Source organism: Lontra canadensis, unplaced genomic scaffold, assembly GCF_010015895.1.
Source record: "Lontra canadensis isolate GAN:19392208 unplaced genomic scaffold, GSC_riverotter_1.0 scaffold104, whole genome shotgun sequence".
NCBI lineage: Eukaryota > Metazoa > Chordata > Mammalia > Carnivora > Mustelidae > Lontra > Lontra canadensis.
In genome coordinates this window covers 6,985,042-7,196,347 of record NW_022631098.1, presented here as the reverse complement: position 1 = coordinate 7,196,347, position 211,306 = coordinate 6,985,042, and the positions used below count along the sequence as shown (strand labels likewise).

The following is a 211,306-nucleotide window of genomic DNA, read 5'->3' as shown; positions in this document are numbered from 1 at the left end:
TCCCTGCTGAGCAGGGAGCCCAATATGGGGCTTGATCCCAGGACCCTGAGACCATGACCTGAGCTGAAGGCAGAGGTTTAACCCACTGAGCCACCCAGGTGCCCCCCTAGCCCCAGAAATCTTAAACCTGGCAATGGCTTTAGCCGTGTCTGTCTGCCTCTTTGCCTCACCAGGGCACGAGGAGGGTCTGAGGTGGGATGGCAGACACAGAAAGTCTACTTGAAGAAGGCAGAGACCCAGAATTCCCAGGCTCCTGATGATAGCAGACATGGGCTAGGCTACCAGCAGGAGATTCAAGATTCTTGAGCCTTCGAGGGTACCAACCAATGAGGCCTCCTCTAAAACGTGGCCAGGCATGGTCCTGGTGCTCCTGGAGGGTGAAATACCCAGGCGAGGACTAGGCTGAGTGCTTTACACGGATCATCAAATTAAATCCTCACAACAGCCCTTATAGGACAGACCCCATCATCACCCTCATGTTATATGGGAGGAAACCGAAGCTTACAGAAGTTAAGCAACAGGCCCAGGATCATAAAACTAGGATTGGAAACTAGATGGTCTGCCACCAGGTCCCAAGTTCTGGGGGGCGCTACGCACAGACCACCCCGAACCTCGCACTCTGACTTTAGGCCCTGAAGGAGCACCTTCCCCAAAGCCTGTAAGGCAAACCTGAGCCACCCTCTCAGGGATGAAACTTGCCCAGTGGGTAAAGCCCTCCAGAGAGCCTCCTCTCCATTCCTGTCTTCGGGCAGGTCGGTCCTCCCCAAGCAGCCACGCACTCAGACACCCTTCCTGGCCTCTCTGGCCTGACCCACGCAGACCCACGATGGCCCCATCTTCCCCATGTTCGTGACACAGTCAGGCGGCTGCTCTGATGTCCCTACACATGAATGAAAAGACTGAAATTTCCTACTGGTCCCCCCCAAGACCCCTCACCGAGACCGCTTCCTTCCCACGCAGGGCACGCTCAAGACCGTCTCGACCTCCTTGCCTTCAGCTCAGAGCCAAGGCAGCTGCCCTGTCCTCTAATTAACGCCACCCGATCCCCTCTGCTGCCCCCCAGGCCCGTTCAGGTCCCAAACGGGGATGTACAGTGGCTTGAACAACATTATGATTTGTAAACCCCACTCCTAATTAGTTTGACTTTGAATAAAGAGGGTAATTATTTTTAAATTTATTAATGCTGCCTGGCCGGAGAAGCTTCCAGATCAAATGACACGGAGAAGCTATTTCTGTTCCATGACGTGGCAATTTATATTACTGACCGGTCATTAAAACCCCTGGCACAAAACCACTTGTGTTTCCTGAGCCAAGATAGTGTCCATGTGTCAAATTTCAAACCCAGAGTATAAATTAAGCCATTAATGGTATTTATCGGTTTATCTGGACTTAAAGAACGACTTGCTAATTTCAGACATGCCCAATATAGAACCTCCGTGGTACGCTGGGGGAGTGTGTAAGTGTGTGCGTGCGTGCGTGCGAGCACGCGTGCGCGTGTTTCCGCACTCTTTATTTTACTGAACAGTTAAAAAAATCTGATGTGTCAATGAAGCACAGGCATCTCGGGGAGCTGCGTAGCTGTTAATTCCTCGCTGCTCTGCAGCCCGACAGTCTGGAAGCAGCAGTGTTTTGCAATATGTATTTGTCATAATATAAAAGGTGTAAAGTGATCTCTGTTTATCTCCTCAAAGTCTTCGCTGTACCAAAACAGAAAGCTGAAATATGACAACAAAGCCCGAGCCCAGCCCAACCACAGGCAGGGCCTCCCAGAGCACCAGCCGGAGCCCACCAAGATCCTGGGGGAGGGGGTGTCGGAGACGTCACCCCCTCAGAAATCCCCACCACAGAAATCCGGGTTAAATGGCGCCAGAAGGGTGACACGTCAAGATGCCGTTCGTTGGGCTAAAATGGAATGAGAGCTACTTTCTACAAAATTGACTTCTTGGTTTCAAAAACCAAGACGTCACGATCACCCACCCGACGTAATGCTGCAGGTTCAGTCTGTTAGTCCTCAACACGGCAGCTCTGGGCATGGAATTCCCAGACTCAGTTCGTTTCAGGCAAGGTGTATCCTGTCCCAGAAGGGGGATGCAGGTGTTCGGGTGCTGGGGATTCTTAGTTAAATGGTTCACAGCGATCCAAAAGAGCCCTGCCCAGGCAGGGCCCTGAGCAAACGGATCTCTGAACAAGGTCTCCCCAGTCATTCAGCCACACACCTGTGGACCACAGTAAGTCACCCCGGAGGCGGGGTGGGGGGGGCTGTGGGAAGAGGGCTAAAGATGGAGTTGGGTCAAGCGCCAGCTCTCCACTTCCTAATGTTCCTAATGGGCGGCTTCTAGGCCTCTGTTTTCTCATCTATTAAATGGGTATAATGGAGAAATAGCTTTTATCCAAAAAGGTATCAGAAATACAGAGCAGCATGACCATGAATTTCCCTGTCCCCAGGGTCTCGGCTCCTTTTCCTCTTTGGTGTGCTCTCTGCCCTCCTATTGGCTTTCAAGTGTATCTGGCAGCCCACCCGTGCAGTTAGAGCCCCCACTCAGGCTTCTGACTCAAACTCCAGACTCTCTTTCCAACCACTAGTCAAATAGCCTTCTCTGGAAGGTGTCAGCCACTTCCAAAGTCTCACTGACTTAATAAATCCTAGAAGAGCACTGGTCCTAAAACGCCTCTCAATTTTCAAAACTGAACCAACCCAGATTCTAAAAACAGGTGGAAATGTCATTAATACCACTGAATTGTATGCTTAAAAAAAATAGTGTAATATACCAAATATCATCAAGTTGTGTACTTTTTACAGGTGAACTGTACGGTATGTGAATTCTGTCTCAACGAACTTGTGTAAGATAAAAACAGAGAAGCTTGTCTGCATTGATCCGTGTTGTATCCGCCCCCCCTCAGTGGGGGATGCCAGGCACACAGAAGGTGCTCACTCAGTGCACGGGGTCCGTTCGCAAACAGCCTCCCGTCCTGCTCACCCCTCAGGGACTCCCGGACCTTCAGACTTAATCTGCACGGACAGCTAAAGCTGCTCACTGCTTGGTCACCACAGGCCCCAGATCAGAATTCTCAGAGGGTGATTCTCTGACATGAATGGTCCAGCCAGAACTGGGCCCTGGGAACACCTAGGTCTTACCCTGGCTTTCTAAATAACTGGCTCCAGAACCCTGGGCAAAATCACTTGGTCAAGTCACCTTCTCTATAACCAAGTCAGGGAGATGCTCACCTAGAAGGCTCTCCTCCAACTATCACAGGCCAAGGCCTGTGACACCACGTTTTCCACTTGGGAAAGGCAGATCGTGGGAGGTCACAGGACACAGAAATACCACCGACATAATGGTGGTACCAAGAGCAGCAACGGACAGGTCTTCCTTCTTCCATGCTAGCCCCCTATGGTAGTTTGGCAGCCTGTCTCCAAAGATGACCGCCATATAACACTCCAGATTTGTCTGTCATGACCCCTTGAGAAGGGGAGTCTACCCCTTGAGTCTGGGGCTGACCTGGGCCGGCTCTGGCCAATAAAACATGGCGGAAGTGATGCTATAGGTTTTCAGCCTACCTCAGAAGAGGTAGCTTATGCTTCCAAATGCCTGGGGCCTTGAGCTGTCTCATGGTAGAGCCACTCTACCATGCAGGAGGCTGTGTGGCAAGCATGGAGAGTGAGGAGGCTATCCACCATGTCCAGACCCACATACGGCTTGATTGGAATCTCATGAGAGGCCCCAAGTGAAAACCAGCCAGCAGAGCCCAGTCAACCCACAGGGCTGTCAGAGATAATAACCCTCTGTTCTTTAATCTGCTGGTGGAGTGGTTCGTTACACAGCAATTACTAACCGACACACTCCCCGTAGTCAGTTCCCAACATGGGAGCCAGAGTGAGCTTTCAACACATGAATCAAGTCATGTCATTCTCCCATTCAAAACCCTCCAGTGGACTCTTACTTCCTTCTCTCTGTACATGTTTGTCCACATATCTGTGGGGTGTATGTGTATTTACTGAGATATCATTCACATACCAACATGTGACTCATGCACCGTGCAGTTCAATAGTTTATAATGTGAGTTGTGCAACCATCCATTCTCGAACATTTCCTCACCTCCTCCCAAGCCCCTCCCCATTTCCCCCAAATTCCCCTGGCCTCTGGCAACTACAAATTTACTTTTTGTCTCTAGATTTGCCCATTCTGGATGTTTTCATCCAGAATGGAAATCATACAACATGAGAGCTTTTGTGATCAGCTCCTTTCACTGAGCAAGATGTTTTTAAGGTTCATCTATGTTGTAGACTAGATCACTCCACCCCATTTTATAGACAAATAATATTCCATCCTGCACATAAGTGACATTTTGTTTATCCATCCATCAGGGGGCGGACACTGGGTCATCTCCACCTTCTGGCTGTTATGAATAACGCTGCTATAAAAATTCACATGCAAGTTTCTGTGGGAACGTATGTTTTCATTTCTCTTGGGAGACACCTTGGAGTAGAGTTGCCATGCGTATGGGATCGCCATGTTTAGTCTTTTGCGGAACTACCAGACTGCTGTCCAAAGCAGTTATACCACTTTCCATTCCCACCAGCCCCGTGTAGGGTTCCGAGTTCTCTACGTCCTCACCAACACTTCTTACTGCCTGAATTTTGTCTTATAGCCACACCCTGATGAGTACAAAACATGACTTCATTATCATTTTGATTTGTATTTCCCTTGGCCCAGTGGTGTCGAGCATCTTTTCATGCACTCATTGACTATTTGTCTATTTGTGGAGAAAAGCTATGCAGATCTTTTGCCCATTTTTAATTTTTGAGTTCTAAGAGTTCTTTATGTTTTCTAACTCTAGGTCTCTTATCAGGGATATGATTTGCAAATATTTTATCCCCTTCCAATGGACTTTCAGCACATGGAGAATAAAATCTAAATTCCATGCTCAGGCTGAGAGACCTCTCTGATTTTTGGCCTCATCTGCCACCACTCTCTGCCCCTCACTCTCCGCCCTCCTCTCCACTCTCCCTCTACAAGGCTCCTCATGCTGTTCCCTGAGATGGTCAAGTTTAACCTGGCCTCAGGGCTTCTGCAAGAGCTTGTTCCATCTGAGAGGCTCACTCCCTTACATCAGGACCCTGCTCAGATGTCACCTTCTCAGAAAGGCCTGGCCATTTAATCTGGAATACCACTTTTCTCCCTATCACTCTTTTCCCCTTATCCTGCTTCATTTTCCTACTAGCACATATCGTTACCTGACACTGTATTACACAATTACATGCATATACTGTCTCCCCAGTAGAATCGCAGGTCCACGGGGGGCAGGAATGCTGTCTGTCTCATATGTCCCCATACCTTAAATGCAACAAGCATGCCAGGCACATTGGGGGAAGTCAATAAATATTTTAAATACACCTACTGCTAGATATGAAATGCTTACTATGAGCCAAACACTCTGCAGAGCACTTCCAATAAAGTATCTCATATCAGGGGCGCCTGAATGGCTCAGTGGGTTAAAGCCTCTGCCTTTGGCTCAGGTCATGATCCCAGGGTCCTGGGATCGAGCCCTGCATCGGGCTCTCTGCTCAGCGGGGAGCCTGCTTCCCCCTCTCTCTCTGCCTGCCTCTCTGCCTACTTGTGCTCTCTGTCAAATAAATAAATAAAAAATCTTAAAAAAAAAAAAAAAACAGTATCTTATTTTATCCCTGTGACAACACGACGCTATGGAGGTAGGTATGATTACAACTCTGCTCTTCTAACAGACGAGGGGACCCCGAGTAAGACCGTTTCAAGGATGGATCCCTGGTCTCATAGGCAGGAAGGGCAGAGCCAAGGTGAGACCCAGGACATTCAAGCTGCAACACTCCCGGCCCCACTCTTTTTTTTTTTTTTTTTTAATTTTATTTATTTACTTATGTATTTGAAAGAGAGAGAATGTGCATGAGAGGAGAGGGTCAGAGGGAGAAGCAGACTCCCCGCTGAGCAGGGAGCCTGATGTGGGACTCGATCCAGGGACTCCAGGATCATGACCTGAGCCGAAGACAGTTGCTTAACCAACTGAGCCACCTGGGCACCCCTCCTGGCCCCACTCGAACTAGGCGAAGTCACTGTCCCTCCTTGCGGGGCCCTCATCGATGACACAAGAGGAGCTTCCCACCTTACAGAGTTACCAAAAGGCGGCCCCAGGGCCGGGGTACAGCTCTGAGCTACAGTAACGATGACTGACGGTGGTGACGGCACTGACACCAAATACGGTGACCTTGTCAGCTGAACGGTTCACGTGCGTCCTTATGCAGACACTGCTTTCCTTTACCGTGACTTGACTCACAGCGGGAAGACCAGCCCGCTGTGGCCCCTGAAGGTTTCAGAGGTATTCAAATAGAGTACAAGAGGTTTCTTGACCATTCACCAAGGGAAGGGGATGCTAGATAACATCTCGGACCTTCTAAGACCTCAACAAGAGCCTGCTAGAAGGCTCTGAGAAGATGGGGCCCTCGTGGCCTGTGAGACCTCAGCCAGGACAGCTGTTGCTATGGGGCAAGGTCATAGGTAGATGTTCCTGCTGTCCAACCCCACACACGAGAGTAGCTGAACAGGGCACAAGCTCCCCAGGACATGACGAGATGTCACGTTTGCTCAGAGAGTGTGCCGGCACGCTGGAGGACCTGGAGAACGGGGATCCGTCTACTCACCGGTATGGGTCTGCCTGTGTGTCTCCAGCGCATCCTCCTTCGAAAACTGGGCTCCACACTGGTCACAGACAAAGGCTTTGGCACCCGCTGAAAAGATAGGGGAGGCAGTCACCATGAGAGTGATATTCTGCTTGTGCAAGGGGTCCTGGGCTCAAACTGTGTAGGTGGAAGCTGGGGGAGGGGGCTGGATACGTGAGAAGATCCCGAGTCAGGTATGGTCGCTGGCCCTGGCAGCCAGCCTAGCCCTTCCTCCAGGATGTGACCTCCCACCCAAATGAGCTCCAGATGCCCCCATCCAGGGTCACCCAGAGAGAAGAGGGAACCAAATCAGAATAACCAACACAAGCAGAGTGGAGGTCCTGATGAGACACCCCAAGAAGCAGAAGGATTCTGGGGGGCTAGCTCTATGGAGAGGAGTAAAGGATTAGACAGGTGGGGGCAATGGGTCCCACTGCGTAGACTGTACCTTATGGGAAAGTAGGGATGGCAGACATACCTCTACTTGGACAGCCCCCAGCTCAGTATACCCAGAACCAGACTGTCTGCCCCAACTACCCCGAGCCCCCGATCACTTAAAATCCCCGAATGACTCCCTGTGTCTTCAGAACGAAATCCAAACTCCTCATCGAGACTCACAAAGCCCTTCTGGACGAGCTGAGATCTGTGCTTTGTCTCCTGCCCCTTACTCTCGCTGCCCCGACTCCAGGCCCACTCAGCTGCCCAGGTTCCCCGAAGGGCCCAGGTTCTTCCCCACCGAGAGGCCTCTGCTTGTCCTTCCGCTCCTCCCGTGTCTGCCACTCTTGCCCCTCACGCCCTCCCCACAGGCTGGCACCATCCACACACCACCTTCCATGACTGCCTGGCATCTGGAGGATGCAGCCCGTCCCTGTGCTCCCAGACGTTCCAGATCAAAGGCTCGCCACTGCGCTCTCCTAAATGCCTGTGCACCTTCCCTGTCTCCTGCCACCCCAGAAGTTCTCCGAGGGTGGGAGTGTGCCGTCCCACGCTTGGCATCGGCCCGGCACCCCGTAGGAACTTGTTACTGTACCTACCTGTGGAATCGACACAATCGATTCAGTGTGATTCAAACTGGTAAACTTTTTCTGAACCATTAAAAAGCAACAAGGCCATAGCGTCAAGACAAATAGGACTTTTTACCATTTGCTAACAGTCTTTAAGGCTCTGATCAGCGATTTCATTCAGAGGCACCTGTCTCAAGACTCAGCCGTTTTCATTCGAAATGTCTTCTAGATACATCTCTTGCCATGCCTGTCGACTCTCACTGCCCCACCCAGGCCCTTGCTAGGTGGCCCCCAGTAGGCTGGTAGACCCAGGATGGCCACCACACCCCTCAGCTGTCCTGATTCACCCAACGCATGCAGGTGCCTTGAAGGCCACTTGCTTCCTTCCTGCTTCTTGCTCAAGAAGTTACACGGCTCACAGTCTGCACTGATTGTGAATTCCTCTCCGTGGCCGCGAGGCCTGACCAGTGAGCCACCCAGCTCCACAGGGAGCCGTCTCCACCAGCCCTGGAAGGCATGGCTGGACCCGCCCCGAGTCTCTGCACGTGAGCACAGCCTGGTCCCAGTCCTCGGACTGCTCCCGCCCCATTGCATCCTCAAGACCACAGGGTGCACGCGTCAAGCACACCAGCTTTGTTCTGCCCTTTCCAGGACACCCTGCACATTGTTCCTTCCAACCCTGTGTTTTATGTTTGTATGAGAATCTCCTAAGTGGCAGAACTTTTTTTTAAAGATTTCATTCATTTATTTGACAGAGCGAGAGAGCGCATAAGCCGGGGGGAGAGGGGGGACGGGGCAGAGGGAGAGGGAGAAGCAGGCTCCCCACTAAGCAGGGGGTCCAAGGCGGAATTCAATCCCAGGACCCTGAGCACCCAGGCAGCCCGAGGCAGAACTTCCTACACATATTCATAGCAGAAACCTAGTGCTGCTTTCCAACCATCTCAGATCTCCTGAGGCTCTACCAGATACCAGGCACGATGTGAAGTATTTAAGATGTACTGTTGCCTTTGTTCCCATCAACCTTTGGAAGTACATATTGCTCTTATCCCCCTTTAGCAGATGAGAAACACCAACCTCAGAGAGGTTCAGTAGCTTGCCCAGTGTCGCACAGTAGGTGACAGAAGTGGATTCAAACCCAGGCAGCCTGACTTCAGAGGCTTTGCTCTTAATTTCTGGGTATTTTGGCTTCCTTAGGGCTCCATCTGCAAAGATGCTTCATGGATAAGAAGGTGAGGTATGGGCTTCCTTCCCCCGACTCAAGAAAATAAAATTCCAGTATGCCCCTTTACATCAAAGTTCTATGCAAAATTCTAGCTGGAGAAATGGTTCCAGTATTATTTAAAAAAAAAAAAAGTTTTAAGAACTATTCCTTAGAGTAACAATCCATACTATAAGGAAGAGAATTCAGAATACAATTGGTAGCAGTATAGGCTTGTATTAAACCGCAATAAACAGTTCTTGTTGGGGAAGGGTAAAAGATCCCAGAGCACATACAGAACGTCAGATTCTAGAACACCGACCTTGTCTAGATTCCAAGTGATGAGCAAAATATACCCTTTCTAGGTGCTCAATAAATAGTACTTGACTGGCTGAATAAGTGAATGAAAAAGTGCCCTAGGAAAGATACGGAGTCACCTTTCCTTAAGAGCTTTAAATATAAACATTGCCGGTTGTACTGGGTAGCTGGGGTTGAATTCTGCCTGGAGACGGGGAGGTCACGGTCACCCTCAGGTGTCCCTTCAAGCTGCAGGGTGTGTCCTTGGACCAAGGACCCGTATGTGCCTTACATGGCTTCCAGAAAGGGCTTTTGAAGGAACCTGATGGCAAGACAGTCCTAATGTGCATTCATGCAGGTGGCGGCCAGGACCCCTTTCCATTCACGTACGCTGGAAAGGCAGCAAGTTCCTCAAAGAGCAGCGTGGACCAGGCGGGCGGACGAAGCCACAGCCTTCCTGCCTGAGAAACCTTCCCCAGTCCCGAATCACCAGCCAGCAGTGATTTCCGGCAGACCTGTACGGGATCTGGCTTTGGCTGCATTTCTTTCTTTGGTTCTCATAGTTCTCACAGCTCCCTAAAGAAGAAAGCAGCCGGGGAGGCCCGAGGAGGGCAGCGGGGGCCGGAGAGCCCCGTGGGCTCCGCCTCGCGCAGGAGCCCTGCAACCAGGTGGAGGCCTCCGTGTTGCCGCCTGAAAGGGATGTGGTGTGGAGGCTTCTTAGAAAACAGCCATCTACACGGCGACGGCAGCCTCTGTTTCAAGGACTGAGAAGCAGAGAGAAAGGAAGGAGGGCAGGTAGGAGACGAAAGGCCGGATGTGTGCCATCGGACAAGCTCAGATGAAGATAAAAACAGATCAGCACATGTGATCTCGTCAAGGTTGCCGGCGTGGCCGGAGCCTGACCACTGCTGGCTGCCCTCCGCATCCTCCCCTCCCCTCTCCCCGCCTGCCTTGCTGAAGTCACCACACTGAGCCAAGGCTGTGAAGTCCCCGGGCCTCCGTGCAGAGCCGGGTCCACCCGGACGGGTCAGAGCTCCTATCATGCGCAGAGACCCCGGACGTTGGCTCCCATCGCAGGCCCTGTTCGTGAAGCCCTGGCACTCCCCCGCCCCCGCCCCCCAAATCCCCAGGGTGAGCCCAACAGCAAAGACAGGCTGTTCCCGGGCCCAGGAGCCCAGCAAAGACAGGCAGAAAGCCCCTCTTCCCAAGGAGGCATGTGCCTTTAAATTGTCTCTGTAATGGCTGGCTCAGAGGCAGAAATATCTGGCAGCCCTGAAATTAAAAGTGATAAATTTCCTCACCAAGCTTTGATCAATAATAGAGGCCTCATCTGTTAATCAATAAGACAGTCTCTGCCTGTTTACTGTGCACATGTTGTTCGCTGCTGCCTCCCCTATGATGTCAGGTCTGCATTCAAAGCAATTCAAGTGTGTATAAACCACATGGCTCTTCCCAAAATGCATTACAGTGACATCATGCAGGCCCTAATACATTTATAAAGCATCGGTGCGAGGCAGTGATGGAGGGAGGAAGCCGTTCGTGTCTGTCGAGCGCAATGGGTGCACGAGGATTGATCAGCGTTGACCCCCCACAACATTTCTTGGGGCTGATCTTGGGAGTGGGGAGAAGACCAGTGGGGGCACAGCTCAGGGATGGCCATGCCTTGCCGTATCCTTCCTACATGCAGGGACGTTTTCTGGGTGTCCACTAAGAGCGTGCCCAAAGGCGGGTAACAATAGATGAACAAGAGGGACAAAATCCCTGCCCTCAGAGAGCTCACATTCTAGAAGGGAAGGAACATCTTTAAAAACCCAGTAAATATAAAGTAGGCGGGGCTCTGTGATAAAAAGAAAAATAGATTAAGTGAAGAATGACAGAGAGGGTGAGGGGCTGCTCTTTTTTATGGGGTCGGCACAGAAATGCTCTCTGATGAGACGGTATCTGAGTAGGGACGCTGAAGGGAGAAGCCCACCCCGTCTAAGGAAGCCCATTCCAGACAGAGGAGGAGGAGGAGGCCGGCGGGCTGGAATGAAGCCAGTGAGGAGAGATGGGGTCCAGGAGGGGATGGACGGCAGGGACCGAAATCAACCGCCAAGGGGGAGAGCAGCCGAAAGATGGGGTGGGCTGGACCCTTGCCATCCTCCCTCAAGACTGCAGATCTGAGCAAAGAGCACCCTCTAGAGTGGGGAACACCGGGTCCTGGGCCAGCCCGGCCACTCCCGGCTGCGGACACCACCATGACCCTCCTTCCCGAGCTGGGAAATGGGATGTGCTGGGGTGAAGACGGAAGGGGAAGATGGATCTCGATGAACACGAGCTCCTCGTCAATCACCACGCGTTCGGCAGATACACGAGCTCTCCGATGCTACTGATACCTCAGGAGCAGGACAGCACGCGTCAGAGCTCAGGATTTGGGTCCGATGGGTCAGAGTTCGAATGCCAGCCAGGTTAGTCACGAGCTGTGACCCTGCCCCGAGCACGCTGCCTGATCTCAGTGGGTCTGTCGCCCCCTCTGTAAAATGGGAATAAAAGTAAGTCCCTCGGAGGATGTGACATGGTGGGTAAAGGGCTCGGTCCTCTATCTGGGGGAGGGGGTGGGCAGATACCCACAGGCCACAAGGAGTAGCTACCATCACCACCAGTCAGGCTCAGGGTCACGATTCCATGAAAGAACGTCTCCATGCAAAGTATGATTGATTTTACTCAAGTTCAATGTATAGTTATTTGGAGGTCATTAATCTTGTGTAAAGTGAGGCTCACGTTTATAAAGACATATTTCACTATAATCTCTCTCTCTCTCACACCTACACACACCCCTCATGCCTCTCGTTTAAAGGTGAGTGATTGTCTTGTTGAGGGGAGCAGGAAAATCTGTCAAAGGACCAGCATTGGCAGCCGCTCCCCAATCCCGGTCCGAAATCCTCCCCAGATGAGCCTGAGGAGCTGCAGGCCAGGGTCCTGCTCGGCCTGGCTCTTCTGGGTCTTCCCAGGCAGGCAGACTGGAAGCTCTGTGCGAGCAGGCGGGCTGGCCTCTGGCCTGTCCCCGCTCTTTCCCAGGAGCCGGCTCCTTCCCTGGCCTGCAGCTGTGATCATGCTCGCTCCAGAAACAAAGAAGCCCTCCGGCAGGTTCCAGGCCCACAACTGGCCTGGGAAGAGGGCAGTGGCCATTCAGGGCACTGCCAGGCTGTCCCCTAGGGGGTGGCAGAGTCCTTATTCTACAGACTCTGCGTTCTCTACTGGGCCTTCCGAAAACTCAAGGACGTGGTCTCAGCTGGCACTGAGGCAGTTTGGGGCAGAGAAAGGGTGCAAATGGGGCTGTCTGCTTCCTCTGGAGCATGGTCTCCCTCTGTTCCCCACCCAGCTGCCCAGCGCTCGCACCCCTGCAAGAGAAAAAGCAGCCCCTCCCTCAGTACACTCAGAAGCCTCCCCCTCAAGAGGCCTCCAACAGCCAGAGAGGACCCCGGATGGGCTGGCAGAAATCTGCTGAGCGACCCCTGCTGCCAGCCCAGACCTGGAGTTTATCTGAGGTTCAGTGGTAAAGAGACGGACAGACAGACACCCTCGCCCTGCCAATCCCGGGCGATCCTGCAGAAAAGGCTCAGGGTGCCCCCTAAGCTACCCAGGGGGAGCAGGAGTGCCTGACTCTCTGAATCTCCCAGACTCCTACGCTCTCATATTCCTACCTGCCTTCTGGATGCCTCCAGAAGGAAGAGGGCTCCACGCAGGTTAAGGTGAGCTAGAAAGAAAGGAGGCAGCCACCACAGCCCTCAAGGAGGCTGGGGAAGGTCTAAGGCTTCCATGTGTGTGTGTCGGGGGCGGGGGGCTTTTGCTCTGTGCTAAGGATCACCCCAACTCACAGTAATCAGAGGAGTCCCAGGCCTGGAAACCCCTTTCAAAACCATAAAGTTTTCCCTAACCACCCAGCCTTCCAACAACAGAACTGAAATCCAGCAGAAACTCATCAGGCTCCCCGCAGCTGTCCCCCCGCCAGCCCCCCACACTCCCTTTGGCGTCTCCCCTCTGCAAAGGGTGCAACCTTCCTCCCTACTTGCCCCCACAACCAGAAACAGGATGAGGGGTGGTCACCAGCATCCAGGAAGGGGAGTAGCAGTAGCCAAACACAGTCAGAAGTAGGCTGGTGTCTCTCTGAAGTAAATAAGGCAGAAGCCAATGAAAGGAAAAAAAAAAAAAAAGAAAAAGCCAACTCCCTCCTTCTCCCACCCCCATGCTAATAAGAAGGCGGGGGTAGGGGGGCTCTGAAAAAAAACCCACTTCACATTTGCCAGCATCTCATGTGGAGTAGTGTGTGCTTTTTCTTTTAATTCCTTGAGATTTTAAAATAAACATCTTGAATGTTCTGATGAGATACGCATGCCTGCTTACATAAGGAAGTACAGAGTGTACCAAAACAGCAGACCCAAAAAAGCATAAGCTGTCAGAACAATGAGTACAGACACGGGGCATTTACAGCGGGCCGCGGTGTACACTTTTATTTACAGTACCTCTTATCAGACAGAGAACACCGGCTGCCGATCCCAAAGGCCAGCACTGCGTGTTCTTTCACTCAATGAGATGTGTACTCCCGGAGGATCTGGAAGGCGGGCTCGTTGCCCGCTCGCTCTCCCTCTCTCTATCCAGCTCACTCTTTCTCCTGGATCAACACAGCAACAGCTGATCCAGAACCAGAATCTCGGGGAGAGACACTCCTTCGGGGACGGGGGTGGGGGGAGCCACGAGCAGATGCGGGCTGGACAGGAGACCGGCTCAGGGTACTGTTGGAGGAGAGTTTGAGCCTAGCCGACAAGGGAGTGGGGGCAGGGCACCCACGACAGGACGGGGGAGGGGGGCAGGGGGGCAGTGAATGAACTAAGGGTGCAGGCCCCAATCCAAGGGAGGACGGAGGAAGCCACCGGGGTCGTCTCTAAACCGTGCCAACAGAGACGGGGACTAATAGGGGACTGCGAGTGGCAGGTTTTCGGACCTCTAGATGTCAGTTCCCCATCAATGACCTGCTAAGTGGCTGGTGTCACGTGGCTCAGTGTCCCCTCCGTCAAAGACCAGACTGTGGAATGGGTCAGAAGGAAAAGCTGAGGCATCTCCAGTCTGAGATAGCACTTCTTACCCCACCCGATAAACCTCACGCTGTCGGGAGGTCCCACGGTGAACTGGTGTGCTTGGCTGTCACTGGGATCCCGGGTCTTCCTTATCCCTTATGCCTGTAACTCAGCTCTCAGAGAGCCTTTGGAGCTCTCTTGGTCACCAGCTACAGCACCAGCGGGAACCCAGCTGCCTTAGAAACGCAGCCCCTGGCCACCAGTATAAACTCATGTGCTCGGTATACAGCTGTGCACCAGACAGGTCAACAACCCTTGTTCCAGGGTCAAACAGACTAGGTTCAAGTCCTGGTTCTGTCATTCCTAGCTGGGCAAGTGAATTCTCCTGTCCGGGCCTATCTTATAATTGGGCACAAAGCAGCTGCCTCCAAGGGTTGAGTGAGGATTCGTTTAAACAGCATAGGTAACCGTCCAACAGCACACGCGAGGTACTCAATCAACGCAGCCTGACGTCAGCAGCATCACTGTCCCCGCTACCCTCCCCCACTGGTAAGGCCTGGGCCCGGGGAGGCAGCAAAGGCATGCAGCCCACATATCAGATCATTTGCAATATTCTTACCACCCAGCCAAAACACAGGGAACAAAAGAAGGGAGAAAAGATGCCCACTCTGGACAAGTCTTCAGCAGAAGTTCTCTGGGGAATGGAAGATAAAAGAAGCAGAGGACACGAACGATTGGGTGCCTCCATGAAACCCCTCTACAAACCAACAATGTGCACAGAGCCCCGGGGTGGGGTGGGGGGATTTCCGTCAATGAAGTGTCTGACTCTTGACTTCAGCTCAGATCATGATCTCGGGGTCGTGAGACTGAGCCCCATGTGGGGCTCCACCCCGGGCGTGGAGCCTACTTAAGATTTGCGCTCTTCCTCTTCCCTCTGCCCCTCCCACCTAAAATAAAAAACAAAACAGACCAACAACGTACAAGTAAAGACGGGGCCCCAGTCGCTCTTCACTGGGAGAAGGTCAAAGAAATGGCAGCTCTCCAGTCAGCCCTCAACACTCACGGCCAAGTTTTGACAGCACTATCAACCTCCTTCTAAAATGAGTGCAAGCCTATTTAAGGTGAGTTATTTTAAATAAAATACAAGTAGGATAATTAATCTGTCACAACAAAAACAACAGCACGCAAATCTTCCCGGGGTCGAAGCAAGAGTATTGATTTGGGGGTTCGCCTTAGGGCTGCCTTTAACCCCTTTCCTCCCCAGGCAACTTCCATGACTGGCCAATCAAGGTATGGGGGGTAATCAAGGCAGTGACACAACCCCTTCTCTTGTTATGAGAACGTCAGACCCCACTCTTGATGGACTAGACTTCTAGACACACTGGGCCAACTCAGACATCCCCCCGTGAGGTGAAGTCCCCAGCAGCTGGTGGCCAGACCCAGCAACAGAATTCTCCTCACTGGTGACTGGGTCCTGGGGCCAATTTTGTAGACTCCCTTTCCTCCTTGAAATGGGGTGATTAACTCTCCCATGTCCACCTTCCAGGAAACACTAGCCCACAGCAGGTGCATGAATATGAATAGTTACTATGATTCTGGGCTAGCTTCACGTCATCAAGCTGTTGGGCTCTAGGAGGTCAGCCTCTGGTCCGAGCCTTCTGGAACTCCAGTCCCTAAGATTCCAGCCCCAAGGTTCCTGGAGGGAGGCCCACCTGCGACAAGCACCCGAGAGAGAGGAGACGGGGCATTCCCGGACAAGGTGCTCAGCTGCTGGGGAGGACAGCAGGGCACTGAGAGGGGAGGCCGGTGGAGAGCAGGCTCGAGGAGAGCTCGCCTGAAACACCATCGAGAGGAAAGGACTCAGAGTCCCAAGTGTCCCCGCCTGCGCTCTGTAGCCTTGGGTCAGCCACTTCATCTCTCCATCTGTAAGTGACAAGTTTTAAATTGGGACATGTCTCAGGGTCAAGAGAAGATGGACGGGTGTTGCGGGCAAAGCAGCTGGGGGCACATGGCAGAGACCGCTCTCCATGGCTATAAAAGGGAGCTCCTGTGCTTACAACCCTTGGCAATGCGAAGGTGCTGGCTAACCCGAGCCGGGGCTGGCTTCTCTGGTTCAGCCAGGGGATTCCTTCTCAAGGAAATACCTTGCTCCATCAGGCAGGCAGCGTGGAACGGACAGTCCAGACACTGGGAGAATCATTAGCCAGACAGAGCGGGACCAAGCCAATGAGGCCAAGGGGAAGGCTGAGCCCGGGGTTCCAGGAGACATCTAGGCTCTCAGGGACTTGCAGCTTTTTGTTTAAGAAAGGTAACTCTGCAGTCTTGGCATCTGAAGGAGACTAGGTAGAAAGGTCATTGGAGATTTCTGCCATGATTTTATGGGATCTCCCCTCAACCTTTGGATACCAACAACTGGTTTCTCCCGTGGACCCTACTAGGGCCTTCTCAGGTGAGAGGTTCAGATTGGAAAGAAGGGTTTCTATGGGTATCTAGCAGATTCAAAACTCTGTCCATTACCCAAATCCCTGGCTTCCTCCCTCAACCTCAATGACCCTGCTCCTTTCTGCTGAAGCACCCTTAGAGTCCTCTGTCACAGGCCTTCCCCCCGAAATCTGGCCTGGTGGCCCCTCCCCAGCACCCCTCCCCAGGGTGTGAGATTCATGAGCACTGTCTGGACAATGGAGAGAAGCAAAACCAGGCCGCTCCATGGGCAAAGACCAAGATCCAACCCCTGCTTGCCAGAATTTCGAGCTGAGGTCAGCTACCACTCAGTCCCCCAACATTCCCTGACATTCCCTCCAATTAAATTCTCACTTATTTTCAGAGGGAAGGCAGGGCATGGCAGCCTTCCCCAGCCCTGACTGCATCCTGGTCCTGCCTCTCACCTCCAGGAGCTGCAGTGTCCTCACGGCCCCAGGAGCCCCTGACAGCGCCTCCTACCCTACAAGTGTACAAATCCGGGGGTTCCGCTCACTAAGCAGCGGGGCCACAAGGTGTGGGACGGTCTCAGTGAGGCAGTGACCATGAAGGCGCCTAGCAACAGAATTGCCTTCAGGCAACAGCCCCCTAACCCTTCCCGTCCCGGGGTCCCAGGGGTCCTGCAAGGACCGCCTTCCATGTGGAGCAGCAGGGTTCTACTGTCATCCCAACAGTGGGAACAAGAATACATATGGCAAAATGTACTGAATGTTATGAAGTAAGCACCGTCCTAACAGCTTAACGTGCCACGTACCAGCCGATTCTCCCATCAGTTCTAACGTTATCCGCATCCTGAAGATGCAAACGTGGAAGTTTGTAAAACTTGGTTCACTTAGCCAAGGTCTCATAGCTAGTGCACATCAAAGAAACAGGAACGAAATCGGGGTGGCAGCACGGAGAGCCCACCAAATAGAGGTCTTCGATGCTATCGAAGATTAAAGAATAAAACGTTCCTACTCAGGGAGGCAGAAAAAGGCCCCAAAGGCAGCGTGCTCAAGTCCTCGGTCATCCTCCACACTCTGGCACTGGCGGGTCACGCTCCCAGGCCGTCCTCCTCCGGGTAAATGCTCTTCTCTGGGCACTTTCTCTGTCAAGAACAACTTCCTGGTGCCCAGGTGTGACAGCAGTGCCCATCAGAGTCTGGACTGGGAACCAGAGGCTCCAGGCTCTACATCCAACTCTGCTGGGCACAGTGGTATATTCTAGAATCCTGATTTCCTCGGCCACCATTTCTGCATCCGAAAAATATCCCCTCAGAACCACCTGGTGATAGTAGGAGAGGAATGAGGTTGAGGACAAGAGAACGTACAGGGCTTTACAGAAGAAAAGGTACGGCCAATCCTCGGGGCTGACTTACAATAAAACCCCAGTTAGGAACAGCCCTCCATGGGGCGCCTGGGTGGCTCAGTCGGTGAAACGTCTGCCTTCAGCTCAGGTCATGACCACAAGGTCCTGGGATCAAGCCCTGCATTGGGCTCTCTGCTCAATGGGGAATCTGCTTCTCCCTTCTTTTCTCCCTCTGCCTCTCTCCCTGCTCGTGCTCCCTCTCTCTCTCTCTCTCTCTCTAATACATAAATAAAATCGTTAAAAAAAAAAAAGTAGTATCTCTCTACAACCTCCATGGCTGACTCCCCTCCTTCACATTCTCCTTTTGATTTCTAAGCAAGCAAGATATTCTATCATAAAAAACAGTCAGTTGTTGGGGCATGGGGGTGGTTCAAGCAGTTAAGGGTCTGACTCTTGATTTCAGCTCAGGTCCTGATCTCAGGGTTGGGAGATCGAGCCCTGAGTTCGGCTTCACACTCAGTGGGGCGTCTGCTGATGGTTCTCTCTCTTCCTCTGCCCCTCCCCCACTTGCATGTGCTCTCTCTCTCTCTCTCTTTCAAAATAAATAAAATTTTAAAAAAAATCAATTGTCTCCAAAGTAGAAAAATGGACTCCTACACTGACAGACGACAGCAAACGCATTCTTTCAGAGGCTGAAACAGACAAGGTTTCCCTGGTTGACCTGCGCTTAACCAAAAAGTCTCTTTATTCCCCCTTTCTGGGCAGCCTTGCTAATCGAGGCTTTATAGAACAGATGCTCACTCTTGGCTCCAAGGGTCTCTTCCCTTACCCTTCCCTCCCCATGTCGCATGTGCCCCTTATAACCTGCCCTTCATTCACTGCCCAAATTGGACCCCTTTCCCCAAGAAGAGCACACAAATCCAATTCGTTTGGGGCTAAATATGTAAATCTTGGGCTGAGGTGGCCATCCTGGACTGCAGAGTTGCCAGCTGCTGTAAATTCATACACACACACACACACACACACACACACGCAAACGCCAAGGCAGAAACCACCAATCCACAGCTTCTACTGTTCCTCTCTTCCTGATGACAGCTGGGAAAGAGGCCCGTCACCTGGCTCGCCCGTCACAACACCCACCGCCCCATCTCAGACCGAGCCCGGGGGCCTGCCACCTGCCCTCCCCCTTCCACAGGCCCCTCTCGGTGGCACGTCGCGGCTGCCAGTCTCTCCAGGCCTGCTGTGGCTTTCAGAAAACAGAGCATTTCTATTTTTAGCCCATCTCAGCCTAATAATACCCCCCAACACCCATTCAGCTTAATCACTTTATTGAGGACAAGAAGCAGGCTCTCCAGCCCGGGTGCTTCTGATGTTAGGAAGTAGTAAAATGTTCAAACTGGTTAAAAATGACACTCACTGGCTTGCCTTTGGTGTTTCTGAGACCTTAATTGAGGCCCAGGCTATGGATCTAAGGAACCTTGCAGGTTTCAGAGTCTTTCCTTCTTACCCCCTGCACCATAATTGAGGTGTTACATTACAGCTCCAGCACTGACATTTTCAGACTCAAAATTCAGAAGCCTTGAGACTCCACACTTCTTGAAACAGAAACATGGCCGGTCACCCTCTAATGCCCCTTCTTAGCATGAATCACCCCCCACCACCACCCAAAACAACAAAACGCAACTCGCCTCTTGTGGCTGACCTCGTGCAGAGCTGGGGGAGAGGACTCTCCCCCGCGTTAGGCGTTATTAAAGCGAATCTGACAACTAAAATGACATCGAATTGCTGCTTGAAAACAGGAAGGTTTGTTTGGTGTAATTAGAGGACCTGAGAATTTGGTGTGCGCAGAAAATAGACTGTTGGTGGCTCTTTCACACACACCTTTGAGGCCGTGACTTCCAAAGCTTTGGGGTGACATTCACGAGCGTGCGATCTGTGCCTTGCGAACCAGGGGCTGGGGGGACGAGAGCAGCCTGGAAAAGGAATGAAAACACCCTGGTCTCAGAGGCGAAGACCAGCAGCGTCAGGGGCCGGCCAGCCTGGGTTTACAGCCCAACACTGCCTCCTTTTCGCAGGGCGATCTTGGGCGAGTGAAGTCAGTTTCCTCCGCATCCAGTGGAATCCTAACAGCCCCAGCCTCCGTGGGGGCTTATGGGGATCGAGCGAGGTCGTGAAGCACCTGACACGATAATCTGGCACCTGTCGGCCCTCAGTCCACATTAGCTGTCCCGGTTACTATCGCTCTGTCGCGGGCACCTTCTAGGTTTAGTCCTTGTCTCTGCAGCCTTCGCACGCGCACACACAGAGTCTGATGCTAGAATGGCTGATCACCAGCTGGTTGTATGCCATCTCAGGATGTCTGTAGACATGGGGTAAAGAGCACCATGGACTCAAAGTGGCTGATGGGATCTGTCACAAGCAGGAGCTTTGAGGGGCTGGATGACCTCTCAGGTCCCCTCCAGCCGGCTTCCAGGCCTGCGAGCTTACTGGGAGAGCCTCCTCTGCCTTCCCAGGCAGCCCCTCCCTCCACCCATTCTCCCTTCCTCCCCTTCGCGGGCAAGGTGCTCAGATCCCCTTTATAAACTTCTTGCTCTTCGGAAGGCAGAGGCGGGATGCCTCATTAACTTCCCTAGCTAATTTTACAATTTAACCAAATACCACATTCCTGCCTTGATGCAGCCAGTCTCTGCCTGCGACCAGCTTTTATGGCTGTGCGATGGAGGAAGGAGGTGATCCAGGCCGGAGACGAGGCCGAGGCTCGAAAACTAAAGTGGGAAATGAAGAACAGGAGGGTCGTGCGTGTGTGCATGCGTGTGTGTGTGTGTGTGTGTGTGTGTGTGTGTGTGGCTAGTCTGCATATGCTCCAGAGCAGAATTCTAGGCTGTTCGGGGTTGAGAAGTGAGGGAAGAAAGCCACATGAGGCCCTTAGTGTCAGAAAGACGGAGTCCTCTGGTGACAGTGACGCGGCCTACCTCCCCACCTCCACCCCCAGGGGCCAGGGGCAGGATCTGGGAGCGTGTTTGCATGCCATCCTCTGAGGGGCATGACTGAGGGCTGACGAGCAGCAGGCCAGAGGTTCGGCAGGCCCACCCAGACGACACATTCAGCTTGGCCAGGCCTCAGTATCCCCACCAAAGGGCACTGAGAGGCCCCCTCCCGGCCCACTGAGCCCAGGACTTGTGGATGGCAGGTTCAGACTCCTGAGGGAAGTTCTCGCTGAAGGGCAGGTGTGCTGGGAGGGCAGCACATGTAAGAAAGTCCTACCATAAAGAATCGTCTGCAGAGGGTGGGGGGTGCCTGGGTGGCACTGCCGGTTAAGCATCCAACTCTTGATTTCAAGCTCAGGTCATGACCAGGCACGGAGGCTGCTTAGGATTCTCTCTCTCCCTTTGCCCCTCCCTACCCTCCTCAACCCCATGCATGCATGCTCTCACTAAAAAATAAAAATCCTCTGGGATACGAAAGACCCTGTCCACACACTCAGGAGCTGCACCAGTCCCACTTACTCAGGCCTACACCCCACCCACCCGCAGCACACAAACCCTGAGAGACAGGGAGGGAGGGAGAGAGGGAGAGAAGGTACAACTGGGGCCTTCTTGCTTGTGGTCAGGTCTTGCTCTCAACACGTAGGTCACTGATAAAGACACTGGCCATGACTCTCCCGGCTCCCTGGCCAGCTCTCCCCAGACTGCCAGAACCCACATCTGTCCCTCGTCCTCTCTGAGCATCTGACTCCCAAAAGTTCTGGTCTCCGGGCCTCTGTCTGTCGTGTTAATGAAGGCAGTGGAGGAAGACTCCAGCAACTCGAAAGTTTCAGGGTGTTTTCTCCTTACCTGGAGTACCTTGTTACTGAAAATGACTGTGGCCTTGTATAAAATTACTCCGACAAAATGCTCATTGCAGCTGCCGATGAGCTCCGGGTGCTCAATTAGCTCGTAATAGTGCGCGAGAGAGCTGCTGGGGCTTAATCCGACTGCCCCAGAAGACTTCTTATCCCAACTACCTAATGGAAAGTTTAGAACTTACTTTTTTTTTCTTTTCCCTTTCCCTGGCAAGTGAAAGAATTCCAAGCAAAATGGGACAACTGGGGCGCTTGGGTGGCTCAGTGGGTTAAGCCTCTGCCTTCAGCTCAGGTCGTGATCTCAGGGTGCTGGAATGGAGCCCCGCATCGGGCTCTCTGCTCAGCGGGGAGCCTGCTTCCCTCTCTCTCTCTCTGCCTTTCTGCCTACTTGTGATCTCTCTGTCAAATAAATTAAAAAATAAAATCTTTAAAAAAAAAATGGGACAGTTGGGGGAAGGAGGAGGGAACATGTTAACGGTGGGGGGGGGGCATGTCAGAACAGAGCATCCACCTCTCTCTCTCCCACTGGCTTCCCACCTATGGGGACAGCTCCTGTCCCTTTCAAGAAAAGCACATGGTAGGCCAGGATGCTGGGCCTCCGTGTTCCTTCACATCCCTCCAGAGCAGCCAAGTCCCTGGCCTCATCCCTACCAAAACACAGCCCTTGAGGCCATGTGTCCTCAACCTGGGCTTCCAGGAGCCCTGAGCACCCCCAGCCGATGTGGGGGGTCCTCTACTCTTGTATGAGAAATACAGAATACTCTGGATCTGTGTCCAATCTGACCCTCGCTTGTGCATTTGTGTGTGTTCTGTGCAGGCCTCAGCACGGCAGGCCCACCCAACATGCTAGCTTCTCATTTTTTTTTTAAAGATTTTATTTATTCATTTGACAGACAGAGATCACAAGTAGGCAGAGAGGCAGGTGAGAGAGAGGGGGAAGCAGGCTCCCCGAGAAGTGGAGAGCCCGATGCGGGGCTCGATCCCAGGACTCTGGGATCGTGACCCGAGCCGAAGGCAGAGGCTTTAAACCCAGGTGCCCCTAGCTTCTCATTTTTAATGCATTTTAAGGATGCTACAGTCGTAGCATCCTTCGAACTCTGCGGATTCTCAAATACAAGATGTAGACCTCCTCAGCCATCCCCCTCAACTGCTGTGGAGAGAGGAGGAGGAAGAGGGGGGGGGAGAGGAGGAAGAGGGGAAGGGAGAGGAGGAAGAAGAAGAAGAGGAGAAGGGAGAGGTGTCTGCTTGGTTGGTTCTAATTCACAGAAGCTCCGGCTTCATCTTGTCCACAAAAGCAGGCCCCTCACCTACCACAAAGCGCCATCTGGACATTCCAGCAGGAAATCAAAATCCCCTCTCTCCCGAAGCCATTCCTCATCGCCCTGGTCCTGGGGAGTCCCTTCCTCCCCTCCACTGGGGCACTTACTTTCCCCCTTGTGGGGACAGTGAGCACACCCAGCCCTGCTGACGGCTCGCATCATTTTCTCACCCAGACCCGTAGCCCCTTGCAGGAAGGGACCCTGGCGGCAGCCCCTCTGTTCTGTGGTGGTTTGCCAGTCACTGGCCCTCAGTGGGTAATCGCTAAGAGATGAATCCATTCATGACTTCCCCCCAAAAGAAAGCCACATGTAGTGACCCAGAACACTTAGAGGGGTTTTCTCTAACTGCCCAGCCTTCAGCATCTGGTTCCCATTTGGTTGATGTTTCCGTCCCCAGAGAAGGCTCCAGCATCCACAGTGTGGCCTGGGGAAGATAAGGTTGTTGAAGAGCAGAGAGAACAAGCTTCATGTCAAGTGGTTCGGTCTTCCTGGACAGAATCCAAAAGGTCAGAGAGGCCACCACCTCCCTGACTCCAGGACCATGAGCGTCTGAGAAGCTAGTGACAACCCAAGGCGTCAGAGCCCCCACCTTTCTGGGATGCAGCAGCAGCCGGCTGACCCTTTCACTGCTGACTTAGCATCCCAGAAGGCCTCCCCCAGAACCACAGCACCCAGCTGGGTAGCCGTGCAGGAGGAACCCAAGGCAGCTCTCAGGTCCTGTTCCCTCTTCTCTGCGTGGGATGGTGCTGGGAACGTGACATGACCAAGTTCTCACCTGGTTGGGAGGGCCATACACTCACTCCCGGGGGCCTCTAGCGATGCTCCCAGAACAACCCAATCTCAGCCCCGTAAGGCAATGGGAAAGAATAATGGTCACAGTGGCAGTTCAGCTCACCATGTGACTCCGGCAGAGCAGAGAGAGGCTCATAAACCACCCACCTGCTCTGACGGCCGAGGTACAAGGCCCTGAGCAGAAGCCCCAGCCACAGGATCCCCCTAAGTGCAGGGCCTCACTGAGACTCCCAGGCTCTAAGACACTGCTTATCCCACAAATAGAAAAGCAAGCACTGGAACAGGTACAGCAGTGTGGTGTGCTAGAAAAGCAAGGGGAGGGGGGCAGACAGCTCTGGCTCCAAATCCAGCTCTGCCACTTCCTAGCCGTCTGACCTTAACGCAAGTAACTTCAACTCTTGAAGCCTTCCTGTCCGTCCCTGCAAAATGGAATCAGACTCTCGATACTCCAGAGTCAGTGTAGGATATCTGAGCTCGGACACACAGAGCGCCAAGCACTGCGCCTGAAACACAGCAGGCCTTCGGGAAAGTGCCTTTCTCTCCTTCCCTTGTCCCTACCATCCATCCTGAGCCATTCACTTATTCAACAAATCTTTCCTGAGAGCCTGCGAGGTGTCTGACCAAGGGGAGGCAATAGAGCCTGCAGCCAGTAAGGCTTGCCTCCATTCTGGTCTGGTCTTCCAGACTGCTGCGTCCCAGGCCTGGAAGGAAGAGGGAGGGAGTTTCGGAGAAAATTTCCTCCCAGACGGCCATCCACGCCCTCACCCACTCCCCCCACCCCCGTTAGTTTATTCCAAAAATGAGTTACAACGACCGTGCAGCTTGCTCTGCTAGGTAGGAAGGGGGATGTGGAAATAAATCACAGGTTCTGAAGAAGCTCAGAGTCTAGCAGGCAAAAAAGGACAAGCAAATAAATAGCTATGACACAAAGAAGGTGACAGGTGCCATAAGAGGGGGTAGATAAATGGCTCCGAGCAATCAGATGAGGGGTGGCCTCTTGTCCTACCCAGACAGACACATCCTATGGCTGCGCTGGCTGACTTTGAAAAGACAAGAGAAAAAGGAGCACTCGCCGGCTGGCACCATTCCTAGCACGGGAAGCAGGCAGGAGCTATTTAAAAGGACTAGAGGCAGGTTAGAGCCTCTTCTGGCAATTTCCAAAACTTGAGCTTCCTTGAGCTGGCTGGGTAGCTGGACCGAACTAGCCCTGTCCAAATCCTACAGATCTTAAAATAATAATAATAATAATAATAACTTAGCTGTTGCCAGGATGATAAAAGAACCTCGCCATTCAAAGGAAGTGTCCGCATGGGGTAGAAGGTGAGGCTGGAGGGGGAGAGGAGGAGGGGACAGGGCCAAAAAGGGGAACGCCCCCCAAATATGGATCAGGACGACCGGCGAAGAAATTTATGCATTGTAGCTGCTTTACTACCTAATTAATTCAGTAATTTCAAAAAACAATTTTATTTATGTTCCATTTACCACATCAAAAGTAAAAAAAAAAAAAAATCCTACTGATGCTAAAATAATACCTCAAGGCATCTATTTTTAATCAGTTAAAAAAAGGGGGGGGGGGTTAAAAAAAAAAACCAGCCCTGGTTTCTATACAATCTCTCCCGGGCAGACCACCAGCCCTCAGAGAGGGAGAAAGAGAGAGAGAGAGAACACAGCCAAGCCCTCTCTGAGAGCCTTCCTGGCTGCTCAAAACCGAGCTTGTCAAAAAAAACAAATCCATAATGGCCCGAGGCTCCTCTCCAATCTATTTTCTGCTCAGCTGGTTTTAAATGAAGTTATTATGAGTCATTAAAACACCCGCAAGCCAGTGGAAGTCAGCCAATTACAATTTTAAATTTAGCCCGTTCTCTGCCCCATTCTCTTGTTTTCTTCCTCTGCCCACAGAATGCTGCTGCTGGTACTTCTTCCCTCCCTTCCTTTACCCAAAGTGGAAGAGACAGTTATGAAAATGCAGAGTAGTGCACGGCAGGCAGAATCATTCACATGAAACTCAAATTATTAAATTACAAAAATGCAAAACGGCAGCCCCCTCCAAAGTCGACCCATGTCCCTCACTGGCCCCCTGGATTCCTCAGGAACTCCAGACCCGGATCTAGAGGGCACAGGGCTCTTTTCTGAAAAATGAAAATGTTCTTCAGTGGGGTCCTGTTGAGAAACATGCCCGTCTGTCACAAGGCGTCGACGTGCTGGGCACGAGAGGGACACACGCCACCAACATTCAAGAATTCATAACAAACAATGAAGTTCAAATTCGGAGGTAACGCAGGCTTTGCAATCAAGCATGAATGTCGGTAGAAGTCACTAGATATGATGAGCTCATTTAGTTTTTAAATCTGCAAGGTAATGGTCTGTGCGGGGCCATTACAGCAGAGGAACAATTTTGAGTATTTCATGTAAACGCTTCTTCTCAATCTCTCTTTTCTCCCAAACACATGCACGCGCACGCACACATGCTCACACACTCACATACATAAATCCCCCTCATTTCTGGGAACCTGACTGCAGTTTCTCTGTACCCTCCAAGGAGTCAATGGTGTCCTTCCCAAAGAACTGTCCCATCCTACTTTCTCCATGGACCCTAAGGAACTGAAGAGTCTGGAAGCTCCAAGAAAGAGACTCCCAGACCTTTATGTCTACTTCCATCAGCCCAGGGTTCCTCCCGAGACACAACAGGCACGCGTGTACGCGTGCACACACACACACACACACACACACACGTGCGCGTGCCCCCATGTGCTCCAAAAGAGAACCAGTGCTCTGCCCCAGGCTGACACCCTTCGACTGCCCAGGGAGGCAGGAGAACCAAAGTCACAGACCCAAGCAGGTGGGGCCTCTAGGAAAAGGGTGGCTGTCCTGTCATTTCACGGCCAGTCCCTAAAGGCCGGTGTGCAGGCCAGGATGCTACCGTGTGCCTTGATCTCCCCAGTGGCGCTGTGTGCGTGGGACTTTCTGTCTGGCCCCACCTGCCAGCCTCATTGAGAAGAGAACGTGAAATCCGCAGAACGTGAAGTCCAGGCCCCCTGGGACCAGAGGCCGTTTACCCAAGGCAGGAGGATCTGTCCTGACCCCTGTGGGAATGCAAATGTGAGGCCTGTGACCATGGCTGCCACTTTGCGGGGGGTGTCCCCAGGATGGAGCCGATGTCACCCTCCTTGGCCTTGGCTTTGACTCTCCCTACTCTGCTGCTCCCACTATGGGGCCTTCCACCAGCAGCTCCTCGTGGCCGCTCGAAGCAGCCCGTCCTCCCTGAAGGAGCGCCCGCTTCAGCAGCACGTTTGTACCCCAGGCCCTCCCTGGCACCGCCAGACTGGTCCCTGGGGCGGGTCCTCACACCTCCAATCCCTCATCTTCTCCTGACAGACGGTTCCCCAACTTGTGTAAGCCCCAGGCCCCACTAAACCGAGAGCTGGCCCAGAAACACCAGCGCGCCAGCAATACTCACCGAATTCTCACCGAGAGCCCTCTGAGGGCGACGCACGACGCCAGGTCACTGGTGTGTGAGGGTGCCCAGGGGGCGCTGACCCCAGGGGCCTGGGACAGACCACCGTAAGCATGGCACCAGCAGCAATGTCCAATGTGGACCTTGCAAAACCAAACCCCGCTCTCTCAGTGGCCCCTGCCCAGCTCGACTCAAGAAAACATCCAGGGACCCGGGGGAGCAGAAGCGAAGCCAGGAAGCCCCATGCTGCTCCCTGAGAGGCCAGGGCAGAGCACACAAGGTTCCAGGTTCTGGGAGGACTCGCTTAGGAGTCCTCCCCGGGCCCTGCCTGGTGGGACATTTTGTTCCCCAGCCCAACCCCACCCAACTGCCAAGCTACGATGCTTTGAGGAGTGAGAGAGGGAGAGATAGACCAGCGACGATGCATGGAGACAAAGACAGATGAAGACCTGAGAAGGAACACAGGAAACACAGAGGAGCATCAGGACAGGGCTGGGGCCAAGACAGACGTCAGGAGAGGGACAAAGAAACGGCGTGAGAGGAGACTGGGGGACAAGTAAGAAGAGAAGAGAGGCACGCCGAAACGCAGCCTCCTGCCACCACAGACAGCCCAGAAGAGGGCGCTGAAAGGACCGCCGGGGAGCAGTGCCGCTGGAATGGCCGGACCCCACCAAGTAGCCCCCCGGCCCAGAGACTGGAGGGCCAGGGGTGAGGGCCACAGCGGAGAGCACGGACTGAATGCCCACGAAGCCCGGCGGGGGGCACATCTGGGAAGCAAAAGGTGTGGACCTTGGGGTGGACCCCACACTAACATCCTCCCCCACCTACAACCCCAGCATCTAATCACCCTCAGACCAAAGCAAGGGCCAGTGAAACAGCTCAGAGCTTAGGAAGGACGGAAGGAGCAGGGGAGAGAACAAGAGAGAGGAGGAGAACAAACAGGAGACAGACAAGGAGCCCCCGTCCACCTGTCTAGGGCCATTCCCTTCCCCCAGGGGACTATCACCGCCCAGACTGGCTGCCAACATCACAGGGTGGTGGGAGAGGGCGTGTGGCCGAGAAACCACCCTATTCTGGGGGCCATAAACATCAGAGACAGAGAAACACACACACACACACACACACACACACACACACACACACACACACACAGAGGTTATTACATAATTTCCACTTTCTTTCCTCCACCCTTAAAGTAATGTTCTATCTGACAGGCTCCTCTCTGAGGGGGGAAAAATGACAAATCCAATCCAAAATTCAACAGCCTGTGTTCTGTTCGGAGAGCACACAGTGTACTGTACAGCCCATAAAACTCCAAACAGCCTCCAGACACTGCTGCAATCGTCCTCCATCAAAACACTTTGTCTTGCATACAAAAATAAGATACAGCGCTGAACGGAATACAAAATCAGCCCATTACAGTACAGGGAGGCTGCTACTTAGCAACCAGGGGGCTCTAAAGCCTCGTGCTCTACAGGAAGCAAAATCTGTCGAGCCTGTTGGGCAAATGATAAACATTAGCGGTATTAAAAAACACAAAAGCCATGTAAATGGATAGACATAATGTGGAAGCGAATTTATAGAATAAATTGGGATGGGGGACTTGGGTGCAGGGGGAAAGGCTGGGATTCAGAGGGGTAGAGGCAACGAGCTTCCCCAACCCCTGCTAAGGCACCATATGGAGAGAGAGACATGTGGATTTGGTGGGGAGGGATATGCGAACCCCTTTTCACACAGGGGCTGTAGGTGCGGGGCGGGAGGCAGGGGAGAGGGGGGAGACGTGGTAGAACACTGTTTAATACAATGACCTGCAATGAACTTTGCCAGCTTCCTCTGTGGGGCTGGCCCGACTGGCTGTCTTCAGGGCTGGGAAGCCGGGCCACGCGCACCCAGCAGCACCGAGGCGGGCAAATGTGGGGCTTTATTACCTGCCTTGAGGGGGGAGGCACCACACCCAGGGCTATCACAGGACCTGTTACTTGATGTAAACACGACCCTCGGCCAAAAATAAATAAATAAATAAAAAGTTTAAAACAACCACCACCACCCAGACAACGAAACCAAAAGCACCCCATCTGGGTTGGAAAAATCAGTATATTTCATCAGGTAAAGGGGAAAAATACTCTGGCTGTGAATCAGCAGCAGGGTTTCGGATCCCAGCCAAAACAGGAGCTAAAAAGCAAAACCATATTCTTCTGGTCTCCATTTAGGCTCCTGAGGCAGAAAGCGAGAAGGGGCGGGGGTGGGGGGGGTGGTGAGGAAGGGGGCAGAGGGGGGAAGAAATGTATTTTTCATCAGCCAGTGTATAATTTATAAACAGCATTAAACAGTTTTTGTTTTCTTTTTCCTCTCTCCCGTGGATGGGCTTGGACAGCAGTCAAGCCTGCATTAATTTCTGCTTTGGGTACAGTGTGTTCTTGGAGGCACATCTGCAGGCGATCATAAACTCTCTGGAATGCTGGCAGAACACCCAGACCTGCCGGCAGGCCAGTGACGACACCACTCTGGGAAAACGTTCGGGAAGCGGGCCAAATCCAGGGCAGGGAGGGGGAGAGACAGAGCGAGAGCACAGTGTTCAAGAGCGAGCGGGGGAAAGTGGCTGCTTTTCCCCTCTTCCCCTCTGTCTGCACCCCAACGTCCACGCAGACCGTGGGCCCTCGAGCCGCTCCCAGCGGACCCTCCCTGTGCTCTGAACCCACCCCCCCCCCACAGTGCCTGCCTCCGCAAGGCATGTTGAGGGAGATAAGGGGCCTCGGGAAGTTTCTTCTGGGTCATCTGGTTTAGCCCGATGGCGTGGCGCAAACTTGAAGAAGAGACCGGGATATTCGCTGAGAGCAGGCAGAGAGGAGATGAACCTGCCTGGATCCCCCCCATCTTAGGCTCAGAGGTGCCAGAAGCAAGCGGCGGATCCTGAGAAGCCACCTTTAAACCCAAGATGCCTCTCCCGTCAGCTTGAGGACCACGCCTCACCGCCACAGGGAACTGACCAGCTACCATGCTTCCCTGTCTTTGGGAAGAAAGACCCTGAACCCCAAAGCTAAGTGTTCCAAAAAAGAAGAAAAAGGAACAAGTACAATCCGTAGATCTTTGATGTCTCATAATTTTTTTCCCTTCCACTGGATCAGGACAGGAGAAAGCTCAAGAGAACCAATCTGGTTTCTGGCCCCAACCCCGCCAGGCCTTTTCCTGCCAGATGGATGACCCAAGCCCCCGATGATAGGCCCTGGCCACCTTGTGCTATTGCTGGAATCAGAAAATCCATCAGCCAAACACCATATTCCTTCCCAGTGGCTCTGATAGGGGGAAGAGACTGGTGTCAGGGGAGCTTTCTCAAAAGCCATGGCTCACAAACACCCAGAGAAAGGCAGGAGGGTTGAGTACCGGGGACTGACTGCTGGCAGGACTGGACTCCCAAAGGAAGGCCACCCTTAACCGGGGCTAGAGGCGTGGGCCTATCTGCCCTCCAACCATGCCCCAAGATCGTCAGGCACACTGCTTCTCCAAGAGGGTCTGAGAAATCCTATGCTCCAGGTTAGTGTACATCAAAAAACCCATAGTCCTTTCTTTCCAGGAAAAAAAACAAAAACAAAAACAAAACAACCAAGTGTCACTCTGTCATTCAATCCTTCAGTGGTTCTCCAGTGTTGCAGGTAAACGCAGAATATTTTGGTATTCAAGGCCTCCACAATCCTGCCTCATCCTGCTGTTTCCAAAGCCTGCCCTCTAGAAGGGACACCCTCCCCCTGTGAATCCCTCCTAGAATTCTCTTCTGGTGCTTTGTGCACACAAATGTCTTTGACCATGACCTTACAATCAAGTATCTCTCCCACTGGATGGTCATAAGTTCCTTGAGGGCAGGGATGCTGTAAGCTCTCTCCAGTGCTAAGTACACAGAACCTGAGGTCCACTCAGCACTTGGTAAATGTTCACTGGCTGCAAAAATGAGTAAGACTCCCAGAAAAGGGGCAGGCCACAGAAACACAGGAACCTCTAAATAGCATGCGGTCAAGTCAAAAACAGGGGTAAGCCGTTCTGGGTTTGCTTGCTTCTAATCCAGCAGCAATGGCGCCAAACTGTGGGAGATCCTACCTAATGGGAAACCTTACACCAGCAAATCCCAGAACCAACCCGAGTCACCACCTGGGTCTGTGGTCTCTGCACAGACATCCCAGGGCAAGGAATCACCACTCAAGGGAGAACTGGGAGTGGCAAGGACACAGCAGGTCGTAGATGCTCTGGGACCAATCCCCACAAGGCACGGGGCTGCACAGGGTGGGGAGTGAGAGGTCAGGGTGATCCCGGGATGTGGAGTGGCTTGGATTCCTGCCCCGCTTGCTGCCACAGTCCTGCACCTTATGTCCTTGTTCTAGAAGGAGCAGCTCTGCAAAAGCATCCCAGGTGGTCACTCTCCTGACCTGACCTTCCTTTCCCAAACCCACCTCCGAGAAGGCAGGGTGTCGCCGGATCAATCTCATTAGTTAATGAGTTAGGTTATTGTTTGTTAATTTAAACGTATTGTTATTATCAGGTATATCTCATAAACACTTGATTAGTTAACGCATTCAAATCGAAATAAAAACTTCAATTAAACTGAACATTCACTACTACCATTTAGGGTCTTAAAAAAGAAAAAAAAAGAGAGAGAGAGGGAGAGAGAGAGGAAGAGAAAGAAAGAATTGTCTCCAAGAAGGGCCTCCTACAGGGCAAACTTCTAATTAAACAAATTGTCAATTTCAACACAATGAAAACTGATTTAGGAGTGTAAATTTAGTATTCTAGTCACTGAAAATAAAATCTCACATCGTCGGCCTCGTACAGGCTGATTTCCTCGGATAGGGAAACGCAGAGGACAGGAAGACAACGTGAGAAAGGGGCCAAGCCCAGAAGGAAGAACAAGCAAGCGCATTTCATCCTTTCCTAAATAACATCTCCGCAAAGTCAGTGTGGCCTGTTCTCAAGCAGCGAGAAGCTCTCGTCTTGCCTCCTCCTTCACCCCACCCCTACCAGATTAGAAAAAAAAAAAAAAAAATTAATCGTGTATGATGACAAACTTGGCTCAGCACTCACTGTACACACTGTACCCACAAGGTTGGCTCCCCGCCAGGCCTGGCCCCAAGCCAGAACTACAATAACAAACACAGGCCATGCTAGCCAAGAGGGGGTTGGGGGCAGCCGGCTCGCGAGCAAGGAAGTGTGAGAGGAGCACTGTTCAGCTCGGCCTAGCAGAAGAAAACAGCAGGAATGTACCTGCCCAGGGCAGCAACAACATTTAGGGGAAGCCAGGAGCACCGTGACCCGCACCCAGATCCCAGGCTCACGCCTCCAGGGCCTGCCCCTTTAAAAAAAAAAAAAATGTCTCCACGGTTCTGGGGCTAAACGGCCTGCTGTTTTAGGCTCTATAGGGCCGCTCCAACCCTTGGCGAGAGAGTCTGCAAAGTGGGTCGTCAGCACTGCACACCCTCAGGAGCCCCTCTTGCTGGAGGCTCCTAGGAGAGAGCCTTCAAAACCCAGCAGCAAGAAAATCTCCTGTCATCTAGCCGAGGTCACCTCAAAAACATCCCAGGGTTCTGTTATCGTGCAACTGGCAGAGGAGTCAGAATGTGTAGAACCCTGCTTCTGCCACTGGCCCCCCGAGAGAAGGCCTGGCGCGCCCGGCCCAGCCCTCCAACACCGACCCCCGATCCCCTCCCCCGGGGAGGCCGTCCCAGCTTCTCAGGGGGTGCGAACAGCTCAGGAAGCCGTCTAACCTCTCTAAGCCCTTGTTGCTATTTTCTTTTCAAGACATCCCAGCACAGGGTGAGAGGTATGCGGGACAGCCGAAAGCAGCCACAGAGAATAGAAGTATCAGAGTCTCAGAAGGCTGCGAGCCATCTGCAAAGGCGAATTCAAGCATGATTATGACCCTCACACACCCCCCCCCCGTCACCAAATCTCTTAATCAAGGGTGTTGGCAAGTGCAGTGCAGAGAGCCAAGTCACCCAGCACAATCAGATGTCAGTGCCGAGTAAGAGAGGTACGGAGAGGAGAGCCTGGGGAGACAGGACCCAGCTCTCAAAGCTGCTGGGGGCATTGGGCTGGGACCGTTGGACCACGCAGTGGTATCTCAGCCGGGACGGGAGTGCAGGTCCTCAGGTGGCCACTGGCTGGTGGTGCAAAGCCACTCATCTTGCCTGAACTGGGGGCTCTGGGCCCCCTGCACGTGGGTAAGCAGTGCCTCCCCTCTGTCCCTTCCACTGGCATCACCAGCATGGCCGGGACTGCGCACTCACACTCAACCAATACTGGTGGTGGGGGGAGAGGGGCTCCTGGCTGCCCCCCAGGGAACCTCTGGGAGACAGTCCACACCATTCGTACTGCAGGAGGGACCCAGCAGGAGACTAGAGCTCCCCGACATGCTCCCCCAACTGCTCTCATTCATCTGACCAGTTACCTAGCAACTCCAGCAATGGGCCAGGCAATGTGCCGCTCATAACGGGGACAGACCCTGTCCCCACTTGCTTACAGTCTATCAGAGGAGCTAGGGAGAGGGAAATTCTATATCCGGAGAGCTGATCGGGCATCAGGCCCAGGGCTAAGGGTCCAATGTGAGCCTCACAACGTCTCTGAGAGAGTTAAGAGCTCCCATCTTACAGATGAGGATACAAAAAAGCTTTCATTTCTCGCCCAAGAGCACATGGTGAAGGAGGTAGGTTTCCCAATTTCTATCCCTGACTCCAAGCAGGGGAGATAAGGCAAGTCCATAAATAACCAGAACACAAGGAGGAAAGACTGTGCTCACAGAGCTTCAGATAAAGACATACGGACACCCAGAAGAAGGCATGACGGCTCCGGGCTGAGGGTGGAGGAGGGCATTGCGTAAGGGACCTCAGACAATCTGACAAGACTAGGAAGGGTTATTCCAAGCAGAGGGAATGGGGCGAACAAAGCCACAGAGCTGGGAAAGCAAAAGCTGTGTCCGTCTACACAGAGCGCAAAGCAACAAGTAGCCGAGTCTGGCTAGAGCATTGGATTCAAGGAACGAGGAAGGAGAAAGGGTGCTCCCAGGGCCAAGTTCCGCAGTGGGCAAGGGAGCTTTAACCGCAGGCTGAAAAGTGCATTGCCCGCATGGAAGTGTCCAGCACCACACACAGACCACACAGGGGCCTGCAGCAGGGAGCACATAAACCAAGACCCGCTCTCTGCGCTTGGGGGCCGGCCAAGCTGGCTGGCAGGCGGCTCTGAAACCCCACACCGAACCCCAAACGACCTACAAAACTGAAGGGAAACAAAGAGATACAAGGTGCGTTCTATAAAAATGGAACAAAGGGAGTCCCTGAGTACCAGGCAGATGCTGGACACAGGAGGTCTGGACTCAGGACTGCAGACCAACGTGGGGGAGGTGGGCAGGAAGAGGTGCAGGGGAACAAGGTGTGGGAGTGGGTGACCTTTCAGGGAGGAGGAGTGGAACACAAAGATGTGGGGACAGACTGCACGTGCTGAGACCAGCCGCCACCTCACGGGGCACAGTGCCCGGATCTGGAGGGAGAAGGATGGAAAGCAAGTAGGGGTTAGGGGACTTTAGGAGACACCACGAATGCCAGGGAGAGAGCAGCCCACGCCGTGCAGAGCCACACAGGCTTTGCAGCAAGACCGTGGTGGCATGAAGCACACAAAACACCAAACAGCATTTGCACAACTGTCTGGGCAACGCAAGGACAAACCGCCAGCCAGGTAGAAGCTTCTGGAGTAAAGGGATGGGAACAGGCCTCAGGGTCAGACTTTTGGGAACCGGGGAAAAGGAAGGTGAAGCAGAGGCAGTCAGCATTTACTGACCACCACCTGTATGCCAGGGCATATATGCAGATGCCTGTGACACACATTCTGTCACTGGATTCTTTAGAAAATGGATACAAGCTAGCTAGGCGAGACCTGTACCTCACCAAGGCAGAAAACAGACTTTGGGGGACAGATCCACCCAAGGTCACATGGCATATACTACAGACGAGGTCTGAACACTGGCCTAGCTCCAAAGCCCATGCACGTTCCACAGATGCTGGAAGGTGAGGCGCGGGAGGCCACGTGGGACCAGGACAGCAGAGGTCCACATGTGACCATAAGGAGATGACCCTCACCTCTCCCCCAGAATGTGACTCCAAGGGAGAAAGGCAAGGGAGTCAGAAGGAAGACAGTGCTGGCCCGTAGGGAAGTCTGGAGGCCTCTACAGCTGACCCCAGGCGACCCCCGGCCTCAGAGCAGCACCATGAGACCTGGTGTACAGCCTTCCCTCCACCAAGATCACGCGGGCAGCTGGATGTCAGGTGTGTCCACTTCCCCTGCCTCACGGGGCAGAGCGACTTTGCCCAAATACAGGTGAATCTCCCCGCAGCCACACAGCCGACCCCCCCAGAAATGGATAAAACTCGCCAAAGACAGCATGCCGTAACTAGGTCTGTGTTCCAACTTTTCTCTGTCTATTCAGTCAAAGGCTCCCATATAACGTGACCCCAAGAGTCAGACTCAGGAGCCCGTGAGAACTCGGCACCACCACTGTCGTGCTGACCAAACCATCATCTGCTTTGGAAGGTCCACCGCACCTCGGATGCCCACAAAGCCCTGGGAAACCCACGAGGACACGAGGAGGGGTCGGTGCAGATGGTCACGCCATCAGGATGGGCCCTCTGCTCCGTGAACCTGGGGGGACCATCCACGGGGTGCAGTGACAATGGTCCTGGCTGGCAGCAGGGACATCCGTGCTCTGAGTGGGGGCGAAGGCGGGCCAGACGCAGTTGCCTGCGCCCGAATGGGCCGGTCAGGGCAGCATCGCCTACCTGAATGAGCCAGTAAGTGCATTCTCAGGCGCAAACTATCCAGGAACCGCTTTCCGCAGAGCTCACACCCGTACGTCTTCACGCCACTGTGCAGCTTCCTGTAGGGAAAGGAGAAGAGAGGTTGGGGCTGCTCCGGCCGGCTGGGAGGCAAGCCCACCCGCACCTGGGGGCTCGGCAGCCGCCCCTCCGGCAGGTGAGCAGGAGGGAGGGGAAGCCGGGCACGGCTGCTGCTGACGGGCACTGATGGGGACGTCCCTACACGTGCAGCCAGCCTCGCGCTCCCCTCTTCCTTGGAGGCTGCCAAGAGTCTACTCCTGGGCCTGTCTGAGAGCTAAAGAACAGGGATCTCCCTGCTACGCTGTCCACGGGCACTGAGACCAAGGGAGGAAAGCCAGCTCCGGTTCCAGGCTGAGAAGGAGGCAGCACGGGAGGGTCACCGGTGACCTGGCACTGACCACCCGTGGAGGCCAGCAGGCCTCGGCTTCCCCCGGTCCCATCAGGCCTCGTGGTGCTGCAGCCGCTCACATGTCCAGCTCCCCAGCAACACTGCCAGAACCAGGAGGCCCGCGCCCGTCCCCCTTCTGTCTCATATCCCCGGCTCCCGTGGCAGGGACTGGCACATAGTAAGTTTTGAACCACTATAGAAAGGATTTGCCGGCGTTCTGGACACCTCCAGATGTTCTGAGAGCTGCGGGGAGTCTCCAACATGCACGCCCCTCCCCGGAGGCCCAGCCTCAGTCTTCCCTGTCCTTTTGGCTAGAGGCTGAACCCCGGCACAAAGAGAGAGCGCAAGAAAAGCGGGAACATCATTCTACAAATGTCACGTGGGGCTTTCCGAGTACTGTCACACACCTTATGTCAGTTTACGACACTGCAATTCTGTGAATTGGGTTTGACCCATCGGATCACGCCAGGAAGAAAGCAGTCCTGCTCACTAGTGGCCACAAGCCCAGCCCATGGCGGTACCCTTATCCCAACCCCGACCCGGCCCTTTCCCACCCAGCGGTGGAGCCGGGTCAGGTCAGGGAAGCGGGCAGGCTAGTGGAGAGCTGGGCGCTGGGAAGAAGGCCTGTGTGTGGCAGGACGCCGAGGCTCGGAGCTGCTGGCTGCTGTGTGGGCCATCTGGCCCGGAACGCTGACTTTCCTCCCACCCACTCTCCTGTTCTCAGGCCCTTACTTGCCACTGCCGGATCCAGGATCCACCTCCACCCCCATCTCTGTGCCTTGCCCTGAGGAACGGGGCAGGCCACGGCAGCCAGAGGCAGGAGCTGATGGTGGCAGGACAGGGAGGAGAGCCCATGAGGCTCTCTTAGAGCAACAACCTCTGGCAATCAGACGGTGATAGGTCGAGACCACAGTAGAAGGCTGCAGGGCAGCTGGTAGGGACAATGACAAAACCCGGGGTGTGGAGAGGAGGTACTCTCTATGCAGGCCAACAGCGCCCAGATCTGAGCCTCGGAGCCCAGGTCACCATGAAGACACTGAGTCCCCCATGGCCACCACCTTACAAATCCCGGAATGGGAACCCAGTGGTAAGTCAGAACCACGTGAGCCCCCAGGTGAGCCTCTCAAGTGCCACAGTCCGTGGGCCACCGTGGCCTGAGGGCCGCATGCCGTGTCCACACGCCCCGTCCCTTTCACGGAACTCTTTCTCAATCACGCTGTTTTGTTTGCTCGCTTTCCCTTTACCTCCTTGCCAAAGGCAACAAGTAATTTCTCAATCACACACACACACACACACACACACACACACAAAGAGACACACACGCCTGCATCCCCGACACTGCAGTGCACCCCACCCCCATATTATCTCACTCCTGGCCACAGCTGATCCAACCCAGTTGAGAAATACTAACAGTACAGGACATTTTAACTGAACACCCTTAACTCCAAATAGATTTCACAATGCTGGATTCGGGGACATGTCCTAAGACCATTCTGGGTAATCCATGCTTTGAGACATGCACCCAGGTAACTGCGTTTGTCCTTGTGCATGTCCACATAAGCAGACAGCCTTCCTGTCACTTACCCAGGCATGGCAGATGTCTGCTCTGTGGAACAGCAAAGGCTCACCTCCCAAATGTTTCGGCAGGGGAACCTTTTGTACACGATCATGGTCGGGCATGGTGGATGGCCGTGGATGGGTTTCTACCTCATTCAAGTTCATCTTTTCTTCCCTAGTGATTTCTCAGCTTCCAGGCGAGCCCCTGTCTCAGGGGGCAGCTGACAGGAGGACTAATTAATACCCATTCAGATCTGTTTCCCCAAAGGACGCTGGAGGGACCAGCCTTCCAGTATCAGCAGCCCCCACCAGGATAAGTATCCCCAACCACACCCTTGGACTCTCCATCTCTTCTCCCTGATGGTCCCAGATCAAATCTCTTGATCCAGACCCCGATGAACACTTTCTGGATAGTCCCACTGCCTTCTCTCTGGATGTGAATGGAGTTGCCTGGCAAATGGTAACAGTGGCTTTCCTGGCCCACTGGATCGGTGTGGTGTGAAAGGTGATACACCTTGCCCCTTACTACGGGGGTAAATAGGGTACAGGGAAGAATGCCAGTCGAGCAGCCAGAAGACCCAGATCCTCAGCCTTACTTGTCATTAACTTGTCTTATGACCTTGGACAAATTATGCTGTAATAACCTTCCTGTGTTTTTTCACATATAAAGTGATGTGGATGATTTCTAAGGTTCTGGTCCCTTATGGAACTTAAATTTCATCCCTTTCCCTAGATTCCAAGGAATTCCCCTATGGGGCATGATGATTTTATGAGCCATGTTCCACTGTGTGATGTTCTGTGATGCCAAGGCAGTCAGGCTAGGAGAGCCCAAGCAAAAATAAATACCCAATCGCAGAAACCTCCTCGTTCTAAGGCCTTCAAAGCCAGATGACCTGAGAGCTTCCTCCTTTATTCACTTGTGGTCTTTCAGTCAAAGACACTTTTGGAACCCATCAGTAGCCTTTCTTTGGAACCACTCAGCTGCCACACGTTTTCCAGGCTTCAGAGACACAGATGTCCTATCTTGTCTGATTGTTGGGGTAAGGACACTGCCTTGTGCTTGACCCACTAACTCATTGCCCCACACAGGTTGCAGAGGGGAGCACGGCATCCCCGTGATCCATACACAGTACGAGGACAAAGGTCCTACCCCACTGGCAGAGAGAGGAGGGCAAGGCACACAAAGTTCAGGAGAGGAAAAGGGAGCACTTCACAAGTCTAGGAGTCGAGTAGAGCCCAGCACTGCTTTGCACCTGTCCTCTGTTACCATTCAGAACACCAAGGGATGGATATGGAAAGGTGGACGCTTCCAACTCACAGGAAAAGAAGATGGCGGAGAAGAATCTGAGTGTGTTCAAGAGACTTGGCTGCCAGAAGACTCTCTATGGCTCAGTCGGCAGAAGGACCAGGGAGGGCACCGAATCCCAGATGGCTTCCAAGCAGAAGTGCACATTTGTACGAACTCACGGTCTCTCTGTTCTATAGGCCACAGCCCTTCCCTGCTGCTCCCACGACGTTACGCCACGGATTTTTATTAAAATTCAAATTCTGTCCACCTCCGTCTTCCTGGCCCCACATGCATAATTTCCCAGTCTGGTCTTGTCATTTTGAGAGGTCTAACTGCTCATGGCCATCTGAGGTCACCAGCCCCCCCAGCAGCACAAGGAAGGAGGGCAGCTGGGGACATCTTTGCACCTTTCTGCATACGCCCTTGGTTTTCACACTCCCTTCTCTGAGAAGCAGCAACATTGTTCAACAGCGTCTTGAAAGTAACCCAGTTCCATCATGGCCCAAGAACCCCCATTCTAGACTTCCTGGAGGAGCCATCTGGTCGTCGCCATGCACTCCTGGGGAAGGGGCTCAGGTTCTTGGCCACCGCACACCCACCCCCCTCCACCCCCAGGAAGTGCTGCTATCCCAGCACAGGCTCCCCCATTGGCCCACCGACTAAACCCACAATGAATGTCACAGATTTTTAATTAAGTCCAAAAAGACATAGAAAAAATTAACCTTTAGCAGGTTTCTAGCTATTTTCTCAAGGGAACTGAATCATTATGAGAAATTAGAACAAAGCAAATCTGAACCTTTTACAAGGAACCTGAGAGAAAGACTCATTCCTTCTCACTGGTTCTCAACCACACAACCCTCGCTAGTCAAACCGAGCTAGCAAGATACTCTAAGCCGTCTCCGGGTGCTGGAAGTCTGACAGTTCATAGATTCTGTCTGCTCTGGACTAGAAACTGTATCATGGCAGAAGTCATGCTCATTTCTCCTTTTCCTCATAGGACCTCGATTTAGAAGGGATTGCTCGGGGCTGCTTAAGAAATTCCTCCAGCTAACATAGGGTCCCTCCTCTCATCTTTAATGGTATTTCAAGCCCAAGAGCTTCATGGTCTTGGGCTTGAAACCCAGGGCTGGACTCTTGCCCTGTGGGTCCTGAAATCCTCATGAGGAAGGCCAATGCCTCTTTCACAGCCACACAGCAACTGAGGTTCAACCCAACACCTCATTCTCAAGATGGACCGTCATCTCCCAGCCCAACTCGCACACAACATCAGAAGGAGTGGAGGCCAGGAGAGACCCAAGACATACTCCGTCCTCTTCACCCTCAATCTCCAGACATGGCCAGCCACAACAGGACTCCTTAAGAGCGCCTCCTGTAGCTACTCTCTTCAGGAAAAGCTCAGCCCCTCTCCATCCCGAAGAGGGCCAAGGGGAGAACGCTGGTAGAGTCGGTTCCAGGCCCCAGATCGCCAATGTTCCATTTCTTCCCAAGTTCTTTTTCCCAGAAACAAGAGGAATCAAAGCAGACCAATGGGCAAGGAAGGCTGAGAGGGAATTCAGTTCCCAAAACCCCAGGGCTACACTCTCTCTCTCTCTCTCTCTCTCTCCCTCCCTTTCCTTCTGGGGATCTGCAAGTGCCTGACCCACAAGTTTTGCTGAGCAGATCAGCACTGAGAACTAGGGTCTGTCGATGGGACAAGTGGGCAGAAGGGAACTACCCATCTTTGAAAAATAAAGAGGGGAGTCCATCCTATAAGGGTTTTTATAAGGTTAAGTTTTCCTTATCCTCAACTTAACTGACCCCATGCCCAGAACCGACACTCGGCTCTGGCCAATGAGGCCCTCACAGTCCCTGCAACTTGCCCTCTCTTTGGTCTGAGCCGTCCCACGTGCAGAAGCTACCCTAACCCTGGGAGCTTCTGCTTTCTCATCCCAAGACCATCAACTTGACCTACCCAGGGCTTCTAAAGGTTACTCAGAACAGGCAAGGATGAAATAGGACATTTTGAGGGTCAGATGTGAACCAAGGTCTGAATGACCCTCTTCTCTCAAAAGTTTGCTACCACCATGGAATCGATATTCTCCAAGATCCCCTTCTAACCATGGGAACCCAGCCAACATCTCACCTCCTCCTGCTCCTTCCTCTCTTGAGCAGGACCTGGCATGCTGCCATGTGTCCCCTGTGTGGTCATGGTGGAGACACGTCCCTTCACAGAGCTCTGCTAACCTGTTCAGTCTCGAAAACAACAAATGATTCCTAAGCCCCGTGGTCAGAGAACCTCACTCTGGCCTTGCTCACCTCTCCAAGAAGAGACAGAACCAAGAAAGGAAAGGGCTTACATATTTCAGCAGTGGACTTACTCTTTTCTCCAAGACTCTTTAAGTTCAAAACGCACCTTCCATGTCCATTTACCATTTATGCAAATGGCAAGAGGAAGGCCAAATTAGCCACTGCATTCTGGGCTCCAATTTTAAGAAGGGATGAATAAAAAGTTATCAGGCTCTCAGGGATTTATGCTCAAAAGCAACTTCCGGGGAGGTTTCAAGGTGTTCCCATACTCAGTCTAATCTTCTGTACTTTCTACACGTGCCTTTCTACAAGGAAGGGATACTCTGAACAAAGCCTGTTCTACGAGAGACCTCCACCCTGAACCAGGACATCTGGGATACTCAGGGAATGTTCCCTACGCACTAAGGGTGACATTTTCTTGTCCTGAGGAATGTCTCTTAAATGCCACCAGCAGGGACAGATTCCAGTCCGAGTGGGTCCTTAGTCACACCTGACATCATTCTCCTTATGTACTATCTTGGAGTATCAAGGCCATGATTTAAGACCAAGCCATTTGTAAGTTCTTCCAAGCTAGAAGCTCCTTGAGGACCGGCAAGAGGTCTCTATTTCTGGCTCCAAACCCTCAGCACAGTGCAGACAACCAGAGTAATCACATGAGAAGCTATCGCTCAGGAAGCAGTCGCCAACCACCCCAAGACAGAGGACTACCTGACCACTGAAATCCAGGCCTGGGACCGCCCGGCGTTGGTGAAGAGAAGCCAGGAACCCTCGGGTCGGAAAAGAAAGAACAGTTCTAATCTTGACTAGGGAGTGGGTCACTTTCATTTTCTCAAGGCATAAGGGAAATTATCCTTTTACCCACTCTTTTTTTTCCTTTTAATGTTGAGATTAGACAGTCATTGGACAAGCTGTGAATGCTTAGCTGGTATTACCACAAATTATCCTTGTAGCAATAGAGTTCATTGCTCCCTGACTAGTCAATATTAATAAACATTACCGAATGCTTTTACAACACAATTTATTTTTTAATATAGCTCTTTATGTATGCCATAAAGTAAATATACCAATAAAAGGCAAGGATTTCAAACAACAGATTAAAAAACAAAACCAAGAACTAACAGAGTGCTAGTTAACGCCTTCCATGCTGCACAATGCAGGAGACAGGATGCCCAGCACGTGCCCCTCTCCTGAGAAGCCAGGCCCGCGGAGCTCTGGAGGACTGTGGCTGTTTAGTTGCTTTGGAGCCTTTCCAAGGGAGGGGGAGAGAACAACAGGGAAGGCATGTTTCCTCAAGAATGAAGACTCAAGGGGCGCTTGGGTGGCTCAGTGGGTTGAAGCCTCTGCCTTTGGCTCAGGTCATGGTCTCGGGGTCCTGGGATCAAGGCCTGCATCGGGCTCTCTGCTCAGCAGGGAGCCTGCTTCCCCCCGCTCTCTCTCTGTCTCCCTCTCTGCCTACTTGTGATCTCTGTCAAATTAAAAAATAAATAAATAAATAAATAAATAATTTTAAAAAATAAAAAAGAATGGAGAATCAAGGTGTAACACATGGGCTGAGATCCCATTCTGGGGGCAGGACACCCAGGGTTCTCTCCAGCTCTGCTGGTAACCATCCAGTGACCTTGGTCAAACCACTCACCCTCTGGTGACTGCACTTTCCTTCCTCCTTGAACAGATGATTTCTCAGGTCCTCTCCAATCAGGTTTACGACCCTGCAAGGCTGTGGGGCTGACAGGGGCCTATATATGCTCACCAGATTGTAAGCTCCTTCCTGAAGGATCCATCCCGGTTTCAACCCCTCAGCCTCCATGACCGAGCAGAGCCCAGAACCCAGGAGGGGCTCAGTTGCATTTTTGTTGAATGAATGAACAAACACGGGAGGAAATTCAAAAAGAAAAACGTGGAGGTTACAAAACACACACACACACAAAACACTTCCACCCCTCACACATACACACACAAACATCTATCAGTCCAAGAACAGTGGTCCCTATTGTCCAAAAGAGAAGGCCTCCGTGGGGCTGTTAGAAGAAGACTGTGCACCCTGCGTTGGCCTGGGAGCAAGGCCAACCTGGAGCTGACCCAGTGGAAGGAGCTGTCCCCAGCCTTGAAAATACAGAGACAATGGCACTCCCCACGGCTATAAACACAAGTACAGTGCCCCCTGATAAGGCTGCCCGGGTGAGTGTTAAAATACCGTGTCAGAAATGACAAAGGGGCACGCTAATCTCCCCACAGCAACTGCTCTGAGAAGGGTCTTCATGGCTGCTGAGCACCAGGAGACCCCGGCTTCAGGCTGTTATGTAACAGGCCCTTTGTTTTAAAATACTAGCTCTCTTAAGTCATTTATTTGAAATATCTCTATCAACAAATTTCACCAAGAACAAAAGTTTTTCATTTGTGTGCCAGGCTATAGGATGATCTTATCACACACAATCTCATACAGTCTCTTTCAACAAGGTCTTAGCGCGCTTATCTGCAAAGTTCCTGGTAGCCAAATATGATTGAAATGTTCTATTTATGCTCACTGGATTAAGGAGATGTTGCAAAACTGCACAAAAAACCTGGCAGGTGTAAGCAAGGTATTACAGCCTGGGCAGTTAAGATCTGAGGGAAAAGAATCAATACCCACTTTTGTAGGTTTCTTTCTTCCCTTTTCTTTTTTTTTTTTTTTTAAAGAAACCAGAAAAGTTGTGCTTTTTGAAAAGGGAAGAGGAAAAATAGTAAAATGCCTTAAGATTTATAGCTTCTTAACACTTTTTCCAAACCCAAAATGGGGCACCATGATGCGTGCTTCCTGACGTCAGCCCAAGGAAAACAAAAATAAATCCAAAATATTCTCTCCAGATCCTAAAAGGCCCTATAAGGGAACTGAACTACGGTTATGGATGAGCACGGTTTTTGCTTTTTCTCTCTCACACCCATAAGAGGATTTCATTTCAACGAGCACAAATAGCCAGTTTCTGGGAAAACTGTTTTCAAAAAGCTCCAGATTCCTCCTTTATCTTCCCATGTTGCCTGGGCATGAGGAGGCAGTCTTGTCGCCTGGTAATCTGGGCTCGTTTTTACATGAGCTTCTTGCTTCAGCCATGAAGCTGAAATGCCACCTTCCCATCCCACTGCCTAGCCACGGATCCTCAGAGGCTCTAGGAAATACCTGAGGTTATCAAAGGCCTAAGAAAGTTCTTTGCAAATTAAAGCCCTCCGAAAACCTCCTTAATGGGTATTGCCTCATTCTTTCTGCTTTAGTACACTGAAAATTAAATCACTTCTCTATGAGGATTCCGAGCCATGAGAGCCATCATCCCCGACCTCAGTTATGAGCCCAAGATGAGAGACTGGGCAGAGGAACCCGTACGGACACCAAATCCCATGGTGCAAGTCACTGTCAGTGTCATGAAGGAAAAGGTAAAAACACAAAGATAGCCACCTCTTTGCCAATTCTTCTTTCTTCTAGAAAAATGTAAAAAAGAAATCTAGTCAATTGAGGTTTTAGAATAATAATGTATTTACAGATCGCATCTGACTTTGAAAGGGTTTGCTGAGGATTACCTCAGCCACCCTGTGGCTGGGGAAGAGAGTGCTGCCCACCCCCCACCCCGTTCTGTGAATGAGGAAACTGAGGCCAAGAGAGGCACCCTCCCATGGAAGCGGGTGGAAGTCTCCAGAGCACTCATCTTGGGATCCATAGCCACACGTACCCACCTGCAGAGACACTATCCATCTGGCCCATAACGTCCTCCCAGAGCCGCCCAGGAACAAGCAAGAGAAGGCCACCCGCAGGACAGAGACACTAAGACCATACCCAGAGTCCACAGACAGGCTGAGTCTCGAAGCAGCTTTACAACCTCCTACAGAGAAGACCTCAGGGGAGGCACACCGCCCTCATGCCTGCTAGGCGCTCTTTCCACTCTCCTGTGAAGCAGGGACTGTGTGTGCCGGGTTCTAGAAAAGTAAGAATGCACTGGACCGGCCATCCATCTCAGCAGCTAACAACACATCAGTAGTACTCGGCATTACCGCACCTGACTGGTTTCCCTTATAGCGCTTAACCCAATTTACAGGCATGCCCTGGGTTTTCTACCAGTGTTCTTCAGCTGTCGTAGCCCGCAGGCCCCCTGCAGCCTCGGGGTCTGGCACTGGGCCTGGGACAGAACAGGCATTCGCCACATTCATTTTCAAGCAACACCTTCGTTGAGATGTCCACATACCACAAAAGTCACCCTTAAATATACCATTCGGTGGTTTCTAGTATATTCAGAGAGCTGTACGACCGCCCGCATGACCTATCTCCAGAAAACTGTCATCACCTCACAGAGAAACCCTGCACCTACTAGCAGTCATTCCCCACTCCCCTTACCCCCTAGTCTCTGGTGACCCCTAATCTATTATCTGCCTCTCCTGAACATTTCCTATAAATGGAATCCTACAGTCTGTGTGGCCTTTAATGATTAGCTTCTTTCATTCTGCCTAATGTTTTCAGGATTCATCCACATGGAAGCAGGAGTCCCTACTTCCTTTTTATTGCAACATAATATTCCATTGTGTGGATATACCGCCTTTTATGTATCCACTCATCAATCAACAGACATGCCTCCTGCCAGGTGGCTACTGCGAACATTTGCTTACGGGTTTTATCTTGTAACAAGGCAGCAGCTTTGTAAGAGCTCTTGGAATAAGAGCCACTGTCATAGCTTTGTGTAGTTCTTGTCATAAGGGCAGAGGACATAAATCTCACTCTCTGGGGGCACAGGCTTAAGGATTGGAACTTCTGGGTCATCTGGCACCTCCACGTTTAACCTTTTAACAGCCCAGCTGTCTTCTAGGGCAGCTGCACTATCTTACACTCCCATCAGCAATGTATGAGGGTTCCGACTTCTCAGTACATTTTTGGACTCAATGAATAAATATGAATGAAGATTCCTTCTGCTGTAGAAGCCAGCAGAGAGAAGGGGAAACTTTTCCAAGGCTCCTCTGGTAAACTAGCATCTCCGTCTACAGACATGACATGCCACACTGTGTTGAACAGGAATCCCAAAGAAGGCTTTTTATATTTAGTTCGTTCCAGAGAGAGAACCGAATGAAAAATTAAGACAAGAAAAGGAAAAACCCAGACAGCTCCACGCGGGTGCTGCTTTCTGCCTTCCAATGTAATTTCAACCCCTACCCTCCACCCCATGCTCAGGCTCAAAAATTTCGTACTGCGTGCTCCTTCAACAGATTTAGGTGGGAAAAGACGAGCAGGATCCCAGCTCAGTGGCCGTGGATGCTAGATGGTCAGTACGGAGGGGAGCTTTTGTTGACAGCCCTGCCGTGTGTGACGGGAAGCTTGAAAATATAGTTAATAATACTTAAAACCAAAACACACACACACACACACACACACACACACACACACACACTCAAGAGAGAGGCCCACAGCACTGGAAACCACTGGAAGCCTGGAAGCCAGCAGCAAGGGCCAGCTTTTCCCTTTCCCAGCTTGTTTGAGGGGGGCAGAGAGGGAGTCACAGAGCAGGCTTCGGAGAGAAGTTGTGTGAAGGGCTCCCCAAACTTCTCTGTGCCTCCTTCTCTTTCTTTGTAGAAGAAGACAGCCATCGTCCCTCTGCACAGACTCCTCGCCAAGAACAAACAAACAAAGGCTGGGACGAAGCAAGGCCCCTTGCAAGCTGCAGGTAATTAAAATGGCCTGTAAATGCCCCAGCAGAAAGCACTTCAAAGAGACAGTAATTCCAGCAACGGCCAGTCAAGACTGTGTGGTGTAAAAATTATGAGTTTTCCCAACAGGGAGCTTTGTGTGAAAAGGACAGGGGTTGGTGGCAAAGGGAGGGTGAGCCACACAGAGGCGGCTTACAACTGGCGTCCGCACCCAGTGTACAAGGGACTGTGTGTGTGTGTGTGTGGCACGCACGCGGGCGAGAGAAAGGGGGACGGCGTGCATGTGCATGTGTGAGAGGGCGCATTTATCAACGCGGAGACGCTCCGAGCGTGTGGGCACGGAGATAAAAGGCAAAATAAAATAAAAGCCACAGATACGCATCCTCTCCCCTGCTGGGCCTTGTTTTCATGGGGAGAAGTACCAGGCAGGCAGCCCGAGTGCTCCTCCGGCTCCTGACTTGCAAGCCTGCCTGGCGGAGCCGGGCGTGCTGGAAATGCAGAGCACCGAGCACTCGGGGCCCGGTGACGGCCCAGGCACAGCCGGCTCTCTGGACGCCCGTGCACCTCCCATCTCGCGGAGACACGTGCTCGCCCACAGCATCGAGAGGCTGGGTCAGCGAAAAACAGAGTGGAGGCGAGAGATTCCCAGATTCCGCTCTGACCACGCTCGCCAGATCGTCCCTGCTGCCCCCCGTGTTCAGAGGATGCCCTGACCCGTCCACGGCGTGGGGCAGATGTGCACGGGAACAGAAAGGGCAGCTTCTGGGCACAGGGGCTCAGGGCTCGCTCCTCTAACACACAACGTGGAAAATCCCGCCTGACACACATGTCAGGAATCACCTGACCTCAAAACTGTACATGTCTTTCCACAGGCCTCCATGACGAGTCCATTTTCTTTCCCCGTGTTCTATGCAGAGACCTGATCGCCACGAAGAGCCATGTCACCAGGCAGGAGAGCCGGCATCATCCCAGGGGAAATCCCGCGGCCCTCTGCCCCCAAAGATGGTCCACGGCGCCCCCAACCTTTGGATGTGTGCCTACTGCTGCACCTGCTTGCCCGCCTGTGCCTTCCGCTAGCTGAGAAATGACCTGGAGAAGAGCTTTGCCTTATTTCTCTGCACCGTCAAGCCCGGCAAAGGCTCAGCATCTGTGGGTACTCGAGAGATGTTTTGGGTGAGTGGATGAGCACGTGCATCTCGGGGGTACAAAGGGTCACAAGGAAGTCTGGACCTGTACGTAGGACCCCAGGAGCACAGCCTGGCATCCAACTGCTCCCCGAGAGTTCATGTGGCCGTGGGGGCCTGCAGAGGGACGGTGGGTGCCAGCCCAGGCTCACCAAGCTAGCAAAGAAGCAATGCCGGCCGGTGGGCTTTATTTCCCCATAAACCAAATCCTGCTCTCCCTCCCTCACAGCACCACTCACTAACTCCTCCCTGACATGGCTGGCTTGAAGCCCACACATAAAAATGTCCTTTACTATTTTTATTTAATGAGCTTTCATTTTCCTCCCCCTCTTTGTAAATGAGAAAGGAAAGCCCACCTCTAATGGGGATGGGGGAGAGGAAGCCAAGTGGAATCTTTTTAAAATGGGCCATAACTTCACGAAAAGCTTTCTCCTTGCCAACACCCCCGGCCACCCACCCCTCCCCCCACGCCCTCCTGTCCCTCTGTCCCCCTCTGCCCCCCTTCCTGCTCGCCGTTCAAAACAAGACGCATGGATTTTGGACATTTGATTACTTTTAAGTATATATTTTTCCCTCAAATAGACTGAATACAATGGTTAGGAAATGTGACAGAAAACTATTCTGAGTCATTTATTGCCTTAATACCCACCTTTGTCCAACAGGCAGTTTTGACAACAGCGATAAATTCCAAATTTATGTCAACAGAGCATATGTTGAACACCTCATTTCTGAGCTAAAGCGGCATGCTGCCGTATAAATCACCGTTCTGTTTGAAATGAAAGTAGATTACAGGCCTGTGTTATTGAGCAGTTAGAGCTATAGTCATATAAATCAGAACTTTTAACTCTAGGCAATCCGTTGTGCAATTAACTAAAGGGTACTTTGTCATTCCAAGGCTTGTACACAGACTTGGCAGGGCTCAGAGCTACTGGGGAAGGGGGCGGGAGGGAAAAAAAAGTTTTGGGGCAACAGGAAGGTTCTCGAATGCTGTGTCCACCACACCCTACAATGCCTCATCCCCTGGCCGCCTCCCCCGCCAGCACCTGCCAACGCCGTCCCCTGGGGCCAAGGCACCCTCACGGTCGACATCTGCCACAAGGACAACACCACACTGAGGACTGTCACTGAGTCACCTCTGAGTACCCGAGCGCCTGGATATAATCCATGTGTCCTAGGTGCTGAAGATGACGCTAGACACACGAGAAGTGACAAGAGTAATGCCCACTGCAGTTTTAACATGCAAATGACTAATGCAGAATTAGAAGAGTCACAGACATCTCAGAGGCACTCTTCTGTGCATTTTTTAGGCATCATCTTATCTAATCCTCAGAATGACTCCTAGGAGGCCTTTAGTTTTATTCTGTTTTTCTGAGAAAGAAACTGAGGCACGAAGAAGAAAACAACCTACAGGAGTCATAAAGCTCGGAGCCGGATACAAACCAAGATCGTAAAAAAGTTCAACAGCTCAGATTCCAACGCCGGCCCTGACTGCAAATCCCACATCTACCGCAGAGGAGCTCTGAGACGCTAGCATTCTGTAAGCCCTGGTGTTCTCATCTGTCAAGCTGGAGAATAAGCTCGTTCCCTCAGAGGGGAGGAAAATGAGATTGTGAACGTGAAAGACGGAAGCCCAGTCCCCAGAATGCAGCGTCTGAGACAAATGTTACCTAATGGAAGGCTGAGGAAGAAAAAGGTAAACCCTCGTTGCCTGACCAGGTCACCACCTGGCTGACCAAAGAATCCTGAAAGGAGGGAGAGGTGACGTGCCAAGACATCCAGCAGCAGCTGGGGTGCGGGCACGCAGAAGAGGAGCCAACGAGTATGGCTTAAGGACACGGTGAGACTGGGTTGGTCCCCTCGGGGGCTTTGTGGGCTCCAAAGGCTCTATCTACCCATGTTAGGAAATACCAAAAATGGAAAGGCCTCGAATGAGAGCGATTCCCACGCAACTGGAGGCACCACAGCCGCCAAGACTCACCAATACAAACAAGTCATACTGGCAAGCCTTTGGTCACCTGCAGCCATCAGGCAAGAAGCAGGTGGGGATGAGCCTGCAGGGGACACACCGTGGTGGCAGTAGGTGGAATCCTGAGACAGAGGAGGCAGACTTTGATTTCAACACTGTGCTCATGAAGCTTCTACCCAAAAATACCCTCCTCAGAACCATGGAGCTGGCTGGGAACGATAGGCTTGGGGTGGGCAAAGACCACAAAAGAAGAGGGACAGAGAAGAGTGTATAGATTCCACATTAAGAGAGGAGATGTCCAGAGATAGTAGATAGGTCAGCCTTGCAAAACGGATCTCCAACACAACCTCCCTGCCATGCCTCTAGAAGATACTTCTGTGGCCCAAGAAGGCACAAAGAGAGAGAGCTTGGAACAACCCGCCTTTCTCCATGTACTGACTTGTACAGGTGCCTCGCTGTGTGGAGCTCAAGTTACCACGGAAGGGAACTCAGAAGAGCGACTGCTTCTGTTTGCTACCTGGTAGCAAGGTCCGTCCGATTAAGTAGGCCACCATCTACTTCTCAGAATGCAGATGGCAAAAAAAAAAAAAAAAAAAAAAAGCACCATGGAGGAGCTACCCTGCGTTACCTCTTTCCCTGTGGCACCCTGAGCCGGTCGCCAACTCAGCACGGTCAGAAGGGGCAAGAACATTCCGGTCTCCTTCGTCTCCCACAAGCCGAGACAGGTTGAGCGTCAGTTAGGTATTTGCTTGGCTTGGTGGGTGGTACAAGACCATGACCTGCTCCCCCGAAACTGAGTTAAAGAGAGAAGACAACAGGCAACGTAACATATACCGGTTCGTAACTCGTACACACCAATGTCAGACAACGATCGCCACACGCAGAGTCTATGGAATCCAAAACCCAGGGACTCAAGGTGGGCTCAAGGCCAGGCTCAGCAGACACCGGGGCTCAAGCAGGCAGAGAAGAGGAGAAGGCATCCCAGGGGGGCCCGGAACAGGCATAGAACTGCTTCGTTCCTGCGCAAGGGGGTCCAACCCAGGGACCGTGCACGGGAGCAGGGCTGGGGACTGCAGAGTCCAGTGAAAGGAGTGTAGACCGGAGCATGAGTGGGACAGAAGGTGGAGTTTCGGAAAAGCAGGCAAGGAGGGGGCCGTCACTGGTCCTTGACAGTGGAAGAAGGGGGACATGGTCCAAGAGAGCAGAGGTCAGACAGGCTTCAGAACCCTCCAGGCCTACCCTTCCTGACAGGACATATGGCGCGAAAGAACATCTGGCCTTGGAGACTGGCCAGACACTTGCTCCTCCCCGACCTCCCCGCCCCCAGCCTCCCATTCACAGACAAGTGGATTCCACGCGGGAAATCAGGGTGACGGAGCCTTCCTGCCACACACTCCGTGTCTGGTCACTTGCCAGGGGGCTCTGCCTGGCTCTATAGTGGGCTGCCAGCGAAGAGAGAAAAGGCTGGATGGAAACCGGCACCCTCTCGAAGATCCCTGTACTACACACACGTGGACGGGCGGCCAGCATCCCCACAACACTCCCCTTCTCTCACCATCTGGCTGGGCACCTGCTGGTCTCTGAGGGAAAAGGAGAAAACAAGGCGGTGGGGAAGAAAGGGAAACCTTCTAGAGATATTTGTTTAATATCTGAAAAGTTGGGGAGCCAATGAAGTATGTAAGCTTCATTTGGAAAATCTTTCCGGTTCCCGGGAAATGAGGCTTCCAATTCCCAAATAATGCTGAAAAGCTCATACCGAATAAGCCAGCAGAGCTGATGAACAGGGGACCCTGGCGTGGGGGGCGGTGGGGGGGAGGAAGTCGGGGGGTGCCGGGGGTCCCAAGCAGCCCCCTTTCCCCCTTTGCATCAGAGGCTTGGTTTGACCAAGGAGCCATGGCAGGTCCACAGATCAAAGGGGACAGCCTGAAGAAGCATGGGCTCCACATCCCAGGGACCCCTCCAGTCCCACATGTCCACCTGTGCCCCAGGCCGTGCATCTTAGAAGTCCACGCACAATCCCCCTGGAGGAGGAAGAGTTTGGCTCCACCAGCCCTTTCTGTGCTGGAACACTGGCCTGAGTGACACGGTGGGGACAGGAATAAGTAGCTCCCTTAAGAGAAAGCGGGCAGGGAGCAGCAGCGGCATGCATTCAAGCAAGTATTTATTGCCTACTAAATGCAAGGCACGGCGTTAGCCACTGTGGAAAGGGTCAAAGAAATGTAATACCTAGGCGGTACCCTCAAGGACCTTAAAACTTAGTAGGAAGCCCCAGACACATGCATGTCCAAGATTAAAAACCAGTAGCACAAGACAGAACGGGTGAGTTGTGGCTAAGCGGCAGAGGAAGATGCTAGAAGTTCTGAACGTGGGCTCCAAGCAGCAGAGGAGGAAACAGCCCCTTCCCCAGCCCAGGTGCACTGCTGTCTGGGAACACCACACTCTTTTCCAAACCCCACGCACCCCTCCTGCAGCAATTCCGCCCTCTCCTGCTCCACTGCCAAGTTCTAAGTCCGCCAAGCCGGAGACATGAATCCCGGGCCCTCTCCAATCCCAAAGCTGGTTTTTCTCTAAAATGGGAAGCCCCTGGGTTAACCCCCTCACAGCCCTAGGAGTTGTTCTCCTGCGCTCCCAGGCCACCAGCTTTTCTTTCTGGCTAGGGGAGCAGAACCCCAAAGAGTGGGCCTGTCAACAGCTCCGGGGGGCCCTATCATCCTGGTCCCTGATAGGCCACTCCTAGCAGCTCATCCACTTTCTTGAAGAGTGGCCCGGGACAGTGGGGCTCAGGAAACTGCTCCCTGTCCGCCTCTCACCAAGGCAGAGCATGGGGCTCACCACGCTCGTCACCAAACAGGGCCATGTGCTCCGAGCAGCCAGGCAGGACCTTCCCCCAGCTCTGCACCGTTCACTGGGGGAGGAGCTAGAGGCCACCGCGGTCTCAGAAAGCCCCGGGCTGCCCACGGAGGAGTTCTCCATGGCCACCATGACATAGTTTTCTCCATGATCTCCATCCTGAGCTTCTCTGCCCAAAGACAAGGACATGGCCAGCTGTAATGAGACAAACTGTAACAGTGAACAGGGCGCTTCAACGTCCTTCCAGAAAACACAGTCTCTACCGGGCTGGAAGGACTTGGAAGGATACAAATACCTATTGGCCATTGGAACACCCATACTGAGTCACTTCAGGATCCCCGAGTGAGTGGCAAAGCTCAGTCACCAGTGAGGCTGAGAGACGGAAAGTTCCACAGGCAGCCTCCTCCCCGTTCTCGCTCACTCCCGCTTCCTTTCCTTCCTGAGCCACTCATATCTTGGAGAGGACAAGAGAGCGGGGGAGAAGGGGTGCAGTGAGTGGGACGCAAGGGCTTCTTTAACCGGCTGCTGGCCGTGACCTTAATCATGACAATGAGATTTCGTTTCTCTTTTGGTAGAGAGATGAGAGCAGCAGACTTCAAATGGTAGATAATGGTTGGTCTCCCGAACAATGTACCCAAAGGTCACCTGTGCACGTAAGAAATAAGAGAAGACACGGATGCAGTGTCTGCTTCCATAATAGTCTAACCTTCTCAGAAGCAGAGGGTCGGGAAGGTCTCTGGGCCTCCTACGCACCCAGGAATAAATGTACTCAAGCGTCACCGACAGATCGCCTAGAATGTTTGTAAAGACTTCCGGAAAAGAAGTGCCATGCAGGACATGGGACAATCATGGAGATCTGGGGAGGAGACTCAAGACAACAAAGAAGGCCTACAGGACATGTGATCTGGCAAAAAGAGCTGCCATCAACCCGGCGACGGACCGGCCCGACCTTCAAGGAAAAAGAGGATGCCCTTCCACTCAATCTACCCTTGAATCTTAAAAATAAAATGAAAACGCCCAAGACAAAGTCATCCTCAGGAGACATTTTTCTCAGGTTCCATGATGGGGAGTAAAACGTCCCAAACCAAACCTACTGGCAGGCAATATCCCGCCCCACGATTAGTTTCATTCCTCTCTTGGGGACGATGCTGGAAAACTGATCTCTGGAATGACCACTACGACTCACCCACAGCCCCCAGAATGACATTACTAGAAGCCAAGAATCTTAGAACAGTCCAAAGCCAGCAGGGGGGAAAAGCTCTCAGAAGGTCACAAATGTATCAGATATTCCACAGACCTTGTGAGTGCCCGAGGCCTGTCTCCCCACCTGTAAAATGAGGGTCTTCCTTCCGACTCCGAGAGCCTATGGATGGATGCGCGATCCATGAGCTCATGAGCCCATCTGCTTTATGGGGACAAGACCCCGTGTCTACAGCTCCTCTTGGGTGGCCCTACACAGAGCACACTCGCCCTCCAAACAGCAGTAAGTAACCTTCGCAAAATGCCAAGATAGAGGCTCATGCTATTTTTAGCCCTTCCTGGTAGAATCTAGGAGAATCTACTTATTTTTAAAACTTCACCAGGTGGTTCGCACTTGGGAAACAAGTGCAAAGAAGGAGCAAGGGACGGCGGGGAATGACGTCAGATCCCCGGACAACACTCTCAATCAGGGTCCAAGCCTACCGCCGACCCCCAAGGCAGAGGATTTTTTTTTTTTAAGGTTTTTTTTTTTGTTTCATTTGACAGAGACACAATGAGAGAGGGAACACAAGCAGGGGGAGTGCCACACAACCCACTCCCTTCCTTGAGCCAGAATCCCACCATGACATTCCAAACCCACCAAAGAGATTCATAGCCCTGCAGGGGAGAGCGGAGCCAACCCGCAAGAAGGAACTAGGGTGAAGGAAGGCCAGGGGTGCGTTCCATTGAGCTGCACCAGCAGCTGGGTGGGCTAAGGGCTAGTCCCGCTTGGCTTCCCAGGGAGGGATAAAAAAGGTCACTTCCTATTGCAGGAGCTTTGGGGAACAGTAAAGAGAAGGGCACCGGCTCCCCTCTCCCCTGAGCACCCGCTGCCCCGCTTTCTTCCATCCTGCTGCACAAGTCTCCCGGGGCTGCTGGAACAAATCACCGCGCACGTAACAGCTTGCACGTATGACTTGTGTCGCATCTAAGTAACAACACGGATGTAGGATCTCCCGGTACAGCGGAGGCAAGAAGTTTAAAATCGTTCTCCCTGGGATAAAGTCAAGGTGCTGGCAGGCCTGGATGCCCTCTGAGGGGTCTAGGGGTGGTGCCAGAGGCTACTCTCGTTCCTGGGCCTGTGGCCTCGTCGCCCATCTTCAAAGCCACTGACCTCGGGCTGAATTTCTCCCAAGCAGTCATCTCCGGTTCTTGGCTTCTGTCCTCACATACTCTCTACCAGTGACCCTTCCGCCTCCCTCTTCTGCATGAAAAGGCCTTTGTGAGTGTCATAGGGACTACGTTGGACCCACGTGGCTGAACCAAGGATGATGTCTCTACTTTAAAGCCAGCTCACTTCCCCTCTGCCAGGAAGCTACCACTCCTCACGGCTTCCAGGGATTAGGACGTGGACATCCCAGGGAGGGGCTGGAGAGGCCACTATTCTGTCTACCACACGCACTGACCACTAACCGTACATCTTTTGGGGCAGGTTTTTCTATTCTCATCTTCTGCCTTATGGCCTCGAGGCGGCCCACACTTTCCATCGTGGCAGCCCACAAGGCTTTGCTAAGGAGACAGCATCTCCTGTCACTTCTGGGATACCCCAGTCGCAGTGCTCTGTGAATTTCTGTGGCTCTAGAATGTAGAGCCCACACTCGCCGGATCCACTAGTGTATCTGTGTTTGCACATGTCTGTCCACGTGTGTAAGGTATGTGGTCTCGAGCCCTAAGAGAAGGAACAGAAGCACAAATGTCCTTGGGTCTTCCATGGGTCCCTCACAGCTCTAGACGCTGAAGGAGACACTTGATACCAGTGGCTCATCTGATCCTAGGGCCAATAATCCCATCTACAGATTATCTGGGTCCCCGGAACGAGAGAACTGCTAAAACTCGGCTTTGGGATTCAACTGAAGAGTATTGAAAGCTCACGGCAGCATCTGTTATGCCACTGGCGCTTAATAAAAAATGGTCCCTCTTTCGTCCCTCTCTGGTTACATTTCTTCTATCCATCTTCGTTGTGTATATCACAGATGGGGAGGGTGAGTTAAAATATGAGTGACGCTTTTAGAACATGCTTCTAGAACAGGATTTCTCAATCCTTTAGGCCTTGCCTCTCTCCTGCCCATCAACCTGGTGGTCAGAGGAGCCCTAAAAGTCAACCGTGAAATGCTCCACATAGTCGATCCCAGGTGTAAAATGCTGTGCTCGATTTCTCCAGAGAGCCACTGGCTGACCCCATTCCCAGTGACTGAAAATAACAGATACCCCTTTCCTCACGTTCACAACCGGAGACGAGTGAGCTTGTGAGCCTACAAGACCCACAGTCCTCTACTCCCCACCCTGCCTTGTGCCAACGCAAGGTCTGATGACTGAGAAGTGGGAGAGAAGCTGGAAAGGACAGAGGAAGTCTCAGTACAAAGCCACAGCGAGGAGACTCGGCTCTAGTTGGTGGGTGGCGCAACCAGAGGGGGGATCCAACCAAAGCTGCCCAAGGCTGGCAAATCACTCTCTCCCTATATCTCTTTTGGCATCAAGATAAGCAGCAGGGGCAGAAAACGGCAGAAGGCAAACACAGTGAACCTGTTGCACTTCCAGAGTCCCACTAAATGAAGTATGGAACCCGTATTCAGATCACACAACGCATTTTTCACAGACCCACCCTTGCCAAGAAAACTGTCCCGAACCAGAGCCAAGGCACAGCCCAGCTCGGCTCCTGTGCGTCTCAGAAGCCCCATTTCTCACCCACCACCCTGTCCCCACGGGGGCTCTCTGGGCCGTGGTACAGAGACCCATGCCACCGAGCGACCATCCGCAGGAGTCTGAAGTATCTCGCTGGCCTGTGAGGGTCTCCGGAGACCCACGTGGGCTCATTGCCTGAGGTCGTTGTTCCAGGACACCGTGATCTTGCCAGAAACCTGGCCTGTGGCACTGCTGCAGTCCTAACAGATTTCTGAGGACCTCCGGGCCAAACTAGCTGAATCCCATACAGGATGGCCTTGTGCCACCAGAAGAACCAGCTCCCCAGAAGCTGACCTGCCAGGACACCCATCTCCCCTCCTTGAGATCCTGGACCTAGCAAGCCAGGGCCAGGACCATGGAGGCCCCACCTTCCACAGTAAGAGGCCCTGACAGGGAAACCTCATCAAGATGGCTACTCAGGGTCAGGTCTTCAAAGGGAAAGGGCCCTCGGGCTCCAGGGACCCTCAAACTCACCTACTGCTTTTCTTAATTCCAAGGATACGGGGTACTCAGCAAAGAACACAGGTGGGGACCTTCAAGTAGAGAACCCAGAGGGAATCCTGCCAGCACGCCTCTCCGACCAGGACTGACCAGCACCGCAAGGTGCCAGAAGGTGTGGGGCGGACCCAGGAAGCGGCCAGCGCCTCTGGTCTAAGGCATTAATTAGGACTGGAAACGGTACCCCACACATTTTGTAAATGGACCCATTCACAAGGGAACATGGACACCACAGCCAGGCAGGGCACCGATGAATCCAGGAAGAAGGGAGGAGAGCGACGGACAGGTAATGGTTTTGGTTTTGGAGAGATCTGGAAGGTTACCAACCCTGTGAGTAGCTGCACTATAAAAAGAGTCAGACACGAAGTATTTCCTTTCCCATAAAATATTCATTGCTGCATGGAAGAGCCAAGAAGCCGAAACCTCAAGCATTTCTAACTTTGTGCCGCGGTAATAACAGAGTTTTATAGGAACCTTCTGACGGTATTTATACCAGGCTATAAATACACCTCCATCTAAGCGAAAGGAGGGGAGACACTAATCTAGCCCCCCTCAGAGTCTGTACTGTAACGAGAAAGACCCCAGGTACACCCACGATTCCACTTAGCATTTCAGCTACAAAACAGCAGATGGAGTGATGGTGACACCAGTTCTTTAAGGGAGTACAGGCGGAGAAGCTTTGGCTCCTCTCACAAACAATGCCGGGATGGGCTCAAAACCTGCTCTACAAATGGTACTGCTCTTGCTTAACCAGGGAACGAGGTCCAGGATGCCCGACCCGTCCTCCGCTTTCTGCAACTTACCAAACGCTCTGCCATCGCTTGCTCCTGAATCCGAGCCTGCACAGGGGCGCGGGTGGGTGCTGCTGTGACTACAAGGGCCAGGGAGGCGAAGCAACACGTTCAAGGTCACACGGCTAGCAGGCAGCAGAACCAGGTTGAGAACCTGGGCTGTCTGAGCCCAGTGCCTGTCCTCTTCCTGAGGATACACGGAGCCAGGCAAAACCCTGAAATTCAACTTCAGAGGTGAGCCCCGCTTTGGCTGCAAGGCTCCAGCCTCTGTGGCTGATGTGGGACATCAGTCGGTCCCGCCAGGACACTTTTTCCTCTTCCGTTTATATGAAGTAATGAGCCCCTGCCAGAGGTTACCGTGGAGGGGTGAATTGCACGTTAAACCAAGCATCGAATGTTCTCTAACTACTCCCATGCACGCACCAGACACCTAGATACAGAGACCTCATTGACCGCAGACTTGTTTACAGTATCCCAGACAGAAAGGGGTATGTCAATAAAATGATGCCCGATCGTTTCCCAGAATATTTGACACTGAAACTTCCATCAAGATTAAGTTTACAGCACAAGCTCTTCCTTTACTCTCACAAAAGGAGGTCCTTCTGCCATCCTAATGCCCCCCCCCCCAAAAAAAACCCCACTGGATTCTGGCTGAAAAGACTTTCTTAGTATGGGAATTCAGGGATTTCCAAAAATGTCTTCAAAGAAAGTTGAGCCCAAGATGCAGAGTATACAAAATTTCCCCATTTGCCCTTGGGTAGACCTATCACCCCAAAACCGGATGGATCCCACCAAAGGTTCACTTATGGCCATTCACAACCAATGAACATGCCTACATATCTGGAAGCACTGTATATGAGTGCCAGACTGTCTCTGACCTACAGTAAGTAGGATAAGCCTCGTATCACCAGAAAGTTCTGTTCCAAGTCTCTGGGAATTTAGTCTGGGTTACAAAGGTAAAGAGAAAAGGGTAAATTACGGCCCCTCTGGGATTATTTATTCTGCTTAGTTCCATTTAAAGCTAGTGTGGCCCTAATGGTTTTTAATGGTCCTAAATGATTCAAAGAATCTGGGCATTCACTGGCGAGACATCTGGGGACAGGCCTGCCTATCTGCAAACTGGCAGGCGTCCCTATTTGTTCTGTGGAACAATAAATGTCAATGAATTAGAAGCTTCAATTATTCAGAACCTTCCCAGCACCTGATTTTTGTGAAAGAGCCCATCAGTGAAAAAAAAAATTTTGTGTGCAAGACTTTAGTAAAAATTTTTTTGTCCAAAATTTTTTTAAAACATGCTCTAAATTGGGGTTTCTCGATTTCAGCACTACAAAAGTGCAGTGTGGCAGGGTGGGGGAAGGGCACCGTCCTGATCATTCCAGGAAGTTCGGAAGCATCCGTGGCCCCTGCCCACGACCTCCCAGTGAGACGCCAGCTCTGCGCAGGGGGTTGGGGGTGATGTTGTCCTACAAAGCTCAGGGAGCTTGAGCAAACTGCCCAAGGTCTCCCATACATTGCCAAATGTGCCGTGGGGGACAAAACCGCCCCCCCAACAACCACCTTCTTAGGGTAAACATTGATTCGAGCACCTTCTACAAGACACGCACCATCATCCGTGATAACCAAAATCCCAGCCCTCATGTACTGCAAGATCTCGAAATGTCAAAGGATTTGGTTAGTTCTCCATGTGGTGCTCCCAAGAGCAGGGACACGTACCATTCTGTTTTGCAAAGCATTTCAGCAGGACTTAACAACCAAAAGGATTTTCCAGTGAAGCCTTAGTTAGCCAGAAAACGTAATGAATTACCGTCTCTCCGTCCCCGATATTCCAGTTCACTGTGTTTTATTCAGGAGCACACACGTGCGGCCACGGTATCACCTGAAGCTATGCTTATTTAGCCTCATAAAAAGATTCAACTATCAGCTCACTTCTTGGGTCGAACAGAGGGCTGAGAGCATCTATTTCATTTAGGAGCGGTTGGGAGAGGGAATTGGGAAAGCAATTGCAGAGAAGAGAAAATGAAGTTTTGATCACCATGCTGGATACTGTCCTTTCGGTTGTCCAGAGCTCGCTAAGAAAAGCCGCTGCAAGCCCGGGAGGCCTAGCTGCGTTTGCACGGCCCGCACCGATCTTCACACGTGTGTACCTGCAAGCGCACGAGGAGATGCACGCCCATCCACTGATACAGACACCTACGCGTTACACCTGGTCCAACACATCCCTGGGGCTCCAGGGGGTCACAGCACGAGGCCTGGATTCTCAAGGACCACATCTCCACTAAGCTGACAAGCGGAAGTACAAAGTGACTAGGGGGCCGGTATGTAGATCACATGCAAATCTGTCTCCCCCATCCAGGCCCCTCCACCGGGCTGGGCCTCTACCATGGCTTGAGAGTGTCTCTGTTCAAAGCACAAAGTAGCTGGGGGCATCCAGATGCACGCTCTCCCCAAAGACCCACTCAGTCACTGGGATGGCACAGCCCTGTCTGGGGTCAGGTTACCCCCTGGTGACCGGGGCTCTTTCCTCCCCACACCGACCAAGCCAAGAGGCCTCTCTCCCAAGCTAAGGAGCAGAAACTTGTCCTAAGTGATAGAGAAACAAAGACTTCTCTGCACTAGGCATCCTGCCTCCCTCGGACCATCACGGAGAGACTCCTGATTTCCACACACACACACCTTGCTCGTCCCGGGAAATCAATATGAAAATCAATTCATCCACTGATATATTTTATCAAGATACATGCGGCAATCCCACATTTCATTTACAGGGCAGCACTCGGGGAAGCCAAGGTCATTGGATAGAAAGCAGGCTGCAGGAGGGCGGGCGGGGGAGAAGCCCATATTCTGTGCTGGCTGCAAATAGAAAAGTGAATGAAATCGGAGCGGGGAGAGCGAGAAGGGAGCCCAGGGATGTGACAATTACTGTATGGTGGAGGCGCGGCATCCATGCTGCGTGCCAGCTTGTTTAAATGCGAAAGAGTTGGTAGATTTAGAATTCCAAGTATTTTTCTCCTGACCATGGCAAACGAAAACCCGTTTCACCAGCAAGCTGGTCGGTAGAAGAGAAAATATTTCTGAGCCAGAAATGAAGAGGGAGGAAGAAGATGGGGGTGGGGGTGGCCTGGGGTGGGGCCGAGAAGGGAAGAGAGGCCAGAATCTGGCTCCGGGGACCAAGACAAAGAATGAAAAGGAACAGGCAGGGGGACCAAAGGGTGAGTGCTGAGAGCCAGCGCAGAGCAGGAAGCAAATGGGAATTTCAACAGGCCTCAGGGAGGAAAATTATGATATCTGCATGGCTGCAAAGGGGCATATTTTTAGTAAATTTGAAAGTGATTTGCCACACACGGCACCGTCCCACTCGGAGGGCCCTCCGCCGGCTCCAATAGCTGGGCCCTGATCAAATGTACTCCGTAATTGCAGAGTCATTGCTACCCTCTTACCTCTAAACAGAGCAGATTAAAATAGCATGAACAGCTATAATAACAGGTTTGGGATTCAGCTTTTTACAGCCAGAAAAAATGCTTATGGAAATAAGGATTTTGCTGACTCTTTTCAAAGTGAAGAAAAGGACAGAGAAGGAGGCTCCCGAGCTCAAGGGTGACCTGTATGTCCGTGGTGCACACAGGCCCCCAGCAGCAGCTCGAGGCCTCCCGTCCGGACCCGAGGCCTAAGCCAAGGCTCGTAGCTACCTGGCTGTACGCTGGGGCCTGGCTCGCCACCTTGCCTCCCCTGCCCCTTTCCCTTCCTGCTCCAGGACTCGGGACATCTAAAGCCTGCTCAACCCCAGTTTGGCTGTCAGTCTTCCGTGGCTGCTCCAGGGCCCCAGTGATGGGAACCTGGGTGGGACAGACGGCGCATCAGGACACGGGTGAGAGGCACGTGCCCATTCCTGGGAAAGGCAAACTGACTTCACTCACCTAGGCCCCTTCAGAACCAGCCCAGGGTGGCACCAGCCAGAACCCCCGACCAGACGCTGCTTATCTCGCAGGGCCCGAGCGTCGCTTTCTACAATGGCAAGAGTCTCTCAGAACACACTGAAGACGGCCACCGCTGCCAGCCCTCACTTAGGGTGAGCCAGGCACTAGCAAGGACTAAATAAAAGGCATCAAATCCTCAAGACACATCCCAGGGGCTACTTACTCTTTTTATCCCCAACTCTGCAGGTGAGAAAACTAAGGGTCAGATGTTTATTCAGTAATTTGCCCAAGACTGTCCAGCTACCAAGTGCTGGAGTCGGTATCAAACCCAGAGTCGTCGGATTCCCGAGGCTGAGATCTTCGATTCACCCCCTGTGCACATGTGGACGGCATCCCTCTTCTCCAGAACCATGGCCCAGCTACCGTTCACGTGGCCTCCAGGGGGCTGCCCCCAACAAAGTGAGAGCAGCCTAAGTTGCTGACCACCCTTCCTCGGCCGGGAGGGATCCCCACCAGAGGGGTCTGAGCATCGGTGCGGGTGCCCGGGTTCCCTAAGTCATGGACACCTCAGGACCCCCACAGGCCTTCCTAAGGAAGCCACGTGGTTCTAGTAGCTTCTCACTCTTCACTATGGCCGTGGACGCTGCACAGAAACTGCTGGCCAGGAGTATGAGGTCCCGAAGTGGGAAAGACATTTTCTAGTGTCTTAGCAAAATGAAGCAACAAGACCTAAGACTGGGGCAGGCCGAACTCTGAGCCCGGCCTCTTCCCATCAGACCTCAACTGAGAGGCCTCAGGTTGCCGCGACGCGGTCAGAAGGCTGGGCACGGAGGGAGGCCTTCCCTACCCTCGCCCCAGCCTCCAGCCCTCTGAGAGGAGACGTATGGAGACTGTACAGCTCTGTCTTAAGACACGTGCTGAGCCGAATTCTCCAGAGCACAAGATTAATCACACGGCCCCTCCCAAAGCCAAGGGAGCACATGCGACATCTGATGAGAGAGTCAGAGCTGTGTGGGGCCACGGGCCAGCCACGTGGGCGGCAGCTTCAGGCTTTGCCAGCAAGGGAACAGGCCCCTCCCTGAGCCTTTCTGCCTCCCCAGCAGCGCCACAAGAACCCCATTCTGAGATTCTCCCTCACTAGCCTTCCTCCTCTAACTGCTGGCACAGGTCCTTCTACAGAGCCCATGCAACCCCGCACTCGGGCACCTCCCCTGACCCACGTCTGGAAGGCAGAGCGTTCTCAGCAGCAGGAGAAGCCATTACACAAGGGTTGTGTGTGTGCGCACGCGCACACACACTTATGCGGGGGATGAGGGGGGGACCATTACAGTGCTTCTCTAATTTTAGTGCACATCAAAATGACCTGGGAGCTTATTTACTACAAGCTTCTGTTCCTACCCCAGGCTTCCGAATGCAGCCATCCCTGTAGGCCATGGGATTGCAGCGTGTCTCCTGTGGGACTCCAATGCAAGTGGGCAGCTGGCCACGTTGAGAACCCCTTGCTCTCTGGGCTGCTATGGAAGAGAACCACTAGGGTAGGGATTCTCAGAAGAGGACATGCCAGGAAGATATTTCACATGAGAAGGGGCTTTTAAAATATGCAACTGTCTCCCCTCCGACTTCCATCCTTAAATACAAACTGTCCCCCAGGAGACACTGTGGTCACCAGGCTCTGGGAGCCCAGGGTGCAGCCTGGATTCCTCAGGAAGGAGAGGTACAGAGAGGGGAGCAGGTAAGAGAAGGTGGCACCAGAGGCCAGGGCCCAAAGTAGGGTCCAAGAGCCAGTATTCCCTGCCTCTGCTCAACTGGAAAAAGAAAGGACAGGTCCTGGCCTTCAGGGGGATCTGCAGGGGGAAAGGAGGTTATTAGAAGGGAACAATCAGGGAACACCACAACTAGTTGCAAAGTAAGTGTGATTTTGTGGAGCAGAGTCTGTATGGACTGGCCGGTGGAGAGGTCAGCATGGCCCTTCCCAAGGCCCTATGACCTGGGTCTCAGGCTTCTGTCAGGAAGACACACAGAGTCTTGCTCCAGTCCATGCTGGTCTGGGGAATCAGCTTCCAGAACCTTCCACAAGAGGCTGTATGTCTGAGTCCTGCCCCAGCTCTCCTGTCACTGCAGCCCAGGTCCCTAACCCCACCTTGATGAGGAGAACACCACAATACACAGCTCCGCCAATCAGATGTGAGGAGCCTCACTAAGGCGTGTGTCCCAGGCCACAGCACCCAGCCCCTCCTTGACCAGATTTCCTGGGACCACCCCCACAGGACTCAGCTGAGTTGGCTGGTCCACACGGACGTCACACCGAGGGCCACCACCACGCCAGTCACCTGTCATGCCCCTGAAAGAAAAAACAAGGCCAGAAGGAGCAGTGGCCAGGAAAACCCCACCTGGAGAATGGAACAGGGAGAAGGGTTCATGAGGTGCCTGCTCTGACTCCCGTCTAGATGGTTCCATACAAGCAGCAGATTCACCTCGTTTTAAGAGCTGGCATTAGATAAAAGCATTATCCGTGCCTGGGCAGAAGGGATGGATTCCAGTGACAGAGCACAGAAGTGAAAGCTTCAGAGCCAGAAAGATCCTTCAAATGGCAGAACCTCTGAGCATGGCTCGTTGGGGCCCTTCCATGCAGGAGCACGGCCCCCCAGCAGGGACGGGAGGTTGCGGGTAACATGGAGGGCACACCGGCCACACACTCCAACCACCCTCTCTTTTACAAAGGTGGATACGGCCGCCCCAAGGGTAGGAGTGCACCAACTCAGATCTGGCCAAAAGGCAGTGGGAACCTTGTGTCTCCGAGAGAAGGGCCCCTTTGGGGGACTTGTGCTCTCTGTGGCCTCTTCTTGGAAAAACAGGTACATTTGTGAACTGAATTTCCTTGATGGGGGTGGGGTTTGACCCTAAAAGACCTCATCTTGCTGTGCAAAGCGAAAAGGGTCCAAAGGAAGGCGCCGTTCCCACAATAAGCATGCCCGGGACCCCCACCAGCTGGCCTAGCTGTCCCCAAGGGAAAACCCAAGTGGGGGAGGGGGAAGCACGGGTCTGGGAGGACTTCCACCTCCTCCTTCTCAGTCATTATCTCCTCCTAGGGAAGGAACTGGATGAGCCTTCTGCTGTCTTGCCTGGAAAAAAAAAAAAAAAAGCCTGGGAGGAAAACAAAAATGAAAATAAGAGTGACATCATGGGGGAACCGTGTGGGAACATTGGCGGTGCCTTCTCATAGTTATGTGACCTTGGGCACATTGCTCAACAGCTCTGGGCTGTGGATGCTCACGTCTGAAGTGGAAATGGATCCTACCACAGAAGGCGGCCAGGTGGTTACAGGAGATTGGGAAAGAAAGCCAGCAGGCAGAATGTTTAAAACTGATGGACCCCAATTTGTTAAAGGTGATAGGAAAGTTGTTTTTTTTTTAAGATTGTATTTATTGGCAGGGGAGAGAGAGAGCAAGGGAAGGAAGAGAGCAGGAGGGAGAGGGACAAGCAGACTCCGCACTGAGCTTGGACCCCAAGGAAGGGCTCGATCCCAGGACCCTGAGATCACAGCTTGAGCAGAACCAGGAGTCCGACACTCCACCAACTGAGCCACCTGGGTGCCCCGATAGAAGAGTTCTCTAGATTTCTCTTGAAATTTTTCTGTAAGTTTCAAATACTTTCATAAAAATAAAACCCATATTAATTTCCTTAGAGGGGGCTGAAGTGAGGGGGATGAGTAATATTGACTCTTTACTGTGTATTGCTTTTGTATTATGTTGCTTTTATTTTTTAAAATGAGTGTACGTGTTGCCGTTGTGCTGTGTTTTGATGCTTAACTGCAACAAGGGCCGAAAGGAAAATGGGTAGATAGGGCCCCGCGCCTGGCAGAGGAAAGAGCGATGCTGCGTGTCCTCCTGCCCGCACCTGCACGTCTGCACCCTTAGGGCTGGGCGAGCGTGCGGGGGCCATGCCCTGCTCACATGCAAGCTCCCGGGGGACAACCCTCTTCCTCCAGGGCCCTGAACCACACTCGGCACTCAGCGGTCATCCTATACCTGGGCCTGACCGACCAGGAGGAGTGAAAGGCTGGAACATGTATGCGGGCCGAGTCATCAAGGACAGAGATTTTCATCAGCCTGGCTTGGCTTAACTGTCTCCTTCTGGAGCAGGAAGCTCAGGTTTCCGGGATGTGACCAAGAGACACCGATCCGCCCATGGCCGTGATGCGGAGGCCTCTCAGGGCTGTGGGCCCAAGGGGTTAATGTTTGGGTATTTTTTCCTGTCCCGCAGTCCCCTTTCCAAACGCCCGGGCCCTAATCCCAGAGCTTAGCAAGGGTGGAATTCCAGAACACCTCAGTTCCGGACCTTGTTTGGTAGGAGGCTGCCGGCAGCCGAGACAAAGGGAGAGATGCGGAGGGGCAGGAGAGGGTGGGAGAGGGGATTTGGGGCAAGCCCGAGAAGTCTGCTGCCCGCGCTGCCTTTTCTGTCACCCCAGCCAGGAAGACACGGCCACCAGGGCCCGTCTTCCCATCACGGCCTCTGCTGTAAACGCTGGTGACACTGATGTATTAAAAAATAAAGAAGGCTGTTTGCCTCCATGAGTTACCCTGACCCCGCGGCGATGTGACTCGCATAACAGCCACGGTGGCCGGTCCAACGAGCAAACACGACATGGACGTCCTAGGAGTCACGGAATCAAGTTGGACTTTACCTCCCGTCACCCCCCCGAGCCTCTCCCCCAAGCCCAGTGACCTTAAGAGCATCTGCTGAAACCCTGTGGAGATTATTCATATGTTTTGATTCCTAATTCAGAAATAATAAGTGGTTCATGGGTTCCAAGTTTAAAAATACATTCGTCATCTGGTCTCTGTAGTCGAACATATCCCACTGGCTCGGGAATTCACCCCATGGAAGACTCCTCACACTGGTCCGGTGCCCATCTGGCCATTGAGCCATAGGTGATGGCACGGCCTGGCCTTACACCACCTCTTTTCCGTTTACTAAAAACCCTATTTTAAGGCCATTGTCCATAAGAGCCTTAATTCCCCTGGACGGAAGAGCTAGGAGACTGGCAAGCTCTATGTCCAGCTCGCCCCCGACGATTCCTCAGGACTGAGCACCCATGCGCATGAGAAATGGGAATTCCTGCTTAATGTCAAATCCACGTATGTTCATTACAGTGTGTTAATGGCCAACAGGACCCAAGGCCATCCTCACACATTCCTTCATTCCTTTTCCAGAAAGTTCTCTCTGGTTTTATACACACACATACACACACACACACACACACACACACACACACACACACACAAATATATATATATATATATATCTTTATCCACGTACGAAGCCAGTCATCCCAAATGCAGGACATCGACAACAAGGTTGATTCTAATCTGGCATCAGCACTGTCTTGGCATCGTGTTCAGCCTTCCTATCTACAGGCACTCCTTCTGAGGGCCCCCATAAGCCCCCTTCCAATGCACAGGCCCAAGGGTAGAACCTGGCAGCCATGTCGTACTACATACCTGTTATCGTGTGTGACTGTAGTATGTACCCCCAAAATCCCTATGTTGAAGCCCTGACCACCAATGAGATTATATCTAGAGACAGGACCTATAAGGAGATAATTAAGGTTAAAGGTCACAAGGGTGGGGCCCTATCTGGAAAAGATTAGTGTCCTTATAAGAAGAGCCACCAGAGAGGTTGCTCAATCTCATTCTCCATCTTCCCCCCACTCTCTGCCACATGAGCGCACAGTGAGAAGGCAGACATTTGCAAGCCAAGAAGAGAGCCCTCACCAGATTCCAACCACGCTGGACCTTGATCTTGGCCTTTCCAACCCCCAGAGCTGTGAGAAAATAAACCGTATTGTTGAAGCCACCCAGCCTGTGGTTTCTGCTCTAGTGGCCCAAGCAAACTAAAAAAACAGCCCTCACCACGAAGCCTTGAGTGAGCGGTTAGCCGAGGCCAGATGCCCATCCGAACCACATCCGACAGATTCCCTCTCTTGTGGAACTGGGGATATGGTCAGGGAAAATCCGAGTAGGTCTTGCCACACGTAAACCAGGGAGTCCCAGGGTCTTTATTTTTAGACCTGCTCTGGTAGGCAGAGAGAGAAATATGATCCTGGGTGCATGGCTTGCAGTGAGAATGAGAGAAAGAAAGAGAATCCTCTCGAGCTTCTGACGACTGGTTCTCCGTTCCATTCACCTGCCTTCAAAGGTAGGGTTGTATCTCTACCCTGGGGTCCACAAGCCACTCCCAGATCACAACAATAAATCCTCTTGTTTGGCTTAAGCTAAGCACAAATTGAGGGGTTTTTGGTTTTTTTGTTTGGGTTTTGTTTTTGTTTTTTTACCTACAACCAAGAGAGCCCTAAGTAATATATATGAACGTGGGCTTTGAGCCCCTTAAAAGCCAACAGTGTCCTTCTCCATGTTTACTTAACTGCCCCACTCCAACGGTAAATGTTTGCATTCTACAGAAACCAGAGTGACAACTGTCCATTGAATTGAACCAACAGATACACGCCACAAAACACTCCTTAAAGAACCAGAGACAGAACAGAGCCCAACTCAAGCCCCAGACAAAAATCACTCTAAGTAGCAATTCCCTCTTTGCTAGACCATAGATTTTCAGAGATTGTAAGGATACCATGTTTTTCCTCTCTTATGTGCCTCACATACAGGGTACACATTCAGCAAGTGAAGAATAAAAGGCCGTTTCCATTTCTGATCCCACCCTCTGCCAACCATACCAGGCACACATCTGCTAGAATAAATGGTTGCTATAGAAATCACCATTTTTGGAACAGGCAAACCCAGTGTCTATGAAGAACGCAGCCATCTCAGTCCTCAGTGAAATCTGTGGGCCTGGAACTCAGAAAGTGTCTTAGAGGAAAGCCAGTACCTTGTAACCAGACCTAAGACAGGGTCATGATGCCGCACATCTCAGAGAATCTGTCTAGACAGTCCAAAGGGAAGAGTTTCCAACAGGACCTGAGGTTATGCTAGAGGACCCTCCCCTGGGAGTGGAGTCACAGTTTGGAGATGTCTATGAAATGCTGTAAAACTGGCAATGGAATTTAGTGGGTGAAGGTTTGGTATCTGGGATCAGCCAGCCCTGGCTTCACACTGGGGCTCTACCATTTAGAAGCTCTGTAACCCTGAGCAAGGCTCTTACTTCTCTGTCTCTTTTCTCATCAGTAAAATGAGAATAATAATAATCCCTAGTTCATGGGATTACTGAAATTATTAAATGAGATAATGTACTTAAGTATTCAGCGAATGGCAGCAACGTACACCATGGTGCTAGCCAGAATCAAGAACCAGACTCGGGGAAGGCAAAGACAAAGAATGGAGCCATGGATTTCATGTTTTGATTCATTGAGGAAATAACCTTCTCGCCTCATGGGTGGGTGAGGTGGTCTGGGGTGAACTCGCAACCACTGCGGGCACCTCTTCCAAATTCGCCTTTAGTGACGTCACCTTGGCGGTCTGAAATTGACCATATTTACATCATGCAAATCAGTAAATGCTACAAATCAGGAGACTCGGTTGTTAAACATTTCCTAGCACATCAGTGGAAGAGCTTCCTAACCAGGAAAGTAGGATCTGAAAAACATTTTGTACCTGAAAGTCAGTACAGCCTAAGGTTTCTCTGAACACGGATAAACAGCATTTCAGAGGATCTGAATTGGCCTCTGGTTTCTCTTCCAGCCATTAAACTGGGGAAACTGGCTCCCTGACGAGGCCCTGTCAAAGGAGGTGCCATCTTGGAGAGAAGAGGGAAAGAAGGGTCCTGAAGATTTGGAGATTTGAAGAGCATAAGATCTGGAGGTGAAGGTAAAGGAGGAAACAAAGAGCCTAGGTTCCTTACAGCTGGCCCTTCCCTTTCTCATTTTTCTTGTTCACCTCCTTCCACTTCACCCCAACTCCAGGCCAACCAACATCACCAAAGGCCCTGGCTTGGTTCCTCACACAACCCTGCCACCAAACAAATATGGTGCCCAAACCAATGCAGAGAAGGCAGTGGGGAAACTGAAACCCATGGTTGCCAGGGAGGAGTAAGGAGCTGGTAGCAAAAGGGAGACGAGCTGAGGAAAACGCGACATATCAGGAGAGGAACTTTCTTCCATATCAGACCAACTTACAGGTACGAAGAGAATTCGGTTTTAAAGCGTGAGATACAGAACAGACTGGGGAAAAGATGACAGCAGAAGGAAGGACGATGGAGGAAACTAGAGGGAGCCCAACCCAAGTCCGGTGGGAGGGGAGGGCCTGTGCCCCACATCCTGTCACCTGCCCCATCCCCATCTCCCAGAAGTGCTGGCTCTGCCTCCACAGGTTGGAGAGAACGTCGGAAACAGGCCAGAGGGGTCCTCATGGGCTGGGAAGGTAGAGGAAGACTCTGGATGGCCACTTCCGCTCCCACACACACCCTCTCGCAGGGGCCCCCAGGAGCAGCCTAACCCTTCCCTCTGCCTCCAGACCAGACCTGCCACTGTGGCCACAGGACTCTGCCCTCCTTGTAACCATGGGAGAAGACTGTAACTTTCCTTCTGAGAGATTCCTCCTCTGAAGCGAGGTGCCTCTCACTCCACAGCATCCATAGCACACAGCCTGCCTCCACAAGAGCCCTCCTCACCAGCAGCCCACCACGATGGCGGGAAACACTGCCACGTCAGAGGCTAGACCCCAGCCCCGCCACTGCCCAGCTGTGTGACCCTGGGCAAGGTGCTACGCCACCCTGAGCTTCAGTTTATTATCTCTACTCAGATTTTACGATACTTACCGCAAACCTGATGTGAGGATTAAATTAGCTCTGGCTTTTAAAGTGCCTCACACAGGACTGACACAACACAAGTGTTCACAACAAGAGGGCTGCTGTTCCGGTTGTTGTTAAAACCCACAGGCCCCATCACCGCAGAGACCCAAACAGAAGCTTTCTACCTATCCAGATGAGACCAGAGTCCTCCACCACACTGTCCAACCGTAAACGTCTGTGGTCCCACACCTCAAACTCAAGCGCCTCTTGGGGTTATCTTGTTCGAGCTTCACGGAGAGAGGGGCCTGTGTGCCACTGAGCAGAGCCGTGGACAGAGAATTAGTGGGTCCTCAGCAGGGATTCCTTGTAGGAAATCCTGCAGGTGAGTCCAGGGTTCCCAGAGGGGAAGGTGGAGGGTAGAGAGTGAACACACACAGAGTCTCGCTCTCCCTCACACTCTCCCTCACGCACTTGCTCATACATACCACCCCCTGAATTCTTCATCACAAAGGTCAACATGCATGTCACCTGAATTCCAAGTCACCATCTGAACCATATCCGCATCCCCATCCCTCTGCGGCTCCAATACAGGGTTCTTTATTTTGAGATAAGTAAAACACGAAAGCTACAATACTCTGTCTCATCCAGACACACACCCCACCTCTAACTAGAAAGAGTGTCTCCCTGACCCCTCACTCGAGATGGAGTCTCTTCTACCTGTTCTCCTAGGGCTGAGAGAAGGAAAGGGCCACAAAGAAGGAGGCCAAGATTCTGCTCACCTCATCTCCTGGGCCCTCGGCTTCCTCATGTGCAATAACAGTGTGTTCTCCAAATTCTAACATACCATGGCATACAGTCAAGAATCGGTCAAGACTACAAAAATAAAAATAAAAATCCCCCCCCGAACTCTAGTCTGTTTCCCCCAGATCCTGTAGATTTTAGAAAGAAATCAATATGCATTAGATTCAACACACTAATTTCAGACACACACCTGGGGTCCTGTGATAAAGTCAGTTGTGTCTATGCAACCGAGGATAAAAATTTCAGAGAGCCATGATTTCATCAGTCACCAACTACAAAGGATTAATTAGGAGCGAGCGAAGAGCTCATGGCTCGGGAACCCAGACCCAAGGAAAATATCTATCTCTGCTCTCCAGATGTCAGCACACACAAGAATAAAGGTCTTTGATGAAAACATTTCTCATTATTCAGGGGACGCCAAAAATACCGCTTTCTGCCACGGAATTAAGACACTTCTGATTCTTAGACACCCGAAAACATCATCAAAAGTCAATGAACACAACTGAGTTAGAATAGAGACTTCTCATCAAAACATCTTCCCTGCAAGACCCATTGCAAACACACAGACTACCTCTTCTAGTTTTTCCACGATCTCCTCCAACAGCATGTTCAAAATATAAACAATTACGTTTCCCCTGAACTTCTTTAATATTCCCAGTATTGGCCATTTACCAAAGTAAAAGCTCAGGACTGTCTCAGCTCTTTCCTGGTAACCCTCCCACCCCATCAGTGAGACCCATCCACTGCATCCCTACAAGTCTGCCCCTCCCACTCCACCTCCTTCCCATGGCATTCCCCCCCCTCCCCCGCAGCCATGATTCAGCCTACCTGGCCTCTTCAGGCTCCAGAAGTGTTGTCCTGACTCCAAGCTAAGTCCCACCTCTCTGCCCTCAGTGCCACACTCAGAGTGATCTAAGTTCTTTTTTTTTTATTTAAATCCCCTCTATACCCAATGTGGGACTCGAACTCACAACCCCGAGATCAACAGTCACACGTTCCTCCGACTGAAGCCTCCAGACACTCCTCAGAATGCACTTTCTAAAACACACTTCCTGTTATTTCGCTCCCCTGATAAAAATCTTTCAGCATCTTACAAAATGAAACGCACATCTCTGCTGAGCAAGCAAGACCTTCAAAATAGGCTCAACATTGCCCCCGACCAACACCATTACCTGCTTCTTTACACATCTCGAGCTCCAGGGAAATCAAATGGCTGACGGTCCTCTGCTCCTTCCTCCCAGGCGCCTTCGTACAGGCCATCTTCTTTGACCTGGATGGTCTCACCAGTGATCTTCCCCTTTCGTCTTTCAAAATCCTCCTCAGATGTCACCTTCCCGGCAATCTTGTCGGCGGCCCCTCCCAAAGCCTCCTTTCCCTCTACCCCTGGTGCTTCATTTTATGACCGCTTTTATTATACTAGAATGTGTTGTGCATTTTGTCCCCCACGAGCTTACAGGATTCTTGGGGACAAGAACCACACCTTTGGATTCCCGTACATCCATTGTCTGGCATATAGTAAGGAGTCAGATGTGCTCATGCCCTTCCTGAAGCTTCTGATGCATTTTCTAATAGTTGGAGGCAACAGGCTTTATTCTACCTTTTATGACAGCCATTTGAGTACTAGGTTCGAACCCCAAGTTAAGAGCTAAGAAATGGATTATGGGTCACCATTATGTCTCCAAAAGAGCCAAACCCACCTAGTCGGTATTCAGTAAAATTCGGTAAATATTTGATGAAGAAAGTGAGTTCAAGCCTCCTCTTCCTTGGAGACCCGGCTTTGAAACAGACGCACACACGTGCGCGCGCACACACACACACACACACACACAATACCCAATCACCCACTTAGGAGGCCCTGAGAGGTTTCCAAATGCCCAAATATCCATCTTCTGAGCAGAGGGTTACCGAAGGTCAGATTCCAACCTGAGAATGAGGAGAAATTCCATCAAGCTGAAAAAGAACACTGGACCACTTCAGGTCAGTGGCTCCCAGATGTTAATGTCACCATCACCACCCCCCCACCCAACACGCACGCGCGCACACACACGCACTTCACCTAGAATGCCCATTAAACAGACTTAAACACATTACTTCTTTCTTCCAGCACTTTCTGCCACCAATTTTAGCAAAACTTAGGGCCAGGAGTTAGAAGTAAACATTTTCTTGGCAAAAAAAAAAAAAAAAGCGTGAAAACCCATCTCCAGTGTCTGTTTCCAAGGGCTCCAATCCCCCGATGAGTGGACAGGGTGGGGAGCAGAGGTGGCCTACAGCCCAACGCTCTGAACAAAAATGTGGAAGTCAACACACGAACACACGTGCGCACCCGGTGTGGCAATCCCTTCCACCCAGCAGGCGGACACCCCGCCTCTCTGTCCTTCTCCCCTCCCTCTCCCCGGGAAAGATAAATTAGTGGGCTGTCAGCAGAGGACAGCCAAAGCAGTTGTGTTTCTGTAAAGGGGCAGTGGAAGTGTCTTTGATTAATGAAACCTTAATACGCGGCTGTTAGACAGCCTCTCTTCAGCCACTGAAGGAAGACAGATCCCTTCAGACACGGGAGAAAGTCCTGCCTCACACCCACCGCCCCCAGGGCAAGCTGCCCTCGGCAAGCCCTGGGCCGGTGGGCCTGAGGACTCCTGCTCACACCTTGAATGAGTTCCTGCTCTGGGAAGTGCTCGGGAAGGAATGTGTGGGACCCATGTCTCTCCCCCTAGAAGAATGCAGACTCTCTCGCCTTCTCACTAAAACCAACACCTGCCTGATGTGCTAAGAGTCCTCTTGAAGTCCCAACAATAGACATCAAAGCTGATGTTTGGAAGTTGAGATAACAAGGGAGTAAAAAAAAAAGGGGGGGGGGACAACACCAACAAAGGTCGGTCTCACCTTTGACCTCTGGAGAGGAGACAGACCCCCAAACACTTTAAACAGTGCTAGAGGACAGACACACTCCCTGCTCTGGTCACATCCACACACAAAAGCAATGGTTCCTTTCTCTAGAAGGTCTTTCCCAGACTACAAAGCTTCAGCTCCTCAGGGGAGGGTAGAAAAATGAAAGGGACCTACAGGTTTGTACCCTTTCCCAACCTTCTCCTACCTCCACCCCCCCATGCCCTGCCCACCAACAAAAGAAGGAAAAGAATGGAGGAAGGGAGGAAGCAGGGAGGAAAGAGAAGGGAAGGAGGGAAGCCATGCTCCTGACATCTTTACTTCTGTCTCTGTACTGATCTGCACGACTTCTATGAAAATCAGCTCAGGACTGGAACATTCTAGGGAAAACACCTTAATCTCCCCTCCAGCTTCCATCCCATGTGTTGAAATGTAACGTAGGTTCTATTCCAGGAAAGAACTCCAGTAAGAACTGAAACAAACTTTTTTTTTTTTTTCTTTTGCAGACACTTCACGATGCTTTCTCTGGAGCACTAAGGCTCGGGTTCAGCAGCAAGCACATAGATCAAGCAGGTGAGAGAACAGTGAGAAATTCTTCAAATATTTCAGACATTCAGATGTCTAGAGCAGGACATTAAAAACCACCCATACACACTGAAGCCTCCTGTGTGTCCCTCCCCAGGCTGATTTCCTTCCCATCCCTCATTCTGAAGAAACTTCTCCCACCGATTTCCTACTTCAAGTCTCTATCCATTATTCTGCCTTTCGACAAACAGTCACTGGTCCCCTACTTTGTGGCAGACACCGTGCCAAGTGTGAAGGACACATTCTCCAGACATCATCTCCAATTAGACTGCCATGTTATTCTAGATGCTTAAGAGGAGAACCGTAGTATTTCTACTTATTTCCTGAAAATATGTCATGGAAATAGAAATAGCACTGTGTACTGAACCACCACCTGGAGGTTCTAAGAGACCGTGGAATGACTTTTTCAGTAACAACTTCCTCCCCAGGATCTCTTCTGTCTACTAATACATCAGCTTCAGAAAAAAAGGTAGGAGAGACACTTGGGTGGCCCAGTCCTTAAGCATCTACCTTCGCCTCGGGTCACGATCCCAGGGTCCTGGGATCGAGCCTGCATCGGGCTCCCTGCTCAGATTCAGTGGGGAATCTTCTTCTCCCTCTCCCACTCCCCTGCTTGTGCTGTCTCTCTCTCTCTCTCTCTTTCTGTCAAATAAAAAAATTAATTAAGAAAGAAAAAAACAAAACAAACAGAGAAAAGGTAGGAATTTGGCTGCCTCCTGTACTTAAAAACTGACTAATCTAGCCAATATCGATTTAACAACTTTTTGTTGAATGACTAACTGAACAAATAAATCCATAAACACAAGAATAAAGGCCAGGTTTTGGTGGAAAGACCAACTAACTAGATGACTGGAGGCTATGGCTACTCCCAAAACCTCAACAGATTTGGCTTGGAAAACAGACAATCCCAGCCAGCTGCATTTAGGAAGAGGAAACAGAGGACGAGGGATCAAAATAGAGGGAGGGATAACACCGAAGGGTCATTTACAGAATGCATGTATTTTTTTAACCTCCTTCCCTGAACAAATCCCAAACTAGGGAACACTTCACAAGGGCAAAGATCACGACTATTTGTCCCATATCATCTCACTCAAAGCAAAACATTTTGTCAGGTACTCAATAAACCGCTGTTGAATAAGCTGCCATGAACTCACCTCTGTCTGGGAAAAGGACAGGATGAGATGCACTTTCGATCAGGAATATCTGGAGATCAATGCTAGGAACTCTGGAATTCCTTCTTCCTTGGTTTTCTCCCTTTTCATCTTCCCCAAACCCCAACCAACAATCAAGTCAATACCTCAACCAGATTTATGCACAACACACACCACGCTGGACCTCAAGGCCCCGAATGTCGAACACCCCTTTTGAAGGATGGACCAGTCTCAGAAGGGTGTACGGGGTGGGGGGGAAAGGGACAGAGGAGAGTTGATCTGTGTGGTAAATTACCTGTTGGTAAATCACACATTCACTGTTCCGACAGTGCAGAATTCAAAGAAGAGAGAAACAAAACGACAAGAGCTCAGTTCTCAAGCAAAATGCTAAGAAGTAAGATAAGCAATATGCAAAAGTATTTGTGCCCTAAGTCAGAAAGGGCACTCTGAGAGGTAGCAATGAAGGATATGGAAACAGAGATAGTTTTAGAGGTTTCATTGCAAGTAAGTCTTGAAGACTGGGTAGGGCGAGTAGGAAGGGTGGACTGAGAGGCTACCTTCTGCAGACAGACAACTTTTTTTTTTTTTAAGATTTTATTGATTTATTTGACAGAGAGAGATCCCAAGTAGGCAGAGAGAGGAGGAAGCAAGCTCCCTGCCCAGCAGAGAGCCCGATGCAGACCTTGATCGCAGGACCCTGAGATCATGACCTGAGCTGAAGGCAGAGGCTTAACCCACTGAGCCACCCAGGCGCCCCCGGACAGACAACTCTTAAGACGAGTGTCTTCAGAATAGGGAAATCCTTGTGCTACAAGGATGTGCTAAAAGCATGAGAACAATGGTCGCCTTAGAGAGAAGGGGTCCTTGGAGGACTTCCTGACAGGGAAAAAATCAACCTTTTAACATAACTCATTCTCTCCTCGCTTCTTGCCCATCTCCTTCCATCACGCTCAGCTCTCTCTCTCTCTCTCTCAATACCTGGATACCCCCCCCCAATACAAATTCTAAATGGGACCACTAAAGGCTTTATATTATCCATTCTATAGATATCATTGTGACCTCTTTAAATGAAATACATTATTAAGACATTATATGATAAAAAGGAACCATAGTTGGAACTAGAGCACAAACGATCAACTCGGGAAAATATCTGCTATGCATTCAACAGATAAGGTATTTTTTATCCGCATTTTTTTCTTGAAACTTTTTAATTTAATGCATTTAATGCAAGTATAATTAACAATGTTATATTAGTTTCAGGTGTATAATATTATGATTCAACAATTTTATACATTTCTCAGTGCTCATCACTGTATTTTTTTTTAAGATTTTATTTATTTATTTGAGAGAGGACATGCAAGCACAAGCAGGAGGAGAGGAAGAGAATCTCAAACAGATTCCACATGAAGCCCCACTCGGGGCTCGATCTCACAACCCTGAGATCAGGGCCTGAGCCAAAACCAAGAGTTGGACCTTTGACTGAGCCACCCCAGGCAAAAACCACTCTCTGTACTCATAAGCCCCTTCATGCATTTCACCCATCTCCCCACCCACCTGCCCTCTGGCAACCACCAGCCTGTTCTCTAGAGTTAAGAGTCCGGTTTTTTGTTTTTGTTTTAGTTTTGTCTTTTTCTTTGTTCATTTCTCAAATTCCACATATGAGTGAAAGAAATCATAGGATACTGATCTTTCTCTGTCTGAACTATTTCAGCTCTATGCCCTCTAGGTCCATCCACGTTGTTGCAAATGGCAAGATTTCATTCTCTTCTGCAGCCAAATAATATTGTGTTGCATATATGTCCATATCCCACATCTTCTTTATCCATTCATCTACGGATGGACACTAGGGCTGCTTTCCATATCTTGACTATGGTAAATAATGCTACGATAAACACAGGCATGTATTTATCTCTTTCCAATTAGTGTTTCCGTTTGCTTTGGGTAAAGACCTCATAGTGGAATTACTGGGTCATAGTGTAGCTCTATTTTTAGTTTTCTGAGGCACCTCCACACTGTTTTCCACAATGGCTGCACGAGTTTGCATTCCCCCTAATAGTGCACAAGGGCTCCCTTTTCTCTGTATCTTCAACAACACTTGCTCTGTCTTCAATAGGTAAAAGATTAATATTTCCGACTCAGATAAAAAGAGAATCATGGGCACCTTGTTGATGCAATTGGTTAAGTGTCCGACTACTAGTTTCAGCTCAGGTCCTGATCTTACGGTTGTGAGATCGAGCCTCATGTGAGGCTCCACGCTCAGCACGGAGTCTGCTCGAGTTTCTCTCTTGCTCTCCCTTTGTCTGCTGCCTGCCCCCTACCAGCTCTCTCTCTCTCTCTCAAATAACTATGTAAATCTTTTTTAAAAAGAATCAATGTATGTGTAAGGAAGAGACAAAAACCCAGTAGAAAAGCATGCAAAATGTTTTAAATATTTGATGTAGCCAAGTTTATCCATCTTTTCCTCCATATACTTTGGGTTTTGTATATAACTTTTCAAAAATATATATGACATTATTCAAAATGTATATTTCTACACACATGCACCCAAGAAAACACATCTGACAAGTGCTCACAAGAAATAAGTTCGTTCTTTCCTGAAGTGGGTCTAGAAGTCTCAAAAAAGAACAGAGTCAGGGTAAAAAGGGAAGAGGAAAAATGTGTATCTACAGTAGCCAACGAAAACTCCAGAGATAAATAAATTCAGCACCCTGGCATCTGTGGACCCTGAAAACCTAGACTTCGGATTAGATTAACTAGGAAAGCGACCCATCACAAACCAAGAGCACAGGGAGAAGGGGACAGAAGGAGAACTTGGGTTGAAACTCTGTCAAAACCAAAGTGTCAGAATAGCTTGTGTAGAGTAATTCCCAAAGGAATTCTCAGCCCTTCATGGGACGTGGTGGTCTCTGTATCTCATTCATAATGTTTGCTTTGGCCGAGGTTCCAAACCACAAAAACATCTGTACAGAAGGAAGCAACTGATGTCAATGAAATCATTCTGGAAACTTCTCACATATTCAGAGTAATTTCATGAAAGGACAATGCACTTAATGTTGCTCACTGGAAGGACAGTCTTGTGGTTAGCAGCACTGGCCGGTTATGATCCCCTCCCTGTTGGTGTGGAAGTATGGGGTGGGGGGGGGTTGCTCAGAGAAGGAGCAGAGGAGAGATAAACCATTTCAGGAGCACAGCCAATTACACAGGTTGGTTTTCATTTTGAAACTAGTGCTTAAATACCAATGGTATTGCCTTCAGCTCTCTGGAAACTACAGTGTAATTAGGTTCACTCAACTTAACTTAAAACATGTCCAGTCATTAAAATTTTTCTTCATCCAGCCAAGTTATTACACACACACACACACACACACACACACACTCTCTCTCTCTCTCTCTCAGATCTCTAAGCCAAAAGTACATCAAGTCCCCAAGAAACAACACAAACATGTCACTGCTTTTCAGAAACCATGCTCGTGTTTCGTGACCTTCCTTAAAGATAATGTTCTCACGATTAATTAATTTATGAATAGTTCCCCCCCCCACATGCACAACAGGTTCCATGCAAATTCTTGAGCTTTTAAATTATACTGTTAATGAAAGCAAATAAAGGCAGTTAAAAGGCAATTTGCTCAATTGGTGTTAATATTTAAGCACAGCGTGTGTAAAAACAAGATCACAGAATTCAGTTTTTACCAAGAAAACTTTAACCCAACTTCATTTCCAAAAGATCAGACGCATTGCCGAGAACCTTTTTTTCCTCTACCCTTCAGCATCAGGTAATGAGGCCTTTTATTAAGTAAATATTTCACATTAACCTCATCAGTTTCTATCACTTAGAAATTCCAATCTATAAAATCAAATCAGCTTAATCATGTTTAGATTAGATCCTGCATCCTGAAGGCAAACTAAATTGTTTACATCTTCCCTCTCCTTGGCACACTCGAGCACCAAGATTCCAAGGTGTGAGAATAATAGGAAGGTTTCCGCCTCCTCCCTGTTCCTGTGCTCTCCCCTGACGCCGGACCCTTATTCCTAGAACCTGCAGCAGCAAGAACGGCACGTCAGTCTTTGCATCTCGGGCAGCTCTTTTTACAAGAGCTCACACGAAATCCCTCAAAGTTTACTCGCCTGACAAGGGCAGCTGCAGTGGCTTTGCCTGGAGTGTGCCCAGACTCCCCTACAAAAGCGCCAAACTATCCAGAGGTCAGATCAGTAATACGGGACTACCCTCTGGGAACCCCAAGTTATTGCTTTGGGGGGGTTCTGCACACAGGTTACAGCAGAAGACCACCGCTCGCTTTACGCCCAACTGTCTAGCCTTTGTCTGGGTGAAGTACCCCAAGTCTCCCAAAAAGTCTGAGCCCCTCGAAGGAGAGGAAAATGGGCAGAGGGGGCACAGGGAAGAGGGTCAGCCTCTCCGGGACTTGAAGGTCCCCACCCAGAGGTCTAGGCACCCTGCAGACACACACGTGTCATTCTCCCACATTCTTCATATGCCTTCTCTGGCAGTCTTGTACCCTCCGAACATAGCGTTTCAAAGCAGGACGGTTTTCCATTATGATGCTGAAGGTCTTTAAAGTACTTGAATTACTAAGGCTTCCTCCACAAGTCCTCACAGGCCCCCCCAACCAGCTCCTTCTCCCCCAGTCCTGGCTCTTCTAACATGCCTCAGTTTCCCTCGCTGCTCTGCCCAGCCACTCAACCATGAAGCCCAACCATGAAGCCCATGCTTTCCCTCCACCAACCAGGCTGCCTGCGAGAACCAAGCCCCCTGAGAGACCCAGCCGGGTGCGCACCTGGCCAGCTCCACACAGCGAGCTCCTGCCCTGCATCGCTCGGGGAGCCCACCGGCAGAACAGCCTTTTGTCTAAATTCCATGGCTCCATCTCTCCCCTCCCCTTCCTTTCCTCTCCTCCCTCCCCCCACCCTCAAGCCTGCTTATCCCCAAACCATTTCTATTCGATTAAGGGGACTGGCTGCGGCTAGGATGTTTACATTAGGCTCACTTCCAGGCCATAACCCGTCCTGAGGGAACACATTCCTGATCGGGGCAATGGAAAAAACTATGCAAAACATCTGGGCCTCTCTGTGCTCCCAACTCTGGCCTTGGGGAACTCCATCAACCTCTAGGCGGCTGCAAGAGTGAGCAGCACGGGGGCTCGAGGGGCGGGACGCCAGGGAAAGCTGTGGAGATTTTCAGGCAAGGCCAAAGATGTTATACCTCAAAGCTTAAAGAACCAACCATCCTCAGCACAGACCAGATCTTGCTTCAAGGGAACCAGGACTTCCCAGAAGGCCAGTTCAGCACTGAGACCAAGTACCTTAGCCGACTGCCACATGAAAATGGAAAGCTACCAAAAGACCAAAGTGGGTTCCACTAGAAGAAACAGACAGACATCCCCATACTGGGGACACACCCCATACTCTCTCTTTCGGCCTCCTGACTCCTCCCGTGGCCTCCCCTCCCACAGGGCCCGGTCCCTCATCCATGAAGCCTTGGGTCAGGGCAACAAATGCACCCCAGCCCCAGCCCCAAAATGAGACTGATTCTACCAAAAAAGCAGAACAATCATCTGGTGAAGCCAATTCTGGCCAGGGGCCCTTGTCTACCCATCAGCACCGAAGCCGGTCTATCCCAACAGCCACAGGGAAAATCCACGAAGGCATGAAGAGCACAGGCTACACAACTAGACAGATGTGGGTTTGATTTCCAGCCATCCGACTTAAAAGCATGGGCTAACTATCCAACCCCTTTGAACTTCTGTGTGCAAATGAGGTTTCTCGTCTGTGACACCAGGATGCCAAAGGCCCACAGTGGGGACAGAACGAGGGGACGTGTACCAACCCCGAGCTCAGAGGCTGCCATCCCAGAAGGGAGCCATAAGTGAGCCAGCCCACGAGAGGGGGCGTCAACCACTCCCACCTCCTCAGCCCCTACTGGCGATTTCCCAATGGCTCAGGTGTCTCGGGGAGGGCTGAGTGGGAAGGAGAGGGAGGGAGAAGGAAGGAGACCAGCTCAAAATTTCACCACGATGTTCAAGACAGTGAGTTGTTCCAGAACAGGGAAGCAGACAGCTGTGACTGAGGAGAGACCCACGAACAAGCACGTGGACACCAATCCCCCTCGAAAACTCAGATGCTGTGACTGCTTCTGTAAGCACAGAAACTGCCTGGCGGATTCACATTGGGCTTTTTCCTAAAAAGGAAAAGGACCAGAAAAAAAGATTCCTAAGATGCTGGAGACGATCGGTGTTCTAGTTCGGGGGGCCCCGAGGTCCGGGAGCCATGTTCTGACGGCTGCAAATATTGCAAATATTTTGTTCACTCAGCCACTCCGTATTCTCTCTGTTGTCAGGGCCAAGGATCTCTGCGATCAAAGGCACCAAAAGACCATCTGGGCTGCCGTCTTCCACAGAGAAGTTTAACTAGGTCGATGAATGAACCTGGGAATTAATGAATGACGAGGCCGTATGGTCACCGGCAGCAAACCCTCCCCGCGCCTCCTACAATGAATGCTTCCTGAGTAGGAGCCCACAGTAATAATAAGGATGGTGGGAGGGGGAGAGGGATCCCATTACAAGGCAGACGTCAAAACAAAACAAAACCTAGTCCCCCATCTCCCACCACGTTCCCGAGTCACAACAGGTTCCTTTGAAAACCTCTGCCCCCAAAGAGGACTCAAACAAAATCAAAACCAAAAACCCTGTCGTACCACACACGGCCTCCGGCCCTCCCAGTCTAGCACAGTTCCTCCTGGAGAAACATCCATCTCTAAGGGCATTTTTACCCACGAATCACGGACTCAAGAGCATATATTTCTCCTGAGATGCTTGTGCACACACCCATGTCACAGGCTGGGGAAAAGTCGGGGTTCCACACGCAGCCGCAAGGAAAAGGGACGGTCTTTTAATCGCTTCTCATCGTTACACAATTGTTCTCCAGGGGTGGGAATTTTTAGCAGTCACGTTGGTAGACTCAAAAGTCATGTTCTTTGGAGACGAGACACCATGGGAGAGAGGATCCCTTTGAAGTGACCTGCACCGCACAGAGAAGCCCTTGGCAGAGCTGCCGGATGTGTTCACGCCAAACAACGGAGTGTTTCACGGCCCAGGAGGCCAGAGCAGGAGGAAACAGGGTTCATCGGAGAGAGCTAAAGGAGATCTAAACACAGAATGTTTCGCAGTGCACGCTGCAAGGTCCCTAAGGCTCTTCAGTGGACATCATTGGAACCAAAATACGAGGAACACACAAGCCAACTTCGAGGCAAGTAAGGGAGTCCCATGATTCCCAAGGTCCATTCCAGGATCCAGGTCATAATCCAACACAGAAAATCCAAGAAGGCATGACAAGAACAGGGAAGAGGATCTCACTCAGGCACTAACCCTCACTGGCGGGGAAGCTACGGGCAGACACTGACCCGTCCGGGGCTCCATCCCATTAGTTACAAAATCAAAGCGATGGTCAGGCCCTCTTCCACCTGCTGGCTGGGATCACCGTAGCTGTCTTTCCGGGTGGCACGAGGACTCTTACCCTTCCCCAAGCCCAAGTGGTGCAGAAGATAAAGCCTGACGACAGGACTGTGCCTTCGAAAACCCATCCAGTGGGGACTGGGAGAGGAGGGCTGCTGTGGAGGGTCAGCTTCTGGGGTCTGAGAAACCTCCCACAGAAAAGCAGACAAACCCAAGACGTGGGCAATTCACAACATTGTGGGCCACGGTAAGGGGATAAGAACAGAAGAGAAAGAGCTGGAGATCTTTTCAGCCGAAAAAGAGATGATGGTGAAATCGCCGTTCCCGGAACCAACGTGAGCAGGCTTCTCCTACTGAAATGTCCGAAGGAAACCAGAGTTAAGCCCTAGGATTTTCTCTTCTTTTCCATTTTCCTATGTAATGCGCCATAGATTTTTTAAAGGCGACAAGAGTTGGGTCTTTCCATGACCCCAAAAGAAAATAAATAAAGCCACCTCCTCTTCACAGAAGTGACATTTCAGAAGGGAGGGGTCGCCCTATCACTGTTGAGAGTGGAAAGAGGAGGCAGACACGCCATCAAGACCTGCGTTTTCCTCCTCACAATGCTCGGCTGCTAAAGGTTAATACAGATTGGAGGGATGGTGGGCGGAGGCAGAGAGGAGTGGGGGAATAGGAAAACATTATGCAATATTAGAATGCTACTTTTATTTTAAAAGCCATCATGTGTAAAGCATTAGTGTTTTTGAAATTGCATTCTTGAGTTAATTAAATGGACAATCTTTTATACATAAAAGTGAAAGAAAGCAATTAAAAGCTAAATGAAGAAAAACTGCCTTCCCCTGGTGATCAGGGCTACCCCAGTCCCTTCATGCTAACACGGAGCAAAGACAAGGAGCTCCCCAGCCCCACGGTCCAAATGTCTCTTTTATGGCACCCGCGGTGACAGTTGGAGAAGTATCTGTCTTCCTCCTAAGTTTACCTAGGAGACCCTCCGGCTGGGAGAAGGGAAGAACCTCGTTTAAGCACAGTTTATAATCAAACAAGGAACTCAGACAGTGGCCAGCTCTGTGCCTTGCCTGAAACCGAAAGAGATAACCACACCTCTTTTTTTGTCACTACCACCAAAACCCAGCCACACCCAGGGTCCCACCCAAGAGAATGAAATTCTGACTTTGGGGCCATCCAGCCAGGCTCAGCTCCCAGGCTTGTTGCAAGAATCAGGGAAGCGTTGGGGCGCCTGGGTGGCTTGGTGGGTGAGGCCTCTGCTTTTGGCTCAGGTCATGATCTCAGGGTCCTGGTAATGAGTCCCACACCGGGCTCTCTGCTCCACGGGGAGCCTGCTTCCTGCTCTCTCTGCCTGTGATCTGCCTACTTGTGATCTCTTTCTCTGTCAAATAAATAAATAAAAAGAAAAAATCAGGGAAGCGCATTCAGATTACAAGAGAAACGAAGGCTAGACTTCGGGAGGAGCTCCTCAAGGGCCCGCTGTGTCCACGCAGCAGGTGCCAAAACACCAATGGGTCCAAGTTCTTACAAACGCATCTTCCGCAGGGGGGTGGACGGCTGTGGGAAACGTTGCTGGATCACCTGGCCAACCCAGTCAGGAAGCAAAGCGAGTGTGGATAACGGTGTGATAACCAACCCTGATCTCAGACAGAAATTACAAACTCCCCTTCCCATGCCCAGAGGGACTCGATCCTCTTACTCAAAGTGGTTGAGGTTACTCTGGGGCCCCTACAAGAATGCCCCATTGATAAGAGGTGCGACCTTCCTTTTCTGTGCCAGCCAGAAGAAAAGCATGAATTCGTCCATGTGCGTTCTCCAGGTGACTGTCCAGGGAACACACGAAGCAGAAGCTAGAAAGATGGTCTCTGTTTGGAAGATGGGTGGGCCAAGCCCCATGGTGAGTTGCTCCCAGGGACCAGGCCTGCCGGTGCCCAGGCCGCAAGAGCTCCTTCCTCCTGGGTTCCAGGAAGTGCATCCCCTCGCTGAGTCTGACAGTCCTAACCAGAGAGTTTCTGGAGAATGCTCAGCAAACTGTAACAAAGCCACAGCGATGCTCTCTCCTGGCCTGGCTCAACCTCTGCCCCGGAAACACCGAGCCTCCGAGGAATGGGGCCGACAGGAGCTGCTCTGGGCTACTTTCCTTTCCCTTCCCGCTGTGGAAAAGGGGGTAGAAGGGAAGAAAAGGCAAAGTTGTGATGGGAGGGCCTGGAGGGGTGCTGGGTGTCCTCCTCCAGATAGCAGGCAACATCTGTGGGCTGGCATGAGCTTGCTGGTCACTGACAAAGCTGTGGGAAACGACTGCCTAGCCTGCCTGCTTCCATCCTTTCTGCCTTGAAAGTAGGAACTCTAATGGGGCTGAAGATAGAACGTGGTTCGCTCTGAGCTGTCTCTGCATGTTCAACCGGGGATCAAACAAATCGAACCCTCGACATGATCCGAATGCATCACTGTGGGACAGGGCCCCCCGCGCTGCTGCAGAGGTCCCTGATCTGGCTTCAGCTCCCTTCCGGAACCATCCCTCGGCAAGCGTTCCAACCTGGCACCTTGACCAAAATGCTGGGGAAGGAAGGAAAAGGAGGAAGAGGAGAAAACTGGTGTGGACATCCCACAAATTCAATTATTCAGCTCACACACAAGAAAGATTCATTTGTTAAATTTCTCTTTGATTCCTTGGGCTCCAAACCCACACGCTGGTGTCGGGAAGGGGTGTTAAATAAGCCACTGAAATGAAGCTCCTTTGTGCACCCCACCACAGGCCCCTGCACCTCCCTTTGAGATAGGAAGTCGGGTATCACGGGCTCCAGCAAACCCGCCTCTCGCTGTTCTGCGGCTGAGCTCACCTTGGGCCCCCGCTCATGAAAGGAATCCAGGACGGGTTAAACGTTACTTCTGATCTCCACCCTGCATCTCCTAAAACCATCTGATAAGCACTACAGAAAACATCCTGTGTACAGAGGTTTAGATGCTGACACAGGGTGGGGGAGCTCCAACGACATGGGGGCCACAAGGAGTTAATCCCCCAAGAGATAGGGGGCCGCTCTCTGGAAGGTTCAGAGAAAGCAAAGGGAAGAAAGATTCCACCGGCTCTTACATGTGGTTACTGAGACACCAACGCAAGTAGCGACTTCGATGTCCCAAAGTTTATTAAAAAAAAAAAAAAAAAAACAAACCTCTTTAGTCCTAGCAGTCCGAATACACTAAAAAATAGAAAAAAAAATAGTATATTTCAGCAGACTGCTCAGGCAACCCACAGGCCTGGTGCAGTCCCCGCCCTCTGCGCCCATCACCCAGTGAATGGCGCTCGGGTCTGAGGCTGGGGGGTGAGGGGTCTGCCCCCTGCATCCCAGCCATTACTGCATTTCCCCCCCTACACAACCTGGTCTTCTCCCTCCTTCTTTCCACACGGGGCCGGGCCTAACGGCAGGACAATGCTCTCGGTGACCTCAAGGCTCTCTCGGCCCGCACGTGGTAACCTCCACAATCACGGTGTTACGGCTCAAAGCAGGAGTAATTATCAGCGCAGCCAAGCACCATTCTCCATCAGTAAGACAGTGCCTCCCGTTTCAGCATCACTGATACTGTAATGTTCGCCTTCAAATGCAGTCCTTTAATGCTCCCAGCAGCTGAGAGGACCAAGACAGAATGATCTGAATGGCAGCCACGTTTGGGTGGCTGGGTTAACGCAGGCACATGCCAGGTAAGGACATCGGCAGACACTTCTGTCCCCACCTGATGCCCAGGGGGCACTGGGGGCTGTGATCAACGTCAGGAAGCAAAGCCTTCGAGCCCGAGAAGGAAACTGCTAGAAAAGCTCCAGGACGGGTCTTGTTTTCTGGAATGCCCTTAGGCCCTCCTGCCCATAAAATTCTCCAGGCACCTAATAAATAATTAAGTGACTGTCCCCCCCACCCCCGGCTAAACCACACCTCAGGGGTACAGGACCCACCCCAGGGCTAGTGGCAAACACCATCCCTCTTCCTACACATGCCAGAATCATCCTAGAAACACCGGCCCAAGCCTTTTCCAACTGGTTCCTTTCCAGAAAGGCTGGGGCGGGGAAGGAGGGGAAGACTTACTTACCTAGAAGAAAGAAAAATTTGAACAACTGATTCCACCTTTTCCCTCTAACCACTCCTCTGCAGCTGTGATGGATGAGGAGCGTGATGACGAATGACAAACCTTTCTCCTAAAAGCCCCAGAGTGAAAAATTCACCAAGGATCCCAAGGACGGTCCACGCATAAAAAAGGCAAGAGCATGTTAGGAATAGTAGCTCAGCAGAGCCTCAAACCCCAGGGAGACTCAAACCCGAACTTGGCTGCCAACAACTCGCCAGTGCCTTATCGCCACAATGAGAAAGCGTTCCCAAAGCATTCTTTAAGGATTTTTTTTTTCCTGGAAAGGGAAATTACAACCAAGAGCAAGTCTGCAGGGGGCAAGCAGCTGAGGCCCAGGCCGCAGAGGTCCATGAAGGAGGACATCCCGGCGATCACTGATGTGCACCAACCCCAACATCCCAACATGCCAGACGAGCCGCACAACAGAGCTGGGCACAGACCACCCAACCAAAAACAGAGAAACAAACCAACGGTCCCTCATGTTGAGGGCCAAAAGGCAAGGGAAATAGATGTTGTTGAGGGCTTCTATTCCCTACAGGAGCCCCTGATTTCATAAGGGAGAGAAACCAAAAACCCCCTGGTCAGAAACCTTACCTTCCCCCTCCCCAGCTGAGGTGCCACAACTCCTTTATCACCACCACGAGGGACAGAAACGTGAGCCTCAGATGTATGAATGTATCTCCATTGTGTGCGGTGACACGAAAAATACAGAAGAAATAAAACCAGGTCCTCTGCTCTCAAGAAGAAAAAGGAGGATGAGGGGACTGGCATTCACTGGCACTGTAGGAACGGCAAGGAGATCTGTTTATGTTTTTTCCTTTGATTCGCACAAGAACCCTACACCCCCATTTTGGAGGAACCTCAGAAAGTGTAAGCGATGTAAGGACACAACTTAAGAAGTGCCCAGGCTCTCAATCTAGGTCTGTCTTAACACCAGAACTCAGGAGCGTTTTTTTTTTCTTTTTCTTTTTTTTTTTTTTTTTTTTTTTTTGAGAGTGTGTGGGTGCCTGCACGTGCAAGCTGGGAGAGGGGTGGGCTGAGAAGGAGAGACAGAATCACAAGCAGGCTCCCCGCTGAGCCTGGAGCCCGACGGGAGACTCGATCCCTCGACCTTGAGATCACGACCTGAGCCAACACCAAGAGTCAAGACACCGAACCGACCAAACCACCCAGGCGCCCCAAGAACTCAGGACTTTTTCTACCATAACATATCATGTTGCTCTCAAGTTCCCACTCAATCCCTCAAATAAATCCGGTATGTAGACAAGCCGTCTAGGAAAACATGCCCGAATGGCCCCAAGGACGACGAATGCTGAGCTAGAGGCTGTAGAAAGGAATGGGTCATAAGTGAATGGATATTCCAAATCCCTTTATAGGACGTGGTAACTGTCCAAAAAACAAAACAAAACAAAAAACAGACCGTAACGTTCCGGTCCTGTGGGTGCCTCTGGACCCAAGATGCCGGCCAGCTCACAGGACAACCTCCCTCATTAACAACTCTAGGGTCTCCCACCATCCCAGGGGGCTTTCTGGAGTCCCGAGCCAGCATTAGGTTTTGTGAAAGCAGGAAATGCCAGATCTCTCAAAGCTAGGAATCTGACAGCCGCTGTCTGGCCTAAGTTTATAATTATCCCAGTCTTATAAAAGGTTAATCATTTTGTAAAGCTAGATGTGCCATATCTCACAAAATTGTGTCAGAAAGGTCATCGTCACTGCAGTTCTCAGCCCTGCCTGATGATTAAAAATCTCCCAGAAAACCAAAATAACAGGCAGGGTCCTAGGTCAGTTTCACCCTTTCGCATCTGAGGCAGAGTAAACTCCAGCGGGGGGAGACCAGCTTGCCAACGCCCCTGAATTCGGACCCAGATCCATGACCGTACTCCCCTGACAAGCAGAATGAAATGCTTGCTCTAGCCCATCTCAGCCTAAATACTTTTGTCATCCAGCTGGGCCATGACTACAAAGGCTGATGGACGTACTAGCCTCCTCCAAACAAGTCAACGGTTACGTCTACCACAGGCTTGACCCCTGAATGCCGTGGCTTTGAACCGTGCGGGTCCACTCATACTCAGATTTTTTTTATAATGCAGGTGTTTTCTCTTCCTTAAGATCTCCTTAATAATAATTTCTCTTCTCTAGTTGATTTTACCGCAGGAACACAGTATGTAATACACATGACATACAAAATGTGTGTTAATTAACTGTTGATGTTATCGGTAAGGCTTCCGGTCAACAGAAGGCTATTAGTGGTTACTCTGGGGGACAGGGGAGTCAAAAGTTCTCTGGATTTTTGACTGCATGACGAGTACGGGGTAAGGGATGTGGTGTTCCTCTCCTCTCCATTGTTCAGAGGTCAACTGCCTTACCGAGGAATAAGGCACGGGAGGTGGAGGGGAAACAAGTTTTGCCTTGAATCCAGCCACGTGCACACAACTTTGGCGTCCCTCGGTTGGGACTGTTACGCTCAGCTCCTCAAGCCCTCCTTCCAGCTACTTCCATCCAATGTTAGGTCTCCTTGGGCTGAACATGACCAGGGAGAGAGAGGTAGATAAGCCACCTACCCATCACATGGAAAAGAGAAAGGAAAGCAACATTTTGCCGCTTCCAATTAAGGAAAACCTGACAGTCTGGGTTTAAAAACACAGCGACGCAAGTCAGGTCTCAGAATATATTAGTGTCATGAAGAGATCATCTCCCCAATACAGGGCAACAGGGCAGCAGCACCTGACAAGGGGGCTCGTGCTGCTTCCTAAACCTGCAACTCGCTTTTTGGCAAAACAAAGCACAACTGTTAATGCGTGAGACCATCTGACGTCACAAACACCAACCGGGATGGAGATCGTGGAGTAATTCTTAGAAAGGTGCAGGGGCGCTGGGAGGGCGTGTGCCACCGGCGCCCCCCAAGGACACCAAACCAATAACCCAATATATGCGTCACACCCTGACATCCAAACACGTTTGAAAATTGTTTCGTACCACTGCATCCCAAGGGCATGGAAAGACGTCCTATCACAGATGCTCTTTTCCAAAATGGAAGCCAAGGAAAGAGCATCCAAGGTAGCCTCCAGGTTGTGTCCAAAGCGGACTGCCCCACACACCCTCACCCTCCAACACACACACACCACACACACGCTTTCACTGAGTGGACACTGCATGGCTCTAAGAACCACTAACTCACCAGCAGGCGGGGTCTCAGGACAACAGTATCATCCCTTAGTTAAAATAAAACCCCCCCTGGAGACTTTAGGTTAAAATGTTTATTTACCAACAGCTAGAGCTACGTTTCTTGTTGCCTTTGTTGCAGTTCTTGGAAAAGCCATCTATCATGGACGATCCGGAGGACGAAACTGCTATAAGCCAGGTAGCCAAAAAAGAGAGGAACTTAAACACCGCCGACGCTTCCTTATTATAAGCTACACTCATCCTTTTAACTGACCACATCATAGGCGTTATAAAATAGATTTATGATACGTCTGTTGGGGGCATCTCTGTCCCCCGCCCTCTTTCCAGCAGGGGTTGGGGGGCTGGGGGTGGGGATCTGAGGCCATGAGACCACTGTGTAGAAGTGCAATTCCATACTTAGGAAAGTAAAATCAATATCTGTTGTAGCACTTCTCTCTCTCCCCAGTAAGATCATAGTTGTTTTAGGAGGATACAAGCTTCTGAAATGCAGCCTTAACAAACAGAACATTGCTCAACTGTTCCAGAGGTAGGTGTCATAAACAAGCAGCCACATGGCAAACATATTGATTTCCCAGTCCTTATCTCTCAGCAACCAGTGCTCAGTTACCAGGCTACTTTAATATGTAATTTACTGCAGGCAAAGGGGAGCAGGACCCAGGATGTCTGGAATATTTACTGTAGAATTCAGCCGCCGCGTGGAGGCTTCCCACGAGCAGCTGCGACACGCGAGCAAATGGGAAGAATTCTGGGTTGGGAACCCAAGAACGGTCATTAGCATTTCCAAACTGTTGAACCCAGAGGCCCGACCCCACCCCTCTCGCCCGCCCGAGCCCAGAGCCCATTCTCCTGGCACTAATGATCTTCAGCAGATCCGTTTTCGCCATGGAAATCTGGCTCGCCACCACTTCTCCTTAAAGGCAGATGTCTCGCGGCTGCGGAGACACCACAGGAAAGTCACCTCCATCTAGGACATGGGTTCACCGGGACTCCTCGCTGGTTTCTCAACCTACCCAACCCAAGACGGAAATAAAGAGGACGGGGAGGGGGTTTAAGATTTCAAAAAAGCTCCCGTGCAGGTTTCTGCAGGACCCGTGACAATGTCGACAGTTTGCCTTTTTTTTTTTTTAATTTTTTTTTGGATGTATATTTAAATCAGACTTTTTATACACCCCAAGCTGCAAAACACCAAAAAAGATCCAACACTAATTAAAAGCAATCAATGTATGGTTACATTAAGTGGGAAGGCAGCTCTGTGTCTGGCGTTAAAGGTTGTAGGTTTAAAATAAATCTAGAAATGCCAAAGTTAAGCTTTTTCAGATCAGCGCCAATGCGCCCACACGCCTGGTACTATATATATATGACGAGCCCCGTACCTTCAGATGCTGGGCATTAAACCCTCAAAAGCACAGAACGGGGCTGTTGGCGGCGACGCCACCGCGGGGCTAGAGGAAACTTCCATTTCCAGAACTTCCATGTTCATCCTGAGATTCTAACTTACTTGGGCACAAGAGTTTCACTTTGAATTTCCTTAAGAGGTTTTGTTTTGTTTTGTTTTGTTTTGTTTTTTGGGTTTTTTTTTTTTTAAATTTTCCTTTAAATGGAAACCAAAGAGGAAGGGCAGAAGGGCTGGAAAAGTTTCTCTTTCCGAAGCTCACACCATCTCGGGATGCACGTGGGGCCGGGTGCGGGAGGCCAGGCCAGCCACATGCGGGTGACACAAAGCCTCTGGAAGACTGAAACCCCTCTTCTACGATTTTCAGAAACTCTGCAAGCCAGGAATGAATTCCCTTCCTCCCTATAAACTCCTGGTGCTGGAAAGCCACAGACTCTTTTTTTTTTTTTTTTTTTTTAAATTTAGGTAGGTTAAAAAAAAAATCAGAGAGGAAGATTTTCCTCAGATTTGCCTGTGGGAAGTGGTCAACTAGAGAAAAGTCTCAGAGCCAGAAAGGAGGAGACTTTCTTAGAATCACACAAGCAATGAGAACACAAGGCCTCAGTAAGTAATCATACCACCCAACGGGCAAGATCCACTGGAAAGAACTCTGTCCGGCTCCCGGCAACCGTGCGGGTGAAGGAGGGTTGCTGGGCCGACAGCCGATTCTCAAGCCTGCACAGGTAACCTGTGGCCGTTTTTACTGAGCAAAGGATTTTTAGTAGTATAATGGCCCAGGTATTTTCTAAGAAATTTTGACTCAGATGCCAGGTATGGCTATTTTAACCCTGACAAAGTATGTAGTTAACCCCTTTGAAGGGGCCTTAAGCTCATTCGCCACGTTGGGTGACCATCCGCGGAACTGCTCCATCCTCCCAAATGAAACTCGTGTCCATTAGACACCGACTCCTCAGCCACCCGCCCACTTCAGCTCCTGGTTCCCTCCGTTCTACTGTGTCTCTACCAATGGGCTTCTCGAAGCAGCACCTTACAACACTTACCCTTGTGTGTGTGCCTTATTTCACTTAGCGTAATGCCCTCAAGGTTCATCTGTGTCTAGCACGAGTCTAAACTTCACCCCTTAGTTTTCAGGCTGAATAATATTCCATTGTGGGTCTACACCACATTTTTACTGACCCATTCATCTACTGATGGGCACCTGGGTTGTTTTGCCCCATTTCTGTGACTCTGAATGATGCTACTTCTATGAATATGGACGTACAAGTTATCTGGGTTGAGTCCCTTCTTTTCATTCTCTTGGGTACATACTCAGAAGTGGAACTGCTCACAAAACACGTCTTTTTAAAGTTTATTTATTATTCTTTTTTTATGAAATCTCTGTATCCAATGTGGGGCTCGAACTCATGACCCTGAGATCAAGAGTTGTGTGCTCTTCCACCTGAGCCAGCCAGGGCCCCACAACATTAAGATTGATTGACTGATTGATTGGAGAGAGAGAGAGAAAGAGAGTGCAAGAGAAAGCATGAGTGCAGGGGAAAGGCAGAGGGAGACACTATCCAAGCAGACTCCCACTGAGCACGGAGTTCAACATGAGGCCCAAACCCACGACCCCGAGATCATGACCAGAGCTGAAAACTTGAGAGTCAGACCCTAACCGACTGAGCCACCCAGGTGCCCCAAACGAATCCATTGTCTGTGCTTTGACATCTGACACCTTCATCGGGACCAAAGCAGAAAAAAGAGACGACGAGCCTAGAACAGGAGTCAACACCTTTGTTGAACCAGAGAGCCACATGGAGAGTGTGGACATGGACACAACACCGCCCACAAAGGACTCCCTGCCCCCCACCCCTGCCTATAGCTGGGGCTGCAGCCAAAACCCCTTACTTCCTCACCTGATGCTGAGGAAAGTCTGGACCAGAAGTGTGCCTTTGAAAAGAAAGGGCTTGTCAGGTTCAGGGAATGCGGGTCAACAGCTTCATGAGTGAACTCCACATGCCATGACCACCTGGCACCTTTACAAGCCAGCAGTGTTAAAAAACAACAGGCATATTTTTTTACTTGACCTTAGTTAAACCTGCCAGGAGCTCTCCATCCCAGGCAGCCCAGGCACACCAGCACGCTGACATTCTGGGGATGTGGGAACACGCAGGACCCACAGAGATCTGTTCTCCCACCTCCCCAAAAGCTTAATAACATCAAACGCTGAGATAAAAATTGCATGTGTATCTTTCAGATGGGTGTATATAGAGGTTTAAGTCCTACCACAAATCAGAAATAATAGATAATCCGAACCCTCCAAATTTTAATGAAAACTCAAGACCACATCAGCCTTTCCACCATCCAAAGCCTGGCAACATATTTCAGAAGCTCCACTGGAGATAAAAACAGAGACAAGGAAAAGGCAATTTTAGGTTCCTCCGAGGGAAGGCTGCAGCTTTAATATTAAAATGTCCCTGGAATGCTCAGACCATGAGAAATTTACTTTTCATAGAATAAACTTTTCTTTTAAACTTCTTTTTTTTTTCTTTAATACAGTGTCTTCAGTAGATCTTTTGGAATTTACAAGATAAATACTGGTAATCTGATTCTTATCTTCCCTGCATCCAATTCTAAGCCAATTTGGTGTAAAGGACACTAATTATAGCCTACAGGGACAGAAAAGGTAACCTATCAGAGAGAACACACTTGAAACATTTAAAAGGCTATGGGACCCTGAAAAGTTAAATAGATCTCAAATCTACTGCAGTTAGAATAATAATTAGTTAAATGGAAATTATTCTCAGACCCTGGTCTACTTAGGCGGACACCTCAGAGTCCTGTCAACACAGTGCCCACGTGTGCTCAGGCTAACGAGACCTCAAGTGTACTCCCTCCCGCCAGCCTACTCCTAGCGGTTGCTTCTCAACAATCCAGCCTTGGGGAGCAGAGCTGCCAGGAAAAGGGGTGAAAGAATCAGACCCCCTTGCAGAGGGCCGAATGCTGCCTTGTTCACTGGTCTCTTTCTCCCCGCTCCCTACCTAACTGGAAGAAACTGGCCGCGTGAGAGGATGTGCTTTCCCAAACTCATCCTTGTAACCTCGGTGACGCCAAGCACCCAACTTCTCTGCCCCTCCTCCCCTTTCGTGCCACTGCCCTTGGCCTTGATCCCAAGAGACAGTCATGCTAGAAGGATGCCATAAACCCTACCTGACACTTCCGACAACTTTAGTGATGCTGGGGCGTGTGCACAGGTGCCCCCACCCACTTCTAGGGAGTTGAGCTGTGGGGGCAGTGCCCAGGGTGTTCCGGGATAATGGGGCACACAGGCTGGTCAAGGGACCAGGAGGCCCTGGTCTTTGGCAACTCTGGCTGTCACCCACAGATGCTCAGTGAGGTGATGGTTCAAAGCACTTCACCCAAACAGCTTGCATGTTAGGATCACTCCCACCAATGAAGCCTCCTTGGGCCACAGGCCAAGTGCGCCTGACTGAGGGGCAAGTAGGTTTGAAATCCAGCCCCACCTGTTTGTCAAGTCGTGGGTCCTGGTAGGAGCTGCAACCTCCCACAAGAAGGGGCACCTTTTCTAATCCAGACAAAAGCACCACGTGGACTCCTAGCAGCCACACTTGAGCCCACACGGAAACTTCCTGAGCAGCAATGGCGGTCTCAGGAGGCCACCACCTCCTTCCTATTGTCTGCATCCCCACGATTTCCACTGACCCATGAGGCTGGGTGCCCAGCAGCCACAGCACTCGAATTCGTGGGGCTTGCCATGCCGTCACTAACAAGGAGAATAAACCTTTCCAAGTGGCTTGTTTCAATATCCCAATGTGGGAATGAACCATCTCAGATCATTAGTGGACCAATAGGTTTGGTTTTCTTATAGTGACAAATCCAAAAATGAAACACTATTAAGGTAACCATCTTGAAGACTTTAATCGGAGAAGGGCTCAAAGTCTAAACCAATGATGTCATCACTATTCCAAACAAACAAAGTCAGAAAGAAAAAGTGCCTCTTGACAACATAAGAACAGTCCAGAACCAATACTTGCATATGATGTATTGTCCCACAGTGCTAGGGTGATGCCTTTTCGATAAACCATCGAGAAAACAGACATGAGCTAAGTGGTAGAAATAAGGTCCCCCAGGACCAGGAAGCAGAGAAATCAGTGCTGGTTAAACAGGAAAACTTCCTTGACCGTGTCTTTCCAATCTTTTTATAAAAGCAGTGGCTGCTTCCAGCTGCCGGGACAGGACACAGAAATGGCCTGAGTACATGGTAAAGAGATTTTCTGAGGTTCTTTCTAATTCTACATTTCAAGTGCATGCATGGTCTGCCATCAATACTCCACTACCAACACTTCACCAAAACACTCCATCACTAGTGTTCCACCATCAATGCCCCAACATCAGTGCTCCACCACTAACACTCCATCACTGCTCTGCCATCAGTATTTCACCATCAACACTCCAACAACACCCCAACAACATACCAACAACACTCCACCACCAACACTCCATCATCAACTCTTCGGCATCAGTGCCCCAACATCAACACTCTTCCACTAATACCCTGCCATCAGCCCTCCGCCATCGACGCCCCATTGCCATTCCTCCATCACTAACACTCTGTCATTCTTACGTAGGGCTTTCATTCATTTCTTTCCAGGTGTCCTTTTCCTTCTACTTCTCCTGCTACTTATCAACGACCTCTCCAGAACAGGCACAAAGAGGAGAGAGGGGTGGCCCCTTGGGAAGAGCGGTGATAAGTACAAGGAAGAGAGGGGAGACGGAGAACAAGAGTCAGAAAAGAAGGCACCCCTCTGTAGCCGAGGACAGCAACCTCACCCACGAGCTCCTCACTTCCCCATGGCACAGACCACACCCAGGTCTTCCCGATGGCCGAGGGCTCTCGACAGGCTTCAACATAACCATTCTGTGCCTCTGCTAATCTGTTGCCCTAATTTTTTGGTTCTGAAAATAAAATCTCAACGATACAATTAAAAGGCAGAGGCAAAACCACTTGGACCCCTAACTGCATTCAGCCACTGGAAGTCAGGGCAGGTCTACAAAGAACGCACTGCCAGGCTGGTGAGAAGTTACCCAGGTGGGGTGGGCACTGGTGGCTTCTGATCTTTTAAAGGGTAAATTTTGAGTGTGTTGTGATACAGATATTCTATAACCTCAAAACACGTTCCCTTGACTGTTCTTCTGGAAAACTTGTCTTCCCTTTATCACGTCCTATGGGTCCAGAGAGTGGCAGGTGTGAAGAACCCCAGGAGCCAGGAGAGGGGGGGAACGAAGACTGGGAGCACTACTAAGCGGGGTCCCCAGTCTGGTTCTCCAGACCCATAAAGGGACCATGGCCCGGTCCGTTTTCAGGGAAAGAACTGTGTGCAAGCCCATGTGTTACCTGACCGGATCCTTGCAACCACCTGATCCATGAGGTGGGGGCTATCGTGCCCCCCATTTGAGAGACAGCCCAGCTAAGGCTCAGAGAGAGAATGTGGGGAGGACAGGAGGAATCCGGGAAAGATAGCTCTAAGGATCAAAGGAGGCTGGTCGCTGTCCATGAACCTACTCTCCATAGAGAGGGGAGAGAGGGGGTCCGCTCCACCCCCAGCCGCAGCTCACGTGAGGACCGCTGCACCATCAGGAGACGCACTGGGGAGAAAGGAATCATTTGCTCCAACAAAAGAAGAGGGTCAAGACAGACGGGCCCCCGCCAACCCCAGGCACAGACTCCATTTCAAGGAGCAGCTGAGCGCCGTGGAAACACCCACACGTTCACAAGCCCGGCAGCGGCCCCCACTCCCTCGCCCCCTCTTCCACCCTAAGCCAAACTGTCAATGACAAAAAGCCCCTTCAGTGCTTCGGGCGCCCCCACCTTTTGTAGCAAGCCCTGGAAGGCCTGAATGCACAAACACAGTCCCCTTTCACGGCAGCCTCTCGGGGCTCCTGTTTCACTGGGGCCGTGAAAGAGAGTACTGTAAATAGAAGAGGCCTGGCTGACCTGCCCCTCCGGCCCTCAGACCTCCCCCTACCGCACTGCAGCCGAGCTGCTGGCCGACAGAGCCCCAGAGGCTCCGCTCAGCCCCAGCGCCCCACGATCGCTGGGCACCGCGGGGCAGGAAGGCGAAAGGAGGGCGGCCCCGGCTGGCCGCACGGGCCCGGCCGGTCCCGGTGACTTGTAGCCACTCAAGCACTTGCTGAAAGGGCTGCAGGAAAATCATCTCCAGCAGCCCGGCCTGACGGGGTTAGGCGAGGGGGAGGGGAGGCCATTCGGTTTTGTTCTCTTTGTCCGGCCAACTGGACAAAAGCAAGGGAGAAGGGGAGCGGGTGGGAGAGGCCGGCGTCCACCCCTGACTGCAGCCGTCGGACGCCGCCCTGGAGGGCGGAGGAGCGCGCGGGAGCTGGTCACACCAGGTGTGGCCACATGCTCTGGAAACATAAGGGGGGCAGGGGGAGAAGGAGGCACACAGACGTGGAGAAGCAGCAACCAAGCTCACAGATCAGAGAAAACGGGCCAAGCCCCCAGGTCGGCTTGGCGCCGGCTGCACGTGTACCAGCTATCATGAGACTATGTGAAATGTTCTCTACGCCAGGCTCATTGCCTGAGCCTCAGCAGCCAGGTAGGAGTCCTCAAGGAGCTGTGCCCACCCTTCGCTGTCATGTTCACCGCCCTGGGCAGGGCAGCGGTGGGGGAGGCCGAAATCCGGAACTTGGAGGAGAAACCAAATAAACAAGAAGCCATGTCCAGTTTGCTAAAATTCCCCACAAATATATAAGCTGCAGAAAAAGGCAGAAGCCCTCTGAGAATTTGGGGGGGTGGTAGTACCCCCGGAGCAAGGGCAGGTGGCCATGGGGTGAACACGCTGGGCCGGACCCACAGCTCTGTCCAGGGCCGGCCCGCACAGCATCCCAGAGAATGAAGTCCTTTTTTTTCTTTCTTTCTTTTTTTTTTTTAAAAAGGGGGGGGGGCTTTAAAATGAGTTTCTCAGGATTGAGGGACAGAAAGCCTGAGCCTCTAAGCCATGGACTGGAAAATTCTTTCTTATCCAGACCTCAAACAAGCTCCAGACGAGGCCTCGGCCACACACACATTATCTTCTCACCACCAAAAAGTGGAGGCTTTTCTGTGATGTAGGGGTGACCTGGAGCTCTCTGGCTAGGCTGGGCATCCCTACTACTTCCCAAAGCCCCAAGAACCTAACACACCAAGGCCTCAGAGAAATCCACAAGTTCAGGAGACCACCCTGTCTTCCCACCACCCCCCTGCATCAGGCATCTGGGAATAAAGCAAGGACAGTCTTCCCGACCCTCTCGGGCCTCCGACACCTGAGTGATGAGAACGGCCTTACCCCATGGAAAACGCAGCTCACTAGTGAGGTGGTGTCTCTCCCACAGCCACCCACCCATGTCCCACCAGGGAACAGAGGACATGACCATGAGGAACCACACTGAATGACTTGGAAGAGCCACTCTGCCACTCTGAGCCTCAGTTCCTCGTCCACAAAATGGGCCTGAGAATAGTAACACCACCTTTCTCGCCTAAAAGTATGAGCTAAACTAGATCACCTCGTAAGGTCCCTTCCAGATCTAAGATCTGGATTATAAGAACAATCTCAGCAGCAAACCAGAACAGCCAAGTGACCCAGAATCAGCCACTTCCTGCCCTGAGCCTGGCTGGCCACCCCACAGAGGACCCAGGTGGAGCTAGAGACCAACACCTGTTCTCCAGCTTCCTATGGAACCCCTGGACCTCCAAACACCTTGGAATTTACCTGCAAAGTCCAAAGGAGGGAAAAGAAGAGGAGCAGCACTGCCCGTCTCATCTCCAGCCCAGCGCACCCCTATACTAAGTTCACAAATCTGCAGAGAACTCAGCACGCTGACAATCACACATGCCAAAGGAGGAGTCCCCAAGGGGGTGGGGGGGACTTCAGGACTGTCAGCCAGATCGTCACCCCCTCCACCTCCCACCAGCTAACTCAGAAGCCTCTGTTTCCCACCCTGTCCCAGCCCAAGTAGGAGCAGGGACTCCTCCCTAGGAGCTTTGAGAGGGCAGATCCATTCCCCGGGTCTTGGGGATCAGACCAGTCCTCTACAGCTCCCCCCGCTGAACACATTACGAATCCCAGGTTGGGCACTGGGGATCACGAAAAGAAAAAGACACCGTCCCTGCCCTCAAAGGGCTCTCGATCTTGCGGAAGGGGTGGCGTGCAAAGAAACAGAGTGGTGTGCTGAGGACACTAACCCGCGAGCAGGTGCCAGTGAGAAGTCCTTGTCTGGGCCCCCACTCTCAGGATTCACTCTCCGCACCCTCCCTGAAGCCACAAGAGAGCCCCTTGCAGAATCAGCAAATGCTCACCTCTTGAGCCGCGCCCCCCACCCAGCTGCGGGCTCCCTGACAGCTTTTCCTGAGATGGCTTCTCACCGGGATGTGGCCCAGCCAGGTGGGTCCAAGAAACCAGCACTGGAGGGCAAGGGGAGGAAAAGAAGCTCTCGTGGTGAGGACTCCTGGTCCCTGGCCCCAGCCAGCCTGCTCGTTGTCACCTGGCGGGTAAACACAGGCGTGGTCCCTTCATCCCCGTGCCCGCACAATCAGGCATTGTGTGCAGCCTCTGGTCACCTCCTGGCCCACAGTGCTCACACTCTCCCAGCCCTGCATGCCTGCCTGGCATATTCCTGCTGTCATAAAGATGCCAATTAGGACAAATTTTCCACTGATCAAACAAACAAAAAGACTGAAAAAGAAAACAGAGAAAAGCTCCCTAACAAAGATGGTTCTGCTTGATAAAACGTGAGCCTGGGCCTGCGTCCTGTTCCCCCTTCCTACCAGTTGGGCTCCAGCAGTTAAGATGCAGAAAGCTCAGCCCATGCTCTCGTCACCGCAGCGCCACTGGCCACCCCGCCACCTCCAGTTCACGAGGCCGGCAAGCCATGCGCACGTACACTGATGACGGCCGGCCCATCGTGCCGGACTCCGGGGAGGAAGGTGTGGAAGGTGGGAGCCGTGAACCCGAACAGGACCCTGATCTCACCCACTCACATCTCAGGCAGGGGCCTTAGGGAAGAAATAAACAGAAGCAGCGCTTATGAAAGATGAAGTTTTGTCCACACCTCTTCAGGCATGGGAGTTCAAAGGAGGAAGGACCCCTTCTTTCCAGTTGGATGAAAAGAGGAGGAATGTGGGAAGAAAGCGTGGGGACGGAGCACCTGCCACGATGCGTGGAGAAGGAAACAGCAAGAGAAGGAAAGAACGGAGCAACAGGCACTGAGCTGCCACGTGTGGATGACAGACGAGAAGGCTGTAACTCAGACATAGGACAGTCCCTCGTTGAGGGGAGCACATCCCAAGGCATAAGCTGAGAAGGGTGGAGGAGCCAAGACATGGCCGCAATCCAGGACCTGTGACAGCTCCCAACACCGAGGCTGGGAATCCTCTAGCTCATTCTCTAGAAGTACTAGGGAGCCACTGCAGGTCTTTGAGCGGGACAGCATCATGATCAGAGTCCTGCTTCCAAGGCCACAGTCTGGGGCTCTACAAGAAGACTGCTTGGAACACAGACAACCATCTGGTGAAGTGAGAGTGAGGGGATGGGGCTGGAGAGGCAAAGGGAAGGTGGGAGCCACAGAGGACACCCCCGTCTGGAAAAGGGAGCAGAGTCTCTAGCAGGATGTAAGGACACAGAAGAAGATTCGGAAGACACCATGTTGGACTCAGCTCGATGAGCACCAAGTTCTGCTTTCTGGCAGGACTGGTGGACACAGCAGGCAGCGAGAAACTAACATGTGTGACCCAAGACAGACAGAAACCAAAGGTGGAAAGGAAGCTGTCCAGAGAGAGGTAATCACAGAAACCACGAGACTGCCGAGGCAGAGACCAGAGGAGGGACAGTAAGGATATCTGCTTAGGAAACACCCACATTGCGGGATCAGAGGGTCACATCTAGCATCAACTGACCCGCTGTCAGGGCCTCAATGAAGAAGAGAAACAACCAGCATCTCGCAGGTGAGGGAACAGACCACGGGAGCCAAAGCATTTGCCGCTCAGGAACAGGCTCCATCGGCATTCAAACACGGGCCCCACAGGGTCCACGGGCCAGGTCATGCTGCCTCTGGGGAAAGAGTTTCAGGAAATACAGGGCGGGGGTGGGGGGAATCAATGCTTGAGTCCCAAATGGTACAATGCTTTCGAGAACTATGAGATCATAAGCGACCTTTGAAAGAACAGTGTCAACCTAGTTACCCTGATGAAAGGGATTGCACTGGGCCGAGAAGCTTCTTGGGGCCCAGGAGGCTAAAGTCCGGAGCTTCGGAGAGCCGGCCTGTAAGCACCCAAGTACTCCTTTTCCCAGTACCCACCTCCCGGGTGGCAGGGAGGAGGAAATGGGTCAATGCAAGTGGAATGCTCAGCACACAGCCAATGCCCGGCTAGCGTGGTGAGGACTCCTGGTCCCTGGCCCCAGCCAGCCGGCTCGTTGTCACCTGGCGGGTAACAAGGATGTGTCCAGCACAGCACCGGAGAATGGTACAGGGAGAGGGGACAGCTGTACCACCATCGCCGTCCTCCCAGACAGCGCTGCTGGTTTAGGTCGGGAGACGAGACACACACAGGTCAGGGACGAGGCTGCGGAGATAGGAACCGTGTGCACGGTCATTGCTGCAAGAGCCCACGCTTCCCGGAGAAGCCAGACTTGAGGAGGTCTCCAAGGCTGGCTGGAGCAGGGAGACAAGGCAAAAGGGAGGACATCCCAGGGTGGGCTGGGCTGGGGGGAGCAGCAAATGCCCACAACAAAAACACCTGCTCTTCTGGCAGCATCCCGGCTCCTCTGAGGCCCAGTGCTGAGTTTGCGCCTCCCGGTCATGTCTGCAAAGGGTAGAGCATGACTGTGAGAAAGGACAGGTGTGTGCTAAGGCTGATGGGTCTCCATGCAACGTTGCTGACCAGTGGTCTGTGCGGGGCAGTTCTCGCCCCTCAAAAGTACAGCATGGACTGCGAGCGCAATACATGGGAAAGAACTTCAGAAAAAGAGCGAGCATCCAATCCAGGCTTCCTGCAAAGCTCTTTACCGCCCCACTGTCCCACCATGGTCGTGAGGTTGAGAGGTCGGAGGACAACAGAGAGCCGGGCATTCTAACTGCCTCCTCCCACCATTTGTCTCCTACTGAAATCTCAGTTTGCCAACTACAGCTTTACAAATACCCAGAACTGCTAGTGTGACATTCAAAGCACTCCGTGACCTGGCCCTGACCTACTTTTCCTGCGGAAACCCAGTCCTCGCCATGGTCATCCCCCCACTCCAGCACACTCCCCCGACCCTACTCAGACACAGCCACACCACTGCTCACCTCCTAGCTAGCAATGACAGTTCCCTGTCTCCGCTAGTCCAAAACCTAGTCATCCTCCAGGGACTGGCCAAATGTCACCTCCTCCAGGAAGCCCTCCTGAAGCTTCAGTCCGAATAGTCCAATCCTTTTCCTGTGCTCGCTCCTGCACCTCGCTCATGTGGTAACTGAGCACACAGACCAATGCACACACACACCCGTATGTACGGATCACTTCTGTGTCACTGTCAGCTCAAGATTACTAACTCTCTGTTACCCAAAGCACTTCGCAAACGCCTAGCGCACAGTAGGTGCTTACTCGCCCCGATATGGCGAGGCTTAAGTCCTCGCCATATGGGGCGTTCCTCAATCTACGGATGGCAAACTAGCAGTGGGTCCTCATTAACGTTTTTAAATGAAACAGACACAGAACAGAAGAAAAAGTAAGAGAGTCCATCATGTCAAGATAAACCAAAGTTCCCTGAACCTTTGGTTTGAGGTACGTGCCCTGGGTCAGAATAAAAAATGTACTGTTCCCTATGGGCCACAGCCCCCATTCTAGCATCAACCAGCAAATAAGAAAGCAAGTTTTCAGAGGTTTTGTCCGAAATGTTACTTGTGACAAATACGTGGGTGGGGGAGGGGGAGGTCACTAGCCAACACCTGCAAAGCGTCAGAACAGAAACATCAGAGTAGGTGTTTGGGATTTGGACAAGCGTCCGCACTCAGATCCTTCCAATAGGTCCCCTAGACTCTGCTTACCTAGGAGGAAGGCACTCAGCTCCTGGCAGGCAGATCTGCAATTAGCTTTATGACCAAAGGGGGAAATGAAAGATTTAACCCTTCGTTAGCAAGACACGCTTCTGAGCAGCCATTGATATAAACACTGCATTTTGAGCCCAGAAAGCAACATTGCCAGGAGATCCAGGGCCATGAAGCCTGCTCCCAGGATCGCTAACAGGCCTCCTGGGAGAAGGGCATCAGATCTGGAAGGGCTGCACAGGGCTCTGGGGTGATGCTCTCCTGCCACCTTGCTGACCCCGGCATCACTCACTTCTCAACACACGCCTGCCCCCAACGCCTGCCACCTGGGAACCATGAAGTCCAGCCACAGACATCTACACTGGTTCCCAAGCCTCCCCGCCTCAGGAGCTCTCACCCTTCTAAATAATGAATCTGCCAGCCATATTTAATGCAAAGAAAGAGATGCTATACTTTTCTCTGTTGCTTTAAGTCTGTTACTTTGAGGGAAGGGCAGCCTCGAGCTGAAGGGTCAGATAAGCTGAAATCAATACAAGCCGCCACCTCTGAATCTTTTACGTCACCACCCTGTCCCCAACCGCCAACCATCCCTAAGCCAGACCCCTGCGGGGGGCATGGAGCAACCCGCGGGCCTGCAAATGACCATCCATTCAAGCTAATATTCCGAGTGACATCATCTCCCATCCAATTCCTGATTCCCTTCACCCCCCATCCCCAAGCCCTCCCCACCCTCCCCCCCAAAAATCACTGCAATCTCTGGGAGCAGACAGCCAAGAACAGGGGAAATAACTTCAAGAGCACACAAGGGAAACACAGAAAGGAGACACTCAGAAGACTTATCAATAAAGGTGTAACATTTTGAACAATGGAGGTGAAATTCTGGTTCTTCCCCAGATTGGTCAAACCCACTTACTTATGTCACTGGGTATAACTGCCCTGATGTAATCAAACAGTGATATGGTATTTACCAATCTGGAAGTATTTGAAAGAGGAGTGTGAGAATGGTGGGAGGGACTGAAATCGTGGTAGAGGGAAAACCACCGCCTAATTAGGGAAGACCTATAGTGAATTTACAAGTAACTGAAGACAACGGGGCAGAGTGTCTGTGACTCTAGAGAGCCCAACTAACTGCTGGTCTCTGGAATGGAATCAGCTACTCAGCAAATAGTGACATCCCCTCTCCTAGGGCATCCAAGGAGAGGCAAGGTGGCATGGAGCCCATGGGAGCCTCAGAATGGGGGCTGGCCTCCAAGTCCCCTCCAGCCCATCCCCCACCGGGACAGGGCAACCCTGGAAGACAGGGCACTGGTTCCGTCGCCCCTGATGGGCAGGGAGCATGCGCTGAGGCTTACCTATTCATCTTGAAAGGACAGTGAGCGTCGGGGGAAGATGGAAGGAAGAAGGAAAACAATGTACATATTCCCACCACTGCTTTCTGCACCCAGCCATGGACCAGGATATGAAGAAACCTGATGTGGGGTCGAGGTTCCAAGACAGGAACTTCCAGACCCGACCCAGAGTCCCCAGGACCAAGCTCTTGACGCTCTGGCCTCTGGGGTCCAGCGGGTGTCAAGCGAGGAAGGCATCTCTACCGCTTGGCACATTTTAGCTTACATTTAGGAACTGTTTGTTTTATGCTGTTTTGGGTCATGGGGTTGGTGCCAAGCGAGACTGTCCCCCTTCCAGCTTCTCTTTTTTAAGAAAGACAAAGAGAAAAACAAAACCACCAAGCACCAGTAGCCCAAGCCCGTGTCTGTGCTGTGGGCGGCCTACATGAGCTTCCTTTATCCAACCACAAAAAGGCATCCGTGGAGCCAGCGAGGGGCCCTGGGACGGCCCTTCCAGGCAAGGGCCCGCCGCTCCGTTGAGGTTAGCAGTTAACCAGGGGCCGGGAGCCACGCGGGCAAACAGACCGTGCCCCTCGTTACACAACGCCGGCCCTTATCTCCCCCATGCCACTGTCAGTTTGCAGACATTGCGTAGTGCGACAACCACAGCCGAGACTGGCCCGAGGGAGATAGCCGTCTCCCTGCTTGCTATCAGAGATGCAAGAGGGGTCCGGGACGGTTAGCCGGGGTCCTCACTTTCGGGTTGCTATTAAAAGACAGTCGGAGAGAGGCGGAGAACAGTCCGGCTGGCCAGCCTCACGGTGCCACTTCCTTTGACTGTGACAACCGAAGGGCCGCCTCCGTTCACCTCCCTCCCCCAGGCTCCCCGACAAACAGGGAGAGGTGGCAGGGTCTGTTTCAGGTCATTTCATCTAATCTGGGGGGGCATACCAGGTGCGAGATGCAGGATACACGGAACACTCTCCGAACTCCTTTCCAGGTGCGCTGTGGAAGGCAGGCAAGGGGCCAGGGCAGCGGAATCCAGGTTCAGTGGCCGACACCATGTCACGCTCTTCCTCAAACGCCTTCCCAGGCTCCTAATTGCCCCCAGAATAAAGTCCCAAAACTAACCGCTACCTCCATTGAGCAACCGCCCCTGTCCAGGCACCGTGCAGGATGTGTACAATGATTATCTGAAATCCTCAGGCTACCTCACACACTGTCCCCCACAACAGCCCCGCTGGAGGGAGAGAAGACCCCCGTTTGCTGTGCCGTAGGCGCACGGCCAAGACCACGCGGTGTGCGTGCGGCATCCTGACAATCTACACCTGGGCCTGCCCGTGCGCTCTCCACTCCTCCGCGCTCCGCTGCCTCCTCCCCTCCCGGGCCTGGCATTCACAGCACCTCCATCTGACCCCAGCCTGCTGTTCCAGGACGATCGCCCTCCTTCCAGCCAAAGGAAGTTACTTGATCAGGCATCCGAGCACTTATCACAACACCAATTCCATAGCCTTTCACAAGATTGCTGGCTAAGGAGCTCCCCCTCCCCCACTAGGAAAGCTCACAGGGCAGCGGTCGCTCCACAAGGAATTCCCAGGGCCAGGCCAGCACCAGCGCCCAGTAAGAGAAGCCTTCCAGTGACAGGCATTTTGGCTCTGCATTTCCTCACGCTTTTTCTAGATATCGATATAATCTTTCCACTTCCTACTTTCTATCGTATACACACAGACACATGTAAAGTATTTTAAATCTTCTGCTCAATTTATAATTCCTCAAGGGGAAGTCCCATAACTTATTAATCTTTGTATTTTAAAATCCTGAACACAGGGGAGCCTGGGTGGCTCAGTCAGTTAAGCCTCTGCCTTTGGCTCAGACCATGATCCTAAGCTTAGGTCCTGGGATCGAGTTCCGAGTCGGGGTCCCCGCTCAGCATGGAATCTGTTCCCTCTCTCTCTGCCATTCCTCCTGCTTGTGCTCTCTCTCTCAAATAAATAAACAAAAGCTTAAGGAAAAAAAAAACTAACATAGTGCATCACCTATAAATCTAAAGAACTTGATATCTAGTAATTTACTCAGCTGAGCAACAAAGAGGTTAATGAGTAAGAGACAAGTCACCAGGCCAAACCCACCCAGCACTCCTCATATCCAAAGATCTGAAAGTGCTCTCAGGTCAGATCCTATTCTTACCTTCTCCTTGGTGGAAATGGGGAGAAGACCCAGGTAGCTGTAGGCAGATTTCTGAGGAAGGAAGGACTAAAGGAGCCAAGGAAAGAAAGACATAGCTTCCAGTCCTGATTTTGCCCGCTGGCTTGCTGTGTGGCCTTGGACAAATCACAGAGCCTCTCTGGACCTCCACTAACGCTGCCCTAAATGAGCATGTTGTCCTAAATGGTTTATGAGCCCTGCTAGCTCTCGCGTAATTCTGTGATCCTTGGTCACCTTGAGGACCCGCACCTGTACAGCACATGGAGGGCTGGAAGCTCTTCCTCAACAGGCAGCAGGAAGAAGGAAGAAGACAGGGACACTCGGACACCCCTCGCGCTATTCCTCAACCCTCAAAAAGAGAAAAAGAAACCGTAGCTAGTGCTTTGGCCAATCATTCGCCCTCCTGAGGAAGGACGACAGCCATGATTTGAACCTAGACCTGAAGTCGATAAAAGGAGAAAGCAGATACTGAAATGGGTGATCAATAAATAACTTCTAGCGAAACCTGACTTTTTTCCCCGCATATGTATGCTTTCACAGATCCAGTCTGGGAGCATCCAAATTAGCACAACCTGGCCTTAAATACTGTGCAAAACACATAGTAAGCATTTTGCTTTCATTTATGTCGTCAATGGTTTCAATGGGGATGACTCATCCTTCCTCTTTAACACTCTGTTCTAATATGGTTTACTATAAATAATGCAGAGAGTGAGGGAGCGGCTGAGGGTCGGAACACCAGGCCTCTGCACAGACAGGTCACAAAAGACCCAGGTCCCACAGATAATCCCAAAGTGAACGTGAGCTTGCCCGAGGCCCCGGCCACGGCCCTGGTGACAGGAAGGGCAAACACGTCCCTCCACTCTTGGGTATTCGGGGCATATAAGACTGTTACATGCTGAAGACGGGCCAGGCGCTGCACTGGGGTTTACCACACAAGCTCCTTTAACCTTCCAGAACCTTCCTAAGAAAACAAGTCGGGTACCAACTTGGGCAGCCATGCCTCCATGCCTACTCCCTTAGAGTGTGAAACCTCAACGCATTCTTTCTGATACATCTCCTGGTGGTGGTAGATTTTCTTAACAAGAAAAGTACCTCTTGGGACCCCAAACTCACAGGAGGTCCGACCACAAACGCAGAGAAACACTACAGCGATAAGAGGATCTGCTCCGGGCTGAGGCGCTCGGTGGCGGCGGCTGGAAATCACTAGCCTCCTGGCCTCCTTCACCTCCCACCTAAGAAGTGAGGCCACCATTCACCCTGGCGCTGAGCTAAGCTCGCTCAGCACATTCTCTTCAGAATCAGACAAGTCATCTAATGTCATCGCTCAACGATGGTCACCAGATCAGTCATCGAATTATTTTGACCATTCCCAAAAGTCAAATCTACTTGCCCAAAGGACAAGGCAAGAGAATGTGGCACAGACCTTGGAAAGGGCTCCAAAGGAAGATTTCCAAAGCGTCTGGGGCTGTGGCCACATCACGGGATTAAGTGATCACTTACATACGGAGGCTTCCTCAGGAGAGGACCGGCCCTTCACAGAGACCTTCAGATTCATAATGCACCTGCCTCATTCCCCCATTATTTGGCCTACAGGCTGCTAGCACAGGGTTCATATGATCGTCCATCCAGCTGTGCCCAAAACAAAAGATTTCACTGGTTCCTTCCAGAGTTTCTCACCTGGGCCAGAACAGCAGGCTTGGAAGAGCCAAGTTCTACAGCACAGTAGTGCCCACTTACAAAGCACCTTCACTGTGAGGCACACTTGAAACATTTTACCCACATAACCCCTAAAAGGTGTTGGGTCTCACTTTTTACAGAACCAGGAAATGGGGGCTCAGAAGGGCTAAGTAACATGGTCAAGGCACACAGTAAATTCTGGAGGCTGGGTTCTCATCCAGGATACCTCATTCTAAAGCCTCTACTCTCTCCATCCTTCCACACTGTCCCAAGAATGTACCATCTCCAACCACCTCCCGGAGAGCCTCTTCCTTGAGTCAGGAAACCCCACCCTCTGCCCCCCGACTCCTGGGCTACACTTGATTATCTTCAGCCCCTCCTGGACTTTGTGCTAGGCGTTTCAACTTCCCGGTATGTCTGCCCCAGCAGACACCCCCTCTCTGAACAGCCCCCTCCCCGATCCGCAAACAGTGCAAGGACATCAAAACAAAGCTATCAGTTGGGTTCCTGGCTTTAGCGGCCAGTCCAAACTCCTTTGTTTGATTCTCAGACAGCTTATTGACTAGGTGATGGGGTCAGAAGTTTGCTTCTCACCTAGCCTCTTCCAGAACCAAGTACCTGGCTGGAAGAAGCCAGTGCACGGCAGGCAGGAGAAACCCACCCGTTGAAGATTTCAGATTCACGTTGTCAGCGAGCAGAAAGTCCTCACCAGCCAACGACGTGTGGACATGAGAAAGGGTTAAGGGAGGAAAGGCTCCGAACCACAGAAGCAAAAATTACCTACATCCTTTCCCCTCTTGCCTTAACATGGGCATCAGCAGTGCCCTGGATGGAATGTTCTCAGAGACTGAGCGTCCACATGAAGGGGGAGGAAAGCAGGTGAGGGCAGGAAGCCGCCCGGCTGTGTGATACGTGCAGCCGCCTTCCATCAGGTGTTTCCCACATCTCCATCCCGATCTGAAAGAGCCTCCGGGCGCCCCACCTGGCCCCTCCTTCCTCATATACCACCCCTCCTCCTGACCCCGACACTCTATCTTTGCCTATTGGGAAAACTGGCATTTATCAAGTAATCTACTCCTCATATATTGTTAAACAGACCACAGGGGTTATCAGTGGAGTTTATACAGGAAGATAAACAGCAACCGCTTATGCAAATAGCACTAAGAATGTGGGACCGGCTGGACAACAGAATCTGAATTTAGGAGAACGTGAATCTTAAGGCTTTTCCTAGGTTCCAGCCCTGGAAACTGCAGGAGCTTGGAGAAGGTTCTCTAGATGGACTCTCCTCTCATTTTCTTGCAGGGAGGGGCAGGTGTGCGTTGTGGGGGTGGAAGGGGGGTCTGACCTGCTTGGCAAAGAAGGGCGGTGGCTTCCTGTCTCTCTAAGAGAACTCCTTTCTGTGACCATGGCCTCCCTCCAAAAGACACTTCATTTTTCTAGGATTTCGGACCCATTGGAATGAGTTCTGCCCAGAAAGGGAGAAAATGGTATTCTCCAAGGTGGGACTGGGGTCAGAGGGTGGAAGGGGAAAAAAAGGCACAGCAAACCAGGAGTCCTGGGTTCCAAGACACAAGCCATGTGACCAGGAGCCGCTCCCTCCCCCGGACTCTGCAGATTGGCCTCTTCTTGGCCAGAAGCAGGGCCAGGTGGCATCTTTTCAAACCTTTCTCATTATTTGAAGGGCAAACTCACATCAAGAACCAAGAGGTGAGTGGCTCCAAGTGACAAAAGACTTGCATTCAGAGGGACAGAGCGAGCTGCTTCTCACACCAGGCTGTAGGCTGGGGCGCGGGGGTGGGGGGTGGGGGTGGGGGGCGCGGGGGGGGCCAATGAGAGAATGACAGAATCCAGGGCTGGCCAGAATGAAAGACTGAATGGAATAGCCTAATTTACACAGGAAGTGAGCACTTACCAGACCCTTCATCTCAACACACAAAACCCTCGGCCATATCTGGAAGCAATTACATCCAGTTAACATGATCTGCTTGCCACTAAAATTAACTGCAAACAGAAATATTTTTCACTTTTGCAACGGGGGATGCCAAGGTTTGGCCTATCCCCGCTAGCCCCCGAGCCATCGAATCTGGCTGCTGGGGAATATTTAGCAGCAACCCCACTCAAACAACAAAAACCACTCTTACGGCTGTCAGGACACAAAAAGTAAAATAGTGGATAATTATGAAGGGGGGGAAGGAGGGGGAGCGGTGGCAGCAAAAACCATTGTGCTAGAAATTGAGGAAAGGGGCCAGGCACGCGGGCCCCAAATGGCTTTGTGGCGCTTTACAGTCCAGCCCTGGTTTTCCACGCTCGACGTCAAGGGAAGAAAAATGTTTTTAGAGTCCCTCGATTTAGCTGTGTTTCACGTTGTTTTTAGGTCCCGTCTTCATCCCTTCTGCCAAGGGGACGGGGGTGGGGGTATGGAGGGAGGTAGACTCGCAAATGTTAGCAGATCCTTAATTTAGCAGAGCATTTAGGGGACAACTGTCACGATTTAACTCCTGCACTGAACACTTCCCGTCCCAACTCCGCTAACATCTTCAAAGCGGCTTTCACCTGCTCTGAGAGGGGTTAGGGGCCACAATTCATCTGAGAGAGGCACAGTTTCTCACGGCGAGGGTGGAGGGGAGAACTCGCCTCCCGTGGGCACACGGAAGTGGGCCACTGTCCCATCTCCAGATCTTCAGGTCAGCTGGCTCGACGCGCTGACTGCTCCTGTCCCTTCTCTCTGCACCCGGCCCGCCGACTAGAGAAGAACTTATTTTTATTTTTCCTTGAATTGCTGTCAATGATCCCAGAGACAGATGGACAGATTTGTTTTAAAGTTCCGGAAGGAGGCATCATCTCCAAGCCCCTTCCCACCCCCCAACCACCGGGGCCAGATTGCTCAGGCTGTGCCTCCCAGTGTCGTTTGCTCCTTTGTCACCAGGGGCCTTTCACGCAGCAGCAGTGGCGAAGGCAAGGAGTAAGCATCCATTTGCCAGACAGCTCACAAACACCTCCTCTCAAAGAGTCAGGCCAAAGCTTCCCCCCAGAATGAGGTCAAATGCTGCTTTTCTCCGCAAAAATCACATTTACAAACATGACTCGCAGGCAGAAGGAGGAAGAAGAATGACCAAGGAGCTTTTCTTTGATTCCAAGGCTCTGATGAGGAAGAAAGTTTCAATACATTCAACGGAAAAAAGGGCTAGGCCACTCTTTCCGAAATTTCTTAGAATAATATTCCAATGAGAAAGAAAGAAACAGACACAGCCTTTCAGGGAGGGCCACAGACCACGCCACATGCCTGCCCCTGGGCTCTGTATTCCGAATGCGTCCTCTTATGGGTAAGACCATGGCAACAGTACGAAATCTATGTTAGAACTTTCTCCCAGAGAGGAGGAAGCCGGCGGTTCGGTATCTGCCCGGAGCCGCAGAGCTTCTAAGAGGCCAAGGATGAATTCAAACCCAGGTTCCCAGCTGCCCACCATTCTGCGGCCAAGGATTCCAGAAACTTCTGACATTGCAGGAATGCAAAAAAAACAGCAAATAATCATCCCTGAAACGTATCCCCCCTCCCGGAGACAGACAGTCCCTGTTGGCATGTGGGGGTCTGCCCTCCCCCAACCCCACACACACACATCTAGGCACACGCTCAGCTGCCACCCCACTGCCATCCAGGCGCAGAAACAGTTAAGTCATCCTCATGGAATAAATCAAAAGTTCAAGGCTGCAACATACCACAATGATTCCCTCTTTACATATGACAAGAACCAGAGAGGGGCTCAAATCCCAAGCATCCTGAGCGGCCCGCACAGGTTACCCCACCAGGGTCAGGGCCACGGACCTTTAGAGGCAACATTCATTTCCTGAACAGGACAAGTTCTCCTGACCATAAAGCTAATAGGAACTTCCTCGCACGGCGAGCTCCGGCTGACAAGGCTACTTGTCACCGGTCACGCAGGAGGAGAGCGCTGGTTCCCATTAGCGGGTTATGACGCCAGGTGTTACTAATAAGGTACATCGGCAAGAAACAAGAGGCGGCTAAGTTGTCTCTCCGACTCTGGAAGTAATCAGGCCCGGGCTTCAGGGCTGGGGAGGGGACCTTATTGAAAGAGAGGCTGGGGGGAGACGGGGGCGGTAAGCCACGGTAGACCCCAACAGCATCTAACCCGCTGAACGGCTTAAATAAATACATTTCAAACAATCCCTCTGCATCTCCCCCAACAGCCATAAATGACTCCCCCAAATTAACGCTAATAATGTCTCCCCCAGCACTCCAGGCCTGGTGGATCACTGAGGGCCATTACCGCCGGCCACATCTGCTTCTCACTATGGCAAGGCGAGTTGTGCCAACAGGCCTAATGGCATTAAGATCACAACGCTTGGCTAATCCACTTAGAGACCGACACCAGGCGAGGGTGGCAGGGGGCTCAGAGAGCACGAGCAGCCCCCTTGTCAGGCTGGGGTCACAAAAAAAAAAAAAAAAAAGCGGGAAGCAGGGAGCCGGCCTCACACGGGAGTCCCTGCTGTGGGCTTTGGGTTACCTGCTACCTCATTTAACTTAAAACCACATGCAGAGGTAAGGAGCTAAGCTCCCTTCGCAGGAGGGGCACCCGAAGACTGGGACAGGTGGAGTCCTTTGCCCGGATTCACAGTGCAGCCCCAGCAATCACACCCCCGTCTGTGTGACATCAGCTTGCTCCCCTGCACTGCACACCTCGCCCCCTACAAAGACAACGGTCTGGCAGTCCGTCTGTCTCACTCCTGACACATCTGCTGGTGGGGGTTTGTGTCGGTGCCCAAGTCCTTACTTAACATTTCCGGGCAACCCAAATGGCCCAAAGGAGCACCTGGTGGGCGCAGTCAGAAGAGTGGGCCACTCTTGATCTCGGGGTCTTCAGTTCAAGCCCCATGTGAGGTGCATAGATGACTTAAGTAAAAAAATAAACTTTTTTTTTAAAACAATTATTTATGTATTTATTTATTTGAGAGAGAGAGAGAGAGCATGAGAGGGGAGAATGTCAGAGGGAGAAGCAGACTCTCCATGGAGCTGGGAACCCAATGCAGGACACGATCCGGGGACTCCGGGATCATGATCTGAGCCAAGGGCAGTGGCTTAACCAACTGAGCCACCCAGGTATCCTAAAAAAATAAACTTTTAAAAGACGTAAATAAAAAAGGCTCCAAAAAGAGGAGAAAGCTAAAAACTTCTTCCAACTGGCCCCGCGATTTCTCTTCTTCGTCAAAAGTTTTGTGACCCAGGGCGCCTGGGGGGCTCAGTTGGTTAAGTGACTGCCTTCAGGTCAGGTCATGATCCTGGAGTCCCGGGATCCAGTCCCGCATCGGGCTCCCAGCTCCACGGGGAGTCTACGTCTCCCTCTGACCCTCTCCTTGCTCATGCTCTCCCTCGCTGACTCTCTCTCAAATAAATAAATAAAATATTTTTAAAAAAAAAAGTTCTGTGACCCAGTCTCCTAATCACTTTGCTGGGGACGCCCCCACGGCCTCAGGAAGGTCTCCGCGCTGTCTAACCCAGCTTCTCCAACGGCAAAGCTGAACGCAGTCTGTTCCTGCTGATGGAAATCAGGGCTTGAGGACAGAAGCGAAAGTGAGCCGGGAACTCAGACCTGCTCAGGTTCTGGCAAGTTTTCTGCCGAAGTTTTCATCCTGACAACAAAGTACCGGATCCCCTGCTCGCAGCTGCAGAGATAAGCCTCACGCAGGCAAAACCCAACCATGGTTTTTCCAGACTGCGCCAGCATAATAAGGACACCGGGGCTTTTAAGGGGAGACGGTAGAAAAGGGGATTTCTGATTATGCTGGCATGAAATTAACAGCAAGGGATTTTTATTTTTGTAAGTGGGGTTTTTTTTTTTTCCCCTCTCTCTCCTTTTCTATTTTGTTTTTTGTTTTTTGTTTTTTTCCTTTTCTGAGTCAGCATAAAAGTCTCTATCACTAGAAGCTGGTCTCTCTATGTTGGTGAGAGATGAGGTGGTGATGCCTTGCTCCGTGGACTTCTGTGGTCCCGACTCCCAAAAATCTGAACCCTCTGAAGTAAGCAGCCCCCAACCCTACTTTCCTCCTCTCACGCCACTGGAGAAGACCAGGAGGCTAGAGGAGACCAAGCGATCAGCCTCGTGGCCACTGGCTGCAGGAAACACGGAACTGGTCCTTCCCGTATGCCCCCTTCCCTTCTGATTCCATCCGGGCCCAAAGGTCCAAGCAAGGCATTCTGGAAAACGCAATGAACTCGGAGCCCAAAGGTCTGAGCACAAACCCTGACGCCCCCTTCACGGTCTTACCGTGGACAAGTCTGTTAACCTCCCATGCTTCCCTCTGCCCATCAGGGAAATTGCAACTAGTATCTCCCTCACAGGGTGGCCAGAGCACGTGAGGACAGCCTGACTGTGAATGCACTTAGCACAGAACCCATCATGTACCAAGCACTGAAAATGCTGTTTCCAAATCCACTACTAGCTACATGGGGTCGGGAGGGTGGGGGGCGGCAGGGCAGGGAAGGAGCTCTGGAGTGCCCACCCGCCTAGAGCCCAGACTTCCCTCCATAAGCTGGGGCCTGTGCTCCTCATCTCGGTGTCGACCACACAGATTTGCTCGCCTGCCCACAGGCACGGGCTATTGGACCCTGGGTGAGCCTGCTCGGCATTTGGAACCCAAGCCGGTGGAGCGCTGCCCAGCTAAATTTAAATGAGAACTGGAATGACTCATCAGGCCACGGGTCAATGGGACAAAGAGTACCCTGGCCACCAGGGTACAAGAGATCAGCTCCTGGGGGCGGGGGGGGGGGGGGCTGCGGAATGCAGGTGCTCAGGGCGTATCGGCCCCCAATGGCACTATATGAACTAACACATCTGGGGGAAAGCGGGCCCCAGACCAACACGGATGCATTTCCTCCCCTGCACGGCCAGTGTGCCATGTCACAAGAAGAGCCGTAAAAACACAACAGTGAACACACACGGAGCATTTACTCGGTGCCACCATTCCTTGCACTGGACAAATGTTTGCCAGTGAATCCTTGTAACAACCCAGTGGGTAGGAACTGTTATTACGCCCGTTTTACTAAGGAGCCAATAGGCACAGAGAGGTTAAGAAACACAACCACAGTCACACAGCTGCTACGTGGTAAAATCGGGATTCAGGCCCAGATAGCCTAATTGGCTCAAAATACACATTTACTATGTGGAAAATGTCAGAGGTAGAGCAGTGGGGATGCCTCGGCGAATTTTTTTTTTTTTTTTTTTAAGATTTTACTTATTTTTTTGACAGAGAGAGAGATCACAAGTAGGCAGAGAGGCAGGCGGGGTGGGGGGGAAGCAGGCTCCCCACTGAGCGGAGAGCCCAATGTGGGACTCGATCCCAGGACCCTGAGATCATGACCTGAGCCAAAGGCAGAGGCTCAACCCACTGAGCCACCCAGGCACCCCAACCAAAAGAGTCAGGGCTTCCACCCAACGCCACGGAAACAGAACCTTCAAGAAAACCTTCCGTTACCACGGATAATTCAGGAACCCTCCAAGGGGCACAGTGAGGCTCGCCTGTGCTCATTTAGCAAGATTCTGAAGTCTTTCAGCTGAACTTGTTTTAAAGTCATTAATTTAAAAAACATTAAAGTGATTGGAAATGTTTTTCCCCTGAATTAGCAAGAAATGAAAGAGTTGTGAATGGAGTTTGATTTTAACAGTTTAGGATAATCACTATTTTAAAGATTCATAAATAGAGTTCCTAGAACAAGCGGGCGGAACGTGTCGTTGAGCTGAGGCGTTCTTCCTTCCTCTCCCTCCAGCAATTAGCAGCTCCATCCAATAGTGACAGCAAATTAAAATGGGACTTTTCTCACTGAGATGAGAGAACAGGGCCCCTTCCCTGCACTGGAAAGAAAATAAAAGAAATCATCTTCAAAATGCCCCAGAGGTCAGTCTGGAGCCCAGCTGACTCTGTAAGTATTAAAAAATGAAGCCGGAGTGGACAGGAGTAAATCAGAGGGAGCCCCTATTTTAGCTGGCTGACTGCCAATCCAACATGGAGCCAAACGCAATTCACCAAAAGGACCCCACGAAGATGTAACTGCATGCACAAGGGGTTAAGGGAACTTCTTAAAGAACTCAACAATCCAGAAACAGCACATCTGAGCACCTCGTTTTACAAACGAAGGAATTAAGCTCAGAAGGAAAAAGAGCCCGACAATGATCACAGAGCTAAAAACCACGGCAGAGTCTAGAGGCCTGGCCTCCCCACCCCCGCCGCCGGCCGGGCACAGCAAACACCCACCGAGCCTCCTGCCGTCTTCCCAACTCCACAACTAAGGACCACTCCAAAGGCCAGATTTCCAGGAGTCCCGGGAGGAGATAAACGTAAGTCATTCATCACCCCCAAAAGGGCACTTCCTGGAAATAGAAATGGATTCAGAAGGGATTTGAGCAACTCTGTGAATGACAGAACAGCCACAAATAGCCACTCAGAGAAGTCGGGCTCTACCTGACCTTTAGGACTGACGTCAAGGAAGATAGCCGTGGCCCCCGATGGTGATATCCGAGCAAGGTGTTGGCACCCAAAGACTAGGTCAGATGGACCCGCCCCAGGACAGCAGTGTCCATGTGCTTATATGGCCTGGCGCAGAGCACTCAGGACTGGGCATCGGAAGGGGAGCCGGGCTCCTGACCCTATCCATTTATAGCTACGTGACCTTGGGCAAGTCACTTACTGGCTCCAGAGCTCCTTTTCCTCGTCTGCAAGGTGGAGCTAAATAAAAATGGTCCACGATCCCTGATCCAAAACCCGTGGGTACTCCAGAAAGCCAAACTGTTGGGATTTTAGGAAGCTACTACAGACCTACAAGCATTTGCCAGTCTCGAAGGAGTCTAAGGAAGCACTCTGTAATCAAACACATTAATATTTTTGCAACGAAACATATGAATATTCAAAATAGACGGGATAAATATAGCCTCCCATCAGTTCCGATCAGGTTTTGCCACTCCATGGGTTACACAAAACCTTTTTAGCTTTCAGAGCTTCTCAGACCTCACATTCAGATAGGGGATGATGGACCTGACCAAGCCCGTGTAGGGGAGGCTGCGGGGTGGACAGCGAGAAAGTCACGAAAAGTGCCTGGCAAAGAGAGAGCTACCACTGATCAAAGGCACTGTGACTATGACTGCTGTTGGCACACTGGTTCCCAGCAGAGCTGGCTTTGACCTCAGAGGCACCTAAAGCCGGCAGAATGATAAGAGGCGACCCAGAAGAGTGAGGGCAACCGCTGAGCTCCCCAAAGTGGCCGAAACCAAGGTCAACAGCTGCTGGCCCTCTGGTCAACCGCTGAAAACGGAGCAGCTGGCCACCTGAGAGAGACCAAGGCAAAGGGCCAGGCAGAAATCTGTCATCTCAACTACTTGGTTCGGGCACCCTAGAGCCGGCCCCAAGAAGCCTCTGGGAAGGGTAGCACATGTGGGCCTGGGGACCTGGCTGAGATCATTCCTTGTGTTTCCCGAGCATCCCTTTGAGAACCAGGCAAGAGTTCCTACTGTGTGTGCACAGGGTCACGCTGTGGCCGGGCGAACGGTCTGCTGGAGGAGATCCAGAGGCCCCCGGGGCAACGAGGCCTGGCTCTGACCCTGCAGCAGAGAATTCAGAAACAGAGTCAGACGGAGACTGAGGGCCGGGAATGAGGACTGTGTTCACACCTCAGTCAACCACACCGCCTGCTGTAGTGTTAGCAACCGGTGTGTCTAACTCGGAGAAGGAGAAGGGGCCCCGGGTTCAGCTGAGCCAGTCCCTAGCTCATCCCTGGTTTATCAGATCCAGCTAAGCCGACACGCAGAGCAGCCCCGGTCTTTCAGAGACAGAGAAAGAGAGATGAACCTAGAGAAGGAGTCCGGTCCTCCAGGAGCCGGCTGTGACCCTCCCTCCCTCAGGTACTGTCCTCGGCGATGGGAGCACACTGGAGAAGAAGGTTGTGGCGCCCAGAACTTGCTCCTCATCTGTCTGGAGAGTGTGGCTGGCCTTTTGGGTCTTCTGACTTTCTGGATCCTTCAGGTAAGTGAGCCCCATTTAATTTACCCAAGGAGCCTCTGCCCTGTCTTTCCACGGGTCCCTGACTACAGGTGATGCTGCCTGGGCGTCCTTGTCGCACACCGCGGGGACCACGACCTTCCTGTTCTACTCTGTCGGAGGCTCCGGCTCCCTCTCACCAGCCTGGGGCTGAGGCGACCCAGTGGCAGGATTCAGAGGAACTCTCCCTCCGGCTTCCCTGACTCTCCCCCTCCCTCCTCTCCTCGCCCTTCTGTTCCACAAGGATCCAGGCAACAAGACCTGCTGGATACTTAATCTTCAGCAACGCTTTAGTCTGTGGCTTAAAAGTAAAATAAAAACGAAACCTGTCGCTTGTTGTTCTCTCACGTTCGTTGCTATGTTTACAGCCAACTGCCCAGCATCCGGACGCCAAAACCTCCCCCTCTGATGGTTCAGTCTTGCCCTCTTGCTTGTACCCGTGGTTGGGATGTGCAGGGAGGTACAGAGGAGAACAGGAATTAGGGAGTTTAATCTTAATCCGGGAGTTTTGAGGGAGAGGGGAAAAGCCCCCCACAAAGTGCATCTGACCGGGAGCCAGAGGGCGGCTGCAGGAACACCTTCTCCTTTCCTTGATGTCTTCAGTCCCCACAGCTTCCACCCAAGGCCCTGCCTGAGGCTCTCGTTTCTTGGGCTGCAGCAGCTGACTTTCCTCCCTCAGTCAAACGCACCCCTGCCATGTCAGCAGCCCACAACCGAGGATCCCTGCACCAGCGCCTTCCCTTCATAAGCTCACAGGGACAGGGCCATTCTCCACACTGCCTCATGGCCAGCACGGCCCCGGGGGAAGGCAGCGCTGTGGACATTACATTCTAGAATTCAGAGTGGAGACAGAGACCCGAACAAAATGGGGGACCGAAGGTTTTGTGGTCACCTGCACACTTCCTATGTGCCCCTCGCTGGCTGCTCTAGGGATTTCTGGAAGTTTGCCAATTCAGCACCATCCTCTACAGGCCATCTCCATGTGAGTTTTTTTAAGTTGGGCTCCACACCCAGCATGGAGCCCAACCCGGGGCTTGAACTCATGACCCTGAGATCAAGACCTGAGCAGAGATCAAGAGTCAGACACCTAACCCACTGAACCACCCAGGTGCCCCATCTCCATTTTAAAAAGAGTAAAAGAGGAGCACCTGGGTGGCTCAGTGGGTTAAAGCCTCTGCCTTCAGCTCAGGTCATGATCTCAGGGTCCTGGGATCGAGCCCCGCATTGGGCTCTCTGCTCAGCAGGAAGCCTGCTTCCCCCTCTTTCTCTGCCTGCCTCTCTGCCTGCTTGTGATCTCTGTCTGTCAAATAAATAAAGTCTTAAAAAAAAAAAAAAAAGAGTAAAACAAAGCTCCAAAAGGTTACATCGTGATCCCAAGCTCCCATGGAGACGTGGCTAGTTCCACGGCCCATTCCCCGGGGAACGTAACGTAGCCAGGCCTCCTCCGCCTTTGCCCAGACAGCAGGTCCCACAGAATGGGAGCCTGGACCTCCCAGGAGGGTGGTATCTCCTGTAGCCCAGCAGGACCCAAGGAGACCCAAGAATAAAATGACTTTCTGCCATACGCCACTCCTCACAGCACGTATCTAAGAGAATTCACATCCGGGGAAGATGCTAGATGTGTCTGGTCAAGGTTGGGGAGGGGGGTTTTCCCCTTTGGGAAAGTTTGAGCAAAAACAAGCGCATCCTCCGTCTATTTCCGAGCGGCACGAGCATCAGGAAGACACACTTCACTGGACGTTACTGTTCACAGGAGAAATTCGGCTACATTTAGCTCAGCGGCACTTTCCACAAAGTCAGTCTCACAGCCACCCATCAGGCAGGGCCGGAGCAGCTTCCGGCTGGGCATGGGGTGACAAGCCGACCTCCAGATGCCTCCCAGCCCCCACACCCTCTCACTTGCACCCCGGCCCCTGTTCAGGTACAGGAGCAGCGGGTAGAGGAAGAGGGTTGCTGAAGGGCGGAACCCACCCAAGATCGGCAAAACAGCAGGAGAGAGGGCGTGCGGGAAATACTATCGTGGATGACAATGAAAGTGGCCTTCCTGACCCCGCTCACCGGACCCAGGGACCAGAAGGTAGAATGATGGGTACGTCGTTACAACACATCCAAGTCAAAGCCCAAAACCCTTCAAAGCCAAACCCAGCCAAACCAGAACCCAATGGGTTCTGTCCATATTCACTCCACTTAAGAGGAGCGATTCTCAAAACCCTGTGTTGTGTAGACTCGATCCTCTCCAGAGCTACGCCACTCTGAGAGGCGGCCAAGTGCAAGGAGGCTAAGACCTGAATTTGAATCCAGCCCCGTCTCTTACCATCTATGTGACCCCGGGAAAGGGTCTTAGCATCTTCCTATGGGAAAGACAAGCACCTGCCCTGCCGCCCCAACTCAGAGGACTGTTGTAACAAAAACGTGGCCCCAGGTAAAGCACTCGGTCCTGAACCAGGCATGCCATGAGAGTTCAACGAATGGTCATCTCACAGAGAAAGAAACGGAAGCCAGAGGGGAGCCAGGACTGGCCCCGAGTCGCATTTAATTCACCATGAGCAGAGATGGGATGAGAGTAAGACAGCAGGCTGCAGAATCCCGACGCTCATACCCATCCTTCCCCCTTGAATGTAAATCAACTCCCTCCAAATGTGTTTGCAGGGGCAGAGAACGAGGCGAGGCAGGAGAGGAAGCCACGTTCCTGGTGATAAATGTCCACCAGGAATGACGCGTGGAACCCGCAGCTGCTCACATCAGCCCCTCCCGAGCTTGGAGCTGCCCAGAGCCAGCCTTGGCGGGGAGCGCTCCCCGGGGACCTGGGCACCTGTGTCCCTGAAACCCAGCAACATGGCCATGGAAAGGCGGGGGGAGACCCCCTTCCCCAATCCCACTTCCTCTTCTCCCTCCCTCCAGCGTATTAGTCACTCCAGGCAAAGGCGACCAGACCCAACAGCAGAAAAACCATTAAATGGGCACCCAAAAATGAAAAGCGAGAGAAGAGTTGTGCCCGAGGATTCCCCGATGCTTAGGGAAAGACCCCAGGCCCTCTCGCCACATCTGAAGAGTACGTCCCCCCACCCAAGCCAGGACTTGGAAAAAATGGGGGTTTCTTTACAAAGAGCAGGGAGGCCAGGGCAGCCAGGCCCCAGGCGCGGGGGTAGCTGGGTATCTGAAGGCGGGGTGTGCAAGGCAGAGGGCCGGGGCTGGGGTGCGGGGTGCAGGACCCGAGAGGGCCTACCTGTGCTGCTCCACAGCCTCGTTGTCGGGGAGCTCCACCCCGCACACGCTGCACTGCTCCCCGATGGTCCGGCTCTCGGACTTCATGCCCACAGCCAGCTCCCCCAGCTTGTTGAACAGCTCCCTCTGGATGAAGCCCTGGGGCAGCAGCCCCCCGTAGGTGCTGAAGTCCATGGACACGGCCAGGGCAGGCTGCACGTGGAGGCCCGAGGTCACTGAGGACGGCATGCTCAACACGGCGTCGGCCTTGTGGTTGGGCAACACGGAATAGAGGCCCAGGTGTTTCTCGGCTGGGGGTGCAGTGTGCTCGGGTCGGCCCGGGGGGCCCTGGCCGGCCTCGGTGGGAGGCGGCAGCTGCTCCGCGCTCTCCTCACGCCCGTAATGCAGCTCCCGGGCGCTGGTGATGACGCTGCTCCGAGTCGGGGTCCCGGGCCCCTCTTTGCCCCTTTCCTCAACTTTGTCCCCCACGGCGCCCACCATGCCAGACTCGGTGGCCCCAGGGCTGTCCTGGCCGGGCACCTCGTCCACCTGCATCATCTCCGTCTTCACCTCGGACACCCCAGCGTGCCTCCCGCCTCCAGCCAGAGTCGGCTCCTCGGGCCCCGCGGGAGGCTGGAGCGTTCCCTGGAGGAGAGACTGTCCTATGGTCATCAAGCTGTCCACCGCAGCCTTGGTGGGACTCATGGCCGAATGACCGAACGAGGTGGAGACAGAAGGGCTCTGGTCCACCATGGGTCCCGGGAGGCTCTGCGCGGCCACACTGGCATACCCGCTCTCCTCACTGGAATGCTTCGAGATGAAGATGTTCTTGAGGTACCGAGCTTTGCGGTCCTCTTCCTCCTCGGCCCCACCATCTGCCATGGTGGCCTCCGTGTCGTTGTCGTCTGAGGCCTGGATGGTCTCCAGGATCTTCAGGCACTGCTCCTCTAGGTACTCGATCTCTAAGATCTCGGCTGCGTACAGCAAGTCGTCCAGGTCCTCCGCCTTGGCTTGCAGCGTGGCCGTGTACGCGTACTCCAGAATCTGCTGGAAGGTCTTTGGCGAGAGGAAGTCCAGCGTATAGTGCTGGCTGTTGCGGTGGAAGAGGATCTCAAACATCTTGCTGGTGCAGGCCAGCACGGTCCGGTGGGCATGGAACTCCTGGCTGTCCACCATGATGACCACGTCGCACAGCGTCCCCGCCAACCGCATCTGGTTGGCCTTGCACAGGAGCCCCGTGGGGTGGCTGGGGTTCTGCAGCTGGATCATGCCCATCTTTGTCAGATCCATGGTGCTCCCCTCGGCTTAGGCATGAGGCTCTCTTTCCTTCCTGGCTCTGCGTGGCGGGGCTGGATGCGTGTCCTGGGTCAACGGAGAGGGCTACGGGGGATAAGGGAGGGGCGGGAAATGAGATGAGAGGACAGAAGACAGATGAGTGTCTCTAAAAAGAAGGCGCCCAACAGCACAGCGCCTCCATAGGCCCCCCTCCCTGTGAGACAGTCTCGGCTGTTGTGATGGGGGTGGGAGGAAGCTTCCTAGAACTCTGCACATGTGCCCTTGGGAGCCCAGGTATGAGGAGGGTAAAGAGAAGGTTCTGCTCCAGCATATACCTCATTCACTGCTCTGTGATGTCTGTTGGCTGAAGTGAAATGGGAATTACAGTGAAGCCTTGTGAGTCCTGGGCTTTCCTGAAGCCTGAGAACAGAGCCTCCCAGACACGCAACAAGGCCCATATGCGTTAGGAGGCAGAGTCAGCTTGCCCTTTAAGAGTTTCAGCCCTTCTTTTAGTCCATGAGAGCCAGGATCTCACTCTCAAGTCCCCTATGCAGTAAGCCTCATCTTCTAAACAAAGTTTTCCTACATCCTGCCTTGCTGCGGCAACCGGAGGAACACAGGCAAGCCCACCTGAGACGTGCGGCCTATAGACCTGGCCCACGGCAATCTACCAGTTAGGCTGTACCTTCTCCGGCCCTCCCACGGCCAAGCAGTACCTTCCAGCCTCTGCCCTTGCCCTCTTCTCAGGGCTTCAAGAGACTGACCCACGGACACCTTGACCCCACCCCCCAGGCACCAATGGGAACACACATAACCCTCACGCTAGTTTGGCTTACTTCCACGCAGAGGTGCCTCGGAGCTACTGCACATGCAATCGGAAATCTGGACCGCGTGTGCGTGGGCATGTGTGTGCAACGCAGCAACCAGAGAGGCACAGTTAGCACGTGTATACATGCTTCTAGGACATGCCACACCTACCTCCTGCCCACAAGTGCCCAGTGGGCAAGGAGATCTATCAGATGCGGGAGAAGAGGTCATAAAAGACCTAGAAGAGGTCACAGGAAATATGCACCCCTCTAGCCAGCAGCTCACAAGCGAAGTACATGAACTCCAAGCATGTCCCATGCTCCAAAGTCCTGTGCCCACGAGCAGCAACTCGTGCTGGACATGGCTTGGAGGCACCAGAAGTGAGACCCGACCCAGCGTCTACCAGTATGAAGAGAGAGGAGGCTGGGAGACAAAGGCTTCCCCCAAAGCGTTGTTGGGATCAGTAACAGGGCTCTGGGACTCCCTCGCCGGTTTAAAGTGTTAGGAAAACATCACCCAGACCCAGGTACCCCCGCCCCCCCGCCTTGCTGGGGCCAACGCCACAGTGAAATGAAGTGGAAGCACCGAGAAGGCTGGCTCTCCCTGGCTCTCCAAACAGGGCTTGCCTCCGCCCCCAGAAGGAGCCCTATTGGCTCCAGAGCCACAGATCTCACGAGGAAAGGGTTAACAGGAGGGCTAGTCAAGACACTTTTGCTGCCCACCCTGGGGTGGGGACTAAGGCCATCCAGAGTGGAACTGCCACTCCTCCGCGCCTTGCCACCGTGCGTGCGCTTGCCTTCAGACCCAGGGGCTTCGGAGAACGAGGAGGGGCCTTCGAGAGAATGGAAGCTGGGCCACCCGAATTCCCTCCCCAAAGCAAGCGCCCTGGGTCCTGCGGGAAATCAGGGTGCTCTCGGGCAGCCGACCCCACCCACGGCTCTGCGCCCGGGATCAGGTGGGCGCCGGCTGCAGCGCTCAGCCGTGCGGCGCGGGGGAACTCCGGCGCTCAGCCGCTGGAGCTCCCGGGGATCGATCTGGCTCCCACACGCCCCCAGTCCCCGCCACCCCCACGGAGACTTGAGAGCGACTTCGGCAAACTTGGGGAAGCAACTTTTCTCGGGGAGCCAGACGGCAGAGAGAAAAGGAGCGGATTAGGGAAGAGGGAAAGCGAAAGAGACCCGGACGAAAGGCGAGAGTCCCGGCAGGCTGGACGCCTGGGCGAGAGCGCGAGGCGGCGGACCCGCCCCGCGGCGAAGGGGAAGCACAAAAGCCCGACAGCGAGTTGTGGAAGGAACGGCGAGCAGGGAGCTGCTGGCCCTCCCTCTCCGACCCAGGGCCGTGACCCCCCGCAGCGACAGGCAGGGTGCCCGGCCAGGGCACGCTACAAGCGTCCCGGGGAGCGGGCGAGTGAATCGCCGCACAGCGCGTCGGTGCGTTCCCGTGGGTCCGCGGCGGGCGAGATGGTGCGCATTTCGAGCGCGTGCGGGAGCGTTGGAGGGGCTGTGCGAGCGAGCTGCCGGCGCGCCGGGCTGGGAAACGCGTCCCGAATGCATCAGGTGCAGAGCCGGGGCACCCACCGAGCGCGGCCCGGAGCGCACAGCGAGCTCTGGCGCCACGGCCGGTCCCGCCCAGAGACGAGGAGGGTCTGGGGCTCCGCCACGGACGCCCCTCCCCCCCAAAAAGGGTGTGTGGGGGGGTCAAGTCCAATCAGGAAAAAAAAAAAAAGCCCACCACGTTTTTCAAAGAGAAAGCAAAACCCAAGTGAATCCGAGTCTTGTTCCCCTCCGCCCCCAGATCCACTCCTCGGTTCCTCGGATTCTAGCTTCCCAGCCGGCCGGCGAATAAACACAAATAAAGCACAACCCTATCGCGCCCGCGCACCGGTCCGCATACATATGAGCACCCACCCGCTCGCCGCTCCTCCGCCGGCCCCTGGTGGTACAAAGCCTCCGGTTCCCCGACCCTCCGCTCGCGCCTCCAGCACCCCCCCCAAGACCGCTCTGCCCCCCACCTCTCACCCCGACCGTGCCCTAGAGAGGAAGGGTTGGGGAGGCAGCTGCGCCCAAGCTGACAGCCGGGGCTCCCCTTCTAGCCGACCCCCAACCGGCGGTGGCGACGGCTGCCGCAGCAGGAAGGGAACAAGCCGAATAAAATAAGGCACCAGCCCGGCGGCCGAGTGGCCGAAGGGAGCGCGCCCCTCGGACCGCTCCAGCCCCGGGGCGCCCCGGGGCGCGCCTACCGCTGAGCGGTGCGCCCCTCCCCGGCCCCTCACTCACCGCTGCCGAGCCGGGCGCTGGGGGTGGGTGTGCGTGCCTCTTGGGGGTGTGTGCCTGTGTCGGGGAGGGGTGTTGCTGGGAACTGTTGCTCTCGGTATCACGGCGGCAGCGGCGGCAGCGCCCGGCAGTTCGCAGTACCCGCTCTCATCGCCCTCAACTCCTCTCTGCTGCGAGGTTAGCAAATCACCACCGGCTGCGGCGCCTCCGCCGCGTCCCACGTCAACGCCGAGCCCCCTCCCCTGCGAGGCCCCGGCGCCTCTCCATCTTTAGTGCTGGCGGCCGAGCCAGGCTCGCTGCCCACAGCTGCCCCCCTTCCCTCCCCCCTCCCGCGCCGTCCCCGGGCTCAGCCCGCCCACCCCCATCCCCCTCCCGCACTGGCCGAGACCGCGCGCGCTCCCCGCCCCACCCCTCCCCTTCCCGCCTCCCCTCTCCTCCCCTCTCCTCCCCTCCCTTCCCCGCGCGCGGCGCTCTGGGCTTCGCCTGACATCTAGCTGTTGCTGGGGCGCCGGCGGCCGCCGCTCACCGGCCCAGCGGAGAGGGAAGGAGGAGCTCGCGGAGAGCAGTGCCAGGGACTCGGAACCCTCCGTGCCGGCAGTGGAGGTGAGGGGCGAGGAGCAGCCCCCGCCTTCAACCCCAGGCTTTTTATTTCCTTTAGACACGTGTTTTCTTCTTCCCTGCTGCCCCAGGCGCGGAGTTTCGTCCCCGGCAACGGTGTTTGCCTCGATTCTGTGTGTGTCATCCCGCCTTTCACTTTTCTCCTGGCTCGGGGCTGCATCCCCTGTACCCCGACATCGGTGGCAGAAGGTTCCTTTCTTAGCCCAAGCCCAGGCCTTCTATGCCTATGGCATCCGGATTGCGAGAAGTCTCCGGGCGCGCAGTTCGCAGGCCCTGGGGAGCCTGGTGCCAGAGGGTCCGCGGGGACCAGTCGTGGAAGGGAGAGCCCTCCCCCACTTTAGCTGTGGGCATCCCGGGAAGCCGAGGTCGAGGCCCGAGAGGAACTTCATCCCTCTCAGTCCTGCTCATCCCCTGGGCTTTGCCCCCCCCACCCCCGCCTCCCGCCAGGGAACCTGGTTGGAAACAGTTCCTGAGAACAGCGTCCTGCTCAGGCAAAGCTTTCAAGGGGCGAGTGAAAGCTTGAAAAAGCTCCAGAGCCCCCTCGCCCCCCGCAAGAGCCTCCTCCTCTCAGAGGGCTGCTCCACTTTAGAGAGTGGAGCTGAGGTCACTAACCTCGGGGATACAGCCACCAGAAGAAACCTACCGTTCCTCTGGCGGTGGAGAGTCCCCTCCTGCCCCCTTTTCCTGGAGCTTAGCGGTGGTAGGGGCCAGAGGTGGGAAGCTCTCTGGTGAGCATCGGCCTAATGTCCGGGATGCTGGGGGTGAAGGTGGTGGTGGAGAGCGCCCTCCCTGGGTCTCCAGGCTGTCAGCCCTGGAGGTCATGCAGTCAGCATCTCCGGGCTTCAGTCAGGGAGACCTGAGTCCCCACATTCTGTCCCTAACATGCTGCTGGGTCCAAGGTTTGCACAGGACTCACATACAATCACATACCAATGCTTGTCTCCGGTACTGCCCCAGACCTAGAGTGAGGCCCCAAGAACTGTAGGGTCATGGAAGGTGGCAGACACCAACTAGAGACAAAAATCCGCTTCTGGACCACTGAAGGCCGGAGTGCAAAGTGCTCAGAATCCCAAGAACGGCTAAGGGGGAACCGTCCCAAGGACAGGAAGTTCCATCCCTGGAAGCATGCTCCAGTCTCCTAGCAGGGATAAGGGCTCAGCCCTGCCCGAGTCAGAGGAGAGGAGAGAGCAGAGAAACCCACTGGGATGTGAAGGGAGGGAGCTAGTTACCCTTAGACAGTCCTGAATACGGCGACACCTAACCAATCCCTGGAGAAGCCCGGTCCCTAGGTATTAACAATAAAAAGCAATCCCGGTTACGGACTATTTTTCTAGCTAAGGTCTACACTATCTGCAAGACGAAAGGCATTTAAAGGAAGTTAAGAAACTGGTCTGCAAGGAGAGCACGAGGAGAGGGATGTAAAAACAGAAGAAAGACCCTCCTAGTGCCTCACCAGGGAAAGAGAAGAAATGACCATTGAACTTGTTGAGCCTCTGCCCAGAGATGTTGCCTGCGGAAGATCGCTGCCTTGCCATCCACATCCACCTACCAGCCCTTCCTAAGCGCAGTAGCAAGAGAGGCACACAATTAACCCTTGATCCTAATCTCCTATTAATCCTCAAATCAGAGAAAGGGGAGAAGCCTTGGAAACAATGGGAGAGTGAGAACAATCCTTCCACCACCCTGAACTCCCCCCACCCATCCCAAGCCATATTCACTGGATGTGAAAATCTCCCTTGCTTCATAAACTCTGCCCATTAAAAAAGCCCAGCTCTTGTTAGTAAGTGTTAAAGAGAGATTAATGCCTGAATTTAAGAGGTGGAGAAGGTAACAAAAAGGAGGAAGGCAGGAGAGGCTGTGGGCTGAAAGCCAGCATTGGGCTCCAAGAATTTCCACTTAGCACTGAAGGCTGGCTGCAGGGCGGTTTGATAAGGTTTATTGGGCCCAGATAAAGCAGCAGCAGCTCCCTCACCAAAACTGGCACCATTTATAGCCAGAGTTGTGTCCTTGGGCCCCCAGAAAGCTGATGAGAGTCTCCAGTTCAGAGATTTCATATGGCGGCACCGAAAGACAGTGGGGCGGAAAATCACAGGAGAAAACTCTCTCTCTCTCTCTCTGATGTTCATGTATTTGTAGTGAAGTGTTTTTTTTTTTTTTTTTTTTTTTTTACTTGAAGGGTATGGTAAGGGAAGCTGGGACATCAGTTCACACAGGTCTAAAAATAGGAGAGACCTCGGTCTTACCAGACCATGCTAGAGACAGGGGAATAGATGATTGACCTTTGAATAGAATTCCACATTAAATCTTCCTATTCCCTCGTCTCCTCCTTCTTATTCACACACCTTCCATGGGTAGCAGCCTTTCAGAGCGCAGTTTCTGGAAGAGGGGCTTTGTTCGGTCTAAGGGATCTTACAGGGAAGAAACAGCAGGAATAAGAACTCATTCTGAGCACAGACCATGCATCTTAACACATTACCTATCCTGGGGTATTTAATCCTTGTTACAACCCTATTCAGGCAGGTGCTAGTATTGCCCCCATTTCTCAGATGGGAAAACTGAGGTTAAGCATCTTACCCAAGACTGCAGAGCTGAGGCTTTAAATCAGACCATTACAGAGCTCATGATCTTCACTTCTAGATGGTACGGCCTCTAGCAAGACAGAACAAGGAAAACGGGGTTTTGATTATCTTTCTCCTCTTCCTCCCCTGAGGCAGAGAGCTACCAGTAAGCCTGGCAAGCTGAGGACCAAGCCATTCCCCACTGAGTGGTGCCACCAGGTACACAGGCTTAGGTCACCTTCCCTCCTTCCTCAAAATCACAGGCAAAAGTTGAGGGAGTTTTGAATTACGATACAACTTCACCCAAACGGATGCCCAGGAAGCAGGCTGCGGTGGTGTTTTGAGCATTCTGTATTCAGATTGAGTGTTAATGAAATGTTGCAACTCATTTTGTTCCAACTCCTCAGCTGGAAAATAGTTGTAAAATGTAAAGGTAGACTTTCCTATCATGATAAATAAATCAAGGACTCCTACCTCCGGGGGGAGAAGCAGCTACTTTGCATACTAAAACCTTGAGATGAGTCTGGAATAAAGCCTTTTCACAGAGGGACGCAGGCAGTGAAACCCTTGAATGGAAAAAGTCCTCAGCAACTGAGAACTCCAACTTGCCCCTGGAAGACATACCAGGTTGTCACAGGCACCCTCAGCTCTCTGTCCCCCTGGGGACTCGAGGGGAGATACCGCAGACCTACTCTGGCCTTTCCTGGAGGCAAAGGACCTTATAAGGCTTCAAGGTCATAACTGCAGATATTTACTAGGTGGATGGAAATGACGTCAAAAACTAACCAAAGTCAAATTTCGCCTCCCTGACTAGGTGGTTGGCTTTCTCTGGTTCGTCTTTTTTTTTTTCCCTTAATTATTTTAATTCTTTCATGTCACTTTTTTACATGCCCCCTCCAAAACCCAGAGGGGGGAAGTAATCAGGTGACATGTGGATTCCGGTTAGAAGGAGCACAGAAAACCAAATGAGAAGATGACCTCTGTGATGAGTGACCGCCATCTGTTTTCCTGGTGGAGCCCAGGCTAGTGGTATTTATTTACAAACCTGGGTTTTGCCAGGTGCTGGGCATACCCGTCCTGTCTGGTGAGCAGAGAGTGACTTCTCGAAGGGGGGGAAAAGAGGGGCTTTTTTTTTCTTTTAGCTCCTGAGGCCTTGGGTCACTGTGACCCCAAGATCTTCATGACTGAGGAAGAGAAAGCTTTTCCTCCTCTCTCTCTTCCCCAGAATATTGCAAATGGTGTTGGAACCTTAATGTTGTCAACTCAGATAGCAAATTTGAGTTGTTATTAGCGCAAAGATGTCCTGAGGGGGTAGGCAGTGTGGATGAAATCTGCAATGGATGTTATGGGGAAGTGTGTTTATAATTATAATGGGATTTAATGTACACTGGGACCAGATGATGGCAACTATTTTAAAAAGAGATGTCTAATAAGAGAGGTCCCTTAATGACAGGCAGCAGGGCTCAGGTTATTATGGCAGAAGCATAGTGTTTCACTGGGTGTCACCAACCATGTGTTAGTTTTATGGGGTTCCTGACAAAGCTTTGGGATGTGACAATCCAGCCCCTGTTATCCTATCAGCTACTGGACATGAACATTAATGTTGCTGCCTTCGAAAGGGGCACCTGCACTTAGGAGAAAGGCATTCTCTCTCTCTCTCTCTCTCTCTCTCTCTCATACACAGAAGCACAAACACACAGGCCCCAGGCCAACACTGAGTAGTTTGGTCTTTCTGAAAATCTGCTTTGCTCTGAGAAAGACGGCCTCAATTTCAAAACTAAAATTGTGAAGCCATGGAAGGGTGCGGTTTCCATACAGTATGCGTGAAATGAAGCAGCGGGGTTCCCATTACAAGTAATGGGAGTCCCACCGCTAAATCCCCAGGCACCATGCTGAAAATTAACCCCCAAGTCCTCATCACACACAGGGCCCTTTTTTTTTTTTTTTTAAACACTTCGGTGTTTCATTGTGGAGAGGCCAGGGAGAGGGGAAGTATGCCACATTTTCTTATACTGTTTAACATTAAATAGCCAACTGTTTAATTTTTGAGGTGTTTAATGGTGTAGATCTCGAACCGAGGCAGCTGGCTGTTCTCCAGCAGGAGTGCTCTAGTTCTACTCAGTGCTGAGCAGGGTGTGCAGGGAGAGAGGGTCACGCTCCTAGAGATGCCCCCAGAAGCATCATGGTCTAGAGACATAGCTCCTGTCCCAGGGGCAGTATTCTTTCTCTTTGTCCCCATGGGAGAGAAGTGTGTGAAATGTCCCGAGTTCAGCTAATGCCGGCCTCCTCTGCGATTCCTGTGTATCTGTCCATCCACTATGACCAGTCTCAGAGATCTGGAAGCATATTTCATTCATCCTGACAAGGACAAAAGACACGGGCTACGTGACACCTGAGCTTCCCGGCTCAGAAGCTGAATTTCTGGAGAAGGTACTCGGCCAGTGCAAGGGGTATGTTGAGGGCACACCAGCCACAAGACAAAACAATTTTACTCAAGACAGTTCGTGTAAGCCAATCATATGAAAATTATTCTAGCAAAACAAGCATTGGTCTCCCATGGAGTGGAATTCAAAATTCTCGTCTGAATTTTTAAGATAAAGCAGAAGACTCCCTTGAAGTTCTTCTTTGAGGAAAGCTCATTGCCTTGTTCTGTAAGGGCTGAGAAGGTGGGAGACTGAGGGCGCCCTGTGGGCCAAGGCTGTTGTAAGTTGGGAGTCAGATGCTTTGACTCAGCCTTCCTTGCCAGGAGAGCTTCCCGTGTCCCTCTGGGAAGTCACTGTCGGATCTTGATGTCATCTTTCCCACCACCCCAGTCGGAATTAATTTCTCCTTCCTCCCCAAGTCCTGTAGCACTGTTGGAATGTTTATTGTCGTACTTGCTACCATCTGCCTTGGAGCTGAGGTCCGTGCATTCTGACCACCCTCCATTATGAGTTTCCGGAGAGCAAGGTCTCAATCTTGTTCAACTTGGTGCTCCCACTCCCAACCCACAGAGCCTAGCACACTGGCAAACAGAACAGATCTCTGCTTGTTGAATTTCCGTGAATGAACCAAGTGAATGAATGAGTGGATACAGATGCCAAGGGTTTTGGGAATTTGGGAGAGGAGCATCTAGGGCAGAATTCTTTGTAGCTACGGCTTTTTCACCAACCTTTGAAGAAAATCAATAGGATATAGATAGGAGTAGGGGATAGCTGTTGAATGTAATTTATGCAGCTCCTTGAGGGCATCACTGGGTTCTGTTTTAATTTCTGTCTCCTTCAGGGGCCTAGAACCAAGCTTATCTCAGTATTCTAGGAGCATTAGTAAATATTTATTAAATCGCATTGGAGTAAAAGGACTTGATTTGAATCACGCTGCTTCTTAGTCCCACAATGGCCTCCGACTCCCAGTCCTGGAGAGCTGTTAGCTAAGCAATCCAGGAATGAAAGGAGAGCATCCGATCTCCAGCTAGGACACCGGCGGCTGGAGGGCGGCTTATAGAACCCAGCACGAGCATCTGAGACCCACATCAGGCACGAGCACTGACAGGTTAGCAGAGACTAGCTGGTAGCTGTTCCCAGTTCTCTTTCTGAGCACACACTGGCTTACATTACTTCTTCTTACCTTGCTGTTAGGTCCAGGCCGTGTGATCGAGTTCTGGCCAACGAATGGACTGGAAGAAATGCCACTTCCAGGGGTGGCCCAGAAAAGTCTCCAGCACAGGCTCCTCTGTGCCCTGTCCCTTCCTGCGACCTGACCCCATGAGGATAGAGATGCTGGGGAAGCTGAGTAAGGAAAATGGCAGAGCCAAGCTAGAAGGAGCCTGGGTCCCTGAATCACAACTTGTAGGGACACCGCCTGCCTCCTAAGAACAGCCACTGTGAACTTAGAGAAACAAGAAATAAACCTCCCATGTCTCAAGTAGGATTGCCAAATAAAAAAGAAGGCCCCCAGTCCCATGTGAATTTCAGATAAATGAGGAATAATTCTTAGTATACGTATATCCCATATATGTATATGTATATCGTACAGAACACAGTTACATTAAGAAAATTATCTGGGGGCGCCTGGGTGGCTCAGTGGGTTAGGCCGCTGCCTTCGGCTCAGGTCATGATCTCAGGGTCCTGGGATCGAGTCCCGCATCGGGCTCTCTGCTCCGCAGGGAGCCTGCTTCCCTCTCTCTCTCTCTCTCTCTCTGCCTGCCTCTCCATCTACTTGTGATCTCTCTCTGTCAAATAAATAAAAAAAAAAAAAAAAAAAAAATTATCTGAACTTCAAACTTAATATCTTTTTTTTTTTTTTCTGAATCTGGCAGCCCTAGTCTTCAGGACTTAATTATTATAGTAGCTAGCATTACCTTAATTAATACACCTTGTTTCATTCGTTAGACCTGGTAGTGCTGCAGCGCCTGACCTGGGATTCCAGCCTGGGAGAACGGGCTCCCCAAGGTCAACCTCTAAGGCAGGTGCATCGAGAGACTGGAGCACCTTGTATGGACGGGGCCAAAGGGGAACCTAGGAAAGATCCTGACAGTTTACGGTTCATCCTTTTCCCCATGAACCTATTCTTCTTCTTTTTTTTTTTTTTTAAGATTTTATTTACTTATTTGAGAGAGAGAGAGGGATCACAAGTAGGCAGAGAGGCAGGCAGAGAGAGGAAGCCTGCTTCCTGCTGAGCAGAGAGCCCGATGCGGGGCTCAATCCCAGGACCCTGAGATCATGACCCGAGCTGAGCCACCCAGGTGCCCCCGCCTATTCTTCTTTAACTGCCTCTTCTGCTAAATGTACTGTGTGTGCTGTGGGAACGAGGGTGGCTGTGGGTTTTACTTCTGCACATGGTGAAAGTTCTTGCTTGTGGTGGAAAGCGGCATGACCGCGGGGCAAGGGCAGATAAGAAGGCATCATAATGTCCACCTACCCAGGAACTTGAGGAATAGAAATGGGGCTATAGAGACAACGGGGAGGCCAAGGAGTTTATCTTCAACGTCCTCCTCCATCCCGGAAATACCCAGGGCAGAATGAAGGCTGAGAGCATGGGCTGTGATTTATTCTCCTGAGGCTGCGTTCAAATACCATCTCCCACCTCTCGGGTCCCGGCTGATCTTGGCTCAATGACTTAGACTCGTTGAGTTGCTGTGTCCTCACCTGTAAACTGGGACGATAATGGTCTCCCCCTCCCCCATCACTAAAGTGGGTAGGTAGATGCCCAAGGGGTGCCTGGACCAAAAAAGGGGAAGATCTGAAATCATTCGCTATTCCTAGTGATGATGTCAGGTCATCTTTCTTTCCATCCGCCCCATCCAAAATGCCTTCTGAGAAATATCTGGGGTAAAATCTGTGATAGATAAACTTCGAATCACAGGCCAATCAAGGACCCATGAGTATTGACATCCCGTATCTGTGCACCTCTGTCCATGGCCCTGTCCTCCTCCCAGTCTTGCCCTGTTTCCTGGCTTGGGATGAGGCAAACAGGCAAATGGAGAGCAGGGTGGCGAGTGCAGGGGGGGCGGTGCACTAATTTTTCCCTGTAGCATGACGTGTTTATAAGTGTGTCCGTACGGTAGGCGCAGCAGCCTGTTTCCCCTGAGTTAAATAGCAGTCATGGCCAACTGGCTGTCCGTGTACCATTACTCCAAGTGATTGAGCCAATTTCTCCCCCTGCCATGAGTTTAAGTTGTAAACCTCTCAGCCAGACAGGGAGGCAATGATGGGCTGCCGGTTGTGATTATTATTAACCTTTAGGATGACGCTCACAAAACCGGGGGGTCTGCAGAGAAGCCCGTGGTGAGGCGGGCTGGTGACTGTGGACTCCCACCCACTATGCCTCTCTGCCCAGCCCTGACTCGTGTGTTTGCTCTGGCCCTGCAAGAAGGCTCCAGCGCCCCTACCTGGGCTAAGGGAGCCCTCGTGCTGGGGAACACATGGGAAGTGTTGGCTGCCCTCTGCTCCATCCAGCTGGGGATTGGAAGGGGCGTTATGGGAAAACTGGAAGAGTTGTGGAAAGCTGGGTATCTTGATACTCAGAAGTCATTTGCCTGCTATGATTTTTTTTTCTCTTTGCCAAATATTTGTTAGGCAGATGCTAAGCTCTTCAGCTGCAAGTTGCAGGGACAGTGGCCACCTCCTAGTTGTCAACTTGTTTGCGCGGATCATAATTATACTGGGGACCACACATCACAGAGGGCTGCAAGGCTCTGAGAAAGTTTTCTGTGAGCTCACTCTATCCCAGAGCCATAGCTTTCCCTGCTTTCTCTCTTCCACCCCATATTTCTTTCCTTGTCCTTAAAGAGACCCCTCTCTCGTGGGTTCATCCAAATTGGTGGAGAAGACATTCCCTGAATATGGTGGCTGGTTTTGCTTTGGTCAACACTTGGGTCTCTGCAAAGCCTCTGGGAAGAAAAGAGCCCCCACCCCGCCTTGGGGTGTTTATATTGTTTCTTTGTTAAAAATCCACAATCCAAGGGTACCTGTAGTCGCAAAAGGAAGTCTGCCCTCAGAAGGTGAGTCTAATAAGCACGACGGGAATCGGGAAGTGTAGGTGGTGGTGGGGGCGAGGCGGGGTTATGTTATTGCTCCCTTGTTTTCCAAAATAAAAGTGGGGAGAGAAGGGGGAAGGCGCTTGAACTAACAGGCACTCCCTACACACGCGCACACACACACACACACACACACAACTTGCTTGGGATCAAAGATAACAAAGTAATCAAAGAAGCCCAAATCTGACCTCCCCATTTCCTCTGATCATGTTACGCTCCCTCTCACAGGCTTTTGGAGAGGCCCCTGCCAACAGGATGAGAAACTCTGTATTATATAGAATGAATATTGATTTGATAAGTTTAAAATTTTCCGTCATGCCTTCCAATTTATTTTGGCCATGCCCTGCACGGATCCTGCTTATGGGGCACTCCCACCTCGGACAGGTATTGGGGACTTACTTGAGTGCATTGATCATTAGCTCTTCCAGATAACTCCATGAAGTGGGTACTGCTGTCATTCCCATTTCATAGCTGGAGAAACTGAGACAGAGAGATAAAGCAACCTTCCTTTGGCCATGCACTGAAGAAGAGGGGGGCACCAACGCCCTCACTCTCAAATCTAACCACCAGGCTGTCAGAAGTCGGGGTGGGGGATGGAGGGGTGGATTCTGTTTCTCAGGGATTGAACATTGAGACCCCCTCCCCAACTTGCTTGGGGGGAAGAGTTTAAGTCTGGAACAGAATTCCCCAGTGGCCTGAATTTCTTCATAATCCCCACAAACGCAGAGGAAAAAGTAATTTTTCAGCTTAACTCATTGGGGAGGCAGTAGAGGAAAAGTTGGGGAAAGCTTTGCCATGGGACATCCTTTGTAGTGACAGAACTTAGGGAAAGATATTCAAGGTAATATTCACACATATTCATGTGGAGACACACGGAAGGAACCACAAGAAGTGAGCCCAGGTCCTGGAAAGAAGGAAAGGCGCTGAACACGTTGGTTGTAAGATGGATAGTGCATTCCAGTGTCTTCTTTCCATGCCCGTGGCCTCCAGCTTGACGTGAAGAATGGCAGTGGGTTAATAATGTCCAGGGGGTAGGCTGGAAGAATTCCTGCATTCATTGCCAAATGAGGACCCCAGGCTCTCACGGCCACTTGCATATACGCGTTAGGCAGGACGACAAAGCAAGGCGGTTAACTTTCTGGTAAGCATACTAGAGCTGAGATAAGCAAAAAAGGTTGCCAGCTTCAAAGTGCCGGTTAGCCTCAAAACCGAAAGGGACTTTAAACATCATCTAGTCCAATCTCACCATTTTACAAGGCAGGAAGCAAAACAGAGAGGCAGTACAATGTTCCCAAAGCCAGAGGCCACTTGGAGCCAGGACCTGGGACCAGAGCCTTCCAGGACCATCTTGAGGGTATTACTGATGTATTTCAATTTCAGTCCTTCCTGGAAATCCTGTGAAACCACCTGCAAAGCACATAGCGTGAATGTTTGCAAAGTCTTCAGTCACGGCCTATCTTGCCCATAGGGGAAAGATTTGATTTTCAAAACAAGCTCAAGGGGGTGATGAAGCTGGATAATAAAATTTGAGGTCAAAACTGGTGGGACTGGAGAACACAAGCCTGAGATTCTCCTGTGGCTCGTAAACTAGCAATAATAGCAATCGAGTTGTAACAAGTCTATCAGCTTTCCCCGTGTGGCCAGTTGAAGCACGTCATGGACGTTTGGAGATGGGTTATGTCTCTTGATGTATATGTGCATGGGTATACAGATATATTTACACGCATGCGTGCACACACGTACGTATCTCCATTCTGACATATTGGCTTGAAATTGATCCTGGTGCTTCATAGTCATGATTCCTACAGGCACAATCCCTGAATGTGTTCCTCTGGGGATTAGTAAAATTGATAATCCTATGGAAAAGAAGCCACGCACCCTGCCCTCTGGGCTTTGGAGTCAGACGAACATGGGTGTCCAACGATTAAGCGATAAAAATTTGGCAGGTTTCTTAACTTGAGCCTTGAGGTCTCTGTAATCTCAAAGAAGTTAATGAACTTGGCCATGATCCCACAGTCTGTTAGGAGCAGAGCTGGCACAAACTTAGGTCTGTCAGATTCCCCAAGCTGTCCCTCTTCTGGGCACCCCCTGCTTGTACCCTCTGCTGACAGAAGCAGAAGGCTATCCCCTCTGAGGAAGGTGGTCGTCAGGACTGGACGATTGCCCATCCTTCTCCTTTCAAAGCCATCTCTTCTACTCAGAGGAGCAAAAAGGTTAAGATCAAATAGGATTCTAGTGCTTATGTATGTCAGACTTAGGTTTTAAAACAAAGTTCTCTCCCACTCCCTCACCCATGTCTAAAATTAAAATGCCAAAAATATTACCAGGAAGAGAAATTTGGTGACAAGCAGGAAAGACTATCCATTGACTGCAGAATCTACTGCAAGACATGGATTTCTATGGTTTCTGAAGGCTCCTTTCTGTAGGAGCTCCCAGTCATCTGAGGGGACGTTCTTTCAAATAGTTTGACTGTGTGGAAGGTCTCTTCAAAGACTTAATATCCCATTTTTGCAGAAAGAGAATTTTCCTTCTATTGCATTTACTGTCTATTGAGTGCCTTCAATAACAAGAAAAAAAAAGAAGTGATCACGGAGGGTGGTAGTTTCATTTCTCCCTCCGCATCGCCTTAGAATATTCTGGAATATTTGCTTGTTGTTGTTGTTGTTGTTAGGCAGATTGGAGAGTGCATGGTGAGATTCTAAGAACACTGGAACTTCAGTTAGAAGACTTGGATCCAGGGGTGCCGGGGTGACTCAGTGGGTTAAACCTCTGCCTTTGGCTCAGGTCATGATCTCAGGGTCCTGGGATCAAGCCCCGCATTGGGCTCTCGGCTCAGCCGAGATCCTGCTTCCTCCTCTCTGTCTGTCTCTCTGCCTACTTGTGATCTCTCTATCAAATAAATAAATAAATAAAAATTCTTTTTTTTTTTAAAGATTTTATTTATTTATTTGACAGAGAGAGATCACAAGTAGACAGAGAGGCAGGCAGAGAGAGAGGGAAGCAGGCTCCCTGCCGAGCAGAGAGCCCGATGCGGGGCTCGATCCCAGGACCCTGAGATCATGACCCGAACCGAAGGCAGCGCTTAACCCACTGAGCCATCCAGGCACCCCATAAATAAAAATTCTTAAAAAAAAAAAAAAAAGACGACTTGGATCCAAGGCCACCTCTGCCAAACACTTCCTGTGCAATCCTGGGTGAGTCACTTAACCTTTCTGTGCTTCGACGTTCTCCTCTGTAAAAGTGGAAATATTATATGGGAAATGTCTCCAACCATCTTAAAGAGTTTGCCCTGTTCTTTGAGAAGAGCCCTAAAAGCACTCCTTAATTTACTGTGACCTTGAGCAAGCTACTTCCCCTCCTTGGAGCCTCAGGTGCCTTGTGGTTACCATGAACATTATACTTGTTTTCTTGCCAAGGCAACTCTAGTTATGAAATTCTGTAGTACTCTGTAAGCTCTATCAGATACACTGAAATTCCGTGCTAGCACCTTCTGATTGAGGGAAGGTATAATGTGGGAAGAGATCCCTGTTTATCACAGCTTGGATTCCCAGGACTAGGGAAGCCAGGTGTTGGGGAACCTCCTACCTCACGCAGCAGCAGGCAAAGTGGGGGAAGGGCAACCCGGGCTTCGGCCTGGGCAGGAAATGGTAAGGTGCTTCTGTCGGTGATGGCTCTCAGTGGTTCTAGAAAGGAAAGGAAATATCAGTGGTGAAGCCATGGCTAGGTCATAGAGGAAGGAGTGGGGGCTGGGGGCAGGGCAGCTTTAGTTACAGGAGTGTTTAGCTGTGACCCAAATAAGGTGTCCTTGGTACAGAGAGGGGGATGGAGAATTAGATGCAGATACAAATACAGATATGCTACTTCAAATCAGGGCCAGAGACATATTTGTCCCTCCTTTGTTTAGAAATCATGACCAAACTCTGCACATCCCACTCAAAACAGATACCATGAAGTTTGCTACTTCCTACCTCAGGACCTTTGCACTTGATATCTACCCCCTCCCCTACCCCATGCCAATCTTTCCTCCTATCACACCATGCACTTGTTTCCATGTTAAGATCTTAAGTCAAGGGCGCCTGGGTGGCTCAGTGAGTTAAGCCGCTGCCTTCGGCTCAGGTCATGATCCCAGTGTCCTGGGATCGAGTCCCACATCGGGCTCCTTGCTCAGCAGGGAGCCTGCTTCTCTCTCTGCCTTTCCCTGCCACTTCGCCTGCTTGTGCACTCTCTCTCTCTCTGACAAATAAATAAATAAAATCTTAAAAAAAAAAGAAGTTAAAAAAAAAAGATCTTAAGTCAAATAGCACTTCCCTAGAGAAATCCTTCCTATAACCGCCTTATCTAGAGCTGCTTCCTACCCCCTCAGGCCCTCTGCCCTGCTTTATTGTTTTCAAAGCACTTGTTACTAGGGGAAATTGTTTCCTTTGTTTATGTGACTGCTCCTTTATTTCCTGGCTCCCCTCCCTGGAGCCTCCCCTGAGCTCCCCTTAGTTAATGGAAGCTTCCTGAGGGTAGAGAGGGCTGGACACCTTCCTGCAGGTTGTTGTATCGAAAGCACCAGAGGACAGACAATGTTTGCTCCCCTCCTATAGGCTTCTAAAAAATATTTGTTCAAAGAGTTGAAAGAACAAAGCAAGAAATACGCTGCCTTTTCCCACCTTCTCTCTCCAAGAAGACTTTTTAAACAAGCAGGGCAGCCTGTTCCTGAGGATGAGGGCTTTAGGCCCAAATCGTGAACAATGAAGGAGGTGAGAGGAGTCTGTCCTTCCACAGGCTCTTGCTTCCGAATGTCCCCCTCCATCGTGAGATGGCTAAGAGCGTGCCAGCCATGAGTGACAAGGCCTGGAATTTGCACAGTCCTGTACCCAGTCCCTGTGCGTTGTTTCTCCATTTTATGAATGAGGAAACCAGCTCGACTGAGATCATCAAGTGTAGAGTCGGGACTTGGCCCACTCGCCTTGGCATGTAAACGTAAGAAGGAGCCCACCTTTGCTGCCTTCCCTGTGATAGATCCCGACGGCTCCCACCAGCCGGCCAGTGAGACCGTGCCAAAGGTGGGGGGGGAGGGGGGCATGCTGAAGGAGGCCTCACCCCGGGGTGTTTGCATGATTCTAAGAGTGATGCCTGGAAAATATGGCACCCTAGTCACCTTGGTTGCCCAACGTAGTCCTGGCCCAGCTCACTGGAGCTTCCTGCAAGTTTTCTGGTCTTCTCTATGATGTTGTAAGATCCTTCTTTGTCTAGAAATATCATCAAAACAACCACAGGGTTGACTTACCTTTGGGAGGATTTAGCTCACTTTGCTGGCTTGTTCCTTCCTTCTTTCTTTCCTTCCTTCATTTCTTCCTTCCTTTCCCTTCTTGGCAACCTCTCCTTCAAAAGGCAACTGAAATAATTTTTCCAAAGGACAGATCCGTCAGTCTTCTAGCTGAAAACCCTTCAGTGGCGCCTCTCATGGTATACATTTTAAAAAGGGTGCGTGGCTGCTGAGCTCCTTGGCCTGGACTTTAAGAGCGTTACAGGTTGGTACCATTCCACCACATGAAACTTGTCATGCTCCCATGGCTTAGGACAGGCTCTGCCTTCTGCCCAATGCAGCCTTGCCTATCTGTCCGGGCCAGAATCATGTACCCTTCAGAGTCTAACCCCAGGGTTGCCCATGCTCAGGACCACTTTGTTGGAACAAAGCTGCCAGGAACTAGCTCTTCACTGCCCCAGAGGGGCAGCTGGATCCATGCTAGCCGGTCCATGCTAGGCAGAGGGTTGGGACCTAAGAAGCCAGCTAGCCGGGGCCTCCCAGGGCTCCCTCCCCACCTTCTCTCACTAACGGGGTCTATGGGGGAACCGTCTACCTTCAGTACTTAATGGTAACTTCACAGCCCTCGGGAGTGTGACTCCAGCCTTTGAACGAACTTGTTTTATTTTCCTGTCACAGTGTGGCTCCAAGTTGCTGATAATGAAATGGAATCAGGTTCCCAAGTATCCTGGAACCACCCCCCACCCCCACCCCAGGGCCTATTTGTAGACTTTGCCCTTTGGCATCAGGCTTCCCAAGCCACCGGGGTCACAGACGGGCGGGTAACTGGTCTGTAGCCTGAAAATGCAGGTGCTACAGAGCCCAGCCTTCTGCCTGGATCTCCTCTTTGCTGCTTTTTCTCTAAGCTCTCGTCTTCCTCCTCTGTGTCTAACTTTTCCGTCTTTGCACGATCTTGAGAATCAAACCAAAGTCAGGCTGACATTTTGGCCCGGTCTCCCCAAGGAGCTCAGATCTGAAGTCTTTATTCCTGGAAAGAAAGCTAATGCGTGTGTGTGTATGTGTTGGTTTGGGGGAGGCTTAGAGAAGACAGAACAGGTATGGATGCTGTGGTGACAACTACAGGAATAATAAACACAATCATATCTATATTTGCTGAGCACCATAACGTAACTGTGCTGAGTGATTTTTCTATCGTCTCTTCTGGGCATGACTGCTGCATATCTATTTTAAATACGGGTCTTTACAGGGCACCTGGGTGGCTCAGTGGGTTAAAGCCTCTGCCTTCAGCTCAGGTCATGATCCTGGGATCCTGGGATCGAGTCCCACATCGGGCTCTCTGCTGAGTGGGGAGCCTGCTTCCCCCTCTCTCTCTGCCTGCCTCTCTGGCTACTTGTGACCTCCGTATGTCAAATAAATAAATAAACTCTTTAAATATGGTTCTTAAAAAAAAAAAAACTTATTTGAGAGAGAGTGGGGGGAGGGGCAGAAGGAGACAATCTCAGGCAGACTCCCCGCTGAGCGTGGAGCCCAGTGAGAGGCTCCATCTCAGGGCCCATGACACTGAGCCCTGAGCGGAAACCGGAGGCTGACGTTCAAGGTGCTGAGCCACCCGGCTGCTCCAAGACAGTTATTATTATTCCCGTTTCCAAATGCGAATATTGAGACTCAGAGAGTTACGAAAGTGCGCTGAGGTCAAAGAGCCAGTAAGGATGGCTGGTGTTCAGGTTGGTCTTACAGATTTTTTTTTCTTAAGATTTTATTTATTTGACACAGAGAGAGAGAGAGAGCACAGCAGGGGGCGAGGAAGAGGCAAGCTCGCTGAGCAGAGAGCCTGATGCGTGCTGGATCCCAGGACCCTGGGATCATGACCTGAGCCAAAGGCACCTCATGACCTGAGCCAAAGGCAGAGCTTAATGACTGAGCCACCCAGGCACCTCTGGTGTGTAAGTAAGTAAGACTGAATTTCTAACTATTTGGGAGACCCTGAAGAAGTCACTTTACCTCTCTGGGTCTCAGTTAAATTGCACCTGTGACAGAGAAGTAAGGAGACATGCTCCCACCTACTTTATGAGATAATTACCAGGGCTGCAAGGAGTAGAGAATGTGCCATGCTATGTAAGCACTAGTAATTACCCTCATGGAATCTGAAACCCCATGAGATCTGGGACAGAAGAGAATTAACACAAGACACTGGGGATTATTTATATGCTCCATGTTCTGATGTGAACCTGTATCTTTTATTCTGAGAGATCCTTTACAGCCCAGGCTCTTTGGCTAGATTGTGGGACTTGAGCTTTTCAAAAGATGCTTTTATTTGAGGCTTCTGACTACTTGGGAATTGGGGAGGACAAATATATTATCTCCATTCTGCAGGCAGGAAAACTGAAATGAGAGGTGGCTGTCAGGAGATCACACAGAGCAGATCTCTGGACATCTGGTCCCCTTTGCCTTCTTTCAGGATTCTTCGGGGCTGGCGACAGAGGTGATAGGTGGGTAGCAGGGAGAAGGCTCTGGTGGTTTGGTTGGGGGGTCGGGGGGATAGTGGCCCAGTAAGGGTTAGAGTAAGGGTCAGCCACCTCCAGTTTACCAGAAGGTGCATAGGTCCTCATTAAACAGCGTTTGCATAAAACTCCAAGATGTGAGCCGTGGTTAACTGTTCATCTTGTTGGTGTTTTGTTGCCATTTAAATCTCTTTAAACATTTATGTTTTGTCACTTCCTTTCTGTGTTTGAGAGCCCAGGTTGTTTTCAGGGCCGCAGTTCCCAGGACCTTTACTGGCCCTCGGAGCTTGGCCTCCAAAGCCTCCACGCACAGCAGCCCCGGGGCAGGGTACGGAAAGCTTCACTCTTCAGTCTTTGAGGTTGGGCTTTGGTGGCTTTGGCCAGACAGATCTGGGGTCAAATCCTGTCTCTGCCACGTCCTTATGAGCTGTGTCTGGGGCAAATTGTTTAAGCCTCATGTCATTTGTAAGACAGAGAGAGTAATGCACATGCACGGCTACGTTTCAGCATTGGTAGGAGATTTACTGTAAAGTGTAAGGTGCTCATTCTGTGTCTGCAGCGTAGTAAGTGCTTGGTCATTGCAGATATTAAAAAAAAAAGATTTTATTTATTGATTTGACAGAGAGAGAGCACAAGCAAGGAGAACGGCAGGCAGAAGGGGAGGGAGAAGCAGGCCCCCACGAGCAGGGAGAGCCCAATACGGGTTTCGATTCCGGGACCCTGGGATCATGACCTGAGTCGGAGGCAGATGCCTAACCGACTGAGCCACCCAGGCGCCCACAGCTATTTTTACGATAGTTTTTTTTTTTCCCCCCTAACCTAGTTGGACTCAAGGAGATGACTCCCTGCAGGGTGGCCTTTGGGACAGTGTCTTTGTGAGAAGGGAAAGTGGGCTATAATCATATGCCTTGAGGGATTATGAAGAGGCTTTTGATGGAAAGAAATCCAAGCGGTGGGCAGGAGGGGACAGGACTGCTGGTTACAGACCCCTTTCTCCTCCAGCTACCCTGAGTCCCTCCATTCCACGAAGGGCCAGGCTGAAACCCAGAACCACATCTACAAGGGCCCCACATTCAGCCCCTAAGTGTAATTTCAGGGCCTCTTACAATTGTCCCCTACCGGGATGGGGGCCTGCCACGTTTGTCCTGCCACAGATGCTGGCATTGCTAAGGGAAACCAAGGAAAGGGGCAGCAGAACAGGAGAAAAGAAAGAAGCTGTGTGGTGGGGAATGAACCAGACCAGGTGGAGTGAGAGAAGAAAACCCCGACCCCTCCCCGCTGGGGGCAAAGAGAGCACCCACAGCACTCCTACCTGCCCCAGGAAAGCCCGCGGGCTGGGTTGGGGGTGGGGGGGAAGCCTCAGAAACCACCCTGGCCCCTGGCCTGTCTCCCATAAGCCCAGGCTGGGAGAGCCCAGACCCAAGCTGTAGGGTAGAGGCAAGAGGGTGGCTCATCCCCCATCCCCTCAACCCTGCCCCCTCCCATGATTTCAGAACCACCTGAGCCGTTGGTAGAAAATGCATATTCCTGATCTCCACCCTAAAACCTACCCAAGCACCACTCTAGGAGTATGAGACTCAGCCACCTGTATTTTAAACACAATCTCCCCTGGTGTTTGAAGGGTAAGAATGGAAGGGTCTTTGGGGCTGAACAGAAAAGATAGATCTAGAAAAAAAAAAAAATCTCTCTGTGGGTTGATTTTAAGTATCACACAAGTTAGATTCAGGACAAGATTGGCAACAAACATTTTGGTTTGACCAAGGTGTACTGTATGCCTAGGATGTGCTTGGAACTTACTCAGCCGCCAAGCTGCCAGGATGGTTAGAGGGAGGGGGACCTGGTAGAGAGCAGCCAAGACACCCGGTTGCAGGCAAGGCTAGGAGCACGCATGTGCAATGTGCCAGCGACGGGTCAAGGAGCCGGAACCTGGGGCCTGGGAGGCGGGACCGGGAGTCTCCCCGTATTTCATTTCAGATCACATATCGTCCATAGAAGATGGACTCCCCTTGCTTTAATTTCTCCGAAACCAAAACACAGAGAAGCCGCCTCTCTCTCTCTCTTTGGCATTATCATTCCTGGAGAGGATGAGAGGAGGTTGAGCACTGGTTCACTTCTATTTGCTCATCTGAAATTTGGGCTCCGTGCAGCCCTGCGTGTCTCATCTTAGCCAAAGTAAAGGAACTTTCTGCTTTACTCTTCTCCAGCAAAAACAGCAGTGAGTCAAAATAAACAGCCCTTGGAATGCAAACGCTGGCTCCTCCTATGAAAGGCAAAATACTTCTCTTGTGCGGCTGGGGGCACGCGGTGTGCGGGGCACGCCGCGTGTGCACCTCCGGTGCTCGCCCACCTGCTTGTGCACAGGGCGGGGCGGTGCCCGGCTGGGACCGTCCTGGAGCAGAGAGGCGCTCGCTGCGGGGGGGCTTGCGCGGGGAGGTTTTAACCAGGGACCGTTTTTAAAAGTCTTATAAAGTGAAGTTGACTTTGCGTGGCTCACGGGCCTTGCTCCTGCTAGCGGGCCTCCTCCGCCCCCTCGCGGTGTCGGTTCTCCGCCCACCACCGAAGCCGCCCCTGACCTCCAACCGCCCGCCCGAGCCCGCGACGCACCCCTGGGCCTGGCGCAGCTCTGGCCCGGCCGCCCGCGGGCACTTCCGCCAAGCCCTGCTGACCTCTAGTGGTCACAAGGTAGAAGTGAACAGGCCCCGGGCCAAAGTGGAGGAAGCAAGGTCTGGCTCACACCTGCGCGCTTCCCACCCCCGCCTGCACAGCGGAATCACTTAGAGCTTTGGAAACAGCCCTGTCCAGACTCCACTGCAGGCCAGTCTAGGCAGAATGTCAGATGGTGGGATCTTGGCGTTAGTGGGTTGTTTTTGTTTTTGTTTTTGTTTTTGTTTTTTGTAATTTTGTGCAGCCAGGAGTGAGCCCCGGGGGTCTCAAAAGCAGGCATTTGCCCACCCCTAAGGTGGGTGTGGGGAGTAGGTGGCTATGCTCTCAGTGTCTGAATATGGCTGAGATGTCTGTCCCCTTATGTGGTGTCTGAGCAGCACTTGTCTGTGTGTAGGTCCTCTCTGGTGTGGCCATACTAGGGTCCTGTCCCCGAGTGGGAGACTCAGCTAGGGTGAGGCTCACATGCCCTTGCACAGACTCAAGGAGCAAAGGGCCCTGCCGGTATCTCCTGTCCTTCTAAGTCCCAGGAGCTAGTTTACGTCCTCTTCCCCTGGCCCCACAGGTCCCAGGAAGCGCTTCCTGCTATCCCACATCAGTCCCTTTTGAGAAGAGTCTAGATTTTTTAAAAGTTTTTGTTTACTCGTTTAAGTAATCTCTACACCTAGCGTAGTGCTCGAACTCGGTACCCCAAGATCAAGAGTCACGTGCTCTTCCAACTGAGCCAGCCAGGCACCTGGATTGGAGTCTAGGCTGAAAAAAGCCCAGCTTGGCCATGAGCTCTGGTAGCAGATAGGATTGGTAAGGGGGCCCGGGGCTGCGGTACCCAAGACTCCTGGGAGGGGCTGGGCCATTTTCTTGAGGCTCAGCACTCCATCCACAAAGTGGGCTGGAGGGGAGAAGTGTCTGTGCCAGCACAATTAAATTAATTTCCAGCAGCTGCGTGGGATTAAAATTACCCACTTCTCCCTGGTCTCTGTCTAATGTTCCTGAAAACAATCTCCTGATCCTTTTCCTTCTACTAGTGTCTCGTCCTCATGGTCATAGTTTTTGGTAAATTTACTCCTGATCGCTCTGCCTTTCCTCAGCATCGGCTTGGCTGGAGGGCCTCACCCTGGTGAGACACCCCCCCACCCGACCCCACCACGTCAGAGCAGCCTGACCCTCCGCTTTCCAGACTTGCCGAGGGAGCTGGGCAGGGCCAACCCCAGGGAGCGCATGACCTCAGCAGTGGGCTTCCCAGCCCTCGAAGGGTTCCCCGGCCACCTGGAGCCTTGCGCTCCACAGGTGGGTCCTTTCAGGGGGCAGAGGAAAGGCACCTCATGAGGTTAGAGCGAGTGCCACCCTTAGGGCCAAGGATGCTGTGCTTCCAGCGGCTGGCTCGGCTATTTCTGAGCCTTTGTCTTACCCTCTGTAAAATGGGGACGAGATTATCCATCACACAGGTTGTTGTAAAGATTAAATGAGATAGAAAAAAATAGACACACAACATAGAGATGATGGCTAGAACCTGCCCCATGGTAGACAATAGCTATCGTTATAGTGGGATTATATATATATATACACATATGTATGTGTGTGTGTGTGTGTGTGTGTATGTAGTGGGCTATAGTGATAGCTAGTATTTCCTCAGTGTACGTTACAGGAGGAGGTCTCAAGCTTCTCACACGTACTATTTCCCTGTCATGTCAGTGCTCTGAGGTGAATCTTTTTATCATCCCCATTTACAAATGGGAATGTGAAGTGGACAGATATCAGGAAACATGTCCAAAGACACCTGGAAAGATCAAATGCCATGTCCTCAGAGAAGGTATCCCTGGGCTGTGGCCGTCCTTAGGCATAGCGTTTGCTTGTACCTGTGAGGCAGGCGTGTACACACACACACACACACACACACACACAAACACACGTCTTTGCTCATTGTCACTGCATGAGCCCAGGCCCGGCATACTTTCTCTGGAAGGGTTTCCACAGAAAGGCCACCCCTTAGAGAAGCAAAAGAAGAACAAACTAGCCACTGGAACTTAGCAAGAGAAAACTAGCACGAAGGGAAGCTAGTTGCCTTTGGACAAAGAGAGGGATTCCCAGGGAGCCAGCTGGGCCCACAGGGCAGGGAGTCACCCACACCTCAAATTGTGATGAGGCTTGTAGGAAAGGGAACAGGCTTCCTCTGACCTCTCCCGGATTAGCTCCTTTCTTTCTGGGGGTCCCCGGGTGCTGTCATGCTACAGTCAGCTCATCCCAAAGCCTCACCTGCCAACAATGACGGGGCCCTGCACCTGCCTTTCCAGACTGTGTGGCCGTGTCACCACCTTCTGTAGTCATCTCTAAGGTCTCATCTGGCCTGACAGTCTCAGTGTGGTCTCCGTCAGCTGTGGCCCGCCAGAGTGGGTATGTGTGGGGGACATTTTCCTGGTGGACTCTGGGTGACACACATCCTCACAGCAGAGGAAACATGTGAGGGAGGTCACTGCTCATGCTGGCATTGCTGCCGCCATGGCTTGAGTTCAGGGTCAGAATCAGGGTGTGGGGCTAGTGCAGTGTGGTTGTGAAGTTAGGAGCGGTCCACCCTCCCAAATGCCTCAAAGGGAGACAAGGAAGCACCAGAGCAAAGAGAGAGAGATCCCAGAAGAACCGCTCCAGGCCCAGCTGTCCCCCCACATGGCACCTGCCCAGTGCCAGCTACTGTCCAAGGAGCTTAGAGACACAAACTCATTTAGGCCTTGGAATAACCCTGCAGGGGTGGGTACGATCATCCCCTTCTTACAAATGAAGACAGAGCCATGACAAGGTCACACAGCTGGTAGCTGGCAAGACCAGAATTTGAAACTAGGAGGTCTAGCTCTAGTGTTCATTATGTCGCTTCCCCAAGAGTGTCCCCATCCAGGCCCAGGGTCGTTTGGGAGAGGTTAGATCACCAAGTCCTTTCTGGAACCTGCACTGGAACCCCGCCCCGGCAGACCCTCTCGTTCAGGGGAAAGCGGTGGTCAGGCAGTGAGGGGAGCCCTCGCAGCTGGAGGCTCTGCCTCTGGTACCCTGAGGACTGGCAGAGAAACTGTCCTCTCTCTCTTATTTGCCTGCGGCCCCTGGGCATTTGCATTTCCACAGCTAGGGGATAAGGGGCAGGAAGGTGCTTTGTCCAACTGGCCCTTTGAGATGCTTCTCTCCCCTCCTCCTGAGGGTCCACTTCCTGTTCCTGCAAAGCCCCCCATGCCCGCCCTCCAAAGTGGGAGGACCTGCAAGGGGGCGGCAGAGGTGCTCACCGCTGCACGAGCCTGGCTTGCCAACTTCTGAGAAGAGCAAAAGCGAAGAGCACTAGCTGCTAGCGGAGGACAGAAGCAGGACAGGAAGCCTGGGGCGGGATCCGAGGAGAGGAGGCGGTCGCGCTCAGGTGGCAGGGTTGTCAAGGACCCAGGGCCCAGGGGACTGTGTAGCCTCGTCGCACCGGCAGCTCGCCCTGGGCCTTGCACGGTGCTGGCTGGTGGGGCCTCACGTCACAGAAGTAGACAAGAGGGGGGAAGAAGAACGTGAAAACAGCCCAAAACAGAGTGGAGAGGAAGATGAGTGAAAGCCCTAGCTGATGCAAATATTGACATAACCATTACGAGAGTAAATAAAACTCCCATTTATGTTATGCAAGGGCTATATTCTTTGAATACTTCTGTCTTGAGGAATTTTTTATTTCTCCATAGAAGAAAAATGTTTTCATATTCTCTCCCGCCGCTCAGACCCAGAACCCAGCAAGGCCTTGTGCCCCCGAGAGCCATAATATTATTTGTTAACATTTTTATGATGCCAAATGGTCTGTAGGAGAACGGGCGCCATTCTTTAGCTGGGAAACCATATGGCACGACGAGTAATAAATAAGGTATTGTGATAGTTAATGAACCTAATTGCCAGCAAAGGCTTTAATACAGAGACTGTGCTGCTGAGAATTTAGCACCACATTAGGGATGCTGCGGAGCTCCCCTGACTTCTGAGGCTTAATTTAAGTTCTATATTGCAAACTCCAGAAAATAATTCCAAACCCTCCTGCTGGAAAAGCAACCTGCTGGTAGACTGTGATTATACCGAATTACTAAAATCGCAATCAATTTTATACACACAGTTAACCCTTGCCAGGAAGGACTCCCGGAGAGGAGAGGGAGGAAGACTGCAGCCCATCCTACCTGTGGCTCGGGACTGCGAGGGGCGACAGGAGGCAGGAAAGGGGTGGGGCCCAGAAAGGTCACAGAGCTTGGGGTCTTGCTCTGCGAAGACAGGAAGTTGGGGAAGGAGAACCCGAGCATGGGTACAGCCCCCTGGACTTCCCCGGGCTGCCGGGTCCTCTACCCCGTGGGACAAGGAGACAGAGGGGCTTGCGGGGAGGGGTCTGTGCTCACCCGCCACCCCCAACAGCAGGCATCCCTGGCAGGCAAAGAAACTGAGCCATCGCTGCCATTAGTCCATAAGTCAAGGTTATTAACTAGAGAAGATCAGATCGTGGCAGTCAAATAACCTTGCGCTGTGTAAAGTGGAAATTCTGAACAGCTGCCGCTGAGCCATCAGCGGTGTCTGAAAGGTTCCCTGGGTGAGAGAGGCACACCGCCCTGGGGAGAGGAGCCGGGGGAAAGCGTTTCTTCCCACCTCTGTTTAGAGCTTGCAGCGGCTTCACTTACCCTCTAGTCCCGACCAAGGCGGAGGAGCTCGGTGGCCATGGGAAGAGCCTCCCTGGAGGAGGGAATGCTCGGGGTGGGGTGGTGGGGGGGTGCGGGGGCGGTCCTCTCTGCGCAGACACAGCCCCCAGAGTACCTCTCATCCCATGGCAATGTCCGGGCTGTGGCTGGTCCTTTCTGGGAGAGCACTCTGAAGGAGGTGGGAAACCTCATGCGTTGCTCGCTGGGCATTCAGCGAGGGGTGAGTAGGGCAGATTGAGAGGTGGGGGTGAGTGTTGGAAATAAGGAATCTTCCCATAAGTCAAGAAGACACGGGGAGAAGCTCAGGCCTGAGAATCCAGCAAAGTCAAAAACATGCGGCAGAACAGAGACCAGGCAGAGGGAAAAGGAAGGTATAGAGGAAGATTCCCACCTGAGATGTGAGATCCTGCAAGGGGGGACCGTGTGTGGCCATGTGGATCCATTCTGGAGAACTCAGGACAAAGCCCATTGCCCACGGTGCTCTAGGCCCATCCAGCCACCTCTGGGGTTCTGGGTAGGTCCTGAAGTCCCAGCCGCAGGGTTTAGAGGCAAGGCCTCATGAGGCCAGGCAGCAGGAAGTCCTGTGCACGTTGCAGGGTCGGAGGCCTGGAGGAAGAATGGAGGATGAGGCATTGCTGTAGGCGTGAAACTTCTGGAAGGCAGGAAACCCGTCTGGTCCGAGCAGCCAGGCTGCACAAACATGGGAACTCGAATGAGATGGATATCAGAAAAGTAAACTCCTAGATGACCAGGAGAGGAAGCACGTCGACCCCTGGGTCAGTCCAAGCCACCAGTCAATTGGTGCGGGTGACAGTTCCCCCAGCTGAGGCACAAGATCACTGCTGGGGGTCACAGGGCCCATCTCACTCTCAGCCCCATTCTAGCCACAGGACCATCGTCCCTGCTGCCCTGTGCTTGTGTCCAGGCGGCAATGGTCATGCACGGCTGGGGTCCTGAGTTGGATGCCATCAGGCGCCTGTGTCCGTAAGTCCAAAGGTTTATCCAGCTCTGGGAGAGGAGGAAGGGTCACCGGACCTCCCAGGCCCTCTCCAACGCTGATGGAACTTCAGGATCAACTAGGGAGCTTTTAAAAACCACAGAGACCGAGGTCCAAACCCAGAGACTCTGATCCAGCAGATCCAAGGCACGTCCCGGTCCCTGTAGTTTGTTTAAAGTTGCACAAGTGATCCTGATGGGGAACCAGATGGAGAACTAGTTCCCTGGGGAGTTGCACCCCCTGGTCTGGCCCTGACTCTACCCTCTCCGCTCAGCTCCCAGCTGTGGAAGGGGACACACCTACCCTTTCGCTGGGAAGCAGTTGAGAGAACACGGAGACTCGTGATCATGGTACAAGCAAGATGAAGAGGCAAAAGGAAGGCATTTTTAACTTCAGGTGGTTAACTCCTGGTCCACGGCCTAAGCAAGGTCACTGAACTTCCGCTTCTGGCAGCCTTTCCAAATTAGGCAGATATACACCTGGAGGCAGAGGGCGGAGCCAAATGGCCCTTAGGTCTTTGGGTTTTGTAGCTTTATAAGTGTTTCCGTATTTTATAGATGAGGAAACTGGAGGCCAGAAACATCTGTGAGTTTCAGACGGGTGTACATTAGGAATGGTCAGAGCCCAGGTTCTTGATTCTAAGTATGTGCTTCTTGTTGTTGTTGTTGTTAAGATTTATTTATTTGAGGGTGGGGGAGCGTGTGCAGCCATGAGGGCACGGGGGAGGGATAGAAGGAAAGAAAATTTCAAGCAGACCACTCCTCCCCCTCCACATTGAGCACAGAGCCAGACATGGGGGCTCATCTCAGGACCCCGAGATCAGGACCTGAGCTGAAATCAAGAGTCAGATGCTTAGCAGACTGAGCCACCCAGGTGCCCCTAAGTATGTGCTCTTTCTAGAACCGTCCACTTTTCTTCCTTCCAGTTATGCAGTCTAGGCACTGGGAAGATAAAAGCAAAAGAAAACCCAGGATTCCTGTTCATTCATTGGATATGAGAGGGATAGGGTGACCCCTGAGGAGGTTTGAGAACATGAGATGCTGTAAGAGGTGGTCATCTACATAGGTTCTTATAAGGAATATAAAACCCTGTATCACGTATGCAAGTTAACATGAGCATGAGGGTCACGGAATGAAGGACCTAATCAGAGCATGTTTCCTGGAGGGCGTGCGAACTGGTAAGTACTATCTCTTGTGAGTGGATCACCCAGCTCCGTGCTGAAGGCTTTGGGAGAATCAAGGAAGGGGATGGACATTGTGCCTGCTCGGAGCTTCTGGTCTAATGGGAGGACCCGTTTGCCCATGGAAAGCCTGGGGATACCCAAGCAAGCGGGCCCTGGGGGCCTGGGGACTGAGCGCGTGGCCTCAAAGATGCCAGCCCTCCCTTCCCACCAGAAGGTGCTGGGAGCCCACGGCCGGCCCCGGGCCTGGTCAGATCCAGCAAGCACAGAGACGAAGAGCCAGCGGGTGTGGACTTAATACTGTACACGAGTACACTTTACAATCATGGAGAAACCTTCCTACTCAAAGGAGACCATGGAATATTTTACAGTGATGCAGATCAAGTGGAAAGAAGGAGAATAAATAAAAGGGAAGATAATTATTTGACCGAGTTCTCTTAGGATACGCCGCAGCAGGGGATACTTACAGAAAATACAGATGGCTGGAGAGACACAGCCATTCAAGCGGCAGCCTCAACGGTCAGTTGTCGGAAGCAAGACCGGGGGGTGGGGGGGGCCAGGAGCGCAGGAGGTCTGGGTGCCCGGCCTGCCAGGAGCCCCGGCCCGCACCCCCTCTTGCTCCAGCGGTCCCGATCGCCAGCCGCGGTGCCACCGTGCAGAAGGGAGCTGCCGCCTAATAAATGTCTTGGGAAACTTACAGCCCCTCCGCTACAGGAAAAAGATGGCGCCGTTTATCTCCGCGCCATCTGCACAGGCTCATTTGTGGCTCCCAAGGCAGCCCGCACGCACCCAGCCAGTTTGCAAGTCTCCAGCACTTGGAGGGTTTTCTGTACAAGGAGGCTGTGGGACTCGGGGTACTGATTCCCTTTCTGGCTTAGGGAGGTCAGCAGGAGAGGCCGGGAGATGCTCCCCAGCTGGCCCCACTGGGTGCCTGAGCTGCCCCTTCCCCCCCACAGGGACCCCTGGAGCTGGGAAAAGGGACACAGGGCGTCATCCATCCGCCTTCTACTCAACAGACCCCAGGGCGCATCTGCTGTGGGCCAGGGCGCTCGTGCACACGGCGGAGACCCGCAGAGCTGGCTCGCACTTCCTGTAGGTTTTTAGTCAAATGTCATCTTCTTGATGAGGCCTTCCCCGTGGCCCCCCCTCTAAGGTCGCCACAACCCCCTTTTTGTAGCAGATGCTGTTATGCTCTGCCAGTATCCTCTCGGATCCCTTTGCCATTTTCGTGGGCAGGGATCCCCCGTGTGCTCGCTCCCGGCATCTAGCACCTGTGTCTCTTTTTAGGCCTTCAGGCTGCGGGAACCTGTTTTGCTGGAAGTGCCTGAGATTGTATGAAATGGACTCCCATCCCCCCAGGGGGGCAGCGGAATAGCCCTTAACCAGTGATGGGTGGATTCAGACCTACAAATGCTCCCGCTCCCTTGTCCAACCGCCCTCCGGTGGCTGCGACACTGTGATATTTGGGTATTGTTGCAGCATAAAATATTGAGGAGAGGGTAGGTAGTTGTAAAGATCAGGGATATGCAACGGGTGCTTCACTCAGGGTCTGACTGAGCTCTTTCTGATGACAGGCTGGGGCATCACTGCTAAAAGCTGGAGGCTAGGCTGGACGAAGGACAGGTGTGGAGGGATGGGGCCACAGTCTCTGCTTGGACCCATCCATTCTCCCACCACCCAGCCTGGCAATTCTTGTCATCTTGCACCACAGCAACCAAGCCCACGGGGACTGATAGAAGCCTTGAGACTCCTCACCACCCCCCGCCCTTTTTTCTCTAGGCTCCTCTGCCAATACGGAGATGAAAACCTCTCTCTCTCGGGGCGCCTGGGTGGCTCAGTGGGTTAAGCCGCTGCCTTCGGCTCAGGTCATGATCTCAGGGTCCTGGGATCGAGCCCCACATCGGGCTCTCTGCTCAGCAGGGAGCCTGCTTCCTCCTCTCTCTCTGCCTGCCTCTCTGCCTGCTTGTGATCTCTCTCTGTCAAATAAATAAATAAAATCTTAAAAAAAAAAAAAGAAAGAAAAGAAAACCTCTCTCTCCTCCCTCTGCCTTCCTCTCCTCCCACCTTCATACCCAGCCTAGAAAGCTCAACTTTACATATAAAAACTCACCTTCTCCGCCTTGGGGAGAAAGAAGCACTGTTCTCTCTGTTGGGTAAAGCAACTCTGTCAGACTTGGCTTTGAGACTCTGTTGGAATCATTGTGCCCCTGATGGGAGGGGTGGCAGCTAGGAAAACAGGGACCAGAGTAGGAGGAAGCTCGGCATGACTTTTCCCAGTAGACAGTGCAGATCTGGCCATGGTGTTAACCAGGGGCCAGACCTGGTGGGAGCTGCAGGCCTGGAGCCCAACCAGGGGGCCCTTGGAATAATGCGCTGATCCTACGGCATATGGGTGATGACCTAGGAGCTTGGGAAGCAGCACTGGAAAGGAGAGAATTGTGGATGGATATTTGGGAAGTTTAATCAGCAGAATGTGGTGGCTGGTGAGCGGGGGAATGATCCTTGAGGAGAGCAGGTCCCTGTGCGAGGAGAAATGAAGGACAGAGACTGGGAGAGGGGGACGGACAGGGGACGGAGGGGGCCAGGAGGCATTAAAAGGATTACAGAGAGACACAGAACGATAGAGACAAAGAGGTGGAAAAGCAGCCAGAGAGAGTCAGTGAAACTCCTAGTGAGCCTTCCTTTCTTCTAACTTCTTATTTTGAACTAATTTTAGACTCACAGAAAAGCTGAAAAAATAGAAACGCTGAAAAAATTCCCCACAAACAGCACACCCAGCTTTCCCTACGGTTACCATTTTCCATAACCAGGGCACAGTTATCAAAACCCAGACATTCGCGTTGGCACAGTGCCAGCCGCTAAATGACAGACTTGATTCAAATCTTGCCAGTTTCCTAGAGATCGGGAGAGGGCCAAGCCCAGGCACACGGAGCCAGAGGGAGAACGGGGTTAGACAGAGGTGCCCAAGTCCCTCTTTCGGGAGAAAGTTTAGACGTGTCCCACCAGGGCCTGAGGCCAGGACGATCTTAGGGACATGAACTAGGGGCCTCCTTCGAGGCTAGTGAGTAAATGAATGGATTCAGGTGCCCCAGGCACAGACCAAAGGCGTTACAACCAGTGTCCGCACACAACTGACCGCAGGCCTTGAGCTTTTCTAAGAATCTGCCACTTACACCAACAAGACATTTTCAAGCAGCCTAATACCAAGGGCTCCTTCCACTGTTGGGTTCTGAGTTTGTCCTCCAGAGAGAGCGAGCTCTAGTCATGCCTCTGGTAATGCCTTTGTCCTTACATGCTTCCCGCTTTGGCGTAGTCATGGCAGCCGGTATCTCAATCCAGTTCCCTTTGAATTTATAATCTAGAAGCTTAGGGGATGTTTTTACCTGATACATATCATCAGTCATAACTGGGGTCCTGAGCAACCTTGTCCCTTGAATTCAGGAGCCAGGCAGGCAAGGGTTTGTGGACTGTCAGTCTCTAGAAGGTTCAAGAACTTCTCCCCTCCTGGGCTCACCCAGCATGGAGGGAAGCCAGCCCCAGCAGAAAGCATGTGTGTAAAGTAGCAACCCAGTTGGGGCTCGCAGTGCCCCCTTCTCAGGCCAGCCCCAAAGCAAACGTCTATAAAGCAGCCCCAAGGCAAGCCAGCCTGCTTCCCTAACAATGACATGTTCAAAGTCTTCCTTCACAGGGCCTTTTTTATAGGTCTTTGTTGTATTGAAGGGGACGGATCTGCCATTTCTGTCAGTCCTACTGACTTCCTTATTTTTACCCTCTGTAGTTGGGAAAACCTCAGAATATTTTGAAGGCCAATGGCAGCCCTTAGGGGGCATTGCCAGAAGCAAAGGAATGTAAATCTTGGATTCGTAGCAGCTAGCAGGGCAGAGCTGTCACCTGTCCCCAGCACCGAAGGACCTTGAAGGCCTTCCCTTGGTTCCCCCATCTGCTCATGAATATCTCTGACCTTTCTCCCAACCTGGACGAGAGATGCAAGAGTGACAAACCAGAGGGAATTAAGGAGCTGAAACAACTTTTTTTCAGACATTTCATTTGCCTATATTCGACTCAATCCCCCCGAACAATCACACATTGACCAACTTGCCTCTTTTCCTCTAATAACAAGGACAAGAAAGAGCTGATTTATATGGAAACAGAAGGAACTCCCTTTAGCTGTTGTGCCCAGCACAGAACTTGGCATATAGTAGGTGCTCAAAAATATATGTTGGCTGAATGGGTGACGAGTGGTAGATACAGGGGACACTCTAATAGTTGGGTGACACTGCGACAAGACCTTTGGAGTTGGAGAGAACCAGGTTCAAAGTCTCCATCTGCTCCTTCCCCATGCCCAAGTCACATGACCTAATTCAGCCTCTGCTTTTCTCACTTGTAAAAACAAAGATGAACTTCTCCAGCACTATGGTGAGAAACAAATGTGTGCTAGCCAGTGCGGACAGTGCAGTGTAGGCCATAAACAGTGGCTACTCTTTGGATGGTTTCTAGTAATTTGAACCACTCACACTTGGAAGTCATGGAGAACAGTAGCAAACACCACGGGCACGTAACTCGTACTTAGAATTATCTGGCGACAGTCCTGCCCAGAGGCAGAAGGATGGATAGGATTAGACTTCAGGCCCAAGTCTGCCTGGGGATCCTAGGATTCCAGATTCCCATTGTCTGGGAGATGTGCTGGCTTCCTGATACCTGGGACTGAAGTCTAAAATAGCCAACTTGGGGACGCCTGGGTGGCTCAGTCATGAAGCAGCTCACTTCTGCTCAGGTCATGATCCTGGGGTCCTGGGATCGAGCCTTACAACGGGCTCCCTGCTCGGCAGGAAGCCTGCTTCTCCCTCTCCTGCTCTCCCTGTGTATTCCTTCTCTTGTTAGCTCTGTCAAATAAATACAATCTTAAAAAAAAAAAAAAAGGCAGACTTGTCCTTGTCTTCTGGATGTGGGGTCTGCAGCCCACCAGTGTGCACCTGCTTCTCTCCTCCTCTCCCTCATTCGCTCTCCCAGAAACACGTAAAGACAAGCCCACAGGCCCACACCCATACCCCACAGTCACTCACTCAGCAGCCCACGAAGCTTCCTATAGGAGAAATCGGTTGTCTCAGGCGCCAGAACATAGGGCTCTTCCCGTTACCAGACAGTAAGAGCTTAGAAAGCAGAGACAGGGGCCTCACAACCCCTTGCTGGTGCTGAGGAAGATGAGGAACAAAGGTGTTTCACCCCCAGGGCGGCTGCAGCATGGGTGCGCACGCTGTGTTTGCACAGACCGGGCACGCGAGGTCTTTCTCCCTGGCTACAACGCCGCGCGCAGGCGTCACGAGCAGGTGACCATTCGTACCACTACCAACCACAAGCACGGTGGCGTTTCACACTCATCGCCGCCGTGCCTTCACGGGCTCTCCCACTCCTCGAGTCTCCTCTTCTGCCTTTCGTCCTCTCCAGCCCGTGGCTTCCTGAGACCACTGACGTCACCTCTATCAAATTCACCTGGAGGGCTTGTCAGACGCCGGTTTCTGGGCTCCTGCTTGCTTCCTGACTCAGTGGGTTGGGGTGGGGCAGCTCAGTACACTCCTGATGACCCAGGGGCCTCTGCTCAGGGACCAGACTTCCGGGACCCCAGCTTCTGGGGTCAGGGCTACGGTCGACCCCCACGGCTTCCATCCCCAACCTGGTGGTCTTCCCTGTCCAGAGTGCCTGAGCGGGATCTTGATCAGTGCCTGGAAATCTCTCCAGCTGGAGGTTGTGAAGATGGGCTGGGGTCACCTGTAAATATATGAGGCCCCTGGGGAAGGGGGAGGGGCAAGAAAAGCAAGCACCGTGGACTCCGGGCTCAGCCAAGGGTCTGGGGCGGGGAGGCGAATCTCACTCATGGGCCCCTAGAGTTCCTTTTATAGGGTGTTTTATGGGCAAGGTTTCAGTGCCAGCGTTAGGGCAGGGTGAGGAGCTCAGCTCTGCCAAAATAAACAGGAGTTGGGGCAGGCAGTGAGGGGTTCAGCTAGTGGGGACCCAGACCGCAGAGCAGTTTAAATTGCTACTGTATTTAATTGTTAATCAAGCTACTTCCCTGGGATGGGAGAAGGGGGAGGCAGGTGAGCTCCAGGAAGAGCTGTGAGAAGGTGTATTTCTCTGTGTTTTTGGCTCACTGGGGATTCTGTACAGAGCAGCCCCTCGGGGCGCAGCACCGGCGTTCATGTCAAACTCTGTGCTTGATGGGTTTGAGGTTCATGCCTCCCGGTTAGTGGGACCCAGGAGGCTGGGAAACCCAGCTGCTCCTGGCATGCACCTTGCCGTTCCTGCAGGTAGGGACTGACTTTGACCTTTGTGGGTCCCAAAATAGAAGTCAGAGCTAGCATGAAGCACCATAAAGCTTCTTGGCAGCCACACGCTGTCACCTAGCTCTTCAGGGCCTTGTACTAGCAGAGGATATAGAAAAGGGTCAGAGAGGAGTAGTCGCATAGATCTCTCCGGGGCACTACCAGCCCAAAGCCCTAAGGGCCCTGTGCTTCCTTGATCTTCATGGTCCAAAGGTGAAGGGAGGCATCATTGCCTTGATGTTATTAAGACACCCATCCATCCTTGCCTGTTCTTTCCCTCCTATGAGCCCCCAATAGGAACCACAGACGACTCCTGCTTCAAAGAATTTTAACCCAAATGAGCAGTGAGGATATGGGGCTGAACAAATCCATCCCTAGAAATTGGAAGTAATACCAATTATTGCCTACCTCACTCAGGGCGTACTGAGTGCTGGCCACTGTTCCCATACTGATTCATTTAATCGGCTCCATGAACCATGACAGGTGCTGTTCTCATTCCCATTTTACAGATGGGAAAACTGAGGCACTGAGGGGCTGAATCACTTAGCTAAGACCTCAGAGCTAGAGAATGAGTGAGCCAGGATTTGAATGTGGGCAGTTTGGTTTCAAAATATGTACCCTTGATCTCTCTTTTACACTGCAACCCACCCCTGCCCCACCTACCATGACAGGGGCCTGCGCTGTTTTCAGAACTCTAAACCCCATACCCTCCAGTTGTGTGACTGTGATCAGAAGCGTTCACATGGCATGTGGAGATGAGTTCTTTTGCAGGAAATGAAATGTCAGGAAGATGACAGTGGGGACAGAGAGCTCTTAGGAGTAGGGAACAGGACTAGGCAGATTATGTTTTGGGACAGTCTCCCTGAAAGTATGCAAGGTCAAGGTAGGTTAGTAATGCAGGGAGCCATTCCAGAGGCCACTCCCACAGTAACCCAAGTGCTTTAATCAGCGTTCTCCAGAGAACCCTCTCTATACAGAGATTTATTATAAGGACTTGGCTTGTGGGATTCTGGAGGCTGAGAATTCCCAAGATCTGCAGTTGCCAAGGCAGAGATCCAGAAGAACCAAAGTATAGTTCTAGATGGAAAGCCAGCAGGTTCAAGACCCAGGAAGAGCTGGTGTTTTGGTTTGAGTCCAAAGGCCAGAAAAACAAACAAACAAACAAACAAAACCCCCAAAAAACCCAAAAAAAGAATGTCCCAGCCAAAATAATCAGGCAGGAAGAGGTCCCTCTTACTAGCAAATGAGTCAGTATTTTGTTCTAGTCAAGCCTTCAACTGATTGGGCGAGGCCCACCCACACTAGGGAAGAAATCTTTTCCACTCAGTCTGCAATCCAAACATCAGTCTCATCCAGAAACACCCTTACAGACATGCTTAGACTAATGTGTGACCAAATATCTGAGCATTGCTGTGGCCCAGTCAAGTTGGATGCATAAAACGAACCATCACACAAGGGAGAATGATAGTGGCTTGAACAAGAAGAGTGACCACAGCAGTGTAGAGGAAGTTATAGACTAGCAAAGTCCCAAAAGGTTGAACAGGGTTTGGTGACCAGTTAGTTTTGAAAGATGAGGGAAACAGAGTCTATGAGAACACTCAGGTTTTGGTTTGGGAAGACGAAATGAAAGATGGTTCTTTTCTACCTCGGTAGTGACTGGTGGTCCTTTAGCTTCCTCAGTTCGTGGGGACAAAGGTTATCATGTTAGCAGTTAAATATCAGTTTTACTAGCTCAAAGCACCATCTACAGATCCCTGCAAAGTTTTCTTAAAGAACACCTACCATGTTGGGGTGCCTGAGTGGCTCGGTCACTTAAGTGTCCAACTCTTGATTTCAGCTCAACTCTGCTGGCCCTGAAGGCTTGTTTGGGATTCTCTCTCCCCCTTTCCTCTGTGCAGGTGTGCTCTCTCTCTCTCTCTCTCAAAGGAAAAACAAAACAAAACAAAATGAAACAACTCTTAGCATCTTAAAAGTCTTACCAACAATCGTGAATCGATCTGAGTTATTTTTCACAGACACCATCTTCTTTGCAGAAAGGAGACTCTGCCAAGCCAGAGGTCCACCACGCCGCCCTCTCATTGCCATCAACAGGCAAGTGGAGCTCTGCCCAGGTATGAGGAAGCGGCAGGTAGTGCAGGAGCTGAGTTCCCCGGCTGGGAGGTCGGAGGAGCCCCTGCCCTTCCCTCCCTTCCAGGTATGAGGCTGTCCTAGAACCTACAGCTGCTTATGTGAGATCTCTTAGCCCTTGTTTCAGGGGGCACACCTGCCATCAGCTGAATTCTGAGGGTTCTCTGAGCCAGCTGCCCTGCAGTTCCCAGCTGGGCACCTAGCTCTCTGGCCTCCCTGGATGACCGGGAGACGTGCTGTATCATAGCAGTCGGCTGTCTGTGGTGGGTTCTCTCCCAGAGGCCCAGAAATCCTTATAATCTGACTTCTGCCCACCACCCCCAGTCTCCCACTCTGCCCCTCCCGGGGTACCTGACACGGCCTTATGGGCCTGGAACCCAAACATAGATGCTCGGAGTCCCAAACACAGATGATCCTCAGGCCAGGTGTGTCAGGCGCCCTAGATTTTATATTTTAGAGTAATCTGTACTCCTAACATGGGGCTTGAACTCATAAACCCGAGATCAAGAGTCACATGCTCCACTGACTGAGCCAGCCAGGTGCCCCCCAAATCTTGTTAAAGATTTCACTTATTGGGGTACCTGGGTGGCTCAGTGGGTTAAGCCTCTGCCTTCTGCTCAGGTCATGATCTCAGGGTCGTGGAATCGAGCCCCACATCGGGCTCTCTGCTCAGCAGGGAGCCTGCTTCTCCCTCTCTCTCTGCCTGCCTCTCTGCCTCCTTGTGATCTCTGTCTGTCAAATAAATAAATAAAATCTTTTTTTTAAAGTCCAATTTTAAAGATTTCATTTATTTATTTGACAGAGAGAGACACAGTGAAAGAGGAAACACAAGCAGGGGGAGTGGGAGAGGGGGAAGCAGGCTCCCCGCTGAGCAGGGAGCCCGATGTGGGGCTCGATCCCAGAACCCTGGGATCGTGACCTGAGCCTAAGGCAGACACTTAACGACTGAGCCACCCAGGCGCCCCAGCCCCTATTGTTTCTATATATACTTACAAACTGTGTATTTTTGTCTTATGTGCATGCATCTCTAGTTTCTGTAGATGATATTCATTATAGCTTTATTTCTGTTTCTTACTTTTCCACTAAACATTGCTCATGATGACATTCACGTTGCTTCTAATGGATGCGTAGCACTACCTGGTGTGATACCACCCTATTACCCAGCAGTGGGTGCCCAGGCCCCCCAGCCTCACCCCATCTCGGGAACCCCACCGTGATTCTCCTTGTGCAGGGAGCCTCAAGGGCCGCTGTGAGAATTGCGTGGGGATCTTAGAAGCAGAATCGCCAGGTTGTCACTTACGGAAGTGGTGCCAGATTGCTCTCCAAAATTTACCTCTTTGCCAATAATGTCTAATTTCAGCTCCGGCCCAGCCGGCACACCTGGGGAAGAGAAGGTTGAAAACAGAAACTGGGTATGTATCAGGATGTAGGGACTGATATGATGGTGGAGACCGGAAACCGGGGGCTATAAAGGGAGGAGGAAAACCAAGAAAGGCCAGAGCGGGAAGAACCTCTGCAGGACCCTGGCTAACAAGTCAGACGCACCTCGACTCAGTTGAACCTCGGCTCAGATGCCATTTAGTTCTGGACCTAGAACGTGAGAAGCAGACGGTACCCGTTAGGTGTTTATTCTCCAACAAGCTGTTCATTCAAGAACTTATTAGTTTGGGCGCCTGGGTGGCTCAGTGGGGTAAAGCCTCTGCCTTCGGCTCAGGTCATGATCTCAGGGTCATGGGATCCAGCCCCACATCGGGCTCTCTGCTCAGCAGGGAGCCTGCTTCCTCCTCTCTCTCTGCCTGCCTCTCTGCCTACTTGTGATCTCTGTCTGTCAAATAAATAAATAAAATCTTAAAAAAAAAAGAACTTATTAGAGTTTGTCATTATATTTTTATTTGTAAAATAGAAATTCATCATTCTTTTGTATTTGTATGATTGTTTAATTGCCATCTGTATCTTTCACTACATTCTATACTCCCTTGGACCAGGGACCTTGTCCTTTGGATTATAATTTTATCCCTAGCATCTAGCACGGTGCCTGGTACAGAGGAGACACAGAAAATATTTATCTCCTTCATTAGCCAGTGAAATTAAAATACAGAGGATAATTACAGATTATGTAAGTGCAATGAAGCAAAAGACAGCATGGTGTGTTAGAGAATAATTGAGACGGAGTTAGAACGTAGGTAGGTCTGCAGGGAAGGCTTCTCTGAGGAGGTGATATGAGCTGAGAGAGACAGGTAGAAAATGGATCACATATATGGGAAGTTGAGGGAAGAGCCTTTCAGGCAGAGGGACAACACATTCAAAGGCCCTGAGACAGATGAGGGCTTAGCGTGTCATGGGACATCAAGGAGGCATCATTATTGGGAAAGTAATACAGGAAGTAGAAATAGAACCATTTAGGAGCCTGTCACTAACAGAAGGTGGTGGAGGCTTGTGCTTAGGGGAAAAACCATGAAAAAAGTGGGCAGGTTAGGGGAGCATTCTGCAAGTCAGGTCTAAGGTAGGAGGAAAATATATAAATCAGGGTTGACTTGGACAATTGTGTGAGCTATTTCCTGGGATAGGAAACATAAGGAAGAAATAGCATTGAGGTGGGCTGTGGTGATCTAGAATAAATAGAAAGTTCAGACTTCAACATAGGAAGTCTGACATGACTCGGAGATCACTACTGGGAGACATTGAAGAAGCAGACAGTAGTGCGGAGGGGTCCTGATTTACGTGGAGGCATCGGCATAGAGGACAGTATTTAAAGTCTTGGGACAGGATTGGCTAAACCCCCAGAGTAATAAAGTGTCAGATGATAAGAAGGTCCTGCAGTGAGCCCTGGGTGGAAGGGGAAGAGCCAGCTAAGCGGTCAAGAACAGAAGGCGGGGGGTGGGGTGTGGGGGTGGTGGGGTGGTTGGGAGAACCAGTAGGGGGTCCGGTCCACAGGAAGTCCCAGAAGGCAAGGTGGGAAGGAGGGAGGGCATGGTAAACCCTCCTGTGAGGCTGAAGAGCCAAAAACTGTGTGATGGGGAAAAGGAAGTGTGAGGGCTGCTAATACTTTTTTAAAATGACTTAAAAGACCCCAGATTTATTGTGATATGATTCACATGCCACAATATTCCCTTGTGTAAAGTGTACAGTACAGCGATTTTTAGTAGATTCACAGAATTGGACAGCCATCAGCAGGATTTAATTTTAGAACATTTTCATGGCTCTGAAAAGAAACCTCATACCTCCCAGCAGCCACTCCTCTTTCTCCTTCCCACCCCTATCCAATCCCAACTCCAGGCAGCCACTAACATGCTTTCTCTCCCTATAGATTTGCCTATTCTGGACATCTTCTGTAAATAGAATCATACAGTCTGTCGCCCTTTCTATCCGGCTCCTATAGCTGAGTGTAATGTCTCTTAAGTTCCATCTATGTTGGAACATGTATCACTGCTTCGTTCCTTTTTGTGACTGAATAATATTCCATCGTCTGGATAGGCTGCCTTTTAATAACCATACATCAGTTGATGGAAACTTGAGTTGTTACCACATTTCAGCTCTTACGAACAATGTTGCTATGAATATCTGTACATGAGTTTTTCTTTGGACGTACATTTTCTTTCGTCTAGGGTCTACACCTAGAGTAGAATTGCTGGGTCACATGCTAACTCTGTTTCACATTTTGAGAAGCTGCAGAACTGTTTCCCAAAGTGGCTGAACCCTTTGCTGTTCTCAGCAGCCGTGTCTGAGCGTTCCGATTTCACCACACCCTCACGGTCACGGGTTATTGCCTGGCTTTTTAATTTTAGCCATGCTAAGGAGTATAAAACGGTATCTCATTGTGGTTTTAATTTGCGTTTCCTGGATGACTATTTCACGTGCTTAATAGCCATTTGTATTCGACTACTGGTAAATTTGACAAGGACAGACTCATGAGAGTGATGGCTATTGAAGCCAGACTAAGTTAAAGAAAGAATTGCAGGAGGGCGCCTGGGTGGCTCAGTTGGTTAAACATCTGACTCTTAATTTCAGCTCAGGTCATGATCTCAGGGTCATGGAATTGAGCCCCAGGGTGGGCTCTGCTCTTAGCATAGAGTCTGTTTGAGATTCTCTCTCTCTCCCTCTCTCTCTGCCCCTCCCAGCACCCATCCCTTCATGCTCTCTCATTAAAAATAAATCTTTTTTTAAAAAAGATTTTATTTATTTATTTGACAGAGAAATCACAAGTAGGCAGAGAGGCAGGCAGGAAGATGGGGGGTTAGAGGGAAGCAGGCTCCCCGCCAAGCAGAGAGCCCTATGCGGTGCTTGATCTCAAGACCCTGAGATCATGACCTGAGCCAAAGTCAGAGGCTTAACCCACTGAGCCACCCAGGCACCCCTAAATCTTTTCTTTTTTTTAAAAGAAAGGATTGAAAGTAAGGAATTAGGAAAAGGAAATATGAAAACTATTTGAGAGGGTTCTCTTTGGAGCAGTTTCAAAGAAAGTATCTTCATTTTTGTGTTCTCTTAATGGTAGGAGACGCTAGAATCTGTTCATTCCTGAGAATGTTCCAGTAGACATGGTTGCTTGGAGATGCAGAGCAGAGGAAAGGTATTTTCAGAAACAAAGTTCTTGAGAAGGTGATGAGGGCAGGACTCAGAGCACAAGAGAAGGGTGGCCTCTGAAAGCATCCCCCCTCCCTCCACTCTAACCCGTGAGAACTCGGGAACAGGTGTAGCTCACCTGCGGCCTGGTGTTCTTGAGATGGAGGGAATCTGTTTCTGCGGGATCCTGTTTTCCCGGCAAATGAAAGGATGAGGTCTTAGGAGGAAGTGGAAAGGAAGATGTGTGGGAGGTTTGCAAACAAGAGGAACTAATAAAATAATTATTTGGAGAGTGAGAAATCAAAAAGAGAAATGTAGGGGCGCCTGGGTGGCTCAGTGGGTTAAGCCTCTGCCTTTGGCTCAGGTCATGATCTCAGGGTCCTGGGATCGAGTCCCGCATCTGGCTCTCTGCTCAGCGGGGAGCCTGCTTCCCCCTCTCTCTCTGCCTGCCTCTCTGCCTACTTGTGATCTGTCAAATAAAGAAAGAAAATCTTTAAAAAAGAGAGAAATGTAGGTTTGCCAGAGGGGCATCCAGTGCCCATTGTATTCTGAGGCCGAGGACTTACAGTAAACCCCATCAGCTCAGTGTGATTTTCTCCGGGATTGTTCAGCTCCTCAGTCAGGGAAGCAGAGAGTGTGGGTGGTTGGGCTCAGCCAGCAGCGGCTTCACCAGGTGCGTATTTCGCGAGGGAGTGGACCCGAGAGCTGAGGGTATGCGCGGGACAGTGATTTAATAAGGACAATGGCAGTGGTTTTCAAGGTATGGCTGGAAGCATCAGCATCACTGAGAAGTGATCACACCTGCATCTTGGGGGCCTCACTCCAGAACAACATGAGATGGCTGTAGGGGAGGCTGTGTCCGCAGAAGACAGACGTGCAGATATAAGGGAGCAAGGTGGCTGTGGGTTGGAAGCCCCAGGGGAGAGAAGAAAGGGCTTGGGGGCTCTGGGAAATGGGTCAGCTTCAAGGATAATGACCAGAGGTTTGGGGGTGTGTGTGGTGTGCTGATGATGGATGACCCAGGAGGCCTGGGCTTCTAGAGGTTCCTAAGTCAGGAGGGATGTGAGGTAGGCTGGAATGCTACCATTACCATGAGGGATCCCGGCGGAGAGTGCTAAGATTTCCCTCTGGGGTCCTGAGCCCTTAGCTGAGTTCTGGAAGACAGCTCTTCCTGGAGCTGGGGACTAGCGCCCTGTCACTCCTGCCACATGATTCTGTTGATCACATAAAGTCACAAACCCAGCCCCGCATGCAGGTGTGTGTAGGGGTGTGACTACAGGTGGGGGTGGTTCACTGAGGGCCACCAGTGTCACAGATTTCCACAATAGCTCATGTGCCCTGTGCCCAACTTAAAAAATCATCCACCACTCTAGGATCATAAAGACACTATGTTTTCCTTTAAAATCCTTATTGGTTTACCTTTCATTTTTAGATCTACAATCTCCCTAGGATGGATGTGTGTGATAGATGTGAAGTACAGACACCCAGCGTGTCAAAAAGGCTATACTTCCACCATAGCTGTGGAGGCTGTCATCTCTGCCATAAACCAAGTATCTTTGCCTGAGTTTGTGTCTGGACCTTCTCTGTGGTTCCACTGGTATATCTATGCCCCCCCAATTTCATTCTGTCTTGATTACTATAATGATGTGACAAGTCTTGATAACTGGTAAATGTAAATCTTCCAATTCTGTTATTCTTCTTACAAGATTTTCTCAGCTTTTAGCATTTTTATATAAATCCATTAAAATAATTTTTAAGATTTTACTTATTTATTTGACATGGAGAGAGAGCATGAGTGGGGGAAGAGTAGAGGGAGAAGCAGACTCCCCGCTGAGCAGAGAGCTGGACTCAGGGCTCCTTCCCGAGATCATGATCTGAGCTTAAGGTAGATCCTTAATAACCCAGGCACCCCAAAATAAATTTTTTAAAAGATTATGATAATTTGAATTGCCCCAAAAGATACATTGCAATCCTAACTTCTGGGGTGCCTCGGTAGCTCAGTCTGTTAAAGCTTCTCCCTTGGCTCAGATCATGATCCTGGAGTCCTGAGATCGAGCCCTGTATTTTGCTCCCTGCTCTGTGGAGAGTCTGCTTCTCCCTCTCCCTCTGCCTGCCGCTCCCCCTGCTTGTGCTCTCTCTCTCTCTCTCTCTGTCAAATTATTAAAATCCTAAAAGAGGAAGAAGAAGGGGGGGGGAGGAGGAGGAGAAAAAGTCCTAACTCCCAGGACTATAAACTCCCAGAATGTAAACCGATTTCCAAATAGTCTTTGCAGATGTAATCAAGTTAAGATAAGGTCACTACGGAGTAAGGTGGGCCTTAATCCAGTCTGACTGGTGTCCTTTTAAGGAAAGGGCTTGTTCAAATGCACATTGCTGAGCCCCATCCAGGGCTGCCAGTTCAGAAGGTCTGGAGTGAAGTCTGGGGATTTGAATTTTGGGTGAGTCTTGGATGAGTTCCCAGGTGAGGCTGATGTTGTGCTCGTCCTGGGAGAACCAGTGGCTCAGACCAATCAGGATCCATCCTGGAGAAGTGGGGTCAGCTCCTGGCAAAGACACTTCCACCCAGAGGAGGGTGTATACCAGAACAAAATCAGGATCCCAGCAGTGTTTAGGAGAAGACTAGAACGTGTGGGGAGAATCCTGTCTGTCAACTGGTGGTGTCTACTGTTGGAGCGGCCAAAGAATAGCCTGGAAGGAATCAAGAAAGAGGGTGTCCAAATGGCAGAACACCATGTATCAAGGGAGCCTTGGAGAAGATTCAGGGAGGGAGTGGTCAAGACAAGCGGTGAGATGTGGCCATTGGATTGGACCAGTAGGAGGTCTGTATTGATCTAGGAAGAGCCATTTATTTTGAAAAAGAGCCTTGGGGACAGTTATATAAAATACAGTTATAAACCTCTCATTATCTGCTACAGACGCCAACACTAGGACTGATGTCGGAGTAGGTACTGGCTTTCCTGGTATCCAGGTGATGAGGTGAGTGGTAGGAGGAGGCAGTGGGTTTTGACCTACCGCTGAGCAGTGAAGTATGTTTACTGAGACAGAAGCTGTTCGAGCTTAACTTTAAACACAGCCGCATCCTGAGTCCTGAGTTACAGACAAGAGGTCTTGATTGTGGGGGGAAAGGTTTGCACATCTGTCCCTACATATGTTCAGCTGTGTCTGCTCACCCATCTAGTCCCACCTTGTCCTCCTTCACACATGCTTGTCATCTCACTTCCCATACCCGCACAGCTACGGACAGACAAGACCAAGTTCAACTGCCTGTTAGTGGAAAACCTCTCTTGACCTCCATTGTCACATCAATAAAACACAGATCATAACGATCTCTCTCATGGAATTGTGAGAATTAAAGGAAATCATGCATATAAATAAAAATGTGTGTGTGTGTGTGTGTGTGTGTGTGTGTGTGCGCGCGCGCGTAGGCTCATTATTGTTATGGCTACGCATCTGTCTCTCCCTCCACACATGAACATCGCCGGCGAACTAGCAATTGGTTCCTAAGTGTAGGACGAGTACAATTTTAAATGTACGTTTATACCGTCGTATTCCATTCGTCTGGAAAAGGCAAAACTATGGAGACATTAAAAAGATCGGTTGTTGCTAGGAGGTGGGGTGCGGGAGGGATGGATAGAGCACGGAGGATTTTTAGGGCAGAGTGACTACTCTGGAGGACACCATGGTGATGCATGTCGTTCTATACCCGCCCACGCCCACAGAACATACAAGAGCACGAGCGAGCCCTGGCGAAGACTACGGGCCCTGGGTGATTATGGTGAGTCAGGGCAGGTTCGTGGATGGTGACAAGTACGCCACGCAGCGGCAGACGGTGCTAATGGAGGAGACTGCGTGTACGGGGGTGGGGGTCAGGAGTACATGGGAAATCTCTGTACCTTCCACTTCGTTTGGCTGTGAATCTAACATTGCTCTAAAATAAGAGTCTTGGGACGCCTGGGTGGCTCAGTCGGTTAAGCAGCTGCCTTCGGCTCAGGTCATGGTCCTGGAGTCCTGGGATCGAGTCGCACATCGGGCTCCCTGCTCGGCGGGTAGCCTGCTTCTCCCTCTGCCTGCTGCTCCCCCTGCTTGTGCGCTCTCACTCTCTCTCTCTCTCTCTGTCAAATAAATAAATAAAATCTTTAAGAAAAATAAAACAGTCTTTTTTAAAAAGTGTATTTATATCTATGGTTTATACCCACCTACATGTCAATACCTAGAGATCTGTACACATTTGCTTCTAGCGTTGCCATAGATGCCATCTCCCTGCCTGTCTGTCTGTCTTTCTGTCTTTCTAGCAGTTGTCTGCATAAACAACACGTAGGCACAAAACCTCTGTCAGCAACACCGATGTATGCAACCATCTCTCATGCCGATGAGAGGTGCGCTGGCCCAGGTCCCGTGAGAATCAGATGCCAATGTGGGATGAAATATGCAGGATTTTATTAGGGGGAAAGCCTGCGAGGGGCCGTGGAGAGCGAGTCAGGCCCTGGCTGCGCTGCCGTCGGTCTGCTCCGCAAGTCTGAGTGTGGGAGAGGGAGATCATCTTCCCAGATGGCCGCGCAGCAGAAGCAAGATCTGACAAAGCTACTGAGGAGCCTTCCAGGCAGCTGGCCACGAGACGAGGCCCCGTCCCCTGCATCCCTGGCACTCTGAGTCACTGACCAGGAGCAGCCCACGGAAGGCTCGGCCTGGGCACACAGGCTGCCGCGGGTGTCAAGTGTGGCCACAGGGCCCATGGGTGCCTCACTGTACTTGGAGGTCTGGGGGGGGTGCCTTCTCCAAGCCCCCAAATGAGGTGCCATCCATGTTTGCATTTGATATACATACTCCAAGCTGAGAAACAGAAAATTGGTTCAAACTTGGTTCGCTTGGAGACAGAATGGCCCGCGTGGTCCTCCTGGCTACCTTGGTTGTTCCAGATGGAGCCTCTGCTCAGGGTCCCTCAGGGTGATGCCTCGGAAAGGCCAGGACACCGGTTACCCATGAACTTGGCTTGTGCCATGCTCCGGGCATGCTGTAGGTAGGCTCTGGCAAAGCTTACTGCTGCTTCTCCCTCGGGACTTTCCAGGAGAACTTCCCTACACAAGGACAGGAGAAGTCAGGACACTCTTGGCCACTGTCTGTGGAGACCCAACCCTCAGATCAGGCACAGGGGGAGTGGAGCGCCTCCCCACCCTGGGATTCCCCATCATGTCTCCATCTCCCTGGGGTTCATGACTTCCTTCCTGGCGGGGCTGCTGGTCCAGCCCTGATCAGAGGACAAGAGACCAATGGCAGGCAACCAGGCCAGTGGCTCTGTGTGAATCACCTTGTGTCCAAGGTGAGTCCCACCAATGAAAGCATGGAGCTCCACAGTGGCCCTAGCCCAGCACTGTACAGATGAAAGTCTTATTTATGGGAAAGATATATCTGCAGAGGGAACAATAAACTGTAAAGCAAAGTATGAAGGTTTGCAGCAAACGCTGTTAAGTTTTATATTCCTGAAAACTAGGGATAAAAGATATAACCATTTAAAGCAAAGTGGATAAAAGGGGCTTCCACACAATTGTAAAACAGCCTTATAATAGTTAATTGCTAGTTTCTTATTACAGCAGAGAGAGTCAAAGAGCCTTTAAAATCCCCATCACTGGAGAGTGAGAGGGAAGGAGAAGAGGACAGGAGGGAATGACCAACCTGAAAGAGGGTCTGGGCCCCAGGTCCCAGGTGTTTTCAGGACAGGGACCACTGTCATTTCATTCCTAGGAACCCGCCCTGTCCCTAGGACTGAGGGCTGGCTTGCTGCCCAGGCCTGGCCATCACGTTCCCACTAACGCTGCAGGCTCTACATTGGGAAGGCAGCAGGGAGGACGAGTGGAGACGACGGACAGTGAAACAGATTGCTGCAATTCCATGTAGTAAATGTGGAACAGATGTGTGGGTGCACTGTGTATACAGGAAGGAGGCACTGAGAACGAAGCTAAGATCAAAGGCAGATCTGGCCAGAATGACATTGTAGGTAGAGGGACTAGCATGGGTAAAGGCTCATGACAGAGCTTTCTGAGTGGTACAACTCCAGGGGCTCCATTCACATTGGGGTCCATGGAAATGATGTTCCCAGAGTTGTACAGTGCACAACCTATGCAACCTGACATAGCAGCCCCATGAAGCTGGGACCCAGGTGCATGCCGGGGATGATGAGGCTGATCCCCAAATCCCAGCACACACCCCAATAGACCTGCAGGGTTGCACCTCTCACCCCACTCCCATTTCCCACCATCTCCCTGATACCAGGCCCTTCAGGGAATCTCCTGCTTACATATGGCCTGGCCCCAGGGGGATTTCTGTTCTATTCCCAAACTCTGGGGAACACCAAATCCATTTCTCCCTTTAGCAACACAAACATACTTCTCTACTCTGAAGGGGGGCATGGGGTTTCCTCCTCCATAAACACGGATTATTAATGAAAAGTAGACTTTCAAGGCAGTGGTTCATCTGAGGATTCCTTGTCGGTCCAGCCCTGTTTAGCAAACTCACAACCCCATGGGGCACATTCCCTCTGTCAGCAGCGCCCCCTCAACACTGTACCCCACACACCAGCTCAAGGCACCATCTCCGGCTGGGAGTGGGGGGTGAAAAGGGTCAACGGGGTCCACAGAACCAAGCCCTTTGAGTGTTGGGGGTGGGGCCCTTGGAGCCCCTTTCTGCCTGCCTGGGCCTGCCTCACGCTGCTTCCTGCTCCCAAATCAGCCCATCCTTCTTCTTGGGGGTGGGAGGGCAGAAGCCAGTCCCGGACTCCATGTAGCTCTGCTCAGGAATGTGGCATTTGACCTGTGACCCACAGGAAATCCTTCTGACCTCTGAGACAAACCTCAGGAGGAAAACCGTGAGCCCAGAGTGGACAAAGAGCAGTGCGGAGGCCTCTCCTCCCCTCCCCCAGCCGGAGATCTCTTGTCTCTAGAATTTGTGAGAGTGGAAGGACTCCCCGATGGCCAGCCCTGGGCAGGGTCTCAGCCCTGGAAGGGGCCAGGGTGACCGTCCCTCCTGCTTGCCCAGGACAACCCCACTTTTGGGCAGACTGTCCACGAGCAATGACCAATACTGCTTCCACATCCAGAACAAACCCGCTCTGGCCTGGGTGGCAAAGTATATGGTCATCTGAGCAGAAACGGATTCGGCGAGGATCGAGGCGGCCACCTCCGTTCTCTTCATTGCACAAATATGAAGCCTCTACCCGGGCAGGCATGAGCCTAGCCTGGGCATCCGGAGCCAAGGAAGAATCGGTCAGTCCCTGGTGTGGGAGCTCTCCACGTTGGCGGGTACAGCCGCAGGCCTGCTAGGGCGCAGTACGGAAGTCCTAGCAGAAGGTGCCTGGTTCTCTTAAGAGTTTCAGAGAAGACCTGCTGAGGAAGCGGCACCAGGAGCTTCATGGCCTCCCCTGCCCCCACAGTCCCCAGGGCCCTTTCAGCTGCCATGGGGTCTTCCTCTTGTACGGGACTCCCTGCTCCCCACCCAAACAGATGGTGTGAGGCCAAATAGAAACGGGATGTCAGAGACGGTCTCCGTCTGCTACAGTCCATTCACGGATCCGCTCAACAGACGCAAAGCATGGGCTGTGTTTCGGGTGCCATGTGAGTGGCCAGTCAGACCAGAAACACCTGCCTTTGCAAACTCACAGGCTGGGAGCCAGCCTAAACACTAAGCAAATCGCTCAGCAATAAGTAAGTGTCCTACGATTATTGTAAAGAAATTGGCGGGGGTGTGGAAAGGCATGTGCCAGCTGAGGCTAAGGTGGTAGGACCAGCCCCATTCACCCTCACGAGGCTTTTGAGGAGGGAGACCTTGGTGGGAATGCTAAGCCCAAGGACCAACCCAGATGGCCAATAGATTCGAGTTTCATTAGTGAGAACCAGAAAAATGAGTCCTTGGGTGCAAGGGGCAGTGGGGCTAGATAGGTCAGCAGAGAGGAGGACAGAACGCAGAGCTGGAGCCTCAGGCATGATTAAGTATCACCTCCATGATACGAGGCTTTCCTGGACCCTAAGCTGCGAAGGTCATTTGGAGGTCATCCAGTCCATTCTCCTGCCTCTGTGAACTTGCTCCAAGATGGTGGATCTGGAGACAAGAAGTGATTTTTTTTTTAATTTTTATTTTTATTTTTTTTTTAAAGATTTTATTTATTTATTTGACAGAGAGAGATCACAAGTAGACACAGAGGAAGGCAGAGAGAGAGAGAGAGGGAAGCAGGCTCCCTGCTGAGCAGAGAGCCCGATGCGGGACTCGATCCCAGGACCCCGAGATCATGACCTGAGCCGAAGGCAGCGGCTTAACCCACTGAGCCACCCAGGCGCCCCAAGAAGTGATTTCTGACCCCGTTCTGGGTTTAACGCCTCTTGCCCCACACCACTGTCATGAGCCTTTGGCCACTGGGAAATGAGCAGCCCCTGGGAGTTGGGGAGGAGGGCAGAGAGAGGGGCCGCCTCAACCTGATCCTGTATCTCTTCCCAGGCTGGGCTCCTGGGCTCACTGCCTTTAAGGCTCGGCTTTCGCAATCCCTTCTCCTAAGTAATAAAGTAACACAGTCAACATCACTGTAAATGATCGCACAAAGGAATATTGCCTACTAAGAAGTATATTTCTTACATAGTATTAATTAAATGGGTCTGAGGGCACCATACCTTGTTTTGCTGGGCAGGGGCCTGGGCAGGAAGCTTCTAGGTTTATACATAAAAGCAATAAGAAAACTGTAGCTAAAATCCATCAAGCAGTTACTTTGTGCTGGACCCTTTCCTTGGGCTGGCTCTTTTAATCCTCGGTAACAGTCCCGAGAGGCAGGTGCTGTGATTGTGCGGATTGTACGGGTGAGGTAAGTAAATTAAGAGGTTTTGCACAAGCTCTCACACAGTTGTAGACAGAATGGTGCTATTCCCCAGAAGATGTCCCTTTCCTAGTCCCCAAAGCCTATGGTCACAATGCACTATAAGGGAAAAGGAACTTGGCCGCTATGATGAAGTTAAGGGTCTGGAGATGGGGAGATGATTCTGGATTTTCCAGGTGGGCCCACTGTACCCATAAAGGTCTTTGTAAGAAAAGGAACAGAAGAGTCAGGGAAGGAGATGGGACAAAGCAGAGAGGTCTGGAGCTACTCCAGTCCTGGCTTTGGAGACGGGGAAGGGGCCGTGAGCCAAGGAATCCTGGTGGCCTCTATAATCTGAAAAAGGCAAGAAAACAGATTCTCCCCGAGAGCTTCAGCAAAGAACACAATCCTGATCTGGGGCTTCTGACCTTCAGAACTGCGAGATAATACACCTGTGTGTTTAGATTAGTCGTTTGTTAAAGCAGCAGGAGACTGATCTCACCTGCTAGCATGTGGCAGCAGCAAAAATCCAGGCTTTGTGCTGGGATGGGTAAAAACGTCATATCGTCCCCCCCTATTTGGGACCAACTTCACCTCTTTACTGCTGACCCCAGAGCTGAGAGACGAGTATCTCCATGTCCCAGCCCCCTGTCTGACCACTGGCTCCCAACTAGCTCCTGCTCTAGGCAGAACCTTCCTCTCACCTGCTTTTCCTGGACCCTTGAGAACCATCTCAACCAGCTGGGGGTGGGCTGAGTTTGGGGCCCTGGAGACCTGGGCAGCAGAGAAATGCTGAGAGTCCTCCATGAGCCTGTACATGCATGGGTTTGGCAAAAACAGCGTCTTCACTCCCAGGGACCAGTATCTTCACTGCAGAGAGCTGAAGAGAGACAAAGTATGTGGCTTAGTGTGGACACAGAAGCAAGAGGGTCAGTTCCTCAGGGATCAGTGTGGCCACAGGTGTGTGATGGGGGAGGGAGCAATGGGACAGCCTCTGCCCAGAGCATCAAAACAGGGCACCCAGCACTCTAGAATTAAAAGGGCTGGCCTGGAAGGGGGCTTCAGAGACCCCTGGGAAGCAGGGAAGGGGGTGAGAAAATGGTTCAAGGCCTCTCCATAGAATTTCTGGACTTTGCTGCCACCTTGTGGACAGACTTCAGAATGACAAGGTTGTGGTTCCCTTTGGCCAAAGATTTACATCCCATTCCAGGCCTTAGGCTAGATCTTTCTAAGACTTGAGGGTGGGGTTCTCCCAGACACGCGGAAGTGAATCCCCAGGTTCCCACAGTCCCCACTGTCATACGCATGGTGTGTCTCTCTGCTAACAGTTTCGTTCTCTTTGCAGACAGTGACACGGTGGAGTGGAATGGGAGAGACCTAGTCAGGATCAGATTAGGTTTATGCGTCTTCCCAGAGCAGGAATTCAAAGCTGTGGTTTTGAGGAGGAACTTGGTGCAGAGGAGCTGAGAATGTGCGGGCTGAGGGAGGGGGACAGTAATGGGAGTAAAAGAGACGCAAAGGTATGGGGCACAGAGGTCTGAATCCAGCCTGGTGGGAACAGGAACTTGAGCTCCCACTGGCCTTATGATGAGCAACCAGCTCACCTCGCCCTGCCCGTCTCTGAAATGGGGACGGACGAGGAGGACAAAGGCCTCATCTCCAGTCTCCCTGGGGAGAGCTCTACCCATGCAGAGCATGATATGAGGAGACGGAGGAAGGGCTGAGAGTGCCATGAGCCACCTCTCAACTCCAGCCTCGTGCTTTCCCGGGTTTCTCCCCATGTTGGGGGCACAGCGCCCACGATACCAATAGGCCAGGTGCTAATATGATCCTCACTTTGCAGAGGAGAAAATGGAGGCATAGAGGAGTTCCCGTCCCAGTTTCACAGCGGGCGTGTGATGGGGGCCAAGTCACGAGTCTGTGGCTACTACCCTGAGCACCCACAGTGCCCCCAATAACTATGTTGCAGAAAGGAATGGGACTGGCCGGTGCAGGCATTGGGCTCCTCCAACTAGAGCTCTGACAGGGGAAACAGGCAGATCTTTCCGCCCTGGTCTGTCCCTTCCCAACCTAGGTACAGGGCTCTTTCTTTCAAGGCTGCTCAAAAATTAGATTCTGTTCCTTCCCTTTCAGACTCCCAATCTAATCCGTGTCAAGGTGATTATCAGGAAGTTCTTGCTACAGTCTAACCTCACACTTCTCCCAGCAGGTCAAGTCCATTTATAAAGTCCCAGAGAGAAGAGAGAGAAGAAGGGGCTATGTTTCAGAGAGGGGTATTCTTGGTCTCTAAACCACGGTTTAATTCTCTAACCATGACAGTCAGGGCTGGCCAATCACAAGCATTAATGGGAGAGCTTAAATTATAGAGGACCAAGTTAGCGAAAAGAAAAGAAAAAAAAAAAAACCCACCCAACTCCCAGCCACTGGGACTTGCAGCTGATAGGTAATTATCTGCTGTTTGTGCGCAGTTAGGGCTCCCGGGCCCTGACTGGTCAGGACGGACAGTGTGGGCCAGGTGGCGGGGGGCAAGGAGTTGGTGTTGGGTCAAGACAATTGTGGGGGGCCCATCCAGACCCTTCTCTACTTCTTCCCCTCTCTTCCACCCCTCCACTCCCCTCTAATCAGAGAGGAGCTGCCCTCTTTGCCCACCACCCCTCCCCAAACACTCGGAGGAGAGAGGGAGTGATTAGCATGGGGCATTGTCCCCGGATAATGGGCCCCAGCTGCCGCTTGAAAGCAGAGACAAAGCGCCTGGCCGCTCCACGTGCATTATCCCCTCGTTAAATCTCTGTTATTAGATTAGATTCAAAATGTATTGATTCAGAGGCTGAGGGGAGGTGGGGGGAGGGAGGAAAAGCTGGCTGGTGATTGCTGAACCCCACCCCTCCCCAGGCTCCCTCTGCCTTCACCCCACCGGGGAACTTTCCCTCTCTCCTGTTCTCTTAGAGAAATCTCCCGTATCCTGACTCTGAGCCCACCTCCTCTCCCTGGACTGTCCTGGAAACCAAGGGAGGTCTACTCGTGTCAGGAGGCCTGAGGCCATTAAGCCCAGGTTGCTACTGACCTGGCGGAAAGGCAGCCTCCCCAATGGGATGGTGTCAGCGGGCTCCGCCCCTCGAGCAGCACGAATCCAGCCACAAATCCAGAAGGCTGGAAAGGTTCATGCTGGCCACTTTCAAGACCTTCAGTGGGATCTTTGGCACAGACGTGACAGGTTTGGAAAACAGGGTGAGTGGGAAAAGAAGGTGAGAGCAAAAGTCTTGTGGGTGGCGAGGGAAGGCCGCAGGAGAGGAGTGGAGTGAAGACAGAGAACCAGCAAGCTTCTCAGAAACACTTCCAAAGACATAGGTGGTTTCTGGTTTTCTCATGAGAGGCAAAGAGCTGAATCAGCAGGAGGAAGGAAGGGAGCAGGTTCTGGGAGACAGAACAGGTGGGAAGGAAATTCTGGGTGTTCTCATATCCCAGACAGGGTAAAGGTCTCCTTGGGAGAAGACCAAGATCAGTATTGACGGACGAGAGGTAGTACACTGGGGCTTCTCTGGCCCTGGGCCTCAGTTTCCTGTCCCTGGGCAGCACAGTTAGGATGCCGGATCGATGAGCTGATTGGCTGTGGCTAGTGGGGCAGAAGATGTTACACGGGGCGGCTCATTCTCAAGGTGGTTAATTGGCTGCCTCGATGTTGGGCTCTGTTGCCCCATTGATTGTGGGTGAAGGGTGGGGAGGGGGGAGATGAGGAATCGATAGGTTGATTAGTGTCTTACTAGCTCTCTGGTCAGACACTTTGTCAATAGCCACCCACTTACTGACCAGTGGTGCATCGACAGTACTGGACTGTCCACCTTTCTCTCTGGCCCGAGGCATAAGAATCAGCTGATGGCAGGAACCAGCCCCAGCAAATCCTAGTGGAGTGAGGCAACTTTTGCTCCCAAGACCAGGCTCCAAGTATGAGCTTCCAACACCATCCTGAAAGAGCCCAGTCTCTGCTCAGTGGGAGGCAAGAGCTGTGATGCAGCCAATCCCCAGCCCCCACAGTCTCCTGCTTTTTGCTGGAGGTCCCTGATATCCACCCAAAAACAAAACAAAGATAAATTTAAATCCCTAATTAACAGCAAAGGTACATATGTCTGGGGTGGAAATAACAGGTGAAACTTCATTCTCATTTTGCCCTTAGGAACGAGCAACCAGTTAAATAATATTTAATGAGTTCATTTTGCATGTTGGGGAACATAGGGAGAAGCTGAGAGAAGTTAAAACAGATTAAGTTCCCTTCCACAGTCTGCAGGCTCTCCCAGTCTTGAAGCTCCCAAGGGCCCAAGGTCTGGCATCCTCCTAGCCTCCCAGGATGGTCTACACTAGAACTGCACTTTGGGATCACGAGAAGGTATAAGATCAGGTGTTCCATACTGAAACCCTCATGACTGGCCAGCCCAGAACATTCATCCCTGATACTCCTCCTTTGAGGTCCTTTCCCTTTAGATTGGCAGGTTCAGTCCCTCTCCCCCTTGTCTTCCTCTGAGTGACCGGCAGCCTAAGGGCTGGAAAGAGAAAGGGTGGACCAGAGAAAGAGTCAAGCAAACATTGTGACACTCAGGTCACTCTTGCCGGATTCTAGCATTCCTCTCCTCTGAACACTTGTCAGATGATGGAGTGAGGGAATCATAGAGTTGCAACACTCCTCAGCATGTCTTGTAAACCCTGGTGTTTAGGAGAGGGGACCAGGATATGAGATGTAACACCAAAGACCTTGCACCCAACTCTGCCTCTCTCAACGGTCCTGCTTTTGGGTGAATGTGCCCAGAGCTGGCTGTGGAGAGTTCCCAAAGGAGATAGTTAAACTCAAGTCTTGGCTTTCCTCCATCTTCCAAAGACCAAGACCAGCGAGTGCTGGCCGTGGTGCTGATGTCCCTGCCTCCACTGTGGGATCCGCTAGCAGGGAGAGAGTTTGTTCCCAGCTTCGCCCAGAGACCAGGAGCCAGGAATGGTAACAGGACCCTGAGGACACTTCCAGCATCTTCCTAGGGGTTAACAGAACCGACCTTCCGGCTCCTCACCTTTCCATTGCTAAGTGGTGGTGGTCCTTATCCTCCCACCTTGGATTCTACCTCCTACTGTGTCTTCTTACAGCCCCTGTTTGGTCAACTCCTGATTCACTGGGGGCAGGAAGCACCCAACCACTGAAACCACGGATAATGTCTCTACCTCCTTCCCACCAGTAACTTTAAACTTCTTCTTCCCCCCACCCAGCTGCTGACAAAGCGTTAAGAAGTGAGTCTAGGGGAGCGCCTGGGTGGCTCAGTTGGTTAAGCCTCTGCCTTTGGCTCGGGTCATGATCTCAGAGTTCTGGGATCGAGCCCTGCATCAGGCTCTCTGCTCAGCAGGGAGCCTGCTTCCCCTCCCCACCCCCTGCCTGCCTCTCTGCCTACTTGTGATCTCTGTCTAAGAAATAAATAAAATCTTAAAAAAAAAAAAAAGTGAGTCTAGGCCTTCACTGTATTCTGTTGCTCCCTCTGCCCACACCCCCTCCCTCTTCCCCTCCCCCTCCCTCGCTCCCAGGTCATCTGACATAACATTAGTGCTCTGGGAAGTGGCCACAGATGAGATGAGGAAGGAGCCATTAAGGTCGGGTCAGCCTCAGGAGGTGCTGTCAGCCCTGTGTGGTAGAGAGCTGGTTTGCCTCGAATCTAAAACCAAGGTTGAGGGAGATGGGCTGAAGTCCAAAGTGCCATATGCAGGGAGGGGACAAGGGGAAACCAAGGCTTGAGGCATAGATGAATAGAATGAAGGCAGGGGATGCCTGGGTTGGTCCTGATCTATGGCAGCATGTTTTAAAGCCATAGTAAGTTGGGGGTGGGAGGCAGGGGTGGAAGGGTCTTGAACGCCAAGCGTTCTGGGGAAGTCTCAGCCCTGGTTCAGAGTTGCTGAGACACACTGGCTTTGGACAGGGTCTCGAAGACGTCTGTGGCTCCCTCTGGGTCCTGCACCCCATCCCTTTTCTCGCCAGTGCCTGACGCCCCTGCACCCCTGCTGGGCCATGCCCACTCAAGAATACTGCCAGATGGACCACAGAGTGATGAGGGTGACGCTGTAGGCCAGCACCGCCACCAGGTAGACGCGGAACAGCAGCCTGTCCAGCACGGAGCCCACGCGCAGCCACTCCCGGGCCAACTCTCTGCTCTCGTCCCTCTTCTCCAGGAAGCGCCTGATGGAGGCCAGCTCCTGTAGCAGCCCTCGAACTGCCAGCGAGGCCTCCCGCGGTGGTGGCGGGGGGCTGTCTCGGCCCCTTGGGGTCTTCTCCAAGTCCCAGGGGTCTCCCAAATGGCTGCAGTGGTTTCGGTCTGGAAAAAGGGTAGTGCATTGGCAAAGGAGGGAGCGTGAATACCATCCCTTCTGCTTCCGCGGTGGCTTGGAGAAATTGTTATGAACAATTTTGGACAGAAAGGCTATAGAGGTTAACTCACCTATTTGTGGACCCACCACGTGACTTAAACAAATAAGGAAAGCAACACCGTTGGAGACTCTTGCGTACCCCTCTCACTCACATCCTCCATCCTCTCCGCAGGTCACCGAGATTGTGACTCTGGTGCTTATTTCTTCCCATGCACGTTTTTAAAGGCCTGGGCTTGCTCCAGCAATTTGATATTATTTCATTTGAGCCTCATAGCCCATGAGAGAGGCCGGGTAGGAGTGATAATTACTTGCACATTTTACAGGAAGGGGCTAAAGCTCACAGAGGGTAAGTGAGGAGCCTGTGGTCACACCCAGGGCATCATTTAAATGTGAGGCCACCAAGGCCTAAGGCATCTGGGCTGTGAATCCACGGCCCTTGCCAGTAGGCCATGCTGTCCTCTAATCCTCGACTCCAACCCAAGGCCTTTTGCACCAGGAAATCTGCCTCCAGCCATGGCCACCTTGCAGGCGAGCAGATAAGCTGGGCATGAGGCTGGTGTACCAGCGCATCCATTCATGGTGAGGTGGTCTTAGGTTAGCCACATACCATCTGTAAAAGGCCTAGGTCTTGCCAGAAGGGAGGACAAAAGCGGGTGCAGTGGTTAGGAATACCAGCTTAGCAGCCGATGGGTCTGTGTTCCACTCAGTTCCACCAGTCCCTGGTGCTATGACTTAAGGGCAAGTTATTTGACCGTAAGCCTCTGTTTCCTCATTTGACAAATGAGGATGGGAATGCTATTAGGGGGCCTGAGGATGGCCTATGGTGGTGCACAGAAGATACTCATGCCTGGCCCAAAGCGCTCGACAAATACATCAATGAGTCACAACGAACCCCGCCCACCACCACCAGGTAGTGTCTGTAACGATGTCTCAGGGAAAACTAATGCCACAGTCCATGTCCCCAGCATCCCCATCTCTCTGTCTCATAGGTGTTTGAAATTCAAAGGGGCCTGGTCTCTAAGCTGATGGAATGCAGGAGTTTTGGCAATCCTGCTGCAGACCTCGCCCTGCTGGGGAAGAAGTCCCGTTGCTGTCTGAGCAGCACGCATTTGCTCCCTGTTAGGGCCCATCTCAGAGAAGGGCTCTTCTCAGCCCCGAATCTCAGCTCCCAATGTGCTCTGCCCCTGGAACTCCTTCCTTCTCCCTACCCATCCCCAGGATGACGAGAGGAGGTGAAGGTGTGGAAAGGGTCCCGCTGATGCCTGCATCTGAACTCCGCTGCCTTCCCATGAGGCCGGGGATGGGGGGGTCATGCGCAGGACAGTACCCACTTCTGAGGCCCTGCCCAGACCCTGGCATATCCCGCCGCGGCAGCCAGAGGCTCTCCACCAAGTCCCCAGGCCCAGGCCCCTGTGTGGGAACCCCCTCCTTCTCTCACCTGTGCAGTCATCGGTCTTGGTGGCTGGGGAGGTGGCTAGGGGCCGTCGAGAAGCTGGCTGCTCCCCTAGGCAAAGGAGAAGCGCCACCCGCTCCAGAACCAGGTGCCGTAGCCAGGCGGGCACGGGCTGCTGCAAGTCCTGCTTGTGCACCAGCCGCACGATGAAGATGGTCTCAGCCAAGCTCATCACCAGCAATGCCATGCACACGACGAAGTAGACTCCTGCGCACATGGGGCAGGGTGGGGACACACAGCGCAGGTGGGAGGGGGCTTGTTTCTCGGTTCCTTGGGCACACTGCACGCTTGCCCCAGGGGGGCCTTACCAATGAGGGGAGTGCCAATGGCTGTGGCCGGCAGCGTGTCCGACACGATGATGAGGAAGACGGAGTAGCCCAGGAGGAGCGTGATCTTGAAGGAGACCCTCTCTCCACTGTCTGGAGGCAGGTAGAAGCCCACGATGTCCATGAGCATGAGGAAGATACTGGGCAGCAACAGGCTGACCGCATAGAACAGGGGCCGCCGGCGGATGACCACCTAAGACCAGGACGGGAGCTGTGGGGGGAAGCTGGGACAGACGGGCTCTGCGCCCCAGAACCGCCAGCCCCTCCCGGACCCCCTCGCTTTGTGAGCTTCTGGGCCAGACGGCTGAGAGAGGAGACCGGACCGACCTCACATTCTGTCTCCAGATAGAGGCCTGTGGCGGCCAAGGAGCAGTAAGGGACAGCTTACTTGCAGAGGGACACTCCTTACTCCCCACCTACTTCCCTAAAGTTCCAAGGCATGAGTGTGACCCTTGGGCTAGGAAAAGGGCTGCTTCTCCCCTCCACTCCCCACCCCGTGCCTCCTGGAGTCCACGTGGGTCTGACGACCCCCAGCTCCGGTGGCCGTCCCCCTGTGCCCGCCCCAGTCCCACTCACGTAGAACTTCATTTCTGCGTAATGGCTGCTGTCCTCCATACTGAACTCCCGGAACTGGGTCAGCACCCCCAGAAGCTCCCACTCGCCCTGGTTCATGAAGACAGTCTTGTCGAGCTTCACCTTTTCCGGCAGACGCCACAGGGAGATGTTGATGTCCTGGACTGAGAGGGAAGAAAGCAAGCCGGCTCTGGAGGCTGCAGACCCTGGGATGGGACTTAGCTCAAATGAGGTAACAGTGCACACGGTACCCACCTGGGGTGGGGGGCAGTAGTGAGGGGAGCGACAGTGTGCATGAGAACACAGTGAAATGCAAAGAACCAGAACCAGACAAATGACTTATTAGAAAGTCCCCCTCTCCCTCTCCTTATCTCCTTCTCTGTCTCCCCCCACTGCACATACCCCTTCCAAACCGTGTATGTTTCCATTAGGGTCACCTACTTATGAAACGAACAAAAATCAACATTCTTCACTTTTCCCCGATAGAGTGGCCTGCCCTTAAACATGATCTAAGTTTCCCAGTCAGGTTAAGCATCTAGGTCTTGATTTCAGCTCATGCCATGGTCTCAGGGTCTTGAGATTGAGCCCCACATTCATGCCGAGCATGGAGCCTGCTTAAGATTCCTTCTCTCCCTCTCCCTTGTCCCCCATCCCCACTCATGCATGTGCACTTTCTCTCTCAAGAAGAAAGAGAGAGAGAGAGAGAAAGAAAGAGAGAGAGAGAGGGAAAGAAAGGAAGAATAAAGGAGAACTAGGGAAATAAGTGAAACCTTCACTTAGAGAATAGCAGTTCTACTTGTCTGCATCCCTGCTGGAGAAACAGGTACATCCTAGAAGGCCGGGAGTATCCATTACAGCAACATACGGGGAGAGGTATGTGTCCACCAATGAGGAAGAGGCTTAACTAAACTACGGTGTCTTCAAACCCCAGGCTACGCCACAGCAGACATTTATGAGAAACATGTAAATAGGCACTAACTCGGAAAAACGTCCAAGACCTCTCACAGAGTGCAAAGAACCAGGTAGCAGTAGCATAAATGTTGCATTTCATAAAATGAAAGTATATGAAATAAATTTCATGGGCTTTCCACAGATGTGTCTGCCCGTGTATAGGCCAAGCACAGAGAAGGATCTGGAAGAATGTGCCATATGAAGCTTATACTTATAAGAGCTGTGCCGTCCTGGTGTGGGGAGTTTCTGGGGAAGAGTCTGGGACTTCATGAAGGTAGGTAGAGGTCAAAAGTCTAAGATTATTTGTAATTCTGGTTTTTGCCCAAGGAAGTTGTGTGTTACCTTCGTAAAGTACAGTTAATGTGATAAAATCAGACAGAAGCGAGGATGTCTTTCTGCAGGAGTGTGACGCTCTCCTCACTGGGATTTACTGAGCCCCTGGCATTCACCCACTAAATAAAAGAGGCCGAGCCCCTTCTTTTGTGCCAGGCACTGTCCTGGGGACCCATCGCTGGGTCAGAAATCGTGGTCCTGCCCTCTCTGGGTTTCTCTCTGCTAGAGAAGCAGACTTTGAACAAGCACCTACGTATGCAATGGAAGTGGGGGGAACAGGGTGCTCTAGAACTGGCCCCCCTCGTCTGGGGATGAGCCCGCTTTCCCTGAGGCACTGAGCTGCTGCTGGGTTTGGGTGAGCAGGGGGCTTGACCGCACCAGGAGGGGTTTGGGGCAGGAGTGGGGCGGGAAGGGGAGCAGGAGATGGAGGGGGAGGAGGCGGGGGGCCAAGGATAGGAAGCAGCCTGGGATAAAGGGAGAGAACAAGGGGCTTTGGGGCCTGGAGAGGAAGAGAACAAGGGGCTTCGGGGCCTGGAAAGGAAGGCAGCAGGGCTGGAGCTGAACTCAGGGGAGTGTGCACTGGGTTGAGGATGTTGTAGTGAGTCAAGCGCAGGCCCTGCGAGCCAGGTGAAGGATTCTGTCTCAGGAGTCCCAGGAAGCCACTCAGGCTTTTAAGCTAGAGCTGGGACAAGGTCCGATTTGCATTTTAATAAGTTCTCACCATTTGCTATGGGGAGCATGGATTGGAGGAGGACTAGCTAGGAGATTACTGCAGAAGGCTAGGGGTGAGGGTGTGTCAGTGGAGAAGACAAGTGAGGGACACTTAGGGCCACGTCCTGTCTTGGCCTTACTGAGTGTCCTGCTGAAAGTTTACACAGCCTCATTGGACCCTGGAAACAACTGAGGGAGCAGAAAGGGCAAGCGCAGAGCCCTGTCTGGAGGAAGAGGCCAGGCTCAGCGGCATTAAGGAAAGAAGCAGGAAGTGATTTGGATAAAGGAGAGAGCCTCCTAGGGGCTGCCCCCCTCTGCCATGCCCTGCCCCTTCCTGGAGCCCCATGCAGCACTCACTGGTGTGCAGCCAGCTGGTGAAGGTCAGGGAGCAGTTCTGCACGTCGAAGGGGAAGTTGTAGATGTCGAGGCTACAGGCGGTCATCACCTGAAGGGGCTTGTAGTTCTGGACCTCGCCGTGATGCCCAACGTACACGTACGGGATACTTGGAGACTTCCCCACGTCCACACTGGCCAGGGAAGAGGGTCAGTTTGGGGGTTCAAGAAGCAGGTCAAGCTCTGGGAGTCTGAAGGTCTCTGAGCCACCCAGCAGGGATAGAAATTCAGGAAGGGTCTGGGCAGCAGGACAACCTGCCCAGTTGCCTTCTCATCTCTTCTAGGCTTTCTTACCTGCCATTGTCAGGGTTACCTTCCAAGCAGGAAAGGGCATTTCTCCTTCATTCCCTTGGCAACCTCGCCACAAAAGGCAGGCAGGGAATCCATGTACCTCACAGCCACTGGCTCTAACACACACGCCCAGTTATCCCTATGCCGCCACCCCCAGCCGGGCAGAGCTTAGTCCAAGGAGTTGGCTCAGTGGCCATGGGCAGTCTCAATGGGTAAGCAGGATCTCGGGTTCCATCCTGACCCGGGCTTCCCTTTGCTCCCCATCCCCAGTAGTCCTTTGGACATGAGAATGATCTTGCCTGGAGGAGAATCAACTAGAGAAATTATGGAGAAGAAATGAGGCAAGGTGGAAAGTTCTGCAAGACTTAGCCCCACTCTCTCAGCAGATCCCCAACCCCTAGGCTCTCCCAAGTGGCCACTGTGGCACGGAATGGCCTGAGCTGGGCGTCCCGAGCCTGTAACCTCCTGTAGAATAAGGCTGAGAGGTGAGAAATCAAGATTCAGGCTGCTTCACAGTTTAACTGGAGACCCAGCCAGGAACTGGGATCCCTGCAGCCTGAGCTGTGCAGGTCATGGGGCTCCGGGCCAGCTGCCTTCCCTGAAAAACAGAGTGAGTGGGACCCCAGGCATCGGACAACACAGTGCCTACTGAGTGGAAGGCTACTGGCCCTGGGCCCCTTCCTCCTTCCATCTGTCTCCCCAGCCCTCTCCATGCTCTAGCACTCAGAAGCCCAAGCAGCAGAGCCCGAAGGAGCCTGAAGGATGGAGGGAACGGATGTTAGCTGGGGGCCCCATGAGACAGTGTTCAGCTGTTGGTAATAAAGGATGGGGGTACCCACTTCTCACTGGGGGTACAAGCTGGAGCCAGCCAGTCATTGCATGACTTGAAACGTCTGAGCCTCTCCAGCTCCAAATCACCCTGTGACCAAGGTGGTGACCCCTGGGGCACTTCACCCCTTTTGGTAATGCAGCTGCCCCTCATTCAGCTACTGTTAACAGTGGGGATTCATTCCTCAGCTTCCCCTCGCCAGGAAGGGGGCCCTCGGACCAAGAAACGCAAAGTTTCAACATCAGGCATAGAAAAAGGAGTTTTTAAAAAGAAAAGAGAAAGAAAAGAGAAAACCAACCAACCACAAAGGGGAGTTGGGGCCCAAGGCAATTCCTACAGTCACCTGACAGTTCTGCAAGCCTGGGTGGGACCTCTCCTGCCGTGCAGAGTCGTGTCCCCACGCCCTGTCCCTCCCCAGCCCCGGAGGCACCGGGCAGCCCAGGACTGGGTGACAGCACTCACAACTCATTGATGAGAATGTCTGGGACCCAGATGTTGTCGGTGGGGATGGACAGCTTGGTGATGTTGTCAAAGTCCTCGGGGTTCCACTGGAGAAACTCGTCAGTCCAGTACTAGAGGAGGAGTGGGGATGGTCACAGGCAGCCCCCTCCATCTTGGTTGGGGGGTACATCCGCAACTTGGGGTGACGTCACTGCTCAGGGGGAATCTGGGTATTGGTGTCCCCGATCACTCGGCAGTACCCAAGAGCCCCCCACCTCTGTGCTCACACACTCCCGGCATGCAGGTATGACCCAGGCAGATGAAGCCTTGCCCAGGGAAGGCATGCGGCCATTTTTCCTATTTGAACAGCCCAGCTGCCAACCGCGGGATCTTAGACAGATAGCCTCTTGGGTCTTGGTCTGCTCATGTGTAAACTGAGATAATAACACGCACCTCACAGGTTAGAGATGGTTACTGTTAAGTTTGGATCAATGCATTGCTCACCATCCTGTCAGAATGACTGATCTAAAATGTCAACTTAATCGTGTCACTCCCTCGCTTAGAACTCCAGTCGCCAACTTTGCCCTTGGGATAGAGTTCGACCTCACGGCCTACAATGGGCCGCATCGTCCGACCCCCCAGCATTCTCTCTAGCCTCGTGAATTCTGCCTCTCTGTAGCTTCTCACCTCCGGCCATGGGAGGTGAACGCCCCACATCTCTTCTTACCCACGCTCCCACACCGCAACCCCCCTCTTCACCCCTGAGGGAGGTCTTCCTCGTCCCTCCAGACTTTACCAATGCATCTGTCTGCTCCCTTCTGCAGGAACCTTCCGGGACCCCACAGCCCAGGTGGGGTGTTTAGGTGCCTCCTCTGCTCCCGTGGTTGGCCTCTTGTTCTTGCTGCATTCACAGGTCTGACCATGTGTGGGGGCCCCCTAGACTGTGAGCTCACTGTGGGCAGGGCCTGAGTCTAGTTTGCATCTCTGATTCTGGCGCCTTAGCATAGTCTCTGGAAGACGAGAGGTTGGTGTCCCCTTGCTGCTGGGCAGACAAGTGACCCTGAGGTCCAGTGGTGGGACCTAAGCCCGAGGTCCCAGGAAAGGAGCTCCAGGCTGCCTTTTTGGGCTGGGCCCTTTCCCTTGACACAGGTGTGCTCCACAGTGAGATCTCTGTGAGGCCGAGGGGCGCCATCGGATGGGAATCCATACTCCCGCGTCTTCCTCCACCCCCCTCTCTGCCCCATGAGCAGCTGGTAGTGGCGTATGCGCATGAGGAGCGGGAGGGATTTCACTGAGAACGTCCTGTGCCAGGCATGACCCCAGACAGAGCCTCTCTCACGTTTGACCTCTAGGAACCGGCCCCGTCCTCCTGCCCATGCTCTCCAACCACTGGGGTTCCCTCCGGCTCTCATGTCCGCCCCCCAGCTCAGGGGCTGCTGGAGCAGACCAGCCCGCGGACAGCAGCCTGCGCTGTTGGCCTCCCTCCCCGCCGGCTCCCCACAAACGTTCTGTAAAGGCCTCAGAGAGTTTCCACCAGCGCCGGAGCGACGTGGGTCAGAAACTGAGTGGGGAGGTGGCCGAGGGGGTGAGGACTCGGTAGATGGAGTCACCCCCTGCCAATCGCCCAATTTGGTTGTCATTGCATCTGGCGTAATAGAAGGAAGAACTTTCTAGCAAAGAGAGTTGTCTGAAAGTGCAGTTGCTGCCCACTGAGCTCCGGGTCACTATAGATAGTCCATCTATAGTGGCTGGGCAAGTTGTTGTTTGAGATGCTGTGAAAATCCCCAGAAACCAGAGGGGTCTGGAGGATTCCTCCTCCACTGACAGACACGCTTCCTTCCACTGCCAGTCCTGAGATGAGAGGAGCCCAGACTCCTGGGCCTCAAGAGTCTACTTCCTAACCTCTTCCCTCCCTCTCCCTCATCAAGGACTCTGAGATTCCTGATTCCTTTGAGATGGAGGAATCCTTCCTGGCAGGGGAAGCCCAGATCTCAGGACATGGGGGTGGGCGCGCCGTTGGTCGCTCACCTGCCGGTACCAGATGTAGGTGGTCAGAACCTGGTTCTTCTCATCCTGTGAAGGGAAAGGGAGCTCAGCTTCGGTGGCCCTGGGGTTGGGCGTCCGCTCTGCACCCACACCCCAACAGGAGCTGCTGCTTTGTGTTCCTAGTCCTTTGGGAAGTGAGAGTGAAGGAGAGGGGAAAGGGAGCCAGCCAGGAAGAGGTGGTCTTTTACTAGACACATCTAGAAAGAAATACAACCAATTCTTTAAAAATTTCACATATATATACACATTCATATATATATATTTCATATATATATAAAATTTCATATATATATGAAAGTGTATATATATATATCTTCTACTATTTTCTATTGTTATGCTTATTATAGATATGTATACATCTCTTATATTACATCTATTTTATGTACATAATATACATAACATAGAGATAAGAGGAGATCTATAGACAATATCTTCTCTCTGTTACATGTTTTTACGTATCTGTATGCCTCTATGTCTGGATCTGTATCTCCCTCCTGCCCTGGTGTGCCGGCAACAGGGACAAGACTGCATGGAGAACAAGATTCATCGCTGCTTTCGGATTCATTCTGCAACAACGTTTCAGCAACACCTGCCGTGTGTGGGGGCCCACGTAACACAGCTTGGGCCTGGAGAGGAACAGGGCAGTTTGAAGCCTCACAGCACTCACACAGAGGCGTGGTGACCGTGACACACTGAGTGGAAAGTGGGTCTCTAGCCATAAGGGTCGGGAGAAGCAGCCACACAGGTGACCTCGTTTTCTGGTTTGGGCAGCTGAGCAGGTGTTGGGTGACATCGTATGTCCTGACACGGGTCTGTGCCAGGTCGCAGGTACTCTGGGTCCTTGAATGGCCACTGTACTTCCCAGGGGGTGACTTGGCCTTCCATGGTCTCCCACCCCTAAAGGTCTACCTCCGAGTGGGGCAGTTTGGGGCCCCGCACTCACCACGCTGAGGATGGCATAGATAATGACGTCGATGGCCACGGTGGTGGGCTTCCTCCAGTCGCGCACGGGCCGCACGCCCTTCTCGTAGTTGGCCATAAGGTGATCTGACAGCCTCAGCAGAGCTGGCCTGGAGGTGTTCTGGGCCTGGAGGGGCCTCCAGTGCCTGGCTGGGGAGAACAGTTCACAGTGGGCCTCAGAGCCTCAGGCTTCCCCCAGTTCTCTTGCCCTGGTTTGAAAGCTGTTAAGAGGGAAATGTCTCCACTATTTCCACCTCAGATCCCCAGGTCTGCCCACTGACTGAAATTCCCATGATTAAACATTTTGTCTCCAGAGATAAACAGGTCTGAAGCTATTGTCTCCTCAGGGTGACAGGTACGCTCCTGTGCGTGAGGGGGGTGCTCGCCTGGCTGCAGAGGCCGGGGCCGCAAGACAGGTGAGGTCTAGGGAGGCCAAGGGCTGAGGAAGGCTGAGAGCAGGTACAAGCTCAGAGGCGGCGGGCCTGTGGGGACGGACGAGGGGCCCTGGGGAACCAGGGAGGAGTGGCCCCAGGACATGGTACTGGGGCTACATGAGGAAAGGCAGCTCCAAGCACACAATCTCTAAGCCCCAAGGTCCGCATGAGGGTTTGCCTCGGTGTCTGCCCTGGGCTCCCTGACCCCAGCCTGCTGCTGACGAGGAAAGAAGGGAGCCATTCCAGGAATGCTGACATTCTTTTCCCTTCCTGCAGAATGCCCCCCTCTCAGCCGCAAACACGCGCTCCTGGGGGCGGGTTGGGCAGGACTCCTTCAGAGGCGTCCTGCTCTGCTCTGTGGGCAGATCTGGTGAAGATAGGAAGAGGGTTAGGTGTGGGGTGAACAGGAAGTGGGGAGAAAGCGAGTTGTCCCCAGAGCCCGAGGCCTAGAGGGACCAGAGAGTGGTGAGAAAACCCAACTCCTAGGCCTTTCCCCATTCTATGGGGGTTTCATGCGTACCTGTCATCCCTCTGGGAAATAGCAGAAGAATTTCCCGAGAGCTGTCAAGAAGTATGAAGGTGAAAGGCACAGGGGAGAGAAGGGGAAGGCCCCAGAGGGCCAGGGTGTGGGCTGTGAGAGGACGAGCAGGGGGCCACCTGGGTCGTTGCCCCGGCAGGTGCCTCTCTCTGTCCTTTCCCTGATGAACTGTCCATTTCCCTCAGAATGACAGAGAAGAGCAGGGAGAGGCGGGAGGCGAGACCATTTATTGAGCGTCTCCTGTGGGATAACCTCAGGGAACATATTATTCAGTTCGACCTCGAGCAGCCCCCTGGGTGGCTGTCACGACAGCATCGTTTACAGAGGAGCGTCCCCAAGGCTCAGAAAGGTGGGTCCTGTGCCCGCGAGTGGAGGAAAAGCGACTCAAACCGCAGTCTCTGTGTGTCTTACCCGACAGGGCCCCGCAGGACTCGGGGCGAAAAGCGGCCGCTGGAAGGGACGGTACTTCTCCTCAGCCAGGGAAGCCCCAGACCAGAGTCTTGACAAGCAGCCTGGGGCCTTTGTCCCTCTGAACTTCCCCAGGGACAGCTCAGGAGAGGAAAACCATCGTGTGTTTAAGCTCTTCCTATCTCTCCAGCCCCGAGACGGCATCCTAACGGGGCTCCAGCCCCAGCTCCGTCCTAGCTCTGCATGGGGAGATGACCTTCTGGAATGGGGAACCGATATTGTTTGTAGCCAAAGTCCACATATCCTTTGGTGAGCCCAACATCTTTTATCCCGGGAAGGCAGGAAAGGGTGGGTGGGGGGATGCGAAAAGTTTGGTGTCGCTGGAGTTTCGCCCTGGAAGGGAAGTTTGGGAAAGGAGGCCCAGGGAACCCACGCAGTAAGACTAGGGACGTGGAGGAAAGTGGAGGAAAGATGACTATGTTTGCTCTGGTCCCCACTCTGTTGCGAAGGCGCTGTGTGAGTGAATGACTGCCCCTCTCTGGACCCCTGCATTCCCACTGACAACAAGAAGGGGTAGACTGCCTCAGCTCCAAGGAAACTGGCAGATGTCATTCCATGAGTCTAGGGCAGGGCAAAGGACAGAGAAGCCCCTCTCTGCTAGCTGCGTGCCAGGCTGCTGCTGGGTCCCTCTCAGCAGGCCCGGCGCCCCACCCACACTCAACCGCCCCAACTTTGGAGGCGGACCCCAGTCCCTTAAACTCCTCTCATGCTCACCTGCGGCACGATTCCTGACTCTCGTGCAGCAGCACCCACCCCAAAACCCTGCTTCCCTCAAGCCCTGGGGGAATCAAGCACCCCCGCCCATGTCTGCAGGGGTCAGCAAGTCGTATGGGCGTGACCGGTCCCCTTACCTTCTCCCTGTGCCAGAAGCGTGGGCAGAAGCAAGGCCAGCAGTGCCTGTGGCACCCACAACAGCATGGTGAGCTCTCCTGGGTGTGGGGTGCTGGGCGTGAGCCCGGGGTGAGTCGTGCCAGGGTGCAGCCTGCCTTCACGCTCCCGGCCTCGTGTGTCCCAGCCCGCCTGCCTCTCCGGGCCGCTTCCCACACCTTCTGAGGCTGCTGCCTCATGGAGCCCCGCCACTGGGGTTGGGCAGCCGCCAGGTTTTCCTGCAATCAGTTCTTCTGCTGGATCAGGTTTCAGGGCGGGAGGGAAGGAGAGGGAGCCAGTGAGAAAGGAGCCCGCCCAGCTGATGTCATGGGGCCGGCCTTGGGCCACCCAGCCAGCCAGGTGGTCTGGCCAAATTCCCCAAGGAGTAACTGGGAGTAACTTCAGGAGCCCCCCGAAGGAGGGTGCGTCTGTCTGCTGGGAGGTGCTCGGGCTCCTGCCTTCATTTACGTCCAGTGTGGTTTGATAGCATGGGGCCGAGGCAGGGAGAGGTGAGGTGGTGGGAGCAGGGAGGGGAGGGGCCAGGCTGTGGGAGCAGGAAGGCTATTCTTTTACACCATGGGGGTGGGGGTGGGGGTGGGGGGTGGGATGAGAGCCCCTAGCCAAGCAGTTGACCGGGCATCTCTGTGGACAGAGGAAGGTTAGCCCATGTCTGCTCTTTTGTCCTTATCGAAGTATTTATCTACTTTTTTCATCTAAATATGCAAATTTAAATATTTAAGTAGCAATACATATATGTATCTGTAGTTTATACTATGCAAATATATTAATATATTTAATATATACAATAATATGTTATAAAAATATAATAGTAACGCATGTTTATTATAGAAAAATATGAAGAAAAATTAAAAATCATCCGTGGGCTTCCTTACTACCCAGACACAGCCCCTGTTAATATTTTGCTGTGTACTGTCCTATTATTTTCTTCTGTGATCTGTATGCAGCGAAGTACATATACCAAGCACTTAACTTTGCACCCCACTCCTTTCTTTGCTTAATATCAATTCATGAGCATTCTCAACACTTACCTTTGAAATGTTTTCCTCGAAGAAGTGTTTCTCTTTCCTTTGTAAATTGAATAGGAAACGATCTACCCCTCAGATCCCCAACTGTGTGCCCACAAAATTGTCTGAGAAGAGTATCGCTGTGAGTTGGAGTGAATCCCACTCCCACATCACCATTTGGAGTAGAAGCGGACATTTCCACCTCGAGTGCGTTCAAAGCACAATGCACTTGTATTCAGATCGTGGCAAGCCTCAGTCGCAGAACATTTTTATGCCTTTCACTTTTTTTTCCAGTTGAGTTTAAGTGTGGCATAAGCTGGGAAACCTGGAGGAAGGAGTTTTCTGAATTGCAATTAAGTTAAAAAAAAAAAATCACCTTGGGCAGGGATGAGTCCTTTTTGGCTCTGTCTGGATTTTTCCCCTTATTCATGCACAGGATGGAATCTGCTTTTGGCATTATACCTTTCACCAATGGCGTCCCTGTCCCTTCATATGGCTCTGAGCCAGAGTCTGGTCCTGGAATGTTCAGTCAAGCTCAAGGAGGCTGGGCTACACTTCTCTTAAGTCACATGCTTCCTCACTGCACAACTCAGAAAAACCAGGAAAATCATCTCCAGGATTTCCTTTTAGAGGAATGGAGATGGGGGCAAGTGGAAGGAGAAAATAGGTACCCCCAAACTTCTAAGGAATTTAGAGAGCCAGACCCCGCCACCCCGGAATGAACGCATCCAGACTCCCAGCTTAACAACTGAAGAAGGCAAGGCAAGAACCAGGCTGCCCCCAGGCCTCCAGGCTGAGGTCCTGAAGGGGCTCTAAATTAGGAGGGGCACTTGTGGACCCCTAAATGCATCCTGGGGCCCAGCATCTGGAGTGATACACAAAGATTCTTAGGCTCAAGCTCACCTCCATCTTTGGCCACTGCCACTTAGAAATCTGCTGCAAATTTCTAGAAGGACTTTTCGTTTTGCTGTGCATTATAAAACCTGCATATAGCATTATACCATTCCCTGATGGGGTGTCTTCGTATGGGCATTACCAGGTTCAGTGCTTAGCAGTAACCCATTTGGGGGTTCATCCTTCTAGAATAAACAATACTTAGCTGTCCCCTTGCATGCCCTAACTACTGCCCCAATGCCCCATTTTGTCCTCCCTGAGGTTCACTGTGTGCACTCACGAGGCACTCCCTCGTCTCTTGCTCCCAGCTGAGACCAGTGTAGCCTGGAGCCCACGCCTGCCACAGAGCCAAGTCATCTGGAGACAGAGAGCAGGAAGGAGCCTCTGGCCCTGAACCTGTTGAGTGAGGTGCAGAACCAAGGCAGGGTGCGAAGAAGCAGAAGGTAAGACTACAGGAAAAGGGAGATCTGGAGAAGGAGAAGGGAGAGAAGCAAAAAATAAAAGGAAGATGAGAAAAAGAGAACATTGGCAGGAAACTGAGAAAGAAAAGGAAGCTAGGAGTAGAAGATCAGGAGAAAAGGAGACACAAAGAGGGATGCAGAAGGAGGAAGAGAAGGCTGCAGGAGAGGCTGAGCTGGGAAGCAGTGGGGGGTGAGGACGTGGACTGAATGGGGCTGACCCTCCGACACTGTTGGGGGGCGTGTGCCGAGACCCGTGCAGGGGCATCGAGAAAGCCTGGAGGCCCTGTGCTCTGAGCCCGAAGCCTTCGTTTCTGCGCTGGGCTCCTGGAATCCTCTGGGACTGCCCAAATGAGCTGGGGGTGGAGTGGGGGGAGCGGATGTCTCGATACAGTGTGTGCATTAGAGAATTAGCTCCCTAGGTAATGGGATTAGAGCGAGCCGGGCAGGCCGAGGCCTGGAATGGAGATGTATTGCCTGTGTGCCTCACCGATGTTGCTGCAATGAAGCTTCCCCTGAAGAAATTTCCTATTAATGGATTTGACGGCACAACAGACAGGGGCAGCTGGAGCTGTGGCCAGTGGCGGGGTGTAAATTGCCTCTGTCGAAACTGTGGAGTCACTTTTGTCCCTTTTAAACAAGATAAAAATTAGTGCGAGGCCTTGATGAACTCTCCTTGGCCAGTGGGGACGAGGGAAAAGCAAGAGGGCTGGCTAATTTGATTCCGAGCTCTGGCTGCAGACGGCTGGGCTCCTCCCAGGGAGCGGAGGCAGACACGCAGATGGCAGCGGTCCAACGTGGGGACTGAAAAGCCCCAAGAATGCAGGACCTGTAGCCCAGGACCTTCCGTTGTGCTCCCAACACCGTGGCAAGCAAGACCGGGCTCACACGTGTGCGTGGGGCTTTCCAGAAGTCAATCAGCCTGGGTCTAAACCCTGGAAAGAGCTCGGTGTCATCAGGTGGTTACGAGCCCAGGCTCATGCCGGCACACACTGCCCTACCCCTTACCACGTGGCTTGCTCCCATTTTCCAGGTGAAAATACAGAGCCCAGAGGGCCTCCGTGACCTGCCTCAGTTCCCACAGCCAGTTATGGACAGAGCGGGGATCCTGTAGGCTCCTGGCTCCAGCCTTTCCAAGACAGCCGTGTCTCAAATCTTCTGTAAATTTTACTGGTCTTTAAAACTTTTAACACCAAAGAGCCTGACCTTTTAGAACCTATAAAGTTAAAAAAAAATTTCTGCAACCTGGAGTCCCATCTGGCCCCTCGAGGCACCCGCCTGCTAGGGAAGGGCTGGCCTTGCTTTCCTTGGTGTCCCATCACGTCCCAGCATGACTTTTTCTCTGTCCAGGCCCTGGTCCTTGGAGTGGCCTGTTCTGCCCCACTCCACCAACCATCCCTGCCATTTTCCAAGCTCGCTGTGTGCCAAGCACTGTGCTAAACACGTTATCGTATTTCGCCTCTATTTCCTATGAAGAAGATCTTATGACTCTCACATTGCAGATAAGGAAATTAAGGCACAGGAAATTTTACCAACCTTTGTGGAATTATGTAGCTGATAAATGGAGGGTGAGACATTTGGTCCTACAAACTCAAAAACCTGGGCCCACCTCACGTCATGGAGTTCCAGAACATTCTGCAGGCTTGAGACCCAGGCTAACTGGACTCTGGATCCAATCCCAGGTACAGATGGGGGTCCCCACACCTCCTTGATTGCTCTGATTGAAAGGGCAGGCTCATTGGGCTGGCTCCATCCACATAAGCCTGTGAATTAAAGATATTTTTATTAGAGAGTAGTCATGAGTAAGAATACATGATAAGTTTATGGACCATTATGTTTGTTGTTTGTCCCGGGACAGAGTGGACTCAGAAATACTGCCCTTTACCATCCTGGCCCCAAAAGAGTAGACCCTGTTTCTGCAAATGCTATGTTATGGGGCTTCACAGTAAATTTGGGACCAGGAACCTCTGTAGTCCCTCCTCCTGGTAAGGAAGAGATGCTAGAATTTTTGGAGTGTAATAGTACTCTGTTGAGTCTGGGTGCATGGATTTCCTTAAAAGGATGGGGTTTTTCTTGTCACCTCTCACCTGAGGAGGCCTTTTGTAGTCCTCCAAACACACAGGATGGGACTCCTGTAGGAAATGACACAGTGGAGTTTTTTTCCTCTGATTATTGACCTTAAAGGTCAAGGTGGCTGAGTTGTTTTAAGGTGCTCGTATGGCTACTCTCCCCACACAGACACAAGGAGTAGGAATGAAGAAACACAAGCAAGGGGCCTGTGAAGTTGTGCTGCTCCTTTGGGACCCTCTAAAGCACTATGGGGACATGAGGAGGGATTTGGCAGGTCTGGGATAACCGAGCACTGTGAGCCCTATAAGACCAAGTGTTTCAGTCTGCAAAGACTCCTTTGCTTCCTTCCCCTGTCTCTTCCCTTAATATGTGTTAGTGTGGGAATTCTCAGCCTTGATCCATCACACTAAGCAGGGAGAAGGAAGGGGACTGTGTTCTTGATTAGGCCAGAATGGTGGCAGCAGCAATGGCCTGAGAGAGAAAACACCTGAGGAAAGTGAATTCTAAGGGTCTGTGATGGGTTGCTTGGCCCCACTGCCCCACCTGCCTAGAGACATTCTTGCTGCAAAACTCTGGAGATCTGGGACTTGTCTTCACAGGGGAGGTGGCCATCCTTCCCTCAGACCATGAGGGAATCATGGGCATGAGAAACAGCAGAGAGGAAGACCGGTCTTTCCTCTCCCCTCCCCTCCTTCCTGGCACAGGAGGGAGCAGTCTCACTCCAGGTCCTTACAAGGATCCAAGACCCAGATGCTCCAGCTTCTGGAGAATGTCTCCTTCCTATGCAATGAAGCTTCCCCTCGTACCTCTTTCCCCAAATCTCCATCAAATTCTGTTTGTTGGCCACAAACACACAGCTGACTCCAGGGTGGTCTCCAGGAAGAAAGTCGCCAGGGAAGGTGCATCTAGAACCAGCAAGCTGGTAGCAAAGCCAGGCCTTAGTGTGGCTGGTGATGGGTCATTAGCCCAATGGTCACCCCAGAGCTGGACCTGGGGACAGAAGGTCATTTGGCTTAAATTTCTCTTTTTCCTGACTTCTAATTTCTCGAGAGGAAAGGATCAGAGAGGACTTTTTATCCATTCCCTGGCTTCTGGGAAGATTACGGTCTTAATATATTGTTGTTAGTATTTTCCGAAAAATTTTCAAAGAAAGAAACCTCACAAGCCCCTTTGGGATTCTGAAGCAAAATCTCCTCTAATATTAAACTTTAATTGCACTTGGTACCATTTGGATCATTTCCTTTCATCCTGTAGAAATGAGTTCCATCTCCTATCCATTCTCTCCACTGTCTCCGAGAGGTGTGGAGAACACTGTGATCGTTTCTGGGCTTTTCCAGAGCCCAGAATGCATGTTTTCCATGCATTTTCCTACACATTCTTTCACTCTGATGCTCACAAGAGCACGCTGAGGTAGGCGATGTGGCCCCCACTCTGAGAAATGCAGTGACCCGCCCGAGGTCACTCAGCTAACAGGTGGCCGAGCCTGGTTTCAGACCCTAAGCCCAGCAGGGGCAGCACACGTGAAGACGGGATTCTCTCTTTTCTCCCTTCTCCCTTTTCCACTCGGGAGAGGAGCCAAGAGACCGTCGTGGTTGTTGCCTCAGCGGCCGTGAGATGTGGAACTGGGGATGGGGTGCGGGGGGAGGGAGACATTTTCTCTGTCTGCCTGTTATGCCCTTAAATTTTGTACTGTGTAAATATATCATCTCTTCAAAAGAACAAAAAGCAAAACAACAAGTTGGGTTTTTGGAAGGAAGGCGGGGGAAGGATGGACTACAAGCCAGCTCTAGCCCTGGTTCCATCCTAAACTTCCTGGGTAGCCGCAGGCAAACCAGCCGAGCTCTCTGTGCCTCACTCGTATCACCTACCAAATGGGAACAAAGGAATAATTGCTCTCCCTACGAAGTTCACCTGTCTGCCAAATTCACAGACTCTTTTTGAGAATAATACAGTCCCAGAATCATGAATCTGGAATGGGAAAGGCAATGCCAGCATTCCCTGGTTCAAATTACGCACGCCCCCTCCCAGGTATTCTGAGACCTGCTCCCTCTCCCCTACCACACAATTACAAAATTTGTAATTCATGTGTCATGAGAAAAGCACAGACTCTGGAGTCAGACTTGACCTCAGATCTCGGTTGCTCAGCTTACCAGTCATAGGACGCTGGTTAAGACACCTGAAGCAGCTAACCTCAGTTTTCCCGAGTCCAGAGTGGGCATAAGCACATGTGTCCCCCCACAGGGCCATGAGGATTTGATGGGCTGAGCGAGGTAGGGAGGGAGTGTAACACCCCCACATAACCTAGACTCAGAAGCTACTAGTTTTCTTCCCATTGCAAACAAAAGGGATCAATAGAATGAATAAACAAATGAAATAATGGCTTGTGAATACTTTACAAGAGTTAAATACAGCCACAGAGCCTGAAAGGGGTGGGTTGGGGGTAGCTTGCCCCAGGGGCCGCAGGGTGGAGCCTGGGAAGAGGGGAAGAAACTGGAAAGCGATATAGCGTGTCTGTGAGCCTGGCTGCCATCACCCGCCTCCAATGTCACCTTCTCGGCAAGACCTTCTCCGACCACCCTATCCAACATTACCCCTCACACACACGCCCTACAGTCCTTCTGGACACTGTCTGTCACCATCTCACACCCCACATGCTCGGTTTGTGTATCTTGTTTATTATCTGTTCCCCCTACTGGACTGTGAGCTCCAAAAGGTGGGGATTTTCTCCGTCTCCGCTTTACGAAGGTATAACTGAGAAATAAAATTGTGCAAAGTGTGCAAAGCGGTGGTTGGATACACACATGCATTGTGAAATGATTACTACAATCAAGTTGACGGGCACATCCACCTCCTCGCAGTTATCTTCGCGTGCGTGTGAGAAGGCTTAGGGTCTACTCTCTTAGCCGATGTCGAGCAGACAGTACGGTATTGTCACCTGCAGCCACCAGGCTCCACATTAGATCCTGGGAAATTACTCATCTGATAACTGCACACTAAACCCCTGACCGACGTCCCCTCTGCCCCCAACCCCCAGTCCCTGGCAGCCACCATCCATCCAGTCCACTCTCTGCTTCATGAGTTCAATTTTCTTCTTCTTCTTCTTCCTTTCTTTTTCTTTTTTTTTTTTTTTCTCCCACACATAGTGAGCAATACAGTCTGTCTGTCCCGTCTGGCTGATGTTCACTTAACATAATCTCCTCCAGGTGCATCACATTGCAAATGGCAGGATTTCCTCTTTTTGTGACTGAATAATAAATACTTCGTTGTATACAAAGACCAATTTTCTTTATCCATTCACTCACTGATGGACACTTAGCTTGTTTCCAAACTTGGTTACTGTGAATAAGGCTGACAAGGAACCTGGGGGAGTAGATGTCTCTTTCAGTAGTGATTTTACTTCCTTCAAATATTATATCCAGAAGTGGGACTGCCAGGTCATAGGGTAGCTCTATTTTTAATTTTTTTTGAGGAACCCCCATACTGTTTTCCACAGTGGCTGCCCTGACTGGCATCCCAACCACAGTGCATGATGGCTCCTTTTGGTCTACCTTCCCACAAATATTTATTTATTTTTTTCTTTTTGATAACAGCCATTCTAACAGGTCTAAGCCTCATCATGGTTTAGACTTGCATCGCTCTGATGATTAGTGATGTTGAAAGCACTTTCATGTACCTGTTGGCCATTTGAATATCTTTTCTTGACAGGCATGGGAGAAATTCCAGCCTCGCTCCTAACAAGAGCGAGGCAGTGAGAGCCCACAGCAGGACCAGGCTAAGGAGTTTTCTTCCAACACCACCCGGTGGAGAGACAGGCCCGAGTAAGGAGGTCACATGGCCTGCCTGCTTCAGGGACCACTGTCTCATTCCGCTTGACATTTGGGAGAGCAATCAACCTAGAAGCAAGGTCTTCAACACATCCCAGCAGACACAACCTGCTTTTGTACCAACGTCCTCCAGAGGTGGAGACATCAGAGAGAGCTCCCTTTGGCCTTAGGAATCATCTAGTCCAGCCTCTCTCCGGCACCCAGATCTCTAGGACATCCCCAACCAACGATCTCTCAGCTTTTGCTTGCAGACCTCCAGCAATGAGGAGGAGATCTTTCATGAACGCCCAGCACAGTTTTGCAGAGATCTTTCTTACACTGTGTTTCTCGAAAGCTTCCACCCACCCAATGCTCTCCTTTGGGATATTGAGAAGTCTAATTCCTCCTCAACACCAAGTCCTTCCACCATCATGCCCTTTTGCATGCAGCCCAGACCCTCACTTATGTCAGTACAGAGTGGAACAGGCAGGACCTGGACAGGGAGAGTAGAGGCCACACATGACTCCCCTTGGGGCCTGCAGTACGTGCCATCGGCCTGGGGCCTCAGCCGTGCTTGGCGGGGTCCTCTGAATGGACGTAGGAGTGAGCGCATCGGTGCGAGATTCTCCATCTGTAAGGGAGGAAAGTGAATCTCAGGGAGGCTAAGGGACCTCAGCAAGGCCATGCAATTCCCAGCCCCAGGACGAGTTCCCAGTTCAGAGGACTTTCCAGAGTTCCACACCGCAGTGTTCAGAGAGCTTGTTTTACTGTGTCTTCTCTCTTTCAGGTTTGGCCCTGTTAGCTCCATGGAAGCAGCCCACCTGGGTCCTGTTCCTATGCCACTCACCTCCTGTGGCCCTCCCATCCTTCTGCACCCTCCCATCCAGAACCTTTGCTCTAGCTCTTTACTCTCCCAGGAGATCCCCCTCCCAGATGTCCACTTGGCTGATTCCCCCCCACCTCCTTCAGGTCTTTGCCTAAACCTCACCTGTTCAATGAAGCTTGTGCTGACTAATCCGCTTAGGACCTTCACCTGCCTGGTCCCACCTACCCCCTCCCTCTTACCTGGCCCTACTTTTTTCTTTTGTTCTATGGCCCTATCACCCCCTAACATCCTATGTGATTGACTTATGATGACTCCTTACTGTCTGCCTCCACTGATAGAATGAGGGCAGGGAGCAAGTATTTCCCAGGTACCCAGAACCGTGCCTGACATCTAGTAGGGGCTCAATAAGTATTTGCTGAGCGAGTCTCCTACTTGGAGGACCTGGCAGGGCCCCGGGTCTGAACCACCTCCCGCGGGACACAGTAGGTGCTGAATATGTATTTGTTAAAACGTGGATTACCTGATTACATGACAAGTCTATGCTGCCTGCAGCACTGTGTGCTTCCTAGATGGCTGGAGGGAGGGAGGTGTCACAGGGTCCCCAGGGGTTGCCACAGACGTCCTATCGTGGCTATGGCCTAGAGGATGCCCCCTATCTCAGGCCCCACAGGAGATGTGTGCAGCTGGCTCATGGTTGCCCTTTTGCTTTCTAGCCCATCTTGGATGCCCCATGTGGTAGGCTGGGTAATGGCCCCAAAGAGACTCAGGTCCTAATTCCTGGAACCTGTGACTGTTGCCTTGTGCGGTAAAAGAGAGATTGCAGATGGGATTGTATTAAGGATTGTGAGATAGATTATTCTGAATTATCCTCGTTGGCCCTACATGGAATCATGAGTGTCCTTCTAAGAGGGAGGCAGAGGAGGTTTGATGAGAGAAGAGAAAGCCATGCGGAAGCAGAAGCAGAAAGCAGAGATGAGCTTGGACGGTGGGCGGCCCCTAGAAGCTGAAAGAGAAAAGAAAACGGATTCTCCGCTTATAGCCTCCAGGACGAACCAGTCCTGCCAACACCTTGCCTTTTACCGGGTGACACTGGTTTTGGACTTCTGACCTCCAGGGCTGTGAGAGAACACCTTTGTGTTGTTTTAAGCCACTAAAGTTGTGGTGATTCGTTACGGCAGCCCCAGGATACACAGCATCCTACAGGCTGCTCCCCCCTTCACGAACACCAGCATAAACCCCCCGTCTGTCTTTTCCCATCGCCCAAACCTCAGACCCTGGGAAACCCAGGCTGGGGTAGGGGCGGCGCCGCAACGTCCTGAGTGGTTTCAGCCCCTGATAGCCTCGTGTTCTGCCTCTAGAGTGTTGTTCCGAGTAAAGCCACCCACTTCCTCCTCCTCCGGAGCTCTCCAAATGCTGCAAATAGACCCTGAAGTGCCTTGCTGGCCTGGAGTAGCTTCCCAGAGAGGACACTTTCAATCTTCCTGCTTCCAAGTATTTAATTAGTCCTAAATGAAGAGTCCTCCAAAAGCGTATGGCACTTTTGCGCATTTGCTGACATAATCACATTTGCTGTTGCCTCTGATGGTCATCCTGGAAATGTTCCTTCCCTTCTGGCTCCCCTGGAGGTGGTTTCATAAGCAGTGAGAGCAGCACCGTTTTCCAAAGCTTGTCCCCTTGTCTCACCAGAACTTCTGAATTCCGTACTGGGATTTGCCATTCCACCAAGTAACGGCTGAGCTGACCAGTCCAGGGTATTCCTGAAGCCCACACGTAATCGCCATGATTCAGTGCTTCGTAGTACTTGTGTCCCATGTCCTGTCATCAGGGTGACCATCCTGGAAGGTAGAATTAGGATTCCTTCCTTACAAATGAGGACACTGGGGCTAAACCCACTGAGCATAGGGGTTAGAAACTGGATATGGTGGTCATTCATTTATACTCCATTCTGGCTGTCCCCCTTTCTGGGTGCTTGGAAAGACTGCCTTTCCTGGTGACATGATAGTTGAGTGGGTTGCATGATGAGGACAATGGGACAATGGGTTAGGTGGTGAGCAGAAGAGACAGGTATGCCTTTCAGGCCTGGAAAGACCCTTGTGAGGTCTCTTTCCTTCTGCTAAGGTGACCGACAATGTCCCAGAATGAGGCAGCTCCTCCAGCCTGGGTCTCAGAGGGAAGACATGGCCCAGAACTGGAGCTGACCTGCGGTGGGCACACAACATGCTGTAAGCAATTTGGGGGTCCTTGTTGCCAGAGCATAAGCTAGCCTCTCCTGATTAACCCAGGTCGAACGTCAGCTCTGCTGTTTTCTAGCTCTGTGGCCTTGGATGGATCCACCAGCTTCTCTGGGGCCTGGCAGTGTGGATGGATGGAATCTAGCATAGAGTTCTGGGGAGGAGCTAATGAGATAATAGGAATAAGATGCTTACTGCTTACTGTTACAGCTGTCATGTAGTAAGTGCTCAGTAAATGGAAGTTGTTGTCACTATTTTTACTACCACTGTAAAAGAAATTAAGTAAATTGACCAGAGTCCCCTAGTTAGGAATGGTTGGAAGGGTATGGGACAAGGAAGGGCTCATACTTTGGAGCAACTGTTATGTTTTATACACTAGCAGAGTCTTCATTCTAAATGTTGGGCATCACAATCCTTATTTTACAGAGGAGTAAACTGAGGCTCAGAGAAGTATTTAAGTTGTCTAGCATCATGCGGCTATTAAGTGGTGGCACCAGGATTTGAATTTATGCTTGGGTGACTCTCTCTCCATCATCTTACCGTCCTTGAAAGAGAATTCCCCCACCCTCTTGCTCTGTTGGTGGGAACGCAAATGGGGGCAGCCACTCCAGAAAACAGTATGGAGGTTCCACGAAAAGTTAAAAATAGAACTGCCCTACGATCCAGCAATTGCACTATTAAGTATTTACCCAGAGAATTCAAAAATACTAATTCAAAGTGATACATGTGAGGTGTACATACGAGCATTATCTATAATAGCCCAATTATGGAAGCAGCCCAAGTGCTGATCGATTGATGAACGGATAAAGATGCGGGGTGTATATACACACAGTGTAACATCACTCAGCCTTAAAAAGAATGAAATCTTGCCATTTGCAACAATGTGGATGGAGCTAGAGAGTATTACGCTAAGTGAAATCAGTCAGTCAGAGAAAGAGAAACACCATATGATTTTACTCATACGTGGAATTTAAGAAACAAAATAAAGGAAAGAGAGAGAGAGGGGGGCAAACCAAGAAACAGACTCTTAACTATAGAGAGCAAAAGCAAAATGATGGTCACCAGAGGGGAGTTGGGTGGGGTGGGGAACAGGTGATGGGGAAGAAGGGAGGGCACCTGGGGTGATGGGCACCGGGTGATATATGGGGATGCTGACACTATACTGTACTCCTGAAACCAGTATCACACTGTATGTTAACTAACTGGAATTAAAATAAAAATTTAAAAAAGAATTCCCCCAGTGCCAGGCACGCAATTCCCCCTGAAACCCCACCTCGTCTACTCCACCCTCCAGCCGGCCTCATCACTTTCCAACATCGGCACGGCTCATCAGGGGCTCTGAAATGCCAGCCTTCTCTAGCCGCCTCCCCAAATCTGGACCTCGTCCACCCCGACTTGACCTGCAGCAGTCCCGCCTCATTTTGGATGCCTCCCCTGCCCTTCACCTGCTTCTCTTTGCCTGGGCAGGGAAGCATGGAGGTTCTCAGGATTCTAGCCCAAGACAGCCTGTGTACCTTTGAACCCAAAGGCACTGGGGCAGGGCCTCCTGCCCAGCAGGGTAAGACCTCAAGGGAAGTGCACTGCATCGGGAAATAGGAGACCCCAGCTCTCCCATGGGCTCTGCATTGAGAACAACAGTCCCTTACCTTGGCAGCTTCCATGCCCAGGAGCTCATTTAACTCTGCCACGGCCCCTGTGACGAGGGAGGCCACCTGCTTCTACCACTGTCACCCCGAACACGATACTAAAGCCATCTAGATATGGAAGCTTCTGGATGCTCCCTGAGATAAGCCTGAGTTCAAATTCCACTCTTTCCCCTCCTCATTGATATGAGGCAGGTCACTTCCCCTCTCTGGGCCCCAGTTTCTGTATTTACTCATTTATCCTACCTTAAGAACGGAATTGGATACAGTATGGGCAGTGTGACACAGAGTTTAAGTGTCCCATTGCTAGCGGTGATCCGTAATCATCTTTACCACTGTCTAGGCTTTATTGTTATCCTGTCCCAGCCTCATCTGAAAAACAAGAGCTTTGAACGAGCTGGTGTCGTTCCCCTCCAACTCTGAGTGACCGCCTCACACACACATGCATGTGTGCACGCCTATACAGGCACGCATACACACTCACACTGCCTTAAGAGGCAGAACAAGGGGCCCAAAGCCTATAAAGGCACAATGACAAGCCCGTGCATCCTCAGTGTCAAGTTCAGGTGCCAGGGAGAGTGCCAGGGTGGCTGAAAGGTGGGAGGGCAGGCAGTGCCGGGGAGATGGGCTGAGCAGGCAGCAGGGAGAGCTCAGGCCCCTGGGGCAGCCCAGAGCTGTCTCCCGGAGGCCTGGAAGGCATAGGATGTTTGAGGTGTCACCAGTAAGGGAAGGTCGGGGAGAGAGACCTTTCCTCCCTCCCAGGAACTGGGGCTGAGACCTGGTGGTGGAGTGAGCGGGCCCTTGGGAGCCTCGGGGACTCTGCAAGAAGACAGAGCCTAGGCTCCACTTAGGTGGAGGAGGGGAGGAGCGGGAGGGGGAGGGGAGTGGGAGGAGGGGAGGAGTGACAACAGCAGGGCTCGCCCTGTGACTTGGGGCTCTTCCCTTCCCCGCCCCCATACCTAGTGCAATGCGAGAAGGCAGCAAAGCCCTCACCCATGGTGGCTTGGCTTTCTGGGAGGCGGGTGTGTGTGCCAGCACTGCGTGAGCAGGCCCCGTGCCCTGCTTGTGCCAGACACAGGAAGGAGGACTGCATTGTGGACCCTGCAGCCTCAGGTCCACCTCTGCTGGTGTGCCAAGCCTTGGTGGGCTCAGCGGTCTGCCCAGTGCAGCAAGTGGGTTCGGGGGCGGGGGGGGGACAGGGGTCGCTTGATCACTGGTGCCAGCGGCCTGGCTCTGGCTTTCCCAAAGGGAGGGTGACTGCTGTCAGGGGAAGGAGGGCAGTGGAAGGGGCCTTCCTTTCCCTTCACTCTCTTTTCCCCGCGGATGGCACACACAGAGCCATCTCCGCCATCTGCCCACAGCCTATAATTCAGTCGCCCAGCTGCACGGAGCGCTTGACTGCTCTGATTGTGGGGAGGGCAGATTACTGAGTGAGTGGGGTGATTGGCAGGTGCCCTGTGGGCCCAGCTGCCCGGGTCACAGAGGCGGGTTCCACATGAGTCTGTGCTGCCCCTGAACCCCAGCTCCCGGGCCTGCTGTGGGGCTCCCTCCAGGAACTCCCACTGTCCCCCTTTACCGTCACTGTTTCCATCCAGGCTTCTGTAACTGCCGTGTGCAGAGGAATCCTCTGGGGTCAGGTGGGTTCAGGTCCTGACTCCTGAGAGGTCTGAGAGGACGCAAGATTCTGCATTTCTAACGGTTCCTGTGCTGCTGAGGCTGCTGATCCAGAGACTATGCACGGAAGAAATCTTTAGAGTTGACATAGTTTTTTTATATATATATTTATATAAATCTCAGTCTCTCTGGGCGCTGGTAAAAGCCCTGTGGAAATGTGGCAAATAATAATAATAATTGCTCTCGCTCTCAATGCCTCTAATGCGAGCTACATGCTCAGCACTTCATAAATCTTATCTCGTTCAGTCCTTACAGCGCCTCGGGGAAAGAGCTCTTTCTCAGAATTCACAGATGAGGGTAAAAACGGACATTCTGAGCTAACTCAGTTACTTGCCCAAGGTCACGAACCTAATGAGTGGTAGAATTAGAATGCATGTTCCGATCTTCTACGGCGGCCCCATCCTCTAGCCACCTATAAAGTCAGCAAAGATGAGCCTCTCTTAGGACGTGACGGTCAAGGGTACGAGCTCTGGAATGAGACTGTGTCTGACCACAGTGGAGTCCCCAAGAGCTCAGAGTCTGGAGCCAGACTGCTTAGATTTGAAGCCTAGCTTTGTCCCTTGCTAATTTGGTGATCTTAGACAATATCCTTAACCTCCACGTGCTTTAGTTTCTTCAACTGTGAAGTAGCAATGATAATACTAGGGTTATTATGAGGATTATATACACCAGGAGGTCTCATTATATGTACATATCTCGTAATATATGTAATCTTCATAATAACCCTCATATTATCTATCTGTCATCTATCTAATGAGATTACCCATAGAGATCAGTGTCTGGCCCAAATATCAGTGATCTTGATCACTTGAGAAATGGGGACATTGATACCCACGATAAAAATGATTACTTAACCAAGTGCTTAGCATGTGTTGGACACATCTGTAAGCACTTTACATATAGTCATTCATTCAGTTCTCCTAAGAACCCTATGAGCTAGGGTTAGTATTAATCCTATTTTATAGATGAGGACACTGCGGCACAGAGTTCACATGACCTGCCCAAATCACACAGCTAATAAGTGGTGAGTGGAATTCGAACCGGGTGTGGTTCACCCAAAACATATGGCCACACGGATTGTTTGCTGTGTGTCAGGCACTGTGGTAGGCACTGGAAGCCTAGCAGAGAACACAATAACCTCCCTGCTCTCCCAGGGCTGGCGTTCTTGGGGTCCTAGAACACTGTGTCACCTAAGCACTCTGCACAGTGCTTGACACATGACGAAAGCCTCAAGAAACACTAACACCGTTTTCCCTCTTACCCCTCTCTCTCCCGGAACAGACGTCACTAACTGATCACAGCCTTCTTTCCCACAGAGCCCACTTAGGGCCCCCAAACCTGTCTCAAGATGGTACTCCGTCAGGTTTGCATGGAGAGCAAACCATGTGGGCTCTGAGTAACCATGCTCTAGGGGAATAAATGAATACTTCGGACTCCAAAGCCCGTGGTGTCCACCACCTGGGGGGAAAGCAGCAAAGCTAGGAGACAGGGTTTGGGAAGGTTTGTACAGGAAAGAGCTGAGAAGCTGAGATTAGCCAGGGAGGTGGGGAGATAAAGAAATGCCAACAGCACCTCGACCCTCTTGCTCTTGGCCCAGAGCTCTCCAAAGAGGATGAGCAGGGTGGCCGGGGGTGGGGTCTGCTCAGGGTCTGGCCGTCCACATGCAGCCCTGGTCCCTAGGGCCACTGAGTAGGGCTGATAATCCTGCTAGGCCCAGGTCTTCAGAGGCTGGCACTAGGCTGGGAGAAAAGTAGAGGGGGCAAGGCAAGGGGCAAGCAAGCACGCCCCACGCCAACCAATGGATCCGGACTCTGTTCCCTGCCACAGAGCCCACCACTGCCCAGCAGTGCCTTCCCACCCCTGCAGAAATCCTCGCTGCAATGCCTGCTTTATGGCCTCTGCCAAATGAAGCACAAACTTAACTACATCACCCCCCCGACAGGACAGGGAGGGGGCTGGGGGCGCACACTGGGCTGCTTCAGCCCCCTAATCTAATCAGTGGCGTGGGTCATTTCAATTACGGACACCGGAGTGTGATGGGGGGCCTGGCTGCTCATCAAAGCCTCCATGCTGTTGCTCAGCTAATTATGAAGCTCT

The 211,306-nt window shown here is 51.9% G+C and overlaps 2 protein-coding genes across 5 annotated transcripts; both read right to left on the bottom strand.

The window, feature by feature from the left end:
- Positions 1-6,641: 6,641 nt before the first annotated feature.
- On the bottom strand, positions 6,642-129,111 carry ZBTB16 (zinc finger and BTB domain containing 16). 4 transcript variants are annotated; one of them, XM_032838434.1, is made up of 4 exons: positions 129,050-129,111; positions 123,456-124,813; positions 36,223-36,320; positions 6,642-6,760 (listed from the first exon to the last, which is right to left on the bottom strand). In XM_032838434.1, exons 2-4 carry the CDS (start codon positions 124,721-124,723, stop codon positions 6,666-6,668), a joined length of 1,461 nt encoding a protein of 486 aa, XP_032694325.1. In that variant the 5' UTR covers positions 124,724-124,813; positions 129,050-129,111; the 3' UTR covers positions 6,642-6,665. The 4 variants fall into 4 exon arrangements, with proteins under 4 accessions (XP_032694325.1, XP_032694321.1, XP_032694324.1 ...); XM_032838430.1 differs by lacking the exon at positions 129,050-129,111 and adding an exon at positions 127,792-128,093; XM_032838433.1 differs by lacking the exon at positions 129,050-129,111 and adding an exon at positions 127,423-127,731.
- Positions 129,112-182,253: 53,142 nt separating this feature from the next.
- HTR3A (5-hydroxytryptamine receptor 3A) lies at positions 182,254-194,745 on the bottom strand. The gene is made up of 9 exons (XM_032838357.1): positions 194,570-194,745; positions 192,262-192,428; positions 191,301-191,345; positions 189,294-189,403; positions 187,676-187,845; positions 185,327-185,487; positions 184,733-184,943; positions 184,410-184,631; positions 182,254-182,919 (listed from the first exon to the last, which is right to left on the bottom strand). Exons 1-9 carry the CDS (start codon positions 194,634-194,636, stop codon positions 182,624-182,626), a joined length of 1,449 nt encoding a protein of 482 aa, XP_032694248.1. The 5' UTR covers positions 194,637-194,745; the 3' UTR covers positions 182,254-182,623.
- Between the last annotated feature and the right edge of the window lie 16,561 nt (positions 194,746-211,306).

Coding starts and splice junctions, on each gene's coding strand:
- HTR3A (XM_032838357.1), bottom strand. CDS start 194,636: ATGCTGTTGTGGGTGCCACAGGCACTGCTGGCCTTGCTTCTGCCCACG. Junction 192,429..194,569: donor GCTTCTGGCACAGGGAGAAG/GTAAGGGGACCG, acceptor TGTTCTCCCCAG/CCAGGCACTGGAGGCCCCTC. Junction 185,488..187,675: donor CACCAGCTGGCTGCACACCA/GTGAGTGCTGCA, acceptor CTTCCCTCTCAG/TCCAGGACATCAACATCTCC.
- ZBTB16 (XM_032838434.1), bottom strand. CDS start 124,723: ATGGATCTGACAAAGATGGGCATGATCCAGCTGCAGAACCCCAGCCAC. Junction 36,321..123,455: donor GAGGCTGTGGAGCAGCACAG/GTAGGCCCTCTC, acceptor CTTTCCCTACAG/GAAGCTGCACAGTGGCGTGA. Junction 6,761..36,222: donor GCACTTACTGGCTCATTCAG/GTAGGCGATGCT, acceptor CTATCTTTTCAG/CGGGTGCCAAAGCCTTTGTC.